Raw genomic sequence first — 288,358 nt, forward strand, 5'->3', positions numbered from 1 at the left:
GCACGCAGGAGTGACAGCAGAACAATTCAGGGACAGAAAGGAGCTTCAGCTCTGTTGTTCCGTTTGTCGTGTTTTACTTTGCAATAGTTGAGAAAGTAAATTTTAAGGTATGTTCAATCTGGGTGATGGGAGCAAAGGCATCTTTATTTTCTGTATTTTTCTCTTCATCCTTTCACTGATGAAAGGCCAAAGGGAAATATCTCATTGTTTTCACTGTTCCCTAGCCCAAGTTGTTCCCTGGCACAAATACTTGCTTAATAAATGCACAGACAAGTCATCAGAAAGACACCTGCACTTACATGTTCACTGCAGCGCAATTCACAGTTGCAACAACATGGAATCAACCTAAGTATCCATCAGCTGATGAACAGATAAAGAGAATGTGGTGTCCATACATTCTGTGGAACACTTACTCCACCCTAAAAAAGAACGAAACAGTATCCTTTGCGGCAACTTGGGTGGAACTGGAAGCCGTTATTCCAAGTGAAGTATCTGAGGAATGGAAAAACAAATTCTCCGAGTACTCTCTTGTAAGTGGGAGCTAAGTGACAGCTGTGCATGGTCACAGTTGTATAATAGACTTGAGAAGACTCAGAAGCGGGAAAAATGGGAATGGGGTGAGGGATCAAAACTTACCTGTCAAATAGAGTACACTATTTGGGCGAAAGGTATATTAAAATCCCTGACTTCAAAACTACACAACTTATCCAAGTAATAAAAAACCACTTGTACCCATTTAATCTATTGAAATAAAAATAAATAAATGAATGCGAGGACAAAAGGAAGAACCACCATATTTACTCAACAACCAGTTCCCGGCTATGCTCATCTCTTCCCTGCCCCAGTGCCTTTGCACAAGCTATCCCTCCTGCCCTTAGGAATGACCTGTGCCTCCTGGTTTACTCGGGAAGTTCCTCGTCCTAGTCTTCCAGCCCCAGTAGATCAGAAGCTTCCTAAAGGCAGGGCTGTTGTCTGCCTCTTTCAGCGCTGAGTACCGACCACCTGTGGCAAATATAGAATAAACATGTCTTTCTTTGTGAGCTCATATGAGCTTGGAGTAGACACCGCTCCTTCTGAAGCCTTTCTCTGCATAGCTGCCTTTATCTCTAACCTTTGACATTAGACACTGTTAACTGGGACTTTATTAAAATGAGACCAGTGCATGTCTGCACACAGCTGCAATCAGTACATTACATTATAATTGTCTCCTCATTAGACACTAATTTTTCAAGGACCAGGCTCATGTTTTTTTATCTTTCTGTTTCCACGTGATTTGTCCAGTGTGCAGAATGGAAATAAGTCTTCCACACACGTGTCCTTGATGGATGGAGGGTACCCATTTGCAAGCCATGCTTTGGGCACTCATTGAAACACTCAAAATTATCCCGCTGGAGCTTTCCTGCTCGGGGATGGCTAAGGGGTCTCAGTGCACACTCAAATCTTCTGCCCCTTCCAAGAGGGTCTAGAATTAGTTGTTTATGATGGATACCTAGGAGACATTAAGATGATACAAACAATGGGAAAGTGGGTCAGTAGTTAACTTCATCTTATTGTTCAGGTCAGTGGCGGAGGAGTCACGGGGGATGGGCTCAAGGCCTCCTGCAGAGAGGACCCTTCTGCCCTCTCGGCCCTCTTCTGCTGCCATCTGCTGATAATTACTGTCCAGTCTCTGCTGAGAGTGTGTGATGTTTAATGTTTCCTCGCCACTTGAGCAAACATGTGGCAATAACAGCAAGGTGCTTCGCCACAGGAGTAGAAAGATGTGTTTGCATGAAAGAGTCAGTGTACACTTTGGGCCAGGCCAACAGCGGCCTTCTCTTCATGAGGTCAGGACAAGGACCCAGAGAATAGGTGCATTGACTCAGGTGGTATTTTTGGAAGAAAATCCTTACAATCCAAAGTATCAAGAAGATTAGAAAAAACAAAACAACCTCATTTTACAACTGATGTGATTTTCTCTTTAATGAACAATCTGGAAGTTTTTCCAGGTAAATTTTCAGCATGTTTAGAGAAAGTTGATGCCCTTGACAAATAGCTAAGACAGACAGAAAGAAAAAGAAGCATTTTGTATACTTGAAAAAAAAGAGTTCTCCAAATCAAAAAGCCTCCCCCCACTGACCCCAGACCTTTGATGGCCAAGAAGAGGTTTCTAGTTTCATTTGCGGGTGGGGAAAATTTCGCTTCCCGTTTCAATATTAACAAGAGGATTCAACAGTGACAAGCTCTCTGTCTTGCTCTGCACAGACTATAATCTCTGGATTACTAATGTAATGGGAAATGGACTGATTTGGTGGCTTATTAAGCATTTAGATCTGAAGCCGAGCAAGGTGGGGCCCTACGACATGTTGACACTCAGGGCCGCTGGGCTGCTTAGCGAGGTGGCCGCTGGGTAGAGGGGTGAGGCAGGAGTGGGCCCAGGAGGGAATATGAGTCATTTCTTCATCTTGCTCCTCCCCATCCCTCATTTCCATTTGGGGCAGTTCATACTTGTCATGAATGCTTTGTTCTCCTCAACATTTACTATGAAAATTTGCAGACATTTAGAAAATTGGAGGAATTTTAGGGTGAAAACTGATACACCTGCCACCCAGTTCTGCTGGTCAGTTTTCTCTTCTTGCTCCGTCACATGACTGTCCATCTATCAATTGCCCCTTATTCTTTCAATTAACCCAGATTGTTCTTTTTTGGTACATTCAAAACTATGTTGCAGGAAATCACCAATGCCTCAACTGTCTACCATGGGCCAGGTCTAGGCCGGAATAGACCCTGTTAGTTTAGCTTTTTTCTCCTTTGTCGTAAAGGCCTGCCCTGAAGTTTGCAGCAGGAATTGTGCTAGACACTGGATATTCTGTGCTAGGTAGAGAAGTTACTGGCCATTTGGGAGACAGTAAGTCAAGAAGCATTAAAGACAAACATGTATATAGTTATAGATAATGATCGTGAAAGAAAAAAGTAGGTAGTATAAATGGCAGATCCAAGACAGCCACTTTCCCTTCAACCCGCCATCCTCCACGTTGCCACCAGAATGCGCCCTGGAACACAGCGTGGCTGGTGCCATTGGTCCATGGCTTGCAAGATACATCCCAAAGCCACTGGCAGGACATTACATGGCTAAACAAAGTTTATTTGTATTCAAAAAATATTTTCTCCCTGGTTGTCTCCCTATAATAGGCTGGGTGTGTTGGAATGGATGTTGTGTGTATTGGGACATGTACATCACAGACCCCAGCCTTGAAAAGTCTGGCTGAGGAAACAGACAATTCCAATATGATGTTTAAAATGCTGCGCAAGCATGAAGGAGGAGCAAGCCGTGCATCAGTCAGAGTTTACTAGAGCATCCATTGTGAAGTCCCGTGTGCAGAGATGAGTCTGAAGAATGGTTTACGGAGGGACAGAGCGGCAAGCAAAGAGGCTGGGCACTTGGTCGTGTTGGGAACAAGGAGCCACCAAAATAGTTGGGAATACCTGCACAAGGTCAAGGATGCGTTGGGCAACGTCATCAGCAGGAAAAGAAGTTAGGAGGGCTGCCAAGGCCAGGAAAGCCAAGCTGGTGGTAAAGATGGAGAAGGGACTAGTGTAGAGAAGGTTTAGGAGGAAAAGTTAGGAGACTCAAAAGATGGAATGTGTGAGCCCAGAGCTGAGGACCAGGGGAAGGCCAAGAATGAATCCTGATTTTCCAGCTTGGATGGGTGGTGAATGGTATATCCAGTGATTGAAACTGAAAATGTTAAGAAAGAAGAAGACATGAATTTAGTTTTGAAGGTGGCATTTGCAATGCTTGAAAGGCACCCAAGTGGAGGTGCCTCCAGCATGGTGGACATAGGAGTTTGAAGCTTGCGAAAGAATCTGGACATCTACGGAGATGCTGGTTAAAAACCTAAAGGGGGTGGAGCCCCTGAGGTCTATCCCACAGGAGGGGTGAGGATCTAGAGTATTTTTACATCAACTCTCCATGATCATTGATGAGGGTTTCTGGGCAGTGGGGTGTGTCCCATGTAACTGGACTGCCTTTGTAGTTAGGTCATGGCAAGAAAATAACAAATTCAAATTCCTTTATTTTATAGAGTTGACTTGGTTAGAACTACCGATTTCTTTATCAGTGATTTTCCCCTTGCCCCCATCTCCACTCCACTCTCCGTGAATCTCTATCCATGCATTTTTTCTCCCAGTCATTTCTTCATAATGGAAACGAGCATTTATTAAGCACCTGTCCTGTGCCAGATGAGGCTAGGGCTGTCTCTGGAGGTGGCTGGGAATGGAACCTGCCACATACATGTTCTTGAGAAACTTCAGTTTCACTCTTTCCTATTGTTTTCCCGACCTGCATGGGGAGTTGTGTTTTGACCCACAGGACAACTGGAGGAAAGGAAAACCAGAACGACACCTCCCAAGGGCCCTGGGGGCTTGAATGACATTGGCGTTGAGGTGAGGAGGAAAATGATCCCTCCCCCAGAGACGAGGCTGTATCAATCTATGGAGACTATAAAGGACTCCCTGTCTGTATTTGCAAAAGGCAAATTCCTGTTTCCTATGGCCTTTAACTCCTAATCTTTACTGGTTACAAGAGGGTACTCCAGGCAGTGCAGTGCTTAATAAATATTATAATATTTGCTAATGGCAATGCTGTTTGGGGGCAGTATTTCCTTCTGAATGTGCTAGCCTCGTTTAACAGATCTGCTGTGAGTCGTTTTACCTTTCACTATGCTGGCTGAGATGTCTCAGGGGCACCTTCAGCAGGGGCTGAGGAACAGCTCAGAAACGCAGAAGTAAATGAGTCTGTTAGGCACGGTAATAGATTTTGTCTGTGCGGACTTTCTCCTGGTTGTGGACTGTAACAGATGTGGAGCTGTCTGCTCTGTTCAGTACATGTGCACTCTCCCTGCGAGGCTGCGTGATGCTTGGGGCAGGCAGGAGGGTCTCCCTGTGCACTGACTCTGTTTTTATTCCCTTTTGTGTGCTCTGTGGTCAGTCCTGATCTAACTCATCCTTCATCCACTTTTGGCTTTTAAGAAATGGTTTAGTTGGAAAAATGACAAATAGTGCAGCTATCTTTTTCTAATTTCCTTCTGCTCTGGAAAGAACTGAAAATCAGTTTGGCATAATTGCGACCTGTGAAGTTCAAGGGCATGGAATTCAAGAGCATGGTCTCCCGTGGATCCAAACATACTGGATTTTGAATGCCATTTCTGCTACTCGCTCTCAACCCTAGTGTCTACGTCCAAAACACAAGATTTGTGTGAAGAGCAAATGGGATATCTCCCAGCAACTGATGTAAACGCCGAGAGCGCTATGAAATCTCTCCTCGCTTTCTTTCTCCTTTCCCTCCTTCTCTCATTTCCCTTCTCATGTATTTTCAATCTTTCTTTTTGTTTTTGATTGTCATTATGAACTTTCAAATGCATGCAAAAGGGAAGGTACATTAAAAAAAAAAAACAGAAAAGCAAATTTGACCCCCGTGTCTTCCTGCCTATTTTGCTGAAAGTGCGTTATAATCAAATTTCTTGGAGCATTAATTTCCACTTTCTCTCCTTCCTTCACCACGTCTTCTTTCACTTCCTACAGCCTGGCTTCCATCATCCTGACTATTTCACTGAAAATCAGGGCAGAAATAGCCTCTCAGTGAAAATACTTCCTAGAAATCAATTCATCATCATATTACATTTACCAAGGCACCTTTGAGTTGATAGTATTTTTAACTTTTGTATAGTTTGTATTTTCTCAGAAGGAAACTTAATTGTTGCTGGGCATTTCACATGGATTATAATGTGGGTAGACTGTCTTATTTTAGACACACCACTATTTGTTGTTTTGTAATGTGAGTCTGTGAGCGTATTGGATTCATGGTAGATGGGGGAGGAAATGAGCCTGCTGCCCTGTGCTCAAATGTGCTTTCGTAGACCCAACAGAATAGTGTACTACAGGAGCTATGAGCATAGATAGTGCCACAGTCCCACAAACAATACATTTAAGTAGGACTCCAAATTTAAAATAAAATATAAAGGAAAACACATTTTTGCAGAGTAACGAGCTGTTTTCCCTGACCCTTCAGCACACCCCCCATCATTGTTTAGTCTAGCTCAGGTTTTCATTTTGACTTAATTAATTATTAACTATAAATGTTTCCTTCAGCCATCACAGACTATTTATACTTCTTGGTGAAAAGTCCTGCTTAGATATATAAACATGGGCCCTTTATAGGCAAGACTTTTCAACAGCCCGGCAAAGAGTCACAAGGAGAAATCGGTGGCAAACTCATCTGGTTGACTCTGTTGCTGGTCTGGTGTCTGCTGGTGTCAGCCCTCCCGGACCTGTCGGGTGTAAGAGCTCACGCTGCTTTCTTACAGCATTTAGAGCAAGGCTCTACTTTTCCCTTAAACGTCTGTTCTTCATTGTTTTCTGCCTTTAAATTATTCGGTGTTTGCATGACAGCTGTACGGACAGCACAGTTTGAAGATGTGAGCCGCTCAGGGGGGGAAGATGAGTGCACTTCCTCTCCCTCTAGTCCCTGCCCATGTTAGCTGGATCCCACGCCCAGAGCAGTGTCTCTCATTATTAGTATTATTTTTTTAGACATGAGGTCTTGCTATGTTGCCCAGGATGGTCTCAAACTCCTGGCCTCGAGTGACCCTCCCTTCTCGCCCCCCCCCCCCGGGCTGAGGTTACAGTACGAGCCACCACACACCCTTCTCAGCCTTTCTTTTCTTCCTTTGCTCAGCTGCCCCCACACAGTGAGATAACATGTTTACCCTACTGTTTTTGGACCTGTCAGCTTCAGGCCCAACTGATTTCTTGCTACGGAAGATATGGACATAGCCATCTCTTATCTCATCCTTGGCCAACACGTATGTGGATCATTATGAAGGTCTGGGACACATAAAAATCCAGGAAGATAAAAACCTCATAGACAGAGATAAATGAAGCCCTCCCAGCAACACAGTAAGCCAAGCAAGTTAAAACTTGCACAGGTGAATCAGAAAAGATGCTGTCAACTATGTGTTTCATAGAAGTGAAATAATGGACCGTAACACGGTCTGTCTCAAAACTTTCATAGGGACCTATGATCCCCGCTCACTGACCTCCAACCCCAACTTTCCATTATGTTAGCCTGAACCCTATGAAGTGACCGGTATTCTTGGCCAAAAGTGTCTGAGTTGGCCTTTGATAACATATAGTTCTGCTATAATTTTCATTAAAACCGAATTCAGTATTTTTTTTTTTTTTTTATTGTTGGGGATTCATTGAGGGTACAATAAGTCAGTTACACTGATTGCAATTGTTAGGTAAAGTCCCTCTTGCAATCATGTCTTGCCCCCATAAAGTGTGACACACACTAAGGCCCCACCCTCCTCCCTCCATCCCTCTTTCTGCTTCCCCCCCCATAAACTTAATTGTCATTAATTGTCCTCATGTCAAGATTGAGTACATAGGATTCATGCTTCTCCATTCTTGTGATGCTTTACTAAGAATAATGTCTTCCACTTCCATCCAGGTTAATACGAAGGATGTAAAGTCTCCATTTTTTTTAATAGCTGAATAGTATTCCATGGTATACATATACCACAGCTTGTTAATCCATTCCTGGGTTGGTGGGCATTTAGGCTGTTTCCACATTTTGGCAATGGTAAATTGAGCTGCAATAAACAGTCTAGTACAAATGTCCTTATGATAAAAGGATTTTTTTCCTTCTGGGTAGATGCCCAGTAATGGGATTGCAGGATCGAATGGGAGGTCTAGGTTGAGTGCTTTGAGGTTTCTCCATACTTCCTTCCAGAAAGGTTGTACTAGTTTGCAGTCCCACCAGCAGTGTAAAAGTGTTCCCTTCTCTCCACATCCACGCCAGCATCTGCAGTTTTGAGATTTTGTGATGTGGGCCATTCTCACTGGGGTTAGATGATATCTCAGGGTTGTTTTGATTTGCATTTCTCTAATATATAGAGATGATGAACATTTTTTCATATGTTTGTTAGCCATTCGTCTGTCATCTTTAGAGAAAGTTCTATTCATGTCTCTTGCCCATTGATATAAGGGATTGTTGGCTTTTTTCATGTGGATTAATTTGAGTTCTCTATAGATCCTGGTTATCAAGCTTTTGTCTGATTGAAAATATGCAAATATCCTTTCCCATTGTGTAGGTTGTCTCTTTGCTTTGGTTATTGTGTCCTTAGCTGTACAGAAGCTTTTCAGTTTAATGAAGTCCCATTTGTTTATTTTTGATGTTGTTGCAATTGCCATGGCAGTCTTCTTCATGAAGTCTTCCCCCAGGCCAATATCTTCCAGTGTTTTTCCTATGCTTTCTTTGAGGATTTTTATTGTTTCATGCCTTAAATTTAAGTCCTTTATCCATCTTGAATCAATTTTTGTGAGTGGGGAAAGGTGTGGGTCCAGTTTCAGTCTTTTACATGTAGACATCCAGTTCTCCCAACACCATTTATTGAATAGGGAGTCTTTCCCCCAAGGTAAGTTCTTGTTTGGTTTATCAAAGATTAGGTGGTTGTAAGATGTTAGTTTCATTTCTTGGTGTTCAATTCGATTCCAAGTGTCTATGTCTCTGTTTTTGTGCCAGTACCATGCTGTCTTGAGCACTATGGCTTTGTAGTACAGACTAAAATCTGGTATGCTGACGCCCCCACCTTTATTTTTGTTACTAAGAACTGCCTTAGCTATACGGGGTTTTTTCCGGTTCCATACAAAACGCAGAATCATTTTTTCCAAATCTTGAAAGTACGATGTAGGTACTTTGATAGGAATGGCATTGAATAGGTAGATAGCTTTGGGAAGTATAGACATTTTAACAATGTTGATTCTTCCCATCCATGAGCATGGTATGTTCTTCCATTTGTTAATATCCTCTGCTATTTCCTTTCTGAGGATTTCATAGTTTTCTTTATAGAGGTCCTTCACCTCCTTCGTTAGGTATATTCCTAGGTATTTCATTTTCTTTGAAACTATGGTGAAGGGAGTTGTGTCCTTAATTAGCTTCTCATCTTGACTGTTATTGGTGTATACAAAGGCTACTGACTTGTGGACATTGATTTTATATCCTGAAACATTACTGTATTTTTTGATGACTTCTAGGAGTCTTGTGGTTGAGTCTTTGGGGTTCTCTAAGTATAAGATCATGTCGTCAGCAAAGAGGGAGAGTTTGACCTCCTCTGCTCCCATTTGGATTCCCTTTATTTCCTTGTCTTGCCTAATTGTATTGGCTAGAACTTCCAGCACTACGTTGAATAGTAAAGGTGACAGAGGACAACCTTGTCTGGTTCCAGTTCTAAGAGGAAAAGCTTTCAGTTTTACTCCATTCAGTAAAATATTGGCTGTGGGTTTGTCATAGATAGCTTCAATCAGTTTTAGAAATGTGCCACCTATGCCTATACTCTTCAGAGTTCTGATTAGAAAAGGATGCTGGATTTTATCAAATGCTTTTTCTGCATCTATTGAGAGGATCGTGTGATCTTTATTTTTGCCTCTGTTAATATGGTGGATAACGTTTATAGACTTGCGTATGTTAAACCAGCCTTGCATCCCTGGGATGAAGCCTACTTGATCATGATGAATGACTTTTTTGATGATAAGCTGTAATCTATTGGCTAGGATTTTGTTGAGAATTTTTGCGTCTATGTTCATGAGTGAGATTGGTCTGAAATTCTCCTTTTTGTTTGGGTCTTTTCCTGGTTTTGGTATCAGGGTGATGTTTGCTTCATAGAATGTGTTGGGGAAGATTCCTTCTTCCTCAGTTTTTTGGAATAATTTCTGCAGTACAGGAATAAGCTCTTCCTTGAAGGTTTGATAGAATTCTGGAGTGAAGCCATCTGGACCAGGGCATTTTTTGGTTGGAAGCTTTTTTATTGTTTCTTTGATCTCAGTGCTTGAAATTGGTCTGTTCAGGAGGTCTATTTCTTCCTGGCTAAGTCTAGGGAGAGGGTGTGATTCCAAATATTGATCCATTTCCTTCACATTGTCAAATTTCTGGGCATAGAGTTTCTGGTAGTATTCAGAGATGATCTCTTGTATCTCTGTGGGATCAGTTGTTATTTCCCCTTTATCATTTCTGATTGAGGTTATTAGAGATTTTACTTTTCTATTTCTAGTTAGTCTGGCTAATGGTTTATCTATTTTATTTATTTTTTCAAAAAACCAACTCCTTGTTTCATTAATTTTCTGAATGATTCTTTTGTTTTCAATTTCATTGATCTCTGATTTGATTTTGGATATTTCTTTTCTTCTACTGAGTTTAGGCTTAGATTGTTCTTCTTTTTCCAATTCCATAAGATCTCTTGTGAGATTGTTGATGTGCTCTCTTTCTGTTTTTCGAATGTAGGCATCTAAAGCGATGAATTTTCCTCTCAAAACTGCTTTTGCAGTATCCCACAGGTTTTGGTAGCTTGTGTCTTCATTGTTGTTATGCTCAAGGAAGTTAATGATTTCCTGTTTTATTTCTTCCTTCACCCATCTGTTATTCAACAGAAGATTGTTTAATTTCCATGCCTTTGGGTGGGCTTGAGCATTTTTGTTAGAGTTGAGTTCCACCTTTAGTGCCTTATGGTCTGAAAAGATACAAGGTAAAATTTCAATTCTTCTGATTCTGTTGATATTTGTTTTGTGTCCCAGGATATGATCAATTTTGGAGAATGTTCCATGGGGTGATGAGAAGAATGTATATTCTTTATCTTTGGGGTGGAGTGTTCTATATGCATCTATCAAGCATAGTTGTTCTAGGGTCTCATTTAAATCTCTTACATCTTTGTTTAATTTCTGTTTAGAGGATCTGTCCAGCTCTGTAAGAGGTGTGTTAAAGTCCCCTGTTATGATGGTATTATCAGATATCATATTGCTCAGACTGAGTAAGGTCTGCTTCAGGAATCTGGGAGCATTTAAATTGGGTGCATAAATATTTAGAATTGAAATGTCTTCTTGTTGTAGTTTTCCCTTGACCAATATAAAGTGACCATCTTTGTCTTTTTTGACTTTAGTTGCTTTAAATCCACATGTATCTGAAAATAAGATTGCAACTCCTCTTTTCTTCTGAATTCCGTTTGCCTGAAAAATTGTCTTCCAACCCTTGACTCGGAGCTTTAATTTGTCTTTTGAGGCCAGGTGTGTTTCTTGCAGACAGCAAATGGATGGCTTGTGTTTTTTAATCCAGTCAGCCAATCTATGTCTCTTCAGTGGGGAATTCAAGCCATTAACATTTATTGAGATAATTGATAAGTGTGGTAGTATTCTATGTGTCTTATTTGGTGAGAGTCCATTGCTTAATTTTATCTTTTGCATCAGTGTGGAGGTTAGGTTTTGTCCTTTGATTTCTGAGTTCTTACTTTGCTGCTGATCCATTGTGGTGGTCAGTGTGCAGAACAGGTTGAAGTATTTCCTGTAGAGCTGGTCTTGTTGTGGCGAATTTCCTCAATGTTTGTATATCCGTAAATGATTTGATTTCTCCGTCAATTCTGAAGGTTAGCTTAGCAGGGTACAGAATTCTGGGCTGAAAATTGTTCTGTTTAAGTAGATTAAAGGTAGATGACCATTGTCTTCTTGCTTGGAAAGTTTCATTAGAGAAGTCTGCGGTAACTCTGATGGATTTGCCCCTGTAGGTCAACTGGCGCTTACTCCTGGCAGCTTGCAGAATCTTTTCTTTTGTCTTGACTTTGGACAGGTTCATCACAATGTGTCTTGGAGAAGCTCGGTTAGAGTTGAGGCGACCTGGGGTCCGATATCCCTCTGAAAGCAGTGTGTCAGACTCTTTGGTGATGTTTGGGAAATTTTCTTTTATAATATTCTCTAGTATGGCTTCCATTCCTCTGGGGCATTCTTCTTCCCCTTCTGGAATTCCTATAACTCGTATGTTGGAACGCTTCATAAAGTCCCATAATTCTGACAGTGAACGTTCTGCTTTCTCTCTCTTCTTTTCTGCCTCTTTTACTGTCTGAGTTATCTCAAAAACTTTGTCTTCTACCTCTGAAATTCTTTCTTCTGCATGGTCTAACCTGTTGCTGATACTTTCCATTGTATCTTTAAGTTCCCTAATTGACTGTTTCAGTTCCTTCAGGTCTGCTATATCCTTTTTATATTCTTCATATCGTTCATCTCTTATTTGATTCTGTTTTTGGATTTCCTTTTGGTTATTTTCCACTTTATTAGCAATTTCCTTCATTGTTTCCATCATTTCTTTCATTGTTTTCAACATGTGTATTCTAAATTCCCTTTCTGTCATTCCTAACATTTCTATACTGGTGGAATCATCTGCAGTAGCTACCTCATGGTCCCTTGGTGGGGTTGTTCTAGACTGGTTCTTCATGTTGCCTGGAGTTTTCTGCTGATTCTTCCTCATGAGTGATTTCTTTTATCTGTTTCCTTGCCCTAATTTTCCTTTCACTTCCTCTTGCTCTTTAAGTTCTTATGCCTGTGGACTAAGGGTTATAGGACCAGAAGGGTGAGAAGGTTGAAGAGCAAAAAAAGGGGGATGAAAGAAAGGAGGACCGAGTGATAAGAAAAAAAGAAAGATAGAGAAAGGAGAGGGAGTGGGTATAAGGAATATTGACAAAAAGAAGAGAGGCACAGAAAGAGGGAGACAGGGCAATATAGGTGTACAGTAGGGTACTTTGACACAACCTTAAAAAACCCCACCTTCTGTGGGTGCCCAGTTGCGTGGTTCCCTTGAGGTCAGCAGCTCTTTGCTAACCTGATCAGACACAGTACCCCACCTCCACCAAGTAGAGAGGAAAGACAAAAATGCTATAAATCAAACCAAAAGAAGCAAACAGAAAACTTTACGGGGATAAAATTGGGTGAAAAACCAAATTATATCGGTAGAAACACTAGCAAAAATGAAGTTGAAGTTATTAAAAAAGGCAGCAATGGGAAATTATAATTAAACTAGGAAAATTGAGAAAGAAAAAGGGATCTGTGTGGAAAAGATTGAAATTAAAAAAACAAAAGAACATCAGCAACGTCAAAATAAACAAACAAAAAAAACAACCAAACCAAAAAAAAAAAAAGAAGAAAAAAATACACAACCAAAAACAAAGCAGTTTGTATATGTTATTGAATATTGTCTGGGCAACACGTGGTCTTCTGGGGTATGAGATGTTAGTCACAGTTCTGATACGACTGGAGGCTGCTGATTTCTCAAACCCCAGCAGGTAGACACCCTAAATCTCTCTTCAGCCTACTTAAAAGGCACTTTGAACTTGTAAACTTGCTGAGCAGAAGCTTTCCCAGCTTTCTCGCTGGAATCGCTGCTGAAGTGGCTATGCACTTACTCAGTGTGCCAAAACCGATCTCACTCTGCCCCTGAGGGTTAGGGCTGCAAGGCGGCTCAGACCCCACCCTTAGGCTACTTGGTTGCTGGGTTACCAGCTCCCACCCGTTTCTAGCTCTGCGACCCTGAGGGCAGAGCTTGCCGGGGCAGATCACTGACAATGGATCCGTGTGACCCACCGCCAAACACTATCAGCTCCGTCTGGCTCAGCGGCTCAGACTGGGGCCCTAGACAACGGCCAAAGTTCTCCGCACTCCCGCTCAGGCCTTCCCCAAGGCAGTTCAACTCAGTGCCAAGTCCAAGGACATCAAAACAGTTCACAGGTAAGGCCTTTCTTGTTTGCAGTCTCGCTGCTACTGAACTTACAGTTGTGGGCGGGTTTAGACGGATTGAACACACGCGACCACTTGCCGGTTTTCCACTGTTTTAGTCCTCCTCTTGGGGTCCAGAAGTCTCTCGCTGACTCCCTGTATTTTCATAGCAGTGATGATAGGCAGTTCCCACCAGCCAGAGATGCCTGGAGTCCTATCTCCCCAGACTCACGGTGCCCAGATGCAAGGAAGCTGTTACTCGGCTGCCATCTTGCTCCGCCTCCCGAATTCAGTATTTTTAATAACTGAGTCACAAAGCAGAATGACCTTAGAAAAAGGGCCCAGGGCATCCTCCACAGGCTCACTGCCCAGGGCTGTGTCAGGACTGTGCCTCCCACATTCTAGTGCAGCCCTCTTCCAATACCTCTGCTGTGGCTCCTGTGACCCCAGGAGCAGCTCAACCCACCCTTTGGTGGGTAAAAGTGGAAAATCTTGCCAGTGTGCACACAGGGCCAATTCTGTGGGCTTGCAGAATGCTAGAGCTATGGGTACATGTATTCCCCTACCCAGACTTTATAGCTCAGGCAGAAACCTGAGCAGATTTTCTGAGGACCTGAGTCCTCAGAGAGCAAAGCTTAGTGGAGCTGTGGAAGTGGGACTAACCCAAAAAGCATAGAATTATGGGTCCACCAGTGTGCACCTCCAACCCTGGAGAGCTTAAGCATGAACTGTGCTCAGGAAAGGCACAGGAGTGGAGCTGCCAGATGCTTTGGGGCCACCCCCTCAGTGTGCCTTCTCTTAACTCATCTTTGTTCAACACATATGTGGGTCATTATGAAGGTTTGGGACACATAAAAATCCAGAAAGGTAAAAACGAGACATGGTGTCAAAGGAGATTGTTCTCCAGTTTTAAGATTTAACATTGTATTTCTTGTTGAGTTTTGGACTTACATGGGAAGAGTAACCTCTTTCTTTGTATCTCTTTCTCCCTTTTGGAATGGGAATATTTGTTCTATGCTCATCCCATCATTATATGTGGAAGTAGATAACTTGTTTCGATTTCATGGACTCATGGCTGAAAAGAGTTGCTTCTAGACAAGTCATTCCTTCAGTCTCATGTAGACCTAGTTTATATGAGACATTGGTCTTTTGTACTGATGCCAGAATGAGTTCACACTTTGGGGTATTGGGTCGGAATGAATGAACTTTGCCTTGTGAGAAGGACATGAAGTGTGAGAGCCAGGGCAGAATGCTGTGGTTTGAATGAGTCCTTCACGTTTCATGAGTTGGAAAGTCATCATCATTGTAACAGAATTAAGATGTGGGTCTTTTAAGAAGTGATTAAGCCACGAGGGAATTGTCCTTGTGACTGGGCTAATGCCATTATTGTGGGAGTGCCATAATTGTCATGAGAGTCGAGTTTCTGACAAAAGGGTGAATTTGGCCTGATTTCCTCTCTGCCTCACGCTCCCACTTCTGTTCTCCGCCAGTGGATACTGCAGAAAAAAGGCCTCACTAAGAGTAATACTGTGCACTCAAACTTCCCAGCCTCCAGAGCTATGAGAAATAGATTTATTTTCTTTATAAATTATCTTGTATTCTATTAAAGCATCAGAAAGTAGACTGAGACTGTGTTTTATGCCTTAAAATATACCTTCACTAAATTTCAGCTTCATTTTCTTTCTCTTAATCAAAATGGATAATACTTTCTTTTTATCACCTGACAGAACAGCCCCATCCTTTGAACTAGACATTTCTAAAAACAAAGTCTGGATTTACTTATTAAATAATGAGCTCTACAATATAATCAGATCTTTTATAACTAATCCAAAGTACTTCCTAAACATCCATCATGTACAAAACCTTGATATCTGGCTATATCCTCAAACACTTTATGATCTGATGTGAAAAATTGGTCTGTAAAGTAAAATGAAGCAATGCACCAAGATAATAATAAAAGCAGTTTTATGAGTTTCTACATTACTGCATTCCACATACCCAGATATAAACAAATCACCCTTCATGCACCTGTGTGGTGACCTCCTCAGATTCTGATTCACTCACCAGTCTGTAAGAGAGGATAGTTTGTTATGATTAAATGCTTTGCCTAGTATGTATTTGTGATATCTGCTGCTTTGGAGGTGGTCTTTAAATTACAACTGTGTCATCTCTCAGAGGTGAGTTAAGTGTGCCCCAATCTAGAAGTGATGGGATTTTAGTGACTATTTTTATTATGACTAGGTTCATCCACTTGTGACAGACAACCTCAAATGTCCTAAATGTAGTGACGAGGGAGGGTCAGGAGGAATTGAGCAGAAGGGGGAGCTGGGCTGAGATGCAGTTGTGGTGAGGATCTCAGCTCACCCCGCAGGGGCTCCAGAGCTGGGAGGGCCATTTAGAGTTGTGCTCTTGAGGCCTCTGTACCTTGCTCAGGTCAGCAATTGGACATTGGAGGAGGGCTACTGTGGGGAGGGGGCATGTGTGGGGTTGGTTTTCTCCCTCTGAAGGCTCTGCAACCTCAGAGCCAGCACTCCCCCATCCCCTGCCCCCAGACCTGACAGCCCGTGGAACCCTTCACTTCTGGGTGGGGAACCTTCTCTGTTCATATACCTTCACCAACCACCAAACACACTCTTCCTATATTTTGCTGTGCTGTTGACTCATTCCAGATAGATGGCTTACTTCATTTTCATCAGGCACATATCAGTGTAATGCTATTTAAACTTCCTTGAAAGAAATAGGATGGATCTTAAATGAAAAATCAATACTTGTGATTGATTTTTTAAAAAAATCTTTTATTGTTTGGTAGAAAAACACTTTATTGTTTCTGGAATTCCTGAAGCATCTTTATAGAGACAAGGTTCCGAGACTCTGGCTACTGGAAAGAGCCTGCTACTGGAATCAGATACACCTGAGTTTGAACCTCAACTTCCCCAGTTACCAGCTCTGTGCCTCAATGTTCTAAACATAGAACAAATCATTTCTTCCAAGTTTCCTTGGAGACATCTTGATTTATGAGGAAAGTGCTGCTGGTGGAGTGAATCTAAGAACTGTAGTAGACCTAGCCAACCTCCTGGCCATCTGTCAGTAGAATTAATTTTTCATTGAAGGTTCCTTCATGAGGAAACTTTCACACTAGTAGTGCCTTTGGGAGGTTGGAGAACGTGACTTCATGTCCGAGCCTCGATATGGCCAAGCTTGTCTTAGGAAAGGCTTAAATCTTTGGCTCAGCCTGAAGTAGGGAGCAAGGGAAAGACCCCAGGGGGGACAGGCAGGTGCCAGCCACAAAGGTGCAACTTCAGAGCCTGGGTCCAGATCACATTTCAAGCCCAGGGATTGGCCTGGTCGCCAACACACACTGAGCCTGGTTGCCCTACAGAGCAGCCTCCCGCTCCATCCATTGGTGTGGAAGCGTATCAGAGACTTTAATTAAAATGAAGGGGGCTGCCTGCAGGGAAGGCGTTGGCCTCCATTCAGCTCCTGAGCTCAGTAAGCATGACTCATCCTCCCGCCAAGCCGGGGCCGGTACTCTGAGACTTGAGTCCCTGCCATCAGACTTCCTCACACGTATCCTTACCTTTTCTTTCCATTTCTAATTGAGGGAAGATATGTTTTATTTGAAGTGAGAATTCCCCTGTGTCCACGAATGTCCTCCGCTCCTGAAAATTACTGCAAAGGGAATAATAATTCAAAGAGTGCAGACAGAAGGCCGTCCGGTGATCTCATCGGGGAGACCAGCAGGCAAAGCCGGGCGGGGGATCAGAAGTTGGCACAGAACACCCACCGAGGAGCCACACCAAGGTCGCCTGCACTCTCAGACCAGGGAGGAGGGTGCCCTGCACCCTCCTGGGCCAAAGGCAGGCTCAGGTCAGATGTGAGAGGTGGCTCCGCCCATGGTAATTTCAAGATCTATCAATCTGTCAAGAAAATCAACAGCATACTTTCTGGACACCTGATATATGAGTGTGGGAAAACCAATATCTATTCCAATTCATTATTTTAAAATATCCTTTCAAACATTCAGAGAGAAAAAGAAGAATTGGGTGACTTTAAAAACTGTCAGAGCTGTGAAAATTCAATGAAACAGTATGATTCAAAAAATCATTTTCAATGTTGCATGTATATGTATTTTTTATTAAAATAGTTCATTAAAAAAATAAAAGGCTGGGCGGCGCCTGTGGCTCAGCGAGTAGGGCGCCGGCCCCACATGCCGAGGGTGGCGGGTTCAAGCCCAGCCCCGGTCAAACTGCAACAACAAAAAAAAAATAGCTGGGCGTTGTGGCGGGCGCCTGTAGTCCCAGCTACTAGGGAGGCTGAGGCAAGAGAATCGCGGAAGCCCAGGAGTTAGAGGTTGCTGTGAGCCGTGTGACGCCACGGCACTCTACCCGAGGGCGGTACAGTGAGACTCTGTCTCTACAAAAAAAAAAAAAATAAATAAAAGGCTGCCAGCGCTGAGGCTGGAACCCCGTTGGAAACCTCCTCCCTTGCAGGGACATCTTCACTTCGGTTTTCGTTTGTTTTTCTGAAGGTAACACTTTCATTTATTCACTTAGGTGTTTACAGAACACGAACTTTGAGTAATGACTACGTAGGCACAGTGGCCTCGTAGTCCTTACTCCGTCCCATTCTGGGCTCTCGTCTAGACAGCCCCGGCCTCAGTTCAGCATTTGTCCCGGCTTCGTACCGCACAGGCAAGAAGAAGGTGGCGGCTCTCATGGTGCAGGATCACACCCACCAGTCCTTCCGTCCTTCCCGTCACGAGCAAAGCTGCTCTTCCTCCTGGCCAAGCCTGTTGACACATCTCACAGGGCCCAGGGAAAGTGAAAGTGCCACCACAGGGCTGGCACTCAACCCTGGGCCTCTCTGTGCCCACGCTACACTGGGACAAGAGAGTGGTGACAGACGGGCTTTTCTCTACCAAGGCAACCTGCCTTGCATAGAGGGCAGGAGTGACTGTGGGAAAGGTAGGGAACAGAGGAGGGCCCTAGGAGATCCCAGTGGGTAGCTGAGAACCCACTCCGGATGCTGGGAGATGGAACCACTCCTTTGCCAAGGTTCCATGTCCCTGGCACCTGCTTCATTGGCCCACCAGACTTTACTTGCTAGGCAGAAAAATCAAAGATAGGATTATTTAGATTGTCAAGACCTCTGTCACAAAGCTTTAACCAAATGCCGGGCCCTTCTGAGTGAGGGTCCTTGTGAGATCGCATGGGTCCCTTGCCCACGAAGCTGGTCCTGACTCTGCCTGTGCCCTGGAAACCGTGTGCTCCCCTGTTCTCCAGGGTTCAGTGGGTCACAGTGCCTGCTTCTGCCTGCAGCCCACCCCATCTCCTTCCGCTGACTCTTCACCCGCAGCGCGTCTTAAAATTCCACCTGTTCTTTCATCCTCCCCAGCTTTTCTCTCCATTTCCCTTGTCGCCTCAACTGTCTTCACAGTAGACAGAGGAGTCAGCACGTCTGGTCCCTGGGGCCGCCCCTCTCCCTCACTGCACCGAAGCTTCCCTCCCACAGGCCATCACGAAACTGCTGATCATGGTCCTCTCTCCAGATCCTTCCCTTCAGTTTATAGTTCAGATTTATGTCTCCTGGGGATTCTCTGTCCGTCTGGACTCAGTTCTGTTGATTCTGCCCACACAGTTGGCTACAATAACAATTCCAAATTTGCCGCTCACTTGGGTTATTGACATCAGGCTCCAATTGCCAACTGCCTTGATTTTTCAAGAGTCACTCTAAATGCTAGATGACCAAACTTAATCAATTCCCCCCCATTTTTTTCATCTTTTTATGGTTTCCTGTTGGTAATCCCACTATAAATCTTGTTGCTCAATTTATTACTATTATTGTTAGTAGTAGCATTAACGAACATTTACTGAAGGTTGATCCTAGGCACTCAGACAGGATCTTTGCTGTACTTATCTAGCTCCTATCTGAGCATTTACTGTGGTGCAGCTATTGTCCTGAGCACTTAACGTATACTAACTCACAAAATTCCTACACTATTTCTAGGTGGGTATTTCAGTATGTCATCAAAACAATCCTATGGGATAAATACTAACATTACTGATAAATCTCTTTACAGATAAGAAAACCCAAGCACAAAAAGCATGAGAAGGCTAGAGTGCCCCGGCATCAGGCTAGCTCACAGCAGCCTCAGATTCTTGAGCTCAAGGGATCCCCTGTCTCAGCCTCCCAAGTAGCTGGGACCACAGGTGCTCGCCACAAAACCCAGCTAGTTTTTCTATTTATTGTATTTCATTTATTTATTTTTATTTTTATTTTTTTTTGTCATTTGGATAGAACTTTACCTTTCTGTCTTTGGACATAAGTCTGGATAGATTAATGCTAATATATTTTCTTTAGAGAAGAAAACATAATAATTCAAACTTTTTTTTGGTTTCAATCTTTTATGTAGAAAAATTTTTATTTTTCTGTAGGCAAATTCATCAGTTGCTTTTCTTCTGGTGAGAAGAAGCATTTAACCTTACTCTTTTTTGTTTCTTTTCCTTGCTTCAAAAATTAAACTCCATTGGCTGGTGTTATATCACTTCTTTAAAAAAGAAAATCTAGTGGCTGACATGTGAGTCAAACATTATTTCTTTTCTTTCTTTCTTTCTTTTTTTTTTTAGTAGAGACAGGGTCTCGTTCTTGCTCAGGCTGGTCTCAAATCCTGAGTTCAAGGGCTCCACCCCACCAGCTTTAGCCTCCTACAGTGCTAGGATTATAGGCAGGAGCCGCTGCCCCTGGCCAAATAGGCCTTTGTATAGTGTCTTTATTAATCCCAGAACAAAGGGAGAAACTGCCTCAAAAACAAAGTTGAGTTTGTACTTCTGAGAGGGCAGAAAATTGTGTGCGACTTTCAAATGACAGTTTCTCCAGTACAAGGATTACAACAAAATTTGAGAATTTCTCATCCAGAGCCCATGTGTGAAACACATAACATGTATGTGTGTGTATATAATATATAGCATACCTAATAGTATGTAATACGTAACATACACATATATAATATATACATGTAGAAATACTGATAACAAAAGACGCACACAAATCACGTTTGAGGTAATATTGCTAATTAGCGTCCTATGACTGGGAGCTTAGAGGAACCGAAGTGTGTTCTGTCTGTCACAGTGGTGCAGGCTGGAGCTCTGACTCAGGGAGCGGCAGCCCGGCCTCCTCCGAGCACTGGTGGCTTTGGTGGCCCTGCACATTCTTTGGTTTGTGGCAGCATCACGCCCGTTTCCACCTCCGTCTTTGCACAGCCACCCTTTCTGCCTGTCTCTGTCCCTGCACGTGACATTCTTTTTATAGGGGAACATCACCCTGGATTAGGCACCCACCCAGTTCCAGTGTGGCCTCATAGTACCTTAACTCATTAGTCTATAGTGACTCAATTTCTAAATAAAGCCACTTTCTCAGGTACTGGAGGGTTAGGGCTTCAGCTTATCTTTCTGGGGGCGAGCGGGGATGAAGTTCAAGCCATAATGTATTATAACGTAAAGTTAACATTGATTTTAAAAGAGCCATTTCATCTCTCCAGCTCTGCCTATATAATGGGTACAGTGCCCTGGCTCTGGCCACCACGCGTCTTAATGGGGCAGGAGGGCAGCAGGAATTCCAGCACGCTTTGCAATCAGGCGGTTGGTCATCTCCACGAAGGTGACGCCTGTCTGCTTCTCCACCACTGCTGGGTCATGCGTTCTCAGGGACACTGTGCTTTGCACTCCTGTCGTGAGAAGCACTAATTAGCCTCGGCGGGACACACTAGGGCTTTGTTTTCCTCGTAATGTCTTGGCAGCTCTGGGTTTCTCGAGTCCATGCTTTCCCGGCTAGTGGGCACCGCTGGCTGTGAAACGGGGTGAGATTTCATGCTGAGTGGAGGGATAGCAGGGAGGGGAGAAGAGGGACCTGGGGACATGAGGCCCAGGGTTCAGGACGAAGGGCAGCATTTGCTGGGCTCCCTGCCCCTACGAAGCCCCTGGTCTCCTGGCTGGAGTTCCTTGACCAGCCGCTCCTGGTTCTTGTCGTTAGGAGAGCCAGGCCCTTGGAATAAGAGGTGCCTTAGGGCAGCTGCTCAGGGGCTAATGTCAAGGCAACCTTCCTGATCTTGCCGGCAGTAAGTCCTGCCTGAGCGCTGTGCTAAGAAGAACACTTTCTAGGCTCTCAGTAAGCGGGACTCTTGCCTCCAGAGCCTTCCTTGCTGCCCTCCTTTCCAAAATCACCTCCACTTGCTATGGAGCCCAAGTGCTACCCCTGCTCAGGCTTGAGTTGCACCATCCAACTTCTGTGTAAACCCACCAGTCAGAGTAAGACACAACGGCAGCCAAGCCCATCGTCTGCTACAGCAGCGGCTGAATCAGCAGCACTGTGTGGGGCAGCAAGGCTCATCCGGACTTCTGCTGCTGAATTGCAGTGCCGTGTGGGGCAGCAAGGCTCATCCGGACTTCAGCTGCTGAATTGCAGTGCCGTGTGGGACAGCAAGCCTCATCTGGACTTCTGCTGCTGAATTGCAGTGCTGTGTGGGACAGCAAGGCTCATCCGGACTTCAGCTGCTGAATTGCAGTGCCGTGTGGGACAGCAAGGCTCATCTGGACTTCTGCTGCTGAATTGCAGTGCTGTGTGGGACAGCAAGGCTCATCTGGACTTCTGCTGCTGAATTGCAGTGCCGTGTGGGGCAGCAAGGCTCATCCGGACTTCAGCTGCTGAATTGCAGTGCCGTGTGGGACAGCAAGGCTCATCTGGACTTCTGCTGCTGAATTGCAGTGCTGTGTGGGACAGCAAGGCTCATCCGGACTTCAGCTGCTGAATCAGGCAGCACTGTGTGGGGCAGCAAGGCTCATCCGGACTTCAGCTGCTGAACTGCAGTGCCGTGTGGGACAGCAAGGCTCATCTGGACTTCTGCTGCTGAATCAGGCAGCACTGTGTGGGGCAGCAAGGCTCATCCGGACTTCTGCTGCTGAATTGCAGTGCCGTGTGGGGCAGCAAGGCTCATCCGGACTTCTGCTGCTGAATTGCAGTGCCGTGTGGGGCAGCAAAGCTCATCCAGACTTCCCTGTGGAGCAGACTCTGAGATGCTCTCTGGGGAGAGGAGGCTCTCTGACGTCACAGGAGTAGGAATTACAGGTGTTGCTTCAGATCCTGGCTGTGTCATGGTACTGAGTTATCTTGACCCTTACCTTATTCATAAAATGGAGATTTCCCAACTTTATCAGAGCTCAGCAAGTCCTGAAAAGCAATAAATGAGAAAATGCACAAGCACTCACAGAGCATCCGGCATGCATGTGCCACACACATTCACTAACCCTTGGAGCTATATTTCAAAAGTGATGTGTTAATTGTTTTTAATAAGAATAAAGCGAAAATGTGCCCTGTTGCTCTGAATTTTTTCCCATTTCTTTTTTTTTATTATTAAATCATAGCTGTGTACATTGATATAATCATGGGGCATCATTCACTAGCTTCCAGACCGTTTACCAAGTTTCACCTATACCCTTGTAAGATGCACCGCTGGTGTAATCCCCTCCCTCTACCCACCTCAACCCACCCTCCCCTCCCTTTCCCCCTTCCCCCTATTCTTAGGTTGTAACTGGGTTATAGCTTTCATGTGATTTTTTTCCCATTTCTAACCCCTTTTATGCCTCGCATTTTCAGACCATCCCTCTGTTCCTTTTACACAAATTAGCTCTTTGGCAAAACTGGGTTTTTGATCAGCTTAATAGAAGTAGACTTCTCCATGGCCAGCACTGCTTACAGACGGAGGGGCTGCCCCTCAAGACACCTGCTGTTACCACGCGTGAGATGTGTGCAAACAGGAGCCTGGACAACCACTTGTTAGAATGTTTTCCACTTTCCAAGGTTTATTTGACAAATATTTACTGTTCACTCACTATGTGCCAGGTATTGTGTTAAGAACTGCAGAGACAAAAATAAATGGGACCAGTGGGTCTAAAACTCTAGATAGAGTTTTAGGCTGGAACTTCAGCGAGTGCCCAGAACACAGAGCACTGTTTCTGAGAGCTGAGCCTCTTTTTATCCATTTTTCCCCCATTATACTCTGTATACAGTTTAGTGCAGGCACCCTTGTGTCTAGAAAATCTCATTTACTTTGCTTTGGGTTCAGTCCCCTCTCCTCGTGTCCCCTGGTCCCTGGCTTTATCACGGAGTGCTGCAATCCAGTGTGTGTGTGTTGTAGTCTGGGGAGAACACTTTACTCCCGTAGCAGGCCAGCTCCCAGCTCATAGGGTGGGTACATGGATACTGTGTGTTGATTGACTGTGAGGTGAAGTTGCACCTGCTCAGGCAGTGACCGGCTTAGGGAGGTCCCCTCCTGCTACCTTTATGATACGCCGCTTCTTTCTCCCATGAATGATTTTTGAGAATATAAAATCAATACATGTGTTTCAGAGAAGACTTTAAAAATCTAAAGTAAAGACGATATTAACAAAATAAAACTATATTGCAACCCTACCACCCAAACTGAAAACATGTCCTTCTCTCTATAATTTTATACATGCATCGTTCACCTGTTGCTATGTGCAGTAATAGGGGACCCCTAAACATTGATAGGTTAACACATTAACTTTTTATTTCTCCCTCATGGGAAGGTGGAGTGGGTGTTTCTGATTGGAGGAAGAACTCAACGGTTCAGAGCCCAGGCTCTTGCCATTCTGTGGCTCTGCCATCCTACACAGGGCTTCCAAGATGGCTGGGTTAGGAAAAGCTCTGGAAGATATACAAAGGATCTGGAAATAGCCGTAACACATCCTCATAGTCCATTGTCTAGAACTTAGCAATACGTTAGTAGAGCATGGAGTAATAAGTTAGAAGCTGGGTGCAGTGACTCACGCCTATAATCCTAGCACTCTGGGAGGCCAAGGCAGGTGGATTGCCTGAGCTCAGGAGTTCAAGACCAGCCTGAGCAAGAGCAAGACCTTGTCTCTAAAAATAGCTTGGTGTCGTAGCCAGCACCTGTAGTCCCTTTTATGAACTCAATGTATAACTACCCACACTTTCATGTGAATGATAAAACACAACTGGAATCCAGAAAGAAGGGAAGAGAAGGAGGGGGGAGGTTAGGAGGAGGGAGGGTATTTGGCGGGACCTCACCTCATGTGCACCATGCAAGGGTATGTGTCAAAACTATTAGGAGTAGAGTATAAATGTCTTAACACAACAAATCAGTAAGTGAAGTGAAGGTTATGTTAACCGGTTTGACGTAAGTATTGCAAATTACATATCAAATCAGCACATTGTGCTGCATTAAATGCATTAATATACATAATTCTGATTTAATAAAAACATAATGAAGTAATAAGTTAGTAATAAGAAAGGCTGAGCAGTGTGGCATGGTTGAGAGCTAAGAAGGACGAGGACAGGGGTTTGACGAACTTCTAGCAGCCCTTCCACAAATTAAAATAATTCTCTATGTACATTCTATATACATGTTTTAAATTCAATCTATGCTTTTGTCTATTCTTACATTCAGACATTACACGTTATGTCTATTAAATAACCCTGCTGTACACAGCAGATAAATATCAGGCTCCTAGTGTTACAGTGAGTTCTGGGAAAGGGGCAGGACTTCAACCCTTCCTCTGCCGCCTCCTCCTGTAGCACTTCGCGGCACCACACACCCATACCTGCCAAGGGAAGGGACACGAAGCATCGTCATGATGGAAACCAGGAGACAACCTAGGTAGTATCTTAACTCTTGATGAAGACAGACTGCTGCTCAGATATTTCAATAAGAAAAAAAATAGACCCAAAACTCTCAACAAAAAGTCAATCTGGGCGAGGCACGCAAGTGTTTGGAGAGCTCATCACTCAGTGTGAGTGGCTGGTTTGAGTGACGGCCGCTGTTTTCTTGAGTCAGCTTTGACCCTTGACAGCCTAGTGGACTGCCTGGCTAACATGCGAGGACATTCAGCCCCGGCCTGAGATTTACAAGAGAAGAGCACCGGCCTCTTCGTGAATACCAGCACTGACTCTTGGAACCAAGAAAACGTTTTGTTAGGTTGACTATTTCTTTTACTCACAATATCCCATTGAAGAAAACAAAACAAAACAATATCCCATTGAAGGTTATGGGTTACCAAGGTGTGAAAATAACTGGGAGAATGTAGAATTCAACCGATACCTCTTTGCTGGGTTCTCAGCACACATCAGGTTTGTAGAAGCCGAGAACATGTTTATCAACGCACAGAGCAAGGTTTTAAGGTCTCTGTAGAATGACCCCTCGATGTGATATATGTCTACGGAGTGCCCTGCTGTGACTAAGAGCTATCTAAAAAAGAAAAAATATAGCCACCTCCCGAAGCATGTATAAATTGCTTTTTTAGACCCTATAAAATTTTAGCTAGCACCAAACATAGAGCTTCATTCATCATCCTGCAAGTGAGGACTGCCAAGGGAAGCCGGCCCTTCCTAGACTGAGAGAGGCAACACTCCAGGATTGGCAGAAATCAAATGAATCATTTCCTGCTTTTAGTTTTAGATAAATAATCAGAAAAGATTGTCTAGATTATGATCCAAAAGACATTTTTCATAGCTCTGAGGACCCAGAATCCTTCAGAACTTCATGGGGAAGCACCCTCTTTCTGATTATTTTATTGTACAGTACTGAAGAGATGGTAGGTAAATCTACAAAGCCTATAATTTACAAAGTAAATTTTTAATACAGCAAAGACTTAGGAAACTCAGGGTGGTGAGTGTATTAAGCCTGTCTTCTAATTTCTCACATTTTGAAGCTTTGACATCTGAGCCTTGCTGGCACTGGGGAGACGACTCCTCCCAGGGTTAGCAAATTCCTAGAGACAGTAAATAAATTTCTTGAGAGCCTGCCTTTCAAATGCAGATCCACCACTCCAGAGTGTCCCTACCTACCTCCTTTATCCAGCTGTCACCATCAGGGCCAGGATCCACCTGCCCTAATCACCCCAGGGCCAGGTACTAGAGCCCACTAAAATGATCCCAGGTAGCCAGTCCTAAACCTGCCCATCCTGCTCACTCATTTCTTCCTGAAGAAACCACAGTAAAGGCTGTTGTCCATGTCACTCTCTCCAGGGGCTTCCCTGGGTGGCCCCTGGGCACTGGCATGACACTTCCTCCTGGGATCTGTGAGAATAACAAACTGTCTTTTCAACAGCAGTTGTTTGTTGGCTTTGCCATCCCTGAATAATAATAATAAAAGGTGCATTTTTTAACAGTGGGGAGAAAGTGGATGAAATTAAAAATCGAAGCTGTGGGTTCCAATTCTGGTGGTGTCACTATTCTCCGAGGAGAACTTCAGCTACTGCCCTAATGTATTTGGGCCTCGATTTTCTTGTCTCTAAAGTTGAGGTCATTGGATTTCTCTAGATGAATTCTAAAATTCCTTCCAAGGCTCAAATGCTAAGAGTTTATTCTTTTAGCACGTGCTAGGCTCTTTGTTATACAGATTTCCAAATCATGTGATTGCTTCACCGAGTGTTACTTGCTACTTGCTGATTGTGTGCACACCTTCTGGGGGCAAGACATGGTTGCAAGAGGGACTTTACCTAACAAATGCAATCAGTGTAACCTGGCTTAGTGTACCCTCGATGAATCCCCAACAATAAAAAAAAAAGAATAATTCTTTGCTTTCAAATGCATAATTCTAGTTTCACATCTATTGGATTACTTGCAGCGATCTAAATAACACCTCAGCGCCTAGCTACCCTGAAAGCGCTTGCTATGCTCCAAGCACTCACGTTAAAAAATTGAACACACATTGAGAAAATACAGAACTAGATGTGACAATGAGAGGCCTCCCCAATTAATTGCCTTTCCCATTGCGCGAGCTCAGAGGGAGGTCCGTGGCCCCAGTGGCTTTGTACTGCTCAGGCTGTTCCTGTCCTAGATTATTGGGGAAATCCTTTTCATACCCTAGTCCTTTCTATTTCATCACATCTATAAAGGTGCCAAATGCTCTCCTTTTTTTTTTTGTAGAGACAGAGTCTCACTTTATGGCCCTCGGTAGAGTGCCGTGGCCTCACCCACCTCACAGCAACCTCCAACTCCTGGGCTTACGCGATTCTCTTGCTTCAGCCTCCCGAGTAGCTGGGACTACAGGCGCCCGCCACAACACCCAGCTATTTTTTGGTTGCAGTTTGGCTGGGGCCGGGCTTGAACCTGCCACCCTCGGTATATGGGGCCGGCGCCCTACCGACTGAGCCACAGACGCCGCCCCAAATGCTCTCTTTTTTAAATTTAATTTTTATTAAATCATAACTGTATACATTTATGGGGTATAATGCGATGATTTGTTGTACAATGTGGAATGCTTAAATCAAACTGATTAACATAACCATCACCTCCTTATTTTTTGTGGTAAGACACTTATAATTTACTCTTAGTTATTTTGAAATGTACCCTTGCATAGTGCACATTAGGTGAGATACCACCAAATACCCTCCCTCCACTCACCCTTCACCTCCTCTCCTCTCCTTCTTTCTGGACTGCATTTGTGTTTTGTCATTATTATGAATGAGAAGTGATTATATGTTAGTTTCATAATATTATTGAGTACAATGGATACTTTTTCTTCCATTCTTGAGATACTTTACTAAGAAGAATATGTTCCAGCTCCATCCAGGTAAACGTAAAAGATGTAAAATCTCCTATCTTTTTCATGGCTGCATAGTATTCCATGGTATACATGTACCACAATTTGTTTATCCATTCATGGGTTGATGGGCATTTGGGCTGCTTCTATGACTTGGTGATTATGAATTGGGCAATTAATAAGTAAAGAACAAACAACCCCATTTCTTTGTGGGCAAGAGACTTGAATAGAAACTTCTCTAAACATGATAGGCAAATGGCCAACAAACACATGAAAATTGTTCATCATCTTAAATCATCAGAGAAATGCAAATCAAAACCACTTTGAGATATTAACTAACTCCAGTGAAATTAGCCCACATCACAAAATTCCCAATCTGCAGATGCTGGCGTGGATGTGGAGAGAAGGGAACACTTCTACACTGTTGGTGGGCCTTCAAACTAATACAGCCTTTTTGGAAAAACGTATGGAGAATTTTCAAGGAACTAAAAGTTGGCCTACCATTTGATACTGCAATTCCAATACTAGGTGTCTACCCAGATGAACAAAAATCATTTTAAAAACACTCTTTTTCTGCTTTTACTTTTTTTCAGTGAGAAGAGGGTAAATTCCATTCAGAATTCCATGTTTCAGAGTCTTCGCTCATCACCTTGCCTCCTCCACACTCCGTGTTTCCTTTACTTTCTGTGGCCCTTCTCCTGGCATCAGCCACAGTTAAAACTCTCTTCCGCTGGCTCCATGGACTTTGCTGCCCCTCGATGCAGCTATACTTTCCTATGTTTATAGCAGGGATAATATTTTCAAAAAATATTAAAACAAGGTATTTTTCCTTCCCCATAAAGTATGTTGCCTAGCGGTTTCCTCTGGTCAATGAATCAACACCATTCATTGCTTTCAGGAGATTGTGGCTACCAATCACAACAAAGAATTCATTGCTCAATTCTGAGTTTCACACTATTTTTTTTTTAAGTAAATATAGAGATAATAGTCTGGGGAGTCCACGTTTTGTGTACTTTATTTTTCTTTGAAATTTCTAAAAGTTCCATTTACATATTAAAAAATAAGGCTGGTATCTGAGCCCTATTTGCCCTTAGGTTTTATGTAGAAAAGATAAGAAAGAACACGTAGGTTTATTTCAAACAGGAATGAAAAAAAAGTGCCGATGAGGAGAAGAGAGCCAGGAATTGCAGATGCTGCCGAGGGCTTCCTGAGGCCACAAAAGCACATTCACTCCTTGCGTGTCCACTCAAGTTGAGGAACATTCCGGGCATGTCATTGACAGGCTGAAGGAGAAGTTGCAAAAGGACACAGCTTGCCTCAATTTCTTTTTGGAATTATAGAAAGGGAATTACTGTGTGTCCAAGATGCACAAAGACAGCAACCATATGAAAGTGAGGTCTGGCTGGGGCCAAGAGGCATTTTACTGGGGCACCTATAATTTGCCTCAAAGATGGGGTGACATGGAAAGAACCTGTAAGTTTTCGGGTGACCTGTGTGGGACAAGGAAGGTAGCAAGAACTGGGAGACGCAGCCCACGTTCCAGAAGCCCAGGCTGCAGGGCCTCTGTAGAAGAGGCCACAGCATAGAAAAGCCCAAAGAGCCAGCTGGATGAGTAATGTGGGGATGTCGGAGGGATGCCAGAGAGAGCTGAAACAGAGGGCCCACCTGTCTGGGGGAGACGCTGAGCTGCAGGAGCAATCGCTGGGAGGAGAAGCAGGTTCTTCCTCTGTACAAGCTTAAAGGGGAAGGCCGGGAATTAGAATTTGCAATGGCCTCAAACTAGAAGGTAGGAGCTACCCAGAACCACAGGTTAGTGGGAGCCATCAAAACCCTGTGAAAAGGTTCCTTCTGGGCACAGCTATTTGAAGAGGGAGAAGCAGGAGAACTCTTGGGAGAAACATTAAAAACTAAGTTTCTTTCCTATGAAACATGTTTTTGAAGAAAATATTAAATAATTAAGATCATTTACTTTGAAAAGACCAAATTAACATATTTTATACAGTAGAACCTCCACAGTTGACCACTTCCCTACATTGACCATCTCCTTTTTTTTTTTTTTTAAGCAAAAAAGAAATACTTGCCTTCATACTCAAAGGATATTTTTGCTGAACACAGAGGTCTAGGTATATAGTTGAAAATTTTATAGTTTTGCATTTTATTGTATCCTTAATTTTTTAAAATTTTAAAATATGTGGTATTTGCTTTTTTTTCCTTCTAAATATTTTCTGTTCTATTTTTTTTTAAGTTTCAGAATGTTGGGGGTCACAGATATTCCATTTACATGCTTTGTTTTTGTATGGACTGAGTCAAAATCAGAAGTGTGCCCTTCACCCAGACAGTGTGCACTGTGTTCAAAGTGTTACCAGTAGCTTTCATATACACCAACAACAGTCAAGCTGGCAATCGAATAAAAGATGTAATTCCTGGGAAGCTCCTGTGGCTCAGTGGGTAGGGTGCGGGCCCCATGTAACAAGGGTGGCAGGTTCAAACCCAGCCCCAGCCAAAACTGCAACAAAAAATAGCCAGGCGTTGTAGTGGGCACCTGTAATCCCAGCTACTTGGGAAGCTGAGGCAAGAGAATCGCCTAAGCCCAGGAAGTGGTGGTTGCTTTAAGCTGTGACATCACAGCATTCTACCCAGTGGGATAAAATGAGACTCTGTCTCTAAAAAAAATAAAAATAAAAATACAAGAAGTAATTCCTTTCTCAATAGCAACAAACAAAATAAAATTACCTTTGAATATACTTAGCAAAGGAGGTGAAAGACCTCTACGAGGAGAATTGTAAAACACTGAGGAAAGAAATTGCAGAGGATTTGAACAAATGGAAAAATATACCATGTGGGTGGATCAGCAGAATCAACATTTTTTTTTTTTTTTTTGTAGAGACAGAGTCTCACTTTATCACCCTTGGTAGAGTGCCGTGGCGTCACACAGCTCACAGCAACCTCCAACTCCTAGGCTTAGGCGATTCTCTTGCCTCAGCCTCCCAAGTAGCTGGGACTACAGGCGCCCGCCACAACGCCCGGCTATTTTTTTGTTGCAGTTTGGCCGGGGCCGGGTTTGAACCCACCACCCTCGGCATGTGGGGCCGGCGCCCTACCCGCTGAGCCACAGGCGCCGCCCAGAATCAACATTTTTTAAATGGCTGTACTACCCAATGTGATTTACAGATTCAATGCAATTCCCATTAAAATACTAGCAGCATGTTTTGCAATTCTAGAAAAAATAGTTCTATGCTTCATATGGAACCAGAAAAGATGTCAATAGCCAAGGCAACCATACACATAGTAACAAAGTGGGAGGCATCACTTTAGCAGACTTCAAGCTATACTACAAGACTATAGTAACTAAAACGGTATGGAACTAGCAGAAAAACAGAGACGTAGACCTGTGGATCAGAACAGAGAACTCACAGATGAAGTCATCTTCATATTCTCATCTGATTTTTGACAAAACAGGTACATACATACATGCACTGGGGGAAAAGAATCCTAATTCAATAAATGGTGCTGGGAAAAGTGAACAGCCCTAGGATCTGTACCTCTCACCATTCATAACTGACTGAAACAGGGTTTATACCTCTCACTGCTTGCAAAAGTTAACTCATGATTGACAAAATACTTAAACATAAGGCAGGAAACTATACACATCCTAGAAAAAAATGTCGGAGAAACTCTTACAGATATTGGTTGAGGCAATGAATTCATGAAGAAGATCCCCAAAACAATCACAGCATCATAAAAAAAAATGGGACATTTTCAGATTAAAAAGCTTCTGTAAGCCAAGGGCACAATCAAAACAGCAAATAGACAACCCACAGAATGGGAGAAAATATTCACATGCTGTACATCTGACAAAGGGCTGATAACCAGAATCTACAAAGAACTCAAGCCAGTCACCAAGAAACAATCTACAAAGAACTCAAGCAAGTCAGCAAGAAACAATCTACAAAGAACTCAAGCAAGTCAGCAAGAAACAAGCGAACCTGCCACCCTTGGTATATGGGGCCAGCACCCTACCCATTGAGCCACAGGCACTGCCCAGGATTTACATTGCCATTAAAAAATAGGCTGAAGACATGAGCATAAACTTTTCAAATGAAGATATGTTAATGGCCAACCAATACATGGAAAGAATACTCAATGTCTTTAATCATTTCAGAAATGCAAATCAAAACTACAATGAAATATCACCTAACTCTAGTGAGAATGGCTTATATTAAAAAGTCCCAAAACAACAGATTCTGGCATTGATGTGGAGAGAAAGATACTCTTATTCACTGTTGGTAGGAATGCAAATTAGTGCAACCTCCATGGAGAATTACATAGAGATACTCCAAAGAGCTTCAAGTGGACCTACCATTTGATACAGTAATCCACTGCTGGGTATATATCCAAATGAAAAAGTTAATTTTATATAAAGGACACCTGACCTAATTTTTTATAGCAGCACAATTCATAGTTGGAAAGATGTGTAGACCACGTGCTCAGGGTTGGGTACATGTGCTGGGGTTTGTGAATGCTTGTATGAGTTCTCTATTGACTGATTTTATTTTCTTAATGAAACAAGTAGCTAGAGATAAGTGAGGAAGGCAGAAGATATTAGGGCTTTGTGGAGAAAAGAAAAGATAGGGAACATTTGTCTTGGAGGGTGAAAAGCAGGTGGTAGAAAAATTTAGCATGATTCCCTGGGAATTGGAGCTATGATTTAATATAGGTTCAGAGAACTTGTGTCTATGATTTCATCCAGTCACAGATAAAGGGGTGAGCTGAATATAACCAGGAAAGCACAACCCATGAGAATGGCAGGAAGGTCAGGGTGGCTTCAGGGGGGGTGATTTTAATGACTGGCCTTCCTAATTCCAACTGTAAAAGTCCCTCCAGATGGACTGAATTGTACCCCCCAAAAGTCACACGTTGAAGCACTAATTCCCAGTGTGATAGTTTTTTTTTGAGATGAGACTTTCAGGGGCAACTAGGGTTAGAAGAAATTGTGGGGTGGGGTCCTCACAATGGGATTAGTGCCCTTATAGAAAAAGACAGAAGAGATCTTTCTACCTCACACTGAGCAGAGGCCAGGTGAGGACACAATGACAAGCCAGGAATATGGTTTGTGTCAGAAAGCAAATCTGACAGCGCCTTGATCTTGGATGTCCCAATCTCCAGAATTGAGAAAATAAATGTCTGCTGTGTGAGCCACCCACCCTGAGCTAAGACAGTCTCCTTCTACTTACCAAACAAGCCAAGTACACTTCCACTCGTGACATCTGTATTTTTTTCACTTTTTTGCTTGACCATGCTTCCGATTTAGTTATCTGCATCTTCTTCAAGTATATGCTCAAATGTCACATTTTTTAATTAGATCTTCTGTAATCACTTATTTAAAATCGCAGCTCCCTCTCTTCATACCTGTGTACTTGGCCTTCCTTACCTGATTTACTTTGCTCATATCACGTAAACCTTCTAACATTCTGTTTACCTTACTTATGGTATTTGTGTTGCCCATCTCTGCCCATCAGATTACAAACTTTATGAGGGCAGAGATTTTTGTCTTTAGCTCACTACTGTACCTAAAACATCTCCAACAGTCCTTGGAGTATAACGGGCACTTGGTAAATATTTATTGAGCTAATGAATGAAGTCAGGATATTTTTACTATTTGACATTATGTCTGAATTAGAAATCGACATTCAAATATTCCACACTGTTGTCAATGCCCCTGTTGAGTCTTGGTTTCTCTTCTTGGGTCCTGACATTTTCCTTGCCTTTGCGGCTAAGTCTTCTATAGGTATGATTTTAGGTCCAGCCCACCTAACTTCTTCAGGCTGTATATTAAGACAGGATAATATGTGGCTCCTGTACAGAACCCTCATTAGAGAGCATCCAGGCTGCAGTTGACTCCAATTCCATGTTAATCTGTGGTTCTTTCTTGCAATTCCAAACTTGAGGTTGACTTTGGAACATCGTCTTTCTTGAGTTCCCACAATATTTGCTCTAGACTAATGAAAAAATGAATGATCATAAATATAATTACACTGAAGGCCTGAGGATATTTTTGGTACACTTTGAAAAAAGATGGGTTTGAAAGAGAAGTGAGTGACTACAGAGGACTTTAGGTATTTTTCTCTGTTGGAGTTCAGGGGTACCAAAATTAAATAGCATTTCTTGTCCCCACTTAGGTTTCAAGCAAATGGAAAAATAAAAATAAAATTAGGAATATGATACATATATACCAAAAATGTTACTTTAATTACTGCTGAGAGATGAAGGGATAGATCCGTGTAAGGGCAAAAGAGGCCTGTGCCTGGCCAAGGTAGACTCTACCATACTAGCCCTGGGGTGGGCGGAGCTGGCTTTGACCTGGCCAGCAGGGGTCAAACATGACGTCACAGACCACTGATCCTCCATGGTCAGCCTGCTCTAAAGAGGGGAACTGGAGAAGGCCACGACTGTAAGGGAGTGCCCATGACGTTCCTTTCTTGTGAAAGGAACATTTCCCAAACTTACCCTTTTCTTCAAATCTTTATTGTGCAGCCTTTTCTGGGCCTGGTAAAGCCAGGAAGTCACTTCACAGGATGGCATGGGTAATGGAGGAAGGTCTGGTGATAGTCAGGTGACAGGAAGGAGAATGCTGCAAAAGGAAGAAGGTAAGGGCGGAGTGTGTGTGTAACATAAAGAACTTCATTGTGGAAGCACTGGGAGAGCTTGCACAGGTGGTCTAAAGTTAAAGGAAGTCATCTCAACTAAAAAAGCAAAGTTTAATGCCATCAAATATAGATTATAGCTATACGTTTGGCTGTACATTCCTTCTCTGCATTTATGAGATAATGTGTGCAGCATTCCCTTTGTGAAGTTCTATTGATTCCTGTCATGGGCAAACATTTGACAAAGTCCTATACATAGGCCTGTCACTGTGCAAAACACTGGGTGGGAAAAAAAAGGGAAGGGGAGGAGACCCAGACAAGTAGGTTCTTGCTTCAAAGACTCCGTCATCCAAGTGGATAGGATGGGCACAGACCTTCTGAAGACACCTGTGGACACGACTGAAGAGTGATTACAGCCCTCTAGGAAGGATGCCTTTCAACTTTAGGTCACTGTCTGGATGCGTTGACCAAGGCAGGAGAGCAACTTCCAGAGTTTGGTTCCTGACATGATCTTGATTATAAAAGGGAAAAGTAACAGAACAATTATAGTTATTTAGTTGTAACCAGGGAGTTGAATTTTGTTTACATTAAATTTTAAAAATTCTTAGGATTTATCCCAGATGAAAACACCAAGCCACACACTGGCTCAGTCCCTTGGGTACTGTGAGGAGTCACGTGGAGAAAACCAGGGGACTGGAGTTCAAACCCAGATCCCTGGCTGTGTGACCTTGGACAGACCCCATACCCTCTCCCTCAGCATTGCTTGTCCACCTGCGAGATAAGGGTGCTTACCTCTCAGCACCCTGAAGGCAGGTGGAAGGGATGTGAAATCCATTTTGTCAACTGTCTGGCACGATTAACTAACGTGATTACATTATTATGGGTTCACGCGTTTCTGAGACAGTTTGATGAGTGCCTTCCTTCCATAACCTTGGTTCTAAATTTCAATACAATCTGGAAATAGAAGACAAAACTCATCTCAATCACGTTTTATTTTCTCTTCTAAAGATTTTTGATTTTAAATCTCTTTAATACATGAATTATTTTTGTTTTAGGCCCAATTTCACAAAGTCATTTTTTCATTAAATGTATTAATACTGAAAAATAAATCAACCAATAACTTAAAAAGGCATCTGGAAGGAGAGATATTTTACCTGAAATATCAGCATGAAGAGATTTTTATGGCTGTTTTAAAAAACCTCTTAAATTAGGAGTTGTAATGGAAAGTCTGACCAGCACGAATAAGGCAGTTCAAAAATATATTCTTAACACTTAACACATACTGTGCATGAAGTGCGTTTTTAACATGCTACATGTTTATTACAGATTAAATACTTTGAAATGGAAAAACAGCCCAAATGTTTCTTAAATATTTGCTTACTAGAGACAGAACACATTGCGACTTGTAAGTGTGAAGAATACATGTTAAGTGTTTAACATCGAATGCAATAAAGTGTTACATTCGAAATGTTAAGCAAGTGATATGAGTGTCATGTGAGATGACAGATCAGTTTCACTCAAACTTCTCTCTAACTGTGGTACAACGGTGGAAAGACACTTGACTGGATAAAAGTGGTGGGTTTGAGAAGGGCCTTGTCTGATTTGTGTCTGGATCCATTTTCCCTCCAAGCTGCCTGTTTAACGGCATCCAATAGCTTTTCTTTTCTTTCCTTTTTTTCTTTTTAAATTAAATCATAGCTGTGTACATTAATACAGTCATGGGGTACAATGTGCTGGTTTTATATACAATTTGAAATATTTTCATCGAAATGGTTAACATAATCTTCATGGCATTTTCTTATTTATTGTGTTCAGACATTTATATTCTGCATTTAGTAAGTTTCACCTGTACCTTTCAAGACATCACCTCCTCTTTGAAGCCCTTCCTGGCTTCTTTCACAAGAGTTTCAGATTCCCTATTCTCCCAGAGGTCCTCAAACTTTTTAAACGGGGGGCCAGTTCACTGTCCCTCAGACCATTGGAGGGCTGGACTATAGTTAAAAAAAAAACAAAAAACGATGAAAAATTCCTATGCACACTGCACATATCTTATTTTGAAGTAAAAAAACAAAACGGGAACAAAGACAATCACACCGCCTCATGTGGCCCGCAGGCCATAGTTTGAGGACGCCTGCCTTGTGTCAATCTGCATTGCATTTTATACAGCAACATGTTTTATCATACTAAATTGGATAGAACAGTAACTCTGTCCTTAGTAGTTGTGAGATCTTAGAGAAATTACTTAACCTTTCTGTGCCCCTAGGTTCTCCTGTAAAATGGAGATGGCCACAGAATTTAGTTCATCAGGCCACTGTGAGGATTAAACAAGTTGATATCTGTGTGTGCTTAGGATAGGCTCAGCACAATGCTAGCTCAACACTTCACATGAACTTTCACTCTTAAAATTTGCAATGTATTCTGCGTACACGTGAAGACTATCAAGGCAAATATTTAGCAAACATTGGGTTTTCCTTCTCATTTTCAAGTACGGGCAGTCCTTGGATTATGAATGAGATAGATTCTGTATGCTTGTCCTTAAGTTGAATTTGCATGTAAGTTACAGGTACATTGACCTATTACCTGGAATAGCCCTTGTCTGTAAGTATAAGCCATATGTAAATTGGATGTTTGTAACTCAGGAACTGCTTGTGCTTATTATGCAATAAAGACATAATATGTTAAAATATGTTTTATGCATGACATGTGTGTATATATATCATTTGTTTTTTAAAACTAGGTTTAATTAGTTTGTTTTGGAATTGTTTAAAGGTTCCATTGATTTCCCCCACTAGATTATCATTTCCATGGTGACATTTTCTGCACATTACCATTGCTGGTGTGTTGTTCAGTCCTAATAATTGTTCAACAGGAAAATAAGTCAATGAGTGACTGAATCACCCAGATCCCCAGATGAATGTCTGTCACATCGATTGGATTAGGCTTCTCTCTCTCTCCCTTTTTTCTTTTGCAGTTGCTAGAGGTTCAGAAATTCCTATTAAATGCCACTAATGATAAATATCACTTTTAAATTGCAAAAGGCTTGTCTTTTAGTATCTCAAATGAGGCAAAAGGGAATGAATTTTGACAACTGCTGCAAACACCAGAAAAATACTTTATGATTCTGTGACTCTGGCCAGTTACGTAAACTTGTTGTGCCTCAATTTCCTTATCTGTACAATGGGAATCGTAAGATATTTTTTTTCCAGATGAAATGAATCAGGATTTGGAAAGAGCTTAGAACAGTGCCTGGGACATAGTAAGTTCTCAATAAATGTAGGTTATTTTTAAATTTAGAAAGAAATAGAGAAATTTAGAAAATTTTCAGGATTTATCCTCCTTTCTTGATAAGTTATCATAGTTCATAACTGAGATTTTTTTCTTTTCTTCAATTCTTGTGTTTTAAATTATATAGGCAACATCTATAACATAGAATTTCAGTACATTGTTATATAACGTTTTTACTATTCTTTAGCATAATGACAATAATTCCATTTTGGTTTTGCCATTGTGTGTGGTTGCGCTTGTTTTCCATTTTTACCTTTGTCGATATGCCTAGAAAGAGCGGGATGGTGTGGGTTCGTTACGTTGTCACCCCTGAACGTTTCTCCCCACAGTTCAGATTGGCACAGCTTCTGGAAATAGGGTCTACTTTCCCTGTCTATCTCTCCCAACCCCTTGCAAAAATAATGCTACAAAGTAAGGAAAAAACTCCACTGCAAGTAAAAACAGACGTTACCCGCCATCTAGAATGTAAATTGCTTAGGTGAAAAATGCTTCTTAAGATAACTGATCAAAAATCTTCCTCTTCCCTTTTAAAGAAAATATTGTTGTTTTTTAAAAAATGAAGTAAGTAATTGAGTCCAAGTGGCTCAGCTGCCAACAGAAGCATCTCTTAGAGTCAGTGTGGCTCCAAGCACTTGGAAATGAATGGTGTGGAATTAATTCGAAGTTTATAGCAATTTTGCACACAAGTGCTTTGGACACTACCCTCAGATTTGGAGATTGTTGTCATTGCCTCTGACCACATCCTTCTATCTGTACGTCACCAATCAGCCTGTTATTCTATTTAGAAAATTTCCAAGATTTATCCTCCTTTCTTCATAAGTTGTCATAGGTCATAACTGGATTTTTTCTATTCTCCAATTCTTGTGTTTTAAATCTAACCTTAAGAAGATATTCTACACCTTTTTTCTTTACCTGAAACAGTGAGTACTTTCTAGAATAGTGGGCAAGAAATCATACAGCTTCTCAAATCCAGCTAATAAGACCCACAAATGCACTGCTTTTCAGGCAACTGCAGAAAACAAAGGGGGTTTATTGAATTTTAGGCACCTTAGCTAACATACCCCGGACAAAACTTATGAAAGAGCTTTGGGAATTATGGAACGCTGCACGTATATAACAGAAATTGAGATATAATCACGTGCCATGAAACCCACCCTTTAAAGGTGTAAAATTCAGTGGTTTGTATTTAATATATTCATAAAGTTGTGCAGCTATCACCATTATCTGATTTCAGAGCATTTTTAATCACCCCCAAAAGAAACCATATACCCATTAAGAGTCATTCTTCATTCCCTCCTTGCAACCCCTGCTATCTGCTAACCTGTTTTCCATTTCTACAGAATTACCTTAAAATTTCTATGGATTCTGGATATTTCTTGTGAACATAATCACTTAATATATGGCCTTTGGTGTCTTGCATTTTTCATGTAGTATAATATTGTCCAAGTTCATCCAAGGTCTGGCATGGGTCAGTAGCTCAATCCTTTTTATGACTGAATAACATTCCGTTGAATGGTCACACCACCTTTTCTTTATCCATTAATTTGTGGATGATTGTTTCCATTGTTTTTTAGCTATTGTGAATAATGATGGGGCTATGAGATGCAGATTTTCAATATACATTTTATAACTATTTTGATCTTTTTTTAATCTACTGACAAATATCCCACATGATTATAACAGTGCTCAGCACATAGTAGGTGTTCAAAGCATTTTCTTTGGAAGAGGAAACAGCTCCCAGAGGTGCATTTGCTCCTTGTCATACTGCGAGGTGATGGAGTTGGAATGCAGTAGCAGGTCATGTAGATTCCAAAGGTGGTGTGTGGTTCACAAGCCCACACGGTCTCCCACCTTCCTGTCACTCAGATGAGGGGAAAATGCCAGACCAAATATTCTCCTGATATTCTCCCTGCATGACTTAATTCATCTGTGGGTTCATTCTTTGCTCACCTAAGTTGAGAAGTTCTGAGTGGTTGAAGTTTGAGCATTTTTTTTACTTTGGGGCTTCTCAGAGCCTTTCGCATGTTAAGGTTCATTGCAGATCATCAAGGAGGATACAGAGTGAGTTTGTCTGCTGGGTCCTCTGTGTGTGAGTGTGAGTGTTAGTGTGTGAGTGTGAGTGTGTGTGTGAGCGTGTGTGTACATGTGTGTGCATGCACGTGTGTGTGAGTGTGTGTGAGCGTGTGAGTGTGTGAGCGTGTGTGTGCATGCACGTGTGTGAGTGTGAGCGTGTGAGTGTGTGTGCACGTGCATGTGTGTGTGCATGTACGTGTGTGTGCACGCATATGTAGGATGTATTAACATCACCAAAAAACACAGTTCTAGAGTAAATGGTCTCAATTTCTTAAGTTCCTTGTGATTGGTTCCTCCTAAACCTGTAGTTTGTTGACTTGAATTGTGGTAAAAGAACAAATTAAGGTCATATCTTATTATAGCAAATATGGTTAGAAAGTTATTACTATAACAAAAATATTTTAAAGACCTGGCTGTAAGCCTAGAATCATAGAGCCTTGCCTTTTCTTTAGAGTAAAATCACTGCTCCAGGCAATTGAGCACAATGCACGGAAATGCTTTTCTTCTGCTCCGTTTTTACAGTGATGGGGGTGGGGGGATCCTTAGCGTGTAGCATTACTCTTCCAAACACTGTTCACTGGTTGCCTCCCAAGCACTGCAGTTCCCCGAGGGGGATTCCATGGCTTCCCCTCCAGGATTCCAGATCCTCATTCCTTGGAGTGATGGGAAGAATGTAGAATCATATAGCTAGAGCCAGGGCAGGTGACACAATCTCTTCCATATCAGACACACAATAACAAGAAATTATTGAAGATGGCCAAGTAAAAGGTGTGACCCGCTAGCTAGGATTTAAGACCGGACACACTAGGTCGCAGGCTTTCTGAGGGCAGCACTCAGGTTGCTGCTGTGTCCCCCTGTGTGTGGCCCGGAGTCTGGCAGAGAGAGGGGCTTGAGGGAGGTGACACCCCTCCCCCAGGCTTATGTCTGTCTTCCTTCTGCTCCTAATTGAGCATCTTTCATTGCTTGACATCCCCTGATCCCTGAGCCTGGAGGGACATGAAGGGTGTGGGCTCTGCAGTCCTGGTGACAGAACCCTCTGTCGCAGCCTCCCTGAACATCCCTTTCTTTTCTGGTGAAGTATGTGTAATATCCTGGAAAGTTTCATGGCAACGATTAAAGGAGACGACGTGTGGAAAGTCCCCAGTCCAGGGCCTGTCCCGCACGAGAGCTGCTTACTGTTGGGTTCTGTTGGAATCCACCATGGTTGCCGGCCTCTTTCTTCCCAGCCTCGTCTCCTGTCACCTGCAGCGGCAGGGCAGGACTGGGAGCCCTGAATCCTCCGAAGCATGGCCCTTCCTCCTGTTCTGGCAGGGCCTCTGTGTCACATCAGGTCTCTTCCTGTCTCTCCTTCCTTAGTTTCTTTGCAGTTACCCTGCTGGGACCTCAGCCCCTCCAGACTAGAGTCCTCTGCCATGTATTGGTCAGAGCATTTATATTTGCCAGGGTTCTTGGTTGCAAGTGACAGAAACCAATTTAATTAGCTTAAGAAAATTGTAATCATGGTAATAAAGCTTCTGCTGGTGCTAATGCAGAAAGTTATAGATGAAAAACTGGAAAACTATGGCTATATGGAGGGTTACAAATAAATCAGAAAGACTTTGTGTCTCTATACTTTTCAGCTGTGCTTGGCTTCTGGCTAAGACTCACTCGTTCCCCCAGGGCTGCAATGATCTTTTCTGATAGCTCCAATGTCATACATTTCACCCAACAGTAATACTAGAGAAGGGAGTGTAGTTTCCCCTTCCCCATGATCTGCGTCAACCTGCTAAATCTGACTAATTGCCCCAATGTGGATCCCCCTTTCACTAGATCCTTAGGCATATTCAGGTTCCAACAAGTATAAGAAACAGTGTGTGAGGAGGTGAATCCACAGGCACCCATAATCATGATGTGCCAAGCCTGTTTCAAGGTCCTGGGGTGCTGAGGACAGGCTACATGCATGCAGTCCCAGCCTAGGGAAGTTTCCCCTCCCAGCTGAGCCCCTGCTGATGTCTGGTCACAGGGAGACTTGCAGGCAAAGCTGGATTTAGGGAGGAAGAAGGGAATTTGCCTCCAGGCTAGGAAGTCCAGTGGGGCTTTATGGCCAAGAGAGACAGTGAAACAAACTAAGGGTGAGTCCAAGGAGGGAAGGAAGTGAGGTGAGAGAGGGGCAGGTGCATTTTTTGTCTTAACCATGAGAGACTTCAATGCCACACAAAGTGTTTGTGAGATCACTAAGCATCAGAGCTGTGAAGGTCCTTAGACATCTCACAGGAAAATACCAGGTGCAAGAAAGTGAAATGATTTACTCGACTGGGCCAGAAAGGCAGAAATGAACCAGGATTCTTGTCTTCTCCAGACCAGCTCGCTCACTGCTGCACGATGCCACATCAGCTTTCCTGGCACCGCTGGGTGCCTGGAGAAAGACCACTGTTCTTTGCTTTTCCTTGTGTTAACCCTCCCTCTGTGTGGCCAGCCCTGGGAGAGTGGGTGGACTCGGTACAAACATATGACCCAGGAATGCAGGGTGCAGATGTCACCAGGCAGCTGCCCAGGACACCAGGGCCCAGGGAGGCTGGACCACCATCTCCTGGCTCTGCCCACAGGCCCCCCATCTGACTGCTTCCCCCGTCCAGGGAGACCCTTTCTGGGCCCATTTCTTCCAGGGTCCTCTGAGGAAGTCAGAAAGAAACTGCATTTCTGCTGGTTCTGGTCTTGTTCCAAATGAGAATCTCGGCTGGCCAGAAATGCAGCTGTCTTTTCTGCCTATTTGTGCCAAAAAGGTACTCTCCACCTACAAAATTACAGAATTATTAGTTCTTGAAAATGCACTACTTCTGCCCCTTCCACTGAAATTTAATCCAACTCAATTAAAACATTGTGGCAGCCTGGACAAGGGTGCAGATGCCCTGGAAAATGATTTTGGGGTGTTTTCCCTGGCCATGAATGGTTCCTCAATGTGGAGGCGACCACCCATGAGCTTAAAAATGAAAACAGTCCTGATGGTAATAGAGCAATTCAATAATACTAGCTTACATTTACAGAACAGCTTTCTATTAAGGTTAAATTTTGATTGAGTTGATCATGAATAGAATAGAATAGAACCTGGGCTTTGTCTCAGCCGTGAGAGCTCGCTCTGCTTCCCTAGTGCCTGTCCTCCTCTGTTTAACTCTGCTTCTCCCTTGATAACTGGGTCTATGTGGTGGTGATTCACAAGTAAGCCACTCTGATGGCACAATGACTCAGGCCGCAGAAGTTCTCTCTCCCCACAGTGTTCCTAAGGCAGAATGTCCTTGCTGGTGCCCACACACTAGTGTCTACACTAAGGAACATTAGATGAAGGCTCTGTCTTCTTAACAGATGACCTTCTCATCACAGAGTAGGGTGCCATTTCTTCCCTGGGACTTTTGGGTCTACTGATCCATGCTCACTTGACCCCCCATGGTCCACTCCTCTACCAAGCCTGACCTTTCCTGCCTCCTCTCCGGAATCTCAGCCTGATTAGTGCTGTGGTCTCCTTCTATCTCCTAAAATCCTCCCACTGAAGGTGACCATATGCATTCACTTGTTTTCCTCCTGGAGCCCTTCCTGAAGTTTCCACAGTTCTTTACTGTAGATTACTGTTTTTTTTCCACTGTGTGACCTGCTTCCAGCTGGGTACGGATCCTTGAGTTAGGGAGAGTTAATTACTGACCTGATGACATCACCCTTATGCTTCACACACAGCAGGTGCTTAGCGGGCATTTGTTGACTCCTGGATTTGTATGAACTGAAATTCTCACCTCAGTAAGCAAAGATTTTTAGAAGTAGATTAGTTTCCGTGGGAGGTTGTGTCACTTTTTTTTTTTTTTTTGAGACAGTCTCACTACGTCATCCTTGGTAGAGTGCTGTGGCATCACAACTCACTTCAAACTCTTAGGCTTAAAAGTTCAACAACTTCAACAACTTCAACACTTCAACAACTTCAAACTCTTAGGCTTAAGCAATTCTCTTGTCTCAGCCTCTCAAGTAGCTGGGACTACAGGTGCCTTTCACAATGCCTGGCTATTTTTGGTTGCAGTTGTCATTGTTTAGCAGGAGCAGGCCTGGCTCAAACCCGCCACCCTCCCTGTATGTGGCTGGTGCCCTTACTCACTGAGCTATAGGCACTGAGCTGAGGTTGTGTCACTTAATTAAAAAACAAACAAACAAACAAACAAACCAAGGCCAAAAACTCACTGGCTGGGCCATGAAGGGCCTGGGCCCTGGAGTCTGCAGGTTGGGGTTTGCAGCTGTGCTCTGACAAGAAGTAGCCACACAGGATGCTGGTGAAGACAGTGCTCTATGAGCCCCTTTGCACATCTGTAAAATGAGATAACAACAACAACAGAATGCCTACCTCTGGTGGATGGTGGGTTTAGTGAAAACATGAAGCAGCGCTCTCAAAAGAGCAAGCAGTCTGCACCTCGCGGCCCGAGACCTTTGCCGCCATGCTCTGGCTGTGTGGCCCTGGATGAGCCACTTGACCTCTCCATGTCTTAGTTTCTTCATTTTTAAAATTCTTGCCCTTTTTGATTTTTATGAAGAAAGGAGTATTTAAAATAATCATCTTAAAGAAAAAACAATGAATGAGATGAAAGAAAATACAAACAACTATTAAGTTGAAAAAATGGATGAGCAAGATGAGGAGTTTAATAAATAAAAATTACACTCCCCCCCAAAAAACCACAAATATTAATCTTGGAACTGAAGAACACAATAATAACAAAACTCAGATGTGTCAATAGCAAATTTAATCATGCAGAAAAATTAGCAAACTTGAAGATATGCTATTTGGAATTACCCAATTAGAGGAATAAAAAGAAAAAAACAATTGAGAAGGAGTGAAAAAAGCATGAAGGAGAACCATGAAACACACGGAAGTTCCTAAAGGAGACGAGAAAACCAACAAGCAGAAAGATTCCTTCAAGAAGTAGTGTCTGAAAATTACCCCAATTTGGGAGGAATATAAACATACAGATTCAGAAAATTCAAAGGACCCCAAGGAATATAAATTCAGAAAAGCATACTCTGAGATACATTATAAACAGATAGTCAAAAGTCAAAGGAGACAGTGAGAAGAAACTGGTCACATGAAAAGGTTCTTCCATAAAACTATCAATGAACCTTTTAAAAGAAACCTTGCAATACAGAAATGAGTGGAAATATATGTACAAAGTACTAAAAGAAAATAATTGTCAACCAAGAATGCTATGCTCAGAAAATCTGTCCTACAGAATTGTAGGGGAGGTAAAGACATTCCAAGACAAACAAAAGCTAAAGGAGTTTATCACTGCAAGACCAGCCTTACAAGAAAGGCTAAGGAGAGTTCCTTGGGTTGAAATAAAAGGATGAAATGAAAACATAGAAAAGCATAACACTGATTGTTAAAGGAGAATATATAGTTAAATTTCAAATATTCTAATATTGTGAAGGTGGTATGTAATTGTTCTTAACTACGGCATAAGAGTTAAAAGACAAATGTATTAAAAACTATTGTATCAGTAAACAATTAGTTAACAAGAAAAATAAATATAAAGAATGACACCAATAGTATAAAAAATGGGGAGGCAGGTATAATTAAAAGTGTAGAGTCTTTCTATATAATTGAAGTTGAAGTACTATTAGCTTAATTTATAATATTATAACTATAAAATGTTGTAGGTAGGCCTCATGGTAATGAAAAGGAAAAAAAAAAAAACTTTAGTAGACACACAAAAGAAAAAGAGAAAAGAGCCAAAGCACCACTATAATAATACAACAAACCACAGGGAAAATCAAAGATTAAAAGAGAAACAAAGCACTATAAAACAGTAAATAAGAGACTGGCAGAATGGCAGGAGTGTGTTCCTACCTGTCGGGAGTTACTTTAAATGTAAATGGATTAAGTTCTCCAATCAAAAGGACACAGAATGGAATTAAACTAGAACAGCAAGATCCAACTCCGAGCCTAGAAGGGAGTACCTTTGGCCTTAAGGACATTCATAGACTGAGAATAAAGTGTTAAAACAAAGATTTTTCTACACAAATAATAACCAAAAGGGTTGTCAGCTGTGCTTGTATCAGACAAACTTTAAGGCAAATCGAAGCCGCTTTGAGATACTACCTAACTCCAGTGAGATTAGCCCACAACACAAAATCCCCAAACTGCAGATGTTGGTGTGGATGTGGAGAGAAGGGAACACTTCTATACTGCTGGAGGGATTGCAAACTAATACAAACTTTTTGGAAAGAAGTATGGAGAATTCTCAAGGAACTAAAAGTTGACCTACTGTTTGATCCTGCAATATCATTACTAGGTATCTACCCAGATGAACAAAAATCATTTTATAACAAAGACATTTGTACCGGAATGTTTATTGCAGCCCAGTTTGCAATAGTGAAGTCGTGGAAGCAGCCTCAATGCCCGTCAACTCATGAATGGATAAACAAACTGTGGTGTATATATACACGGAATATTACGCAGCCATAAGAGATGAAGACTTCGCTTCTTCTATGTTTACGTGGATGCAGTGGAACATATTCTTCTTAGTAAAGCATCTCAATAATGGGTAAAAAAGTGACCAATATACTCACTAATATTATGAAACCAATATGTAATCACTTACACATTCATATGAACGATAAAACACAAATATAGTCCAGAAAGAAGGAGGGGGGAGGAGGAGAGAGGAGGAGGAGTGGAGGAAGGGTATTTGGTGGGATCTCGCCTAATGTGCACAATGCAAGGGTACACTTCAAAACAACTACGTGTATATTATAAATGTCTTACCACAAAAAGTAAGTAAGTGTGGTGATGGTTATATCAATCAGTGTGATTTAAGCATTCCACATTGTATATCAAATCATCACATTGTACCCCATAAGTTATGATTTAATAAAAATTAAGTCAAAAAATTATTTAAAAAAATAGAAAAAGATCACCATATTATGATAAAGGGCTCAATTCATAAGGTGGATATAGAATCTTACATGTATGTATGTATACAGAATACATATATACATTTATAGCAGTGACTTTAAGCATATAAGTCAAATGTTTGTATATCTGAAGGGCGAGGTAGAATGTAATGCCATAATAGCAAGGGACCTGAACAACACATTTTCAACAACAGACAGATCATCCGGACAGAAAATCTGTAGGAAAATGGCGGAACAAGAACAAACTTTCAAGGGCATCTACGCTTTTGGCTTCACTGCACCACATTGGGAAAGCATAATTGGGGACACACTTTAAATATTTAAATAAATATGTAAATATTTACCGAATAATTTTCCAAGAGTAATTCTCATGATAGCAGGCAAAAAGTCCTTACATGTTACCTGTACCACCTGCAGGCCACAGGTGGACACCCCTGCAAGTTTATACCATGTGGATCTAACAAACAAACATAGAACATTCTATCCAGTGGTGACAGAATGCACATTCTTCTGAAGCACACCAGGAGCTTTCTCCAGCATAGACAATACGTTAGTTTACAGAACAAGTCTCAACAAATGTAAGAAGACTGAAACCATAGTAAGTATAGTCTCTGATCACAATGGAATGAAACGAGAAATTAATAACAGGAACAATTTAAGAAAAAGCACAGATATTTGGAAATTAAACAATATGTTGTTAAACAACCAATACATCAAAGAAGAAATTAAAAAGTATCTTAAGACAAATGAAAATGGAAATACCATATACCAAAACTTATAAGGTGTCGCAAAACAGTTTATACCTATGAATGCCTACATCAGAAAAGATCTCAGATAAAGAACTTAATGTTATGCTTCAAGGAAGTAAAAAAATGGAGAGCAAACTAAGCCCCAAATCCAGAAAAATGCTGCAGGACATGGGTCTGGGCAAAGATTTCTAGAATATGATCCCCAAAGCATAGGCAACAAAAGCAAAAATAAACGTATGGGATTGCATGAAACTAATGAAGCTTCTGCACAGCCAAGGGAACCATTAATAGAGTGCAGAGAGAAACAATTTGAAAATATTTTCTCATATTTAGGAGAAAATATTTTCAAATTGTACATCTGATGAGCTAATATCCAAAATACATAAAGAACTCAAACAGCACAATAGCAAGAAAATAAATAACTCATCTAAAAAGTGACCAAAGAACCTGGATAGACACTACTCAAAAGAAGACATACAGATGGCCTACAGATATATGAAAAAAAAAAATACCCACCATCACTAATCAGGGAAATGCAAAATAAAACCACAAGGCTCTGTCTCCTCACAGCTGTTAGAATGGCTATTATCAAAAAGACAAACAGTAATCAGCGTTGCAAAGGCATGGAGAAAAGGGAACACTTCTGCACCATTGGTGGGCTTGTATATCAATACAGCAGTATCATGAAAAACAGTGTAAAGGGCATTCAGAAAACTACAAATGGGATGACCATATGCTGTAGCGATGTCTCTACTAGGTATACATTCAAGGCAGTTGAAATCAGCATGTCAGTCTCTGCACCCGGGTTCGTTGCAGCACTGTTCACCGTAGCACCGGAGCTGAGACAGCCCGGGTGCCCATCCACTAAGGACAAAGAAAGGACACGCGTGCACAATGGAATACGATTATTTACAGCATAGAAACCTTGAACAAGTGGGGAATCTTTTTATTTGTGAATCTGGAGGACGTTATGCTACGTGAAATAAGCCAGGCACAGAAATACAAATACTGTATAATTTTACTTACATGTAAAATCTACAAAAGTTAAATTCAGAAATAGAGAGTATAACGATGGTTACCAGATGCTGGGGAAGAAGGTGGAAGGGGACAGGGAGCTGCTGATTAAAGGGGACAGAGTCTCAGTCAGGCAGGAGGCGTAAGCTTGGATGACCCATTGCATAGAATGGTGGTTAAAAGTAATAATGCATTGTGTATTCCAAAATTACCAAAATGAAATGTTTTCACTACAAAAAAATGGTAAGTACATTAGGTGATGGATTTGGTAATTAGCTTTAATTACCTCACATTGTCAACGTATGACAATACATCACATTATGCCCCATCACATGCTCTATTATTATTTATCAATATGAAACTTTTAAGATTTATGTATAACTTTTTCATAATGTCGGCATGGATTGACACATGCAACTTGCTCTCCCATTTCACTGGTCATAACCAGCCTCGCGGCTGCAGCTAACTCTAAGGAGGGTGGGAAATACCAGGAGAAAACCTGTAGTTGGTGAACATTACCATTCCTGCTACAACACTCAGTGCATGTTTACTGAATGCACGGAGGGGTGTTGTGGCCCAGGAGAAAGTGCACCCTTCGCAGGGCTGGTCTCGAAAGGGCAGGCTTGAGAAAGTCACTGGATCTCTGGAAGTCTCAGCATCCTCTTCTGAGGTGTGTGGGGAAAAAAAGAAAACACACAAAAACCTACCTCATTTTCGGTCTGTTTTGAATAAAAGAAATGGATTATGCAAAGTAATTAGAGCAACTACTGCTATACAGTGAAGTGGTTGCAGTTTGCCCCTTGCACTGACTATTCCCATTCCTGTCACCTCTGTCCACCCTCCGTGTCTTCCCTCCTCTCTGGCCCAGAAGGGCGACTTCCTGAGAGCTGCTCCACCAGGCTGGTCTAGCTGGGCTCAGCTAGTGGGAAGCGCAGAGGGTAAGACAGAGAGAGGAGGTGATGGTTGATGTGTTTCCTTCTCCCATTCTCCCTCCCTAATTTGGGATGCATCTGCTGGTTCATGCAGCCCCCTATCAGGGCCTTAATCTCAGCTGGGCTCTGGTGGTAACAATGTTTCCTCTCTGGCTCATTCAAACCTGGATACAGTTGCAGTCGTTAGTTACAGCTTGCTGCTGCAGCTGCCCTCTGGGAACATTAGCACCCCACCAGCTTGTCTTCAGCCCTGACCATGCTGCTGTCAATAGCTCTTCTTCCAAGTCTCCTGACAAGCCCTGTGACCAAGCTGGCTGTTCCCTGCTCTGCTGCTCCCCACTCTCCCTTCTGGACTTCGAGCTCCTTGGAGGTATAGAGAGTGACTCACGTTTCTTTATAATTCTCAACATATGAGAACATGGTAGAGTGTGTATTTAATTTGAAAAATAACAATTAATGTACAGTATGTATTTAATTTGAAAAATAACTATTAATTTTATTAATTTGGGGCCAGGGAGGTTGAGTTCACACTGCCTTATGTCAAAATCCAGGAGTAGAGTGGTGGGCCTGGGACTTTCAGATACCTGACCGTGGGTGCCCTGCTCGTAGCCGCCTGTCCCGAATAAGTTGTTTGCTCTCAAAGGGAAGTTAACGTGTGATGGCGACGTCTTTAGGTTTCTAAGCATTTTGGGGAGCTTGGAAAATGAGGCCTCCTTGGTTCCTTGCCAGGGTCTAGGTCTCTGGTTTGATTGACAAGCAAATGAAATCTCTGTGCAGACACTGGATGGTTTGCCCAAGGCTTTCCCTTTACTTCCCCACGGTGCTGCCTGGTTAATAAGGCTGTTGGAGGAAGGTGAGGCTCTGAGTTTGGGGGTGGGATTTGCGGGGTACAGGCTGTAGTTCATAATGCACATCTGTGTCAGCACTTACAGGGGTGGAATTGGGGGGGTCATTGCTGCCAAGTGACAGAGCTGGGGGGAGAAGTGGCCTGGGAATAGAGACAGGATCTGGAGCCTGAGGTAATGCACCCAGAGCTCCCTTTCTTTCCCAAACTCCAGTCTAACCTCTACCACGGCGCTCTGCTCCCCTCAGGCCCTGCAGATGGCCCCTCAGTCCTCATTCCCATTTGCAACCAGACCCAGGTGTTCCCCCTCTCCTTCCTACTCCTCAAACTCTGTCTAAGTACCCCCATCAGGACTGCGGTCGCCCTGTGCCACACAGACCCGATCTCCTACCCCTGGCTTCCTCTGTTCTAGACTGGGATCCCAGGACAGAAAGTACATGGTTTTATTTATCACCCAAACTAGCACAGCCTGTAACAATCACTATTAACACCACCTTGCAGAGGAGTCTCTGGACCACAATTCCGTAAATCAGTGGTTCTCAACCTTCCTCATGCTGTGACCCTTTAATATAGTTCCTGTGGGTCGCGACCCACAGGTTGAGAACCGCCGCTGTAAATGGTCTTTTCTTGAATGCCCACTGACCAACCGTGTAAGAGTGCTGTCTGCTTGTTGCCATGATTTGGGACGATACTTGACTATTCTGGACTCTGAGAGGTGAAGGGCTTGGTCCAGTCATTACAAAATGACTGTACAGTAAGATGGGAACCTGGATACGTCTACGGGCAAGTATCCACACTAACTTTCTGGAAACATAGGTACTTTACAAGAGAAATCATGTTGTGTTAATCTCACTTTCTTGTTTGAGGAATCACTGGACTGTTTTGAAGGAAACATGATGAAAAGGTTGTTGGTAGAACAGCCACATCTAGAAGTAATCTGTGCGTGTGTGCATGTGTGTGCGTGTGTGTGTGAGGCGTGTGCACCCATGTGCAGGAGGGAGGGAAAGGAAAGAGAGAGAGAAGCTTTATTGGCATCTTTATAGAGGAAGAAAAACCTCTTCCTCTTCCTCTCCTTAAATTATCAGAAACATACATATCAGGTCAGGAAAAATTATGTAAAATCAGCTGCATAAATTATGAAATATAAGCCATAACTGTTTTTTTTTGTGGTTATGCCAAAGGAGTGATTGTTTCATCAAAATAGAAAAAAAAGAAAGAAAAATTAAAATCAAAGAAACAGATCACATTGGAGTCATCTAATGCTGCAGTTAAAAATAAAATCTTTCTCTAATGCTCTTTATAGTTAGAAACACAGAACCCAAAAATGCTTCTGCCCTTGAAACAAAGGAACAATGAAACATATCAAGACAAATAAACTACTAGATCATCTCCCTAGAGGATCATTCATTCATCAGCTCTGTATTGAATGGCCACATTGTGTCAGATGCCACGTGTCACTAGACACACATCAGTGAACAATGCAATTCAGAACCACACGTTCCAGTCGAGATAGTGGATAACTGTGAAAGATGTGCATTTGGTCCATGTCAGAAGGAGTGAGAGAAATGAAGCAGGCCCTAATGGTAGGGAGAGTGAGGTCAGTGTGGTTTTCCCTGAGTTGGCCAAGTTCATGGTGAGCAGGTAACCCTGAAATGCTACCCAAGGAGGCAAACGAGTGAGTCCTGGGCTTCCTGTTGGAAGAAACTGAAGACAGTGCAAGTGCAAAGGCCCTGAGGCCAGAGCTTGCCTGGTGTGCTGGGAGGTCAGTAGAATTCCAGTGTGGCTGAGCAGAGTGGTGGGAGGTGAGGAGAGGTATGGCAGGGGTTGAACGGTATCCTTCCTTGGCCACTGAAGGGCTGTGGCTTTTATTAAGATGCAATGGAAGGCAATGACAGGTTGTTAAGGAAGTGTAGGTGCTGTGACCTGGTGTACCAGAACCTCCTTGGCTGCAATGCTGAGTACAGACCATGAGGGAAGAGAGGGTAGAGGCAGACAGAAAGGGCGAGCTTGGCTTCTGCCTTCATTCCATGGAGAGATGACAGTAACTGAAGGTGGTGCAGGTGCAGGTTACGTGGGCAGCAGAGGACTTGGAATTGCCTTGCAGTGCCCCAGAGCTCTGCCCGTGTCCCCATTATCACTGTCACGAGCAGCAGGAAATCTGCTAAACACGTAGGTCCATGAGACCCTTGGAGGATATGCTGTAAGTTGGAAGGTTGTATCACATAATGGGGGTCTGTGCCTGTTAAAAACTAGAGCAGTGGAATCAAGACAGATTATTATGCAGCAAATGTCTATCTTTCCCCAACCAATCATATATAAATAGATAAATTATGTCATCAAATTGGCACTCTGAAAAATTTAAGTAGGGGTAAGCTCAATGGTCATGATATGGCTCTCAAAAACACAAATGCATTACTAATAAAAATGCAATACTTAGTAAAAGGGGGAGGGGAGGCTCATTTCTTCTCTACTCTAATTAAACTCTATCTCATAGATTTTATTGTCCCAATTTCCGTATTCTCAAAAGGATAGGCAAACTGAACGGAATAAGAAAAAGTGAACAGAATGATTATAATTACAATGTGATTATAATTACATACAACCTTGCAGCATAAAACTTGACCCAAGGAATTAGAGGTATCATGTCTAAAAAATAGAAGGATTTTATATAATTAATGCCTGGTAGACATCAGCGAATACTTAGATTTTCTTTTGAGATTTTATTACAGACCTATTGGCAGAAGGCACAAATATATAGATCTCAATTTTCTGTATAAAATGTCTACCAACCAGAATTATTAAAAAATGAAATGGTTTTGTAAAAAAAAGTCATGAGTTATCTGGAAGTGCTAAAACCAGGACTGTTACACTAGAGAATGTTCCAGAAACCTTCCAGCCCAGAGTGCTTGTTCTTCTGTGACCCCAGTGCAATGGACCCACAAAATCTTATTTTCTGAGCTATATCTTAATTCCATAAAGGAGTACACTTTATTCATCTTTCTTCTCCCACAGCACCCAGAACAATGTTTTACTTATTTTTGATGCTAAAAGAATTCTTGGAGAAACAACAAGCACATGGTTTGTGAAACTGTTGTAGATTATATTTCAACTCTATTTTAGACTCACTCTAGATTTGTTTGGGAGTAGCATAAGAACACACTACTTCTATTTTTGACTTAAATGTACCAGGGAGGAGAAACAGGGTTCATTGTAAATTTTAACATCATAGTTGAATTTTTTAAGCCTCTATTTGCTTTCCTCCTGACCACAGCCCTGCTCTGGAGGGTGTGTCAAGCAGGGAGCCGGACAGCTGAGGAGCCAGTGTGGGGGCGTGGTGGTCTCACCCAGGCATCCACGGTGGGGGGTGTGGGCAGGACTGTTGCTCACAGGAGAGTTCTTAGGGCCCACAGAGGCTCAGGGCTGCGTGAAGCAAGTCAAGGGCCTGATTCACGAAGATGGTTCAGGGCCCCAGCTAGAAGATAGATGGAGAGTGGTGCACCAGGTGGACCCTGCTCAGAAAAGGGCCAAACTAAGGGGCCATCTGCATTTTCTGGGGACGCCGTCAGCAGTGGACAAGGGGCCAGACTGTCCTATAGGCAGAGTTGGCTTTGATATGAGCCACTTGGTCTTGTTGACCTAGGGCCACCCACGGGCCTGGAGTGGACTCAGGCAGCTCAGAATGGGACAGTCTTGTTCTTATTCTGCCCGTCTTGCTATTTATTTCAGGAGGCAACAAAAGGGGACCCGTTTTGAGATTAAACTTTCTCTAGTTTAGAGACAGGACCCATGAAATGCTGCATCCGAGCTCCAAAATGCTGCCCCTCCTGTTCCGTCCTTCTTTTGTTCATGAACTTAAGGAGAACTGGAGACAGCTGGAGGGCAGTCTTCCAGGCTGGGTCACATGCTCATTGCAGCTCCGGCATCTGCTTTCCCTTAGAATTAGGTAAAAGAGCATCTCCAAAATTTGGGGGCCCTGGAGTCATGACCTTCTCAGCCCTCATGGGGCACCTGGGAAAGAATCATTTCCGGATCCATCTCATGGCTGAGGCTGGGGCATGAGGGTTGCTGCCAGGCGTTCAGAACCCCATTGTCACTGCAGACCGTGCCTTCCAGCAGGGAAGTGCTGTTTACTTTTCATTGAGTATGTTCGAATGATTCCCTTCCGCTGTTGCACCGTGTCCCTTCAGGCGAACGCTGGACCTTGGGAAGGCATACTTTTCATCCAACATCTGTTTCTCTGATTGTCTGGGCTCCTTGCTGTTTTGAAGTGTTCAGAATCCGTGTTTTAAGTGCATCTGGGCATAATATTCAGTCCATTAATACACACTAGAGACAGTATTGCCTACCAGAAAACCAGGTACTACAGGGTTATAAAAGTCATTTGATACCTTGTAAAGCCCAAGAAACCTCGCCAATGCCCAGGCCCCATTTCTTGATGTAGTCGGGTGATAACACATGTACACTTGTACAGCCTTCTCTAGCAAGTGCCAAAAGTTCATGCTAAGTACTACATAAATTATCACCTAATTAAGTACTGTTTGGTTTGGATTGGGGGGGGGAGTGTAAACTCAATTCTCCTTGGAGAGCAATACACAGAAATATGATGTGGAATTAATTGTATGGATCCAGGTCAAAGATCGAAGTACGAGCAGACTTGCCTTTGCAAAGGAAGAATTTGTAAAGGATTTCTTTTTGCCATCTCAATGATTTCATTTTTTATTATCTGATTCCCGCCAGCTTGCAAACCTTTCACCCTTATCTTTAAATCTCTTCTTCTCTAATCTTTTCAAACTAGTTTCCATAGCATTTACGTATTAAATAGTGTTGCGAGTCTGACAGAGGATAAGCTATCTGTCGTACTTTCCATCATATGTCAAGAACTTTTCTTATTCTTTCTCAAATGTAATTTAATGTAACTCAAAGGCTCTGGGCTTTGTATTGTTCTTTTCTGAAACGGACACCACCTTCTTTCCTCCGCTCACTGGCTTTCTGGGACGTGCTTAATGTTCAATTTAAACGTCTTTTCATCTGCAAAGCATTTCCTTATTCATTTGAGGTCTGAGTATTTAGCCACCTCTGCATTCCCAAAACACGGTGTGTGATTTTTATAGGTTCAATGTAGTACATATTATGATTTATTCTATATTATTGTATACTCACTGGTTTAATTGTCAACTTTTCTATACTATCCACCTCTTGGAAGAAAAGATTTTGTGTTCCTGGCAATAAATACACTGTTTGGCAGACAGTGATGCTAGTACATATTTGGGGAATGAATGAATGATACCAGATCCAGGGACCATGGTGAGTACAGGTAAAATTTATTTTTCCAGCCGGAATCTTTCTATGAGTGGAATTCATCTTGTGGCATTGCGACACTTTTGTCATCTTCGAATTCAGCTTCATTAAAGAGATTACCCATCCATTGTCAATCTGACCCACTTTATTTGCAGTAACGCCCTCAGGGACAGTGGTGGAAATGTTTCACTCCATTGGCAGAGCAAGTAGAATGGGACTGGAGAACAATCAAACATCAGCTGCTCAACCGAGGGAGCTGGAGTCTTTATTTCCAGTCCAAGAGCTGGATACGTCCTCAGGGTGGGAAGTACAGAGAGTAATAATTCTGAGTGAGTCTCTCAGCCAGCAGCACTAGTAAGAAATGGCCTCGCTCCGTCTGAATGGCGTGAGCTGGGGAAGGGCCCTGCGAGGCTGAGTCTGTTTTAAATGTCTCGCTGCTTGAATCATCTTGGTACCAGCTCTTTCAAACTCACTGTGTCTTGGACAGGTTTCCCTCTCTGGAATTAAATGTGTATATTGGCCAGAGTAGGCTAGGCAATAGCAATCTTGGCCGAGCTCATTCCTGCAGGAATGTTATAGTTAATTGGGTAAGAAAGTCTGAAAGAAGTGACTCAGAAGAACAACAAGAAGTTGCCTTCAAACAAGTTACCTTCAAATAAAGTCACCTTCGTTTACCTAGAAGCTGTGTTTTGAGTCTTTTGAGCTGTCTAAAGAGGCTTAAGCTGAGGTGTATATTCCAGGGAAGTCTCACAGCCTGTTAGAGAGAACTGAGTCTGGGAGGGGCCTTGGGGTGCATAAGACGGCCCGGAGCCATGAACGGCACCACCCTACCCTGCTCTGCTTCCCCTATCTGGGCTGAGAAATAAGACAGAAGAGTAAGAAAACAGGGTCAAAATGCTACCTGTTGGTTGCTGGGGCAAGGTTGGAGAATGCAGCTTATGGAAGCAGCTCAAAATGGTGCCCTCGTCATGGTGATGCTGGATTAGAAGACTTGGGGTAAACAGCACCAGAGTCAGACAAATATGCCCTATGGGCAACTTGACTGGAGAGGGAGGGGAGCACAGGGCTGGGGTAGGCACGGCTCTCTATTTTCTCTGAAGCTGACCCACTGGACGTATCGCTCCTCTTCTGCTAGGGTGTAGTGCTTGAGGGACAGTGAGCCCAAGGACATTATGTCCGTGGATGTCCCTCCATGAGGAAGGAAAGACCAGCTGTGGGAATGAAGTATTTCTCCTGTGCCACCACGGTGACACTGGCCATGTGTCCCACTACGTTGCTTACAAGGTCCCATGTGGCCCCCACTACAACCCAGGGTGTGCCAGGCACCGTCTCCTCAGACTCGGACATGGTCTGGGTCTAGATCCTATCTGGGTTTGCAGGTCAGCTTCCTTGCTTGCTCTGTGAGCACAGGCCAAGGAGATAACTCCCTGTGACTGAGTGTCTTGAAGTATAGAATGAAGATACCAGCAGCACTGATCTCCCAGGTGTGCTCTGTGCTACACTGAATTTCACAAGCCGTCTAAGTGAGTGATATACTATTATTATTTTCACAAATTTCAGAGGGGTTGAATAATTTTTTTTTTTTGAGACAGAGCCTCAAGCTGTTGCCCTGGGTAGAGAGCCATAGCATCACAGCTCACAGCAACCTCCAACTCCTGGGCTTAAGTGAGTCTCCTGTCTCTACCTCCCAAATAGCTGGGACCACAGGTGCCCGCCACAACGCCTGGCTATTTTTTTTTTTTTTGCTTGCAGCTGTCATTGTTGTTTGGTGGGCCCGGGCTGGATTTGAACCGGCCAGCTCTGGTGTAGGTGGCTGGTGCCTTAGCCGCTTGAGCCACAGGTGCCGAGCCAGGGGTTGAATAATTTGCTCACAGTGCCATAGCTAGTAATCGGCATTACAGAGGTTACTGGAATTTGGGTCTGTCTGACCCTTATCTATCTTTTATTCTTTCTTCATTATGCATCTCTCAGAATGTTTCAACTGGTTGGGAGTATGAGGTCAGAAGTCCAAACAAGATAGATATGCCATGTTTAATGAACTGATCCCCTGTGGGGATCAATGCATTAGTTACAGAGCAGGTACTGGAGTAAATATATACATTAAATCATTTCCATCACTTATTTTCTATATGCTCTCTGAGCAGAAGACATTCTAGGAAGCAGAGTACCTAAGAGGACAGCCTGTGGGATTTTTCAATGGACAGTGGCCAGGCCTACCCTTCCCTCTCAATTTGTTGGGCTTATCCATACCTTAAAATTATGTTCCTTAATATTTTGGGGCCCCAGCCCCATTGAGAACGTGTTGGAAGCTATGACCCTCTCCTGCACACATGTAAAAATGTACATACTCATCTGGAAGGAGTTTAAGAATGCCGAGGGTGAGGAATCATCCTTACATGTGGTCTTTTCTTCTCTGCCTCTTTGCCTGTCCTCAGCCCAAGTGATCCCCAAATGCTACCTTCTCTGTCAACTCCTATCAGCTCTGATTCTTCTGGAAATCCTCCTGGCCACAGCGGCCTCACCAGCGCCTGTCTCCTGGACGCTCGTGGAGTCTGTACCACATGATCCTGTCCGTGATGTGCTGTTTTCTTGTCCTGCTGTTTGGGCCGCAGCACTTTGATCACCCATCCTCCTTGAAGGCAATTTTAGGACTTATTACCCTGTTAAAGCAAATGATTTAGTGCCTGAACATGTGAATATGGAATGAATAAAGAAAACGTTAGGAGATAACGTCATGAGAAGGGTGTGATGCTACGTGTGTGACATACAGGCCAGAGTGCTCTTCCCTATTTGGTGGGCTGTATCAATGTTTGCATCTCTCTCCTTTCTATCTACTAATCTGTTAACTATGCATCGACCTTCTTCTCTCCTTTGAACAGCTCCTGGGACTTACCAGCTGAAGTGGAGGAATGAGGTCAAGTAATCCTTGACAAGCACGTTTCATTGGTTTAAAGGGCCCTTCTATGTTGATAACAGGGAGTTATAAACATAACTCTTGATTGGGGAGCCTTCTAGCTACTTCTGCAGTCTCCATAGGTTGTGAAACATGCCTCATAGCACTTGTCTCCATGGTCCTTCTCAGGGTCCCATGAGGGGGACCCCACTCTCCACTGTCTGCGACACTGCAGGTGGGCCAGGTGCCTTGCCGCCTCCTACTGTATAGCGCTCCGTGCCCCTGGCAACTCTGCAGGGAGAGCATGACCTTGACCCACCTCCGTACCCCTGGCAACTCTCCAGAGAGAGCATGACCTTGACCCACCTCCCTGGCAACTCTGCAGAGAGAGCATGACCTTGACTGACCTCTGTGTCCTGCTTCAACAACTGGACGTGGAGCCTCGTCTTAACATCTCATCAAGTCCCTAGACTGCTTCTTGTTTTTTATTTTAATATGGAACCCTTTGTAAATGTGCATGTCGCCCCTATACAGGGACCACTGTAACCTCCGTATTGTTCACATTTCAGTAGATGGGCAGCTGAACCCAGCACTGCCTAAATCACTTAGCTTTCTGGCTTTGGCTGCCTTTTAACATTCAGTTCCCGGGGTCCGCTGAGGAACAGACAACATCCCATTCTCTCCACAATCCTCATCTTCTACCACCTTCCTCTTAGGAGGCATGGTCGAAATTCTCCCCTTCTCCCTCAGAAAACTGTAAGCAGTGATGACAGCGTGTGTCCAGCCGGATTTTATCCTGCGTTTCACATGGTTTCAAGCATATTGTCCTCCAAACTATTTGAAGTGAGTACTATCATTTTCCCTTATTTCACAATGAGGAAAAGCAGACATGGAGATGTTAGGGAATTTGCCTCAAATCTCATAGCTAGGAAGTGGTGGGGCTGAATTATAAACCTCGGCTGGCTGGCTTCAGTTTGCAAGCTCCTAGCTCCTGGCTACATGCCTCTCGCGATTACTAACCTGAGTCACGTTAGCAAATTCCTGGGCCCCAACACACAGTCCCCAATTTGGATTTAGTTCTCCACATCGTTTACAATCTCCTACTGATAATTTCAGACTCATATTTCATTTTTATCTCCAGACCCCTCTGACTACTTTGAGAAGGTTAGCAAAAAGGAGAGAGAAAGAGAATTCTAAGGGTTTCCTTTGTGGAGAGTCTCCTGAATGTGAATCTCAGTCCTGTTCTCCACTGTTGCTTGGAGAACGTCAGTGTAGCCCCTCATAAAACTTCAGTTCAGTTCACTGAAGCTGGTAGACATCACCCCAGGAAAGCTGTGGAACTCAGACACGTCAAAGAAGCTGGAGTCAGTGCTTGGGAAGTTACTGGTGCAGGGGGAGGAACTGGAGTGAGGTTTTTTTTTTTTTTTTTTTTTTAATTTGGCCGGGGCTGGGTTTGAACCCGCAACCTCTGGCATATGGGACCGGCGCCCTACCCGCTGAGCCACAGGCACCGCCCGCCGGAGTGAGTTTTATAGACACGACGGTGACAGGGCCGGGCTGGGGCCATCTCGAGTTCTGCCCAAGAAGGCTGCCTGGGACCACACTTGGACTCACATGATGCCCACATGTGGGGCTTCTCTCTGGGGAATCTTGGAGGGGGAGAGCAGAGGTGAGGCAGAACCACGGCCTGTCCAAGGAGCAGTGTGCGCAGGAGGGAAGCGTCCAGACAGCACTCAAAGCACCCGTGAAAAAGAGTTAGTTTTCCCCATTTTCTAGGTCCTGGGAGTATAGAGCCACACACAGAAGAAAACTGCCCTTTCTCTTCTTTTCCTTGGCAGCCCCCTCTCTTCAATTTTTATGGGGTGTAGAATAGCAGGGCAGTGAGCGAGAAACAGGACGGGAGCCCAGGACGCCCGTCACTGAGGACAGCTGCCCACCTGATCTAAGGTGGGGCTGGGACGCAGGAGAAGTTGAACTTGAGTAAGGACTGAAGCATCCACCAGGGTCTTGACCAGACATTCCCAGTAACCGAATGGAGATGGTGTTTTACAACTTGGTACGACCAGAGGGCTACCGGCATAAAATGGAAAGTTATGTTTCTCAACAATTTTTCATTTTATCCTTCTGAATAAGTTTGAAAAAGGCAAGAAGAGATAAAAGTTCAATGTGATTTTTAGATTACATTTGATGACTTACACTTGTCTAATTGAATGGCTGCATGTTGAAAATGTTCTTCAGTCATTAATAGTGATTTCATGAATTATTTGTTCTCTATTTCTTAGACCAGATGAATTCTGTCAATGTCTCTCATAGAGCAGGACAAATTGAAAGCCTGTTGAACTTGGAAAGTCAAGGATTTTCTAATCTCCTTGCCAATGTTATCACAAGCCTGGAGTCAGGGGGCTAAGGAATCTGTGTCAAGGAATCACTTTCTCTGCTCCAAGATGTTCAGCCTGAGACTTTGAGAGGGAGGATCATGTAAGGGTAGAGGGGCGTCACTTAAATGAATTGGAAGTCTCAATGCTGAGACTTTTTAATTCCCCACGGGTGAGGACGGGAAATAGGAGTGGTAACTGAATCGCACTGATGGTGATGGACAGGTAGGCATCAGAGCCACTCCAGCAGCTATTTTTGGTGACTCCTATTGCACAAACCACCTACTTTGGCTATTTCTTGGGTAAATCTCCCCAGTTGCACTTGGCAAGACAAACGGTATTAAAACTAAAGAAAGTTCCACAGCTGACTCCACGGCATTCAAATTATCACCCAACAAAATTGCCATCTGCAGCCAAAGGACACCTTGTCACAGTGTCAGAGCAAGTGTGGCATCCTGGGAAGGAAGACCAGCCTGTCTAGACACCTCGGAACATCTCCCGTGCCCAATTAAACAGTCCCCTTCAACGGCCAGCGCGGAGTGAACAGTTTGCTTGTTTATTAATTACTTGCGGGACACACCTTTAGAGGGCCATCATGTACTTTATCCCCTTCTGTGGATTCGTGGAAGCTGGGGGCCCAAGGGGGTGGTAGAGATCAAATAATCCACTTCTGTAAGTTTCCAGAAGAGAAAAACTGAAAGTCAAAGAGATAAAGTGTGGAGGCTGAGCAGTGAGTTGCTGACAATGACAGCAGTTGGACCCAGGCTTCTGACATCTGTCCGGAGCCCTTTCAGCCACTCCAGTTGGCCTGCTATGCAGACAGACAACACAGCTGCCCCGTCCATGCTTCTGGGCAGGCTTGTGGCTGCAATTTCTTTCTGCACACTTGACTATCTTATGTATTAACATTCCTCCATTACCGTTTTATACTTTTAGGCTGTCAGTCTGGCTGTCTGATTTAAACATTTAAATGATGGCCAGGTGAGGTAGCTCACACCTGAGCAGGTAAGACCACCTGAGCTCAGGAGTTTGAGACCAGCCTGAACAAGAGTGGTACCCCTGTCTCTACTAAAAATAGAAAAACTATCTGGGCATTGTGGTGGGCACCTGTAGTCCCAGTTATTTAACAGGCAAGTATTTCATGCAATTCAATTCAGTAAGATAAAACATTTATTGATTTTTGTTTTGTTTTGCAGGTTTTGGCCAGAGCTGGGTTTGAATCCTCCACCTCCAGCATATGGGGCCAGCGTCCTACTCCTTTGAGCCACAGGCACCGCCCCACTTATTGATTTTTTAATATGTTCAATACATAGGTCTTCTAAGACTTTTCTTTGAGCAAATCACCTTGAGGAAGCCTTGTCAAAAGATTGGAGGGGATTTTTTCCATCTACTGACCTCAATCTCCAAATATGCTCCTAGCCTGTGCATCAATTAGCATTCCTTTGGAGAAAGCAAATTGGACCTGTACAATCCCCGTAGCCCTGGGGCATGGCTCTGTAAGAAAGTCATTGGGTGATAACCCTGCCTTTGCACGCCTTTGTTTTTGAAAACTTGGGGAGTCATTCCTCATGTACGTGGCACTCTATATTCTGTGAGAGATAAGTAAAAAAAAATAGTAGATAGGAAAGCGCTTTGTAGCCTGTGAAGCTCTTACGCTTACTTTAAAAACATTTACTCAGCGTCTATACTGTGTCGGGTACAGATGGGTATAGTATATCACATATGGTATGTGTGAGAGTTGCAGGTTATGTGGTAATAAAGAATCCGACCTCCTTTCATGGAGCTCAAGGTCTAGAGATATGAATTGGTATTGCTGCTAATCACTGCACAGTGGCATGAAGTTATGTAACACCTGCTTCCATGGAATCTAGGGAAGTAGAAGGAAAATCAATGAAAGATATCAAGGTAGTAGTATATAGGGTTCTAGCATAGTGCTCAGATACATACAGAGAGAATTATTTGAAGGGTGGGTAGAATTTCAGTAAGCTGGGGGAACCTGGTATGGCAGACACTGTTGGAGCTCCACCCAAATCTCCGTTGTTGGCTGTCTGTCTGTCTCTCCAGCATCCATGCTCTTTTGCTTCTAGAGCCTGAACCTGTGTCCCTTCTTTGGCAGCCTGACCTTGGCTTTCCCCACGTTTGAAGACAGCTGGATGTACCTGGGAGTTTACGTTGCTGGGGCTGCTCTTAGTAGATGACTAATTAGTATAGAAATATGAATGCTCAGCTCCCTCACTAGGACTGGGACAAGCTTGGAGGCATAATTTTCACTTAGGAGCTTTCCCGGTGGGTTCAAGCTGAAGTTACCGTCTCTGAGACTTTGCCTGAAATCACGCCTTTGCCTGGATGATTCTTCTGTCTGTCCGTCATCCACTTTTCCTGGTTTCACCGGGGTATATTTTCCCAATAAATTGGTTGACACAAACTCTTGTCTCAGATCCTACTTACATGGCATTTTAGACAGAATTAACAGGCTGGGGCTGACTGAGTTCTGGAAAGCAGAAGGAGGGATTGGAGAACAGCAGGTTCCATGGCTTATGGGTTGCAGGTAGAATTCATGAATTTGAGTTTGAAACATGTTAAATTCATTCATTCAAGAAATGGTTGGGCAATTTCTATGTGCTTGATGCTGGTTTTACTCCTTAGGATATAGAAGTGGGGAAAAAACAAGATGACATTTCTACCCTGTGGAGCTTCTGGGAAGAACATAAAGAATAAACATAATAAGTAAGTAAATTTTATATGCAATGTGTTAGGAGGGAAGGTCTGTCTGAATAATATGGGGAATCACTGATTTTATACGGCTTTGCCAACAAGTCATGGTAAGATGATTTGTGATTTCATGCCTTCGGTTGCTCTTTATCAATGATCTTATTTTAACAGAGAACATTTTAGGGCATACCCTAACAATGACTATTGGAAAACCTATCTAAAAGTTGAGAAAATTATTATATTTCCTTTACACGGTGTTGGATAACAAATTATCACCAAACTTAGCAGCTTCAAAGAGTATTTATTGTCCCATGGTATCTGGGAGTGAGTGAATTGGGGTGAGGCTTACCCATATTCCCTGGGGCTCCAGTCAGCTCGAGGTTTGACTGGGGGCAGATCTGCTCCTGAGCTCGCTCCCCACCAACTGTTGGCCAGAGCTACTGGTTTCTCTTCTCACAGCTCTAGACTTGGGTCAACTCACAGCATGGCAGCTTATAGACCACAGAAGAGGGGCTGTAGGAGACAGACACAGAATGAAAAGAAAGAGAGGGAGAGGAGGGAGGAGGGCAAGATGGAAGTTACAGGGTTTTCTTTTTTAATCTAATCTGGATGTGATGTCCCAGCACATTTGCTATGTGCTATTCAACAGAAGCAAATAACTGGCTATAGCCACACACAGATGATTACAGAAAGTGGGGAACACCAAGAGACAGGTGTCCCTGGGAACCATGTCATGGGCTGCCTACACTATGATGCTTTGTTTATATTTTGAGCATTGGAACTTTTAATAGATTATTTTTTTTTGAAAAATTGGGATGTCAAGTCAGTTACCAAGGAACAATTTCTCACTATTGGGGGGATTGCAAACTAATATAACCTCTATGGAAAGAAGTATGGAGAATTCTCAAAGAACTGAAAGTTGATCCTGCTATCCCATTACAGGTATCTACCTAGGAGAAAGAAAAATCATTTTACCACAAAGATATTTGTGCTAAAATGTTTATTGCAGCTCAATTCACAATTGCCAGGACATGGGTTCAACCTATGTGCCCATAATTGTGAATGGATTAACAAACTGTGGCATATGTACCCCCTGGAATACTAGTCAGCCATAAAAAAGATGGAGCCTTCACACCTTTTGTGTTTACCTGGGTGGAGATGAAACATATTCTCTTGGGCTGCAGGTGCTCAGGAGTGGGGAATGCGAGGCTGCAGCGGCCTCAGGACAAAGGACTGAGGTGTGGAACCTCCTCCTCGTTCCTGATATTCCAGGCACACTCCTGCGTGCTGTGGCGGACTGTGTTGGGGACATCACACTTAGTGTTTCAGAAACTCGTGAGATCAAGGCTTCACCCACAGTAGCCATTACCTTAAAAACAGAGTATTTATATCACTTTATGTATTTTGCACAAAAAAGTGAAAGAATATGCTCATTTTGAAAGAAAATACATAATAATTGATAATTCATTTTAACAAGAAGTTGAAAAGGTATAATCCTTCTCCATATACTAGTTTTTCTGAGTAGGTTATGTAACAAATACTGATATTTCCTCAAAGAATCATAGCAATAACAACGTGATAGTAAGAGCAACAGATGTGACCCTTTAGCAGCTGCCTGCTCTGTCCCAGGCATTGGAGCAGGGGCTTTTTATTTGCTATCAAGAAACCAATAGTGAGAGGGGCGGAGACAAGATGGCTGACTGAAGCCAGCTTTCCACAGAGGCTCCCATCCAGAAGGAGTGTTAAAGGACAGAAATTTAGCAAGTACCCAGGTGGATTTGAGCTGCACCAAGAGAAAAGGTTGAAGAACGCACATCAACCCTGCTGAGGTGAGCTGCGACCCCAAGGATACAAACAAAAGGTACAAAATCCATCACCAAGAGGACGGGAGTCCCCTCCCCCATGAGAACGGCTCGGAGTGCCTCACAAACAAATGAACAGGGTTCAAAGGTCCTCCCAATACACTCCACAGGAGAGACCCTCTAAAAACTGGACCTACCTCCCCTACTAGGGTGCCATGGTGTTCTCCTGCCAGGCATAAAACTTATAAAACTGTATGTATTCTCTACCTGCAACTCTGAGCTCCCAGCACTCCCCTCCACTCTCTGAGTTCTGGAGGCCTGTCCCGCAGGAGTCCAGATTCTTGGGTGATTTCTTGAGGGGTGTGGACAGGGCTTAAACTGCAGCTGGTCAGTGCTGACAATGGGGCACGGGAGTGAGGAGAGGACGGTCAGCTGAGAGGGAACCAAACCAGAGCGGCAGTGCCCCAAGGCACAGAGCAGCAGCCATCCTTTAGCAACAAAAGGGCTCACTCCCGGATATTCTGAAGCCACACCCCCTGTCTCCCTGGGCAACCAGAGGAGGCTGGGCATCTACTCAGGTGGCAACCACCACAGAACAGATCAGGGACGGAAACGCAGGCCCCTGAGGCAGTACTGACCTGGGTGGAGTGCAGGGACTAGAAATGCGCTCCCAAACCCAGGAAGTTCCCAGGGTGGGGCTGACCAGAGGACCACTTTACTGAGCCTAAGACGCACCCGGCCTTCAGGGGATCATCAGCCTATAGACAAAGGAAGACAGGAGGCTAGAACTGACAGCTAACTGAATACAAACCTGCAGGAGCAAAGACAGGGCCTGAGGTGCAGGCTCTGGGAACTCAAAACAGCTTCTCTTCTGCAGAGGAATTTAGCAGGGACAGAAACAAATTCCCACAAAGTTGTTCTGTTCTGTTCTGTTCTGTCAGTAACATCAATCAGGGGCAAGGCTGGAACTGAGTGAACAAAACAACAATGAAGACATGAATTATCAGAACCTCTGGGATACCACAAAGGCAGTTCTAAGAGGGAAATTTATAGCACTGCAAGCCTTCCTCAAGAGAACGGAAAGAGAGGAAGTTAACAACTTAATGGGACCTCTCAAGCAACTGGAAAAGGAAGAACATTCCAACCCCAAACCCAGTACAAGAAAAGAAATACCCCTAATTAGAGCAGAATTAAATGAAATTGAAAACGAAAGAATTATATAACAGTTCAATAAATCAAAAAGTTGGTTTTTTGAAAAGATCAATAAAATAGATAAACCTCTGGCTAACCTAACCAGGAAAAAAAGAGTAAAATCTCTACTCTCATCAATCAGAAATGACAAAGACGAAATAATAACAGACTCCTCAGAAATTCAAAACATCCTTAATGAATATTACAAGAAACTTTATTCTCAGAAATATGAAAATCTGAAGGAAATTGACCAATACTTGGAAGCACATCACCTTCCAAGACTTAGGCAGAATCAAGTGGAAATGTTGAATAGATCCATATCAGCTTCTGAAATAGCATCAACCATACAAAACCTCCCTAAAAAGAAAAGCCTGGGACCAGATGGTTTCACGTCAGAATTCTACCAAACCTTTAAAGGGGAATTAGTACCTATATTACTCAACCTGTTCCAAAATGTAGAAAAAGAAGGAAGACACCCAACATGTCTGTGAAGCAAACATCACCCTGATCCCCAAACCAGGAAAAGACCTAACAAGAAGAGAAAATTATAGACCAAAATCACTAATGAATATAGATGCAAAAAAATTCAACAAGATCCTAACAAACAGAATCCAGCAACATATCAAACAAATTATACACCATGACCAAGTCGGTTTTATCCCAGGGTCTCAAGGCTGGTTCAATATATGTAAATCTATAAGTATAATTCAGCAATAAACAAATTAAAAAACAAAGATCATATGATTCTCTCGATGCAGAAAAAGCTTTTGATAATATACAGTATCACTTCATGATCAGAACACTTAAGAATTTTGGTATGGAAAGGACATTTAAACTGATAGTGGCCATCTACAGCAAACCCACAGCCAATATTGTATTGAATGGAGTTAAATTGAAATCATTTCCACTCAGATCAGGAACCAGACAAGGCTGCCCAATTGTCTCCACTGCTGTTTAACATTGTAATGGAAGTTTTAGCCATCGCAATTAGGGAAGAAAAGGCGATCAAGGGTATCCATATAGGGTCAGAAGAGATCAAACTTTTGCTCTTCGCAGATGATATGATTGTATGTCTGGAAAACACCAGGGATTCTACTATAAAACTCTTAGAAGTGATCAAGGAATATAGCAACATCTCAGGTTACAAAATCAACATTCATAAATTGGTAGCCTTTATATATACCAACAATAGTCAAGTTGAAAAAACAGTTAAGGACTCTATTCCATTCACAGTAGTGCCAAAGAAGATGAAATATTTGGGAGTTTATCTAACAAAGGATGTGAAAGATCTCTATAAAGAGAACTATGAAACTCTAAGTAAAGAAATAGCTGAAAATGTTAACAAATGGAAAAACATACCATGCTCATGGCTGGGAAGAATCAACATTGTTAAAATGTCCATACTACCCAAAGCAATATATAATTTTAATGCAATTCCTATTAAAGCTCCATTGTCATACTTTAAAGATCTTGAAAAAATAATACTTTGTTTTATATGGAATCAGAAAAAACCTTGAATAGCCAAGACATTACTCAGAAATAAAAACAAAGCAGGAGGAATCACACTACCAGACCTGAGACTATACTATAAATCGATAGTGATCAAAACAGCATGATACTGGCACTAAACCAGAGAAGTAGATGTCTGGAACAGAATAGAGAACCAAGAGATGAATCCAGCTACTTACTGTTATTTTATCTTTGACAAGCCAATTAAAAACATTCAGTGGGGAAAGATTCCCTATTTAACAAATGGTGCTGGGTGAACTGGCTGGCAACCTGTAGAAGATTGAAACTGGACCCACACCTTTCACCATTAACTAAGATAGACTCTCACTGGATTAAAGATTTAAACTTCAGACATGAACCTATAAAAATACTAGAAGAGAGTGCAGAGAAAACCCTTGAAGAAATCCGTCTGGGTGAGTATTTTATGAGGAGAACCCCCTGGGCAATTGAAGCAGCTTCAAAAATACACTACTGGGACCTGATCAAACTAAAAAGCTTCTGCACAGCCAAGAACACAGTATGTAAAGCAGGCAGACAGCCTTCAGAATGGGAGGTTATGTTTCTGACAAAGGTTTAATAACTAGAATTCACAAAGAACTCAAACGTATGAGCAAGAAAAGAACAAGTGATCCCATTGCAGGCTGGGCAAGGGACTTGAAGAGAAACTTCTCTGAAGAAGACGGGCACATGGCCTATAGACATATGAAAAAATGCTCATCATCTTTAATCATCAGAGAAATGCAAATCAAAACTACTTTGAGATATCATCTAACTCTAGTAAGATTAGCCCATATCACAGAATCCCAAGACCAAAGATGTGGGCGTGGATGTGGAGAAAAGGGAACAATTTTACACTGCTGGTGGGAATGCAAACTAATACATTCCTTTCGGAAAGATGTTTGGAGAACACTTAGAGACCTAAAAATAGATCTGCCATTCAATCCTATAATTCATCTACTAGGCATATACCCAGAAGACCAAAAATCACATTATAACAAAGATATTTGTACCAGAATGTTTATTACAGCCTAATTCATAATTGCTAAGTCATGGAAAAAGCCCAAGTGCTCATTGATCCACGAATGGATTAATAAATCGTGGTATATGTACACCATGGAATATTATGCAGCCTTAAATAAAGATGGAGACTTTACCTCTTTCATGTTTACATGGATGGAGCTGGAACATGTTCTTCTTAGTAAAGTATCTGAAGAATGGAAGAAAAAGTACCCAATGTACTCAGCCCTACTATGAAACTAATTTATGGCTCTCACATGAAAGCTATAACCCAGTTATAACCTAAGAATAAGGGGAAGGGGGAAAGGGATGGGAGGGGGGGAGGGGGGCATAGGGAGGGTGATTGGTGGGATTACACCTGTGGTGCATCTTACAAGGGTACATGTGAAACTTAGTAAATGTAGAATGTAAATGTCATAACATAATAACTAAGAAAATGCCAGGAAGGCTATGTTAACCAGTGTGATGAAAATGTGTCAAACGGTCTATAAAACCAGTGTATGGTGCCCCATGATCACATTAATGTACACAGCTATGATTTAATAAAAAAAAAAAGAAAGAAACATATTCTCCTTAGTATAGAACCACAAGAATGGGGGAAAAGTATCCAGTGTACTCAATACTAATATGAAATCAATATATAAACAACTACATGCCCAAGGGAAAGATAAAACACAAGTGTAATCTAGTGAGGAGAAGGGGAGAGAAGGGAGAGGGGAGGGTGCAGGAGGGAGGCGATTGGCGGGATCTCACCTAATGTGCTGAGTGAGGGTGTTCAGCACGCCCCCTTGGTGAAGGGCTCAACTACGACTTGAACTTCGTCTTACAAATGAAAACAATATAACCCAAACATTCGTACTCACCTATGAATCTGAAAGAAAAAGAGAAAAAGAAAAACAGTCACTAGGCAAGTTAGCGCAATCCAGACTCCTTATCTTATAATATAATAATACTAGATTTCAGAAAACCTATTTCATTCCTTATATTTATATGCATACCTTTGCATATGTTAAGCATGCAAAATTGATTGTTTAATATAACATTTTAAAATCATAACAAGCTATTTTGAAGAACTCTGCAAATTATCTTGGGGGCTACACTTGGTGCTGCTTCTTAAAATCAGAGAATAAGGAAGTTAGAATGAAGCAGATTTTTTTCTTTCTTCTTCCTCTTCTTTTTTCTTTTTTTTTTTTTTTTTTTTGCAGTTTTTGGCTGGTGCCAGATTTGAACCTACCACCTCTGGGATATGGGGCTGACATCCTACTCCTTGAGCCACAGGTGCCGCCCAGTTTTTTTTTACTTCTTAATGAATGTTGAGTTTCTTCTGTCCCAGAGTTTTAATGAAGTCAGTGTTTTAAAGAAGTTTTATAAGACTCTAGTCTCTGCCTCCTCTAGTTTGTTAGTTTTGATATGAACTTGGTGTAAGCTTCAGCAGATGGGTCGTTAATGGTTCCAGTGATTAGGTAGTTCTAAAAAAGTGAATTTGGGTTATTTCTAAGGAAGTCTTATTTATAGCAAAAATTATTCTGAAACCTACAAGTTGAAAGATAAGACATTATAAATCCATGCTTGCCAAGCCCAACAATCTTGCTTTCAGACATGGAAAGGCTTAACGGTAAACATCACATCTTCCGGAGTATCTTACGCTCTGGCTGGAGCTGTGGAACTTGGGCTCCCCACTCGTAGGGCCCTCACGGTGAAAACTGAGTATCACTGGGTTTATTGCTGTTATCACGGGGCCTTGGGAATACTGCTTAAAATATGGCCCTCCCTTTCCTCTTAGGCTTCCTGCAGATGAAATCGGACCTCATTAATTTCGATGCTCTTAGTTCTTACTAGAATGAATAAAAGGCGAACAGACATGGAGAAAGGAAACCCAGGAGGTCACCAGGTGGGCAAGGTTGGCAACCGCAGAGGACCCACCTAGTAGGAAAATGGGAATAGGGAGCTATTCAAGGGAGGGCTGTATCTCAGGATCCCTCTGCCTTCCTTTCCCACTGATCAAAGTTCATCCTGAGGAGAAGCTCGCTGCTCATACCCCCGCTTTGGTACTGTGCTGTCTGGCTGCCTGGGGACTGACCAGATCTCATCCCTGGTGTAGGGTTTGTCAGAGTCCAGAGCAGAGGATCCCAGTACATCTGGAGCCCTGCCTGGCAGAGGGGAAGAATGGGTGCTGGACGGAATCTCAGGAGCTGTATACCCAGTTTTCACACAACAGTTCTTCCCCCCAAATCTAATTTGGCCACATCATAAAGGGGATTTTCCCTCTGTCTCTCTTCAAGGACCTTCCCCACATGGCCGTGGTCTCCGCCCACCTTCTCAGCCCTTTCCTCTGGGAGCACAGTATCCTCCCTTCTTATCCCGTGAACAGCCATTTCCGGACTTCTCTAATGTCATGGAACACAATTCCCTCCTACCCAGGGTTGCCCCGGCTCAGGGGGAAGAGTAGGGTCTATTCTCCAAGCAGATCTGTTCTCTTTAAGAAAAATTAAAAAGTGGGATTTTAAACACATTCTCCTGGCTGCTCCCCCCTTCTCTCCCTTTCTCCACCATCGTGGGGCATCTGATTAATCCCGTCTGTCATCTTGTCTTCTCACAAGACTTTCAGAGTCAAGCTGTTTCTGGCCAAGAAACAAAAGCAAAATCGTCCCATTCCCCAGTGGATTTGAATGAAGACTGTTAATCAAATGGGGACAACCCGAAGAGGAGCCCCTGGAGAAGAAGCCCGCTGGGTCCATGAGGAATCGCAAGCAAGATGCACATAGTCACGCTGTGTCATTGTCACCATCATCTCTCCACATCAAGTATCACGGTCACTGTCATCTCTCCACATCAAGTATCATGGTCACTGTCATCTCTCCCCATCAAGTATCACGGTCACTGTCATCTCTCCCCATCAAGTATCACGGTCACTGTCATCTCTCCACATCAAGTATCATGGTCACTGTCATCTCTCCCCATCAAGTATCATGGTCACTGTCATCTCTCCACATCAAGTATCACGGTCACTGTCATCTCTCCACATCAAGTATCACGGTCACTGTCATCTCTCCCCATCAAGTATCACGGTCACTGTCATCTCTCCCCATCAAGTATCATGGTCACTGTCATCTCTCCCCATCAAGTATCACGGTCACTGTCATCTCTCCCCATCAAGTATCACGGTCACTGTCATCTCTCCACATCAAGTATCACGGTCACTGTCATCTCTCCACATCAAGTATCACGGTCACTGTCATCTCTCCCCATCAAGTATCACGGTCACTGTCATCTCTCCACATCAAGTATCACGGTCACTGTCATCTCTCCCCATCAAGTATCACGGTCACTGTCATCTCTCCACATCAAGTATCACGGTCACTGTCATCTCTCCACATCAAGTATCACGGTCACTGTCATCTCTCCACATCAAGTATCACAGTCACTGTCATCTCTCCACATCAAGTATCATGGTCACTGTCATCTCTCCCCATCAAGTATCATGGTCACTGTCATCTCTCCCTATCAAGTATCATGGTCCCTGTCATCTCTCCCCATCAAGTATCATGGTCCCTGTCATCTTACCACATCAAGCTGAAGATGTCATCAGTTGGACAGTGGCCACGTTTCATTGGGAAATGAGTTTTCTCCTTTATTTATATGCTCTTCACTAATAAGCTGGTCAGTAATAAATAAATGACACATTTTGTTTGAAAAAAAAAAAAAATTGGCCAGTAAGAAAATTACACGTGTCCCTTCTTCATCCTCCAAGTGATCTACCCCAGGCTAGTTACCTTTACTTTGGAAATTTCCCTTCTTTCCCACAATTACGCAGATAGAAATAACTTCAAATTATGGAGCAACTCTGAGCCGCAGATTTTGGGAGAAGGATTTGAGATTGGAGTTACGTTCCAACTTAACCTTCCTCTTCATGAATACATGTTTGGAACCAGTGGCCAGTTGAGGGGTTGTGTAAACGAAATTGAAATATCAGGGTAGGCAAGGAAAACACGGCAGCCCAGAGCAGAAAGCAGAGAGCGTTTCTGCAGGGAGGGCATAAATCAAGGGCTTCTTTTTTCCCTTTTATGAGAGGCCACCCGGATGGAGAGAGTATCGGCACCACCATGATGTTGTGAGAAATAACAATGGAGCCTGCAGGATGTCATAATCAAAACACCATCTCAAGTGGGAAGGAGGGCTGCCTCCAAACCCATCCTCACACCCTGCCCGGGCCCCTCGCTGTCTCCTCTTTCCTCCCCACAGTCCCCCTCTGCCGCTTTCTTCACATGATCTGGGCTGAGCCCGGATGGGCCCGAGCACCTGGTTGAACAATAAACATGCAACACTGTGGTGGTCCTGTCAGCCCCAGCTCTTTGTAAAATAACCGCTGATCTACAGCCCTGGCTGGAATTGATTTCCCAGACTGGCCCACATCTTCGCATTGACAGGCATTGAAGTCTGCCTAACACTATCCTTCCCCTATGGTTGTAAGGTCTTAAGTAGCCAGGAGTTGCGGGGAACACATCTCAGCCCTGCCCCTGGAGTCAGTTACAAATCAAACACTGTGCTTACAAACTCTTACATTTTGAAAAGAACACTTTGCAGTGATTAAATATTTATGCATGGCACGCACTTGTAATTTTGATGATTTATTTGGACTTTATAACTTATAGTAAAATATAAATTCCTTCCCAGAGTGACATTTATACACACACATATGTACATATATAAAGTATATTCATATGTAATTTCTTTTCCCTGTATATGGGGAAACCAAAATTCTGGATGAAAAAATGCATCTATTTTCCTTTTTTTAAAAAATTCTAATGGTCTCTATAAATCTAGGAAGCGCCTTCTTGGACCACTAGCCTCTTTCAATAGAAGCGTGTTTTCACTGGGATTTCCACATTTATAATTATTCCTCTCATTGCTCTGAGAAGACAAGCTGGTGTTTCATTGCTTTGGGGAAGTTAATAATATGGTAGGCAAAACATCAGGAAAAATTATAATGAATGAAGCCATACAAATCGAGGGGAAACACACGTCGCTGTTCTAAAATGTTCCTGTCATAAATCCTAGAAATTTCACTATAGTCACAAGCAAATAACTCCTTAATGCATAAACACTCAATTAATTAAATGTAATGTGCTATATAAGGTTGAATACGTTCTAAATAGAAAAATGGCCAAATAATGGTAGTTAAGATCCCTGAGTAATGGGTGTTCATCTCAGCTGGTCACAACTCCTTAAGTAGTCTCAGACTAAAATGAGAACCATCCACACCCCCTTTAAAAGAACCATGGACTGCATATAGTTTATAAAAGTAGCATTATTGACTCCTTATTTAGTACAAAGTAATCGAGCCTCACACTTGAACTTAAAAAAAATCATTTCTTGTCTTAAATTTCCATCTCTTGGGGTGTCTCCAGGGCAGTTGTTTGAAGAGTTCTGTTTTCTCCATTATTTCCAATTTATGGAAGCCTGGGTTTTATTATCCTCTGGCTCCTCTTAAGTTTCTTGAACCATTTTTACATGGTGCTTAAGGGGACACATCTCACCTGACTGATATTTTGAAATCCCTAAATAGCTACTTCTACATGACTCTGAAAGTACTTTTAAGAGTCGATGGGCAAATATTCTGAGCAGTGAAAAGTCTTTTCTGACACCAGGCTGGTCAGGTGGCTACTTTTGTGGGTTCCGATATGGCCTGTGCCTTTCTGTGTTGTTGTACTCATTGTATTTTATTTTATTACTATTTTTTTTTCAGACATGAGTCTCACTTTGTCACCCTTGGCAGAATGCCATGGTGTCACAGCTCACAGCATCCTCAAACTCTTGGGCTCAAGCGATTCTCTTGCCTCAGCCTCTCAGGTAGCCGGGACTACAGGCGCCCACTGCAACACCCGCCTATTTTTTTAGAGACAGGTTCTCGCTCTTGCTCAGGTTGGTTTTGAACCTGTGGGCTCAGACGATCCACCCACCTCTGCCTCCCAGAGCACTGGGATTACAGGCCTGAGCCACCTCACTCGGCCCTCGTTGCATTTTATTAAAGGTGGTTGCTAGCATGGTGATGCTTTCTACAAGGTGGAAATGGAATCTTTCCCATTGCTGTGATTTTTGTGGCTCCCACTAAGATGCTTCGCCTGGCTCAGAGTGATATTCACTATAGATTTCCTACATACGTGCATGGACTCACTCATGAGCAAACATCTGTGAATGCCTATTCCATATCTGGTACTGGTCTGTTCACTGGAGAGATACGGTGAATTGGATACAGAAAGATCCTCTGGAACTTAGAATCCATTATGGTTTTACATGTTTAGGCAAACTAAAAGAAAACAATTTTATAAAAGAACTTTGGAGATTTGCTCTTCAACTCCCTTATTTCATAACAGAGAGGCTTATCTTCAGTAAGAAGGGTCTAATTTTTAGTACCAGAACTGACATACCTAGAATTCACTTCTTTTTCAGTGTTTCCTCCAAGTCATGTAGTCTCCACTCACTATCTTTTGATTATGCATCAAACACTTATAAAAATGATGTGACCATCATGGAACAGATAAGAGAAATGGCAGGCCTCTTTTAGGAGGAGTTGTTGAGCCACTTGTATTTTTATAGAAATAAGAAAGATCAAATTCATTATTACAGAGCCATTGATTTAACCTTGAATTTTTAAAAAAATTTTTAAACTAATTATAGAAGTGACAGCGGTTGGTATTACACTTAATACATAATATGGTACAGAAATTTGAGAAGCACAGAATGATTTTCCCTGAGATAGAGGTAATAGAGAAAGGAAGATTTGTCTGGTTCAGTTTTCTGTCGTTGGCAGAGGCTCTGCAAACCTCAGGGGCTGTACCATGCGTTCTTCCTTAGGAGTTAGCATCCACGGTCAGCGGCCGTGGAGGAACGGAGAGGCGGGAGCAGTGATTACGGGAAACCTGCTGCTTTTGTAGCAGAGAAAAAAGAGGGAAACAGCCTATGGACCCCTGTGCAATGGATTTTAAATCTTCTGCTGAGACACAGTGGGTATCAAGTGAACTTTTGAGTGACATGGCAAAGCCCAGCATCCCCGGGTCTGTCCTGGTGGGGAGGCCGTGAATTGTAACCTCTGGTGAAGATGTGCAATTTCCCTCCAGCACCAGGGAGAACAGCCACCAACCCGCCTCAGGGAGACAGAAGGGCTGTGAGCTGGAGGGAGGCGACGCTTCCCCAGAAACGATTTCTGCAGTGAGTATAGCTGGAATGTTTCTGATTAGAAATGGCTTCAAAGTCACCGTGCTGTGGTTATAGGGAATAGAAACAATGTTTACATGTGATTTCGAACCAAAGACTCATATTTTCTAGCTCTCTGTGCTAAGAAACAGTTTTCTTTGTGACTGTCTTCACGAATTTCCTTTTTTAAATTATTATTATTAGAACATAGGTCTGGAGAAGAAGAATGGGTTTTTCTCTTCTGATCTATTTCTACAGTGTCAAGTTAATATCTAAATACCTTGAGGTGAGCATAGAAGAATCAGCCCCAAATTACTTATCACATGACCTTGTACATATTAGGTCTTTTAAATTAAATTGCAAATGATAACAAAGGAAAAGGGGAGAAGTAAGGATTCCAGTCATGAAGCTAGTGGGATGGACTGAACACTTCTTAGCTGGAGGAGGTAAAAGATCATGGGTATTTCTGAGTCTGGTTCCTCCTAAAGAAATATGAAAAAAAAAAAGAGGAGGAGGAGGAGGAAAGGGAAGAGAAAGATGGAAGGTATTACATAAGAAAAGGTCTGAAAGTTTAGTACTTAATTGATCACTGAGACATATTTTAGGTATGAAGGATCTTCTGAGTGTCTGAGTGACTCCGAGTTTGAAACCACAGGCTTCCAGGAAGCTGTCTTTCTGGTTCTCTGATGTCTAGAGAAGTCTTCTTAGAAGTCTCCAGGATGCACAAAACCTTTTTCAGATTTTCTGCTTTTTAAGTAAATTTCTGGATGTTTGAGGTCTGTCACACTCACTGCATGTCAATTTTCTGATGTATGATGATCTCTTTTAAAGGTGAAGAAACTGAGGCTCAGGTAGCGTGAGTGAATGGGAAGAGAGAGCTAGTGGGCAGGCTTCTGAGTCCACGGGCCTGATTAAATAAATGTGGCTGGCGTCTAAATAATTATACAGAGCTGAAGGGCAGGGAAGGAACCCTAAGATGTGCTGCTTTCTGCTTCCCAGCTGTCAGATTTGTGCACTCTCATCCTCTAATCTGCTTTGTACCACAAGGAGTGACCTCACAAACTGCATAGCAAGGAGTCCATATCAACTGTCCTTTCAGGAGATGGAACAGCAGGGAAAGAGACAATGCCAGAGTTTTCCTGCTTTCCTCTTTTTGCTTTGTGAAACATCTCTGCCATAGTCACAGTTCCCCGTAGCTCCAGCTCCTGCAGGCAGCCCCTCTCTGCAGAGTGGATGATGGTCTCAAGCTCTGGTGATGCTGCCTCCACAGTCTGACCCTCTGTCTCTGCTGGGATGGTGGCTTTCTGCTGTTGCTAACCTCTGGGTGGTCTCACCACCTTCTGCTTGCCCTCTTAGCCCCCCAGATACTGTTGTAACTAGTTGTCTATATCAAATCACTCCCAGTGTACTCTCTGGCATGGTGTCCACTTTCTGAGTGGACCCAGAAGGACACATGATCTGAACTGGGCGTCTCGGCAGGACAGTGCAGACAAGAGCAGGCAGGACAGAAATGTTGTCACCTAGAGATGACTGTGAACTGGTGTTTGAGAGACTGGTGGGCGTGGACCACTCAAAGAAACACAGAGGGGTGGAAAGCACGGGGAACTTAATGCAGTTTGCCTTTTCTGTAGGGTTCACGGCTAGAGCTGCTCACACAGGATGCTGGGAGCAGGTGGTGAAGGTTCACGCGCGCGTATGATATGTGTCCAATTGCTATTTGGATGGACTCTAGGTACAAAGAGAGAGCCAAAATATCAGGAAAGCAGGGAAAGATGAACTCAAGGGGCAATAAACAAATGTGTCTAATTGGAGCAAAAAGAACAGCCAGAAACAGCAAAAGACCTTTAAAGGCCAAGGCCAATATTATAGTATTTTGTTTGCATTGTTCTTTCATTGCATTCAGAAGGTTTATGCATCTATATTATACATAACATGTTTGCTCTTTTATTTATTTTTTTTATTTAGCCGACATCTGCTGAGCCCTTCCTCCGTGCAAGGTGTGGGGCACAGAGACGGGGAGACCCAGCCCGAGCCCGGTCAGAGATGAGGCCTCGTGGAGGAGGGAGGGAAGGGCAGGGGAGTGAGAGGCAGCTCATGGTTGGGCAGTGGTGTGAACGTGCTGGTAGTTTTGAGAGGCACCTGATGGAATTGGCGAGACTTGGTGACCAGTGCGGGTTAATGGACAGGAAAAGAATATAGAGATAAAGTTTCAGAGTTTCAGGATTGTCAGGTGCAGCAAAGATAGTGGTGTTAGCTCATTTACATTGGATCACTGAGTGCTGGAGGCAAGGTTAGAATTTCCCAAGGAGCAAAACATTGATCAGTAGCCTTTTTTTTTTTTTTTATTTTTAATTTTAGGTTTGTTGGTTTCTTTTTCTGTTTCTTTTTATAGATTATAGAAAGAGGGAAGCAGAGATCAAAGCTCGAGGCCATTCACTCTTGTAGAAATGCATCTTCTGTTTAGAAAGGCAAGAGCTTTAGTGTTTTACCTTGTTGGGGTTAACACCCAGCTCTACCCAGTTACCTATCTGGCACAGGGTGGGAGCTCCTTAAATGTTGATTTCCATTCCTTGTACACTTTGTTTTTTTAATCCTCGATGTAAACTTCAATATTTTAAAATATCAAAGGAATAAATCATCTTTACTTACTGGCTCCCCTGGGCCAGCGAGTGACCATAGTGATATTTCTGTATTTTCTAAATATCCTCCTCATAGATAAGCTAATTAGAGAGAATTTGAATGAAAAACTTCATATTTTGAATAGAAATACTAAAGTTCTTGGGGTGTGTCCCAGACATCTGGGCATAAATAGAAATTAAATACATTTTTTAAAATGCTCAACTGGTTCCGCAAACACTTGGAGGTACATTTCAGGTATTAGGGGCTTTTTCACGCATGAAATATATAGTGTTTTTGTAATGCTGGTAATTTGGTGACAGATGCTGCTGAAGTTCAGTGTAATGGAGTATGTAAAAATGAGGAAGCAATTAAGGCATTTTTAGTTCTCTCTAAGGCTTGTAAAATTGCTTAAATATAACTATCCAAAACAACGCACATTTTTTTTTTTTTTTTATCAAAGCCAAATTTGAATGTTATTTAATACTCAACCTTTTGGCCAGCAGTAGATGTCAGGCTTTTCTTTTTTATTGCCATTTTTAATTTAAACAAATGTTGCCTTGCATTGCGTTCCCTTTGGCAGAATGTTTGTGAGTCTCAGAGGAAACTCCAAGCATGTTTCTTTTTTCTTGCTGTAACATTTACAAAGGATACTGGCTCTTTGGTTAAAGGCAGTAATGCAAATATCAAATGCACGGCAGAGCCAATGGCTGGGTCATCCCCCACTTTATTCTCCTTCAAGTCTCTGCCATTTGGATTCCCACCCGCCTTTTAAGGCCCCGCTCAAAGACTTTGTAGTGAAAAGAACCCAGACTCCGCCGCCAGGGAGAAAACTGCAACGCTGATGTCCTGGCACTCTGAGCTCAGGGTAGTCATTCTTCTCCTGGACTGGTTGCTTCACTTGATGAGCCTCTCCCTTCCCCTCCATTAACGGGAAGTCATAGTACTTCATATGGTTGCCGAGGGGAGATCACACGTGCCAGGCCTGACAATTAAGTTTGCAAACTTGCCCTAGAAAAATTGCTACCCACCTCATTTCTGAATATCACCATGTTCACCTTTGAAGCGCCCCCCTTGGGAAGCTGCAGACCAAGGCCGGTGCCTAGTCCTGCCTTCAAAGCGAGTTTGGAACTCTTTTTCTGGAATGGCCATCAGCGCTGTCATTGTATGAAGGTCTGACAATTAAGTTCGTGAATTCATCCTAGAGAAAGTGCTATATACCTCATTGCTGAATATCACTATGGTCACCTTTGAAGTGTTCCCATGGCCAGTGAGTGACCATAATGATATTTCTGGGGCCTAGAAATCCTGTGATGAAGAAAAGTCAAATCAAAACAAAACATTTTAAAATCCATATTTTTTAAATTAGTGTGAGCATAGAAACCAGTCTCTAATATTTGTTCAAGTGGAGCTACAGTGTAGTAGGAGGAAGCCCAGGCAGTCTGAGGACACAGTTGCAGCCCTGGTACTCTGTGGTCACTCCCGACTCAGGATATTGATGCTGGTGTGTTTGAATCTCTCCAGTTCTCTTAGGGGAATCTAATTTAATTCATTACCATTCAGCCAAATATCTATCCAACAAACATTTATGGAGAATCACTTTATCAAACAAGTATTTTATACTAGGCCCTGCACTTGGGTCTTGGAATGTAAGAGAGAATAAAATGCAATTTTGACTCTCTAGGGCAGTGTTGTCAACTCTTTTTTTTATCTTATAACACACTTGAACCTATAGTTAAACTTCTGTGGCACACTTCAATTATGTTGATAAAAAAAAGAGTAAAAAAAGAATATACTTACTGTGCTTTGAACATTTTTCCAAAATAATTTAATTAATGATCTTTAAAAATTTTCATGATTCGTCAAAGACCCTCTCATGGCACATCTGTGTGCCGCAGCACACCTGGTGAAAATCACTGCTCCAGGGGCCGACACAAGGCCAGGCTGTGGCATGGCAGGTGTGAAGAGCTGGGCGAGCTCAGCAAAGGAGACTTGCAATTAGATAGGCCTGGTTAGCGGGTGGACTCTGGTGACTCTGCTCTTGCCCTGGCTGGTTCTTGAGAGATGAGTGGGAGTGGTTTGTTTTTAGTAATATTAACGATGTCAGAGTTCTGGTTACCTTGTCAAAGGGCTTACACTGAGGGAAGTACTTTATGTGTGTTTTCAAATCTGGTTCTCACAGTGACCTCACCATTAGGTCTTGTGGAAATTCAGGTGGAACTTGAGGCACTGGGAGACATTTAGTTTCAGGCCCTCAGGTCTAAGAAAGAGTCCAGCATCCCCTCTTTTACAACATCCCATGTTCCCTTAAACTGTTGATTGTACACGTTTTTAGGTATTTTTCCTCCTGTAGCAGAACGCTTTTAGTCTGTGGGGATGGCAGGAAGCGTTCTGTGTATTCCTGTTGGCAGCACCAGGTCCTTATCAGGCTTTCCATAAGTACTTGTTTAATTATTTTCAACATCGTAAACAACGGTCTTATAACAGGGCTTTGTGTGTCCGTGTCCAAGCCACTGCATCAGGCTAGGCTTTCTCTGTTTGTATTTCTCTATGCTTTCTCTATTTCTCTATTTGTATCCAAGACTTGGTCTTGGATAATATTTAACTAAGTTTCAGTCACCAAAACTGGCTCCAAAAACGTTTGTTGAAGGAGGCTGAAGGGAGATATGGCAGGCCTCACGAATCTCATAGGGGCTTCAAGTCAGAACAGGGGGAAGAAAAAGTGAGGCTCTGGGTCAGGGGCAGCACCAGGACCCAAGCGCCTGTGGTCATGGACAGTCCACCTGGAGGCCAGGAAGGTCTGGTGCATCCTCTATCAGCAACACAGCAGTGACACGTTTCTGTTTGAAGTTACTACCTAAAATGTTTTGCCTCTGTTAAATCTAAACACCTTTTAAAATATAATTAATATTGCTTAGTTAAGGACATTGAGATTTGGGGAAGTTTATGAACTTCCCTGATCAATTGTCAGGACAAGATGATTTGGAAAATCTCCTCTTTCCTGCTGTAGGCCCCTCTGTTGTGATGCCTCTTACCTGGCATGTGCTTCAGGCACCTGAGACGCCCCGCAGAGGCAGAGCCCCCAGGAGCATGGCGCAGAGGCTGAGTCCCCCCAACCCCACCGGGAACGTGGGGAGCACAGTCCACACCTTCCACGCCAGCTTCCTTCAATGTCAGAGCAGGTTGGCCAGTAAGAGATTCAACTCTTAAATGACACAACTTGAAACACACCCACGTGTTCTCTGTTCCCCTCCAATGTTTTAGGTTTCTAATAATCTTAATATCTACAGTCTTGTATTGTAATTACTAAGACAAACGATGACCATATTTTTTAAAAAATGCATCCCCTGGCAGAGGCTGCCTAATAGGCCATTCTGGTCTGTTTCCGTGTGTCCTTGATGAGGTGCTTTGGCAAAAATTTCCATGAAACTTTCATTTTTCTTGAGTCCACATCGTAATTTTCTGCAGAATGTCTCTTAATTTCCCATATGGGGTTTTCATATTTTCCGTATCTTCCTGGAGCTGAGTGGCCCAAGTGTGAGAGGTGGACTGGCATTTCCTCCTGAGAGCCTGGTATCACCATCATCCCAGGTTCCTGGCCTTCTCCTTGACCTGGATGTCTGCCTTACCGGTGAACATATTTTTGTGTACACATAGATGCAGAGACACATCTTTAAAAATGTAGTGAATATGGAGAGCTGCTGAGGAAGTCAAATTTCAAGGCTGGGTTCCTAGATTAGTAGCAATATGTTCCTGGACATCAGAGAGTGTTTATCTAAGTGACCTGGGAAGAGGCTTTACCCATAATTGTTGATGTGAAGAATATTGATGTTTAAAAAAAAAAAAATGCACCTGTCCTTCCCCTCCAGTCCCCATGCAGCCTTCCCCAGGCTGTAGGAAGAATAAGGAAAGAGCACAAAACTCCCTGACTCAGGCCTTAAATTGCTTCCTCAACTGCTCTGTGACCTTAGACGTGTTCTTTCACGTTCTGCTTCATCAGTTCCTTCAACTTTAAAGTAACCCTTGTTCTGCCTGTTTTGGGAGACGTAGCATTAAAAGGCAAATTCTCTTGAAAAATGTTACATGTTTTGTTTTACCAATTATTTATAACTCACTATGAGCAAGTAGTCAATTTAAGTTCCATTCATAATAGCCCAAAGGCAGAAGCAACTTAATGCCCAACTGCTGGATGAACAGAGAAATGTGTTATTGGCATGTGAGGGAACAACAAGAAACGATCTACTTGGCGCATATTGTGTTATGGACCAAGCTGAGAAACATAAAGCTAAGTGAAAGAAGCCAGGCACAAGACATTTGGTATTTTAGGATTCCATTTATATGAAACCTCTCAAAAAAGAAAATTTATAGAGACACAAAATAGATTCGTTGTTGCCTGGCGCTAGGGCTGGGATTGGGTTTGGGGATTACTGTAAACAGGAACGGTGGATCTTATTGGGAATGAAAGCAATCTAAAACAAACTCATAACAATGAGTGTACCACTTGGTAAGTTAACTATTCATGAAAGATTGCTGAATTGCACACATGAAATGGATATATTTTGTAAAATGTAAAATATACCTTAATAAAACTGTTAAAAAAGGAAGGATGAAAATAGTGCCTGAGTAGATCGGAGGGTAGGACAAAGGTGAAAATGAAAAAGGAGCTATAGATCTTCCCTCCCCCACAAAAATTTACTGACATCCTATAAAGATTCCCACACAACTGTAATATTTGAGTTTAAAAAGTTACAGGACAGTCTTAAGTTACATGTAACTGTCAGCATCTGAAATCAGCTTTACAGATATGCGTCCATAGCCCTGTTTCCATTTTGCCTGAAGGGGGTAATCTTTATAATTCCTTGAAGAATAATGACTTATCACACCACATCCAAGAAACCTATGGTCTTTGCACATAGTATGTTTTGTTTTCCTACCCAAATTAATAATCAATGAGTTCTGATAAACACTTTAAAAAACAAATATTAATTCTACCACTGAGAAGGCCTACCAGAAAGATGGTATTGGAGCTGGCATCCTTGTTCTGAATTTATTCCTTGAATATTTTCATAGAGAAGACTGTACAAGGTATGCCCTTCCTAGAAACAGCTCAGCAAGGCTTTTGCATAGTGGATGGTGAAGCAATTTTGTAAAGGAAAACAATTAGTCACACAGCATCACCCTTCAACCTGTATGACAGGACCATTTCCTTACAAACAAGACCATTCAAAACAGCATTAGTTGCACCATTTTATAGTAGAAAAAAAGACTGGATCTTTTCACAGTGGTGCATTTCAGCAACCCAAGGTAGCATTCTCTTGGATTCCAAGAATTTCCCCTAAAATCTACAAACTGTGTATCATTTTAGGTTTTAAGCTATTTAGAAAAAGAAATTCTTGCAGCCAACTAGAAAAAAAAATCTTGTTCATTACTATCAGGTAGAGGTGCTGATTATTCCTGGGAGTGTCTAGAGCAGTGTTTGCCCGGGTTTTCCAGCTGAGTTCTCTGTGATACTAAAGAAAAGCTTCAAGAGAGTTCCCAGATCTTTGGAACACTGTAACCCAGTCACATTCTCTTTCAATGTTGGGGACAGAGTCTTGTCATTCAAAGCATTTTCTTTTTTTTTTTTTGCCAAGGCATGATTTAGCCTCCCCCCCCCGCCCGCCCCACATTGCATGTATTTTTTATGGTATCATTAGATCAGCTGCTTCAAAAATAGTTTAGAAAATCTTTTGTATAATCTGAAGTTCAAAAGCAACGTATGTATTTCTACTTGTTAATTGGGCTGGAAATTATGGCCTGTTGATTATGAGATAACCAGAATGCAACCTGTATTAATTACATTTTAAGGTCGTGGAAGGTGAGGGGTGTTTTTTTACAGATACGTTTTTGAGATCTAACTGTCTCATTTTGAGAAGACAACTGATGGCTTTGGAGAATAAGTTGGTTGCGTTTCTGAGGTAATTCACATCACATCCGCAGCAGAGCAAGGACGAATGTAAAACTCTCGTGACGTTCAGTCCAGCATTTCTCCCGCCCCACGAAGCATTTTGCCTTCCTGCTTCCTTTTAACGGCTTTGCTCCAGCAGATACAACAAGATCTGCCAATACAATCTGTACCTAGTCACCCATTTATTTGTCTGTATGTTTACTCTATAAAGATGTCTTAAAAATGATAGGTCTGACTCCGATATGCTGTTAGTTTCTATTCATGGGCACTTTTAACTGATAATAAAGGGAAGTATTTGTCCCTTGACAATAGTTTGCCATAAGAAGTCATTGTCACTGGTTATTTTGTTTATGACTCTAAAGGACAGTTCTTTGGGTTTGGCATATATCTCAGTCATGATTAAAGAATACTTCATGTTCTTTAAGGAAAACTTAGAGAAATTACCTAAGTCATACATTTTTATTTTGTAAATGCTTCCCCACATGAAGCACTCCTGTCAAAAGTGTTTTTTTCTCTTGCCTCAGCTGAGTAGCTGGGAAGGGGGTAGAGAGGAGGAGAAGGAGGATTGGTGTGCCCCCACTTAATGGGCACAATGTAAGGGTACATGGCACACCTCTTGGGTGCAGGACATGGCTACAAGAGGGACACTACCTAAAAATGCAAACATTGTAAACTGGTTGTTTGTACCCTCACATTACGAAGGGAGGGGGATGGGGCCTTGGTGTGTGTCACACTTTGTGGGGGCAAGACATGATTGCAAGAGGGACTTTGCCTAACAATTGCAATCAATGTAACCTGGCTTATTGTACCCTCGACGAATCCCCAACAATAAAAAAAAAACAAAAGAAAAAAAAGTGCTTTTTAAATTTAAAAAGCGCTTTTTTTAATGGATTTTATTAACAAGTAGCATGGCTGGAGTGGGGGCAGGTGCCTGAGGGAGGGGCCTGCAAGGGTAGTCACTTGGAACTCTACTGATTGTAAGCATCTCAATGCCTACAACCAGGGCTTATGCACCCTCGAGGCCCCCAAACTTATCAGAGTGCCAATGCTCTAGAAAAGTTTGTTCAGTTGAGTAGAATTTGGAATCCAGAGAAGCAAAGATGAGATTTCTCCAAGGGAAACCTACACACACTATCTCCTTCTTAACCCAGGGACAGCCTGCTGCCTGTACACAGCACACCATGGCATACTGTTCAGCCTGAACAAGATTGCCGTGGTGCAATGTCGCTTGTTTGTTTCTGCTTTTGTTGCTGATACTTCAGGTTGTTTTCTTCTAGGATTTTATGATTTCAGGTCTTAATCCATTTTGGGTTGATATTTTTATCATGGAGTAAGATAAGGTCAAATTTTATGTTTTTACATGTGGATATCCCGTTTTCCCAACATCATTTACTAATCAGAAGACTTTTTTCCTGGCTTTGCATTTTTTCCAGACCCTTTGCTAAAAATTGGTGAATCATAAATGTGCAGTTTTATTTCTGGGCTCTCAACTCAAGACCATACTGTTTTGATAACTGTAACTTCATAACATAATTTAATATCAGAAGGTATGACATCCCCAGGTTTGTTCTTGTTGCTCAAGATTGCTTTAGCTATTTGAAATCTTTTGTTGTTCCTTGAAAATTTCAAGTTTTTCTATTTCTTTGAAAAATATCATTGGGATGTCGATAATGGTTACATTGAATCTGTAGATGACTTTAGATAGTATGGCAATTTTAGCTATATCAATTTTTCCAGTCAATAAATATAGAATATCTTTGGTGATTGTGTTGTCCTCAATTCTTGTAGTCTTCAGTATCTAATCATTTTTAGTGTATAGTTCTTTCAGCTCTTGATTAGATTTATTCCTAGTTTGTTCATTTTGAGCCTATTATAAATGAAATAGTTTCCTTAATTTCTTTTCCCTTTTTGGATAATTTGTTGTTAGTCTATAGTAACACAATTGATTTTGATATGTTGATTTTATACCTTGCAACTTTATTGAATTTCTTCATTAAAAAGTTTACTTTTTGGTGTAAATTTTAGGATTTTCTTTAATTTTTTAATGTGTTACATCGCATTTATTTATTTGCATTTGTTGAGTCATCCTTGGATTCCAGGGGAAAGTCCTATTGATTATCACATATAATCCTTTTAATGTGCCAGTGAATTTGATTTGCTAATATTTTCTTGAAGATTTTTATATCTGTGTTCATCAGGGATATTGGTATGTAATTTTCTTGTAGTATTTTTTGTCTTGTTTTGGTATGTGTATCAGGGTAATACTAGCCTTGCAAAATGTCTACATACTTTGGGCTAAATTCAATCTTATTTTCCTAGTTTCTAGTGGTATAATGTTAGCTAGCTTATTTGCAATAACAATTTTTTTTTTAATGTAGGTGTTTATCACTAAGCCTCTTTTTTAGAACAGCTTTTGCTGCATCTCATAAGTTTTGGTATGTTGTATTTCCATTTTTATTTGTCTCAAGATATTTTTTTATTTCCCTTTTGATTTTGTTCTTTGACCCACCGATTGCTCATTTCCATGTATTTGTGAATTTTCCAGTTTCCCTCTGGTTATTTATTTTTAGTCTCATACCATTGTGGTCAGAAAAGATGCATGATATGATTTCAATCTTCTTCAATTTGTTGAGACTTGTGTGGTGGCTTGATGTGCGACCCCTATGCACCTGCGAATGTGTGTTCTGCTTCTGGTGGATAGAAAGTTCTGTGGGCATTGCTCAGGCCTATGGGTTGTTTAATTCCACTATTGACTTGTTGACTTTCTGTGTGAAAGATTTATCCATTGTTGAGGATCTGTTAATATTTGTTTTATATTTATATTAGGTGTTCTGATGTTGAGTAAATGTGTGTGTGTACATACATGCAGTAGAACCTTGCACATGAGGAGGAAGAATGGGTAGAGAAGAATTTCTGGAAGTGAGGGGACCTGTGTTGAGTTCAGAAGGTCAATCTAAGTTAGATGAAGGAAGAAGGGAGTGCAGGACGTGCCAGGAAACACGGCATGCTCAAGTGAGGCAGAGAGGTGTGAATCACCCTCTTTAATCACGGTGTTAACATATCCTCATTTGTTGCCAATAGAATTATGGAATTGCTGGCTTTCATGGCCGGCTAACTAGACAATGGCATCCTAAGGAAGCACATGTGGGCCAAGTGAGAATCACAGGGTAAGTCACGTCACTCCTGGGGGAGCTTACTAAAACCTCCTTGGTGACGAGCCTAATACTTTGGTATCTTCTTTCAAAGCTGCACTGTTCTACAGTATTAGAAGATGGCTTTGATATGATCTGATGTATTATCCTTGGCATTCTCTGTGCCTTTTGTTATTGTGAGTATTCATAACTTAATATCTAGAATTCTGTGACCTTGGCTTTCTTTAATAATTCAAAATGAGATAAAACATATGGAAACGCATGATACTGGCAGAGTGCCAAAACTGGATTGCCAACATGAAGGAAAGCTGTACTAGGAGACATTACAGAAACAGGGTACCAAGACGGAAGCTGAGACAAAGACATAGACCGGTAGTTGCTGTCTCAGGCTGTGTGTCATTTCTTTATCACCTTATTGCAGGGACAATGGGACCAAAGACTCCATTCTTGGCAAGGGGAAAACACCCCCAGAAAAGGGAAAACAGGGAAGGAAGCTGAGGAATGTGGAATAAAAACAACTTAACTGGCTTACTTTTAAACTAATGGTTAAATAACTTGTCTGGGCAGTTTCTGCTTTTATTTATTTATTTATTTTTTATTAGATCATAGCTGAGTACATTCATGCAATCATGGGGCACCATACACTGGTTTTATATACAATTTGAAATATTTTCATCAAACTGGTTAACATAGCCTTCCTGGCATTTTCTTAGTTATTGTGTTAAGACATTTACTAAGTTTCACATGTACCCTTGTAAGATGCACCGTAGGTGTGGTCCCACCGATTACCCTCCCTCCACCCAGCCTTCCCCCTCCCTCTCTCCCTTCCCCATATTCTTAGGTTAGAACTGGGTTATAGCTTTCATGTGAAAGCCATAAATTAGTTTCACAGTAGGGCTGAGTACATTGGATACTTTTTCTTCCATTCTTGAGATACTTTACTAAGAAGAATATGTTCCAGCTCCATCCACGTAACCATGAAAGAGGTAAAGTCTCCATCTTTCTTTAAGGCTGCGTAATATTCCATGGTGTACATATACCACAATTTATTAATCCATTCGTGGGTCAATGGGCACTTGGGCTTTTTCCATGATTTATCAATTATGAATTGTGCTTCAATAAACATTCTGGTACAAATATCTTTTTATAATGTGATCGTTGGTCTTCTCCTGGCCTGTGAGGGATACAGCTTGCAAACATCCCTGCTGACTCTCTAAGCACTCTGAAGGACAAGGGCAGCAGCAGAAGCTGTGGGCAAGCCCTAGAAGGGAACATTAACCAGGCTGACCTCTGCTCAGTCAACAGTCAGCAACCTTCCAGAGACAAACACCCATTGTGGGAATGTGTATAACAGCCAGGGAAGAAATCAAGGGAACAGCGTGATCCCTGAGATGTGGGCAGGAGGGCTTGTACCCTAACCATGGAGGGAAATACCTCCAGTTAGAGATAAGGGGAAAATTCCTCTTTTCCATCGATTCTTCAGAGGATGACTGACACCATCTCCTCTGCTCCATAGGGAAGCTAGAGGGGGATCCAACCTCCCACAAGGCATTTGTGTGTGGGACCACAGATGGGAGGCTTTCCCCGCACAAGGCTCAGGTTCCGGATTTCTCAAGGCTGCCCAGACCCTTAAAGTTAATGATTATAGATAGAATGAGAACTAACATGCTTTCTCAGAGAAACTGTTGATATTTTTGTTCCCTTCCTTAGCTTACTCTCTTGGCTAAATAGAAAAATAGTCTTCAATAAAAACTGGGTGGAACCAGCACTCAGGCCCACTCACTGAAGCCCCACAAGTTAGTGGTAGACACCCTGTGATCACTTTTTAAAACTCTGTTCTGTCCCTTTATTTCTCACTGCTTTTACTTTCATTTTTCCCAATCACTGCCATTTCCACAGGTCTTAAAGGACCCTGCCCCCAAGGCAGGACCCTGGCACCTCACCCCCATGCAGTGGGTGCCTGGACCCTTTCAGAGATGAGAAACTGAGGCAAGGTGGGTTAAGTAATTCATTGTAGACAGCACAGACAGTAATATTGGAGTTGGGATTTATACCCAGCCAGGCAGGTTCTAGAGCCCACGCCCATACTCCCTATTTTTATATGTTCTCATTTTATCTGAGAGTAGTGCATGTAACAGTTTCTGAGATTATTAATTAACTGATTGTTGCCACAGCTTTCCCTTAACATATCGGTTATTGAGCTATATGTTGGGCCAGGGGTAAGGCATGTCCTCAGTTCTTAAGGAGCTCGTGCTAGTTGGGAATATAAGAAATGTTCACAAGATATTTTTAACCTGCACTCTATTGCTTGAGCCTTATAGCTGGTCAGACAATGGCATCTATTTCCATTGACAGAGGAGGAAGCTGCAGCTGAGAGAGGCCATGTGACCGCCCTGGGATGGTGTCCAGCAGCTAGTCACTAACTAGGTTTTATAACTTGGAGTCACTGTGCCTGGGCATTTCCTTTACATAAGCCACAGTTGTGACTCACAGTTGACTAGTGGGGGCACCTTGAATAAGTAAATTACAGTTTTGAGATCTCAGTTTTCCCATCTATTAAGTAAAAGGCTGAACCACAATTTGAGGTTCTTCTCTGTGCTGATCCATTGTCATTACAGTCGTAGACCCACTCAGTGTTCAGGATGGTAATGTTGATGGAGATTCAATATGTGGTTTGAAGAGTTAGAGTATTAGCCTGAAAGTTCACTGCACTTCAGTAAAAGTCAGAACCACTACCCTGTGAGAGAGGAAAAGAGGGATGAGTAACTGTCCAGTCCCAAGGACCTCAGAGTCCTGTGGAGCTGAAAGGCACTCAGTAACCGTACCTGGGGTCCAGGGGTCAGCCTGTATTGATCATAGTCCTGGAAACCAAAGTCCTAGTGCTCTTCTTGGTAGACTGGCTGGAAGTTTTCGTGAATGAAGGATGGAGGTTTCTTCAAGAGATGGGAATGCTCTTCCCACAGAAAATTTTGGCTGGAGGTTAAACCCTTGATGATCAGAGCCTGATGAAATTCTGCCCATCACTTTGTCTGTCCCATGTCTGAATCTTAGGGAAGTGGGAGCTACTAGTAAGAAACAAAAAGAACGTCTTATCCCCTCTCTCACTAAAAACTCTAAGATATTGAAGGACAAGGCCTCTCTGCTTTAGAACCTATGGCCAGAGGGTGATACACACCAGAGGAGGATTCTTGTTGTTCACATTAGTGTAGTTGGCCCAAAAATGGTTTCCAGAAAAGTACGCCCAAGTCATGTGAATGAAACCTTGTTTGGAAAAAGTGTTATTGCTAATGTGACCAAGTTAAGAATCTTGAGATGAAGAGGCCATCCTGAGTTATATGAATGGGCGTAAAGTCCAGTGATGAAAGTTCTTAAGAAAACACACACAGAGGGGGAGGAGTGGTGAAGACAGAGGCAGAGATACAAGGACGCAAACTTGCTGGACACAGAAGCTGAAGGGATTTTCCTGGAGAATCCCCAGAGGGAGCACAGCCCTGTGGATACCTGGATTTTGGACTTTTACCCTTCCGAACTATAAGAAAATACATGGGTTATTAGGAAAGTTTTGGGATATGCAAAAATCAAGAAACATAAAATCCACATAGATAGAAATAACTGAAACCCTCTCAACAACACCAATAAGCCAACCGAGTTGAAACTTGTGTAAGTGAATCAGAGAGGACACTGTCAGCTGTGTTTCTTGGAAGTGAAATAATGGATCATGACAGCCTGTCTCAAAACTTTTATAGTGAGCTATGTAAATCCTGGTTATTTTAGGCCGCCTAATTTATGATAATTTGTTACAGCTCCCACAGGAAATTAATATGGACACCAAGGCCTTGGATGAACATGGTGCCCAGTGGGCAAGGGAAGGCCCAGTAGAAGTTAAAGTGACTCCCAGGGGCTATGGTCACCAGAATTATGACTTGTCCAGTCGACTTCTCATGGTAACTGTAAATGGGAAACATCCATTTATAGTGTGTGTTGGAAGCCCAACCACAACTTAATGGGAAGGTAGGAAGGAATTCTTCTTAAGTGGGGACTGTGAATGCAATCCAGTTACACCCAGCAAAGGCTGGGAAACCCTAACTTTTTAAAAATATAAAAACAAAGTGAACTCTGAACTGTGGTCTCATAGAAAGTCCTTAAACACAAAAGAGTACAGCAAATGACCCTTCATGTCCTTAACATTGATACTCACATGCAGTGTTACAGTTTTTGTTTTTTTTTAAGTAGAGACAGAGTCTCACTTTATGGCCCTCGGTAGAGTGCCGTGGCCTCACACAGCTCACAGCAACCTCCAACTCCTGGGCCTAAGCAATTCTCTTGCCTCAGCCTCCCGAGTAGCTGGGACTACAGGCGCCTGCCACAAGGCCCGGCTATTTTTTTTTGTTGTTGTTGTTGCAGTTCGGCTGGGGCCAGGTTTGAACCCGCCACCTTTGGTATATGGGGCCTGCGCCTTACCGACTGAGCCACAGGGGCCGCCCTGCAGTGTTAGTTTTAAATCTAACCAGCACATGGGTGTGTGCAGATGAACGGGTCCTGCTCTAGCTGGTATAATGTCACCTGATAAATGCTTTTGTTCAGTGTTTCTGTAGCTCGAGGAGGGAGCAAGGGGAGGCACTGAAAAGACTCTTAACTTTCTTTTTTTTTCTTTCTTTCTTTCTTTTTTTTTTTTGTAGAAACAGAGTCTCACTTTATCCCCTCGGTAGAGTGCCGTGGCGTCACACAGGCGTCTCAACTTTCTTTAACTGAAAACAATACACATCACTTCCGGCCATTTGGGATCAAATGGCTCCAAAGTAATTGCAAGGTGGGGTGGGGGGCAATAAGGAAACGGTGACACCATGTACATTGGTGCATTAATGGTCTTTGCCATGTACAGGCATAGATTGTAGATCTTGATTGTTTCAATCTTCTACAGTAAGATTTGAGCTATTGCTGGGCACACAGTGACATTAATCAATAATCACTTCTTGATGGAATTGGTTCAAGTGTAAAGTTTGTTTTATACTAATGTCAAACCCACACTCCATTTGAATTCTGTCAGGTAAAACTCTGATATGAAGATTTTTAATTTTCTTAAGTCCAATTATAAGGAAGCAAGGGAAATAACAAATACATTCTTTTTGATAAAAAGAAATAAGATGAGAAAAAATTCCGTGATTTATTAATGGGTTTAGAAGTTACTGAGGTCTGTAGTTAAAGGTGTCCTTTCAGTCTACTTGATCACCTTTCACAGATGAAGCCGGTTCAGCATTATCAGGAGTTGTCAGAACAGTGACACTAGAAAAAATTCGGTAGCCGTTCAGTGTAGCACCTTTCACAGGACAGGCTCAGCACTGGCCCAGTGGAATCCAAGAAATGCAGATTTTCTGTCTATTACAAAGAAATAGGAGAGAGAAATTACCATTTTCTGTGTCCCCTAGTGTTAGGACTATTATTGTTACTTTGCATTTAATTATCCCATCTTGTGATGACACTGGTCCCAATTGGTAGGTCACATTCTCTCCAAGGTTCAGCTGAAGAAACTGAGGCACAGAAGCTGTAAACAACCGAGGTCACACAGCTGGAGCACAGGAGACAGTCATCAAACTGGATCCCTGCACATTTGATTTTCTCATTTTTCCCCCCTTATACTTCCTTTCCTTTGTTGTTAGAAAACCAATCTCGCACGTCATCAGTGGTGGATGCTGTTGGGAGGGGAGGGTTGCTATTGTTCAGATGCTTTGTGACTACAAAACTGGGTCTCAGATCACAAGCTAGAGAAAAATCCGTCCCTGTTCAGAGGATCTTTTACCAATAAGCGATTTGTTTTTGTCAAGGACGGGTTTTCTTTTCATGGGATACAACTTTGTTTTCAACGACTCATTAAAGAAAGATGACTTACTGCCCTGTTTTCTAAATCTAGTCACAGACCACAATCACTTGCAGGAAATGGAATGTTTACTTGAGTTTATTATACAAGGCTCTGGATATGAGCTGTGGGATTTTTACACCTCATAGCAACGGTATTACAATTTATTTACAACTTCATGTTGGCAGCTGCACAAACTCTTATGAAAAAGGACAATCACACCTTGGGGACCAGTAATTATAGGCAAAGGTATAAATTGGGCAAAGCAGTGTAAGCATTTGGCACTTAAGTTGAAGAGAATAGAAATGGCTCTGGAAGTTCGACAGAAAGCCAGTCTCTTGTTCGTTATGAGGCCATGAACTAATTAAACTGAACTTGTCAGAATAGACAGATGCGTAGATGGAGTTGGATTTTGGCACTGGCTGGTCCCACGCTTATGAAAACCAAGTTGTTTTAGTGATGTCATCATTTGGAACTTCTAACCATGATATCACTTTTGACAGAATTAATGTGGAATTAATACCATATGTACAAGCATTAATAGGTATTGACTTTGAACACCGAGTGGTTATTTGAGGTTGATTTCCAAAGGAAAACTTTGATATAGGTCTTCCTAACATCTCCAGTTGTCAGATATCAAACCAAGATCAGACATATGTTTTAACACACTTATTAGAATTCCTCAGAGACAAATTCCTATTTGTATTTCTAAAAAATATTTTATAGGAACATGGCTAAGACATGTTTTATTTGTAATAATATTAAACTAGGGGATGAGGAGACTTAAAATTAAATTTACAGTTAACGCAAAAGGAATTGCCCAGAGGGCATTTTTTTCAATTAAACGTTTGGGTTTTAGGTGAAATTAAATCCACGACATGAGATGCTCTATTGATCAAAGTAGGGGTTCTGGTTTCTATTTTTCCCAGAACAAGTATCCTGCCTGTTTTCTTTTTCTCAGTCTTACAGACACTGTGGGGTATAGTCTATCTTTTTCATATTTATTATTGCCAGTTCTTCTGAATCTCGGCAGTAGTAGGGAGTTTGGCCGTTTTCATTCATTAAATGAATGATGCCTTCTACATTCTAGATACTTTTTAGAACTCTTCTGATTCCTTACAGTTGATTCTTGCATTTGTCTAGAACTGGCCATCTTGCAAGTGTAATTGAATCTGTTTCCATTCAACAATCTTAGTTGGTATGAGTTAACAGATGAGCAAAAGGCAGCTCGGTGAGCCACAAACGGTGCCCCTAACAAAGGGTGAGGTTGGGACCGAGCCAGCTCTCCTTTGAAATAGCACAACTCATTTAACAGGGTGGTCTGGGGGACACTTTTTAGAAGTTATCTCACTAAGCCTCATGACTGTCCACTTTACAGTTAAAGAGACTGAGAGTCTGAGGAATTCTGTAATGGAGAACCGTACCCCAATGTCTAACTCCAGTGGCCACGGTGCTTTTTCTAAAGGGGACTCTGACTGCCCAGTGCCTTCTCCTTGTTGATTTCCAACATAAGAAGAAGATATATCAGATGATATATCAGATGTAGGTGAACCCAAGTTCATGGTAGGAGAACAGCATGGCCGGCTGGGGTGGTTCTAGTTCTGGGATGGCCACACGCTACCCCCTGACTTGGGAGAATCCTCAGCCTCTCGTGTGTTCGTCATCTAGGATGAAAATGTCTGTTCACAGGTGTCCTTGTGAAAACCTAAACCAGCATCAGCAAGTGCTGGGGAATGCTGGTTTGTTAATGTTATTGAAGTGCTGTGGGATTTCTCACGGGGGCAGGCCAATAGTATTTGTGGCTGTACCTGAGTATTCTAAAGAATTGCTTTCTGAGAAAGTTCAGCTATGCAGTACAGTATCATTATGAGGGGTATCCTTTCTTTTTGTAAAAATTAGAAAAGTAGAAAATGGAACCTACATAATCCACTCAGGAGCATAAACTTTGGCATAAGACTGTCCCATCAAATTAACCCATCACTAGCTCCTGTTCCTTAGGCAAGAAAATCAAATTTACTAAGAATCGGTTTCCCCAACGTGGAGAAAATAATACCTTACTCTGTGGGTTGATATGCTATGAGTTTGCAGGTGCTGTCTCAATACAGTACCATAAAGCAGGTGGCTTAAACAACAGCAATGTATCATCTCGCAGTCCTGGAAGCTGAAAGTCCAAGATGGAATTGTCATCACGTTGTGACCAGGTTGTATGGAACCTGTGCCTCTTTTCCAGCTTCTGGTGGGCGCTGGCTGTCTTTGACATTCTTTGCCTCCTAGAAGCCTCACCCTGATTTCTGCCCTCATCCTCACATGACATTCTGTGTGTGGGTCTGTCCAAATTTCCTTTCTTTAAAAGGAAAACAGTCATATTGGATCAGTTCTCACCCCACTCCAGCGTGGCCTGGTCTTAAACTAATTATGTCTGCCATAGGACCCCAACCCCCATGAGGTCACATGCAAAATTCTCCATAGGAATTTTGAAGGGAACAATTCAAGCTGTAATGGTTGTTGGTGGAGGAAGGATGGGATGATACACACAGGACGCCTACTACGCCTGACGCATGGTTGGTGCCTTGAGCCGTCAGGGCCTCGCTCTGTTGGTTTGGAGTTAGGTAGAGAATCTGAACCATGGATTTGAGCTATTTATAAAGGCTCTGTGCAGAAATTTTACCATGAAGACTGGAAGCACAGAGGTTGCAGGCATTAATTACTGTTTTTTCACGCTTGCCTTGGACTTTTTCTCTAGTTTGTGAGCTGTGGAGGGAAGTCCAGCCCTTCAAACAGGCTGATATGTCCTTCCCAGCCACCTGGTTTGGAGTCAAGTCTTTTTTTCAAACAACTCCCAGGGGGTTTGTAGCAGATGTGTAAAATGTTCCAGGCTACCTTTTCATTATTTATATTAAAATTAAAAGAAAACCTACATGAAAAGTTTTTTCTAATGCATTCTATGTGTTTCATTAAAAAAATTAGTTTAAGATTTACAAAGAAATTAATACATAGATACAAATGCTGACCACAGAAATAACCTTTTATTGGACACTTAATCTCATCAAGGTCATTTACACAGCCTTGGCGGGTGAGTATTATTCCTACTTTATAGATGAGGAAGCTGAGACTTTGACGGAATGTTCTATTGTTTGCAAAGTGGATCTTAATTGGATCCCACCATGCCTTGCGTTTTTTCAGTCTGTACTTATCCCACAATCCAACAGTGAGAATGGCAGCATGAATGCCCATGTGGGGGAGAAGTCCTTGTTTTCTGGGGCTGCACCTGCTACCACTATTATCCAGCATCTCTGAGTCTCAGTTTCCTCATCAGACAATAGGAATAATGAAGCCACCGCCTGGAGGGATTTTACAGGGATCGGATGTGATGTGTGAGATAGGATTTATCTACCTTATGCTGGAGAAACACCATACTTAGCTGGAGAAATAAGACTATCAACAAATGAATGCATAAATAAGGACACGAATAAAAGCTGTTGAGAATAAACATATAGTTTTTTAAATTAATTAATTAATTTATTTTTTTATTAAATCATAGCTGTGTACATTAGTATTACAAGCAAATGTCAGGGACAGTGATTCAGCATACCGACTAGACTTAATTTTCTGTTACCTTTGAGGGTATTAATGAGGCAGAACCTTCGTAATGTAAACCAAGTCCAATTTTGACACTCTTTTCTGTGTTTACAGTGTGCTAAGATGTTACACAGGATGTCTTTCTTTTCTTTTTCTTTCTTTCTTTTGTTAGTTCTGGGACCAACATATCTTTTATTACATCTTTAGTTGTGTAAATCAGACTGTTGCCAATAAACATGAATTTATCTTAATTCTTTTTTTATTGTTAAATCATAGCTGTGTACATTAGTGCAATCGCCTGTACCCATTCTAAGATGCACCATAGATGCGGCCCCACCCATTACCCTCCCTCCACCAAAACCTCCCCCCTCCCTTCCCCTTCCTTGGCCCTTTCCCCATAGTCTTGTGCTATAGTTGGGTTATAGTCTTCATGTGAAAGCTATAATTTAGCTTCATAGTAGGGCTGAGTACATTGGATACTTTTTCTTCCATTCCTGAGATACTTTGCTAAGAAGAATATGTTCCAGCTCCATCCATGTAAACATGAAAGAGGTAAAGTCCCCATCTTTCTTTAAGGCTGTATAGTACTCCATGGTATACATGTACCACAATTTGCTAGTCCATTCGTGGGTCGATGGGCACTTGGGCTTCTTCCATGACTTAGCAATTATTAATTGGGCTGCAATAAACATTCTGGTACAGATGTCTTTGTTATATTGTGACTTTTGGTCTTCTGGGTATAAACCTAGTAAAGGAATTATAGGATCGAATGGCAGGTCTATTTTTAGGTCTCTAAGTATTTTCCAAACATCCTTCCAGAAGGAACGTATTAGTGTGCATTCCCACCAGCAGTGTAGAAGTGTGCCCTTTCCTCCACATCCACGCCAACATTTCTGGTTTTTGGATTTTGTTATGTGGGCTACTCTTACTGGGGTTAGGTGACATCTCAGAGTAGTTTTGATTTGCATTTCTCTGATGATTAAGGATGATGAACTTATTTTCATGTGTTTGTAGATCGTGCATCTGTCTTCTTTAGAGAAGTTTCTCTTCAAGTCCCTTGCCCACCCTGAGATGGGGTCACGTGTTCTTTTCTTGTTAATACATTTGAGTTCTCTGTGGATTCTGGTTATTAGACCTTTATCGGAGGTATAACCTGCAAATATTTTCTCCCATTCTGAGGGCTGTCTGCTTGCTTTACTCACTATGTTCTTGGCTGTGCAGAAGCTTTTTAGTTTGATCAGGTCCCAATAGTGTATTTTTGATACTGCTTCAATTGCCTGGAGAGTCCTCATAAAATATTCACCCAGGCCGATTCCTTCAAGAGTTTTCCCTGCACTTTCTTCAAGTATTTTTATAGTTTCATGTCTTAAGTTTAAATCTTTTATCCAGCGAGAGTCTATCTTAGTTAATGGTGAAAGGTGTGGGTCCAGTTTCAGTCTTCTACAGATCGCCAGCCAGTTTACCCAGCACCATTTGTTAAATAGGGAATCTTTTCCCCACTGAATGTTTTTAATTGGCTTGTCAAAGATCAGATAACGGTAAGTAGCTGGATCCATCTCTTGGTTCTCTATATATCTTAATTCTTTTTGTTTAACATTTCAAATTAATATGAGGCTACATATGATGAAGTTACATTGTTTGTGTTTGTAAGGTAAAGTCTGTATTGCAGTTGTGATCTTCACCCAGAATGTGTGACATATGCCTTACGTTGTACACAGCCTCCTGCTCACCCCAGGGTGTCCACCATGGCTCCATGGGGCAGACATTATTAATTGGTTTCCACCTTCAACACCACCACAGACGAGGTGCAGAGAAGTAAAGTGATTTGCCTACAGTGACCTATCCTGTCCATGTAAAAACATGCACACAAATATTTATAGCAGCATCATTCCTAGTAACTCAAATGTGAAGCAACTTAAATGCACACTAACTGATGTTTTTAATACACAAAAAAGAATGAAAATTGTAATTCTTAATATATGAATACAAGTAATGCTAAGTACCTCTTATGATTGCAGAAGTCAAATGTGACTTGAGTGTTACAATTTTCATACAGTTCCTTCCTGTCTTAAAATGTATGTACATTTTTTGGCACCCTCTGTACATATAAAATGAGATTATTATAAGGAATTGGCTCACAGGATTGTGAAAGCTGAGAAGTCTCACAATTTGGCATCTGCTTGCTGTAAACTCAGGAAAGCCAGTTGTGTAGATAAGAAGGCCTGAGATCCAAGAGTTGACGGTGTAGATTCCAAGCTACAGCAGAAGTCCTGAGAACCAGGGGGCACCAAAGGCAGGATCGCTACTCCAGCCTACGCATCAGGGAGACAGCAAACCAGCCATGGCCCTTTTGTTCTCGTTGGGTCCCCAGCAGGTTGGGTGGTGCCCACTCACACTGGAGAGACTGGTTCTTCTTTACTCAGCCTGCTGTTCAAACACTAATCTTTTTCAGAAACACTCACACAGATATATCCAGATACAATGTTTAACTAGTTAAGCCAACACATAAAATTAAGGATCACAGTTGGCCTCAGGTGGTCTTGACCATCACAAGTGGCTCAGGTGGTCTTGACCATCACACTTCGCTCAAGTGGTCTTGATAATCACAATTGGCTCAGGTGGTCTTGATTATCACAATTGGCTTCAGGTGGTCTTGACTATTACAGTTGGCTCAGGTGGTCTTGACTATCACAGTTGGCTCAGGTGGTCTTGACTATCACAGTTGGCTCAGGTGGTCTTGACTATCACAGTTGGCTCAGGTGGTCTTGACTATCACAGTTGGCTCAGGTGGTCTTGACTATCACAGTTGGCTCAGGTGGTCTTGACTATCACAGTTGGCTCAGGTGGTCTTGACTATCACAGTTGGCTCAGGTGGTCTTGACTATCACAGTTGGCTCAGGTGGTCTTGACTATCACAGTTGGCTCAGGTGGTCTTGACTATCACAGTTGGCTCAGGTGGTCTTGACTATCACAGTTGGCTCAGGTGGTCTTGACTATCACAGTTGGCTCAGGTGGTCTTGACTATCACAGTTGGCTCAGGTGGTCTTGACTATTACAGTTGGCTCAGGTGGTCTTGACTATCACAGTTGGCTCAGGTGGTCTTGACTATCACAGTTGGCTCAGGTGGTCTTGACTATCACAGTTGGCTCAGGTGGTCTTGACTATCACAGTTGGCTCAGGTGATCTTCCATGCACTTGTTTTCACTTCCTTTGTCTTTGTAATATAGAAACCACCTGTTTGTGAACAGTGACTGGAATTCAGGAAAAGAACACCAGTACTTGGATCAGGCTTGTGCCAGTAGTTTATTGACCTGTGCCATTTCTTTCTTATAATCCTTAGAAGAACCCTCTGAGGATGGTGCCGTGATCCACATTGTACAGATGGGAGACTGAGGACCAGAGATATGCCCAAGGGAAATATGGTGCAAGTGATGAAGGCAGGATGTGCATCAGGACCACTCCCTGTCCTAAGCCCTCACTGTGAGAGGGACTGCTCATTTCCCATCTACTTCACTTGAATGCTCTCAAGAAACAATCTTAGAAAAGGCGGATATTAAAAGCATTATTTATTTACCATTGGGATTGCATCTTTCACCCTCTACCAAGACCACTCAAATGCCATTCTTCATAGCTCTGACAAGAACTGTACAATTAAATGTCAGTTTTCAGTCTGAAAAGATGATAACCTGTTCAAAGTAGGATTACCTCCAGGTCTAGCATATGTGAAGACCATGTAATACAAGAATTTACTCACCTGAGATGGGGGAAATATTTTTGCTGGCCTCAGTTCACCCCCTTCCACACATTCTACAAGGTATGGTATTTTCATCAAAGCCAACCCGCTGTACTTGCAGAATAGAGAGAGGCTTTAGAAATGCTTAATGCCATTTTCTTTCAGCTGCCCCAACAGCACTTAACTCTACCAGAAGATAAATGATCTCTTCTTTACTGCATGACACACAGTAACGAAACACAAATTAAAGAGGTTCTTGAAATTTAGAGCTACACTTAAACCATGCATCTCCAAAAAAATGAAGAAGGAAAGTCTGCCACTGAAAACACCAAGTCTTGTCCCTACTGAGCAGGGGTGGGGACTTGGTTGTGGGAATAGTGGGGAGAGTGATTTAGGTCAGAGGGCTTTGCCAGTAAGAACAAATGAGATGGGGAAGGAAGGTAGGGGAAGAGAAATAAATCATTGGTTTCCAATGTCTCTCCCTCCATGCTAAGCTCTGCTAAGGATCTTCTCTGTTTGCCCCCACCACCCCCACATCCTCTAGGAAACCTACCCCCCGCTTTCCCCTCTGGTGATTACCCAAGGGTAAGTATCTTTCTTTAAAAATCACTAAAATGAAATGAGGGGAAAGAGAATTAGGAGTCTCTTTTTTTAGACAATGAGGTCTCTTACATCTACCTCTCTGAGAGAAGCTGCACTTAAAGACATCAGGTGCAGTAACCATTCTGAGGGAGGGATGATGGATAGTCTGCCAGGAAGAAGGGAAGTCCTGGGATGGAGACGATGGGGCTAGTGTTGGCACAGAGGAGGGACACATCTTGATCTGAAACAGAAGGAAAGATGGAGGGTGTGAAGGCACAGAAAGGGGAGACAGATGAGCTAGGTCGGTCTGACTGACGTGTGCAGACTAAACAAACCACAGGGCACTGCACTGAGGTTCAGACTTGTATCAGCTGCTAAAATAATGCTGTGGAACAAATCACCCAAACTCAGTGGCATACAAAAGTAAGTATTTACTTCTAGCTCATCAGCAGGGATCATACCATCTGGGATGGGCTTGGCAGGTATGGGCTGGGTTCAGTCTTGGGTCTGGGGTTGGCTGTCTTGGCTCCCTGCACCTTCATCCTCTTCTGAGGCTGGTGGGCATGTCATTTCCATCATGGTGGTAGAGGGCAGGAGAAGTAATCCCAGTGGTGCAAGACTGTTCTGTGTCTCCATGTGTAACTTACTGATCAACATCATATTACCCCAAAGCATGGGCAGAGTCAGAGGGGGACTCGCTATAAAGCCACTGGGGGTGGTTCTGGGGATGGGGGATAATTGGGACCATAGCATTACTCCACCAAAATGTCATTTACTTCTTCATAGCCCCTACACCCACCTTCAAAAGGCCTTAGTAATTTTGATACTTGAAAAATATAGCAGTGCAATTACTGTGATATTAGTTCTTAGGATACAGAAATTCTTAGAACAATCCTTTAGACGCTAATTATACAGCAAAGCAAAGAATGCTGTGTTGGAAGGAGTCCTTGGTGATCATTTATTTCTATCTGTGTATGTTACAGATGGAGAAACTGAGGACAGGAGAGATGGTTAGTGAAAAACCTGGTATCAGAGGCGGAGTTACAGTCTATAAAACATTCTGGTATGCTGTGGATGCTGAGCAGCTCTGAGATGACAGGGAGGAGAATTAAGACCCCATTTTACAGATTGTTAGCCAAAGGTGGAAGCGACGTCCTCGAGAGCTGAGAGCAGCTGATGCGAGTTGACAGTCACACATCCCACTCCCCCTCGCTCACCACACAGTGCCCAACTCATTTTGAAAGAGGAAGAAGTGAATGCTCGCTGGGAAGCCACAGTGCTGTGAAACCCAGGTGTGAGACAGAACGTACAAATTAGAGACTGGCTTGTAACATGATCTGGCAGGAGGGAAGCCGGCCCTGCCGGGGCTGGCCTGTCAGAGTCAAGCGCAGGAAGGGGAATAATCCCCCTTTACACGGCCCTGGTGAAACCGCACCTGGAAAACAGGCCCCAGTTCCAAGCCCCGGGTGCCCAGGCCATGTGGACAGGGAGAAGGAAATCGCATGATTCACTTGGAGCTGGAGGAAATGGTCTAGGAGGGAGACATGACAGAACTCGTGAGTTTGCTGTCCTCCCCTTGAAAGGGACCCCTGACAGCGGGGGGGCTGGTCCACTGTGCTAAGGTCGTGGGATCCGTCACTTGGTTTGGTCTCAGGCCCTCTAGTGCCTCCTCTTCAGCTGCCCTCCCCCCTCAGGACCCCTCCCCCTCTCGCCTTTGTCCTCCTCTACCTACACCGCCTTTTACCTACAGGTGGCCTCCGTCTTCGCTGCTGGGTGCCACCCTCGACGTCACTTCTTTGCTGAGTCTTTCCTGATCCTCACAGCCCTGGGATGGCTGCTGCCCATGCTCCCAGTCTCCCTTCTTGTCTCGCGTTCAGTGGCTCACTTGGTATCTCTCTCTGGGGTCCCACCTGTCTTCGTTTCTGCCTCTGTTGTATTAGATCCCTGGTGCTCTGCAGGGGCGGGTACGTGTCTGCCTGGGGAGCAGCAGAGTCAGCCACCCTACCTGGCAGCTGTGTGGCAGGCCTCTGTGACTCTGCTGTGCCGTCGTACCTGCCTGGGATGCTTGGCTTCTTTTCTTGACTTGTCCAGAGGCCGCAAGAAGGGCTTTGGACTGAGATGTGGACACCATGGATTGCAGTCCTGCAACTGCTGCTTATCAACCACACAATGGGAGGGAAACACAGACTCCGCCTGAGCCTGCACCTCTGAGCCTGTAGAACAGGGATGTGAGACCTTCAGGGATGCTGCCAGGATTCAGCGCAGATCCCTCCGCAACCTTTGCACACTCACAGCCCAAGGCCAGTCCAGCCTTCAGTGTAACCTTTGCTCTTCATCAGGCACGCTGCTTACTTCCTGGCAATGTTTGTTCCCTCTCTTGAGATACAAAATAATCACATCTGCCCACAGGCAGAGCTGCAGGAGGTGACACTGGGCATGGTCAGGGATCTCATGTCCTCCCCACCCAGCCTGACCCCTTGTGCACTCTGGAAGGCTGTTGCAGACACCTGTGCACCAAGACAGCCTCAGACTTCGAAGTCCACAAGGATATCTAGCTGCCCATGGACACTGTCTATGTACTCCTTAGTCCAGGGCTCCCTTCTGTCATCCTGGAAAAGAGATATGCCTGGAAATTCCCTCCTACTGGGATTGAAAAGATAGCTGAGGTGCAGACGTCCCTGTGTTCTCGGCAGTCTAGGACTGATGTGCTCACTTAAACTAGATTCCCCCAAGTGAGTTTATGGGGAAGAGAGTCTCGGAGTCAGCAGCATTCATAATTCTTGGAGCTTTTGATTACTCTCATGTTTCCTGGTGACTTCTCACCACCGTCATCTGTGGTGGAAACCGGCACACGTCTCTGGGACCAGGTGCATGAAGCTGGGTTTCAGTTAACCTTGTGCTGATGTCTGCTGCTTTTCTGGTCTTGATACAGCCAGATCCATGCTCGTGGCCTGTGCTGCCTTCACAATCCCGAGTCAGCTTTGGTGCTGAGAGATGAGCTCACTGCGCTCACGCTCATTTTTATCACCTCTTAACTGGATAACAGAAGGAAGGCGATGACTTCATGTTTTTCCAAGTCCCTTTAGGAAAACCAGGGAATACATCCTTTCTTGGCTTTGGTCAGCCTCGCAACATGGGTTGTTTTCTGGACGGTGTGGAACCTCTGTCCAAGGAGCGTGCTGTCCGACACAGGCTCCATCGTGGCTCAGCACACTTTAAAGGGCAGTGCGGGCCCTAGAACCTGAGAGAGGACTTGAGGACATCTGCATGGGCCCCACTCATTGGAGCCATTTTGGTTATTGCCTGTGCTATTTCCTATAATGCATATGATTGTAATTTTGGGACTCAGCAACAGAAATATAAACGCTGGGCTCCTCAATCAATCGTAGTTCACAGTCCACTTTTATCTTCTCTTTTCTCTCTTCCTCGGTGTGTCCATCCTGGGCTGGGATCCATTTTTTTCCTCTTACCTCTGTTGAACAGTTACTACCTAGAAGAGGATCGAAGCTGCCAGGTGCTGCAGGGACAGCATCATGGAATGGGAACAATATTGTTCAGGGCACTTTTTTTTTTCTCTTGGAGCTATTAAATTTTCTTTGCTTGTTTTGTTCATTTGGCTGCCTTCTTCTTCTACCTCATTTAATAACCACCTTCCCAGTATCTGTAATAGGACTGGGGAGAGGAGGGTTAGAGTATTCAAAGTCGAGAATGACTGTGTGGCTGTCCAGTGAGTTTGCATCTGTGTCCCTCAGAGGACACTTCAGCCTTCGAGTCTTATTCTTCTTACCTCTGCATCTTGGTTGTGTGAGCATCACACTGATTTTTTGACATTATCTCTTATCTCTTTTCCTTTTCAGCTGCCTTGGGCAACTTAAATCCACATCTGTGGTTTGCGTGACCACATATGCCCCTTAACTCCTGACCTCTCTGTCTCTGCCAAGGTCTGGACCTGTATCCACGTCTCTGGGTGCATTCCCTTGGATGAGACCACCACATCATCAGCTTACAAAGAGAGGCTTTAGAAAGGGGCCTGGGAATTAGGTGACAAACTAATTTCATGACATACGACTTCCAGGAATCGTAGGCAATGTTCCAATCCCCAAACTCTGGTGTTTTTCACAAAATATTTCAGTAATGTAAGCCCTTGAGAAGACACTGGAATACATAAATTAAAATGAGATTTGGGGGCTAAGTAGTGAAAAAATTACTCTTGTTCTGATTTTTATTAAACATAATTACTCTAAGTCAAAGAAGTGGATACATTTGAGAAAAAACAATAAAAGTGATGAATACAACACACTTTTCAAAGGAAAAGCGCAGATTTCAAAGCAGGGACCTGAAAGTTCTCCATTGCAAGTTAAGAATATTTTTATATCCACATCAGAAAGCTTATAGTGAATGCTCCTGCTTGATCTAAAGATTTTAAATAAATGATTCAACACATTAAAACTAAAAATTTCACCCCCCCCATGCATACATCCATTTGCCTCCTTTCCTTATAGTATTGTTTGATGTCACTATAAAAATAATACTTGCACAGTCTTTAAAAAAATTGAATATAAGTCATTAGAAAAAATCAACATTTCCTCATTCCCCATTTCCCCCACCATCCTTCTTGTTTCCCTTGTTAGTGTGTACTTAAGTTTTGCTTTCTTCCAGTTGTTACTAAAATGATATTGAACAGCACATTATTACACATATCTTGATTTCTCTGTTCACTGTTTGCTGTAAAAAAAAAAAATAGAACTTTGGCCTATACATTACTTGCTAGTGTTTTTAAAATGTTATGTTTAAAACTGTGTTCGTGTCTCACCACATCTGGAGAGCGTTTCTTGACTGCCCACCATTTGCCATGAGGAAATTAGGGCCTCAGAACCACTGTTGTCTCTGTTTCTTCCTGTACGCCCCAAGTTGTTTCAGCTACACAATTGTTTATCAGTGGCTGACTTTTAAATCCTGTCTTATGATCATATTTAGGTTTTATTTTTAGCTTTCTATGTTTGTTATTTTTTTTTTTGAGACAGAGTCTCATTCTGTTTCCCTGGGTAGAGTGCAGTGGCATCATAGCTCACAGCAACGTCAAACTGTTGGGCTTAGGCAATCCGCTTACTTCAGCCTCCAGAGTAGCTGGGACTACAGGTGCCCACCCCTTCTCTGTCCAGCTAGTTTTTCTATTTTAATAGAGATGGGGTCTCACTCTGGCTCAGGGTGGTCTTGAACTCCTGAGCTCAAGCAATCCACCCAGCTTGGTCCCCCAGAGTGCTGGGATTATAGGTCTGAGCCACTGCACTCAGCTTAGCTTTCTCTTTTTTAAGAAAAATGACAGTAAAAATTTGAAAGTAAACAGATAATCTTGATAGTGTTCCAATGATGTCTCTTGTGTTGAGACGGCATCTCTCCCTTTATGGAATTGTGTATCCACTTACCTGCTAGACGCCCCCATTTGAGTGTTTCATAGTTCTCCCCGGTTTAACATTTCAAAATCAAACTCATGATTGTCCGTTGAATCTTGTGATTCTTGCCTCAGCCAAGGTTTCGGTTCATCTAGTGCTGCTATATATGAATGCCTATTGCTGAATCACTTATAAAGACAGAAGATTTATTTGGCTCAGAGTTTTAAAGCCTTGGCTCAAGCATCCAGTTCTCCAGAGAGCTCCAGGCTGCTTCCACTAGGAGGGAGAAGGGGAAGAGGGGAGCAGCATGTTCAGAGAACACATGGTGGGTGAGGAGGCAGGAGGTCTGATGGGGGGTGCCTAGCTCAGTCTTAACAGTGTAGAGCAAGGGCTTCCTCACTAACACCAGGTCATTCATGAGGCATCTACCCCCAGGACCAAGACACCTCCACTGAGCACCCACCTCCCAACTCCATCATTGTGAAGAGTGAATTTCAACATGAGATTTAGAGAGTTTGAATATCTAGACAGAGCAGTAACTATGGCCACGGTAAGGCTACACAGCAAGCCAGCCTCAGACTGAGAAACAGTGCAGTACACAGCAGCCAGCCTCAGACTGAGTAACAGTGCAGTACACAGCAGCCAGCCTCAGACTGAGTAACAGTGCAGGATGATTTCACAGGTGCAGGGCTGGAGTGCTGGGCGCGTTCCGATTCAGGCTGTGGACCAGCAGGTGGACACCCCTGCCCCCTGCAGGTTTCTCATCACGGGAAGCAATGTAATCTGCCATGTAAGTTGCAGGGCCTTGGTCTCTCTTTCTATCCTCACATCCATTCTATTTTAAGTCCTTTATTTTTTGCCTACCAATTGCATTTCAAATCGCCTACTTAATATTCTTTCTCTATTTTATCCCTGTGGCTGTTAAGTTTTTCTCTGGAGTACAGCAATTTTCACCTACTTTTTTATCCATTTAATAAATATTCACTGGTTGAGCCCCTCATCAGTACCACACACTAGATTTTTCTTATTGATCCTAAAGCAGGATCTGCCTTTATGCTCCATCAGGAAAGAATAACTTCTCAGCATATCTCTTATTATGAGAGCCAATGGAATCCTTGTGAATAAAACAGACATAACTATTTGCCTTCAAGGGGCTGACAGTGGAGGGAGGGGATCAAAACTTCTCACCTGTTTTTCCTGCTTTCTCTGTGTTTTCCACCCTTCTATCTGCCTCACTGAGGTCAGAGTAGTTTTGACAGAAAAAGAGACGATGTTTTCTTCTTGCTTGGACCCTTCACGGGCTTTGTATTGCAGGTAGACAACAGCCAGTTCCTTGTCATGGCCTCCCAGACCCTGTCTCATCTCTGCCCCTTCCATCTTATAGGCTGTGTTCCATCCGCAACAAACTCCTTTCGTTTTCAATTTCTGGAACCCGCCGGACTTCTTTCCAGGTGAGAACCTTCTAGTTCCCTGCTAGCACGCTGTTCCTAGATTACCATAGAATTCAGCTTGAAAGTGACCTTTTCAATGGCTTTTCTAATGACCTTGATTAAGGCTCAGACTTCTAACTGCGGAAGAGTACCCTGCAGGCTAATCTTACAGTGGACTCTCAGTTTGCACATACCTACCTATCTACCCACCAGTCTGTCTGTTTGCCTGTTTAATTTAGTCTGTTTCTTCCAGCTACACTCTGCATAGGGGCTGGGTTTGTTATACTCACTCCTGCATACTGAGTGTCTAGGACCATTATCTGGCATACAGTAGGCACCCAAAACACGCCTGTTGATTAATGCATTCATGAATGGGGGGATTCCAAGCATGGGTGAACAGTGCACTGAGGAGACGAGAAGTCCCAGTAGTGCCTTCTTGGCACCTCAAACCACAGAACACAGGCTTACTGGTAAGCTTGGCCTCACTAGGAGAAATTATGTTGTAATTAGGAAAAACAAGGGCAGGGCAGGGTGAGTGCCTTGTTTAGGGTAATATAAGAAAATCACCATGGAGCTGGGTGAGAGCCAGGTCCACAGCCCAAGCCCCTCCAGGCCCCCACGTTCGGTGTCCCATATAGGCCCCCTGGGGGCAGCTCAATGTCCCAACCCCCTGTGACCCACTGGCCCAAGAGGGGGCTGGGAAAGGGAAGGCTCCCGCCAAGTTTGAGAGATTCCAGGCTGCTTTGCTTATGGTTTGGCTGAGGGCTCCTGCTTCTCCTGGTTATTGCCCCTTGGGCCCCTGACCTTAAATCAAGCTCTCAATCTCCCCTTCTGCTCAGAATGAACTGGAGACTTTTAATTGTATTTTTCCATTCAAGGTCTTTGACATCTGCATTGCTTTGCGGGTTTAGCTCGACCTTTAATGTTCTCTTGGCAGATTTCTGTTATTTGAGGGGACGGGAGTTTTGATTTGTTGGAGAGAATGGAGTCTGAGCTTTGGACTTCAGAGCCTGTAGCTTTCTCTTAGAAACAGCGAGATGACTAATAACTATTTAGTGTGTAATGACGGCTTAGCAGTATTTACCCCTGATTTAGGCTCTCTGGCTCCATTACCGAGGATATTTTCCTGACTTAAACCTTTCTCAGTTCCTTAGCCAGCAGCTGTCCACATTTTTTTTAAGTCCCCAAACCTCCAGAAATTATGATTTCACATTTCTAATAGACTCCTTTCACTGTTCAATCAGAGAGGCCTCTCGTGCCTTGGAGCGTGTATCCCAAAGTGAATTTCATACAGGCAAGTGGAGAACGCAAGTGAACGATGGAGCCAAGTCTCCCCTGATGGGCGACACTCAGCCCCGCCGTCCCTGGCTCTCAGCTCTGTCTGAAGCAGGTGTGTGGAAGGGACAAGGGGTAAGTGCAGAGGGGAAAAAAATGCAAAAAAAGCAACAGCCTTTGACAGACTAGGAATGTGTGATTCAACCTCCCCAATCTCCATCAGCTGCTGAGTCTCCTTCCCAGAGGGAGAACAGGAGAACTCAAAGGAAATTATTCCCTTAGTGTAGCAATTACTTATCAGTTGAGGCATTTGGGAAATATGAATTGGTTTTGGCTTATAAAGACAATAGTAGCTGGCCTCAGTGTGTGTGTGTGTGTGGGTGTCTGTGTTTTAAATTTTAGTATAAAGAGGCACCCAGGGGTGGAGGGAACGCTAGTGATTAATAATCCTGGGTCTGTAATAATAGTCATGACTGTACCTTTGTAATCTCACACCATTCACGGAGGGGCAGGCACTATGCTAACTGCTCTAGAACACTTTGCCTATTTAATTCTCTTGATGAGCAGAAGGGGCAGGCACTTGTAGGACCTTGTAAAACAGACAGAGAAACTGAAGCTTAGCAGATTTGTCATTTGCTTGTGGTCACAAAGCCCAAAGCTGACAGATTCCTCCTCTGATCTTTCTGAACTTCCATCCTAAAATTTAACTACAAGGTTAACAGAAGCTTTTGGGGCTGGAGGTTGGGATTTCTGATAACTCATCTAACTCCACACAATATGACTGACTTAAGAATTCAGGGGTTATCGGTGGAGACCTGGAGATGCTGTAGGCTCGAGCATCTGGCCTGCAGGGCTGTGTGGTGGTGGAGTTCAAGCTCATAGCTTAGGGTCAAAACACTCTGCTTTGTCCTGACTGCTTCTTCCTGGCTGCAAGATCTTAGTTTGTTCTTCTTTAAAGTTGGGGATATCACACCAAACTTCACTACTTTTGAGCAACAGAGATGGGGTAATGAGCTAAAGTGTATGAAAATATTTGGTGAACTCTACTGAGCTTTAAAGTTGTAAAAAAAAAAAACTACCCTTCTCATGCTGATATCAGATAGTTTATTTTATTTTATTTTTGTATCAGATAGTTTTAGATTTGGCTTCTGGTTCCAGAGCTCATAAAGTAATACAGTGATGACAGGGGTCATCCATCAGCTGTGTGTTGTGTGCGGGCAGTTCACTTGGTGGTACTCAATGTTTCAATTCAAACCTGGAAAGAAATTCTTCAAAGTACGTATGATTATACTCGTTTTAGAGAATCACACGAGCTCATAGAGGCCCAGTAACAGGTTTTTAGAGTGACGTAATGACTGAGTTTGGATTCAAACCCAGGTCATCCTGATTATAGTTACTGTTCTTTCGACGATGTGGCTTTTCTTGGCCAGATTAGTTAAAAAAAATACCAATGAATGATAGAACTGGAAAGTGTCATAGAGACCATCAAATCTGTCAAAACTGTTCCTAAGCTGGATGTGGTGGCTCACGCCTGTAATCTCAGCACTCTGGGAGGCTGAGGCGGGAGGATTGCTTGAGCTCAGGAGTTTGAGGCCAGCCTGAGCCAGAGAAAGACCCCCATCTCGTGCCAAAAATAGAAAAACTAGCTGGGCATTGTGGTGGGCACCTGTAGTCTCAGCTACTTGGAGGCTGAGACAAGAGGATCACTTGAGCCTAATAGTTTGAAGTTGCTGTGAACTATGAGGCCATAGCACACTACCCAGGGTGACTGAGTGAGACTTTGTCTTCAACAAAACAAAACAGAACAAAGGAAAAACACTTCCTAAAAGTATTAAACAAGCATATGTAAGAGGCTACGATAGCATTTAATATGTCAGTCATGGCTTCTCTGGATTTTAGTGGTAGAAACTCCGTGGCGGCTGGCTTTAACAGGAATGAAGAACCAGTTTCAACCTTATGGAGAATCAAGGGACTCAGCCCTTGTCATCAGGATTCCCTCTCTTCTTCTCTGAGCTCTCCTTTCCTCTGTGTTGGCTTGCTGTTCCCTGGGATGGCTCCTGGCAGCTCCAGCCTTATATCCATCTTGCTGGGGGTGGTTCCGGGAGGAGTCTCACTCTAGCCTGGATCTGATCTCACCAGCTTCAGGCCCCCATCACTGAGCCAGTCACTGTCTTCAGAGATCACAGGGCCAGCTGAAGCTTGGCCCCCATGTTCACCCCACAGCTATGTGTAACTCGTGAAGGACAGACATTGTTCCCCAAAGAAAAACTGGGCTACTATTTCTGGAGGGAGTAGGGATGAATGGTGGGCAGGCAAAAACAACAGATGTCCCCAAGCCAAGGAAGGCTTGTGTTTACTGTCGAGATCATTCAGGTGCGTCCTTGCTTTCTGCCATCCTAAAGTTTTCCTTACATGTCGCAGAAGGTGATTCTGTGTCTCCTGTTTTGTCATAGGGTCACCTGATACCTCCTCGGTCATAAGCAGTTCACCTCTTGGGAATGTCAGTGTGCTGAACGTCAGAGAGGTGTCTAGTGGGCAGGTGAGCAGAGGGCCTGGCCAACACAGCAGAGATGTGCACTGACACCCTCCTCGCTGGTGCCAGGGGTGTCGCTCACACAGGGACACAGAAATCAAGGAAGGGTGAAGATGCTCTTTCTCTCACATGCTTCCATGTTCACTCAAGTGAGAAGCACTGAGCCCACCTTCTGTCTTAATAATTATCATTCCTATGGAACTCTGGAGGTGTTAAGAAGGAAGATCCTTGTAGAGCAACGGTTCTTAACCTGTGGGTCGTGACCCACAGGAACTGTCTTCTTTTTTTTTTTTTAATTTTTTTATTAAATCATAACTGTATACAATGATATGATTATGGGGCATCATACACTCACTTCATAAGCCATTTGACACATTTTTATCACAGTGGTTAACATAGCCTTTCCGGCGTTATCTCAGTTACTGTGCCAAAACATTTACATTCTACATTTACCAAGTTTCGCAAATACCCCTGTAAGATGCACCACAGGTGTGATCCCACTGATTCCCCTCCCTCTACCCACCCCCCTTTCCCACTTCCCCCTATTGTTAAGTTGTAGCTGGGTTATAACTTTCATAAAGGGCCGTGGCATTAGGAAGGTTGAGAGCCACTGTTGTAGAGGAATTTAGCCTAACTCCTTTTCTGGACTTTTGATCAGACTGAGACTGAGGGAACTCAAGCGGCTTCCTGAACATGGCAGCACTAGCAGAAAGCACAGCTAAGCCCAAACCACAGACTCTTCATGCGACGCTCCCTGAAGGGCGGCTGCTTCTTGCTGGTCCTCAATGCACACGGCACAGGAATAAGTGAGGAGCTGTCCTCTGGCAAGGATGGAGATGTCTGCCGAGGACTCACACATTATTTTTTTTCCTAACCTTGAACTTTGCCATAAACACTTCACTGCTGGAGGAATGGTTACAGGCCCAGGCCTCAGGACTGCGCTCCTCTTCTGCTTTAGCTTAAGTTAAATATTGTTTGTAGATGATCCAGATAAGTGGGCTCAGCTGTGAGCCTGTCTAGATGGTTAAAAGGATGCTGTTTATTTCTCTAAGGAGGTTGCCCAACTGAATAAGAGGGCTGTTAGACTATTGCCTTGTTTTAGGCACAGCTCTCCCATTTATTTCACGACTTGACTTTGGAGAATGCACTTAACTGCTTTGCCTGGCTGTCATCTGTCATGCTTCTACTGGAGTCAAGTGCCCCAGTGGCAACGAACTTGTAATCTCCCTCCCTCCTGACCCCCTCAGTATCAAGGGTGTTGCCAGCAATCTGTGGCTGCTCTATCCTTGGAAACCAAATTGAGTGTGTGAAAGAGTGACGGATTAATTAGAAAATTAGAAGAGGTTCTCCAGCTTCAAGTAGGTGCAAGTGCCATGGATGGCTGATAGGGACAGCTGGCTCCTGTGTCCTTTCAGGCAAAGACAACAATGACAAGACGTTCATGGAAGCCTGTTGGAATTTAGATCAGCCATTAGGAATAGAGTGGCGATAGTGGCTGCGAAACTAAGTGAAATACCTCTGGCTGTACAGAGAGCAGAGCCTGCTCTGCTGGTGGTGAGTGGTGCGGCCTTGGGAAAAATCACCGACCCCCCTCCCCGTCTCCTCTGTAGATGGGTTCAAGTGACAACCGGAGTGATGGGCTGTGATGGGAACCAAGGTCGGATGCTGTGTGAGGCTTACGCACAGTGGGTGCTTTACCTGCTAGTTCCCACCTTTCTCTTTCCCATTTTAACATCAGTATTTGACCATTTTGTTCCAATATGATGATCTTGGAAAATGATAAAATAAAAGACTCTGGAAGCTTTGAAAAGGCAGTATAAAGGGAGAGGGAGAAGATGACAAGGACTGAGAAAGTTAAGAAAATTGGCATGACAGGATTTGGTGGGGAAATCAAGGAGAAGGAACTTGACAGCACGCTTCCTAAAGACAGAGGCCTTGCAGGGAGGGAAGGCTTGTTACGCTGTCCAGGTAGACTGACAAAGTCATAACCACACAAGGGAAGGGTGTGTCTTTTGATGCATGAGATCAAATCATCTTACAATTACTTTTGCATGTTGAGGAATCTAAACCAAGAGGGAAAGAGGTTTTATTTTTTCCCTCCATCAGAATTGCTGTAAGTGCTTTCTTAACATGCAGCTTCCTGGACTCTTCCGTCAGAGATTCTGATTCCGTAGTCTAGGCTGAGATCTCAGCATCCGCATTTATAAACAGGCCCCAGAAGTGATAGGGGTGCCTAGCTAAGACTGAAGATTTCAAAAGAGGAAAGACAATTCATTATCAATGTTCTGTCCACCAAGTCACGTTTTCAAAGCCTGTCATCTAAGGAACACTCCAGGCCACTCTTAGAGAGCAAACGCCCCCGAGCGTGAACCTGGCCTTTCACCCTTCTTTGGACTACCGAGTAGTTGGTTCAAGCTGCTCTTCATTTTCTTCCAGTTCCTAATTTTAGGGTCTGGATTCTCTTAGTTCTTCTGGGTCAATCACTGGTGGGGAAGATGGGAGGGACCTGCCCAGTCCTCAGCTCCGTTAGGGCTGATGCGGAATGCATGGGAACTTTTTTTGACAGTCCTAGACCTGGGAGTTAAGTAAACACCCGTAGTTGTAGTTTTATTAAAGCACTAAAATTATACTACTACGCAACATATGTACTATTGTGCCTATCTCATTGATGAGGAAACTGAGGCGAAGGTAATTCAACAGTAAAAAGTGAGAGTCTGTGTTTCTATCTGAGCCCCTCCCCCTCCTCTTCCCATCCCCCCGTCTGTCTGCCTTAGGAACTGCGCCATGTGCCTCTGAGGAGAGGGCTGCATGTTGAGCCATGTTTTTCTTTTACTTTTATCACAGTGCTTTGCACAAAGTAGATGTTTATCAAAAGTATTTCAAATAAACGAATAGTACATTTTCTTTTATTTTGCCTTAATCAAATTTAATAGGAAATAAATTGTTGTCCTTATTCAGCAAGCCTATGCAGTTGTATTTCATGGCCAAAAAACTTGCATGAATGGGTTTCTGTGTTAATTGTTAAAATAATTCAACTTTGGATCTCCCACTAAATATTATATTCTAAAAAGATTCCGGCGCACACCCTCTGGTGCGCTCTGCAAACACGTAGCTAACACATGTCTACATGGTTAGTGGTATTTGTGTTCTTTTGAATTTCTAAATAGTAGGGAGGTATAAACATTTCCGTTTCTTTGACACATGATAGTATGCGTAAGTCAGGGCTCTCAGTGTGCCATCACCAGGATCATGTTCGCTGTACCCAATAGATAAGGGGATTTGGGGGGTCCACATGGTTTTACTGTCTTATCCACATTTTTTTTTATTAATATAAGGGTTTGATTAGGTTCCATTGTGTGATTATTGTTTGTGTTGTTTGTAGGATGCAGTCTCAGCTGTAGTTGTGACTTCACTGAGGAAGCGTGTGTTTGCCAGTACACTGTACTGCGACAGGAATATAAACTGAATGCCTACGCCCCATCAGAGCCTCACCTTCGTGCTGGTGGCTTAATGCAGCTGCTAAGTGGGTGCTGAGATCCGTGACTGCTGGAGTGGTGGCAACTGCCAAGACCTGCCAGCATCCTTTTCTTCTCAGAGATTAAAGATTGTAGCAATAGAAGACATTCTCTGTTCAAAGGTTTCGTCATCACAGTCGAGGAGTGCTCTGCTCCCAGTCTGCTGTGGTTGCACAGAGCGGTGATTTCTCCACTGGACATAGAGTGCAAGCCTGGTGCACACCACACACCATGACAGGAGTCTTTGGCTTGCTTTGTGTCTCCGGCATGGGGCTGAGAAGCTGGACAGCCTGGGTGACATCTTTCTGGATGCTGTTTGTGAGTTGATAACTTTCATGACTACATCAATCCCAGTTTGCTGTGCAAAGGCTGCTTGGGGAAAAATAAGTCAACAATTCAATACAGGTCTACCTCAGCTGTGGTTCTACTAATGTCAGCAAAGCACCTTCCTTTATGAAACAGGTCTGTTTTATCTCTGGTCTTCAGCATACTTTATGCAGTGAGACCTTGTTGGGATAGACCTGGCCCCTAAGATTCTCCTAGGCAGGCTCCATCCTTCTCCCAGCTCCCACAGTACATATATGCAGATCACTTAGCCATGGTTTATGCAGAATGACTCAGTCCTATATTTTTATGCTCTGGAAACTATGAGTTATCATGGGTCAAGTGAATATAACAACAGTTTGAAAAGTGATAGACCGTTACTGTCATTAGTATTTTAAGAAAACATATAATATTAAATACTTGTTTTGAGAGCAAATATTGAATGTACACTCTGAACTTTTATTCTCTGGTTTGGAATCTTCAGTCTGCCTCCTGTTAGCATAGGGTTTCTCAGTCTTAGCTGTTGACATTTTGAGACAGATAATTCCTTGTTATGGCAGCAAGGTTTCTGTCCTACCCACTGTGGGATCTTCAGGGGCATCCCTGGCCCCCAGACGTTACCGAATGTTTCCTGGTTTGGAGGTGGGGGTCAGAAGAGGGTGATTGTCCTGGTAAGAAGGCCACTGCACTAGCTGGTGATCATAGGAAATGTTTAAATTTCTCTGGGCTTTTACTCCTTTTAATTGTAAAATGTGCATCATGAAAGCCAACTTACATATTAGGCGCAAGCACATAAACACATTAGCATTCATGAGGAATAGCAAAATATTAATGACTCCTGTCAGACATTTATCTCTGTTCATTATCAAGGGCACACACTGTAGCTGGACTATGCAAGCCGTGCTAAACCTAGGAAGACTGAAATAAAGAGTTTAAGTCATTTTTCTGAATTTGTGTAGTCTGGATCATAGTTTTAGGGCAATTGAATGTAGATTTTCAGCAAGAAACAGTGAAGGAGATGTGCCTTTCACTGCAAAAAGTTTCTTTTGCCCCTGGAAGCGCCTCTCACAAAGTACCCGGTGGGAGCAAAAAGATGATGTTGACCATAACACTGCCGCTTTGATTTGGGGAAAACTCATAAAACATGAATTTCCTGGTTTTGGTAGTCCCTCAGTACCCAATAATGTAGAAACTATTCCTTTCCCCAAAGAGTTCATACGGAAAGAAAGAAAGAGAAAGAAAAAAGGAAAAAAGTTCAAATCTCAGAGGCAAATTAAGTTTAGTGGTGAAATTTTACAAGACATAATATCATTTTTTTCTCAAGAACATGTAGTAAGAAAATAGTTTCTGCTTAAAAATCAATTGCTACTAATTCATTAATACAGTGTCCTTATTCTAGAATGTAAAATAGAAGTACATTTATTTTTATTGTTACTTGTATCATGAAACTCAAGCTGAAGAACCAAAGAAACAATTTCCCAAGGCTTCTACTATAGATCAGTGGTGTTCAACTGGTGCACCGTGAGACGGTCTTCCGTGTTCCACAAAAATTTTTAAAGACCACTAAATAAATTGTTCTCAAAAGAAGTTCAATGCATCATAAGTATATTCTTTTTTTCACTTTTTTTTTTGATCAACATAATTTAAGTGTGCCGTAGAAGTTTAACTATAGGTTCAAGTGTGCTGTGAGATAAAAAAGATTGAAAAGCCCATTGCTATGGGCTTAGGGGTAGAGCGATTTATTGAGGTGATCTTGATTATCACTACTGTGTCATCTTAACCTGTATTCACAAGCAGAAGATCCCAGATTTAGACTGAGTCTTTGGTTTACAGTAAGACAAAGCCGAAATTGAATTTTTACCTCGGGCTTTTGGTAGGTAGGGAAACACAGAGACAGTCTAGATACCTGTAGGAGACAAATGTTGGTTGAATAATCAATGTTGACAAGTAAACTTGATGGAAGTTACAGCAAGGCTTGCCCCATTTCAGTTAAAGCAAGATTTTAAAAATTTCCATTGTTCAACAATGGTAGAATGGTCAACTACTGCCGTGTGCCTGTTCAGGACTTAGGGTATTCCCAGGATGCAGTACTTTTAAGTTTTAAAACCACAGTGCTCTTGGGAAGCCATGTTGAGTGGGCTGCCATAACAGCAGATTCCAGTAGCAAGCGCTCCATACCACGGGTGTTCAGATGGAGCTGACTGGCCAGCTCTCAGGATGTGTCAGTGAAGGCTTTGTTTCAGGGAAGGAGAAAAATAGCCATAACCTCAGCAGGAGCCATCCACATCTGAGGCACTAAAAGTCTCTACAAAGAAAAATGATGTGTTGTAGATTCAGACTCTTTGCTAAATCTTCTGGATTTATAAATCCCTCTATATTTGGATTCCACATTTAGAACTCAAGTGAATTGAATCTTCTAAGAAGCTCCCTAATCCCTTGGGGAGAGGATTTCTGCAATAAAATCGCCAATCAGAAAATATTTTAGACAGAAGCAAATAGTCAGCATATGGCAATGAGGAAAGCGAATGACTTAGGATCAAAAGACGATGCTTCAAGTCTAACTCTGCCTGCCCTGGCCATCTCCCGAGGTCATTGGGAAGGTCATAACAACTTGTATGTGTGGAAGTCATAAACCACAGAGCACGCCGGCCTTCAGTGCCTGTCTTTCTGACATCACTCTTGTGCCATCCTAAAACGTTGACTAGGCTGGTAGTTTTCATGTGCTTGTAAGTCAAACAGGCATATATAAGTTGTATTATTTAAAACAGGCTAAATTGCAGCAGCCCATAGGTACCATAATATACAGAACAATTCCCGTAGCAGGTGTGTCTGCTTGGTGTTGGTTGTTTATCAGAGTAATTCATAGACCCAGGTGCCCTCCAGCTTGTGTCTCTGGCTATCTTCTGCCAGCTGGTAGGACAATGAAAGGAGAATATGGAGATGGCACACTTACTTCTTAAACGCTATGGTCAGATGACACCTATCAAGTTCACTGACACCTATGGGTCAGAACTAGGTCACTTGGCCACACTGTACAAGAGCATCTGGGAATTTTAAGTGCTCAGGACTTAGGATCTAAGAAAGCAGAGCACGCCACATCCTTATGAGCTGTGATGTCCATGCACACAGAGTTTAGATTTAGTCATCATGATTTTTATTAATGTCATGGGAATTTGAACATGGATTTTAATTTTAGAGAAAAGTCAACAATCACTGCCTTGAAATTTCTGTGGCAATATCACATATGAAGCTATTGCTTGACCGATTCTAGTGTTTGGATGTAGTTGCTGGTTCCAACACTGCCCTGTACACAAGCTGTAAATAACTGGGACATGCATGCAAGAGTCTGAGAATAAATATTAATTTCTAGATTTCTGGTCTCTTTCAGTCAGTTAGTTCTGCATTTTTAGAGCATCTGCCATGTGTCGGTCATGTTGCTATGTCTGGGATGTCCAGCAAGGAACAAAACATCACACCTACTCTTGAGGCATTCACAGGAATTTTTTTTATATACTTTGGTTTTTCCAAGGAAAAAGAAAATTATTTTTCCTATTTGGTCTATGTTAGCCCACTAGGCATAAATATTAAACAGGTCACTTTAACTTGGGAAAGGAAAGTTGACCTTCACCTTGCAAAATCTGTCCATGTTTCTCTTCCGTTATATTTCTTAGTTTTCCTTATCCTTCTCTACTCATTGAATACCTTCTCCTTTAGCAGAAACAAGTAGAAAGTTTTAGTTCAGTGATAGGTACAAAGCAACAAGTATAAGAAATACCTAGGGGATAGGTCATAACGCTGCCCCTGACCCTCCAGTCTCAAATGGGCTAACTTGCTGCTAATGCAAATCTTTGTCTCAACCGACCCAAGAAGGAAGCAAAAGCACATTTCTGCCCTAGAGAGAGGCCCACAGAAGGGCAGCTGCAGGCTGGGGAATTCAGTGATGCGAGTGTGACATCAAGGACTGAAGGTGTTTATGTCAGCATCGTCAACAGAATGTTCCCTCAGTGTCAGTTTTCCAGACATCATATTCGGGAAAAGAAGGCCATTGTATGGGAGCAACGCCATTACAGGAAGAGGAGGATTCTCTGCAGAACCCCCTTCCAGATCTCTCTTTTGGCCATGATGGCGTCATATGTCCGCTCCCAGTCAACAGTGGCAAGGGGAAGTTGGAGAAGATCAAACCAAACTTTTCTGTTAGCCAGAAGGAAGGATGGTGTGTGCATCTGCTTTAGGAAAATAGCACTGCTGGTTGCATAATACCGTCGGCACCCAGTATCATCCCTGTCATCTGTGACTTACACTGGCTTTGTTGCCTACTCCCTTCCTGATTTGCAGCTCGTCTGTTCTCAGCTCTGTCTTTCCCTCTCTTTCTACCTTCCTTCTCCCAGCTATACTTCCTGCCTTCTGTCCTGTGGGCTGGGCTGGCAAATTTGGTGCACAGAAGTAAGTCATAGGGACGTTCACAGATAGCACATCACACCCTCCACTGCCGTGGGTGTGACTGGAATTTTGCAGGACTTCAAAGTCACCCGGCTGTGTGACTCTGCCCTTTTGACGTGCACCACCGCAGATCCTCAACCTAGTGGAAACTTCACCCTACAGTTCAGCACTCCAGGGGTTCTGCGGAATCGCAGCAGTGCCCTCCATAGAAATGGGTGGATTAGAGCAAGCAGGCTGCTGAGCTCTGCTCATTCAATCCCATCTTGTGTTTTACCCAGAACTTCTCTGCTTTATCTGTTTTTTTTTTATTATTGTATTTGTTCCCATTTTGTTTTTTTACTTCAAAATAAGATATGTGCAGTATGCATAGGAATTTGTTCATAGTTTTTATTTATTTATTTATTTTTTATTTTTATTGTTAAATTATAGCCATGTACATTAGTGCAATCAAGGGGTGCAATGTGCTGGTTTCATATACAATCTGAAATAATCTCATCAAACTGTTCAATGTAGCCTTCATGGCATTTTCTTAGTTGTTATATGTAGACATTTGTATTCTGCATTTAGTAAGTTTCGCCTGTACCCATTCTAAGATGCACCATAGGTGTGGCCCCATCAAGTATCCTCCCTCCACCCTAACCTCCCCCCTCCCTTCCCCTCCCTTGGCCCTTTCCCCATATTCTTGTGCTATAGTTAAGTTATAGCCTTCATGTGAAAGCTATAAATTAGCTTCATAGTAGGGCTGAGTACATTGGATACTTTTTCTTCCATTCCTGAGATACTTTGCTAAGAAGAATATGCTTTATCTGTTTCACAGATACGATTAGACTGCCTCACAACATGTTTTTAAATAATTACAAAAAAAAATGACTCTTGAAGGCAATTGTTTAGGAGTTCCTTATTCCTTTTGACTCAAACCTGTTTGTACAGGAGCTCATCTCCCACTTCCGAACTTTTAATTCCATGGACTATCTTTGATCCCACCTTTGGACCCTTGAGAACTTGACATACATCCTGATTCTGCCTCTCGGCTCCTCAGATAAAATTTCTGTCAACGGGCAGCTGTCCTCCTTTCCCCACTGTTTCCCAAAGTCCTAGTGTTCCTGGTTATTTACCCGGAGGACCCACAGGTCTGAGCTCCAGCTTGCTTCTATTTTTTTCTTACATCATAGCTAGTTCCTGGTAATGACCGGTCAGTGCCTTCTGTATGTGGAGGAAGGATATGAATGCTGACGTAGACCTTTCCTAAACCGATTCTAAAAGCTCCCTGGACACATCTCTGTGAGATGCTCCTGGCAATGCTTCTTTCCATCTCAACCGTCATTCTCCTGGTGCCTCAAGCTGTCTTTGAATCAGAGAATTCGTACTTGAAAAAAAAAAAAAGCCTATCCCTTCCGTTTCAAAGACTGAATGCAACTTTTTAGTGACCGAAATCTTCACTATGACTGCATTTGCCTCTTTAAATATGGGAAGTGTCTTGTGCATAGAATCTGTGGAATTTTTGTCTCTTGGAATACATGAAATGAAACTGGACTAGGTCCTCAGAACGGTGATTGTTGTGCTGGCAGGAGGATGGAAGGGATGACCTGGAGGGTCTCCTTCAGCTCTGATTTTGATGATGTGATTCTAACCAGATGGGCCAATGGCATATTAGCCGCCTATTGATGGTACCTCTGTGCTTTTCATCCGGGGTTTACTCTTCTGGCGACTGTATATTTTCTTTGGCCAGGCTCTCCGCTTGTGATGTACGGCGTGCACGTCACAAAAGCTCTTTGTGCTACACACAGAGCAGGCTGCACAGGGCCTGCAAAGGAGCAAATCACATGTCTGCATCTATGATTTGACTTTCTTGTGGAAACCCTGCAATCCTTCACAGATTGCAGCTTTTAGTGAATTTTATTTATTTGAATATGGCCAAAGACATGACTTCTTAATGTTACGGTGTCATGTCTGTGTCTGAAGAAAAATAATAAATCATATCACAATATCGCACCAAGTCTGGCTTTGCCTTAATAAGAGAGCAAGGTAGTTATTCAACAGTAATTTAAAGGTAGTTGACAGTCACTAGATAAATATGACTTCCTTAGAGACCAGATCTTTTATGAGTTTAGCAATTATATTGTACGCATTACATGTTACCGGGAAGTATGCACTATCTGGACTTCTGTATCTATATTTTTACATATGTTCATGCTACGCTAGGAAAAGAAGATGGAATTGCTTGGTAATAATGATTCAGGAATTTCTTTGTGGCATTTTTTGGGAGTGATCAGTACATGCCATCGTATCTCACTGTGGGCTCAACTGTGGGTTAACATGGAGGCTGTTATAACAGCGAGCACCCTTGAACTTGGAGAGAACTGCACCAGCTGAAATGGGACATCTTTTAGGATCAGTAAAATTCAGTCTGTTCTGTTTGTTTTCCATGTTAAGAAATAACTCATAGCACTTGCTGGTCTGGCCATGTTATTGTGTTAGGGCTTGCTTTAATCTTTATCATTTCGTATGGAATAACATTAAAATTCCTTAGCCTAATGGGCAGTATAGTGGCTCACACCTATGACCCCAGCACCCTGGGAAGCTGGGGTGAGTGGATTGCTTGAGCTCAGGATTTCGAGACTAGCCTGAGGAAGAGTGAGAGACATTTCTATTAAAAACAGAAAAAGGTAGCTGTACACTGTGGTAGGTCCCTGTAGTCCTAGCTACTCAGGAGGCTGTGGCAAGAGGATCGCTTGAACCTAAGAGTTTGAGGTTGCAGTGAGCCATGACACCACGGCAACTCTCATCCAAGCAACAGAGTGAGACTCTGTTTCAAAACAAAACTTCTTAGCCTAACATATCAAGATTTTCTTAATTTGACCACAAGTTATCTTTGCTAGTATCATCAGACCTCAATAATTCTCCCTCAATTAGCTAAAAGGCCTCAGACTGCTGTTTCCAGGCACTTTCTGGTACGTCTCAAAGCTTTGGTGGGCTTATCCCTCTGTGTGGTTTCCCACCAAGTCATCTGCTCTTAGGGAACTTCTATCCATTCCTCAAAACATAACTTAATGCCCTCTTTCATCCCAAACATTCCTTAGATGTGTTGTACGTGCTGAGTGCTAAGGTTGTTCCCCTCATGGAACCACTTTAATCCAGTTGGAAACTCACAAGCAAATACCTCACAGCATGCTCTTGGGACAGGAGTTGCCCACGGTGCTATGAGATGATGTAAGAATTTGATACAGTTTTATGAAATGCCGTCTTGATCTAGTCGATCAGTTCCCTTCCTTGAAAAGCTGATTAAGTCTTTATCCCCAATTCTTCCCTTATTTGGATAGCACCTGCTGGTATGCTGTCCCACCGTCCAAGGGACAGCCCTGCTGAAGTTATTCAAAGGAGCTAGTCCTGAGCCTGCTCACTCTGTCTCAGCCATTCCTTCCCGTGGAAACCACAGGGAGGTGCTTGCTGACAGTTCACCTCTCTCCCTCAGCCGTGTAACTGACCCCAGTGTGCCCCCCACCCTGGCAAGAGTGGACCCTTCAAGCAACTGTGAGTTACAACACTGTAAAACACTTTTTGGTTCTCTGCCTTGATCTGAGCCTGGCAGGTAATGTGGTTACCTAAGCAGGGCACTTAGTGCAAATCAAAGAAGTGACAGACTGAGGTCCACCCAGAAGATAAGATGTTCACCAGGAGAGGAGATGCTGGGAGAGAAAGAGGGACCCATGGACAGAGAAATCAAGGGGTGTGAAGGTCAGGAAGAAAGGCCTCCCAGAGCGTTCCCCAACCAACAGGATATTGATGCTGGGGCAGATTCGTGGTCGGGAGAAGCACAGACGGTGGCAGGTGGAGTCCAATCCTCTGGTCCTGGGGCCTTATGGGCAGCTCCGTGAACAAAAGCACCTGGTTTGAGGGTCTATCACAGCATGTTTCACATTCTCCATTTCTGTGAGCCCGTTCTGTCCCTTTTACTAGACTTAAACTCCTTAAAGGAAGAAATCACATCTAATTCATATCTCCAAAACCTGACAGATAACATTCTTGGAATGTGAATGGATGGCTTTATTGAATTGAATTTAATTAAACACACTTAACAGCTTCCCTGATGATGATATCAAATAAAGGATTTAAAAAATCAACTTGAAGTTAAGCTTTCAAAGCCTGGAAAAGAGATTGGCCTTAACTTTACAATGTGAACTTGTGTCAGAAATTTAGAAGGGTCAAGTTCTTACTCAGACACTTACTAACTAATGTGTGATTTCAGACATGTGGTATAATCCACTCAGCTTTAGTTTCCTTGGCCGTAAAATCGATGTAATAATAGTTAGCTCAGTGGGATTTTTTTTTTTTTTTTTTTTTTTTTTAGTGAAATTAGATGTTGAATGTAAAACACTCAGTATAGCCATGACTAATAATATCAGCACTTAAAAATATTACTTTCCTTACCTTTCTGCTCTCACACCCCCGCCCCCCCAGAGTGCTCCTAATAGGTGTTATTTAAAGCTATTTGTGTTGAGTTGAAATGAGGTTGAGAAACAACTCTCACACTCATGATAGGGTTGCCCACAGCTCTCTCTAGGAAATGCTGACTTAGAATTGTAAGAAACTCAGAGAACTCCATGCAGAAGGTGTTTCAGTAAATATCAAACAGCAGGGAAGTGGGAGGGCTAGTGAGGAAGTGTGGTACAGTACCACAACTTTTTTGTCTTTTCTGCAGTTGTTTCACATATATTTCTGCATCTTGTTCATTTTCTCAATTACATAAAATGCCATGTAATGAACTAATTTCTGTTTCAAGTTTGAACCATTTTCACACATCTAGTAATTACATTTTAGGAATAATGTCCAAACATTATTATTTTTCCTCCCTATCTTGAAAATGAGAATTATCAGTGGGTAAGTTTAGAATTTAACTGCATGTTTTTCTTTCAATAGAATGAAATTTCTAGCAGATGTTTGGACTTGTAACTATTCTTGCCATGACCATAGCCAACCTGACCGTAAGAGGCATCTGAGAGACCTCTCACCTTCTCCCTGGCTGGCAGCTTCAGTCTGCTCTCACAGCTATTCACTCACTCTGCTCTGCACCTTTCCAACCTAATTTTATATCCAATGATGAAATGAACTTTATTGGAATTAACGATGTCAATTATTGGAACTTTGAAGCAGCATTTGGTTCACTCTTATTAGGGTATCTTTCATTATCAAGAAGGTTAGATTAATACCCCCTTCATGTTTTTTTCTAGATATAAAACTTAAGCAAATCTTGATACTGAGGATGAACTCTTCCCCAAATTCTAATAGTCAAAAGCTGAATAAGACCCCATACTGGCATTCTGGAAAATATTTAAATGATTCCCTTCTAGTTATTTTAGCAATAATGGAATTCAGCTCAGGAAGTTTATGTTAAATTCAATCTCACTGGCGTTCTGAGTGAGCTTTTCACCTTGCCTGATGGATGATAAAGAGTCAAGGCCTCTTTGAGCTGAACTGTGTCCTTTCCCCCCCTCCCCTACCCCCGCACACATTCTGGCTACAGAGCCCATTTCATGTAAACGGAGAGCTTCATTTAAGACAGATCACAATCCAATTTGGATTCCTTGTTATCAGATTGGACTTCTCAGGAAAAAAACATGGCAGTTAATATTTACAAATATTGACTTTGGGCGAACGCTTTGGAACTTAAAAGAAAAGTCTCTTGATTTCTTAATGACAGCTCATAATTTCGGCCGGGCAGTGGATTGTTTTAATGTTTAAGCTCTGAAGGATGGTTTTCAGGGAGATGCAGAAGTATTATTAGTCTAATTATTATTGGATGGTAAAGGCTTCACATTGTTTTGCAAAAAAGCATGAGTTTTTATGCTGACACCAGATTCAGAAGAGTGGCGGAATTGAGCTGCAGATCTTAGCTTTGCACTCCCAATCTTGTTAAGTTGGAACAATAAATTCCTTTCAGCCCTACTTGACTGAATATGCCTTATATTTCTAAAAATGTCTAAGATATTTCTGGACATAGAAGAAATATGGACCAGTGGAGATGAGAATGATCTGTGTGACTCTGGGTGAGTTTTGTCAACTTGTTGTTCCTCAAAGTTTCCGATGTATGAGGATAACAATTTGTCTTGTTAGTTCCATGAAGTTGAAATGAAGATTACATATACCAGTGAAGGTGGAAATCATGTGGAAAATAATTTGGGTTTAATTACTCAATCTGAAGTCTAGAGAAAGACTTGGGAAGTCGGGTCTGACTCGAGGTGACATTTCTGCTGAAGTTGACTAGTGAACAGTTGAGCCTTTTTTATTTAACTGCATTTAATTGCATCAGGGAATGTGCAAACTCATTCTGTTGCTTGAGGATTTTCTTTCCCATTTCCTATTGAAGAAAGTTTTGTCTTGAGTCACGTTGTCTTGGGAAAGTTGACTGATACAGGAAACTTAGTTAAGCCGGGCGTTAATGCCTGGTGGTAGATGGATGCCGTGATCTTTCATCTCTACACAGGGATGGTAAGGCCTGCAGCAAAGCCCCCCCTCTCTATGTATGTCTGTGTACCTACACACATACTCACTCAAAGAGATGCACATATGAACATATCCATACCCATTTATATCCACCTTCATGTATTAAATTTTACTCAAAGATATTGACAACCTTCAAATTCTCATATTAAAACAAATATGGGTGTATATCAAACTAGACAACCAAATTCATGTACAATTGATAAAATACAAAACTTTAAATGCATTTCGGGCCTTCTGTAGGATGCTATAGTTGTGTGTCCACAGCGCCTAGGGACACATGTAAATTTGTGCTGCCATTAAGGTCACTTGAAAAAAAAATATTTCCCAAACACGGTGGACAGAATTAACCAATTCAAAGTAATCTGCTCATAGACGAGGTCTTAGAAGCCTCATTTTAATAAAATGTGAACTCGTGAGCACTTCAAATTTTAGTGGCAAGATGCAGGTATCCACAGACATCTGTGTACGTTACAGAGAAGCAGAGGCGCAGACACAGAAATATAACAAGACGGAGATGGGACGGGGAGTGAGACGGAGGAAGGGGAACGCGCAGTTCTCTTCAGACACGTTCATCTGTACGATCATGTGACTGGCCCTTCTCTGCCCATGCGTTCTGGAATGAGATTAGCCTCTCCCAAGCAGACTTTAGAATTTTTGTAGAGGGCAGTGTTGGTGCAACACACCTGTTGAAGGAGGTGCCTTAGGTGAAACGGCATGTCATGGATATATTTTTACTGCTCACAAAATGAGATGGGTAGAAAAGGGCGGAAGGGGAGGAGAGGCTGGAGATGATTAAGCTCTTTGTCTTGGGGCTATTTTGAGGCACCTGGGTATTTGACACTTTGGTGCTCTCTGGGAAGGTTCAGTGCTGTGGGCAGGGGATTCAAACCTTGCTGGGTCAGAGAAGCCACCTGGTATGAGCTAAAATCCCAGGCTTATCCAGAGGTCCAGAAATACATATTTTCATCAAGCCTTCGCGGATGTTCCTTGAATCAGAAGAAAATGGGCAATGCTAATTTAGGATCTGTATGTTGAACCAGACCAACCAGAATAAGAATCTCCGGTACAGCTGCAAGGGTGTCAGTTTTTGTGTCTACAGAATGGGAGTCACGAGAATCCCTTTCCCATAGGATTGAACCAAGCCGTGAAAAGCATCCTGACTGCTCTACCCGACCCAAAATAGATGCGCTGAATTGTGTTTAATGTGATTAACGTCTGTTTCCCTCGCCATGCCTCCCCATCCAGGGACCTGCTCCTATTTCCCTTCCCATCCCGGCCGCTTCATCTCACTATGTAACTGAGGGCAGACAGTGCGTTCGCAAGAGTAATGCAGGTGAAGTGGACATGGTCTGAGTTCATTAGGATTTTGTCTCAGACAAACATCTATCCTTCATTCTTTGTGTCCCTCCCTCAGAGGGGTTGTGGTGAGAAGTAGTAAACAGTTTCACAGTAGAATCTTCACAACGTCTCGCAAAAGAAAACAAGCTAAAAAACTCAAACCCAAAAGAAAAGCCTCCCCCTACCCCAAGCCCTGTACAGTATTTCCTCCTTCCATTACAAAAGACTCAAGCCGAACGAGGGGAAACCTTGCCTAGGAGAGAAATGCAGCTAGAAGGATGGACATTTACCTAGTAATGGAATAAGTGGGTATGGTTATTCCATTGGCAAAGTCATTGCTTGACCATAAAAAGATCTGTTCATTCAACATACACTCCATAAATACTGCTGGATACCAGGGTGTAGCTGGCAGTGCAGGACGCCAGAGAGACACAGGGTTCCTGACTTTAAGGATTTCACTAATTAGTACAGAACGCGGATGTGTAAAGGCAAATATGTGATAGGAATATATTACATTATGGGCATGAGTAGTTTTCACAATTCTTCCTTTCTGTGGGTTCATACTAGCTTATGTTAACTTCTAGGCAACTTTGGGACTAAAACTCCTCTGTTTAGATATATTACAATAACAATCAACATCCTTTGCATTTATCTCAATAATACCATTGAAACCAAGTAACAACTCCCATTACTAGTGTTGCACACGAAAATGGGTAATGGGTATTAACTGACTTCGCCAGTGTATTTCACACAGCAGCCTCTGTTATTAACTCTCTACAATCTGCCAGCCCTAGTAAATACTTGTTCATAAATAGATTGCAATGGTCTTCTATCCCTCAAGGGAAAGGAGGGATTAACATTTATTGAACATCAACAAGGGGCCAAGTTCATTACACGAGTTTTCCATACTCAGAGCTACAGCAAGTATCTTCTAAGGACTTAGGAATAAGGAAAATAAGATTACCTTCCGAAGGCTGAGCTACAAAGTCAGCACGTGGGGGAGGAAATGAGCTAGCCCTAAAGGAATCAGGCTAAAATAACAGAGCAGAAACATCTCACGTGGTTTTCCAATCTGGAGGTGCCTTTAGCTTTAGCAAAGTCTGGTCTGCACCTGCATAATAAGGCTGTCATAGACAACGGTACGCACAAACTTACCAACTGAGGCTTGTCAGAACGTGTGTAGTGAGTATATTCTAGAGAATGCAGATAGAGACGGGGTGAGTGTATTTTAGCTCCACCTGGAAGATAAGACATGTTGGTCAGCAGAGGTTAGGCATGTCATTCTCAACTTGCAAGGTCTTCCTTATTTTGCAGACATCCAGAAAGTATATTTCCTCCACATCAGGATGCATAAAATAGTGGTGCAAACGTCCCTCACACGGACACACCATGGACAGACCGTCTTTCACTGAGTCCTTTCTGCAACCCGGCTGAGATACTACCCAACACAGCAGAAGGAGCCTGGATCATTTGTGATCAGGTGGCCGCCTGGTGGCTGGGGACGGCGTACTTCTGGACTCCCTCATATTGGAGATAAATAGACTTCTACCTTATTGGGGCCACTATTATTTTAGGGTTTTTGTCTCTCAGAGTTGACTGAACTCTTAATTGATGTGTTATCACACATTAGAGTAAAGCTGGGCTTACTTTCAATTCTTTCGAGTTCAAATTGTTTTTATTTGACAGCAACTGGCACCCCATCTTCCTCACTCAAGATGAAGTTAGGGAACGGGTAAGAGAGCTCTTTGTAACCTGTACGGTCTCATTTACATATGAGCAGAAGTAACATTTCACATTTACGGAGAACCGTGGAAAAGTACTTAATGTCTCTGCTTGCTTGTTTGTTGAACAGGTTACGGAGAAAAAAAGAAAAAGAAAAAAAGCCATGTTGTGCTAAAGACCTGGATTCCAAATGAACCAGAAACTCTTGTGGCTGATTCCTGGGCTAAAAATGCCTTTCACGTGGGGAGGGATGAGTAACTCTGAGCGTCCCAGACACCTCTGACGAGCTGTGGTTTAAAGCTGCCCAAACTTTTGTGTAAATACACCTACAGCTTAAGCAAAATAGGAAGGGTTGGGGATCTGAATTGCCCTCTTTGGGATATTCTCTGAGTCCAACATCTGCTCACTAAGGAAATTATATTAGAAGAAGTCAAATTCCTAGCGTTGGAGTTCGAGTTGCTTCAGGAGCTGTGAGTGGCCAGGTTTTCAGAGCCTTGTTTGCTTTATGGAGAGCACTGGGGCGGTCCTTGCTGGCCAGAAGTCTCTCACCAAAGACACGTTTTCACACAGCGCTTTTCATACCTTCTGCCTTGAGCCAGGCTCAAATACCAAGTAGTCTCTTGGGGGTATTTTTGGAAGTTTGCGCTTTTTCCTTTTGCAACTGGCAAAGGGCAACCAAAGCCCATGCTTAGAAGGGTCGCTTAGGCCCTGAATACTTTGTTGGGCTGCTTGGAAAGGGGTTGGGTTGCATCTCAGGGCAAATCACTCTTCTGGAATATGCTGGAGCTGTTTTCAGCCCTCATTGCATAACTCAGGACTGGTGATACCCTTGTGTGAAAAGATAGGGGGGATGTATAGACATAGCACTGGAGAGAGGCTGAGGACTGCAGCGACGTAGACCAGAGCCCGGGAGACGCGATGATGGGGATGGTACCCCGCAGGTAGCACATGTGCGTGCTGAGCTCTGTGCAAGCACTTTGCGTGTATTGTTTGATTAATCTTCTTAAAGATGCTGTGGGCCAGGGAGACACTAAATTATTTAACAGCAAGTAGAATACGGCATCAGTGGGTGAGAAGAGATGTAGACTAAGCACTAGGTCTGGGTCCTGGGAGCTCCAGGCCGCCTCTTCCTCCCTCTTTCTTCCTTGTTTGCCTTCCCTCTCCTTCTAGTGAAGGACTCTGGAGAACAACAGGGCGGTTCTCCCACCCATGGCTGTACTAGCAGGGTATCTAACTGTGATTTTGAAATAAAGACTATGAAATTAAGTTAAAGTGAGCTGGTTTCAAAGGGGGCAGGCTATAAGCAAAAAGGAATTCTCGATGATTGTTTACACCGGTAGTTCTCAAATTCTTTGATCTCAAGATTCCTTTTAGTTTCAAAAAATATCAAGAGACCACCCCCTCAAAGAGATGAGAGATGTTATTTATGTTTATTTATATTTATTGATGATATAGTAAAACTGATCGTGTTTTAAAAGTTTATTAACACGTTTAAAAATATAAATAACAAATTATAAAATGCAAGCAAATTTTTATTAAAATCACTACATTTTGAAAAACAAAACCTGTTTAGTAAGAAGCATCTTAATGTTTTACGTTGTTGCGAAGCCTGTATTTTTATATTTTTCTTTGCAAATCTTTTAAATCCTGAGTTTAACAGAAGACAGCTCTGCCTTTATCTGCTGTGAATTCAGTCGGTGTAATACATTGTTTTGATTGATGTTTAAGTAGAAAATTCAGTCTACTTCAATTCAAATACAGATATGTGGTTGGCAAATAAAAGGGAATGTTTTTATTAGCTTTTCAAATACTTGTGAGTATTCTTTGATACTCCATCAAAACTTACCAAGGATCATTTCTAAAAGGTCGATTTCAACGTATAACCCAAAACTGCATTGTTAATTCTTTGATTTTCTAGTGTATTACAATCCATTTTTTAACCTTTTATCTATGTGTGATTTTATAACTTTGTGCAATGGTGGTTTGAGAAAGCCATTATTTAGTTCATTGAAATATTCAGATCTTCTAAATTAATATTAACATTTGTATCTGTGAATATTATTACTGGTTTCATTAGAAAAGTCTGTTAAGTACCGAGAGGCTGCCAATCTCACAGCAGAGGATACAAGGTTTCCAAAATTCTAATTTTCACTTGAAAGCTTGAATTTTATTATTGACAACTATCATCATTTGTTTTCTTTCACTTGACAGCTTCACTTAATTCACTTTCAAGAAAATGTTTACCAAATACCCCAGTGTGATTGAACACAGTTTGTCAGTTGTGCCTTCAAATAAAAACGGTATTCCATGAAAAACAAAAATCAAAGTCCTCAAGAAGGCAGCAGTCCACTTGCCACGGGAACAATCGCGCCAGTGTTGGTCCTTGGAGACAGCCTCAGACTCAGTCCTGTAGCTGAAGTGTTCTGTGCTTGCTTCACACTTCACATGAAATCCTGACACACAGTTTGTAATCTAGAATTGAGATTTTTAATAATTTTTAGTGCTATTTTAAGGTTATTCTTGAGTGAAACTGGCTTCTTTGGCTCTTTTAAAAGTTTTCTGCAAATGTATCATGTTGAAGAATAGCTATTCAAATCCACAGCTGAGATACCAACTCTCTCTACCTATTTGCAGCCACATCTTTAATTTTGCAAGTTACTGTGTCAGTGGAAAGTTGCAGGTGGCAGTACGTCTCATACAGCAGGGATTTGTCAATGTCAACTCTGCCTGGTTTTATTACACTGTTAGCTATTGAAGATTTTCTCCAGCCAATGCGATATGTATAATTTATACTGTAAGATGTTTCAATGACATTTTCATTTTAGTTAGAAAAGCTAAAACAGGCTGGCACCTGTGGCTCATGGGTATGGCGCCAGCCCCATATACGGAGGGTGGTGGGTTCGAACCCGGCCCTGGCCAAATTACAACAAAAAATAGCCAGGCATTGTGGCTGGTGCCTGTAGTCCCAGCTACTCAGGAGGCTGAGGCAAGAGAATTGCCTAAGCCCAGGAGTTGGAGGTTGCTGTGAGCTGTGACGCCACGGCACTCTACCGAGGGCGATAAAGTGAGACTCTGTCTCTAAAAATAAAGAAAAGCTAAAACAAACACTTGTTTGCTTAAAGAGCTCCTTGTGTCTTTATTGAAAATATTCATTTTTCTTTCCTTAAACAGAATTATTGATCTCAAAATGTTGCCTCAATTTAACCAGCACATTGGTACTACTAAAAAATAGCAAAAAAAAAAAAAAAAAAAAAATAGAGTGCTCAGGGGCAGCATCTGTGGCTCAAAGGAGTAGGGTGCCAGCCCCATATGCCAGAGGTGGTGAGTTCAAACCCAGCCCTGGCCAAAAACTGAAAAAAAAAAAAAAATAGGATGTTGCATATGATACAATAAAGTAAAGTACTTTTTGTCGTAGTATCACTTTTTATTTATAGACCTTTTTGCATAATTTCTTCATATTGCAGTTTTCTCCTATTTCTTTGGTCAGGATTTTGCATTTTTATTGGTCAGAGAATTTTTTGAAATGTTATTTTATCCTTTCAACATGTTTAGATGTAGACAGTGCAGCTATGGGTTAAGAGAGGAAATCTTTCAATCTCCCTCTTTTTTTTTTGAGACAGAGTCTCAAGCTGTCACCCTGGGTAGAGTGCTGTGGTGTCAGAGCTCACAGCAACCTCTAACCCTTGGGCTTAAGTGATTCTCTTGCCTTAGCCTCCCAAGTAGCTGGGACTACAGGCGCCTGCCACAATGCTTGGCTATTTTATTATTGTTGTTGCAGTTGTCATTGTTGTGTTAGCTGGCCTGGGCTGGGTTTGAACCCACCAGCCTCAGTGTATGTGGCCTGCACCCTAACCACTGAGCTTAATTTCTATTTTTTAAGCCAATAATTTATCCTAGAATACAAATGTAAGTAGGTACAACAACTTTAAGTTGAGTTGAGGTACCTCCATGCAATTTTCCATACAGGTTGCACTAGTTTGCTGTCCCCACCTGCAGTGTACTCTGAGTTCCTTTCCCTCCACATCCACACCAGCATCTGCTGTTTGGGGGCCTTTTAATATGAGCCATTCTCAGGGGAGTTGGTTATCTCATGTGGTTTTGGTTTGCATTTCCCTAATGATTAGAGACGTTGAGCATTTTGCCCGAGTTTGTTGGTTGTTAGTGTATCTTCATTTGAAAAGTTTCTGTTCGTGTCTTTTTCCCACTTTCTAATGGGGTTATTTGGTTGTTTCTTATTGACTTGCTTGAGTTCTTTGCAGACTATGCTTATCAGCCCTTTGTCAGACGTTCATCATGTCAATATTCTCTCCCATTCTGGGGGTTGTCTATTTGCTCTTTTGGTTGTATCCTTGGCTGCAGGAGCCTTTAATCTGATCAGGTCCCATTTATTTGTTTTTGATGATGTTGTGATTGCTTTTGGTCTCTTCTTCATGAATTCTTTGCCTATGCTGGTATCTGTGAGAGTTTCTCCAACATTGTTTTTTGAGGATTGGTGTAGTTTCCTGACTTTAAGATTTTTATCCATTGCGAGTTAATTTTTGTGAGTGGTGAAAGATACAGATCCTATTTCAGTCTTTTACATGTGGCTATCTGGTTTTCCCAGCACTGTTTATTGAACAGGGATTCTGCAGTTCAATGTTTTTAACTGTTTTGTCAAAAATCAGATGGAAATATCAGGACGATTTCATCTCTGTGTTCCCCTAGGGGTCCGTATCTCTGTTTTTGTGACAGTACCATGCTTCCTTCCTTGGTTACTCTATCCTTGTAGCATAGCTTGAAGCTGGTAAAAAGATGCCTTCTATTTTGCTGTTATTATGTAAAATTGTCTTGGCTATTTGGGGTCTATTCTATTTCCATAGAAAGTGTAGAACTATTTTTTCTAGATATGAAAAAAATGGTATTGGTGATTTAATGGGAATTGCAGTGAATCCATAAATCACTTTGATTAGTATAGCCATTTTAACAATGTTGATTCTGTCAATCCATAAATATGGTATGTTTTTCCATCTGTTTACATCCTCTGGAATTTATTTTCTAGTTTTAAACATGATCTTCTGACAACGAGGCTACAGAGATTATAGCAGGTATAACCCAGGACAGTTATTGAGAGCACAGAAGAAATATAAAGAATAAATTTGAAATTTTATCTGAAATTATATCTGAAAATGCACAAATGTATCTTCTAGCCCAACCATATCAGAAATTTCTAGAGAATATAATAGGCAAATGCACAGAATTAGACAGCAGGGTGATGATATTACACACATCTTGAAGAATCTGGAAAAGAACACTATGTAGTTATCAAAAATAAGGAACTCTTAATATTACTAAAAATAATAGTTTTGACCTTACAGATCATGTAAAAGAATCGTGTAGACTTTGGGGACTACACTTTGAGAACTTCTGGTTGAGAGTATCATTAATATTTAAGGTTGAAATATTTTTATAGATTGCAAGAAGGAGGATATATAAATGTGTCAGTATTGTGAGTTGTATTTTTATACCCCAAAAAGATAAGTTGAAGTCTTAACCTCAGCAGGTCAGACTGTGACTTTATTTGGAAATATGGTCATTGCAGATGTAATTAGTTAAGAGAAGGTCTTAACCACAACAGCATGGGACTACTCCAATATTTGGTGCCTTCATAATAAGAAGAAAGAGTCACTCTTGGAGAAGATAGCCATGTGATCATGGTGGCAGAGCTGGGAATGCTTCAGCTGCAAGCTGGAAATGCTGGTAATTGCTGGCCACCACCAGAAGCTGGGAGTAAGGGATGGAACATGATGGCCACTGCCAGAAGCTGGGAGTGGGGGATGGAAGATGCTGACCACCACCAGAAGCTGGGAGTGAAGGATGGAACATGATGGCCACCGCCAGAAGCTGGGAGTGAGGGATGGAACATGCCAGTCACCTTCAGAAGCTGAGAGTGAGGGAAGGAAGATGCTGACCACCACCAGAAGCTGGGAGTGAAGGATGGAACATGATGGCCACCGCCAGAAGCTGGGAGTGAGTGATGGGACATGCCAACCACCACCAGACACTGGGAGTGAGGGATGGGACATGCCGACCACCACTAGACACTGGGAGTGAGGGATGGGACATGCCGACCACCACCAGACACTGGGAGTAAGGGATGGGACATGCCAACCACCACCAGACACTAGGAGTGAGGGATGGAACATGCTGACCACCACTAGACACTGGGAGTGAGGGATGGGACATGCCGACCACCATTAGACACTAGGAGTGAGGGATGGAACATGCCAACCACCACCAGACACTGGGAGTGAGGGACGGAACATGCCAACCACCACTAGACACTGAGAGTGAGGGATGGGACATGCTGACCACCACTAGACACTGGGAGTGAGGGATGGAACATGCTGACCACCATTAGACACTGGGAGTGAGGGATGGAACATGCTGACCACCACCAGACACTGGGAGTGAGGGACGGAACATGCCAACCACCACTAGACACTGAGAGTGAGGGATGGGACATGCTGACCACCACTAGACACTGGGAGTGAGGGATGGAACATGCCGACAGCCAGAAGCTGAGAGTGAGAGGTGGAACATGCCAGTTGACCGCCAGAAGTTGGGAGTGAGGGGTGGGACACCCCTTGGATCCCTCAGGAGGAACCAACTGACTATCTTACCACCTAGATTTTAGCCTTCTATCCTCCAGAACTCCGGGAAAACAAATATCTGTAGTTATAAGTCACCCACTTTGTAACACTTTGTTGTAACAACTGTAGGAAACTAACACAGTCAGAACACAGTTAGCTTATTGTTGGTGAGACAGAAGTTAAGTGTCTGGAAATCCATCCTTATTAACCATCAGCTCTTCTTCATAATATTCCTCCAACAACGTTACCATTGCAGCACCCTGGGAAATTCTTTTACCCTTTGGGTCCTGGGGCCATTTTAAAGAAGTGCTCTTCATTCACAGAAACCTGAACTAGTATACTGATGTCCTGATGCCTGGCACAAGTTTTGCTGTAGCTTCGTTTCAAAGTGGATATTTCTGAATAATGCTTAGGGTGGGAAGAAAAAGAAATATTAATCATCACCCTCATACAGAGAGCTTCATCCTAAACTCAGATGTGTTTGCCTTTGGAGATCTCTTTTCACATTCTCCTTATTTTGTGATTTTCTCCTGTGTTCAACATTCATTGATGATATTAAAATTTCCGGGATACTAACTATTCCTACAGAGAAAAATGAAAGGAAATTGCCCTTAGAAAAACTGAGCTGCAGTCTGTCACCAGCTGGCTCTGTTTAGTAAATATGAAATATCAGATGACAGAGAAGACAATTCCACTGATTGATACTGGACCACAAAGAGAAAATAAATACTAAGCAGAAGAGCTTTGACTTCTAATTCCTATTGCTTTAACTTGCAGCCTCACCTCCCTGTTTTTCCCTTGAAAAACAACCTCATTTCTGTTGACGCTGTCTTCAGCATGAGACCTCCAATGCCTTTAGCTTCAGAGCTTAGGAGCTCCTTCCCTGCAACAAAACTCTGCCCCATGTCTTTCACGGACACGTTTAACTAATTCATGGTCACTACATGTGGGCTACCCTGGTGTTACTCTTTCGGTACAGACACAAACTATTTTGCCACAATTAATGTTTTGGTCAACAATATGCAGTCTTAAAGCCCTGAGTTATATGACTAGGCAAATAAAACCAGACCACAAAATTTGGTCTCCTCTGCTTGGCTCTGACTCACCCATCTGGGCAAGCCAGCCAGCCGTCTTGCTGTTATCCCAACAACCCAAGGAAAATCAGACTGTCATATTATACTTCTTTGTCTCTTTGTACAGTTGCAGAGTCAGTCTGTTGAAATGGTGGAGCTCAAATATTTAACTTGTGTAAAGCAGTGGAACAATTTCAACAGGTAGAGATTAGTCAAGTACCCACACTGAAAACCATTCACACGTCACTTAGGGAAGTGTGAGGCTCTAGCCGTTATCACAGGAAGGGAACAGTTTGGGAATCCATGATATTTAGGGATTCCAAAAAATTAAATATAATAGGTCTCTTTTTATTTTCAGAGGAGCTTAAACTGAAAACTAGAAATTATTGATTTTATGAATATATTTTCTTAAGTGATTTAGAAAGCTCTGTTTATTCATTTACTGACAGTGTTTAGAATATATAGAAGCCAGTGTGTCTGCAGATATATTTATGTTGGGCTATTTGGCTTGGCTTCACCTCTGTAATAATTTACAACAGTTTCAATGTAAACCCACCACTGCACAGGTCAAAAAGGTTCTGGATTTTAACCATCGTCATGTAGATAACCCCCCAGCACTGGTTCCCAGCACGGTTTCAGCTCATCCCTCACTATCAAGCCTGAGGAAATTTTTCACATAGGAAAGTTTAAATGTTAAAGAATTATAACACATTTTCTTGTTTCACAATCTGTGTTCTCTTTTAAAAGCAGGTTATATTTATTTTAAAGAAACATATCTTTAGCGATCCTTATTGAATTAAAAATTATTTTCTCATTTTTTAAACTGATGAAAAAGATCAATATTTATATGTTTATTTATTTGCTCCCAGGTAATTGATAGATGCTGGCATAAAAATTCGGGAAAATACTGTTAATAATTTTCTTAATACATATCTAATTCAATCAGCTAATGAGAGCCATCAGAACTTGGGTTATAGTTAAACTGCTTCCAGTTTTTGTTACTAGACTTTCTAGATATTTTCTAGATATCTTAGATTTATGTAAATTTTTAGCTAGAATGTTGACAGATTCTTAATGTCAAAACATCGTTATTATTAATGTACTACATTTCAGTTATGAAATCAGTAAAACACTTTTAATAAAATTTTAAAAGTTAGTTTTAACTACCAAAGATATCTATTATTATGGAAAGTAAAGGAAATAGCATTTTTCCCATGAGAAAAAATAACACCTTTTCAAATGGTTTACAATCTGCATTTGATAAAGAATGAACATTTTAAAGGAAGATTAAACTTAGCAAGAAAGAACCACTTGGTGGACAAAAGATACACAGGCCTACATCTTAGGGTAAACAATTCCTGTAAAGGATGGTTCATAATTGAGAAGCTTTTTACTCCGCTGGAGTACTGACTGGCACTCGTAACTGCGTTCAGCTCACATTTATCGTCCCTACATTTGCTGGTCTATTTATCCGAAATACACTTACTGAGCACCTGTTCCGGCCACGCCCTCTGGCAATATTGTCTTCCGCAAAGTGGGTGCTGTTAGCTCAGGCTTGCTGATGATGAAAGCGAAGATCTGAGAGCTTGCTTAGGCTGCTCAGTGTTCAGACTGCCAGGACGCGGTGGAGTCAAGATTCAGACCATTTCAGAGAACTACAATCTGTTTCCAGAATACTGTTGGGTGGCTGTAGAACTGGGTCTGGGGTAAAACAGATCAGGATATGAATCCCGAGGAAGCTACTCACCAACACTTTGAACTTGGTCAAGTTCTTTAACCTTTCCAGACTTTAGTTTCTTCCTGTTCACATTTGACTCTACCCAGGGCAATTGAGTGAGACTCTGTCTCAAAAAAAAAAAAACAAAAAAAAAAACAACATGCTGGTGTTAACCTTGATCACCTGGCAGAAGTAATGTCTGTCAGGCTTTGGCACCGTACAGTCACACTTTTATTTTCCCACACTGCACTCATTGGGAGAAAGTTCCTACGAGAAGCCTCATCATTGTAGGGGCTTCCCTTCTTCCTCCCTCCCCCTTCCTCTCTCTTTTCCTTGTTTTCTTCTTTTCTTTCTATCTTTCTTCCCCCCATGTGAACGGTTTCTTACATTTTGACTCTAAAATCTGTTTCAGGATCATTTTGTATATTTCCTGCCTGGAAAGAGTATATTTTAATATGTGACTCTGGCATTGGTGTTTGTTTATTGGTTTTGAAATTTTTTTCAATAATTGTTTATTTTTCTATTATCATATCAGTCTGTTTATTAATAGATTTGAAAGATATTTAAAACATTCCGGAGGCAAAATGAAAAATGCTCAATTTACTAACTGAACTTCCACACTGAGATAGGGGTGGTAGTAGTGGCTAGGAGAGAAACTTTCTCTCTTAAGCTTAATAATATCAATTATTAGGCGATTTCCTGCTTTTATCATCTAATACAATTTGTTGTTGGTTTCTTACATTTTATGAAGTGTGATTCCTTCTGGACCAACATGAAAAAAGATATTTTTATTTATTGTCCACTGGAATAGTGAGTAGAGTGCCCTGTAGTAATAATGGTAATTTATTGGAACACCTACCCTTTACTAAATACCATGCTAAGGTTTTTACATGTATTTTGTAAACTTTGCAAGAACCCTGAAAGTTATGTGTGTAATTAGCTTTGTCACACCCATAAGAAAATTAGGTCTTCAAGAGGATACATTGCCTAAAGTCAAATTTCTAAGAATTTGCAGATTTGATGTATAAACCAATGGCTCTCTGATTTCATGACCCAGGCTTTTGCTCTTTGCCATGCGCACCAGTTAGCAGAAGATTATATATTATATTATATTATATATATGTATGTACATTCGTTTTTCACTTTTAGTAGGAAATTGTAATCTGCTTCAACATCAAGAAGTCATTAATCATTGTCAGTTTCTTCACCTGTAACGTGAAGGAAGTTGGTTATTTAATCAGTGTCTGATCAGATCTGATCTTACTGGTTGTAGAGAGAAAGGAAACAAGACGGACATGGCATGAATATTTGGGGGAAATTCTGGGGGAATATTTGGACTTTGATGGGCTGCATGGCACTTTTCCACAGAGAAGGATCTGAAGAGGTAGAAATAAAGAGAAATTTCTCTAGTTCAGCTTGACGAAGGAAGAAAGTAGTAAAGATAATAGGAGAAATTATTAGAGAGGATTTTCATTTATTAGAATTGGGAAATCAGGTATTTTAAGTCTGCATAGATTACGTTTACTATGAGGTATTAATTACAGATGATAAGACTACAAGGGATGTTGTTTCTTGCAGCTCTTCAGGTATTCTGGGCTCTGTGTCTGTGCACTGGAGTGAACAGAGGACATGAGGAGCTCAGACAGCAGGCTCATGGAACTTGATTCCCATCCTGTGTTCAAGTGACCTGACGTCTCTTTGCTTACTTAATGGTTATTCTTTGCAAGAGGATTGGTTTACCCGCAGGCTTACTGTTGTAAGCTTTCATTGATGTGATGCTATCACTGGGATGAGATTGGCCCCAGGCCATCAGGCTAACTGGTCTGTCCACCTCTACCTCACTGATGGCAGTTCACTTACTGCTGCAATAACTTGTGGATAGGGTGGCGGAGCTGTTTTCTTCAACAAGGGACCTAAGTCTTAACACTCATGAAAGTGTTAGTTATGCCTATTATCTCTGAAAAAAATGGTGGTCTTGGTTGTGGTGATCTCCTGAGACCCCACAGCAGTCTCCTGTTGCTGGTCCAATGCAGGCATATTCATTCTAAGGCTGAAAGGGAAGAATGAGCAGAGAGGGAGAATATGATTTCAGAAGCAGGACGATGACTGAAGAAAAGGTAGCTTAGAGGGCTTGAGAAGTGATGGGGTCTGTCTCTTGACAGCTCACACCCAGATTCCAGGGCGGGTGGATGGTGGGAGGGCAGCCTCTGTGAGCTCCGTGTGGTCTCCATGTCCTCCACTGGAACATCTTTACTCTGCTTACCACTTGCTGGGGATTTCTCTCTACTAGCCATGTGTCCATCCTGCACATGCCTGCTTTGCTCTGATACATGTCTCTGGGCTCACCTGGTCATGTACACCTCGCTGAGGGCACCATCTTTCTTTTTGTTCTGTACCCTATCATCATGGGCTTATCACTATTTCCTGAAATCCCCTTCTGATAGCACCCCCTAAATCCTGTGAGGCCTCTGAGTTGTGGACTGTTTTCCTTCCCTGAGGTCCAAGAAGGCGAGGTGATTAATCTGGAGTCCCACAGCTAGCTGGTGGCAGGACCAGGCCACTGACAGGACCTTCTGCTCCATGTCTTATGCCATGCTTTTTTTTCTTCTTCTTTTTTATAGGTCTTCCTTATTCTGACTATGGAAGACCAGACTCCACAGGTACTCTGGGAACAGGCCACTGAAAGATGGGCAAATGGAGCTGCCTTTAGGACTTGTGCATCCTAATATCTTAAAATATTTTTCTAACATTTTGAGTTTGGCATACCAAATTGTGCCAACATTCCTTTCCTTTCATTTTCAAACCCACATGTATTTTCAGGGAAATTAAGCTCATATGTTTCTGATTCATTTACTGTATAACTCATCAAAATATTGTTTTATAACAGTTCTTGGCAGTCCATGAAGCCTTTTAAAATACAGATTTTTTCCCATCTTGCTACCATGGCAGCCATGTTTTAACAATGTCATAGCATGAATTAACTGCAAAGGACTTTCTGAGTAAGCTTTTCATGAACGCTAAACACTTACCTGGGTTCTTTGTGGTCATCAAAAATGCATCTCAACAAACGTCTGTTGAATATGCGCCATGCATGTGTCAGATGTGTTGAGATCTAGAATTGTACAGATCAATGAGAGGTGACTCTGGGCTTCCAACAGATGCAGTGGCCAAGGCAGAGAATGGTTAAGGCAACAACATTCATTGGGTATTTTAAATGTGCTTGCTACTTGGTTAAGTCCTTTATAAACTAATGCTATGGTATTCACTTAGAGAATGTATCTACAGATGGTCTGAAATTAAGTTTGTGAACTTGCCACTGTGCACAAATGCCAGTGAACTGCACTCCAGTTGGGTCAGGTTTCATAGCTTGGTGCATCGTGTGTCTCAGCTGTATTCATGTCCACGCATGGCAGTGTCCTCCAACACGGGGTTCATTATTGTGGTTGCAGGTTTCTGTGTGCCATTGTGAGAATGTCAGAGCTTCAGTTTGAGCAACGTACAAACCTTCATAAATTTCTTGTTAAACTTGGCAAGAGTGGAAGTGAAATCAGGGACATGTTAGTCCAAGTTTATGGGGGTAATACCGTAAAGAACATGGCAGTGTACAAATGCCATGCTAAACATGCTAAACATTTTTCTGAGGGGAGAGAAAGTGTCACTGATGAAGAGAGATCAGGACATCTAGTAATGAGCAGAATGGACTAAAAGATTGCAAATATTTGTTGTATTGTGCATCAAAATTGTGAGCTGACTGTGAGAAGCATAACAGATCAAGTAAACATTGGCAGATAAACAGGAAAATCTGAATTGAAAATTTTGGCCCACAGCTCATCACAATGCAGGAGCTCACACAGCAGTGTCTGTGAGGGGTTTTTAGCCAATAAACAAATACCTGTATTAAACACCTTCCCTTCTCACCTAATCTGGCCCCCAATGACTTTTTTTTTTTTTTACCCAAAATTAAAGGAAATATTGAAGGGAAGACATTTTGATGAGAGACATTTTGATCAAGTGTAATATTATGCCAACTTGATGGACATTTCAGTAAAAGAGTTCCAAAATCGCCTTGAAGGGTGGGCTTGGCACTGGTGTTGGACCATAGCTCCTTAAGGGCAGTAATTCAAAGGTGATGGTCGTGATATTCAGGAATGAGATGTGTAGCACTTTTTGTAAGATGAGTTCATGAACTTATGAGTCCATGACGCGTGTGTGTGTGTAAAATCTCATGTAATCTTCCTAACCACATTCCATGTTGCTATCCTTATTTCATCTGTAGGGTAACTGATGCTTAGAGAGTTTACTAAGTCAAGTCATAGAGCTGGTTAGCAATGGATGCAAGGCATGATCTCTGGCAGTTGAGTTGCAGTCTTTTAAGGTATTGTATACATTAGGGAAGCAGCACCCAGAAAGGCCCATCTTGTTGGAGGAGGAGATAGAAGTTCAGTGAGTTTCATTTTATAATAACTAATGACATGTAATTTATTTCTCTTTAAACATTAATTCTGACCACTAGGTTATTTCCTTCTGGATATTTGGCATGTATTTTGGGCATGTGTTTATTTTTTAGTTTTTAATTATTGTAGGGAAATAGTGGTTGTATAAATTTTTTATTATTAAATTATAGCTATATACATTAATGCAATCATAGGGTACCATGCGCTGGTTTTATATACAATTTGAAATATTTTCATCACACTGGTTAACATAGCCTTTCTGGCTTTTTTTTAGTTATTATGTTAAGACATTTATATTCTACATTTAGTAAGTTTCACATGTACCCTTGTAATATGCACCATAGGTGTGGCCCCACCAATTACCCTCCCTCTACCCATCCTTCCCCCTCCCCTCCCTTTCCCCTTTCTCCATATTCTTAGGCATAATTGGGTTATAGTTTTCATATGAAAGCTATAAATTAGTTTCATAGTGGGACTGAGTGCATTGGATACTTTTTCTTCCATTCTTGAGATACTTTGCTAAGAAGAATATGTTCCAGCTCCATCCATGTAAACATGAAAGAGGTAAAGTCTCCCATCTTTCTTTAAGGATGCATAATATTGCATGGCCTATATATACCACACTTTATTAATCCATTCATGGGTTGATGGGCACTTGGGCTTCTTCCATGATTTAGCAATTATGAATTGGGCTGCAATAAACATTCTGGTACAAATATCTTTGTTATAATGTGATTTTTGATCTTCTGGATATGTACCTAGTAGAGGAATTGTAGGATCGAATGGTAAGTCTATTTTTAGTTCTCTAAGTGTTCTCCAAACATCTTTCCAAAAGGAACGTATTAGTGTGCATTCCTACCAGCAGTGTAGAAGTGTTCCCTTTTCTGCACATCCACGCCACCATCTCTGGTTTTGGGATTTTGTGATATGGGCTAATCTTACTGGAGTTAGATGATATCTCAAAGTAGTTTTGATTTGCATTTCTCTGATGATGAAGGATGATGAGCATTTTTTTCATATGTCTTAGGCCATGCACCTGTCTTCTTCAGAGAAGTTTGTCTTCAAGTCCCTTGTCCAGCCTGAGATAGGATCACTTGTTATTTTCTTGCTTATACGTTTGAGTTCTCTGTGGATTCTGGTTATTAAACCTTTGTTAGATACATAACCTGCAAATATTTTCTCCCATTCTGAGGGCTGTCTGCTTGCTTTACTTACTGTGTTCTTGGCTGTGCAAAAGCTTTTTAGTTTGATCAGGTCCTGGTAGTGTATTTTTGATGCTGCTTCAATAGCCAGGGGGTCCTCCTCATAAAATATTTGTCCATTTCAAGTGGAAATGTTGAACAGGCCTATATCAAGTTCTGAAATAGCATCAACTATACAAAATCTCCCTAAAAAGAAAAGCCTGGGACCAGATGGGTTTATGTGAGAATTCTACCAAACCTTTAAAGAGGAACTAGTACCTATATTACTCAACCTTTCCCAAAATATAGATAAAGAAGGAATACTACCCAACACATTCTATGAAGCAAACATCACCTTGATCCCCAAACCAAGAAAAGACCCAACAAGAAAAGAAAATTATAGATCAATATCACTAAGGAATATTGATGCAAAAATATTCAACAAGATCCTAACAAACAGAATCCAGCAACACATCAAACAAATTATACATCATGACCAAGTGGGTTTTATCCCAGGGTCTCAAGGCTGGTTCAATATACATAAATCTATAAATATAATTCAGCACATAAACAAATTAAAAAACAAAGATCATATGATTCTCTCAATTGACACAGAAAAAGCTTTTGATAATATCCAGCATCCCTTCATGATCAGAAAACTTAAGTAAATTGGTAGAGAAGGGACATTTCTTAAATTGAGTGAGGCCATCTGCAGCAAACCCACAGCCAATATCATATTAAATGGAGTTAAATTGAAATAATTTCCACTCAGATCAGGAACCAGGCAAGGTAGCCCATTGTCTCCACTGCTGTTTAACATTGTAATGGAAGTTTTAGCCATTGCAATTAGGGAAGAAAAGGCGATCAAGGGTCAGAAGAGATCAAACTTTTGCTCTTCGCAGATGACATGATTATATACCTGGAAAACACCAGGGATTCTACTACAAAACTCTTAGAAGTGATCAAGGAATACTTCAGCATCTTAGGTTATAAAATCAACACTCGTAAATTAGTAGCCTTTATATATACCAACAATAGTCAAGCTGAAAAAACAGTCAAGGACTCTATTCCATTCACAGTAGTGCCAAAAAAGATGAAATATTTGGGAGTTTATCTAACAAAGGACGTGAAAGATCTCTATAAAGAGAACTATGAAACTCTAAGAAAAGAAATAGCTGAAAATGTTAACAAATGGAAAAACATACCATGCTCATGGCTGGGAAGAATCAACATTGTTAAAATGTCCATACTACACAAAGCAATATGCAATTTTAATGCAATTGCTATTAAAGCTCCACTCTCATACTTTAAAGATCTTGAAAAAAATAATACTTTGTTTTATATGGAATCAGAAAAAACCTTGAACAGCCAAGACATTACTCGGAAATAAAAACAAAGCAGGAGAAATCACCCTATCAGATCTCAGATTATGCTGTAAATTGATAGTGATCAAAACAGCATGGTACTGGCATAAAAACAGAGAGGTAGATATATGGAACAGACCAGAGAACCAAGAGAGGAACCCAGCTACTTACTGTTATTTGATCTTTGACAAGCCAATTAAAACCTTTCAGTGGGGAAAAGATTCCCTATTTAACAAATGGTGCTGGGTGAACTGGCTGGCCACCTGTAGAGACTGAAACTGGACCCACACCTTTCACCATTAACTAAGATAGACTCTCACTGGATTAAAGACTTAAACTTAAGACATGAAACTATAAAAATACTAGAAGAAAGTTTAGGGAAAACTCTTGAAGTTGTATATATTTGGAGGGTGGGTGTGATGTCTTGATAGAGGTATGCAGTATGCAATATTCAAATCATGGAAATTAGAGTATCCATCACCTTAAGTTTCTACCACAAAGAAATGGTAACTGCATTTTGGGTATTCTTAGGCAAAGATCACAATTATGCAATAGAAAGTCCTGCTCATGGCTTTTGGGTGGCTTACTTGAGATGACAGCTCTATAATTATGACATGTGACATCTCATAAGATGGGTTCCTCACAGAAAAATGCTGTCAAGCTCACACTTTAGAAGATAATCACACTGTGTTTTCTCTAAATTAAAATTTATATGAAAATACTTTTATTGGTATTGACAATATAGTATGAAGAACTACCATATTTTTATTATTTCTTTATGCCAGATAATGCTAAATGCTTTCCTTGAATCATCTGGATTTACCCTCACAAAAGCCCCGAATGGGTAAGCAATGTCAGTTCCTCACTTTTCAGAGGGACCTGCATATAGAGCAGTGAAGTGACAACCTCTGCGAAATAATAGTCTCTCACATTCAATGGAATCATGTATAAAAGTTAACTAAAGATAAGGGGTGATTAGGAGGAATCTAGCTAGTTATGGTACAGAATTGTGCCTGTTTAGAAAATTCAAGTTTTGTGGAATGATGGATTACTATGGACCTGATGTTTTCCAATGGCCAATCTGAGAACTAGGTAGTATAACAATAAAGAACATAATTAAATATGTCTTGTCAATGGAAAAGAATCCATACTCTGTAAAATAACTTGAAGAGGTTTATTCTGAGCCAAATTTGAAGACCATGACCTGGGTAGTCACACCCAAGAAGCCTTAAGCAAGTGGACTTATGGAAGTGGGGTTGCAATTTAATTTTATACATTTCTAGGAGACAGGAATTACAGGTGAGGTCAGAAATTAATATGTGGAAGGTATATATTGGTTTGGGCCAAAAAAGGGGGACATCTCAAAGTGGGGTGCCCACAGGGTACAGGTGGCTGTCCTTGGGGTGGTGTGGTGGATACAGGATGAACTTAGGGATTGGGTCTATTTAAACAAACTGTCCCACTCTGCTAACTCTTCTCTGTATGCCCTTGACAGAGCTAGCTTACTGCTCTGACGTTTTAAATACTCTTTCAAATAATAAATTTAAGGGCATCTTCATTGTCCTAAATATTTTCTGGACTATGGAAGAGTCTGTAAAAACTTAAAATAATTCTTGCCTCACAGAGGTCATCTAAAAATTGGAGTGCCAAGAGCTTCATAGAAGACATTTAATAACTGGTGCCTGTTAAGCCCTTTCTGCAGAGTGCATGTATTTGATTCTTCATGCCAAGGTAAGAAGCTCAACAGTTCAGTCTCAGAATATCTAACAGACGCAAGCAAAAGTTTACAAATTCTTGGCAGCCAGAAGAAGCAAATAAGTTAAATTTTATAAATCTCAATAATGAAATCATTTGAGACATGACCGAAGATTAAGAGGCTGGCTGGAGGAGGGCAGAAATGTTATTCTATCCGAACGCATTCACCTAATCATGCACCTTTAAGGATAATGCCAGGTTGTATTCTCCTGAATAGAGGATTTCATGCCCAATTTGCCCCACTCACTTGCAAACAATGGCATTGCCCCAAACAGCCCCACTGTGGGATCTGACCCTTGCTGAAAGCCTAAGGAAGGAGTATTCAGGCTTTGTTTTGAACGTCCTAGATCAAGCAACCTTGCCACGCTCAAAATGTAGGATACTTGAGAGTGGATTTTAACAAAGTACAAGTTTTTTTAAATAATTGACTAGCACTGAAATGTTCAATCTTCAATTTAGACTTTTGTCATTCTTGACACAGGAAACGGTTCTCTGCAAATATTTAGGAATGCTGTGGAAACTCTGAAGTTCACATCCATGGCAACCTTCTGGATTGCGAGGCTGTAAAAAGTATCATGCCTTCCTCACAATCATTTCTCTCCTAAATATTTGTCATAAGTGAAAATACGTAGGCTTACAGAAGGGAGACAAGCTCTTCTAGTCCGTTTTCAGAAGGCCTGGGTTGACATCTGACCCCCACAGTCCTATAAACAGCAGCAGAAATTCCCTTTCCACTTAAACTACATCTGCTGGGCAAAGTTTCAATAAAGCCGTAATTCACGGGAAGGTCCCCCCTTACTGCAAGAGTCAAAGTTCTCCTTGTTCAAGCTCACTGTTGGCAAAGTGTGATCGGCCTCTGATGTGAACTTTGCCACATTGCTTCATTCACAGAAGTAGACTTCTTGACTAATTGTAGTGTATACAAAAGTCTACGTTTGTAGAAAGGTGATAGGAAATGGAATAGGATAAAGAGTATTGTGCATTGCTTAGATCCTTGAAATGAATCTGATCATGCATAATCAATGTTCTCCAAAAGTAAGGACTAAAGTTTGCTCCCAGGGTTCATTATGTGTAGGTTCACTGTGGCCCCACTGAGCTGAGTGAGGGTGGAAACCCGGCTAGGCCTGGTGAGAAATGTGGTCACTTAGTCCAGAGAGAAGAAGGAATATGCCTTCAAATACGTGGTAAGTTCTTGTGGAAACTGGGAATATGGTCTCATTTATTTTGTCTCCATGGGACAATACAATGAGCAATGCAAGATCAGTTTGGAATACATCTATTTATTTATTTATTTATTTGAGATAGAGTTTCACTTTGTCACCATGGGTAGACTGCCCTGGTGTCACCATAGCTCACAGCAACCTGAAACTCTGGGGTTTGAGTGATCACCTTGCCTCAGCCTCCCAAGTAGCTGGGCCTACAGATGACTACCATAACACCTGGCTATTTTTTCTATTTTTACTAGAGATGGGGCTCTCACTTTTGCATAGGCTGGCCTGGAACTCCTGAGCTCAAGCAATCCACACACCTTGGGCCCCCAGAGGGCTGGGATCACAGGAGTGAGCCACCACACTCAGCCAATTTGGAATATACTTAAGTATGTATGTCTAGCAACTAAAATTAGCAAAGAATTGAAGGAAGTGGTAAGGTCCCATCAAAGGAGTCATTCAGCAGGAAACCACCAGGGAAAGAGAACACAAGGAGGGCTCATTCTATTCCATGTGTTAGATTCTCAGAGTCTATTCAGAGACCATCCAGTGCTGGGTGTGCAGGCTGCTCATTGTCTTTGCAACCTTGGGCAGCTCGCAGCTCTGCCCTTTTCCATCCTTTCCAAACCACAGGAGCCTACAAGACCGATTATTACCTTTTCCTATAATATTCAGAATCAGTGGGGCAGAGTTCACTAAGAAGACCTTATGGTGAGCTGTTGAATGTTGAGCTCAGAGTTGAGAAAGCCCAGGGCTGCCACAGACTTTTCCAGGACCCACCAGGGGATCCTCTCAGCATCTCAAACCTAATTCTGCTGCTGCTTTGCGAGAGGACTCTTGGCATTTATAAATGTCTGTGTTGCTTCACCAGTTGATTAAAGGAAAAATAAACACCTCTGAGGTGGAGGGCCGCCTCTAAGTTAGGACCAGACTACATCTTGTTTGGGGGTTCCTCAGTGGGCATCTCCGGGGTGGTAATGGTTGTACTTGTGCAGAGATTATTCAGGCTATGAGAACTGTTCTCAGTAGACATTTCAAGAGATCCAATTAGCACAAAGAATTCAAGCAGTCTGATTCAAAGGTGAAGGAGGCAGCAGCTCATACAGAAAGAGCATGGAGAGATTGCCAGAATAAGAATCTTAGCTTCAACCAGCACCAGAAATTATGGTGCCCCAGTCTCCTTCCCCTAGATCTGATTTATAATCATTTCAAAGCCATACAATAATTTTAGGAACATCAAATAATGTTCTTATTTTTATGATAATGAGTTACATATTTTTTAAAATATTAGAGTTTCTGCAGTGCTGTATTATAGAAGTACTGATGTGGCCATATTCACTTAGCACAAGGTCATGTGATTGGAGACCAAAAATGTGGGGACAGCTTTGATAACAAAAAAAATCACATATCTTTTGCAATTAATTAATTGATTGATAGTTTAATTATTCAATATGTATTGATTATGTATACCAAGTACCTGATAGAGGGTGCAGACATGACTAAGGAAGTCACTATTCCTACCTCAAAGGACCCCACATCATTTTATCTTCAAGAGACTTGATCCTTGTGTGTATACAACAGATAAGAGAAGGTCTCCTCTTTTTATCTCCTTGAATTACCGTGAGTCACAGATATTCCTTTACAAGAATTTAAAAAATATTAAATGGCTCCAATTATGTTCCTGGTGGCTATGTCAAATAAAGTCAACTCATGAATATACAAACAAATCTTGTAACTGAAGAGTTTCAGAAAATGGCTTATTAAATATACTAAACTCTTGATGGTCATGTGGGAAAAATACTCAATTTCCCCTGAAGTTCCAAGTTTGCTAATATCATCATAACTCTTAATGTCAATCAGGACTTTAGCAAAACTAAATGATGAATAAATGGTAGAACAAATGTATATAGAAATATGCATACACATATATCTGTATCTGCCTGTGTGTGCACAGGAGGAAATCTTGCTGGAGAACAATGACCCTCAGGTAAGTAAAGTGTGAACATCAATTATCCCTTTTATTTTTTTCTGCTATGGAATGAGTATTTGTCACCTCAAAATTCCTACAGGGAAGCCCTAATCTCCACTATATTTGAAGACAAGACCTTCGAGATTCATTAGGCCATAAGGATGATGCTGTCATGAGTGGAATCAGTGACCTTTACCAGAAGAGACCTGAGCAAGAGAATCCAAGCCATGTGGAAATACAAGAAGACACCCCTTGCAAACTAGGCAGAGAGTCTTCCTTGGACACCAGGGCCGCCCTCACCTGGGCCTTGGACTGCTGGGCCTCTAGAACCCTGAGAAGTAAGTGTCTGCTGCTCAAGCCCCCGGTTCATACTATTTGTCATCACAGTGTGAGCTGACTGAGATAGTTGCGGCACTGAGAGCTGGGTGCTGCCATAACAAACACCTAAAAATGTAGAATCAGCTGAGCAACTGGGTAAGGGGAAGATGCTAGAAGAATTTTGAGCTGCATGCTAAAAACCCTGGTATTTCCACAAAGAGATTTTTAAAGGCAGTTTGGGTGAGGGCTCAGAAAAGAAAGAGGAGAGCTGTAGAGAGTTTTGGACTTCTCAGAGAACACATAAATAATTGCGCACAGATTGCTGATGGAAATATGGATGGTGAGAGGCATTCTGATGAAGACTCAGATGGAAGTGGGAGCACGTTACTGGATGGTGGAGAAAGGGTGATCACAGTTACAAATTGGCAGAGACCTTGGCTGAACTGCTTTCAGGTTCCAGTGTTTTGTGGAAAGCAGAGCTTCAAGCAACCACTTTGGGTATTTCACTGAGAATATTTCTAAGTGAAGTGTCCAAGTCACTGTGTGATCGATTCCTCCCGATCGTCAAGGAAAATAAGAGAAGAGAGAAATAAATTAAAGACAGAAAGGTCAAATAGAAGGGACCAAAGCTTAAAGATTTAGCACATTCTCATTCTGTCTGTATTACAGAAAATGAGAAAGTGTGTTTGCAGGAGGACACGAGGATGTGGTGAACCAACCATTTCATAAAGAGATTAGTGTGGGTATGTCAACCCCCCATCAGCCACCAGGACAGGACATTGCCAAAGACCAAGATGGTCTCCCTCAGCCAGGTGAGGTCACCGCAAGAGGGTAACTGTCTGTGCAAAAGGAAGAGGGTCCGCGCCAGACAGCTTGATTTGGATTTCCCTGCCTCTAGAACTTTAACAGATCTATTAAATTAGGTTAGAACAGAAGATACTTAAGATAAGCTTGCTCAAGAAGCTGTAGGAGAATGCTGGATTCTGAGCTCTGAGGTACCATGGACCAAGTCTGCCCTGTTCATCTTTGTACCCTGCCTCTGAGCAGAGCTGGCTCACAGCTGTCACGTAGTGGATATTTGTTGAATAAGTATGTTAATTAATTAATTATCATGCTGGTCTGACAAGCAATGGATAGAATTATGGAGCAAAACCTCCATCATCACTGAGTGTCTGAAAGTAAGATGCTAAGAAATGGGGCAAGTCTGAATTACAGTTTTCCTGGGAACCACTGTTCAGAGGCTCAGAAATTAGGAAGGTTGAAGATGTATCACCTTACAGAAACAAGAAGAAAATGTATTTTTGTGTGTTTAATGATTGAGTAGTTTGGAAAACTGGATGTAATTCACACACTCTGGTAATCTGATTCCAAACCACCCTTTTAGTGTTGTATCCAAGTATCTTGTGATGTACTAGGAAAGCTTGCAGGCACTGAGGTCACTGTGGTGCTCACAACCGTGAAGAGGGGAAGAGGGCGTTAATGAACATGAGGGTCTTGGCGACAGCACCCCTGCACGTGCTGTGAGTGGCTTTTTTCCAGGCAGGTGAGGGCTTGGCATCGTCCACACTCGCGACTCCTGCTTCTACCCGGGAGGATACACATACAGATGTAGTAGCACCGTCTCTGGCTCCCAAGTCTCTTGGGACCTTACATAAGCAAAGGGAAGTATTTGTGAGGAGTGACATTGGTACCGAAAAGTCATAACAACATCAAGGCAGAGATATCACTGTCCGTCTGTCCTTCTCACCCCTCTGTCAAGAACACATCCCTTCCCTACTCTACTTGGTGAAGCTCCTTGGAAGATACCGCTTCCATGTGCTAGGTAGAATTTATCCCAGTTTCCCAGTTAGAGCTACTTTATTTCTCCTTTCTCCTCTGGAGAGAGATTTATACTCTATCTTAGCAAAAAGTCAGGGAAGACTTTTTGGATAAGGTGTGCAGTATACAATTTTCTTGTGTGTTCTGTGCCAAAGTCACATGGTGTGTAAAGAAGCCATCCGATCTATTTGCATATTTTCAATCAGACAAAAGCTTGATAACTAGGATCTATAGAGAACTCAAATTAATCCACATGAAAAAAGCCAACAATCCCATATATCAATGGGCAAGAGACATGAATAGAACTTTCTCTAAAGATGACAGACGAATGGCTAACAAACACATGAAAAAATGTTCATCATCTCTATATATTAGAGAAATGCAAATCAAAACATCCCTGAGATATCATCTAACTCCAGTGAGAATGGCCCACATCACAAAATCTCAAAACTGCAGATGCTGGCGTGGATGTGGAGAGAAGGGAACACTTTTACACTGCTGGTGGGACTGCAAACTAGTACAACCTTTCTGAAAGGAAGTATGGAGAAAGCTCAAAGCACTCAAGCTAGACCTCCCATTTGATCCTGCAATCCCATTACTGGGCATCTACCCAGAAGGAAAGAAATCCTTTTATCATAAGGACACTTGTACTAGACTGTTTATTGCAGCTCAATTTACAATCGCCAAAATGTGGAAACAGCCTAAATGCCCACCAACCCAGGAATGGATTAACAAGCTGTGGTATATGTATACCATGGAATACTATTCAGCCATTAAAAAAAATGGAGACTTTACATCCTTCGTATTAACCTGGATGGACGTGGAAGACATTATTCTTAGTAAAGCATCACAAGAATGGAGAAGCATGAATCCTATGTACTCAATCTTGATATGAGGACAATTAATGACAATTAAGGTTATGGGGGGGAAGCAGAAAGAGGGACGGAGGGAGGGGGGTGGGGCCTTGGTGTGTGTCACACTTTATGGGGGCAAGACATGATTGCAAGAGGGACTTTACCTAACAATTAAAATCAGTGTAACTGGCTTATTGTACCCTCAATGAATCCCCAACAAAAAAAAAAAAAAAGAAGCCATCCGATCAACACTGGCAGATTTACGAGTGAATGGACAGCAACGTCATCATCTCTGTCACCCCAACACTGAGAATCATCTTTACCATCGTCTTCCTCAACTACATGACTGACAAATATTTGATGAACTGAATGGAACTGGCACAAAGTTGTGTGTCTCCCCAGCGTGGGAATTGTGCAGTCCTTCCTGCCCTGTTGTTGTGAGATGTGTTGGGCTGCATCTGAGAGTTCACCATTCAACTGTTATTTAAACAGGCACTTAACTGTGCACCTGCACCTACTATGTGCCAGAGATCAATCATGAAGGGAAAACAGTATGATTTCTGGTCTTGATTGCTCTGAAAAATAGAAACAAATTCTTTTTATTGGAAAACAGAAATGCTAACAGCGGAGGAATTGGAGTGGTGCTTCTAATGGGTAAATTTCAAACCTGCGAATTGATAGACTGGTGAAAAAGAGGGATTTGAGTAGAGAAGAACAACATGAGCAAAGTCCTGTCTATGGTGAAAAGCAGGAAGTAAGCAGAGGATAGGAATAAATTCAGTTTACCTGTAACTTAAAACCAGAGTATGAGTGTCCTTGACTCTTCCTCCACCACCACTCCACTGAGTTTCAACTTTAATTTCATGGAGTCCATTAGAGCATTGACAGGAAATAATACATCATTTAAGAGAAGTTTCTGAAGCCACCTGAATAAATGTTAAAAATGTTAGTCACTCTGGCCATCATTTTGAAACTTATTCCTGACTTTCAGAAGACAGAGCAAAGAATAACACGGGGTAACTCAAGATGACAGAGAAGAAGGGATGTGGCCCGATTGCATGAACACGGGTCACATTCACCCAATATCCATATTTGAGGACATACTTAGGCTCTCTCGTTTGACTTCTCTTTTCTCTATTTCATAGAAACTCAACGGCTGCAGCCGTTAGCATAATGGCGGTGCTGACAGGTGCCCAGCTGCGGTGCCCTGAGAGTGAGTCAGGGTGCTGCTGCAATTAGCCCATCAGAATCTTCTGGGGACCAGCGTTTCTCCCAGTGTCACAAGGCAAAAGTGAGCTGGATTGTCAGTCCTTGTCTGGCTGGGGCCTGGCGTGGATGTGAGGGGGAGTCACAAAGCCAACAGGCACTGTGTCTTTAAGCGAGGATAGTAAACAGTCCCTCCCACAGGTCCCTGCCTGTGAACTTGAGTGCATATGAAGCTGAGTTGTCCAGCACTGGACTTGGAGCCAGCCCTCCCTCTCCTATGTGCGTTCGTTTTATTTTATGGTCGTGTAAAAGCAACTGTGTGGCGCTGGCTGGATGCAGTGGGAAAATCAAGAACAACATTATAGAACAAGCCACAGTCAACGGAGCCAAAGAAGAAAACAGCAAGTGAACAGTACGGAGGCAAACCTTCCAATCAGCTCGGCAGGCGTGGCCGCGTCAGCAGTGAGGATAATTGATTTTGACAGAAAGGAAAGTAGTAATTGGAATCAAACTTGTTTGAATAACAGCTTAAATGTTTCTTTCCTTGCTTTCCAGATCACATGTGCTGTGAAGCCGGATTTCATACTTCTGGCTGGTTCACAGAGGACATTCTGTATCCAGGGGGCTTGTGAAAGGGGAAAAAAACCCCAAACATGTACTTATATTTGCCTCTTTTGGATGACTGTTGAGTTTAGATTCCAGGCTCATGTGTACAATTTATTGATATTTAACCCCAAATACTTTCTGTGATGAACATCCCTTATAGATCTTTTTAAAGATATCGAGAGGCTGGATAATACCCTGGATAATAACATAGCTTTTGTTTCATCCACTCAACTAGTTTACAAAATTGAAGTTGGAGCTTTTCTACAATCTTGCTCCTTTCTACCAGGTTCTGATTACATGTAAGTCAGGAATTTTTAGAGAAACAGAACCAATAGGAGATTAACTAATCTATCTATCTATCTATCTATCTATCATCTATCTGGCTAGATTTATTAAAAGGTATTAATTTACACTAATGTGGAGGCTGAGAAGTCCTTCAATCTGCTGTTTGCAAACTGGAGACCCAGGAAAAACTGGTGTGCCCTTCAAAGGACTGAGACAGGCGTCTTCAGACTTTTTAAACAGGGGACCAATTCACTGTCCCTCAGACCGCTGGACGGCCGGACTATAGTTAAAAAAAAACAACAAAAACTATGACCAAATTCCTATGCATACTGCACATATCTTATTTTGAAGTAAAAAATAAAACAGGAACAAATACAATCACACGGCCTCATGTGGCCTGCGGGCTGCAGTTTGAGGAGGACTCCTGGCCTGAGAGGTAGAGAGGGCAATGGTAACTATCCCAGTCTGAGGCTGCAGGCTTAGGAGTGTTCAGGGCAGGAGAAGATCAGTGTCTGAGCTCAAGTGTTCAGGCAGAAGAGGACCAGTCTAATACAAACTTCCTCCATCTTTTATATTGTCTATATCCTCAATGAATCAAGTATGTCCACTCAGCTGTAGGGAGGGACATCTGCTTCTCTCAGTCCACCAGGTAAAGTGCTAATCTCTTCCAGAAAAGCCCTCCATGACACACCCAGAGGCCAGGTTTTACCAGATACCCAGGCAGTCTAGTCGACACATTAAATTAACTGTCACACAGATGAAAGTCCTGATTCCATAGTGGGCATATCCGGCCCTTTGTAATCTGCTTTGCTGACAACTACTTTAACTTTTTCAGTCTCTGCCACCACTATACCCAGAATTCCACCACTCCGCATCTCTCTGATCCTGCCCCTCCCTCCTCCCTGCCTGCTCACAAGCTCCAACCATGTGGGCTGTCAGCCTATGTCTTGAGTCTAAGTCTGTTCTAGTCTCCGAAAGTCCGTTCTTGCAGATCCCCTTTTTCTGGAATGTTCATCCCATTGTCTCCACCTGGCTGAATTCTTCTTAACATTTGAGTTCAGCTGTGATGAGCAAAAGACACTTTCCATGATGACCTTTTTCTCCTACTAAATAAAATAGGTCTCCTGGAACTATCCCATTAGCCCATTCTTTTTTCTAAATTGTATGAGTTGGTTTCTAAAAATACCTTGTGAATAATGTGTTGACTTGTTGACCCCCCTGCCCCAACCATAAGTGGGTGTTCATGACCGCCAAGCCTTTCCCCTGTCATCACTCTTGACCGTGCCCACAGTGGGAGTTCAGGAGATGCGAATGCAAATATTTCTCAGGACACAATGTGGTCTTTTGTCTTTCCTTTGCTTTGCCCAAGTCCATTGTCCACTTACTCAATCTTTTCAACAAGTAAACTTACGCATTCTTTTATAATGGAGCCATCCTTCCCTTCCTGGGGTACAGCAAGGCATTTCTCTCTGCATTTCCCTGGTTCCCGGCATGCCCATTCATTATTGCAATTAGTATATTATATGCTAGTTCTGTGTTTATGGATCTAGCTTGGTCTGGAAATGCATGACTTTTGTCAGGGTTGGGTCTGTGTCTACGAATCAGCAAGCGAGCATGGTGAATGCACCTATTAGATGCTTAGAAACACTTGTTGGGTAAATTAATAATCATTGCCTCAGTTGACAAAGCTTCAAAAATGTAACATCTCTGAGGCCCCTTTGTTGTTCTGCTCATGGTTTGTTTTTCTCAGACTCTTTGTCTTAGATACTTTCATTATTTAAAGTCCCAGCATCTTCTGGAGACCCTTAAACTGTCTAATTAGAATACCTTTCTAACGCCCTTCCTTGTTCCTTTCTCCTTCCCTCTTTACCCTGAGTTAAAGAAACCTCCCCCTTTTTTTCTATCACTGGTGATCTCCTTTAATTCTCAGATAAGGGAGCAGAAATTCTTACTCTGATTGCTCAAATAAGCAAAAATTATTTTAGACTTCCTCTAATACTTTCATTTTCCTTTGCTACCCTCTCCCTACACTGTCTCTTTCTCTCTCCCCCTCTCTGCTTCCCTGAAATGGAGTAAATAGATCCTGAAGCTTCCACAGACTCTTCTCCCTGATAAAGGCAAAGTGATAGAATCCCAAGGGTTAATTTCGACAGGTGCTGGGTGATCAGTGGTCTGGGGTTAGCCTTGAGCTTCAGGTTCCTAAATAACCTTCAATGGGGCTCTGTAGTGAGTTATTAGTTGCTGATGTCACTGATAATAAAGCAATAGTTAACAATTTTTTTATTGACTCACGTGTGCATAACACATGACTTTTGTATGTATCCTATGTATATTTTTTGCGGGAAAGAACTCCTATTGTGTTTACTTGTGTTTCTAGCAGATTGCACATCAGCCATCAACATTTATTGCATTTGTCCAAGGGAGGAAATCTCCCCCTCTAAGGAGCATAGTGATGGCATCTCACAGATATGTAATAAGTATTTGTTAAATGAACAGATGGATTAATCAATCACTTCTCACTCTTTCTGAATAGTCCACTTAACTCCACCTCCATCTCTCTGCTCCAGGGATCAACCTGTGATCTCTGCAGAAACACTCTTTAAACTCTACCAGTCCCAAAAGCTTCCTGCGAATCCATCTGGATCTTGCCATTTCACTGAGAATCTGAACACCTTGTACCTGGACCAGCTGATAATGAGACCTGCCACCACATTTAATAGCTGCAAATTTAAAGATCATTTCTGGAATTCACATCGTAATCAACCAAGGCAGCATTTAAAACTGCTAAAGGGTGGATCATTACTGGCCAGGAATTAGCAGAAACTCATGACTAACAAGTTGGATTAAGCAACATCACTTCTGACATGACCAAGGTGCCCCAGCCAGCAGGAGCAATATTAGAGGAGATGATGAGTGATTCCAACACCAAATGATATCATGTTCTGGCATGTTGTCGTGATGTCCAAGACATTTTTCTTGCCTTTTAAAATCCGCTGCTAAGAAATAAAAGTGCAAGATGACCAAAGGGATTTTTTTCTACATGTCTGCACTTGAGCAAGTGGGAAGAACAAAACACTCTTTGGACAATCTTGCCGACCGTTAGAAGTGAGTTCAATGTGCGGATTGAGATCCTCTCTGATTCAGCCAAAGCTCTCACAGATGCAGCACTTTGGAGCAGAAACGAAAATGAAGCCAACCTTTATTTCAATGCTTCAAGGTGCCAAGTATTTTTACATCCATTTTTCTCTGCATTCGCATAGCCACACTGCAATCAATATTACTACTCACATTTTTTACAAAGAAATAAAAACTCATAGAAGTGAGGACACCCGTCTGCCATCTCACAGCTAAACACTGACAGAGACTGTTCTGTTCCTAGTCTGGTGCTCTCTGTGCTATGGGACATTGCTTAGAGATCATCTCTTCACTTCAAGGTCTAGAGAGGACAAAGCCTTCCTGGTGCTTTCACAGGCAGCAGGCTTCTTGCCTCCTCTATAGAGATTTGGTCTGCAGTCCTCAAAGGTGGTTCAGTTCTGTTAGGAGAATACTTACTACGGGCTTTTCTAAGTAGTAAGCTTCAGCCTTCCAGTGAAAATGCAGAATTTGTAACAAAAAAAAAGAAAAAAAAGAAGTTCAAAATTGTGATTCACTTGAAATGCCAACAAAATATTTCCTGAGTTTATGGGACAAACAATATCATCGTGTGTTTTGGTTACCTAGCACATAAAAAGTGACTTGCATGACTCCATGTACTGTTATAAATATCCTACACTCACTGTATTGTTTTGATGGGGCTGTCATAACAAGGTATCACACAGTGGGTGGCTTAAACAACAGGAATTTACTTTCTCACAATTCTCCAGGCTCTAAGTCCAAGCTCAAGGACACGGGGTCAGGTCCTCTGAAGGCCCAGAGGAAAGGGTCTGTCCCAGGCCTCTCTCATTGGCTTGTAGAGGCCCATCCCCTCCCTGTGTCCGCACACAGTCTTTCCTCTTCATTTCTGTTTCCAAATTTCCTTTGTTTATGAGATACCTATCAGATTGGATTAGGCCTCACCCTAATAACCCCATCGTAATTTAATTACATCTTTAAAGACCCACAAGTACAGCCATATTTGGAGGAACTGGAAGTTACAACTTCAATATATAAATTTTGAGAGTGAGCACAATTCACCTGATAGCACACACACACACACACGCACACATACACACACATGCACACATACACACGCACACACACACGCACACATACACACACACGCACACATACACACACATGCACACACACACGCACACATACACACGCACACACACGCACACATACACATATGCACACACACACACACACATCCACACGCACACACACGCACACATACACATATGCACACACACACGCACACATACACACATACACACACACGCACACATACACACGCACACACATATACACACACGCACATATACACACACGCACACACACACGCACACATACACACACACGCGCACACACACGTAAGGCTTGGTAGGGAGATGTTTCTGGAGCTAGTTTTTTGGAAAGTATAACTTCAAAATTTCTTGAGTACAATATATAATCTTGGTGATCTTTAAACTCTTTTCTTGAAGATTCCTTTCATGGGTCAAACCTTCGAAAGAAAAAGAAATAGAAGCAGAATGAAGGGAAAACACACAAGAAAGTGTTAAGTTCCTTCTATGTGCCAAACTGCCAAAAAGAGACTTGGGCCTGGAATCACACAGCCTGGGTCTGTGTGGGGCCGTCACATACCAGCCAGACCCTGAGCACCAGGCAAGCTCGCCACATGTTCTTTCATCTGTAAAATAGTCTCCTGACATCACATTGCTAAACTAGGATTAAGTGAGGACACTTTGTATACTCTAGATAAAAGTTGTACATTTCTTTTTAATGGGCGTTTTTTAAATGACAACCGTAAATCAGAAATCTATTCAAGAAGCATAAAAGCAAACCTGCTCTGTTTGAAGAGGCAGCCAGAGGTACAGCTGTAAGATGGTGCTGAAATGGCTTACCAACCCAATCTCCTTTTAGCCTAAGTTCTGTCCTGTGCTATCACTTTTCCTCCCAACTTTTGACTTAATTCCTACACATCATTTAAAAAAAAACTTAAAAAAAGGTAATTGATACTCTTTGCTTCCTGAGGTTTCTATAAATCTCAAAAGAGTGAAAGCATTTCGAAAATGGAAAATTGCATTACTAATTATAAAGTGCTATAGATGTAATTGGCTATTGGTATTATCTCACTGCAATGATTGATAATACTTTTAAGAGCTGCAAGGTTATTCCAACTATAAAGATGCTTTTAACTAAATGATCTAGCAAAAAGGTACTTATTGTGTATGTGCTAGGTGGTAGTTGCTTTTCTTGGGACAGGGTACAAAAGCACCTTTTCTTCATGGAATTCACTTCCATTTTATTTTGGGAAAAATAACTTGAAACAATACAGACCATTGTGGGAGAGGCAGCTAAACACCGTGGTGTGCTCCTTTCTAAACTCAGTTTGGCTTTCCTTAAGCCTTCCTCTTACGTTAGCAATAATATATACGTTTTTCCTCCAATTAAATCTATCTGAAACCACTAGGTATTAAATTATATGGCCTCAGGAGATATAAACATAAATAGTTTAATACAAAAAAAAAAGCAGGGCAAAAACTAACAAAGAATTATTCCCAGTGGTGGTGTCAACTTTTCTACAAAGTTAATTAATCACTATAGATGCATGTAACTGGAACATGTGACAGGTTGATGCTGAATGAACAAGTTACAACTTTGAAAATCCCAAGCAGGGGTGGAGACAAGATGGCTGACTGAAGCCAGCTTTCCACAGAGGGTCCCATCCAGAAGGAGAGTTAAAGGGCAGAAATTTAGCAAGTAACCTGGTGGATTAGAGCTGCACCAAGAGAGAAGGTTGAAGAACGCACATAAACCCCGCTGAGGCGAGCTGTAACCCCAAGGATACAAACAAAAGGTACAAAATCCATCACCAAGTGGACGGGAGTTCCCTCCCCCATGAGAACGGCTCGGAGTGCCCCACAAACAAACAAGCAGAGTTCAAAGGTCCTCCCATTACACTCCACGGGAGAAACCCTCTAAAAAGTGGACCTACCTCCCCTACTAGGGTGCCACGGCATTCTCCCTGCCAGGCATAAAACTGTATAAAACTGTATATATTCTCTACCTGCAACTCCGAGCACTCCCCTCCACTCTCACTCTGAGGTCTGGAGGCCTGTCCCCCAGGAGTCCAGATTTTTGGGTGATTTCTCAAGGGGTGTGGACAGGGCCTATACTGCAGCTGGTCAGTGCTGATTCTGTGGCACGGGAGTGAAAAGAGGACAGTCGGCTAAGAGGGAACCACACTGGAGTGGTGGTGCCCCAAGGCGCAGAGTAGCAGAGGTTTTTGGCAACAATAGGGCTCATTCCCGGATATTCTGAAGCCACACTCCCTGTCTCCCTGGGCAACCACAGGAGACTGGGCATCTTCTCAGGTGGCAACCACTGCAGAACAGATCTGGGACGGAAATGCAGGTCCTGTGAGGGTTTGCCTGAGGTGGTACTGGCCTGGGTGGAGCACGGGAACTAGAAACGCATGCACAGAGCCGGGAAGTTTCCAGGGTGGGGCTGATCCAGAGGACCACTTTACTGAGCCTAAGATGCACCCAGGCCTCAGGGGATAGTCAGCCTACAGACAAAGGAAGGCAGGAGGCTAGAACTGACAGCTAACTGAAAACAAACCTCCAGGAGCAAAGACAGGGCCTGAGGCGCAGGTTCTGGGAACTCAAAACAGCTTTTCTTCTGCAGGGGAAGTAATCAGGGACAGAAACAAAATCCTGCAAAGTTGTTCTGTTCTGTTCTGTCAGTAACATCAATCAGGAGTGGGGCTGGAACTGAGTGAACACCCAGCCTCCATCAAGCACCTGAAGTGGTCATGCCTCAGCTTCCCCTGCTGGATTGAGGCAGAGAGCAGTGGCCTGGCTGAGCAGATATAGATTTCCTTATGATTCAGGCAGGTGCAAACCCCTGGAGTATATGCTCACTGGAGGCAACTGGGTCACAGCCTTGTGGGGCTATCAGTGACTGGGTGTGACAGAGGTGCAAGGTGGGGAACGAGGCATCAACCTTCCTAGACTAATCTATTTGCTGGGTGGGTCCTCCTGACATCATGGAGCACTGAGCAAGTCATATCTGAGTTGTCACCAGACTTCGGTGATCCAGTTGCCTAGAGACCTGCTAAACTCTCCCACCTGAGACAGGTGCTGACTGAGACAATTGATTTGGACTTTTTGAACAGAGCCAATCACCCAAGGACTATACAAGTGGTGCCCTGGGTGTGTGGTTGTAGGAAGGTTTGATTTTCCTTTTCCAATTGTTGCCTGTGGGGGGCGGGGTGACTTAATTGCTGGTATTTCTCTGCAGCTGAGACTTCAACCCAGAGTAACTATTTCACCAGGGTTGGACACAGACCAGCTGAAAACAGACAAAACTACTTAGCCCCACAACACCAAACAGGTCCCCAGTTTCTCAGGCCGTAGCACTGTACAGGTCCTCGACAAAGCTCCAGGGGGAAAATCAAATGGTATAAAACAATCATGGGGTGGAATCAGCAGAAAACTCTGGTAACATGAATAACAAGAGTAGATCAACACCCCACGGAAAGATATGGCAGATGTAACTGAAGATCCCATTCATAAACAGCTGGTTTTAGATGTCAGAAATCAAATTCAGAATTTAGATTGCAAACAAGATTAATAGAATGGAGGAAAATCTGGAATTAGAAATTCGAGGAGCGATTCAAAAGTCAGAATTAGAAATTCGAAGAGAAATTCAAAAGTTGTCTCAAGAATTTAACAAATTTAAAGACAAAACCACCAAAGATTTAGACACACTGAAGCAAGAATTTGCAGCCCTCAAAGATCTGAAAAGTACAGTAGAATCCCTCAGCAAGAGTGGAGCAAGCAGAAGAAAGGATTTCTGACATTGAAGACAAAGCCTTTGAACGCTCCCAAACTCTCAAAGAGGAATAGAAATGGAGAGCAAAAACAGATCATTCTCTCAGAGAGCTCTGGGATAATTTGAAGAAGGCTAATATCCACCTCATTGGAATCCCTGAAAGTGATGAAGTGGCCTCGCAAGGCACAGAGGCCCTTCTCCATGAAATTATGAAAGAGAATTTTCCAGACATGCCAAGAGATTCTGAAATTCAGATAGCAGACAGTTTCAGAACCCCAGCATGACTCAATCCAAATTAGACATCCCCCAGGCATATCATAATTAACTTCACTAAAGTTAATATGAAGGAGAAAATTCTGAAAGCAGCCAGACGTAAGAAATCCATTACCTACAAAGGGCAGAATATTAGAATGACTGCAGATCTTTCTGCTGAAACTTTTCAAGCCAGAAGAGGGTGGTCATTGACTTTTAATCTCCTAAGGCAAAATAACTTTCAACCCCAGATCCTGTATCCAGATAAACTGAGTTTCGTTTATGATGGAGAAATTAAATACTTTAATGACATTCATATGTTGAAGAAATTTGTCATAACCAAACCAGCTCTTCAAGATATTCTCAGACCTATCCTCCATAATGACCAGCCTAATCCTCTACCACAAAAGTAAACTCACTCAGAAACTTTTGATCAAACTCCAACTTCCACAATGGCAAAAGGATTAAAAATGTCCACTGGACTTTCGAAAAACTTGATACCCAAAATTGTACCAGACTTATCAATATTCTCCATTAATGTGAACGGCTTAAACTGTCTTCTAAAGAGGCACAGGTTAGCTGACTGGATACAAAAATTCAGGCCAGATATTTGCTGCATACAAGAGTTACATTTTACCTTAAAGATAAATATAGACTCAGGGTGAAAAGGTGGTCATCCATATTTCAGACAAATGGTAATCAGAAAAAAGCAGGTGTTGCAATTCTATTTGCAGACACAATAGGCTTTAAACCAACAAAAGTAGGGAAGGATAAGAATGGTCACTTCATATTTGTTAAGGGTAATAATATGATGAGATTTCAATTATTAATATTTATGCTCCCAACCAGAATGTGCCTCAATTTATAAGAGAAACTCTAACAGACATGAGCAACTTGATTTCCTCCAGTTCCATAATAGTCGGAGATTTCAACACTCCTTTGGCAGTGTTGGATAGATCCTCCAAAAAGAAGCTGAGCAAAGAAATTTTAGATTTAAACCTAACCATCCAACATTTGGATTTAGCAGACATCTACAGAACATTTCATCCCCCCCAAACTGAATACACATACTTAACATCAGCCCACGGAACATACTCCAAAATCAATCACATCTTAGGTCACGAGTCTAACCTCAGTAAATTTAAAGGAATAGAAATTATTCCTTGCATCTTCTCGGACCATCATGGAATAGAAGTTGAACTCAGTAACAAGAGGAATCTGCATACTCATACAAAAACATGGAAGTTAAATAACCTTATGCTGAATGATAGCTGGGTCAGAGATGAGCTTAAGAAGGAAATTGCCAAATTTTTGGAACAAAACGACAACGAAGGTATGAGTTATCAGAACCTCTAGGATACCACAAAGGCAGTCCTAAGAGGGAAATTTATAGCACTGCAAGCCTTCCTTAAGAGAGGAAGTTAACAACTTAATGGAACATCTCAAGCAACTGGAAAAGGAAGAACATTCCTACCCTAAACCCAGTAGAAGAAAAGAAATAACCAAAATTAGAGCAGAATTAAATGAAATTGAAAACAAAACAATGATACAACAGATCAATAAATCAAAAAGTTGGTTTTTTGAGGTCAATAAAATAGATAAACCTTTGTCTAACCAGGAAAAGAAGAGTAAAATCTCTTATCTCATCAATCAGAAATGACAAAGACAAAATAACAACAGACTCCTCAGAAATTCAAAAAATCTTTAATGAATATTACAAGAAACTTTATTCTCAGAAATATGAAAATCTGAAGGAAATTGACCAATACTCGAAAGCATGTCACCTTCCAAGACTTAGCCAGAATCAAGTGCAAATGTTGAACATGCCAATATCAAGTTCTGAAATAGCATCAACCATACAAAATCTCCCTAAAAAGAAAAGCCCGGAACCAGATGGCTTCACGTCATAATTCTACCAAACCTTTAAAGAGGAACTAGTACCTAGTTTACTCAACCTGTTCCAAAATGTAGAAAAAGAAGGAATACTACCCAACATGATCTATGAAACAAACATCACCCTGATCCCCAAACCAGGAAAAGACCCAACAACAAAGGAAAATTATAGACCAATATCACTAATGAATATAGATCCAAAAATATTCAAGAAGATCCTAACAAACAGAATCCAGCAACACATTTATACAAATTATACATCATGACCAAGTTGGTTTTATCCCAGGGTCTCAAGCCTGGTTCAACATACGTAAATCTATAGGTATAATTCAGTACATAAACAAATTAAAAAACAAAGACCATATGATTCTCTCAATTGATGCAGAAAAAACTTTTGATAATATCCAGAATCACTTCATGATCAGAACACTTAAGAAAATTGGTATATAAGGGACATTCCTTAAACTGATAGAGTCCATCTACAGCAAACCCACAGCCAATATCATATTGAATGGAGTTAAATTGAAATAATGTCCACTCAGATCTGAAACCAGACAAGGTAGCCCATTGTCTCCACTGCTCTTTAACATTGTAATGGAAGTTTTAGCCATCGCAATTAGGGAAGAAAAGGCGATCAAGGGTATCCATATAGGGTCAGAAGAGATCAAACTTTCGCTCTTCACAGATGATACGATTGTATATCTGGAAAACACCAGGGATTCTACTACAAAACTCTTAGAAGTGATTATGGAATACAATGGCGTCTCAGGTTACAAAATCAACACTCATAAATTGGTAGCCTTTATATATACCAACAATAGTCAAGCTGAAAAATCAGTTAAGGACTCTATTCCATTCACAGTAGTTCCAAAGAAGATGAAATATTTGGGAGTTTATCTAACAGACGTGAAAGATCTCTATGAAGAGAACTATGAAACTCTAAGAAAAGAAATAGCTGAAAATGTTACCAAATGGAAAAACATACCATGCTCATGGCTGGAAAGTATCAACATTGTTAAAATGTCCATACTACCCAAAGCTATATACAATTTTAATGCAATCCCTATTAAAGCTCCACTGTCATACTTTAAAGATCTTGAAAAAATAATACTTCGTTTTATATGGAATCAGAAAAAACCTCAAATAGCCAAGACATTACTAAGGAATAAAAACAAAGCAGGAGGAATCACACTACCAGACCTCAGACTATACTATAAATCGATAGTGATCAAAACAGCATGATACTGGCACAAAAACAGAAAAGTAGATGTCTGGAACAGAATAGAGAACCAAGAGATGAATCCAGCTACTTACCATTATTTGATCTTTGACAAGCCAATTAAAAACATTCAGTGGGAACAAGATAGTCTATTTAACAAATGGTGCTAGGTGAACTGGCTGGCAACCAGTAGAAGACTGAAACTGGACCCACAGCTTTCACTATTAACTAAGATAGACTCTCACTGGATTAAAGATTTAAACTTAGACATGAAACTATAAAAATACTAGAAGAGAGTGCATGGAAAACCCTTGAAGAAATTAGTCTGGGAGAGTATTTCATGAAGAAGAACCCCTGGGCAATTGAAGCAGCTTCAAAATTACACTACTGGGACCTGATCAAACTAAAAAGCTTCTGCACAGCCAAGAACACAGTATGTAAAGCAGGCAGACAGCCTTCAGAATGGGAGGAGATATTGGCAGATTATGTCTCCGACAAAGGTTTAATAACCAGAATCCACAGAGAATTCAAACGTATAAGCAAGAAAAGAACAAGTGATCCCATCACTGGCTGGGCAAGGGACTTGAAGATAAACTTGTCTGAAGAAGACAGGTACACGGCCTACAGACATATGAAAAAATGCTCATCATCTTTAATCATCAGAGAAATGCAAATCAAAACTACTTTGAGATATCATCTAACTCCAGTAAGATTAGCCTATATCACAAAATCCCAAGACCAGAGATGTTGGCGTGGATGCGGAGAAAAAGGCACACTTCTACACTGCTGGTGGGAATGCAAATTAGTACATTCATTTTGGAAAGATGTTTGGAGAACACTTAGAGATCTAAAAATAGATCTGCCATTCAATCCTATAATTCCTCTACTAGGTATATGCCCAGAAGAACAAAAATCACATTATAACAAAGATATTTGTACCAGAATGTTTATTGCAGCCCATTTCATAATTGCTAAGTCATGGAAAAAGCCCAAGTGCCCATCAATCCACGAATGGATTAATAAATTGTGGTGTATGTACACCATGGAATATTATGCAGCCTTAAAGAAAGATGGAGACTTTACCTCTTTCATGTTCACATGGATGGAGCTGGAACATATTCTTCCTAGTAAAGTATCTCAAGAATAGAAAAAAAAGTATTCAATGTACTCAGCCCTGCTATGAAACTAATTTATGGGTTTCACATGAAAGTTATAACCTAGGAATAGGGCGAAGGGTGTGAGGAGAGGGAGAGGGATGGGATGGAGGGGGGAGGATGGGTGGAGGGAGGGTGACTGGTGGGATTACACCTGCGGTGCATCTTACAAGGGTACATGTGAAACTTAGTAAATGTAGAATATAAATGTCTTAACACAATAACTAAGAAAATGTCAAGAAGGCTATGTTAACCAGTGTGATGAAAATGTGTCAAATGGTCTATAAAACCAGTGTATGTCGCCCCATGGTTGCATTAATGTACACAGCTATGATTTAATAAAAAAATAAAGCTGACAATAAAGAGTACAGATAAGAATGTGGGGGGGAAAAAGAAAATTCCAAGCAAAGAACACTACATGTTTATCATCATAATCACAACATGCTAATAATTAGGCAATCTTCGAAAGAACTTGAGAATTGGAAGAAAGGAAAGCTAAGTAAACATCTCATTTACATTTAGAAAATCTTTGCTATCTGAACGTATTGCTCCATGTTTCATAAACTTTTCTGAGCTACATAATATACTTCAAAATGTGTTCAATGTGGAGATTTTTATTTCCCACTTCAGAAAAGTTGTGGGAAAAAAAATCTTATCAAAGTTCTATGGCCCAAACTCCTGTTTCATTTTTAAAGTATGCTCAAAAACTTAATCCAAGGGAGTGGTTCTTTTATGCCACAACATTAAAGGAATAAAAATGATAGCTGAAAGGAAAATGCATGCTACCTACCGGCTGTCACCAGTGCCCTGCCGCTCTGCTAACGCGTGTTTCTTCAATTCTCTGTAAGCGGCTGGCTTTGACAAGAGAGCGGCATTCTTTTGTTCTATCTAACACTTCCAAAAAAAGCAATTAAATACATGAGACTTTTTTTCAGACTCTATGGAAACAGGCCAATTCAGCCAATTCTGTATTTTTTATGGATATAATTCTGCGTGATGTGCTGGCAAGAGTAACTGATTTAAAATTAGAAAATGGGCTTTGAGTATGTAATGTTCCACAGATAACAGCCAAGCAGCACAGATTATACCGATGATTATTATGTTTTTCCTACTGGACAGGAGTAGTTCTTTACTCATAAACAAAATCGTTGCCACTGGTAAACATGTGTGGCACTGGTACCACAGGCCAGGATTCGTGATGGGCATGCCAAGATAAGATGTTATCACTGAGCTCAGCAAGTTCATTAATAGACACGTGAGAAAGATCGCTAAGGCATCCCGGGAGGGTTCCAGAAGAGACCTGGAGGTGTGGTGTGAACTCAGGCAGAGTCCATCCCTGTTTGGGACTTGGAGGCAGCTCAGAGGGGGCAGCTGCGGACACTGACAGCACCTGCCACAGGCAGCCGGTCCCACCTTCTGGACATCACTGGACAGGCTCCTTTGCTTAGTTGTGGTCTCTGTCATTCCACACACCTGGGTGGTTCCGAAAAGCATTCCTTCCCACCTGCGGCCCTGTGAATTCCAAAATGACTTCCTTTATACCCTGGACCCCTCCACAGGAGTGATGCAGTCAGAGGTGGAATGTCACCAGTTCTGGACACGGGCCTCTACCCCCCACAGAGGTCGAGAACTGCCCCTCACTCTGTCTGCCTCACTTCCTGTCCCTGAGTTCTGCTTGTGTCACACACATCCCTCACCCAGCCATGCCAAGTGATTTCCAGACGTGGCCTTATTTTATCCTCCTATCAGGCGGTCATTGTGGTCCCCATTTTCTAGTCAAAAGAACCTAATCTTAGAGGGAAAATGTGCCAAGTTACTTGGAAGCAGAATTCAGGTTGGAACCCAGTTCATGAAAACTGCAAAAATCATGGTCTAACTCTGTCCATTTCCACCCTGCAACCCCAGTCTCACCCGCCCCACCTTCACATCCCCAGACTGTGTGCTCTGCAGTTAAAGTTGAGGGCTTGTTACACTTAGGTCATGAAGGTCCATTGCAGTCCAGGCCCCTATTTTCCCCCGGGAATCCCCATGACAGATGTGTATCTGCTCTCTGCCTCGAATGTCCCCAGTTAGAGTGACTTCATGGCTGGTCCAGGCAATCTGCTTCACTGCCTCGCTGCTCCCAGTAGACTAACATTTTCCTTGATATTTAGCTTCGATATTCCTCATTGCAGCTTACAGCTTGTTAATTCTCATTCTGCCCTTGTTGATTAATAAGAAGACTGATTCCTGCCCTTCTCACGGTATCTTTTTATGGACGTGTCGGCAGAATGATGGCTCCCCTCAGCAGCCCTTCCCCAGCTTGCATCGTTCCAGTTCTGTTAACCTCCCCAAAGAGGTCTCTGTCTCCAAGCCTGGGGCTAGTCGTGTCCCTCTGCTCTCAACTGCTTCAATTAGCCTATGTCCTCAGATAATTTATAGTGTCCAACGAGGACCCCAGAACCGGAGAGGCAGCCAACTCCAAGCAGAGACAGGCATGACGCTGTTGAAATTCACTTACCCTTTTGCAAAGTGATATCTTAATTATTTTTTCCCTGAGGCAGACTGCCAAGATTTCTCCTTCTCAATGTTCTTTTTATGAACTTGGACTACAGACTGCAGGAGTTGATTCAGACGCTACGGACATCTCCCCTATTTGCAAGTGAGTTAAACTGAGGTACAGAGGGAATGAGGGTGGTGCCCAAGGCTGGTTGGTGGCTCAGACTCCTTGCTTCCCTTCCAGTCCCTGAGAATGAAGGGCTCATCGGAGAATGAAGAGCAGAGCCACAGTTTTCCAAGTCAGATTTCTGTCACTGGGACCCTGAGACTGGGCTGCTGAAAATAGGACACACCGAGAACTGGGGCACAGAGTGCGGTGTCATTGTAGGCGCTGGAGCGCGCAGGCACGTGGGAAGAGTGGGTGCAGAGTCCGACGGCAAATGGGGTGCGGACTGATAAGTGACCTGTGGCTTTGGCAAATGGAGGATCACATGATGCTTTGGGGACACTCTAGGGGGGTGATGAGCAAATAGTGTTCGTTTGACATGCTGAAGAGTGGTAATAGAGAAGCATGTAGATTTCTGACCGGGCTTTTGAGGAAAAAAATAAGATAATGGTGTAGTGTTAGCCTCATAGTTGAGGAAATAGGCTTTGGCATAGACAGACCCTGGTATCATTATGATCTGTCGTCTGGTAGCTGTGTGTCCTTGGTCAGTTTACCTGACCTTTCTGAGCCTGTTTCCTCTTCTGTAAAATAGTAAGAACACAATAAAAATAAACATTGATTGATAATGTTAATTTTGTATACTGCATAATGTATTATACGTCTATATGTTATACGTTTACTATATTAGATATAATATGGGACACTGCAATATTATTATTTTGTTGCAAATCCTATATTTATAATATGAAATAATAAAAAATTAAAGGTAATGAGATCTGCTTCCTAAGGCTGATGTGATAGTTATACTGGTGATGACTTTGAAAATGCTCAAGATAGGCTCAGTGCCTGTAGCTCAGCAGCTAGGGCACCAGCCATATACACCGGAGCTGGGGGCCCGGGCCTGCCAAACCACAATGACAACTACCATCAAAAAATAGCCGGGCGTTGTGGCGGGCGCCTGTAGTCCCAGCTACTTGGGAGGCTGAGGCAAGAGAATCTCTTAAGCCCAGGAGTTTGATGTTGCTGTGAGTCGCGATGCCACAACACTGTACCAAGGGCGACATAGTGAGACTCGTCTCAAAAAAAAAGAAAGAAAGGGAGATGCTCAATATCGTGTCTCATGCGTAGTAAATGCATTGAAATGATTAGCTGCAGCTATTAGCATTTATTGCCACCATTGTCATCATCTTCACCATCATCACTGTCGTTCCGGCTCCTCCAAACCTTGTCCCTACTTCTACAGCCACCTGCCTGACCCTCTACCCACTCGCTCCCAGCAGATAAGTTCCCCTCCCCATTGCTCAGAGCAAACAGACTGTCAGATATGAAATATTTCACTCTGCAGTCCTGCCTCCGACATGCTGACCAGTTCCCACACATCCTTCTGACTTGGTTTCTCACACTTTGCTTGGCACAGTCCTCAGCTCGATAGCCGCGTTCATCAGCCCATTGCTTACAAGTTTTGCTTTGCACTTGGCTAAAGGATAGAATTCAGCTTAGTGTCCTACCTCTGTGGAATAAGGATGCTTCCCCCCCTAGTTTGTCAACTTTCTTGTCATTTCCTTCTGAGCCCTCATCCTCAGGGCCTGTTCGTATTTTTGCCAATAGGATGTTTAAGGAAATCTAGTTTTTCTTTTTTTTTTAATGTATTTTAGACTTCATGCATCCTTTACCCATTTCTGATCCTGAAGCCAATTATACAAGCCTGTGTGTTTGTCACGGTATCACCCCACTTTCCGATACCAAAATCTCTACTGATTTCCTCTGGAAACTGTAACAAATTACCATGAACTTGGCTGTTTCAAACAACAGAAATTTATTTTTTCACAATTCTGGAGGTCAGAAGTATGGAATAAGACAGGACAAAACCGAAGTGTCAGTGGGGCTACAAAATCCAATAGTAGGGAGACTGTGTTTCTGTCTGTCACCTTTTGGTGGCTGCTGTGCTCCTCAGCTTGTGACCACATCACTTCCATCTGTCTCCCCAATCAGGTCACCTTCTCTTCTCCTGTGCATGTGAAACACCTCTGCTTCTCTCTTGCAAAGACACTTGTGATTACATTACCCACTCAGATAATCTCGGATGATCTCCCCATTTCAAGATTCTTAAGCATGACCGCAAAACTAATGTTTCTGCCTAAGGTAGCTAAGAAAGGTTTCAAGAATTAGGGTCTGATCACTTTGATGCCATTTTCCAACTTAGTTTATAACTTAACCGATTTCTAAAAGGTAAAACTATTTTCCAAGTTCACAGTCTCTCACAGTATATCTTTCAAAAGAGGTCAAGATAAACATACATACAACGGTAAGACAATTATTAGCATATAAAATTACAAAACGCTGTGGTAGGCGTGGGACATTTGATTTTACGAAGACCCTTTTTAGTCGGTATTTTAATATCCATTTTATAGTTAAAAGGAAAGACTGGTAAATTGTGTAGCTAACACATGGTTGGCCACAAGTTAAATTGGAGTTTGTCAGATTCTAAAAACCAGGAGCTCCATAGGTCTGTCTACACTGTTCCTTGAGATTTGGTACTGAGGCCTTTTGGAAGTTTAAGGTGTGTCATCCACGAGGAAAATAAAGAAGGCTTAGAAGCGTCAGTCCTAAGAATGACATACATTTTTTATTCAGCTTCTTTCAACAGAACTGCTGCTGTCAGTCATCCCGGGCAGTCCATCAGCCCTGCGTGTGGCCAGGCGCGTAGTTTCAGCTGACCACACTGGTGCAGGCTGTGACCACACAATTCACTAATGCAGTTAGAAGCTCAAAGACGTTTTCATCTGGACAGGGCCCTCTCAGAAACAGTCTCAGTGACCACACCGCATCTATCTCTCCGGGTTTAATGGAATGGCTTAGGGAATATCTTGGCCTGGCTAACGCCTTCCATTTCTGTTTAGTCACTCATTTTTCTAATTCCAGTTGTCCTGAAAAATAGGACATGTCATGCTTTTTATCTGGGGAGAGGTAACATGTTCATATTTAAATAAAGTAGAGGTGGTGACTGCTGTGTACCAAGTTAGGTAGAGATGAAATGTGGGGTGTACAGAAAAAGCAGAGGAGATATTCAGCTCCATGGGCAGGTTTCAGCACATGTACCGTGAGTGGTCTCTAAATATAAGAAAGGTTTGGCTGTAAGAAGATTGCAAGATATGGAGGGAAAAAAGAGAATGCTTTGGTGAGGTGTCAGGGCAAGAGAACACGTGATTTTGTTTGGCTAAAGCAGGAGGACAGGCAGGGAAAAGGAGCTCTTCCAGGGAGCTGAATCGGCTCAGAACTGTAGGTTGTGTTCTGGATTTGGGAGCTCATTCCATTTGAATGTGAATTTGGGACAGAATAGCCACATCATGGAGGATGTTCACAGTGTGATGATAATCTGACAATCTATTGATTCAGGCTGGAGCTAATAATAACTTAAACGAGGGCAGCAGCGGGGAGAAGATAGGAGGAGAAATGAAGATCAAGCATAAGTGTCAGTAAAACTCAACAGAGAGATTTACGGAGTGTATGGACTGATGGAGCATGTGGTTGACGGACAGGAGCCTGAGGTCAGAGCTCTGGCTCAGCTGATGAGAAGTGCAGACAGACCAGGTAGGGTTCTCTGCAAGGGACAGAAACGTAAACTGGCTCCCTGGCAAAATGTCTTAAAAGACAATTTTTAAAAAATGTTTTTGAGGTAGCTCAAAGATTAAAAGGACACATTAAAATGAGGTCCTGGAAAGGACAGAACTGAGAAAACTCTAGGAATTAACATATAGCCTACTGAGGCCTCATCTTCAGGAAGAATCAGACTGGACCATGTGGCCCAGATGGCTATCCCATTAAAGATCCCGATTCCAAGAGTGAGACAGGAGAGCGAGGGAAGTGGAGGGAAGCTCCTTTGACCAGCGGGTGGGACAGCTTGACTGATGGGCCACCAAGATTGTATACACAGGTACAAGGTGGTTTCCCAAAAATCTTGCTAGAAATGGGGAAAGAGGGCTAACCTCCTGACAAACAAAGATATGAGAGGAAAAAATAATATGGAAATCTCGAGTTCTGGGGTCAGAGTCTCTCTGGAATATCAGCTCTTTCACTGGCCTGCTGGGTAACCACGTGAAAATCACAGAAGCTTCCTTGTATAGACCATTAAGAACAGGTGCACATGGTGACGGAGATGTCCATCTCCTGTCTGATTTTAAGGGAAATGTCTCTAGTGAGGTGACATTTAAGTATGTTAAAAAGGGTCTTTCTATTTCTGGGTTTCTGGAAGAGTCATAAAATGCTGGTTTTGTTTTTGTTTTTTGAGACAGAGTCTTACTATGTTGCCCAGGCTACAGTGCCTTGGGATCAGCCTTGCTCACAGTAACATCAGATTCCTGGGCTTAAGTGATCCTCCTGCCTCAGCCTGCTGAGTAGCTGGGACTCTAAATGCCTGCCCTTCTAATTTTTATGTTATGTTATATTATGTTATGTTACGTTATTTATAGAGATGAAGTCTTGCTCTTGCTCAGGCTGGTCTTGAACTCTTGAACTCAAGCAGTCTTCCTGTCTCCACCTCCCAGAATGCTAGGGTTACACTGTGCCAGGCCTGAAATACTGTTAAATACATGCCTGACAATGGTGTGTTATTCTTTTGCCATACTGTGGGCTAAATTTGCTAGAATTTTATAGAGGATGTTGCATTATATTCATAAGAGACAGTATCATAAATTTAATTTCTTTATTCTTTAATTATAGGGTCAACTTTGTTAAGTCTTTATATCATGGTATTCTCGTACAGCTTTCTAAAATTTCTTAGGGTAAGTTTTGATAATTCAGATTTTTCTCAGGGAAAGCATACATTTTATCAATGTATATAAACTGCATGGAATTATTTAGATACAAAGTATAAAGAAAATTGGAAAAGATATTGGAAATGTATACAATTAGGGAAAAGGGTCAAATTAGTACAGAGTTAATGAAATTGGGAAGATCGGGAGTAAAAAGGCAGGCAGAGGGGGGCGATTGGGTTCAGTCTGAAGGTTGCAGCACTTGGGGCTTTTGTTCTAGATTTGTTCAGAAAAACTGGAAATAGAGCCATGAAAAAACACTAAGAATAAAGTCAATAAATAGAGGCTGAATATCGACCTTAGTGTAGTCTAGGAGACCAGAGGCCAGAAAAGTAGGCACGGATGTGGGTGTGATGGATGGAGGAGCGGATGGCAGAGAATCAGGGTCTTGGGTGATCCGGGGACTGCGGAGGAATATTTCAGTGTCCCGTGTTTCTGTGGGGTAGAGAGAGGGGCGCAGAGAAATGATGTATTATTCAAGATCCTTTGGCTTTTAAAAATCATAAACCTGCCAAATTATTCACAGAAAATGAGATGGATGGCTCATGTGACTTAAAGCTGTCTGAGGGGTAAGGCTGTCTGTGGCAGAACCCTTGTTATCTGTTCTCTATGGACTCTGGTTTCTGTGGAGCTGGCTCCAGTCTTGGGGAGCTTCCCTCCTAGTTGGAGTAAAGGTGGCCCGGTGGTTCCAGGATTTCTTGGCCCTTCCTATCCATGTAACCTCAGTTACAACCATGTCTTTTCCAAACTGCTGCCCAAAGACTCCAGCTCTGCTTTGGGTGTTCTGCCATCCTTGAGCCAGCGCAGGGTCAGGAGATGGGCACGCTCCAACTGACCAGGCCTGTCCACATGCCCTGCCTGGAAGAGGGGCAATACTAACTCTAAAGATGCAGAGTGGAATTGCTGAGGCTCCCAAAAGATGAGCAGACCCTCCCCCATCACCCAGTAACTTATCCGTCCGGAGAGAAAGGATGCGAGGCTTAAGGCACTAAAGCACCAGGGAAATTCTGTGAATTACTTAGTTGAGGGTTTGACTTAAACAAAGGATCCATGAATACCACAGACGTAGATTAACATTTATGGCAGACACAAGAATGGTGGCTAGATGGTTGGGCCCTTATTTCTTGATCCCTCCAAAAAGAAAAAAAAGATTTAGCAAATTATCTCTTGCTCCAAATAAGCATGGCACAGTTCAGGAGGCATCTGTAAAGGATTTAGAAGGCTCACACCATAGGCTGCTCTCTCCTTAACCAAACACGTGACTTCAGAGAGGCCAGTCCACCTCTCTGGGCCTCATCACCATGATGATGCTGCGAGCATGAAACAAAATGCCGAGGCCGATATAACAGTGGAATGAAATAGGGACTTGAAGATAATATTTTATGATGTTTTTGTTTATAAATATCATTGTCATAAGTCTGAGTTTTAGTAATTACGTTGTCAGTATGGTTTCTTTCTTTTTTTTTTTCATATAAGATTTTTAGGTTATAATCAGCTTTTTCCTTTATGGAGAAATAAGGAGCTATGTTTAATTAATGCTTCTGACTACATTTCCATGGTTCCCTTAAGTAGCTGAGGAGAATCTTAGGCACATGAAATAATGACCCAGTTGAAGTTGCTGTATTTTTGCAAAGCACTGGAAAAGAGCAAAGCACTTCAAAGTAATTAACATGAGCGCGCTCAATTACGTTTCTGTGTAACCTGCCAACACCACGGCCTGGAAATTCTGAAATCAGGAATCTCAAAATCCCCAACTGCCAGCACAATGAGGTTTTATGGTAGCCCCCTCTCCCCTCTCAGGATGATCTTTTAGAAAATTATTAAGTATTAGAAGGTTAAACACTAAGAAAACAGTAGCAAAAAGGGGTTAAAAAAAGAAAGTCCTCCCCTTAGGCCGCTGGGTGGAAGGGCACGGTCAGTGAATGCAGCCTTATTCTGCTGGACTTGTTTCTTTCCTACCCGGGCTCCAAAGTAAGCGGAATGAAATACACAACCCCCTTGTGACTGTGAGTAGCAAAGCTTTCTCCGCTTGTGGTTTCCTTCAAATGAGGCTGCTTGGAATATGTGTTTGAAAACACTGAGACTCTTTATTAATCAAGCACTTGGCTCTCTCTGCCAGCATAACGTTTCATTGATGTCAAAACTCCCTTAAAAATGGTTTTGGAGCCACTTCTTGTACACAGACTTCAACAGAAGAAATATTTTTGGAATTGTAAATAGAATAATTGAGGCAAATATTTGCCCATTTGGAAAGCTTCTGTAATGGCTTGAACATTCAGCTGTATTTTAAATATGCGGATCTGGGTACGGGTGGTGGGGAGACAGGACAAGGAAGGGTCGCACAGAGGAGAGATGAGAAAAATCACTGTGAAGAGATGAATTAGTACCCGGTGGGAGTAAGTGGTGGTTAAAGGCATCAGCCCGTCCAGAGAAAGGATGTGCTGATTGTAGAGGAGCCCTCTGTGCAGGAAATAAGGAAAAGAGAGCCACCAAGAGAAACCCTAGTGATGCCCTTCCACGAACGGAGCTGAACAGGGCATGTCCAGGCCCCCAGACCGAGGAGCAGAGCCGTCCTGACTGCATAGACAGTCACGTCAGGGTATTAATGCCACCTATGCTGAAACACTGAATGGAATAGGAACTGCCTTTATTCTGATTCCATGCACTTGGGAGCCTCTTTTCCCAGGTGAGTCTTACTGTGAGAAGGGGATTTGCACCTAGGCCACTGCGAGATGTGGTATGGGAGGGAGGGCCCCTCCCTGCAGGTGAGCAGACAGGCACCTGTGTTTCACGTACCCCTCCGAGCTCGCGAGAACATGTCCACCGTGGAGATGGGTTCATTCTCCAAGTCTTGACAATCAGGTTTCTGGGTCTCCAGGATGAGGGCTAAAACATGGACAGGAGTCAGTTCATTCAGGTAACTCATTCTCTGCCAGGGGTCCTGGGAGAAGAGAGTTTGGGATTATTACCGACGGCTTGTGTTTTATTTAATTAATCCTTCTCACTACATTTGAGTAAGTTAATCTGGAGTAAGTTAACCCCTCCCAGTCATGCTTTTCTCATCCTGTGGGGGAAGAGAACCTTACTTTGCAAGCTTCACTGTGAGTTTTTGAGACACCATCGGGTGGCTTACACACTCCAGAAGACGCTTTCTGCTCTGAAGTTCTGTGATGCTCCATGTAGCCATTTTGGGGCATGCCACCGAGCTTGTGACCCTGCTCTGACCACTGTTCACCCCTCATTCTCAGGAGCGATTCCTGCGGAGAGGCTGGTACTCTTGCAGTCTCTTTCCCTACAGATGAGGGCCCTTGGTCCAAGGAAAATAACACTTGAGTCAATCTCAGCTTATTTCTCTCGTAAGTACTGGTTGGGTTACAAAGACGCTAGCCAATCCCTTCTGAATATCTCACCAGGTGAGAGATATGTAGTTCTCTGCCTTGATAGTCACATGAACTACAAAGCAAGGGGAATGCACCAAGAGGCAGAAATACAACCAAACCCCCAAACAATCACTACAAAATACTTTGAGGCTGAGAGGGAGGGAGCGAGCAGGGAGCTCAACCCTGAAAATTATCCTTTTACTGAGCTCAGTAGCTCACGAGGCCTAGCTCTATTCTCTGCTCTTTTCCATGAGATACTTGTTTCCTTTTTTCTTTTTCATTAATCCCACCCCCATGAACTGAAGCTAGCTTGAGCTGGTTTATATTCTGTGACAAGCAACATGTCTCTGTCCTGTGAGCTCTGATTTGAAACCACAAGGCAAAGGTCATACCCTAGGCATGGACACTCCTAGAAGGAGGACAGGGTATTCAGCTAGTGGAAAAGACCTGGCAAGTACTCTCCCCTTCCTGGGAAAGCCTGCCCTCGCAGAAGCATCTCTCTCTTCAAACACGTTTCTAAGGAGCTGCTGAAAAACAAGTGTTAGGCTGTTGATGCCTTTTAAAAAGGCCAGTGTTGGGCGGTGCCTGTGGTTCAAAGGGGTAGGCACCAGTCCCATATGCTGGAGGTGGTGGGTTCAAACCCGGCTCCGACCAAAAACTGCAAAAAAAAAGAAGGCCAGTGTTGTTCTAAGATGTCCAGCTGAAGTTTGCATCATCATGGAGGAGCGGGGAGAGGTGTTCTTCTCCCAGTGCGTATTCAGGTGTGTTTTTGCGGAGGCAGGCGCTCTGGGTCTAGCTGTGGGCTGATGATGTGATGACAGCAACACTCTCTCCATTGTCAGGGCCCTCTCAGGCCTGTGAGCCAGGAGCTGTGTGTGGAGAGAGATGAGCTTGTGGCAGGAAAATCCCTGGAGTCCTGTCTCCAGCACTAAAGAAGTTCTTCAGGGTGAGAGCAGCCAGCTCCATCCTTCCCAGCTTTTGCTAGCCTATTTGGTAAGGACCAGTAGCCTCTGTAAGAAGGCAACTAGGAGAGGTGGAATGAAGGCTGGGCAAAGGACCTGGGACAGGTTGAGGAGTCAGGCTACAGGCCAGCTGACTAACACCATCCTGCTTCAATATCTTCACTTGTAAAATGGGGCTGTTGTGTTCAGGATCAAGTAAGATAATGCAAAGAATAAATAGTGACAAATACTAACAGTATATGATACTCTCCAAATCTCCCTTCAATTACTGTTGTGTCCTCCATTAGTAAATAATCCACAACTGAATTTGTGCTGCAGAATTTGATTATCTTTTGCCGAGTCATTGCTATTTTATAAATATGGCCTCAAAGAATCTCTGATATTTCTGTTATGACGACCTACAGTCCGATGTTACGTTGTTTTGTATAGGTTTTGAAGATCCATCCACTTTCTTAATTCTAATGCAATGCAGATTCTGGGGTGAGATCATTATAATTGCTATCCTTTATCAAAGTTTTGCACAATACACACATTATTTCTAATTCTCTCAGCAGCACTTTGAAGTAGGCACTATTGCTGTCTGCATTTTTCAATTAAAAAATGAAACCAAACAGGGTGGCACCTGTGGCTCAGTGGGTAAGGCACTGGCCCCATATACTGAGAGTAGTGGGTTCAAACCCAGCCCCGGCCAAACTGCAACAAAAAAATAACTGGGCATTGTGGCGGGCGCCTGTAGTCCCAGCTACTGAGGAGGCTGAGGTGGGAGAATCACCTAAGCCCAGGAGTCGGAGGTTGCTGTGAGCTGTATGATGCCACGGCACTCTACCGAGGGCGATAAAGTGAGACTCTGTCTCTATTAAAAAAAAAAAAAGACAGAAAGAAAAAGAAACCACCAAATAAATGAAAGCAAGCCACAGAGTAGGCCAGGAACTTGGCTTGGATCACACAGACTCTGACTCAAAGAGAAAAGGTGTAAACCAGGATGATTCAACCCCAAACGTCTAATCTGCCTCACTGCTGCATCAAGCGTCATGGACGTTTTGTCGTTAAGTGGATTTTGAAACATTTAATAATAACTCAAAGATGCATGATGGTCAGGGAGAGCCTGGTGGTGTTGAGCAGGCTCAGAGATCAGGTTCTGCCGTGAAACAAAGCAGCACATGGTTTTAAGCACGGAGTCCAAAGTCTTTCCAAGCTCAGAGTAAGGCGGGGTGTGTAAGGGTCTCCCCCGGTTCGTGGATCATATAAATAGCATGGACTGGTTGGCGCTTTTTACTGTTGTGAGGCAGATCCACATTGGGCTACTAAGGGCCCATCCCAGCGGCCCATCAACCTGCAGCTGGGCATAGGGAGAATGTGCTCCACTCTCTGGGGAGGTTAATCAGCAACAGCAAAGGGAAGATGATCACGAAAACTTCATAGTAGGTATTTGGTGCATGTCTGAGAAATTTAACAGAGGTTGGGGCAACTGGACCTACCAGCCCCATGACAGCTCGACCCTCGGGCATTTTCTCACTGCCAATGCTTTCCACCACGAGATGGTGACATCACTGCCACCACCCTTGTGGACCCAGACAGTGCAGTTGCATTGTCTATGAGGATGGGACTTGCTGGGTTAGTTCAGTTCAGCTCAGCAAATATTTGGGGAGCACCCATTATGTGCCAGGCTCTGTGCTGGGCACAGGGATTCAGAGATGGATAAAACATAGAATATTACAGGGGGATACACATTTTGGTTACATGATTTGCTTTAGCACATTTTAAGTCAAGGTTGTAAGTGTGCCCCTTCACCCAGAACATGTGCATTGCACCAGCTGGGTGTAAATTACCCTGGCCCTCCTCCCCTCTCCCAGAGACTAAAATTTCCTTTGGGTTTCTCTTCCCTGTATGTACATGAGAGTTGATCAACTAGTTGCAATTTAGTATTAAATGTATTGGTGTTTTCTTCTCCATTCTTGTCATCCTTCACTTAGGAGAATGGTTTCCAATTCTAACCAGGTTGGTACAAAAGATACTAAGTCATCATGTTTTTGTTTTTTTTTTTTTTTTTTGGCCAGGGCTGGGTTTGAACCCACCACCTCCGGCATATGGGACCGGCGCCCTACCCGCTGAGCCACAGGCGCCGCCCAGTCATCATGTTTTTTAATAAAACATGCTTCTTAAGGCAGGCATCATTAATCAATCGCCACGTCCCTTCCTGCAGAGTCTTCCTGGCTTCTGAACAGGCAGCCACTAGCGATGAACAGAAAATTCTGGGTGAGTTTGCAACGTATCCACACTCCTGCTTCCAGAGATGGCTAGTCTGGATATGGGAGAGAAACTAAAATGTGTCCCGTGTATATAAGGACTCCACAATTCAGGTTCAAGGTAATAGAAAAGAAGCTTGGGAAGCCTGGAGTCTTAAAAAAATCAAGTTTTTCCATGTCTTATTATAATTATTTTGAAGGAGGGAATGTTCTATTAATAAAGCATGATATCTTTAGAGGAGCAATTCTCTCTAAATGCACAGCTATTCTCATCAGAAAGAACTTCTTTCAACCTATGGCTAGAGGCAAAATTAAAATCCAGAAACACAGTCAGATAGAGTAGCTCTTGCTAGTACTGCAATGTATCCACCCCTGGGGCCCTAAGAACGTGCTAACGCTCCACCCCCACCCCCACCAGGTCCTCTGCAGCCAAGAAAATCAAGCAGCTAAGAACTCCCAGGGGAAGGCAGGGTGGTGGATAGGGACCGATTATAAAATACACACCTCCAGGAGAACAAGAATTACAGGTAACTTCCCTCCTCTCTAAAGTGAGTGGTGGTAATAGAATTCCTCTCTGTGGACACTAAGAAGGCTTGCTTGTTCTGTGGCTTTAGCCATTTATATTTAATTTATGTTTTTAATTTTCCGGAAAGAGCCCAGAGGAGCCCACTGCCCGACGGAGGGCATGATATGGTTTCGGTAAACACAAATTAAAATAAAATAAAATAAAAGTGCTCTATTGCCTCTGGACATATCCAAAAACAGAATTAAGACACTCCAAATCCTGGGATAAGAATGATCCTTTAATTTATCTTAAATGGCAGTGTTCAGGGGAAGAAAGGTGGGTGAAGGCAGAAATGGGAGGGGCATCCAAGTGACAGGAGATGGCGTGAGGCACAGTTGAACCAGACTTCAACGTTGGCCCTGCTGGCCTGCAAAATGGAACATTATAGGCCTGCAAATTCTGGATTTCACAGTGAAAAGAAATCAAACACAACACTTCTTACTCTAAATCACTTTACCCAAAAGAGGGTTTTGAATCAAAACCTTCATTACTGCCAATAACTGAGTTTACCTAAATAATCTCTAGCACTTTGGAAAGAGGAAAAGGCCATGGCTGTTTGGCAGATAAAGTAGTCAGAAATGGAATCCCAGAGAAAGGTTTCCTTTCCTTAAACTTTTTCAAAAATCTCTCCTAGTTCTGGTCCTTGTCTGTAGAAGAATCCCTTATGCAAAGCACGGAATATGGAGCCACAGACACGCTGGCTTCCTGATATGTACTTTTGCTTGGCACTGCCGGTGACTCAATGCAGACTTCCATTCTGGAAAAGGGTAAGTCAAGGTATGCAGCGCTGTTCCATTTCAGGACAGAACCACAGCGAATCGCAGACCCTTCACAACCTTGTACTGGTGTTCAATGAGTTCAACTGAAACAGAGGATTTGGAAGAACTTTGTAATGGTGAAGTCAGGGCCTTTCAGCCAAATAGTATACATGAGGTCTGACAGGTGACTTCGGACCCCTCACCTCCCTTTCATGCTCCTTCTGAGTCTCCAAGTTTGTGTCACCACTCTGATGGACCACATACTGACCATTTAGCTGTCCTTATAAATGAGAACGTGTGGTGGTATCTTATCTTCCTAAGAGACTTCCCTCAGGATAATGGCCTCCAAGTTGATGCAAAATACATGATTTCATTCTTTTATGTGGCTGAGTAATATCCCACGGTGTGTGTGTACTTCCAAGTTGATGCAAAATACATGATTTCATTCTTTTATGTGGCTGAGTAATATCCCACGGTGTGTGTGTACTGATCTACACCCCCACATCTTCTTTACCCACTCATCAGTTGATGGACCCTGAGGATGACTCTGTATCTTTGCCATTGTGAACATATGAGTGCTGGCGTCTTTTTTATATTAATATAATGACTTATTTTCCTTTGGGTAGATACTCGGGAGTAAGATCACTGGATTGAATGGTAGATCTACTTTCAGTTATTTCAGGAATCTCCATACTATTTTCCATATAGGTTGTACTAATTTATATTCCCTTAAATCTATTGAAATAATTTTCTAAAATATATGTATAAATAAAGCTAAAAGAAAACCCAGAAGTCACTCAGTAGGTGACTGAAGGAATTTTATTTATTTATTTATTTTTTAAGGCTGATTTTATTTTATTTTATTTTTATTGTTGGGGATTCATTGAGGGTACAATAAGCCAGGTTAAGGAACTATGTTGTGTGAGTAACTCACAGTGCACGCAAATGACCCATCCAGCCGCGCTGCTGGATGTTCACTGATTCACTGATTCACACGGATGCCCCATCCAGCCGCGCTGCTGGAATCAGTGAACATCTTCTCTGTGAGTAACTCACAGTGTACACGGATGCCCCGATCCAGCTGCACTGCTGGAATCAGTGAACATCTTCTCTGTGAGTAATTCACAGTGTACACGGATGCCCCATCCAGCCGCGCTGCTGGAATCAGTGAACATCTTCTCTGTGAGTAACTCACAGTGTACACGGATGCCCCGATCCAGCTGCACTGCTGGAATCAGTGAACATCTTCTCTGTGAGTAATTCACAGTGTACATGGATGCCCCATCCAGCCGCGCTGCTGGAATCAGTGAACATCTTCTCTGTGAGTAATTCACAGTGCACACGGATGCCCGGATCCAGCCGCGCTGCTGGAATCAGTGACCGTCTGCTGTGTGTCACTTCATTTAGCCCTCACGATAAACTTTAGGGGTAGCTCTGATCAGGAAGCTGAGACTCAGAGAAGTTAGGAAGGTACCCAGTGCTTCATGGGAAGTGCGTGATGGAGTCGGGTGTCAGATCCCGGTTGCCTGTGAGCCCCGCTCTCTATCAGACTCTCCTGACTGCTTAGCAAAACACAGAGGCTTGAAACCAGGGTGCCTTTGGGAACAGGTGTGGGCTAGTGAAAGTTTCTCACCTCAGAATCAATCACACTTGGGTTCTTAATAAACAAGACTATTCATTAAAAAATAGACATTTATATATAAGTTTGTTGGCCATTTACCTGTCATCTGCAGAGAAGTTTCTGTTCGAGTCTCTTGCCCACAAAGAAATGATGTGGTTTGTTCTTTTCTTATTGGTTAATTTGAGTTCTCCGTAGGTTCTAGTTATCAGACCTTTGTTGGAATTATAACCGGCAAAAATCTTTTCCCATGCTGCAGGCTGCCTGTGTGCTTTACTTACAGTGCCCTTAGCTGTGCAGAAGCTTTTTAGCTTGATCAGATCCCAGTAATATATTTTTGTTGTTGCCTCAATTGCCAGGAGGGTCCGCCTCATAAAGTATTTTCCCAGGCCAGTATCTTCAAGCATTTTCCCTGCACTCTCTTATAGTATTTTCATAGTTTCTTTTCTGAAATTTAAATCTTTTATCTGGTGAGAATCCATTTTTGTACATAATCTTTAATCATCAGAAAAATGCAAATCAAAACCACTCTGAGATATCACCTAATGCCAGTGAGATTAGCCCACATCACAAAATCCCAAAACTGCAGATGTTGGCATGGATGTGGAGAGAAGGGAACACTTCTACACTGCTGGTGGGATTGCAAAGTAATAGAGCCTTTTTGGAAATAGGTATGGAGAACTCTCAAGGAACTAAAAGTTGACTTACCATTTGATCCTGCAATTCCATTACTAGGTATCTACTCAGATGAACAAAAATCATTTTTTACAACAAAGACATCTGGACCAGAATGTTCATTGCAGCCCAATTCATAATCAAGTCATGGAAGGAGCCTCAAATGCCCATCAACCTATGAATGGATTAACAAATTGTGGTATATGTATATTATGGAATATTATGCAGCCATGAAAAGATGGAAACTTTACATCTTTTATGTTTACCTGGATGGAGCTGGAACATATTCTTCTTAGTAAAGTATCTCAAGAATGGAAGAAAAAAGTATCCAATGTACTCAATACAATTATGAAACCAATATATAATCACACATTATTGTGATTATATTTCACATTCACATGAATGATAAAATACAAATATAGACCAGAAAGAAGGAGGGGAGGAGAGGGTGAGTGGAGGGAGCGTATTTGGTGGGATCTCGCCTAATGTGCACAATGCAAGGGTACATTTGAAAACAACTAAGAGTATATTTATAAATGTCTTACCACAAAAAATAAGTAAATGAGATGATGGTTACAGTTTGATTTAAGTATTCCACATTATATATATCAAATCATCACATTGTACCCCATAAATGTATACAGTTATGATTTAATAAAAATTAAATTTAAAAAATAGACATTTGAAAGTGTTTCCAGTTGTTTTTAGGAATTTTTCTTTCCTCGTTATTATCTAAGGCTGTGGGAAATGTTCAGGAGGGTCTGTGTCTGGTGCTGGGCACTGCACTTGCTACAGGAGACACGCTCAGGAGAGGCAGGGAAATCGCACGTTGTTAGTTTCACTCTTGTTCAGGCTCCTGAAGACTGAGACGTGTGACCCACCAGTGCTGAGCTGTGGGACACTTCAAAGTGACACTGCAGCCTCCAGAGTCATCTGGACCCCATGACACAGACCCCGAAGCAGTCATGTGCAGCAGGCAAACAAGAATTCAGAGACAGTGGTAAGGGAGGCTTCCATGGGAGAGTGAAAACAACACCTGAGAGATGGCGGAGGTCACAGGTGTCAGGGTGAATTGCTCTGTGTGACACTCTGGGTGAAATCCTACCCCACAGGGCCATCAGATGAGCGATTAGAGAAAGTGGCTGAAATTGCTTCCATGCTCTTTTTTCTTCTCCTTCTAAAAACACCTATCCCAGGAGTTGGGAGGTCACCCCATGTGCGGGTGTGTGTGTGCACCTGGACGCGCTGTGTGTGCCTGTGGGCTGACGTCTGTGTCTTCAATCACACCTCACTTCATGGTGGTTTTGCCGGATGCCTCCCCCTCTGCTGCCTACAATTCCAACTCCAACTGCTAAATGTCGTTCTTCCCTTTAGCATAATCTTGTGGATTCTCATTGTTTAGACACCTCAGTGTGGGACACAGTGGGCCCTCTACTTACGACATACTTGTCTACTTTCTTTTACAAAACACTATGTCTTCTTCAAAACTCAGTTCTCACATCACGTCCTCCATTCCTGGAGTCCTCCCTTTCTAAGCTCCCCAGGCGTCTGGCAGAGCCTCCTGCTGTGGACGCTGCTGTCTGATGGAGCAACAACACATCTAAGAATCTGTCTCTCCCACAGCACGCACTGTGGGATCCACTACCACAGGGGTGATGCCGTGAATTCCTGGTTTGGCAGGGTTGGAAATATCACCTGGAACATTAATAAAATAAAAAAATGAATTCATAAATGAAAGGATAAAACATTAAGTTTGACCTCTATGTAAAGAATTCTGCATCTGTCAAACAGGAAGGATAAAGGTTCCCAGTTGTGGTAGGTTGAATCCTGGACCTAGTTCTTCACCCTTCCTCTGGGCCCCGTGAGCAGAACCTTGGGTTACTCATTCCGCCAATGGCACCCGAGTAGAAGGGAGAGGCTGCCAGTTTTTTTGTTTGTTTGTTTTTTGTTTTTTTGGTGGGTTTTTTTTAGGGTTGATAGCAGAGCTTTATTAAGAGCACCTGCAAGCAGGCTGCCATTGAAAATTAAAAATGGATGCTGATGCTAAGCCTAGACCTTAAGAGGCATCCTGATTTCTCTGGAAGCATCATCCTCCCTGAATACCTGCTGCTGCTGCTTTCCCTACAAGCAGGGGCTGCAGAGGGAAGACGTGCCCAGAAGGAACCCCGGGTGACTCCAGACTGACAGTGGGGAGTAGAACAGCTCAGAGAAGCTTGGCCTAGAGCAGCAGAGGCGGCCCAGCCAGTCTGCAGACGTGGGACAAGGAATGGCTGTGTTTCAAGCCGCTGAGTTTTGGGGGTGATTTGTTACACAGAATTACAGTGGTGATAGCTGATACTTTAACCTCGTTAGGTTTTCTTGAGGATGAAATCAGGCAGTTCATGCCAAATATGTAGCCTGGGCCCAAGAACATGGTAAGCACAGACATTAGTTGTCACTATTATTAATGTCACATCTTTACTGTTTTAAGGAAGGAACAGTTGGCAGAGAAAGAAAGCAATAATCTATTTGTCAAATTCAATGAGGCTGTCTCAGCTGAACTTGGCAAAGTCTCTGATATTTACTAAAGGCCTTTGTAGAATGTAAGTCGAGATGATGCGCTGTGTCTGGGGAGGCTGAAGGGACTCACAGTTAAGCATGGAAGAAGCAGACTTGTCACAGTGGCTCCCCAGCTTGGGGGTCATATGTCCACCTCTGTCATCTGCAGTGATCCGCCAGCTTTCCTACGGCGTTTGCATTTCGTAGAGCCCTTTGCTTGACAATCCCTCATATAAACCATTCCTTGGAGCTGATGTGTACACAAAAACAGAAGCTGATTCCCAGAGACCACCAAAGAACAGGGCTCATCAGGCTCTAGAGAGCCTCCTCTCTGCATCCATGGGCCCCTATCCCTGTCTTCAGCCCAAACGGCCCCTCTGCTCTCCAGCCCAGCACATCTCACTGCTGTTGCCGTGTGGTCTCAGCCCCACGTCGCACTTGAGGCAGAACCCGGTCCCCTCTTCTTTCCATGTCCGCCTCATGCCCCGGGCTGTGGCCCCAGCTGTGCTCTCATCTCACTGTGGCCCCAGCTGTGTTCTCATCTCAGTCAGTGACCCAGACACGGGGCGTCTCCCAGTCGCCTCTGCCACTCGGCTTCTCTCTTCTTCCCCTCAGACAGCCAAGTTCTAGGTACTCCAACCCCTCTGCTTCACTCCACTTCCTTTCTGTCGTCTCCTGCCTGGCTTACGGGGGAAACCTCCCTGTGCGGCTCCCCGCTGCGGCCTCTCGGGCCTTTTCCCTGTATTGCAAGTTGAGCCCTTTCTGCTTTCTCTCCAGCCCCATCCCGTCTGTGCCCATCTTTCATTCTCGTGGGGCGCCTGTGTTTCTCTGTGTGTGTGTGTGGCCGTCTCTGCGTGTGTGTCTATGTGTCTACGCACGTTTGGTGGGTTGGATCAGAATTCCAATTAGATGACTTTTAACCAAATTCTTTACAAATATATATGTAAATGTCTCTACCTCTCCCCTCTCATGTGTTAAAGCAACCAGTTTGTAAAAATACGAGCCTACTGGGATCAATTCAAAAGAAAACTCTTTATGAAAAGTTATGCAGGAAAGACTCTTGACATGAGTGAGGGCTGAAGCGGGTATCAGAAAAGACGGCAGAGGAGGCGCTCCCTGTATAAACACAGCTGAGTTCCAGGCACTGCTCTGGCTGCTCTGCCGCCCCCCACCCACCCAGTTCTTCCCCAGGGGCTGGCACTGATGATGTACTAGCTGTAGTTTTCACCTTCTTTATCATTTACACCCCTGTGTGTAATATAGGGATGGTTATAGCAGTATTTGCCTTTACAGCTCTTGTGAGAAATATATGAATTAAAACCTCTTGCAAGTCTCATAAATTCCCCAGTGCCACTGTTTGGAGGACATTGACCCCCATTTGACAGACAAGATAAGCCATCTCAGAACGGTGGGTACTTTATCCAAGTGAGGGGTGGAGCTGCATTGAGAATCCAGCCCTCTGTGAGCTGCAGTCCGAGTCTTTCTCCCTTTCTGAACCTACTCCCTCTGGGTCCTCCCAGCCGCGCGTGGCTCCTCCCAACCTTCCCCTCCCTGAGCAGCTCTCTCCCTGCCTCACCCCGTTCCATCTGACCAGACATTTCTCTCCTTTGGGGACCGGGAGAGCCGCGGCCTCCACGGTCATGCCGTCTGTCCAGCCCAGCCCCGTGTTCCGGCCGTCCTCACTGCAGTCCGTGAATGACAGTAACCCTTACAGCAGGGGCTGCCCTTCCAGACATCTAAACACCCTTTGCTGCAATTGGTTAATGAATATTCTGGGGACAAAATGATCTCCTTCACAGTGCAGTGTTTTTCAAGGAGGATGTTAGGAATGAGAGTGATGGCACCTACCAAGGGAAGGACCTTGGTGGTGCTGGCAGAGTGGGGTCTGCTCAGAGCTCAGCTGAGAAGGGACAAGGACGCCCTGGGATATGGAGTGGGCCGACTACTCTGAGGCAGAGGATGGTTGAGCCTTCAGGATCTTTGTCCAATGCATTTTTTTTCTCCTCCAAGAAAGAGCGCGTTTTGTTCATGCTGTGGCTTTGGATGGATTATTTTGGGCAGGCAGTGTACCAAAATCCTCTTAAGCCTCATCTCCTCTGAGGCCCCTTGTTTTCCATTTTCTGACAGCATTGTCTGTGACCTCATGACCTTGCACTTGTCACCTGCCAGATCTTTCACCTCAGGGACAGAAACAAAAGTGATAGAGTTGAAAGCTCAGCAAGACAGCCTGGCTTTCCCCTCCAGGTGTGAGAAAGAAAGGGCCTGTGTAGGGAGGGCACCCCATGGAAGGACCTGACCTGGGCGTCCTGTCCTGTTCCTGAGCAGCCCCAGGGCCCCACCCCGCAGGGGGTTTATGGGTCAAAGTGGGCAATGGACTCACTCAGGAACGCAGCTGGTCCTCATTTCAGCTCTTAATAGAAGAAGAAAAGGTGCAAAGTAAGCTGTCCGGACGAGCCACCAGGTGGATGAGCAATACCTGAACTTGACAGAGAAGCCAGACTCAGGGTCAAAGGGTAAACTGATTGGTGGGACCTTTTTGATGCCTGAATTTTAGCAAAGCAATTAGTGCCAATTAGAACGACACCAGAGAAAATGCTGGCAGGCTGGGGGTCTCCAGAGCCCGTCAGGAGAAGGGGTTTGGTGGCTGAGGCACGAGGAAGGGTGGGTGATTAGGAAGCGTAATTTGGTCAATTACCTGTGATTTGGTAGAAGTTGGTTTTTAGGATTGTTTTTGTAACCTGAAAATAGGGGCCTTGGAAAGCTTTGAAATGAGGGGAAGACGTGTAGAGTGAAATAATTTCAATTCAGGGAAGACTTTAAGAACATAAGAACTGCCAGGCCAGAGTGCGGTCACCCCAGCCCATGTCACCATTTTGTCCCTGACGTGGGCTCCAGCCTGCGGGAGGCATCAGAGAGGACTGAGCTGTCACAGGAGGGATGAGGAAGCAGCTGAGCTGTGCTGCTGTCACATAGAAGGGGCTGACACTGTCCCCAAACCAGCAGGGCGTTCACCTTTCCTGCCACTTGGAGTAAAATGGTGGAGGGTAGATATTATTCCCTACTGGCTGTGTGAGCTCTCAGTGTCAAACCCACCCTTTAAACTTAAGCCAAATAATAAATAGTGACCCTCATAGAATCCTTTTGCTCAGTAAGTGGGGGAAAAATGAAATACTGTTAATACTAATATTGCTTTCAACATGCCACACACTGAACAATTTATACACATATTAGCTCGTTTCTCCTCGAATCATCTTGCAAACTTGGTTTTTACGATTTGCATTTTGTGGAACACAAAATTGTTCCTGTAAAGCTCAGGCTCATGTCAGGCACAGAGCCAGAGGCCTGGTGGCTGCGGTGCTGCTCTCAGACCTTGGTGTCTCAGGATTTACTGACCCGCAGGGTCAAGGGCATGAGTGAACAGGCTATGGGAGCTTCAGGTGTTCAGAAGTGGACCTTCATTCAGATGCCTGAGGGACTGGACACTTTGCTGAGGCTGAGCCTGAAATATTCGCTGCATATCCCAAATAAGAGCCTGTCGTAGAAATAGAGATGCATGGTGCTACTTACGATCACCTTCTTCCAGGTTTAGCACTCGGAATTGTAGAACCACCCGTGGGTTTTTGTTTGTTTGTTTGTTTGTGATTCATTGAATTAGGGTAGAATTAGGTTACACTGACTGCATTTGTTAAAGTCCCTCTTATAATTGTGTCCCACCTCCAAAAGGTGTGTCATACACTGTGACCTCCCATCCGCCTCCCTTACCCCTTCTCCCCCTTGCTTTTTTCCCTACCGGCCCCCTGTATTAGCTCATCTACTGCCTGCATATTAGAATTGAGTACATTGGATTCTTGCTTCTCCATTCTTGTGACGCTTTTCTAAGAAGAATGTAACCTCCATCCACGTTAATACAAAAGATGTAAAGTCTCCATCTTTCTTAGTAGCTGAATAGTATTCCATGGTGTACATATACCACAGCTTGTTAATCCATTCCTGGGTTGGTGGGCATTTAGGCTGTTTCCACAGTTTGGCAATTGTAATTTGAGTTGCAATGAACAGTCTAGTTCAAATGTCCTTATGATAAAAGGATTTTTTTTCTTCTGGGTAGATGCCCAGTAATGGGATTGTAGGATCAAATGGGAGTTCTAATTTGAGTTCTTTGAGGATTCTCCATACTTCCTTCCAAAAAGGTTGTATTAGTTTGCAGTCCCTGCCGCAGTGTAAACGTGTTCCCTTCTCTCCACATCCACGCCAGCATCTGCAGTTTTGAGACTTTGTGATGTGGGCCATTCTCACTGGTGTTAGGTGATATCTCAAGGTAGTTTTGGTTTGCATTTATCTGATAATTAGGGACAATGAGCTTTTTTTCATATGGTTGTTAGCCATTCATCTGCTTTGGAGAAGGTTCTATTCATATCTCTTGCCCAAGGACATATGGGATTTTGGGGTCATTTTTGTTGATTAATTTGAGTTCTCTATAGAACCTAGGTATTTGCAAACATCTTTTCCCATTCTGAAGGTTGTCTATTTGCTTTGGTTGTTGTTTCCTTAGCTGTGCAGAGAAACTTTTCAATTTAATCGAGTCCCATTTGTTTATCTTTGTTGTTGCAATTGCCACAGAAGTCTTCTTCATAAAATCTTTCCCCAAGCCAATATCTTCAAGTGTTTTCTCTACACTTTATTTGTGGATTTTTTATTGTTTCATGCCAGGATTAAAATCTTTTATCTGTCTTGAATCAATTTTTGTAAATGGTGAGAGGTGCAGGTCCAGTTTCAGTCTTTTATATGTGATTTATTGAATAGGAATTCTTTTCCCCAGTATATGTTCTTGTTTGGTTTATCAAAGATCAGATAGCAGTAAGATGTTAGTTTCATGTCTTGATTTTCTATTCAGTTCCAAATGCCAATGTCTCTATTTTTTGTGCTAATACTATGCTGTTTTGATCACTATGGCCTTATAGTACAGCCTAAAGTCTGGTAGAGTGATACCTCCAGACTTTGTTTTTATTACTAAGAATTGCCTTGGTTATAGGGGGTTTCTTCTGTTCCACACAAAACAAAGAATTATTTTTTCCAAATCTTGAAAGTATGATTATGGTATTTTAATGGGGATTGTATTGAATCTGTAGATTGCTTTTGTAGTATAGACATTTTTGATAATGTTGATTCTTTCCAGCCATGAGCATGGTATGTTCTTCCATTTGTTTCTATCTTCTGCTATTTCTTTTCTTAGGGTTTCATAATTTTCTTTGTGGAGGTTCTTCACCTCTTTTGTAATGCATATTCCTAGGTATTTCGTTCTTTTTTTGAAGCTACTTTGAAGGGAATTGTGTCCTTGATTAGCTTCTCCTCTTGGCTGTTACCAGCATATACAAAGGCTACTAATTTGTGGACATTGATTTTGTATCCTGAGACATTGGTATATTTTTTGATCACTTCCAGGAGTCTTGTGGTTGAGCTTTGGGGTTCTCTAAGTATAAGATTATATTGTTGGCAAAGAGTGAGAGTTTGACCTCCTCTGTCCCCATTTGGATGCCCTTTATTTCCTTCTCAGACAGTGCTCCCTGACTATAGTTCCCATGGGGTGTCAGAGTCCCTCAGCCTGTCCCAAGAGTGAATCTGATTCCAGCAGGCAAAATTAAGATGGCCATGCTTTAGGCCCCTGCTAAGATCTTCTCACAACCTTCCCCCAATGGTAGCCCCCTAGCTGCCAAGGCATTCTCAGTATGGCTACCTCACCAGTCACCAAACCTATGGTAAATCTACTCCAACCAGCATTCAAATCTTGTTGCTTATAACTGTTCAAGTCCTCCCATTCTTCCAAGTTTTCCACTTAATGCGCAGTTTCCACCAACAACAGAAAACTATGGAAAGACTTCCTTTGTGCTGGGCCAGCTGATCCCAGCTGGTTGCAATCATTTGCCTAATTCATCAGATTTCCCCTTCTCCAGATTGTATGCTGTATCAAGCTCACCACCTCCTTGCTGTGCTCCCTGAGCTACAACTCTGGGTAAGGTCCCCATGGCAGGTATGGCTGGGTTCTCTCTTTCTCGCCAGTCATTCTAGGAGAGCTCAGCCGAATAATCCTTCTGGTCCACCATCTTGCTCTGCCTCCTACCAGAACCACTTATCTTTCCAACCCAAATGAAGATCTGTGAGTCCATAAGACTCCCCCATGTCCCTGAGTCTCCAGTGTTCATCATTCCACACATTATTTAGCTTCCACTTAAGAATGGGTATGTGCGGGGTTTGTCTTTCTCTGTCCGAATGGTTTCCCAGGAGATAATGGCTCTAGTTCAACCCATGTTTCTGCAAAAGACATGTTGTCACTCTTTTCTGTGGGTGAATAGTATTCCATTGTGTAAATGCACCACATTTTCTTTATCCAGTCATCCTCTGATGGACACATAGGTTGATTTCATATCTTAACTATTGTGAATAGTGTTGTGATAAACATATGAATGCAGGTATCTTTTTGGTACAATGATTCTTTTTCCTTCAGTAATGCGTTTGCCAGAATGAAGAGTAGTTCTATATTTAGTTCTTAGAGAAATCTCCATTTGTGCTCCATTGAAGGTGGACTAAGCTACATTCTCACCAAGAGTGTACAGGAAAGAGTGCCCTTTTCTCCATATCCTTGCCAACATTTGTTATTTTTTGTCTTAAATAATAGCCATTATGACTAGTGTAAGATGATATCTCATTGTGGTTTTAATCTGGATTTCTCTGATGATTAGTGAGGTTGTGAATTTTTTTTCCTATGCTTCTGGGCTGCTTGTATGTCTTCTTTTGAAAAATGTCTATTCTTATCCTTTGCCCACTTTTAAATGGGGTTATTTATTTTTGTTGTTGTTGAGGTGTTTAAATTCCTTGTAAATTCTGGGTATTACTCCCCTTTCAGAAACACAAAGTCTGCAAATATTTCCTCTTCCTTTGTAGGAGTCCATTCACTCTGATGATTATTTCTTTTGCCATGCAGAAGGTTTTCACTTTGATTAAGTCCAATTTGTCTATTTTTGTTTGTGTAGTTTCTGTCACTGTACTATTGGGTTTTAGTTTTAAAAAAAGCAAAACCTAATTTTTAATGGCGATATCGTCATCTGTTTTACTGTGTGCCACAATTTACTCATTATTCCCTGTAATTGGATAGTTTTGCTTTCTCATACTTTTCCAACAATTTGAAAAATGGTGCAATGAATATCTATCTCAATCTATTTATTTACATCTCTCTGTCTAGCTAGCTGCTTGATAATTTCTATAGGACAGACTTTTAATAGTAGATTAGTTACTTTAAAGAATAAATATTTTCAAAGTCTCTTGATTGTTTTTACAAGTTGACTTCCAGAAATTTTCTGATGGCCTCCTATATTCCTGTCAGAAAACTAGACATTCTGAGTGAAACTGCCGGCGAGGCTGTGACCTACCAGCAGGCAGGGTGCTCAGCTTTTGCGTCCTCACCGTGCCCCACGTACCCTGCCTGATGTCAGCCACAGCCCTCGTTTGAAGAGACTGAACACAGAATCCTGAGACTAGGATATACGCCTCTGTAACAAGCTTGAAATTTATCTCCAAATCTCTGTAACTACCTTAATTTGCCATCCATGGAATGACCCTAGGAGCTTGGGACAAGCAATAAAGGCAACATTCTCAGCACACATGTTACATAAATTGACATGACACTGGCTGAGTGGGTGTAAAAAAATGACATAGGACCCACAGAGTGAGGTTATTGACATGACAGGAAGACCAGGAGGGTCCCATTTCCCTGTACAATTCTGGGGTTTGTGTCCTCTAAATGTGCGGAATATTACCATTCGGAAAATATCATTTATGTGGATCATTGAATTTCCTGTTTTTAATCCCTGCAAGCATTCTGGCAATCTTCAGAGCTGGCAGAAACCACAGTCATGCTGTACAGACTCCTCAGCTTTCACCGGCCACCCAACCCTATGGGGAAATTTCTTATAACTGTTTTTTTGTTCCCCTCACAATTCCTCCCCACCCAGGTGAGACAGTTGACCAGACTCAGGACCCAGGCTCTGTTGAAGAAATGGGGAAAACTGAAATCTATCACATCTTGGGTTTTATCCTCCAGGGATGAATCTAATATGAGATGGGACATCTGAGCCACACAAATTTTTCTAGAGACAAATTGGAGAGACCCAAAGCTTTGCCTCTGTGTGCTTGATTTCTGTGGCTCCTCAGGAGCATACCCTGAGCTCATTTCACTAGAACAGACTGATGATGTTAGACCTGTGGTCAAAAACCTCGTGGGCTCCCACATGCAGCAAGTTATGGGCAGATGTGTTTGAAAATCTCAAGATCATGAAGATGTGAATGATTGGCCCTGTATTTTCAGCATTATCACTCTAATAATGTGCTATTAAGTGTTTCAAGTATAGAGCCTTTGGTCAGGAAATGAGGAGAGCCTTCAAAGACCTTCATGTACCATTCACTCTCCATGAACAGTTTCTCAAAAGACTGTGGTTGCTTCCAGGTAAAAATGCATAAATGTGACCTAGCACTGTGAAAAGGACACACATCACCCATGCCAGGCTCTCTGCCAGGCATAGACACTGTTGGCAGCATGTTAAGGCACTTGCCACTTGTCATAACCTATCACTGAGAACGTGACATGTGATTAAAGATTTTACTTCCTTTGCATAATAATTGCATAAATGTCACCTTCCTAGGTGAGGCCCTTCTCCTGCTCCAGCTAAAATTGCAGCCCACAACCCACATCTGGCACTTTCTGTTCCCTTTCTTGGCTTTATTTTCCCCGTTAGTCCTGATCACTGTTTGACATCAATGTTGTCTGTCTTCTCCATTGAACTGTCGGCTCAACAAGGATGCATGTGTGTGTTTCTGTTTTTATATGTTGCCTGAAACCTTTGCCTAAAACAACTGGCATACCTTTGAATACACTGCACACAACAGTGCCTGCTGTATAAGCTTAGGAGCTTCTGAGGACAGTCATTGTGTTAGTAAACCCTTAATTTACTGTTGTGGTTTTCCTCAATTTGCTCTTGAAGTCCCTCTCTGGAAAGTAGCCACATGACAATATAGCCACTCTATAAAGGGAATCTGACTGGGAAGAAGTTAGGTTTAGGTGTGTTGGTCAGGTACCACAACAAAACACAGAAAATAGCAGAAGCCATTTGTTACTCACAGGCCCAGGAAAAGAGGATGCCTATGAGGGCCAGTGGGGAGTCCAGAAATAACAGGTGCACAACCCATAAGCAGGAGAAGGTGAGAGAGAGAGGAAGGACCTGTGGAACTGGCTTTTATTAAGGTCCATGGATATCATCCTTTGGGCCTTCCCATAGGGAAGGTGGCCTGGATAATTTAAAGAAAACACATGTGAAAATCATTTTACCTTAAGATCATTTGCACTAGAATGTTTATCACAGCTCAATTAATAATCATCAAGTTGTGGGAAACAACCCAAGTGCCCATCAAGTCATGGATGGATAAATAAACTATGGTGTGTGTATTTCATGGAATACTGTTCAACCATAAATAAAGATGGAGACTTTGCATCTTTTGTATTTACTTAGAAGGATTAGGTGAACATCTCCTAAATAAAGTACCACAAGCATGTAAAAGCAAGCATCCAATGTATTCAGTACTAATATGAAACTACACACCCACAGGAGAAAAAAACACAGTTCACTTCAAGTGGGGGGAGGGGACACAGGAAGGAGGTTTGATACGCTCTCACCCAACAGGTGCAATGCAGGGTCTAGGCACACCTTCTGGGTGAAGGGCTCAACTACAACTTGGACTTTACCTAACAGGCACAGACAATGTCACCTAATCGTTTGTATCTGCTATTAATCTGAAATTTAAAAAAAGAAAGAAAAGAAAGCCCGCATGAATGAGAGTACTTATTTAAGTGACTCTGGCATTGCCCGCTAGGTTTTACTGTTGTCAGCAGCTGTGAGATACCTTGAGATTTCAGCTGGGGAGATAAGAATAAGCAGGCTGTGATGAGGATTACCACATGAAAAAGAGGAACTTCAGCGAGGCCAGAGGCTCAGGGACACAACTAGACTTCACACAACTTATGTCAGGTGTAAAGATGGACACGCAGGAAGCCCCTGTGTTAGAGAACTTTATGACATACACATTTGTGAGCTTAATAAAATCATCCTCTTATATTTAGAGGAAATAATAATTATTAATATGTAATATCCATAGATTTGTAAAAGCAGAGAAGTTACACACTCTCCTCTGCCCATAAGTCCCACACTCAATACATGCCAACCACTTATTTCATCTTTATAATGGCCCTACAAGGTCAGTTTTATTACTGTTTAGATTTTACCACTTAAGAGAATGGAAACTGAGGCTGTAAGTTGTAAATGAACACCTCAAAGTCACTTTTGTTGACAAAATTAGAAAAAAATGTATGACTTTTCCACATTATATGACCCTGTTCTCAAGAATTCCTCAAAATCCTGGGATAAAGTGCAGAGTAGGGGTGGTTTATTGTTATTATGAAGTCCCACAGGCACAGAAGTGCCCTCCAAAGGCACTTCTTTCTTCCTGACAATTTTTATTGGGTCAGGACACAATAACAACATGACATTTTCATGGGATTTTCATTTCACAATCCAAAAGCACTTAAAACACATTAATTAGTCCTCACAATTCACAGGTTAGGTAACAAATTATTTTGATAGGAAATTAACGATCATAAGACAATAACAACTTATGAATGCTGGACAGTTACCTGTAGGCAACACACTGGACTCCCGTGTATTTCCTAGGTTAGAGGAAGTGCTAATTAGTAAGGAAAGTAGAGGAGGAACAAGATTCGAGAAGGATGTGCATCTCTTTCCATGGACAGAGGACTTTGAGGTGATGACAGTTCTGTGCGAGGATCAATGACATTGACTATTAACTCTCAACAAACACTTTTTCTGAATATATAACTAAAAAACTATGTGCGTCCCTCAGTCCAATATTTGTTTTATACAAGGTACATAGAACTTGTGGGATGAGAAGATTTGGCTGTTTGTTAAAACATAATTTTCTTTCTAATCCTGTTCAAGTCATCCGAGTAGAAAATGCTGACATGAGCTTTTCCTTTGCCAAGACTCCAGGACACCCTTTCCCCCCACTGTAATATTAACAATATTTAGTGAATGGCTCATTTGTCTTTTCACCTACCTTGGAAATGAAGGCTTGAGAATAATTCCCAAATCAAACTAAAAGATTCAGTACATCAGTGAAACACTTATAGTATGTCTACTATAAACTAGTAACTAGTTTATTCCATGAATAATCAAGAATTATTAACTTGGTCTAGGTGGCTGAGAATGATGGGTGAATTTACATGAGTGAAACTGAAAGGCCATTATTGAAGTTTCCACCGTAAACACTGGTGAGGGTGAGATTCAGGCTCTGACCTCTAACTCAAATCCATTGGTCTTTTTGATTCTTCCCACTGATAAATGAAATGGCCTTGATTTTGCTTCTTGCCAAAGGGCTTATCCAACTAACTCACTCTATGTAATCACTGCTTCTGTCTGTCTCGGTGTCCTCCTGAACCTGGTGACATTACTTGCTTGATCTTTCCAAGGGTCCTCCTGAGGTCTGGGATTTATGGCTGTATCTCAAACTGGATGCATTCATTTGCTAGCGCTGCCATGACAAAATTCTGCAGCATGGGTAGCTTAAGCAACAAGAATCTATTTTCCCAAACTTTTGGAAGCTAAAGGTCTAAGATCACAGTGACGGCACAATTGGTCTTTTCTCAAGCCCCTTTCCTGGTCTCACAGGCATCCACCTTCTTCCTGTGTGTCCCTGAGGCCTTCCCTCTGTGCTCTCTCCTTAGAGGGAGCCCAGTCACACTGGGTTACAGCCCACCCATTTGACTTCATTATCTCCTTAAAGAGCTCATCTTCAAACACAGTCTTATATAGGTGAGGGTCAGGGCTTCAACTCTTGAATTTGGGGAGTACACAATCAAACCCCCTGCACAGCTTGTGCATAAACACTGAGCTATGTGGCCTGGGGGCAAGATGACACCTACAATAATGATCAATATTTCAAATGCAGGTTCAACCACATGCCAAGACATTTCTATGCTGTATTTCATAGCACAGTGACAGCCTAGAAAATGACGTCTTCCTGGACCTGTTTTCTAGGTCAGGTAAGAAGTATGAGTCATTTCCCCAAGGTCACACAGCCAGTAAGCGGCATAAACCTGGGATTCCCATTGACCTCTAAAGCCCCGGTAGGTTGCTCACATTTGAGGGGTACTCTCACCGAAACATATACAAGGCTTGCCATTCAGAACCTGAGTGTTCTTAACCCACAAGGGGAGAAACTCCAGAGCAGAGACAGAGGCACAGCCACTCTCCATGAGGCATCAGAAGCCTGTCATGAAAGGTTACTCAGCCAGGCTGTGGAAGGCTAAAGACACTTGAGAATTGGCCATTGTGACACGGAAAAAGCACCAGTTGTCCTTCAGTCAGGCCTGGAATCAAAAGCCCGGTGCCACTGCCTCTCTGAGGAGCTGCCTGTCTCCCAGGAACGCGGTCATGATGAATGAGAAATACGTATAAAGTGTGAGTCCCTGCCCCAAAGGGTGCTGAATAAATGCCGGGTATTATACTATTGTTTATTTGGGCTACCCAAGTGCATTGGACTGAACAAGAGAATTTCTTTTGCTGACAACCATGGTCATTGTGGGAAAAAGATTTATGTTAGGACATATGAATGATGCCTCTGTGTACACGTGTGTGTGCGCGGGTGTGTGCGCATGTGTGTGTGTGTTGCTAATATTTGGTGTACTGTGTAGGATGATGGGTGATGCATTTACTCTGGAAAATGAGCTGGAAATTTCAGGAAAGTTTTGGTTATCCACAATTCCCATTTGACAGCCTTTCCAAAAGTTTCGGACTTAATCACGGAAATTCTAATTCGAAGGGGAGCTCAGGGATTGCTTAATCCTTGTGTCCTCCTCGTTTCAAAGCTTTGCTATAACATTCTGAAGATGTGGTTAAACAACTCGTCTGCTGATGGTGAGCTCACCACCCCAGGAGAGGCATTTGTTCTGGTTGGAGACAGCTGAGGGGAAGAAGGAAAGCAGCCTTTCCAGGGCAGTCCGGCTGTTCCAGGCTCTGCTCCGAAGCACTCCGGGTGTCATTTATTTACTTCTTATCATGACACTCCCAGGTAGTTCTACTGCTTATGTTATAGCTGGCCTCATTGCCAAACTGCATTATAAAGTGCACAGACTTCCATGCACTTTTAAGTCATGACAGTGTGCTGCCTATACCTGTTGAGACAAAATCAACCTCCCTTAAATCCTGTGCATAGCGTCAGGCTCTGCTGTAGAATCAATCCTCGGTTGCAGTTGAGATTTGTAAGTGGCTCAGATTTCCCTCAAGCCTAAATGTATGAGATTCTTTTAGTTATTCCTTGTTTTTTACAATCCTCACGTGCTGTCCTCTCATGTAGACACCGTCTCCTTCCTGCTAAAGAGGGAAATTTGAGGAAAAGTGCCCATCCCTAGGCCCCAATTTAAAGGCATATTCTAGATGAGCCTGAGGGAGCATAACTGTAACTTCCTGCTCATGTGTTCAGATAGCCAATTAGTTGAGAAGTAAAAATGCATTCGCTGATCTGGAAAATACCGATCTCAACACTCCACATGTATGCTTCTCTGGGCTGTGAAATATCGTCATTTAATCTCACATGTGCACCTGATATTTTACTATTGGTTCTATTTTAAAAATGTCTGAGTCCCCCTCCTTCTTTTTTTTCAAAAGTTCCCTGGTTATTCTCAGTCATATGTATTTCCCCTTTATTCCAGGATCAATTTTTTAGGTTTGATAAAATCTTCTGCTTATAGTTTCATTATTGTTATCCTTAAATTATAGTTTCATTTAAAGGGAACTGACACTTTCATAATATTTAATCTTTTAACCCATGATCATCGTATCTTTCTGAATTTAATTTGTTCTTTCCCTTTGGGTAAATTTTCAGGATTTCTTCAAGGTCTTATACCATATTTTGTTCGATTTATTCTAAGGAACTTTACACTTTGGTTGATGCTGTGAATGTTGTAATACTGTTTTTGATCATAACTTTGTTTTTTAACATTTTAATATGTTTTACATTTTAGCTGAATTTTGAAAACCAGGGGTTTGCACAGCATGTTTTGTGGAGTGCTGGCCTTCTGGGAAGGTGCAGCAACCTTAGGGTGCAGAGATAGGGGAGACTGAGGGGGAGAGAGCACTACCGGGGATCCCCCTCTTGTACACTGCTCAACCTCGCTCCATTTTAATCTAAATCATATTTTAGAATTTCAAGTCTGAAAGCTCCCACCATGACACTGACTGTAGGTGATGCTTCTGGGTTCTGATTTCACCTTTTGTTTTCCAAGAACTTAAAAATGTTGCCATACATAGTGATTACTAATTTTGGTCTACCTCATCTTTAACCACTTTTCCTCAAAATTTCTAATTCAATATAATTGCATTCCTAAATTAGACGCCCCCCAAATTAAGCTATGCTGTGCTGTGATGATCAGAGATTTACAGAATCAAAAGTGTGCCTCTCACTCACGTCAACTGTGTGTATCTGTCGGCTGACTCTGACTCCACGTGTCCCTTCATTCTAGAGTCAGGCTAAGGGACTCCCTCTACTCACCGAGGCCCCTCTCACGTCAGAAGAGAGAGGAAAGGCTGAAGCCGGCAATGGCTCTGAAGGCTCAGACATAGTGTATGCCAGTCTACTCCTGACCACTGACGAAGGCCTGATGGAAAAGAATCCCCTCGGTGGTAGGCAGTACAGGTCCCACAGCTGTGGGCAGTGAGGCATCATCCCCTTACACAAACAGCCATGAGGCTTTGGGAACAGCAAACAGCCCACTGTAACACACAGTGTAAAAATGTTTAAATTTAGTTTTGGTTTTAATTTTTAAAATATGCACAGATTTTTTTTTTTTTTTTTTGTAGAGACAGAGTCTCACTGTACCACCCTCGGGTAGAGTGCCGTGGCGTCACACAGCTCACAGCAACCTCTAATTATTGGGCTTACGCGATTCTCTTGCCTCAGCCTCCCGAGCAGTTGGGACTACAGGCACCCACCACACCGCCCGGCTATATTTTTGTTGCAGTTTGGCCAGGGCTGGGTTTGAACCCGCCACCCTCGGCATATGGGGCCGGCACCCTACTCACTGAGCCACAGGCACCGCCCAAAATATGCATAGATTTTAAAAAAAATAAGTCCAGCAGCAGCATAATTTATTCATTTTTTCAAATTCTTTCATAAAACTATAACAAAAACATAAAAATCAAAATATGTACAATAATGATTTTACGTTTAAATTAGATACCGAGGTATTCCTATAAATCCCCCAATTTAATTTAGTGGGGGAAGAAACAAAAACTGTCACTAGTCACAAAATGTGACCCAGGAGATCTGGCATCTTTGCCGAAGAAGAGGAAGCAACCAGATGAGAGTGAGCCAAGAGAACAGGACGCCCTGGACTGAGCCGCGGCATTCGCTGGGAAGATGGTAACCACACTGGTCGGCGCACGCAGGGGGAGGGCCAAGGGCTGGCAGGGTCCAGCCACTGAGAACATTCTGACACTGCCCTGCCAAGAATCCCTTCCAGACAGGACTCCACGTTGAAAAGAAACTTCTGGGTATAAAATCAAAATTGATCAAGAGAGAGACAACACAGACAAAAGAAAGAAAAAATTCATAGCAAAGAAACTGAGAGACGGTAACAGCGCTGTGAAACTCTGGGACGTAAAGCAGCACATTTCAGTGCAAACACAGAAACGAGAGGGAACGAGAAGGTCCGAAAGACTTTACTGACCACACACCTTCTCAATGCTAAAGGCTCACAAAAACTAATTTCTTATAAAAATGTACATCAGGAAAAGTACTGAGGCCAAAACCTATACCTGGTTATTATAATAAAATTAATGCAGAGCAGAATAACATCCCTACAGTGGTGAGTATGTCAGAAATACAGACCCCCCCAAAAGAATAAATCTGTAGCCTACCATTAGAACATGAGCTAAAAATGAGAAGTCAAAAATGAGGTGACAGATCTCAGGAAAGGATGGGGAAGAATGGAGGTAAGACACCTTTCCCCTCTATCCAGAGAGGGACCCACACGGTGTTGTTCTGGATTTCATTGTACCTCAAAGGAAAACTTCCACAATGTCCAGAACCCTTGATATCCTGCAGAGGAAGGAGGAGGAAGTTCTCAAATTCCATGCAGTGAGAACCCACCTCGGTGACACTTTTGACTTCCAAGTGGAATAGTCCACCTCTAAAAGGCAAAGTGATGGCAACTGTATCATGGATCTGCAGAGGATCCGGGAGAAGTTTGTGCCATGTTGACACTGGATAGTGCCAATGTCAGTGTCACATCCTCTGGAAACGCTGGCCAGCAAGCTGTGTGGGAGACCTCAGCTGCCACTGGAGCCTCTCCTAGTGCTGGTCACTTCACTCCCAGAACCTTCACTAACCACGTCCAGGCAGCATTGCAGGAGCTGCGTCTTCTGGAGGTTGCTGACCCCGGGGCTGACCACCAGCCTCTCACAGCAGCATTTTATGTCAACCCACCTACCACTTCTCCTGTCACACAGATTCTCCTCTGTGCTCTGTGGACATGTGTGGACTTTGCTATCCCATGCGGCAACCAGGGAGCTCACTCAGTGGTCTGGCGTGGGGGATGCTGGCCCGGGAAGTTCTCCGCATGCGTGATACAATCTCCTGTGAACACCTGTCGGACGTCTTTCCCAATCTCTACTTCTGCAGAGATCCTGAAGAGATTTAAAAGCAATAGTGGGCTTCCCCTGCGAAGGCTGTGACCCAGGGGGATTCCAGGGTGAATGGACTTCTCCAGCTCCTGCTTGTACTGCTATGTCACCTGGGACTTCAGACAGGTCTGGGGCTGCAGGTGCGCTCTGTATGTGTTCAGCAGGTCCCCGCTGCAAATGGGGCCCTTGGCCTGCCACAGCAGAGGGGTCTGCAGCCCCCACTGCTCAGGCCACCAAATGGGTAGGAACAACCACCGAGTTGTCTAGGCTGTTCTTCCGCAGGCTCTTCAGCAGGATGGAAATAAGGTTGATGGAAAATAGACATGAGTTTCTAAAAATAATTAATGATCATAATGAAGGTAAACTAGAGGAAGACAAAGTCAACACAAGATAATGCCTGAAGGGAACTAGAGAGTGAAAAAAGACTATGTTAAAAATAAAAAATAAAAAATGAATGGGAGAAAAGAGATTCAAGAGGAGGTGATAAATGTTGAGGACAAAGAAGACCCAACATGCAAATAATTGAATGCTTGACAAAGAAAATAAAAACATGGAACCTGTCCAATACTGAAAAGAATCAATTCTCAAAATGTTTCTGAAAAAATAATTAAAACACATAATTGAATGTTGTACCTGAAACTACCTGGAATAATCAAAATGAGAATATAATCTGGTAAAGTGACTGGACTTGAAAAGATCTTCAGGCATCTCGAATGAAAGAGCAAATTACTTTTCATGGAAGAAAATTGGATTATCATCAAGTGTCATTGAATACAGTGTTTTATGCCAGAATAAAAATGGGCAATTGTAAGATATTTTGGAAAAGAAAGCGACTTTGCAAATAGACTTGACTTTTACTACAAAGGACAAAAGCTGCCTGCAGTCTGTAGCAACTCAGGGACGTTGCTCCCATGAGCCCGTGTGAGGGATTCTCTTGAGAATGAGCATCAGAGAACCAAAATGATGGGAAAATAATCATGTCACAACCAGTGGTGAGTTTCAAATCTGTTGATACTTGTCTAAATATGTTTAAAGGAGGGTTAACAGGGAGAGACAAGGTAGTAACTACAGTTCTAGAACCGTGAGCGTAGCACAACTGTCCACCTCTAGGGGAGAGTGGAGGTCACATACGCCCGTCACTTTAAACACTTTGAGTGATCATATGTCATGTTGGTTTTTTCGACACGGTTTCATGTGTAATATGAGGTAAAATAAAATCATAATTGGACTTTTCTACTTCTATGATCCTCTGTGTCATGAGAACCAAAACTCTCTGTGTGAAAGGAAGGAATACATGTGTAATAGAGAAGCAATTGCATAAAAGTTCTGTAATCTTGAATTTGAGTTGATAGTGTCAGGTGTGTGTACCTAAGAGGTCTGTCCAGAAAGTGCCCAGGCATTGTTTTTCATAGTTTTCATATTAAAAGGATGGATACTTTCTGAACAGATCTCGTACATGTATACTACCTGTGTGTACATACATATAATTTTCTTGCTCTGTTGACTGAAAACTCCTAAAAGCTATGATCAGTCCAGAATCAATAAGCATTTCTGGTGCCCTGACTGTGGTCTTGACACATCATTGTCCCTAAGAATCCAGACTGATTCTAGCTCCATTGTACAAGATGAGAATGGAACTGTGAAAGATTATGAAGATTGTGTTGAAAAGATTTAAGACCTGACTTGGAGAGGTTCCCACTGGCCAAATTTGATACTATTTAAGCTTCAACAAATGAGGATAATTACAATGAATGGTAATCAAATAATCATGCTTATAAGTCACTGCTAAAAAGTCGGGAGTGCTTACTCCTGACAAGAGGAGGGCTGGGTTGTCGCTGGATTGGGGAACTGCGAGCTTTCAGGTTGTCTGGAAAAGTTCTACCTTGAAGTTCTACAGTTGGTGATTCTGCGAGTTTTTGCCTTAAAATAACTAGTTAAAGTAGATGCATTTGTTTTGTGTGGTTTTCTTCATGTCTCATCTCAGGACAAAATGATCTTTTTGGTAATATATGCACTTGGAAAGAAATTTGAGTATTATTTAGTAAAGTGAAATGTAGAAGCTTTTTCCTGTAGCCGATTTTCAGTCTCACTTTCCAAAGTCACCAGGCTTAGCCCCTTAGGCACCTTTCAGGGTAGTCCCCGTGTGTTTGGTTACACAAGTGGGCAAGTGGGTTCCATCATGCATGTTGTCAAAACTATTTACTGAATAGGGCGGCACCTGTGGTTCAAGGAGTAGAGCACTGGCCCCATATACCGGAGGTGGCAGGTTCAAACCTGGCCCTGGCCAAAAACTTCAAAAAAAAAAAATTACTGAATATATACCCTCTTCTTAGACTTGGGAATATCTACTTCAACAAATACTGAGTCCTTGTTTCCAACCTTCATACTAATTTAAAATATATATACTGAAGGACTTAATTATGGCATTCCATAGAAAGATTAATAGCTGCTTATTCTTTATCTGTTCTCTAGTTCCTGAATATTCTGAACCTGACACTGCAGACCTTTATATGGCCTTCACCTCCACCAACATTCTTGCCAAATGACAAGATATTTAAAATTAACTAACATGTAGCTACAGTTAGCAACAAAAAACCTCAGAAAACAGAAAATCACAATACCATAAATGTGACTATGAAGAGGTATTTACATCTTATACTGAATTTATTAATTGCTCTTAACTCAGTCTTATTCATTGAATTCCTTCTGTAAACAAAGCACTGAGTTTTTAAAGATAAAGTAAAACTTGATTTTAGTAAAGAAGACTGATGGTTAATCGCAATCTCTCATGCTCAGTTACTGAGTTTCATACATTCTTTCTTCTGTCTTCCCTTAATTGGGTATATTTATTTCTTGCTTGAAACATTGCAGTAGACGTTTAGCCAATTTTCTGGCTTTGAGTTTGAAGTCAACATTCTTCCAAGCTCCAGAATATCCTGGTTCTTCTGTGTGATATTTTTCAGTGACCCCCTTATCACTTGCTATGGGCCTGTTGGACCCTCCCTGCTTGTCTCTTTGATTAAACAAACAGCGTTATCTCTTCCTTCCACCACCTGAAATTTACTCTCCAGAAATACTGTACAATTTTAGATCCTGGAGCATGTTAATTCTGGTAAGAAAGGCTTTCCTTTCCATTCAACATACAGATCATTCTTAAAATCACCTTTTGACCACTGTCTCCCCTGAGAAAAATGTCTCCATCATCTCAGGACAGACTTGGGCACTAATTCTGCTTATGGACTTTGCAACTTATCCTATGAACAATGTAAAGCCTTTGGAATGTGTAAGTAGAGTATATTCTCTGATCCATGGAAACGGGTGACAGAAGGCTAAGAGTCGACACAGGAGCTCAGTTTGGAGGCTTTGTCAGTAACACTGCTTAGTGATAATCATGGTTTAAACATGTGGAATACTGATACTCTCGTGGAGGTGGGGAATGAAAGTAATATGAGATGTGTTTTGCAAACACAATTCATAGGATTTGCTGATAGATTAGATACTGTCAGTAATGGAAAAGAGAGGTCAAGGATTATGCCTGCATTTTTATTTTGAATAACTTGGTGGATGGTTAAGGTTGGCTAAGTGGAGGTATCTGGAAGAGAAGCAGGTGTGTGTGTGTGTGTAACAGTCAAGTATAGGAAAATGTCAGAGGTGCAGCGAAAGCTTTGGGTGGCCTGTGCATACACTCAGATAAATGTTTTGAAATCTCCTAAGTGCTAACACAGGGGACTGTCATAGACAGTAGAGAGGTCAGACCATTACAGACAAAGCAGACCCTGTCAATGGCTTACTGACCAGCAGGTAATGTTTCAAGCACTTCCTGCCTTAGCATAATCATTTATTACTTATACTTTTATATTGCTTTAGTGTATTTCAAAAAGTTAGTTGAGAGTTTAATACCCAACACATTATAATTTTTTCTATTTAATACAATTTTTTCTATTTAATATAACTGAGAGGCAATAGCCTCTCAGGTAGCGTTTTATGCTGACATTAAGCGGGGAGTATCTCTGGAGACCCCTGGACGGCATATAAATCATGACTCGCTGAAGTCCCCTTAGAAGAGGGAATGGGCATAGGAGAGAAAGCAAATCAGGACCTGAGTTCTGAGACTCTTCTACTTTGTTTTTAATATTTTTAGAGATGAGGTCGTGCTATGGTGCCCAGGCTGGCTTCAAATTTCTGGTCTCAAATGAATGTCACATCTGGATCTTACCAGCCTGTAGCTCTGGGACTACAGACCAGCCTGAGGCGCCCCTGCCCTGAAAGGATGAGCTGAAGCTGGCGACCTTACCTTAGTTTCCTAATTCCAGAATTCCTAAAAGCTTGTGATAATTGGCCTAGATCATATTTTTCTAGCTAACCATAGGATGTCTGTTAGTCTTTGCATAAGCTATACTGGAGCGAATGCCCACCGTGATCCAATTGGCTGTGACAGTTGAAGGTGTGGATGGGTATTTCATCTTTAGCAAGGACAGGAAATGTGAGGGACAGTCACTCACAAAACATGTCTAATATAATTACATTCTTTTAAGCTCGAGCAGAGTAAACAAGAACATTATTTATGAAGTGGGCACTCAATGCATTTTTATTCTTTTCTCCTTCCTCCGTTCAACAAGTGTTTATGAAGCATCCACTTCCTTCTAGACTTTGGAGATACACAGATAAAATGAAAAGAGTGCTGAAAAGAAGTTACAGCTGGTGGGATGACCATTCTTAAGTGGTCAGGCAAGACTCTAGAACATCATGAGAGTGTAAATGGAAGGTGAACACCTTAGCTCAGCCTCACCTTCACTAATGCAAAAAATGCAACCTAATTGTATGTACCCTCATGATAACCTGAAAAGAAAAAAGAGTAAAAAATGTAAAAAAAAACAATTCTAACAATGCATGCTGTGCTGAAGACATGGAGCAACTGGAACTCCGGAACATTCCTGGGGGAGGGGGGCAGATGGCATGACCATCTGGAACTATGTCCGCAGTTTGTCAAAACATTAAACACATAGTTGGATGAGTCAGGAATCCTACTTGAAGGTTTTTATGCCAAAAATTGTGACAACTTTTTGTTCACACAAAACGTTGCATACAAATGTTTGTTGCAGCCCTACTTAACATTGCCCCAAACTGAAAACAACTCGATGACTTTCAGCAGGAGAATGAATACGCAAACAGTGGTGTATCCATATGATGGTTATCCATCAGAAAAAAACAGCAAGCGGACTATTGCACACCAAACAACTTGGATGAACCCTATGCTGAGTGAAAGAAGACAGTCCCAAAGTACATACACCCCATGATTACGTTTGTTAGTATGTCATAGTCTCAAAGGCTGGAACAGCTCTTATGAGGAACCAATCTGTGCTCACAGGGGTAAGGGATAAGGACAAGGTGTGACCGCAAGGAAATATCACTTCGGGGGTGCATTAGAACTGTTCTGTATCTTGACTGTAGTTACAAGAATCTATGCACATGCTAAAATTCATGAAAGTGTATTCCAAAATAAAGTTGTGTTAAAAAATATGTAAAATATTGCTCGCAGGGGCAAGTGATGGGCATTTTAAGCCCTTAAACTTACAGATTTGTGTTCAATAACTTCAAACATTCCAGAAGGGAGGTTGAAAATCTTTAAGTATTCTTTGCGGAGCATAATTCCCCACTGTGCAAAGAGGAAATCCTATCTTGGGGAGGAAGTTTCCCCAGCAAACCCTCCCCTTCCAACACAGTTACCATCCTTAAACAGGACCCCTTTCCCTCGCTGAGCCCCAGTTTTCTGGGGAATGAACAGAGGGGATGAAGTCTTGGCTGGGCCCGAAGCAATAAATGATACAGACTCCAGGTGCTTTGCACAGCAGCGACACATCAGCTCACAAAATGATACAAGGCAGTGGGCTTTGGAGCCTGCCCAGGTACGCGGTGACACGATTGTGTTTTATGGACTGAAAACCACATTACAAAATAGGAGAGGAAATCAGGAAGAATTAGGCATTTGGCTGGAGTGACTCCAGAGCATTCAGAGAGACCAAGTGGACAATGATAGCTTGTGTGGCATTTTCCTAAATCGTTTGAAATATAAGACGGGACATAAGTATGTTGTCTCCGCAAATGATTTGTTTGTGCAGCAGTTAGAACTGTATTTATTCACCCATCTGACTTTCAGCCAGCCAGTCCTCTGGGCCAAGCACCGTGGTGGAGAGACCCCAGGGACAGAAAGGGATCAGTCCCCGCAGAAGCTCTGCCTAGAAGGCTGATAAACCATGAAGGATCTCTGTGGTCAGTGGGATTAATCACCTCCCCTGTGACCAAAGAATGAGGTGAGGGCATGTCCCCAGGAAAGAGAGGTGGCTTTCCCCACGTTTGCAGATCGGTTCCTGGCAGCGAGCACAATGGTTAGCAAGGGCCCCAGAGCTGCCCGGGTCTGGTTCTGAGTCCATGCTCTGCTGAGCACTTCCCAGGTGATTTGGGGCATGTGACTTACCCTTGCTCTGCCTTAGTTTCCTCATCTGTACAATGAGCGTAACTGCTCCTACCTCACAGGTCTCTGATGGGGGTAAGAGAATGGAGACGTCTGAAGCCCGGCACGTGGAGATCATTCAGTCAGTGCCAGCTCCTACTAGCACACCTGGCTCAAGAATCTGGACCTGAAAACCTGCTCTTCTGACTTCCCTTCATTTCCCTCCTGATTTGGCCAGCTCCCTCCTGATTTGGCCAGGTGATAAGGGAGCTTTGCCTTTAGCACTTGGCTTCTCTGCCTGCTGTGGACACTCTTCCTCCCTGGTTCCGGTTCTTTAAGTGGAGAAGGGGAGAAGTCAGAGGAAACTGAACCAGACAGACTCCAGGGCTCCTTCAGCTTTGGAGTTCCACACTCCAGGAAAGGAAAAAGGACGCAGCCATGGCGTTATAATCCCTACTGACCGCGTGGAGAAACCGTCCCTGGTAAACTGAGACTGCTTAGTAAAAAGACCAACATTTCCCTCTAGTGGCAAGTTGAGAGTGAAAACTTGCCTTTCACAGGTGATGCAGTTGAGAAAAATGCTTTCAAAGTGCAGAGCGGGTGCAGGTAGACAGCTGAGGGAAGATGACTTGGGGGGGGATGGGGGGGCGTTGAGCACTTCTTAATTTCACTATTGATTTTTTTAAAGTGTATTAGAAGAAAGTCAGAAATGTTGGAAACTTCGTGATTGCAATGGATAGTGTTGGTTCATGATTAAAGTGGAGGAAAAATGAGGCAATTCAAAAAAGGTATTTAATATAGCTGATAGATACAGCAAAAGTCTTAAAGAGGAAGCTTGGAGAATACTAGTTTTTCACTTTTTGGTCAACTTACAGCAAGAGTCATCAAGAAGAGCCTCAGATCTGTGCTGCCTACTTCCTAGAGGCAACTCTTACAATTGTTCTGAGCTAATGCTTTGCTGTTTGCCTCTGTTTTTTCAAATAACATGAGTATCCTTCTACATTTTTCTGCTTCCAACATTGTGTATTGACCTCTCAATATAGAAGATGAGATTTTATTCTTTTATCCACCACCCCCACTAGTCTTCTCTTTATCTCTCAGCCTCCCATGTTTCCTGTTGTTCCATCTTCCCCAATACTTATCTCCTAATTTTTTTTTATTGTTAAATCATAGCTGTGTTAGTGCACTCAAGGGGTACAATGTGCTGGTTTCATATACAATCTGAAATATTCTCATCAAACTGTTCAACGTAGCCTTCATGGCATTTTCTTAGTTATTATATGTAGACATTTGTATTCTACATTTAGTAAGTTTTGCCTGTACCCATTCTAAGATGAATGGTAGGTGCGGCCCCACCCATTACCCTCCCTCCACTCAAACTTCCCTCCCCCTTTCCCCTTTCTTGGCCCTTTCCCCATATTCTTGTGATGTAGTTGGGTTATAGCCTTCTTGCAAAAGCTATAAATTAGCTTCATAGTAGGGCTGAGTACATTGGATACTTTTTCTTCCATTCCTGAGATACTTTGCTAAGAAGATGCTCCAGCTCCATCCATGTAAACATGAAAGAGGTAAAGTCTCCATCTTTCTTTAAGGCTGCATAATATTCCATGGTATACATGTACTACAATTTGCTAGTCCATTCGTGGGTCCATGGGCACTTGGGCTTCTTCCATGACTTAGCAATTATGAATTGGGCTGCAATCAACATTCTGGTACAGATGTCTTTGTTATATTGTGATTTTTGCTCTTCTGGGTATATACCTACTAAAGGAATTATAGGATCGAATGGCAGGTCTGATTTTAGATCTCTAAGTGTTCTCCAAACATCCTTCCAGAAGGAACGTATTAGTGTGCATTCCCACCAGCAGTGTAGAATTGTGCCCTTGTCTCCACATCCACGCCAACATCTCTGGTTTTGGGATTTTGTTATGTGGGCTACTTTTACTGGGGTTAGGTGATATCTCAGAGTAGTTTTGATTTGCATTTCTCTGATGATTAAGGATTATGAGCTTTGTTTCATGTGTTTGTAGATCATGCGTCTGTCTTTACAGAAGTTTCTCTTCAAGTCTCTTGCCCACCCTGAGATGGGATCACTTGTTCTTTTCTTGCTAATATGCTTGAGTTCTTTGTGGATTCTGGTTATTAAGCCTTTATCGGAGGTATAACCTGCAACTATTTTCTCCCATCTGAGGGCTGTCTGCTTGCTTTACTTACTATGTTCTTGGCTGTGCAGAAGCTTTTTAGTTTGATCAGGTCCCAGTAGTGTATTTTTGAAGCTGCTTCAATTGCCCAGGGGGTTGTGCTCATAAAATACTTGCACAGGCCGATTCCTTCAAGAGTTTTCCCTGCACTTTCTTCAAGTATTTTTATAGTTTCATGTCTTAAGTTTAAATCTTTAATCCAGTGAGAATCTATCTTAATTAATGGTGAAAGGTGTGGGTCCAGTTTCAGCCTTTTACAGATCGCCAGCCAGTTCACCCAGCACCATTTGCTAAATAGGGAATCTTTTCCCCACTGAATATTTTTAATTGGCTTGTCAAAGATCAAATAACAGTAAGCAGCTGGATTCATCTCTTGGTTCTCTATCCTGTTCCAGACATCTAATTCTCTGTTTTTGTGCCAGTATCATGCTGTTTTGATCACTATCGATTTATAGTACAGTCTCAGGTCTGGTAGCGTGATTCCTCCTGCTTTGTTTTTATTGCTGAGTAATGTTTTGGGTATTCGAGTTTTTTTCTGATTCCATATAAAACAAAGTATTATTTTTTCAAGGTCTTTAAAATATGACAATGGAGCTGTAATAGGAATTGCTTTAAAATTATATATTGCTTTGGGTAGTATAGATATTTTAACAATGTTGATTCTTACCACCCATGAGCATGATATGTTTTTCCATTTGTTAACATCTTTAGCTGTTACTTTTCTTAAAGTTTCATAGTTCTCTTTATAGAGATCTTTCACATCCTTTGTTAAGTATACTCCCAAATATTTCATCTTCTATGGTGCTATAGTGAAAGGAATAGAGTCCTTGACTGTTTTTTCAGCTTGGTTATTGTTGGTATGTATAAAGACTACATATTTATGGGTGTTGATTTTGTTGCCTGAGACATTGCTGTATTCCTTGATCACTTCTAAAAGTTTTGTAGTAGAAGTTTTCCAGGTATACGATCATATCATTCGCAAAGAGTGAAAGTTTGATCTCTTCTGACCCTATGTGGATACCCTTGATTGCCTTTTCTTCCCTAATTGCAATGGCTGAAACTTCCATTACAATGTTAAAGAGCATTGGTTCCTGATCTAAGTGGAAATGATTTCAATTTAACTCCATTCAGTACGATATTTCTGTGAGTTTGGTGTAGATGGCCTCTATTAGTTTAAGAAATGTCCCTTCTATACCAATTTTCTTAAGTGTTCTGATCACGAAGGGATGCTGGATATTATCAAAAGCTTTTTCTGCATCAATTGAGAGAATCGTATGGTCTTTGTTTTTTAATTTGTTTATGTACTGAATTATACCTATAGATTTACGTATATTGAACCAGCCTTGAGATCCTGGGATAAATCCCACTTGGTCATAGTGTATAATTTTTTTGATGTGTTGTTGGATTCTGTTCATTAGGATCTTATTGAGAATTTTTGCATCAATATCCATTAATGATATTGGTCTATAATTTTCTTTTCTTGTTGGGTCTTTCCCTGGTTTAAGGATCAAGTGATGTTAGCTTCATAGAATGTGTTGGGTAGTATTCTTTCCTTTTCTATATTTTTTAAGAGGTTTAGTAATATAGGTACTAGTTCTTCTTTAAAGGTTTGGTAAAATTCTGACGTAAAGTCATCTGGTCCTGGACTTTTCTTTTTAGGGAAATTTTGTATAGTTGATGCTATTTCAGAACTTGATATAGGCCTGCTCAACATTTCCACTTTGTTCTGGCTAAGTCTTGGTAGGTAGCGTACTTCCAAGTATTGGTCGATTTCTTTCAGATTTTCATATTTCTGAGAGTAGAGTTTCTTGTAATATTCGTTAAGGATTTTTTGAATTTCTGAGTGATCTGTTGTTATTTCATCATTACCATTTCTGATTGATGAAATTAGAAATTTTACTCTTTTGTTCCTCGTTAGGTTGGACAAAGGTTTATCTATTTTATTGATCTTTTCAAAAAAACCAACTTTTGGATTTATTGATCTGTTGTATAATTCTTTTGTTTTCAATTTCATTTAATTCTGGTCTGATTTTGGTTATTTCTTTTTTTCTGTGGGTTTGGGGTTGGAATGTTCTTTCTTCTCCAGTTGCTTGAGATGTCCCATTAAGTTATTAACTTCCTCTCTTTCCATTTTCTTAAGGAAGGCTTGCAGTGCTATAAATTTCCCTCTTAGGACTGCCTTTGCAGTATCCCAGAGGTTCTGATAATTCGTGTCTTCATTGGCATTTTGTTCCAAAAATTTGGTGATTTCTTTCTTAATCTCGTCTATAACCCGTCTATTCTTCAGCATAAGGTAATTTAGCTTCCATGTTTTTGTATGGGTATGCAGATTCCTGTTGTTATTGAGTTCAACTTTTATTTCATGATGGTCTGAGAAGATGCAAGGAATAATTTCTATTTTTTAAAATTTGCTGAGGTTATATTTGTGGCCTAGGATGTGGTCGATTTTGGAGTATGTTCCATGGGCTGATGAGAAGAATGTATATTCAGTTTTGTTGGCATGAAATGTTCTGTAGATGTCTGTTAAGTCCAGATGTTGAATGGTTAAATTTAAATCTAAAATTTCTTTGCTTAGCTTCTTTTTGGAAGCTCTATCCAGCACTGCTAAAGGGGTGTTAAAATCTCCAACTACTATGGAACTGGAGGAAATCAAGTAGCTCATTTCTGCTAGACTTTCTCTTATAAATTGAGGTGCATTCTGGTTGGGTGCATAAATATTAATAATTGAAATCTCATCATATTGAGTATTACCTTTAACAAATATGAAGTGTCCATCCTTATCCTTCTTTATTTTGGTTGGTTTAAAGCCTATTGCATCTGCAAATAGGATTGCAATGCCTGCTTTTTTCTGCTTCCCATTTGCCTGGAGTATAGATGACCATCCCTTCATCTTGAGTCTATATTTGCCTTTTAATGTAAGATGAGATTCTTGTATGCAACAGATATCTGGCTTGAGTTTTTGTATCCAGTCAGCCAACCTGTGCCTCTTTAGAGGAAAATTTAAACCATTCACGTTAATTGAGAATATTGATAAGCCTTTCAAGAGTCTGGTGGACATTTTTAATTCTTTTGCAACTGTGGAAGTTGGAATTTGATCAAAAGTTTCTGGGTGGGTTTACTTTTGTGGTGGAGGATTATGCTGGTCTTTATGGAGGATGGGTCTGAGAATATCCTGGAGAGCTGGTTTAGTTATGGCAAATTTCTTCAACATGTGAATGTCATTGAAGTATTTAATTTCTCTGTCATAAATGAAACTCAGTTTAGCTGGGTACAGGATCCTGGGTTGAAAGTTATTTTGTTTTAGGAGATTAAAAGTCGATGACCATCCTCTTCTAGCTTGAAAGGTTTCAGCAGAGAGATCTGCAGTTATTATAATATTCTTCCCCTTGTAGGTAATGGTCTTCTTTCGTCTGGCTGCTTTCAGAATTTTCTCCTTCATATTAACTTTAGTGAAATTGATTATGATGTGTCTGGGAGATGTCTTATTTGGGTTGAGTTGTGCTGGAGTTCTGAATCTGTCTGCTATCTGAATTTCAGAATCTCTTGTCATGTCTGGAAAGTTCTCTTTCATATTCTCATGGAGAAGGGACTCTGTGCCTTGTGAGGCCACTTCATCACTTTTGAGGATCCCTATAAGACGAATATTGATTTTCTTTTAATTATCCCAGAGCTCTCTGAGAGACTGATCTGTTTTTGCACTCCATTCTCTTCCTCTTTGAGAGTTTGGGAGCATTTGAAAGCTTTGTCTTCAATATCAGAAATCCATTCTTCTGCTTGCTCCATTCTATTACTAAGGGATTCTACTGTGTTTCTCAGATCTTTGAGGGCTGCAACTTCTTGTCTCAATGTGTCAAAAATCTTTGGTCATTTGGTCTTTGAATTCTTTGAATTCTTGATATATCTTTTGGGTTACTGCTTGGAATTCTAATTCGATCTTATTTGCTATCCAAATTCTGAATTCGATTTTTGACATCTTGGCTATTTGTTTGTGCATGGGATCTTGTTTGTGTCTGCCCCATTGATCCTTGGGGGAGTTGATCTACTCTGATTATTCATATTGCCAGAGTTTTTCCATTGATTTTGCCTCATGATTGTTTTTCAACTTTGCCTCTGCCCATCCTCAGAGTTGGGGAGGTGTCTCTCCAAGATTAGACCCCAGCGGGATTACTCTATTGTTGCTGGATCTTTGTAGGGAGTGACCCTGTGCAGCTCCCTGGGAGTTCTGGTTGTGGGAGTAGCTTCAGAGTGTGACTCACCTGGATCCAGCAACAGGGTGGTGGGTGGTGCACACGGTTCTGGGAGTGCCTGGCATGCAGTGACTTTGGCACAGAGGGACCAAGGATCCAGCAGTCTCTGGGCAGGAGGAAGGCTCCACGCAGAGGCAGGGAGGGCTCTGGGGGGCACGCAGCTACCACAGTCCCTGGCCAGATGAGCGGGTCCGTGTGGAGGCAGGAGCGTACAGGAGGGAGGACCATGGGGTTGCGTGGTTCCTGGAGTTCCTGGTCAGGGCATGTGGAGGCCCGGCGGACGTGAGTCATGGATTGCGGCGCAGCTCTTACCCAAGTCCGGGCGCGTGGGGATCGCAGGTCGTGGCACAGCTCTTCCGGAGGTCTGGGTGGACGGTGATCGCAGGTCGCAGTGCAGCTCTTACCCAGGTCCAGGCATGCAGCTATTGCAGGTCGCAGCCAGCTCTTACCCAGGTCCGGGCTCATGGCCTTATCTCCCAATTCTGTTTAGGTCAATACTGAGTATTATACTTTTACTAATGTAGATGATCCACACATTGTGATTATATTTACTGTCCTATAAAATATTACCCAGAGAGTCAATGATTAGCCTTTTTCCTGTCACATTGTCACTGTGATGTCTGGTCCTTCCCTTTCACTGTGCCTGCCATACATCTATGCAGAAATCCCTTATTTCACCTGCTCTGAGAAATAAGCCCCCCTTCTCTAGCATGGGTAGGGGGTGTGCTCGGTGGGCAGGCGAGTGATTGGGGACCTGGGTGGGGTTGTGCTCTGTGGGCAGGGGAGCTATAGGGGACCCGCAGCTTGGGTGGGGGGATGCTCTGTGGGCAGGGAAATTATAGGGGACCTGCAGCCTGGATGGGGGGCAGGCTCTGTGCACAGGGGAGCTATAGGGGACCTGGGTGGGGGTGTTCTGTGGGCAGGGGAGATATAGGGGATCTGCAGCTTGAGTTGGGGGTGTGCTCTGTGGACAGGGGTGTCATTGGTGACCTGGTCACTTCTGAACATGTTGTAGCCGATTTTCCTGCTCTTTTCTGCCAATGTCTCCCACACCCAGAAGTATGTGATGGTGCCCATTTCTGAGTCTTTGAGGATTATGTGGTATAAACCCACTTGCTTCTCAGCTTTCTCTACTGCCAGCTTAAGGGTCTGTTTGTGGGCCTGCTAGGTAAGTTACTGCAAATCAAACATTTGCTTTTCAGCCTATAAAATTGCCATTTCATCCTCTCCTCCTTGTCCTTGTAGAAGTCCACTTCTAAAAATCATTTCCCTGCCCTGTGTAGGGGGTTCCTTTTGGAGGGATGTTGAGACAAGGGGATAGCAGTGAGTGTGTGCTTGTGATGTGTGTTTGTGTTTGTGTGTGCAGGTCCTGTCTACTCCTGGTAACTACAAGTCTCCCAGTAGTTATTTGTTGATTCCCTGATCATTCCTTGGAAAGACAGTTTTAGCAGAAATCCTCCACAATGTGACTAAAGTAATATATAAATGGTGGCATTTCCATGAAATATTTCTGGGTGTTCTTTGAAAAATGACTAGCTCATTAGGACTAAAGTCTGATAATCACTGCCTCAAAGAGGTCATTAGAAGAGGGAAAAAAGTTAGAATGTTCACTATGCCTTCAGAAAACTGTGCTACACTCTTCAGCATGTGCTATCACGTTACGTTTTAATGCAGTAAAACTTCCACGAAGTCCACATTATTATCTTTATTTTGCAAGAAGGAAACAGCGGGTAGCCCATAAAGAAACACACAGCTAATGAATAAAAAATGAGGATTCAAATACGGTCTGCTTGAAATGGACACCCATGATCTTGCCACTTTGGCAAACTAAATTCATGGTATGACTGCAGTGCCACAAAGTAATTGAATTGTGCACGGTTGCTTACAATCATCAGAATTCTTTCTTGTCACCAGCTCATGCTTGACTTACAAAAGGGAAAACGATGGCTAAGAATGTGGTCTCTGATCAGGAACGCCAACTCATTCTGTGACCTTGGGATCATGGCTTTCTTTCAGGGCCTCAATTTCTACATCAGTGAAACAAGGTCATCAGAATAAATGGTCTGTTACGTTCTGATGATCTATCCTGCAGATGGAGAGCTGGAGGTGCTGAGAGCTACACAGCGCACCCAAGCCGGAGGGGAAGTCAGGCGCTGGGCCACCCTCTAACTCTCTGTTTATACTCTGCGAGAAATTTCCCAACAGATAGTCTGACGGTCTCCCAAACGCCAGTGGACATGAAATATGGTTTTCTCCTAAGTCCCTCTTCAGAACTGAATCTTTCCACGTCCCCTTTGGGGACTGCGAGACCTCATCTAAACTTAAAATAAATAAATACTCCAAAAATGTGGGATAAAGATGGAAGTCAGAAGAGGGACTGGCAAAGGAGGTAGCGAACCTTGGACCTTTCAACATATGGCCTCAGCACTTTTGATTATTTTATGAATGCAGGAAGTGACACGTTGGTTTCTTTAAAGCCATTCCTGAATATGCAAGCCTTCCAGGGTTATAATTCATGTGAATTTAGATAATGAGGTAATTGGGCTTAATGACTGAAGCAATGATTCAGGAAGGAGAAGATCTCAGGTTATTTATAATAATAATTGTGACTATTACTTGTGTGGTATTACCAAGGCAACACTAAAGTGGTAATGGTAATAACTTCCATTTGAGAGATGAGAATGACCATAGACATAATTTATCCTAAGCTCTTGTTTCAAACAGCAAAGAAATGTAAGTCTCAGAGAGGCAATGTGACTTAGTGAAGCTATGACTGAACCTATGGTTATTCTTGATTCAACGCTTTTCCCATCATGGAGCCATCACTCCACTGCTTGTGATATTAGCCCATCCTCCCTACAAATATTGTAGGGCTAATTGACAACACTATAGCTAATGTATACACAATTGGGTAATTCTTGATTTACGGATTACTTTATAACGATGTTGCAAGCAAAATAAATCTTAGATCATTAATAGGAAGAATACATTCTAAAAAGCCATGGTGATATGATCCTAATTTCAACATCAGGAGTTATCTACCCACAATTGCAATGAAATAAGACCATTTTGTATCATGTTACAAAATATATAATTTTATTTATTTATTATTATTTTTTTTTTAATATATACTTTTTAAAGTTTGTTTCCATTTGGTAATTTCATTCACTTTATGTATTCATATATACATCAGACAATTTCCATGGGCTTCGAGTGAATTAGCTCGTCAAATCTTCATAACAGTAAATAAAGTGGGCATGATTATCCTCTCCACTGTCTGCAGCCCGGGGACAAGAGCGAGTTTTCTGAGGTCTATAGCTAGTATGAGGGAGAGTTATATAAAGTCAGGGACACAACCTTTGGAGCTCAGAGTCTTAACCTCTGGGCTATCTTTCTCTCTACCTTGAGAACTTCTATGTGAAGCCTGTTGAAGAAAGATTTCACATTTATTTAAGAGGTGACATTTTATTGAAATCTTGCCAACTTTATCACCATTCTGTAACCTGAGCCAAATGTTTCACTCATGTTAGCAGCTACTTGCTTAGCAGGGTCTTCCTCAATCCCTTCATCTCTACTTTCTGCCTATTAGTCAATGAACTGACCAATGACATCAGTGTGGTCTGTGATTTCGTGGAGAGTCATTTACAAATACTTCAAAAAAATGTTTTCACTAAATGATGACTCATGGTATTTTCTTATTGATATCCAAATGTTATAATATTATCTTAAATCTTAAAAATACCCCATGCTCATCCTTCAATTGTCTCTCAAGAGAGAAAAGATGATCCCATCATTTATAAGACTCATAAACACTGGTAAATTCTTTAACATCTTTGTATCTTGGTTTCATTTGTTTAAAAATAGGTAAAATTAGATGACTCATTCATGTTTTAGTCAATAGTTATTGGTCTTTGCATTTCTGATTACAAATAAATATGTTTACTGAATTATTAAATTCATTAACCAGAGAAACAGGTTTGAATGCTGACTTTCTCCCTCGTGACATGGTTCTGAACATGTTTTCTCATCTAGACTTTGTGAAAAGTAGCACTGTTATCACTTCTGGGCAGGCTGGCTGTTTACATAAAATGAGATCACATGTAGGGAAGAATAAACCACAATGCCTGTCACATAATTGGTGTTAAATAACTGTCCCTTATTCACTTACCTAAACATGTTCACACCTAAGACTGCTTCTTTCTAGATAAGACCTAGTTACCGAGTAAGCAGATTGCTCAGAGCGTGTAGGAGGCAGGCAGTTCCGACTGCACTGGGATAGTTCACATGAGATGTTTTCTTTCCCATTCAACATTGCTTGTTTACATGGTGTCGGATCAAATGGAAGAGAGAAGAACAACGTGATTCATGATCTTCCTCTAAGGAGGCAGCTGCAACATAAAGGATGTTTCAGGAAACAGGATAATCTGTTTATGTGGCCACGGTGCTGTGACCCCTGACCTGCGTTAGTCCTCAGCAGTGGATATGCGTGGCACTTCGTCCCCAGGTAGAACCGAGTATTGGGGGAAAAAAACAATACCCATTTGTATATTTTTTCTTATATTGTTGCTGATAGCTTTAAAACCTTTGGTAGATGTTTTAAGTCTTCTTTCTTCTTTGTCAGGCTCAAGAGTTCACATCTCCTGCTTTGCAAAACTAACTAGAGTTTTCTTGCAATCTCATCTCCCTTGAGGATTTGGGATGCTCTTGGGTATCTGTCCCAGTGAAAAAACAAGTGAATGGAATGTGGAAATGTGAAGCCATCTGGCTGCTGGCCCACTCTCACACCGGCTCTAGGGGTCACCGAGGGCCCTCCAAGGGCTGCGGAGACCGGCTTCAGCAGGAAACATTTGCTGTCATCCCAACAGTGCCCGGACATGTGTGCTCCCACAATGGATTGTCTCCAAACTGGGTGGTGAGAGAAGGTTTAAATTGGGGAGTTCAAAGGACATGTTTGGAAACTGATTCCTATTTCCTAAGAGCCACCAACATCCCAAGTGCTTTGATTAATATCTTGTTTCATTACCTGTCCATTTTTCCCCCTGAGTATGTGCCGTTGGAAATTGCAAGGGTTTAGTGTGGGGAAAATTTTGGTCAGTGTTAGAGGCATGGCCATGAATGGACGACAGACATCCCTACCCTCCAAGTCCCTGGTGGGAGGGAGGCAAGTGAGCAGACAATGGTCATGGGGGTGATGTGTTAGGACAGGTTCCAGGAAAGACAGGTAAGACAGATTCATGTATAGAAGAGAAGTCAGTTACACTAACTGTTACACTCAGTAAGATCCAAAACAATCAGATTCGTTATTCATTCAACAAGCAATGACCACCTCCTCATTCCTGCACTGCAGCTTTAAGGGATATACTACTCTGGTTTAGTCACTGTACCAGAATAGGATAGGTGGGGTGGCTTAAACAACAGAAATTTATTTCTCACAGTTCTGGAGGCTGGAAGTCCAAGATGGCGGTGCCAGTAAGGAGAGCATCCTAGGGCCTCTTTCCTCGGCTCAGAGGCAGCTGCTGGCTCACTGGACACGTGTGTGATTTTGTGCACACTCTCATGGTAGGGGCTGAAGGACACAGAGCGGGAGAATGTGCCCTCTGGTATCAACTTTTACAGAGATGCTAAACTTGCTGTATTGGGACTCTGTCATTTACCTTCACAAACTTACAGACCCCCATCTCTATATACTGCCATTGTGATAATTAAGGCTTGAACTTGTGAATTCAGAGCGACATTAACATTCAGGGGGTAACAAGAAGTGATGGGTGTGTCTCCATATAAAGCACATGCAGCTGACAAGTAAGAATTCTACATATAGCACCTGTAGGTACATTAATAAGAGATTGGGGTAGGATTGGCAGATAAAACACATGGCACTCAGTTACATTTAGATTTTAGATTAACAACAAATAAATTTATACACAATTTATACACATATAACTGGATGTCCTGTATTTTGATTTGCTAAATCTGTCACTCCTTGAATAGAACGTTGTCATATTCAGGGGACTGTTTGTGGCATAGTAAAATCTGCAGGCTGGGGGTAAGAGCTGAGAGGCGCAGTCAGGAGGGCCTTGTCACAGTGTTAGAATGTTGGATTGAGAGTCATCACAGCAACAAAACCCTTTACCTCTCCTAGCAGACAATTTAGTGGACCTGTATCTTCCAGCTCTGTAGTTTATACAGTCCCCCAAATTATGTGTATTCTAAAAAAAAAAAAAGTGAGAAACTCAGTTTTATTTAGTCCTGCTGGTATGTGTCAAATTGTGTCTCCTCAAAAGTTTCTGTTGGAGTCTTAACCCACAGTACCTGACAATAAAACTGTATTTGAAGATAAGCATTCAAAATAAATGATTAAATTAAGATTAGGTCTTAAGTGTGGGCCTAAACCCAACAAGACTAATTTCTTTTTTTGGCCGTGGCTGGGTTTGAACCCACCATCTCTGGTATATGGGGCCGGTGCCCTACTCCTTTGAGCCACAGGTGCCACCCAAGACTGATTTCTTTATAAGAAGAGAAAATTGGGCCACAGAGACACACACAGAGGGAAGCCATGTACAGGCTCAGGTGAAGGACGGCCTTCTGAAAACCAAGGAGAGAGGCATAGACCTGACTCTCCTCTTGTGATCTCAGAAGGAACCAACCCTCTGCCACCTTGATCTTAGACTTCTAGACTCCAAAACCATGAGAAAATAAATTCCTGTTGTTTATGCCACCCTGCCCATGGTGCTTTCTGGTGCTAGCCCCAGCAAACACATACACCTACCTTTATTAAAAAAAAAAAAAAAGAAAGAAAGAAAGAAATATTGAAGATCATTTGGTGTTAGTTAAAATAGCTCTATCAACACTCAAGACCTGTCTTAACTTGAGCTTCCCTGTGTTGTGATGAGGAAGTTGAGGACCACAGGGTTAGAGATTTACCTGACACTGTGTCCTAAGTGCAGAAAAGAATACGAGCAATAAGTGACATTAACAGATTAGGAATATTGGAGTGAATGTGCAAATGAAGGTGAAACCCTTTTTGCAAGTGGGTGAAGGAAGTTTATAGAGTCTCTGCTATGGCCTGGGCATGTGTGTGTGCCCTCACAATACACATGCTGAGATCTGCATCCCAGGTAATGATAGTAGGAGATGTTTGGGAGGTGGTTAGGTTGTGAGGATGACATCCTCACAAATGGGATTAGTGCCCTCAAAATAGAAACGAGGGAGTTTGTTCACCCCCACGTGAAGACATGGCTATGCATGACCCAGGAAATGAACCTTAACTAGACACTAAACATGATGGTGTCTTGGTCTTGAACTTCCCAGCTTCCAAAACTGAGAAAATAAAGTTATGCTGTATTTTTTCGGCAGCCTCTAAAGATGAGGTGGAATTTGGATGTCTGCAGACAAGAATTAGTTGTCATTGCTATTAGTTACCTACAAATGACAGTTGTAAAAGTACTTAAACACTAGGAAAGGCTAGTGTGTTCAAGAAGGGTGAGTGGGACACAGCTCAAAATTGTTAGCATTATTGTTATTATAATGGTTAATTCCTAAACAATAACCACCCCAGTGTAACCACACACTTTGCTGTGATAAACCTGACGCAGCGTAGATAGATGGAGGACCCAATCTACTCTTGTCAACAGGACCCGAGATGATAAATTAAGGTGAAGCCAATGGGTCTGGTGTGATGGCTTCTTGGGGCTCATCTTGAAGTGCTTCAGTGAGGTCTGTTTTGTTTTGCTCTGTTTGGGATCACTTCTTTTGCCACTCCAGCTACGTAAAGATAATAATCACCACCCATGGAACTGGTGACCTTTCACCCTCCCTCCCTTTGATAAAGTCTCATTTTCTAGCAAAACTATGACAAATGTCTCTTCCTTCACCTTTAGTAAACCAGCAGATAATCTGTCTATTATACTTAATATCCTTACCCCCAGAAGCCACTGTTATTGGGCTTGGACTCCTCCAAATGAGGTGAACATTACATCTCTACCCTATGTGAAAGCTTTGCTGTTTTTCAGTGTTGGTGGAGTTAAATTTGTTTTCACAGCTGGTTGTACTTGGAGAAGGGTTAGCCGCCGTCTTGAAGGTTCTACCACACCAGTTCATCACTGAGCCTGCTGTGCGGTGGGGGCTTTGAGCTGTTAACGGGAGGCATGGAATGAAGTCTAAATTAATCATTTATGCTTTATTTATTCATTTTTTTTCCATCATGGAGTAAAATGAGCAGATGCCCACATGTCCGGAGCCAAAGCTGTCCAGATGATGTGATGTTAGATAACCAAGTACTGGTATTTATGTGCCAACAAGACCAATCTGTGGGACCAATAATCAAACCATGTACTTACAGCCCACTTCATCATTTATAGCTTGGTTTTCCTATTCTTAGCCTGAAATGAATCCTATAAAAATCCAGTGAGTTAGAGGCTATGTTCTTCTGTCACCATTTTTCAGGTGAGGAAACAGAAAGTGAGGGTAGCTATGTGATTTTCCAGAGGTCACACATCTGGTAAGTAACAGATGGATATCTTGCATCCCTATTTCCTGACCATAAGACGTAGACTACAGCTAAACCTCTGTAAGCTGAGGGGACTATCAGGGGACTATCACAAACTGGTCAACATCAGAGGGGTCAACATTAGGAACGAGGCCTGCTGTACTGATACAGACATGTGTGTATGTCTGGTCTATGAGAATTAGGTCAACACAAGGAGGTGGTCAGTGTAGGGAGGGGGTCAGCTATGGGGGTTCTACTGTATTTCCATAAAAGCCTTGAAGGGAAAGCTCCACACAGTGGCTGTCTCTGCCATAGAGCTCTGCGCTGTCTGAATGCTTTGGTCTCCACAAAAGTCCTATGTTGAACTCTGAGCCCCAAGGGGATGGTATTAAGAGGTGAGGCCTTTGGGAGGTGATTCACTCAGGACTCTGCCCTGATGAATGAAATTACAAAAGTGGACAAAAGGGGGTGTGTGTCCCTTCTGGAGGTGAGGTCATAGCAAAGAGGGGCCTGTCCTCACCAGACACTGCATCTGCTGGAGCCTTGATCTTGCACTTTCACCCTTCAGAACCATGAGAAGTAAATCTCCATTATTTAAAAATTACCACGTCTTTATTTAACTACAGACTAAGACACAGAAAGCTCCTGTGGATTACCTGCTCCTTCTACATCAGGGTCAAGAATTCTCAGTGTCCTGACATTCAGCTCAGGGCCACTCTTGACTCAGGACTTCCAACAAGCCTGAATGAGCATCATGTGAGCCACAGACACTTCATAAGAACTAAAAGAAGGTGGAGCTGAGCTAAGACATAGAAACTGCCTTTGAGAGATCTTTCATGCCAGGGTTCTGTATCCAGCGTGGTAGCCACTAGCCACCTGTGGTTATTTAAACTTAAATTGCAGTTGTACCTTGAACAAAGTGGAAAGATTTATGGCTGCTGACTTCCCATGCAGTTTAAAGTCTATGCATAACTTTTGAGTCCCCCAAACCTGACCTACTAATAATGCACTGTTGACTGGAGGCCTTACCAGTAACATAAGCAGTTGATCCATGCATATTTTGCATGTTATATATATTATAGACCATATTCTTACATTAATGTAAGCCAGAGAAAAGGAATTGTTATTAAGAAAATCATAAGGAAGAGAAAACACAGCCTCTTTACTATTTATTAAGCCCAAATGGGTTGCTGTAAGCGTCCTCATGCTCACTGTGTTCACGATGACGCTGAAGAGGAGTGGGAAGGTAGGTCTGGCCATCTCAGGGTGGCAGACACAGAAGAAAACCTGCCTGTAGGTGGAGCTGTGCAGCTCTAGACAGCATTGCTTAAGGGTCACTTGCATCTAAAATAGGATGGAGGGAGGGGGATTAATGGGATTACACCTACGGTGCATCTTACAAGGGTATATGTGAATCTTAGTAAATGTGGAATGTAAAGGTCTTGGCAAAATAACTAAGAACATGCCAGGAAAGCTATGTTGACTAGTGTGATGAAAATGTGTCAAACGGTCTATGAACCAAGTGTATGGTGCCCCATGATCATACTAATGTACACAGCTATGATTTAATAAAAAAAAAATTAAATTAAATTAAATTAAATATTTAGTTCCACAGTTGCACAGGCCACATTTCAAATGTCCATTAGCCACATGTAGCCTCCCAAAAAGTTCTCTGAGATGGCTTTGGTCTGGAGTGGAAACAGGTAGTCTGGACCAAGGAGGTGGCTACTGAAAAAAACAGTCTTAATAATGTAACATTATGTGTATAATAAATCCTGATATTTTTCCCCAACAGTATTGATTTTGGAGGGCTTTTTTTTTTTTTTACCCTATACTAGTCAATAAGAAGATGTGATTAAGAACTCATTCAATTAACACATAGCTGAATGCCTTGTTTGTGCATTGTTTTAGGCACTGGGAATATAATGGTGAATAAGGCAGACAAGGTTCTACCTTACTCCAAAGAAGAGAAAACAATTAATGGAAGAATGAACAGGAAAATATTATGTGGGAATGATTAAGGCTAAGTAGGGAATTTAAATATAGTGCAGTTTTAAAAAGCACCTGAGTATGACTTTAAATGTGGGAGGGGGGTGGGCTTAAATATTACCCGAGAACTAAATGATGTGAAGAACCAGCTATGATCAGTGTATTAAACAGTGGGGACGGACAGGAAGGACATTCTTGGTGGGCTCAAGGGATTATAGAAAGAACAGCTTGTCTGGAGCACAGTTTAATAGTTGGCAAATAGTTCTTAATGCTGGAGGAGTAGGTGGGGACCCACAGGAGTAAGAAGTTTAGATTTATCCTCATGAAATGAGAAACTTGCAAGCTACAAACTCTAAAGCAGGGATGCAGCATGATCAGATTTACAGTGGGAGGGATGACTCTGCTCATGCCATGGAAACTGGATTATAGAGGACGATGAATGAAAGCAGGAGAGTCTGTTAATGAGCTAGTACAAGAGTTCAGGAGAGAGAAGATGGTGTTTTGGACCAGGGGCAGCCAAGATTCATGGGGAGAAGTAGTCAGCTTTGAGATGTGCTTTGGGGAAGAGTCAGATACACTGATGAATCGAAGGAAGAGTTCGATCCTAAATGTTGGACCTCAGATGTGGGGCAGCTTGGGGCATCATGTAATAAGACAGAAAGCTGCTGGGTGCTGGGGAAGGGAGGTGTCACAGGGTCTGAGTTAAGCGTCAGGTGTCTATTGGGGAATCAGGTTAAGATCCATGAAGATCAAATGTGTTAGTTGTATGTATGAGCGCTGGAAATACTTCAGGACTTGAGAAAACATTTTGGATTCTTTATAAGTTGACTATGTTTGAGGCTAAGACACTGGTAAAGGACCGTGTGAATGTTGAGAAAAGACAAAATCCCAGAACTGAGCTGAGCATCCCAAGGACAGAAAGGAATCAGCAAAGAAGGACTTCAGGGGGGGACAAGGGGAAAGCCCACACATGTGGCATCACTCAGGCTAGGAAAGAGGATGTGAGAAAGACAGAGTCATCTACTGTGTCAAATGATGTTACGAGCAAAAATCCAGCAAAGACTTTGGCAGTTTGCAGTGGAGAGGTCATCTGAGTGCAGCATCACCAGACCCTGATGATGCTGGTCAGAGGTCACAGAGGAGAGGGGCACAGGAATTACGGAGAGACAGCAGCAATAGACAATCCTTTCTAGGACATTTTTTTCTGTAAAAGAGAACAGAGAAATGAAGTGACATTAGATAATATATTTTATTAAAATGCATTTACGATAGCATTACTTTGGCACGTGATGAATTTAGGAAATTAATAATGAGAAATTTGCTTTCTTTTTGAAACAAATCCTAAAAATCTAACATGCGTTTCACGCTCATAGACAGCTCAATTCGGAGTAGCCACATCTCAAATACTCAATAGCCACAGTGCCTGAGTCACCTCATTGGACGACAGAGGTTTGGAGACTTGGAATGTCTGTCCAGATACAATGGGGGCTCAGGAGAAGGCAGAGGCCACCTTCATTTGCTGGGAAGGTCTTCATTTTATAGATGATGGTGCTCTATCTTCTGTTATTTCTTCAGAATTATTTTATTATTTTCAATATTTGTTTTGTATAATATTTTCCTTCTAGGGCATTCAAAATCCTCTGACAATTAAATTGCAAGAAATTTATCATCTGTATGTTCTTAATGCTAAGCTTGGCTCACACAGTTAAGAATAGTGTCTGAGACCTTGGAATATAAGAAAAAAAATCAAGATAAATGACACGAGCTACTCCTTTTTATGTGCTTAGTTAAAGAAAGGTGGATTAGGGCGGCACCTGTGGCTCAAAGAGTAGGGCGCTGGTCCCATATGCCGGAGGTGGTGGGTTCAAACCCAGCCTGGGCCAAAAACCAAAAAAAAAAAAAAAAAAAAAAGAAAGGTGGATTATTGGGAGATGTGGGTAAATAGAATTTGGAGAATACTGGAAAATATGTTAATATTGTGATTTGTAAACTCTTTTTAAAAATTGGTCTTTCTGAGTCCAACTCAAACCAGAACACGGAAGGCAGATGAACTCTTTCTTTCTGAGAATTGAATGTCCTGCCTGTGGGAATTTGAAGAGTCACTAATATAAAGATGGCTTCAGGGTTGCTCTTATGAACACAGGGTCAGGCACAGAAAAGAGGGCCAGCAGTGGTGTGTGCAGGTGTGCCGATGATTCACAGGGAAAAGGAAAACAATGAAAATAGTCCCCCAAATAGGCAAATAAATGTCAGACTCTCCATAGAGTGATCGTGTTCATTAATGTCGCCAATGGCGACATTATTCAGTTACTAATACATGTGGTGATTTGGCAAGTTTTTCTCTGACACCAGGGTATTAGGTCCTGGGCTAAATTTCAGACCTACTATAGAAAGAGATAACAGCCCTTGTTTTCAAAGAACCCCAAAGCAAGCAGGAGGGACTGGAAAACAGACATTTGAGTAGAAGGTGACAGACATGCTCCCAGACAAAAGAAGATGCACCTGTCATAGAAGCAGAGAAACTGACATGGGGTTAAATATGGACGTTCTGGTGAGATGTTTGTGGTACAGTGTTTAACAGTGTTTTGTTGGTGAAAGGAAAAGTAAAATTTGAGCAAATATTTTGGTGATCTGTGAGCGCTGTTTTATTCTCCTAACCCATTAATCTGTGTTCCCTTCACTGTTCGTGTGGGCTCGGGACCTTGTTCCCACTGAATGGGCCAATCAATTAATTTCTCTGGGTTTGTGCCAAACTCATTCTTAGAAAGCTGACTGTAGTATACTATGCCAGAGTGTTTATATGTCAAGTGATGAGAAAACATTTAATCAATGGCTGAGTAAAACTGCAGCTGGTGTGATCAGAGACCAAGAAAGAAGGTGGGCAAGGCAATGGGGAAGGGAAGTTAACCTGGAGGGCAATGGGCAGTCGGGGCCAAGCCAGGCGCCGAGCAGTGTCATGGAAACAGTGCTCAGGGGGAGTGTCAACAGCTAGCCTTGCTGAGATAGCAGTTGCATAAAGGAAATTTTAGCAAAAAATATTTAAGATAGCAAAAACGATGAGTGGTGGGCTTCTCAGAGCTAAAGAAGGAGGCTGAGGCAGAAGTTAGACTGTTCTTAAATCTCAGGCTACCATTGGCGGTATTGGAGTAAACTCATGGTTTCAGTGTCTAGATACAGAAGTAAAACTAAAAGCAAATGTTCCTATACAACCTATGTGTGTACACAGACATATCCCCCAGCTCTCTCTATGAAGAGGGCCGAATCGCAGTAAGACCTAGTAGCAATGCGTATTTACCTGCAATCCTGCTCTTGGGCCACGAATATCATTGTCTACTAAATGAAAGAGGATTTCTTGTGGAAACGGGCGATTCAGAGTTTGGGACAACAAAAATAAACACTGAATATCTTAAGAAATGACCAAACCTGGGTGGCTTAAATAATAAACATCCACTTCCCTGTTCTGCAGGGTAGGGAGTCCAAGATCGAGGAGCTGGCAGAGCTGTGTCTGGAGAGGGCCGGCTTCCCGCTTCACAGATGGCCAGATTCTTCTTGTCTCCTTACAGGACAGGGAAGGAAGGGAGACCAACCTCTTCACCTCCTTACAAGGGAACTAATCTCATCCATGATGAGGTCCGTCCTCAGGACCTCATCCCCTGCTAAAGACCCCACTGCCCAGTACTATCACATTGGAGTTACAGCATTAACACACGGATTTGGGGGGAAATACAAACATTTAGTCTTAAAGCCCTAGCACAACTTTTTTGACAGAAAGATGTGTTCAGAGCATAATGATGTACGCAACAATATACAGAGGTCAGCTTGAAGGGGCTTTCAGTGGCCAAATGTGGGACAAGTTGGACATCAAAATGACATCATTAGTTTTTAATTCACTGAATAAAGTAGGAATCCATAGTCTGTACAGATATAAGTGATTTAAGAAAAAGAAAACTTTTCCTGATAGTAGAATGCCAAGGAACAGACGCATGTGGAGTGACAGAATTATAAAGTCTTCATGTAATAACCTTAGTAGTAATAGATGTTTAAAGTAAGAATCATTAACGGATGCTAAATCTAATGGTTAAAAGTTTAACGAGAAATAGGATATTGTCATAATTTCAAAGTATGTCCCACGTAGCAATGAGTCTATACCTATAGTCCAGGTCTTGGGTCCTGCATATCATTTTCTACTAAAGGAATGAGAATTTCTTGTGGAAATGGATGATTTAGAGTTTGGAACAACAAAAATAAACATTGAATTTCTTAAGAAATGATCATGGCCTGGGTGGCTTAACTAATAAACATCTACTCTTCTGCAGGCTGCAAAGTCCAGGATCAAGAGCTGCATAGTACGAATTACAAAGGAAGACAGTTATTTCTGAGTGGAGAGGCCCGGGGGACACTGCTTTAACCAGCAGTTAGAGTTTGCCTTTGGATACTGGAACAAATTAGGGTTCCATACTGCCTGTCAGGACACTGAGAACATCGCATTGTTTCCGTGACACTGCTCGTCCAAATGTATGGCTTAAATATAATCCTGAGGAAATATTGAGTGAATGTTAATTTTCTGACTTTGAGGGCTATGATGCAGTGATGCAGGAGATCTTTAATTAGGATCAATTGTTTTATTAAAAAAAGTATGTGAACATAGGACATGGAATAAAGAGAGAGAGAAAAAAACTAATATAACCAATGTCATAAAATAGTACCTGGGGAATCTTTTGTATTATAATTGCAACTTTTCTGTCAGTTTGAACTGTTTATTGAATAAATTTAGAAAACAAAACAAAATAAAAAACCTACAAGATTTTGATGTTTGTCCAACTGCAAACTAAGTTCAATTTTGGTTTTGTTCAGGCAGCAGAAAAGGTGAGACTATAGAACCTAGGAGGAGGAGATATGTAACCCAGTTCTGGCAAATGATATTTCAGAGCAACGAGGCTGGAGGAAGCCTCGGAGGAAAGAGTCTCCTCCATAAGGACGAGACGCCCTGGAAACTACCTGTCTCATGGTCAGCTTGGCCCTTGCTGTCCACACCCAATCCTGCACCTGAATGTACTTACGTAAGTTTGTGACACTTGGAGCAGTGGCAGTCATAGGTCAGCATGAGATCAGGTGACTTTCAGAGGTGCTGACCCAAAGACACTAACCCTAATATCATTTTGATGCTTAACCAACACCAACAGCGATTATCTATTACTAGACCTCTTTAGCTGCTAGGGAGCAACTAAAACCTGATTCTGTACCATCTCTGGTCACATTTTGTTACATGCAGCTAATGGCTTTCCTGGGAGGTGCAGACAACTTCACAACACCATCAATGGCTTCAGCAGAGGACTAGCTAGGAACACGTGAGCTGTCGTTCTGGAAAGGTGCAACCTCAGGTAATAACCAAACAAACTCCATGCTGGATTTCCTGTGGAGAATGATCAGCTTACTTAAAGTGTGGCTTCATAGCCACAAAGATTGGTTAGAATTTTTAAGGAAAAACAACATTTGGTCTACTTGTATCTTGTTGCTTAAAAATGCTGTGGGCCTTCTGAGTAACTCATTAAGACTGAACCTGAAAAACGCACTAAGAGTGCGTTCGTAGCTCGAGGACCCTGCCCAGGGCCAAGGAATGTTCCTCCAGCATTTCTGTAAGAAGATGCTAGGAATGCACTTGGATACCAGGATGTGCTCATCTGTTAAGACAAAAATATTTTCACTGAATTTTTGTGAATTAATTTTCCCTACCTTCATTTTTGGGTAAATTTCATGTAAACTTAGATTACTCCGTGTTCTCAAATTCCCAGTTAAAAACGTTAGACCTAACATTGTTTATTTTAAGGATTCACGGAACCCAGGAGTCGAAGACAGGCAGCTACCATGCAGCATTTTGGAATTAGCATAAAAAAACAGAGGAAGAGTTTCTAATAATAGAGCAAATCTATAACAAGGTCTTTAGTGGAGAGGAAAACGTAGTGTGATTCCACATAGTAAATCCTCATGGGAAAGTGGAGGTTCAATTATTTTTGGCCAAAGCTACTTCCTACCAATAAATCTACACTTTGTCTAGCACTTTGCCCAGATGATGCAGCTGCCATGTGTCATGGTTAAGGCTAGAACCCAAGGGTTTATGATTCTGACTCTAGTACACTTGCGGCCATAGAGTTAGTGGGATTTTGTAATTTATTCACAATGTTTTCCTTGTTTATAAATCAAAATTATTACTGATTACCATATCTCATACAATAATACTCCTTAATCTTGTATGTATTTGTATCAATTAACTTATTTAATTTTCACAAAACAATTTTATAGAAGCCATCATCCTTATCTCCATTTTATGGAAAAATACATTGCTAAATGAAAAATTTTCACACAAATTAAGTCTGGAAGCATTTAATTGAGGCAGCATGGAGTGACACTAGGGCTGCCACGTGGTTGAATGTTTACAGTCGGAAAAGGAAAATGACACAGGGAAAATGACGGTGACGCAGGGAAGCAGCTAGCTGGCTACTCCACTGGCTGCTGGGCTGGCTGGGATTCAGCTATTTCTTATAGTCGCAAATTCCTAAGTTAGGTTTTCAGTCTGTTTATAGACTCAGTTAGGTGGTAGATTGCTACCTAGGATCTGTGAGGATCTTAGAAGCCCACATTTAGTCTGAGCTAACAATCCCTACCCTTTTGGTCAACCTTTCAATTTTGAGAGATTGACTATAACTGTGCATGATGGTGTCTCAGTTTGTCGTCACTGTAAAGGGATACATTTGGTCCCAGCTCCCACTGGGATGGAGCGGAAGGATGAGTTCTGGAAGGTAAGAGCAAGGAGACAGACAATAAAGGAAGAAAAAGCCCCATTGGTCAACGTCAGTCCACCTCGGTCCACCTCCCAGCACAAGTGAAAGCAGCGGAGACTGAGACAAAACAAAAAAAACCAGACTTGTTTGTTCTGGGTCTCTCTGCCTGTTTGATTACATGGCATTTAGCATGAGCGGCCCCATTTTCATTTGGTCTGATCTGTTGGGGCCGAGTGAAGGGGCTCAGTCCAACACAGTGGCTTCTCAGAACTGTGTTTACAGCGTCTGTCTGTGGTCATGGTCTTGACTAGAGAAGAATGTCATCAAAACTTAGGGCGTTAGCACCACTCGGACTTAACATCCTTGTGGTTATTCCTTCTCAACATGTCCTTTGTAGGTAATGGCGTCCTCATGAACACACATTTCTTGTTGAGCACCTGAACTCTCAGTGCTGCGTTACAGTTTGGTTTTGTATATTTTAGGGAGACAGGGCTAGTGTGAACTAAAATAAAATAAAATCTTAAAGTTCCCTCCTCAGTGACTGGCTGACTGGACCCCCTCTTAGCCAAGGGAATCCCCAAAACAGAGTTGTTAGCCATGAGAAAGGAGATCAGTCCTGCCTCATCACTCCCCTCCCCTTCTTAGAGACCCTCTGTAACTCACTAACAGGCCTGAGGCTGCAGGTCCTCAATACAGGTGACAAACCACTTGAGTCTCTCTGGTACTTTGTCTCTAATTAACAGACCCTTTATCTTAAACATTCCTTTAACTGACTCCTGGTCTTTTAGACAGAGCCTCTTTCAGCCAACTGTCAGCTAAAGAATCTTAATACAAACCTCCCCCAATTTATTAATCTGTTCATGGGTCAATGGGCACTTGGGCTTCTTCCACAACTTGGCTATTATGAATTGAGCTGCAATGAATAATCTGGTGCAGATATGTTTTTTGCAAAGTGATTTTTGGTCTTTTGGATATCTCCTAGTAGAGGAATTGCAGGATCCAATGGCAGGTCAATTTTTAGATCCCTGAGTGTTCTCCAAACTTCTTTCCAAAAGGAACATATTAGCTTGCATTCCCACCAGCAGTGCAGAAGTGTTCCGTTTTCTCCACATCCACACCAACATCTGTAGTTTTGGGATTTTGTTATGTGGGCTACTCTTACTGGAGTTAGATGGTGTCTTAAAGTGGTTTCGATTTGCATTTCTCTGGTGATTAAAGAAGATGAGCATTTTTTCATGTATCTGTAGACCATGTGCCTGTCTTCTTCGGAGTGTGGAGCATATGACCAGGGTATGAGTCAAATCTGTCAAGTATAGAGCATAGATTTTTGGCACAACAATCACGTAAATGAGGTGAAAGCTATGTTGATTGGTTTAATCTAACCATGTCAGATTGTATAAAAAAAAGATCAGCACACTGTACCCCACATATGCATGAACGTGTTCATGATCTATGTGTATTTGACTTAATAATAATAAAAAAATGAATCTTAATACACCTATAACCTATGAGGTCCCGCTTCTAGGTTTCCTAACTTTTGGAGCCAAACCAACATCTGTTTTCCAGGTATTGATTTATGAGCTCACTTTTAATTCTTGTCTCCCTAAAATGCATAAAACCAAACTGTCACCCCAACAGTAGGATTCCAAGTGCTCAAGGCTTCTTGGGTGTGACACTGAGTCAAGGTCCTCTAATTTGGCTCAGAATAAACCTCTTTAAATTATTTTATGGAGTAGGGCTCCTTTCCATTGACAGCATTTTTCTAGAATACGACATATTGTTAACTGTACGTTGTGTGGCCAATCTCTTGAATTTATTCTATCTAATTGAATTTTGTAACCTTTATTCAGCATATCCCCAGCCTTCTTCTCCCTCCAACCCTCCCAGACCCTGTTACCTACCACATTACTCTCTACCGTGTTCAAATGTTTGAATTCCTATTGATTCGAGGCATTGAGTTTTAAGGCAGTTTGTTCTACACAGTAATGGGCCAGACAACGTGCTAGATGCTTTGTGTATATTATGTTGTTTAACAATTTTGAGTGTTTTGACACCCTGATGAAGTAGGTACTGTATTTGTTTTTAAAAATTTCAACAGTACATTTTCAGATGAGAAAAATGGACCTCAAATGCTATTTCATTTTCCAAAGTCACATGGCCCTAAAGAAGTGAAGCCAGGATTCAAATTTATCCAGCCCATGTTAGAAATTCTATGTACATTAAGAATTTGTGTCAAAGCGGTCCTACTAGGTGTTTTTATATCTCCAAATTATCAAGATTACATGCTGAGAAAAAGAACCAAAAATAAACCATGCTGTAGAAATATAGAACTTGTCAAAGTATGTTAAAACAAAAAATTTCTTTTTAATCTTTCTCTCTTCCTACATACCCCTGACATATACAGAACACACTAATACAAACGCTTCAAGTAATAAAATACCAACTTCTGTGTTTGCTTATGTTCAGAGTCCAAGTATGCCAGGAAAAACATGTGCCTGCTGCCGGGGGTGGGTATTAGTTCCTGGGCCTTCAGGATGCCTCCCTACTAATTTATTTTCATCCCAGGCAGTTTGAATTATATATCCCCCTCTTTGCTTTTCATCACTTAGCACCACTTACAAAAAGTGGGAAAAGAAAGCCAAAGCTCTCACTTCTGAAATCTCAGACACTAGTGTGATTCTGTGGGGTTAGGAGGTGGGGACCTGGGCTCTCTGACTTGTTCCTACCATGGAGTGAATACTGGTGGTCAGGGAGGCTACTCACATCCCCGAGTCTTGATTTTCCAACTGGTAACATAGAGTCACCACTAGCTCTGGGAGTTTATAAAACCCACTCACTTCTTTACTGCACACTAGCTGTGTGTCGGGTACCTTGCCACACGTCTCCCACAGTGGGAGACGGAGAATAACAGATCCTGAAAAGAGATCAGTGGTCGTTGTTGTTTTCGTTACAGAAATCATATCTCTACCATAATTTTTACAAAAGTGGAGATTAAAAAAAAGTTAGTGGAAGTCCAATGAAAACCTTTATTTTTTTAATACAGTCTTTGTACACTGAGAGATTAGAATTTAAATTTTTCACTAAAGAAACAGCCCCTTGGTTTTCATCACAATCTACGATTTTTATTCTTTTCTCTCTTTTTTTAGCTGTTAATATCCTGGGCAGACCAACACCTTAACAATACCTACAAGCTGATCATATATGTGGATGTGAGTGTGTCCGTGCGTGTCTGTGTGAACACACCTGTGTGTCTGTGTGAACACACGTGTGTGTCTGTGTGATGTCCGTGTGTGTGTGAACACACGTGTGTGTCTGTGTGATGTCCGTGCGTGTGTGTGAACACACCTGTGTGTCTGTGTGAACACACGTGTGTGTCTGTGTGTGTCTGTGTGATGCCCGTGAGTGTGTGTGAACACACCTGTGTGTCTGTGTGAACACACGTGTGTGTCTGTGTGATGCCCGTGTGTCTGTGTGAACACACGTGTGTGTCTGTGTGATGCCCGTGCGTGTGTGTGAACACACCTGTGTGTCTGTGTGAACACACATGTGTGTCTGTGTGATGTCCGTGTGTGTGTGAACACACGTGTGTGTCTGTGTGATGCCCATGCGTGTGTGTGAACACACCTGTGTGTGTGTGTGAACACACGTGTGTGTCTGTGTGATATAAAGAAGAATGAGTTAGGCAAAGGCCGGGAGCGGCTTCGGCGCATCATATAAATGGGCAATAAATTGCAGCCTGACCAAGTTATTATTAATCTGTAAACAATGCAAGTATGTAAATATAAAACACACAGATTCTTTCTTTCCTTTCCCGACAGTTTCCTGTCGTAACCTTGAACAAAATGGGGAAATTTATGCCCTGAATTTTGACACATTAATTAAAATCTGCAAATTATTATACCTACAATTGATGTCCCTGTATTGTTTTAGTTAAAAGCAAGTCTGGCTGTGATTAATAATTAAAAAAAAACCCGAAATAATAATGTCTTTAACACGATAGAAGTTTATTCTCTCTAATGGGCAGGAATAAGCAGGTCTGGTAACACTCAGCCCCACTGTGTGCCAGCTCCTACTCTGAGCATTTCTCATCTGTTGATTTTAATTGTTTACAGAACTGACTGAAATAACATTATTCCCATTTGACAACTGAGGAAATTGAGACACGGAGATGTTAACTCTGCCCAGGTTTTCCAGACAGTGAGTGGGGAAGATGGCAGGATGCCTGCAGGTGGACCTGAAGAGGACGAACACACGGGTGTCATCTGGGGTGACCCTTACTGTCATGATGCCATGTTGACAGCACTCTCCAGGCAGCAGCACAAAGCAAGAGGCAAAAAAGAAAAAAAAAAAGGATGCCTGTGAGTAAGGAAGGCATTTTATTTTTTAAAATATACATTACAAATACTTAGGTTTCCATTGTGACACTTAGGGAAATGTGAAATTCTTCCCAATTAAAATGGAGTCACTTGACTCCAAAATTTTTTTAGGTGGACTGTTTAGAAGGCATTTGCTTTCTTTTGTCCTAAAAAAAAAAAAAAAAAGCCTAAAAAATGGGGCCAGAGGCCATGAGGGAGGAGTCTCAAGCCTGAGAACCTGACAACAAAAAGTACCATGAAAGTCTCTGTAGAAACCACAACGTTACACAAAGCCCACTGCACCTTATAGACACGCAGACACACATACAAATTCTTCTTGAGAACATCTGCCCAGCAAACGCCAGTCCAACCTTGAACTGACACCATCCTTATTATTAATCCTTGTAGCCAAGGATAATTATCTCCAAACAAGTATATAATCCTCCTCATTTTTTCTTTAAAAATCTTTGCCTTCCATTCTTTCCCTGAATACACATGTAGTTTATTATGGCAAACACATTCTTGTTACAGGCTATTCCCAAACAGATTTTCTCTTGGAGAGTTTCCCTCCCTGTTCCATATCCAGCCTGCCGCTTGTCTCTTTCACTAGGGGCAGGGCGGGCTGGAACGTGACTTCTATTCTGGGTTCTGTGCTCAGGCTACAACTGGCTCCATGACCAGCATCTCAGTTGGTATAACAAATACCTAAAACTGGATAATTTCTTCTTTTTAGAAAAAGAAATTTTTTTTTCTTATACTTCTATAGGCTGGAAAGTCTAGAATCAGAGAGCTGTCATCTGGCTGGCTTCTAGAGCATGCCACGTTCTGTGTCATGAAATGACAGAAGGCATCGGGGCCACAGGAGGCGAGACCCACAGTGGGCACCACAACAGACTCCCATGACGACCCTTCAATACAGTCATCCATTAATATATTTAGATCTAATTACCTCTTAGGGGATCCCCCTTCTAATACTGTCACATTAAAAATTAAGTATCATCATGAATCTCAGAGGAGACAAACATTCAAACCAAAGCACGATGGAAGGAATAGAAAGGCTAATAGGAAAAAACCCACAGCTTCTACCCATAAATCTCTCTTTATCATCACCGCAGAGCCATTCTCTGTAAAGGTTACACATAGTTATTTATGACTCTAACTTGTTTTGAGATGGTTTTTTTGGAAAATCATTTTCATTCTTCTGGTTTAAAGGGAACGGTCATTGTTTGCTGAACCTGAAAACTTTGATTATTCAAATGTTACAGGGTCATCTAATTTATTGGTGCCATTATCTTTATTGTTAATAGAAGAAACTGACTTCTGATGCTCCAAATTCACAGATAAACCTTGGTGGAAACCAAGGATTGAGCAACTAGGAGACAATCAGCTAGCCAGCCCAGGTTTCTATAAAAATGTTAAAACTGATAAAAATTGTGATGAGACATCCATGATATGAAATCTCACCTCTCAAGGATGTAATAGAAGAACAAACCAAACCCAAAGTCAGAGCAGAACTAAATGAAGTGGAAACCAAAACACAATATGAAGGTTCAATGAGAAAAGAGGTTGGCTCTTTGAAAACTCAAACGAATCTGATAGCCCATTAACCAGAAACAGAAGAGAAAGGACTTAAATAAACCAAATGAGAAATGAAAAAAGAAGACATCAAGAGTGATACTGTGGAAATATGGATTAATCTGGAGGAAATATTGATAAATCTGGAAGAAATAGATAATTTCCTGGAAACACAAACCTGCTAAGTTTTAATCAGGAGGAAATAGAAATCCTGAACCAATAATAAGTAGCAAGATTGAAGCAGTGATAAAAAAAAATCTCCCACCACCAACAAAAAGCCCCAGAGAAAATGAATTCACAGCCAAATTCTACCAGATCTACCAAGAAGAGCTGTTACCTATCCCACAGAAATTATTCCATAAGATTGAGAAGGAAGGACTCCTCCCTAGCACATTCTACAGATACTGATCAGGAAAGGACAGGAGAGGACGCAACAAAAAAGAAAACTACAGACTAACATCCCTCATGAACACAGATGAAAAATTCCTCAGCAAAATGCTAGCAAACTGAATTCAATCACACATGAGCAAGATAATTTGACCAAGTGGGTTTTATCCCAAGTGGAAATCAATAAACATGATTCACCACAAAAACAGAAGGAAAACCAAGACCACGTATCTCAATAGATGGAGAAAAAGTATTCAATGAAATCCAGTCCCCTTTTATGATAAAAGCCCTCCAAAAACTAGGCATACAGGGAAAATGCCTCAAAATTATAAAAGCCATGTATGACAAACTCATAGCAAAAATCATACCGATTAGGGAATGTAGAGGACGCCAAGAGCCAGAAGAACTCTGAGCAAGATGATTTGCAGCTGGGGGGTGGACCATTGGGCAATTTGTCCGCAGGTGCTGGTTGCTGAGAAAGAGCCCAAGCCCGTGGCGATCCTTAGGCCCATAGTCAATGTCTAACACTCCCCTCACCTGTCTTGTGCTGTCTCAATAAAAGGCTACTGTGGAGGTTGCTCGGGGCTACCCTGCAATCAAGGTTAGCCCACCTCCTGCAAGCTTGTACTTCTAATCCTCTGTCATGCCTGGTTCCTTCCTGTGGCATTGGAGACCAGGGCCATAGGGGCTGCGACAAGGGAAAAGTTGACAGCATTCCCCCTAAGAACTTGAACAAGATAAGGGTGCCTACTGAGAGCCATCAGGCAAGATCAAGAAATGAAGGGCATTCAAATCCTGTAAGGGGAGGTCAAACTAGCCCTGCTTGCTGGTGATACGATCTTATATAGAGAAAATTCTAAGGACTCCAGCAATAGACTGCCATATTGATAAATAAATTTAGCAAAGTCTCAGGTTAAAATATCATTGTACACACACCAGTAGAATTTCTGTATACCGATAATAGTCAAGCAAAAAGTCAAATCAAGGACCAAATAGCATTCACAATAGCTGTAAAGTATTTAGAATACCTGACACTTAACCAAGGAGGTGAAAGACCTCCATAAGGAGAACTGTAACACTGATGGAAGATCACAGATGGCCCCAACAAACAGAAAACATCCCTGCTCAGGGCAGAATCAACATCATAAAAATGTCCACAGTGTCCAAAGTTATTACATATTCAACACAATTCCCATCAAAATCTCAAGATCTTATTTCACAGACCAAAAAAAAATAATAATAATAATAATCCTAAACTTCTTTAGGAACCTGAAAATACCCTGAATTGCCAAAGCAGTCTTAAGCTAAAAGAACAAATCTATAAACATCACATTTCTTGACTTCAAGTTATACTATAAGGTGAGAGTATCCAAAACAGCATGGTTCTGGCATAAAACTAGAGAGGTAGTCCAATGGAACAGAACAGAGTAACCAGAAATAAAAAGCTACAACCAACTGATTTTTGACAAAGCAGATGACGTACACTGGGGAAAGGAAACCTTATTCAATGAATGGTGCTGGGAATATTGCACAGCCACATGTAAAAGAATGAAACAAGACCCCTACCTCTCACCACATACAAAAGCTAATTCAAGATGGATTAAAGATTTAAATGTAAGGCATGAAATCATACAAATTCTAAAAGAAAATACAGGAAGAACTCTTCTAGACATTGGCCTAGGTGAAGAATTTATGACTAAGATCCCAAAGACAGATACAGGAACACCAAAAATAAATAAATGAGGCTTAATTAAATTGCAGTGCTTCTGCACATCACAGGAAACAATCAATATAGTGAACAGACAACCTACAGAGTGGGAGAAAATATTCCCAGACTATACATCTGATAAAGGACTGCTATCAAGAACCTACAAAAACCTCAAACAAATCAGCAAGAAACAAACAAACAATGCCATCACAAAGGGCAAGAGGCATAAACCAAAGAAGATGGAGAAACAGCCTGCAAACATCTGAAGAAATGCCCACAATCATCATCAGGGACATGCAGATCAAACCACAGGGAGAGTCCACCTCACCCCCATCAGAATGGCTATTATCAAAATGTCTAAAAATGACTGATGTTGCTGATACAGAGAGACAGGAATGCTTACACACTGTTGGCACCCCAGCAGTACACACTCTAGGGAAACAGGACAGAGATTCTTCAAAGAAAGACATGCAGATCTACGTTCCTATCCATTAATGCACTTCTGAGTATCTACTCAAAGGAAAAGAAGTCATTCATCAAAACCACACTTGTACCCAAATGTTCATCACAGTACAATTCACTATTGTAAAGACGTGGATCCAACCCAAGTGCCCATCAATTCACAAGTAGATAAAGACTCTGTGAGATGTATATATACATACCACAAACATGCCATGAAGTACTACTCAGCCATAAAAAGACAGAAGTCATGTCATTTGTAGCAAATTGTATGGAACTAGAAACCATTATCCTAGGAAAGGACATAGCAAAGTATCTCAGGAATAGAAAACCTAACACCACATGTTCTCTCTAATAAGTAGGGACTAACAGATGGGTACACAGTGATATAAAGGACATGAGAAGCCAAGCTGAGGGAGGGCAGGAACGTGGTGTGGGGGAAAAACTTACCAGCTGGGTATCTGATAATAAGCACCTCAAAAGCCAGGCTCAAGCACTGCACAGTCATCTATGTCACAAAAGCATTTGAAATCCCTTAATATTTTGAAATAAAAATAAAACAAGTCATAGTTACTTTTTTACTCACCATGGGAGGGGGTATGTAAAAATGTGTAAATACCAGAAAGCAGGAATAGTGGGGTCACCCTGGGCTTGTCTACCACACTGCCCCCCATCTTTGTGTTCAGCCCTGCAATTCATTTTGGCCAATGGGATGTGAGTGGAAGTATCAGAATGCTAGAGTACATCTAGCGGGTCTGAGGCATCTCGTGTGCCCACTGTGCTCCTCAATCATCATGGGGACATTTCATGAGTAGTGACTTGTTCACGGAAGACAAGAGCTGTGTGGATTGGACTTGGACACGACGACATCTTGGAACCTGTGTATCCCAGATTGTGTGACTCCAATCTGACCCACAGGTCTAGGAGCAGGAATGAGTGGTTATTGCTTTAAGCTGCTGACCGTGGGGTAGTTTGCTCTGCAGCATGGTTTTGCATCTGAGTGCACACCTGAATGGCTCGCAATCTGCCTGGGGTTTCATGCCAGAGGGTGGGAGGCGTTGCTACAGAGGAGTCAGAAGAGGTGATAAGGTAGTGATGAGAGTATAAAGCATCGATTACTAATTGACCTAAGTGTGTATATTTAACTCCATTGTTAATAATAAGTAATGAATCTAGGACTTAAAATCCATTTCTTGTGATAACCAATTCTTTGCTATTTCTGCTAAAGTGTGAAATATTTCATATCTGAATAGCAAATAACAGTTGTGTTCGATCAAAAGTATAGCTATTTCATGGTGATATTCGCATCTCTTTCTGGAGAGAAAGAAAGAGAGGAAGGAGGGAGAGAGAGAAAGAGAGAGAGAGAGAGAAGAGAAGAGCTGGGCATGAAACAGTATGGTAGAGAAAGGCAAAAGCATGAAGTGGGATGACATGGTAAGTGTGCATCAGGTAACGGACACCAAGGGGAGCTCAGCATTGTCTGGCTTCTCCTGTGTCTCTTTTCCTTTGAATCTACCTTTATTCCTACGAGGAAGAACTCAATCAGTCATTCCAGAGAATTCCTAAAAGTTTCTACTTTGGGAAGATGTTTCAAGTTGATGTTCATAGGCTTTATAAAAAAGAAAGAAAGAAAAAGCAAAGCAAAGCAAACCCAGGGAGAGACAATCTCTTTGTTCATTTGTTCTCACTGCTTTTGGGGCACCAGGTTCTACTTGCTTCGGACAATGCAGTGTCCATCTCATTTCCTTTAAACAAAGCTGCTGAGGGGTCCTAAAACATCAGCTAGTGAAATGTTTATCTGAGAGCTTAGGTGGAGGCTGGGAAAATAAACACTGTGAACGTCTTTGGTGTTAGGGTGGGAGGCACCAGGGCCCTTGCTTTCTACTTGTGGAGTCCCTGCCAACACCTTGCAGCCCCTGGTATCTTAACAGGCCTGAGTTGAGACTCTGAGTGGAAGGGGAAATTGTGGGGTGTTTGTACAGCTGAAAACAAGATGAAAAACCCCAGGCCCCATCTCACACCCCATTAGACCCTGAAGTCCACGGAGTGTTGCACTCAACACATAAACACTCTGCTTGGGGAAGCCGTGGTCAGGGTGTGAGAGGCAGGGACACAGGCTCAGAGAGGAACAATGGGATCTCTGTGAGGAGTCAGGCATCCCCTCTCCTGCAGCCCCTCGGCCTCGCATACATTAATCATTACTTCACTTTGTGCATTTCGGTGAACCCCGGGCCTTTTGGGATTGATGATGGGACAACAGGTAAGGAGATACCCAATCAAAAAATAAACACTCTGGGCCAAGGATTCAACATCATTATACATTCCCTTCTCCCGGGTGGTACATGGGGAGAGAAATGGAATTGACACCATGGGCCCCACCATGGCTGGTCCCGGATCTGGACACTTGATGTGGTTCTCAGCCTTGCTGTAAGCCTACACTTTAGCTCACATTCCTCTCTCTGCCTGAAATGTTTCCAACCACACACCCTCTCAATCATCTTCCTCGACACGGTCTCATTGTCTCTGCTCAGAAAACCTTTTGGGTCCTGGTCTACACTGATTTATCCACACTTATCCACATTTATCCTAACAGCATGCCATGATCCCACTTCTACTGAAGTACTGTCCAGGATGTATTGGAATGTATATGTCTTCATCTGCCCTCAGTCTCCCAGTACTGTAAACCCTCCATAGCTGACCACCTCCCTGCACTGGCCGCCTCTTTACATTGACCTAATTTTCAAAGACCAGACCTGTACCATATGTACATATCAGTACACAGGCCTAGCTCCCTATGTGACCACCTCCGTGTCCTGAGCAGTTTGTGACAGTCCCTTGGGTGGTCACGTACAGAGGTCCTACTATATTTTAACCTGCTGAGGTGCTCTAGGCAGTGAGGCAGTGACGCCCTCCCCTCCTGCTGTAATCCCTGCGAAAGGGAATCTCCATATGCTCTCTCTGTGTTGGCTTGGCTGGAGGTTTCCTTTACAAAGATGTGTTGACATCCTGATTCTCTGCGACTTGACTCAGAAAGAGTTTCTTTGCAGAGACAGGGAAGCATGTGTGGGAAGCATCCATGTGACTCACTGTACATTTCCTTGTGAGGACGGGGGCACATGTTGCGGTGACAGGGCTAAAAGCCAACCAAAGATTGCCAGCAACTACCAGAATCCAGAAAGAGGCAAGGATGGGTTTTCAAGAGCAATATTTTTCATTTCACAGCACACTTTACCTATAGTTAAACTTCTGAGACGTTTAAATTATGTCGATTAAAAAAGAGAGTAAAAAAATGAATATACTTACTGTGCTTTTAATGAGCTTTGTAAATTTTCACCACACACCTAAGATCCTCTCAGGGCACACCAGTGTAGTGTGGCACACCAGTTGAAAATCAGCGCTCTGGAGCCTTCAGAAAGAGCGTGGCTCTGCTACACGTTGATTTCGGACATCTAGCCTCCAGAACAGGGAGAGAACAATCTCCTATTGTTTTATGCAACGCAGCTTATGGCAACCCTGAGAAACTAATACAAATGGAAGTCTCTCTCCTCGCCTTCTGACTCAACTGGCCTTTTTGTCCTTCCTACCATCCCTGGGTTGTGGAAATACAAGTGGATTTAACATTTGCTTTTCACTGGCTCCTTCCTTGTAGCCAACAAAAAGGCAGAGTCCCCAGCAGACCAGTAGGGGCAATGCCCTTCTGGGACATGAAGCCCCTGTCCAGGATGAGGAATGACCCTCTCCTTTCCTTCACGGATTAAATTACTTGGTGTAAGAGTCTGTTCTAGCTGGCTCCAGACTTCAGATCCTGTTCATTCTATAGCCTGCTGAAAGAAGACTTTTCTGTACTTCTACCCTAAACTCATTCTGCAGAGTCATGGGTGGCCAATGCCCTCTCACCCCATCAGCCTTCTACCCTGCTTCACTGAGCACCATCTCTTGCCCCTTGGCTTCTATGATACCTTTTCTGATTCACTTACTCCTATTCTCATTTCTTCTTATTTCTTCATGGGATCTATTTCTTGCACTCAACCTTTATTTGTTCTGACCTCAGTTCTCTATACTTTATATTCCTTTCTTCATCAATTTCATCTTATGTGATGCTTCTGTGACCATCCAGTTTTGGATGAACCACCCGCCTGGGCCTCTAACCTAACCCCTTAACTGTCACCAACTGTGAAGCAACTAGACACATAGTGAAGACATAGTTCCCTGAACAATCTAACTTCAAGATGCACACGCCTTTAGCTGCCATCTTTGGTTCACACTGTATTGTTTCTCTTTTTCCCACAACATCCTAGAGCAGGGGTAACAAACATCACCCAGTAATCTATGCCATAAATGTAGGAGTTATCCCAGATCCTTTTCATCATACACCTCATGTAATCAGTGATGACACAGCCGACCTCTTTAATAGATCTCACCTCCATATCCTCCCTGTCTTCTTGTACTCCTGAATATGCCTTCAGCGTCTCTTTGGAATAACTGCAATGGCTTCCCTACAGGCCTAGCAGCCACCAGCGTCTATATTGAAGTCTGTTACTCCTGTTGCTTCCAGAGTAGACTTTGTAAAATGAAAATTAGACTGTGGCATTTTCCTATTTAATACACATTAGAACATTTGATCATTATTTGTGTATTCTATATTTGGAAATTCACATACTAACTCAAATATATGTATGGGTAATCTCAAAAATAGATACTCGTGGTGGGGGGTCACATGACTCAGATTCTTGCCCCTCTCTGTGTTAATGTTTGTTTACTTTGTGCCCTGTTAGGGATTTTCCTAAAGGACATCCTAAAGTAAAAATTCTGGGGTAACAATGGCAACATGAAGGATTTTCTTCTTTCTTTCAAGACTAGGGATAAAATCACATATTCCCTAGCAGTTTCTAATTCTTTAGAGCTTACAAGGCATTGTGATATTTGTCATCTCATTTTATTGACATGTGAAGAAAAGAGTCTCCCTTAAGCAGTTACAGATTAGCCACTATAAGCTTTTCCACCACCTCCCTCATCTTCTCCTTGCCCTTCACAGTATGAATAAGACATATCCTAGTACTTTGGATTCCCAAATAATAGGTTTGCAATCTCGCTGTGTCTTTGTTCCTGCTGTTCTCCTAATCAAGAATATCCTTCATTGTCTTGTCATAGTGGACACGTTGTTGCTATCGATTTATTTATGTGAACCTCTTCTCCACAGAGATGTCAGCTACTTAAGGACAAAAAGATCTCCTTATTTATTTTTATATTCCTAGCGTTCATAGAGAATTACTTAATGGATCAGAGATCAGAAGTCCTAGGTTGCCACGAAGTTTCCATTATTTTCCCTGTAAAATAAGGAAGTTTGGCTAGACAGTCTCTGTAGACCCATTCAAGTCTGAAGTCTATATGAGACACTCAATAAATATTTGCTGTATTGATTTACAGGGAATTCTCTCCCGGTTGAAGCAGATAAAAAATAATAGTGGCAAAACTCTCCAATGCCCTAAATAAAAATGGCATGTTCACGTAGCAATAGAATCAAATATCTCGTTCGAAAGAGTAGATTTGTGACCTTCATGACCCGAAGCTTCATAACTCTGAGTAAATAGTCATAGACGCTATGTAAGCAGAGCTGGCGGTTCTCACAGTGAACATGAAAGTCTAGGAGCCATATTCCAGCACATTATGGGTAGTTTATGGAGCACATCAGTTCATAACGTGAGACAAATTGGCACTGGGGACTCTGATGGCTGCAGTCCAAGGGGACCACCAAGGGAAGAAAAATGAAGGGAATGTCAGAGGAGAAAGCCTTAGTCTCCCCTTCTGTGATCTTGAGTTCTTAATTCCTCAAAATATTCTTTTAGTAAGAGAATCCACCCTCATCACTTCACAGTTTATGAATCTTGAAATAAGATGATGTTCTGTCCTTTCTTTATTCCCTGAATTGAGTCCCTACTACATCAAGTGATGTGGTAGGTACTGAGGTCTCAGAGGTGAAGAAAATGTGAAGGTCTTTGCGCAAATGCAGTCTAACATCTAGTGGGGGGAGGCATGGTGCTTCGGGAGCACAACCCAAGGGAGCTCAGCCTTTCCTGTTGTGAGACCTCATGACCTAAGGTTGGAGGCAGAACCCACATGAATAGGGGGTACAGGGATGAGGAGGGCTGGATGGAGAAAAGCACATCAAGCATAGAATACATCTTTATACATCTTTCTGGACAGATACTTTGGCTCTGTAGGGGTAGAAAAAGCCAAGATTGAAAGTCAGAGAGATAAGTAGGGTCTGTGATGACCCTGGGGAAGGAGGTGTGGCTGGATCCTCAAAGGCTTGGTGAACAAGAGCAGCAGAGAATGTGCTTCTTTTGTTCCCCATACAAGAATAAGCCAACGGGGGAAAGGGTTAGTCACAGAAGGGGTGTGATCAGATTGACATTTTCAGGTCTATTTAATGAGTGCAAATAGGTTGTGGCCAGGTCAGAATGTTATATCGTAAGACCAGATGAGGTTGTCATAAGCTGGGCAAGGAATGTCTGGGGCCCACATGGTGGTGGAGAAGCTGGAGAGATGTGCATGGATTCCTCAAGAGAGGTAAACTTGCTAAGACTACATAATCAATTAGTTACAGTAGGAAGAGAAAAAATACTAGGGCACATGGATATTGCCTTTTTGCTCTGGACACTAGCAAGCTCATACAATTTCATTCAATGTTTTATTTTTATGAAGGAATTAAAACTTTCGGGCATGAACTTCTCATAACTATTACTTCATTTTAATATTCAACTCTAAAGTTTTTTTCTCTTTCAAGATCATTTATACTTTTGTAACTCATCTAACACAATTTATATAGTGTATATATTTATTACATTAAATAGTCTAATTTAATAGCAGTGTTTTTGACTGTCATTGGAATAGATAATATAGTCAATTGACATTTTTAAAAACAAATTTTAAAAATGGTAAAACTTGATTTCACTAAAAACATTGTTTTGAAAATATTCAGTTTCCCACAGAACTCTGTATCATTCTGGTACCACTGGAAATTAGAATCAAATGCTTAATAAATAAATCATCCTAGAAGCTCGTAATAAAATTTTGCTACAGTTGTATATTTACGTCAGTAAGTTGTATATTCATGTCAGTATTTATTTTGCTCATAAAATATTGTTTGGGACATACACAAGACTCTAATTCAATTTCTATGTGCCTCTAAGGAATACATATGATTGAAAATTCCAAAGGAAAATTTTGCCTCAGAGGTTTGCATTGAAGGACATTATTCTCTACCTAGTAAACTCATGAGAAGGTGAGATAAGGAGATTGAAGTGATGCCACACAGACTCCCAGCATAGAGCCCTACAGCCAAAGCTCACCATATTTATATGGGAACCCCTGTTTCTTTCTTTTTTATTATTAAATCATAGCTGTGTACATTAATGTAATTATGGGTACAATGTACTGGTTTTATATACAATTTGAAATACTTTCATCAAACTGGTTAATATAGCCTTCACTGCATTTTCTTAGTTATCGTTCTAAGACATTTATATTCTACACTTAGTAGATTTAACATGTACCCTTGTAAAATGCATTGTCTCACTGCAAAATGGAAGGAGAGGTAGAGTCATGAGGAGAGAGGACAGCAGCTGTGGCTTAAAAATATTCCTTACTGCAGCTGTTTTTCTTATAAAGTCTCCCGATCCCTTCCAAAGTCCCTCTGTACGTTGGGCAGCATTGCTCAATGTTGGCAATGGTTAATAGTCTGAGAGCTTTGGGAGGCTGAAGCAAGAGAATTGCTTAAGCCCAAGAGTTTGAGGTTGCTGTGAGCTATGATGCCATGGCACTCTACCAAATAGTCTGAGAGGTTTCATGAGTGGATAATAGATCTGAACGACTTCTTTTAATCATGCCACCAACCTATAAGAAATTATTATGTGTAGGAAACTGAGTGATACTTATCAATGCAAAACAGTGAGTCGCGGGATAACTCCAGATCACAGCATGCAGCAGTAAGCTGTGCATAGACAAATCAGCCTGACCTTAAAAGAAAGAGCCATTTTGGATTCTCATAGAAGTCAATGCCTGGCTTTATAGCTTCAAATGACTGGCTAATTCTTCTCAGGCTGTTGACTTTAAATTGATGCCAGAGCTCATTTTGAAAATCCTTGGTCCTTAAGAATGATGCTAAATCAACTCTGCATGTGCCCTTTAAGTGGAACAATGAAATATAGATGATAGCACATCTGTTTAAAGCATAGCTTACTGAATACTTTGCACCCACTGTTGAGACCTACTCCTGAGTAAAAAGATTCCTGTCAAATTATTACTGCTCATTGGCAATGTAACTTGTGGCCAAAGATCTCTGAGATAGTCAAAGACCTCAATGCTGTTTGTATGCCTGCTAACACAGCATCCATTATGCAGTCCATAGAGCAAAGACTACATTTGATGCTAAAGCCTTATTATTTAATACATACATTTTCCAAGGCTATAGCTGCCCTAGATAGCAACTTTTCTGTTGGATCTTGGCAAAGCAAATTAAAAACCTGTGGGGAAGATTCACCATGCTAGACGTCATCTGAGATTCATGGGAGGAAGTAAAATGATCAACATTAGTAGGAGTTTGGAAGAAGTTGATTCCAGCCCTTTTGGATAACTTTAAGGTAAAGACTTCACTGAATAAAATAACTACAGATTTGGTGAAAATGGCAAGAGAACAAGAATTGGAAGTGGCGCCTGATGATGTGAACTGAATTTCTGTAATCTGATGATAAGAAACTTGAAAGGGTGAGAAGTTGCTTCTTATGGATAAGCAAGGAAAGAAGCTAGTTTCTTAAGATGGAAACAATTCCTTAAAGGTGGCATTCTTCCTTCTGGCTTTACATAGCAACTCGTATTTTTTATTTATTCTTTAAATCTTTTTATGGAGGTGTCATTGACACCCCAAAAAAGCTGCGTATATGTAACATACACAACTTGGTGCATTTGGAGATAATTGTACACTCATGAAAGACTCACCACCATTTATGCCATAAATGTATCCACCAGCTCGAAGAGGTTCCTCCTACCCTCCTCATTATAACAACTATTATATTTGTGGTAAGAACACTTAACATAAGAACTCTAATTTTTAGGGGTGTAACATGATGCTGTTAACCATAGGCAGTGCACTGTGCAAATCTTGGGGCACATTCCCACATGGAACAGAAATGTCACACCCTTTGAATAAAACTAGCCCATTTCCTCCTACCCCCAACACCCACCATTCCACTCTCCACCTCCATTAATTTGACTGTATTAGATTCATCATGTAAGTTGCTGTCACTCAGTATTTCCTTTCTGTGTTTGGCTTGCTTTACTTAGGATAACGTCCTACAAATTTATCCATGTTGTTGGAAATGACAGGATTTTTTTCTTTTTCTTCTTTTCTAAGGTTGAATAATGTTGGCTTTCATGGACATGCCCCATTTTCCCTGCCCTTTCTTGGTGGACATTGTTGTGCTGCTATGAATTACACTGTGATGAACATGATAGGGCAGACCCCTCTTTGAGATCCTGACCTCTGTTCTTCTGGATACACGGACAGAAAAGGGACTGCTGGATTGATCACATGGTAGCTAAATTAACGATTAGATAGTCACTACCTCTTTTTAGAAGTGAAAAGAAGACAGGAGGGTTGTGCTCAGGATGCCCTTTCCACACAAAGGGAGCATGGTCAGAGGAGCATGGATCCAGCCCCATCCCTACCCCCAGCACAGGGAAAGTACAGAGCATAATAACCAGTGAGAGTGGCCTGATGGTGCTCTAAACATCACTGCTGACACCCTGGATGATCAAGGCTTCGATGTCTATCTTGTGGCTTATTGTAGAATTAAATTGGTTACTTTCATTGAAATGTAAGAAAGAGTCCTAATAGTTAGAATTGTCATGACCCTTTTCCCTTGTTCACCTGGCAGATTACTGTTTATACTTACAGCTCCTGAATAAATATTTCCTCTCAATGCCCCCATCTCTCCCTGCTCTGTGTTACCTCAGAACCTGCTGTGTGCTCTGTCCCCTACAGGTGCACAGACAAATATGCCGCTTCGGTTACTGGTTTGGTGGTTTGGCAAGAGCTTATCTGCATCGACATCCAGGCATCCAGCAGCCTTCCCTGGGTCTATTTGGCTCTTTCCACTGGACTCCTGATTGAGTGAATGAATTATGGAGATTGAGTTGAAGGCCCTGAGCTTTTCAGTTGGGCACCAGAACAAGGGCTTAATTGTCTGATTCTTTCAAACTAAAGATGAGTGAATGGTGATAAATTAGATAAATCAATAAAACAATTAGCAACACCCTTTGAAAGAATTTTATTTCCTACTTCAAAAGAAAAACAAACATAGAGATGAAGCGGAATGTTTGATTTAATACTCTCGCATTTGAGAATTCAGTGTCATAGGACAGGAAATGCAGAAGATCCACTCTCTGTGCCTCTTCTTTAAGATCAATTAAGCGATTGATCCATCGGTTGCAGTGTCTAATGGGTTTAGTTATGTGCAAAATGTCAAGAAAAAAGGGCCATCTGCTGACTTAAAATACTTAAACATTCTGTCACTCTTCCCAATTCATTTTTCCTCACTTGTTCACATTAGGGGAAAAAAAAAAAAAAACTTCTCTCTTTTACCAGATGGTAGCATAAATTTTCAGGTCAAGTGATATTAAAAATAGATAATAGCCAAGACCCCATGAGTCTCTACAGAAAGACTAAACAGTCACAATGGGGAATATCATTGTTTTGGTTTTCTTTATGAGCTTTTATGTACTCAGCTGCTTCTCGGGCAGACTTTTACTGCAGTGGGACCTGGACCTTTCTGAATTCCCGTTCCACATCACTTCCCGTGCTTTCCACGCTCTCAGCGCCCTGCCACACAAGTCAAGGGAAACAGCCTTGCAGCTGCACTCAGGCTCCGAGCATGCGCTCCCCCGAGGAGCTGGCCTGTTTCACCTCTTGGAATCAAAATTCTGTTAAGTTTTTTCTTTAGGTGCTTCAATTTACAAGCACTCTGCTATCCTAAGGAGCTTAGACTTACAGAGGAAAACAAATTAAGTGCAAACCAAGATATTCCAAATCAATTTAAAGGGTTCAGTTTATTTTTCCTAACGCATATGGTGATTATTATGATTCTTATTGATTCTGATGAGTAATTCCTCTTGGCTAACATGTTCCTTACACATCTCAAATGCTATTCCTCTCTGGGAGCTTTTTCAAGCACTCCAAACTGTGTGCTCTTACTGTTTGCACCTTCTAACATCCCATCCCTTCATGTCCTGTGTGTCTGTGAAGCACTTGCTATACACGACACTCTGTATCTGATTCTTTCCAGAGATCCCTTCAATGGCTGGCCACAAAGGAAGGAAGTACTCAGTTGATACTAGCTAATTTTTTTTTTTTTTTTTTTTTTTTTGCAGTTTTTGGCTGGGGCTGGATTTGAACCCACCACCTTTGCGGTATATGGGGCCGGCACCCTACTCCATTGTACCACCTGATACTGGCTAATTTTTATTGATGTGGTCTCTGATACATGTGTGTTCATAGCTTTGATGCTGTATATGTAACATTTTTGAATTACTAATCATGAACTTAGAACTGCCATATTGCTATTTTAGCAAAAACTGACTTACCTTTTTATTGGCAATATTTATTTGTAGTGTGATTCCTTAGGATGACTCCTCCATTCAAGGAATGGTGAACCATTGACAATAAGTTAAAACCAAATAATACGTGAACTTTATCAGAATGTCATAAAAGTGAAAACGTAGAGGTGCCATAAAAATAGCTTGTAGAATACTCGTACTGCATAGCAGAGGAATATGAAAGTTGGAGTGGAGGTGACTTACTCTAAGGGCAGTAAATCAGGGCTCGACTGCAGGCTAAACTGGAGTTTTAAGAAAACCATGACTGAATGCAGTCAGATGGGCCAGAGTTCTATTGAAATGTCATTTGGGCAAGTTATTCAAAATCCCGAAGATTAGATTTTTTCATTGGTAAGGCAAGGCGATTTGCAGCATTTGTACAAAGATGAGATGACGTACACACAGCAGAATTCCTGCCGCTCAGTAGCAGATGTTAAATAACTACCCATATAAACCACTGTGAGAATACCAATATCTCCCATAATTAAGAGGGCCACCGTATGTGTGGGTTCTGGTGCTCAGTAAGTATTTCCCTACATAATCCTCCCTCTTAATGTAACCCTGGGGTTTTGCCAGGCAAACTTGGCTCTTTTCCCATAGGAGATACGCTTTGCAGGTGCGCCAGTCACCGACTCTAGTGGAGAGACAACTTCATCCACATTCCTCGAGAGGCCTGACCTACGTGCACACTCAGCTGCGCCACCACCACCGTGGATTGATGGACAACACTGATCCCACCTGGCAGTGGGATCCTCTCCAAACAGTTGAGAACAATGGTGTTGAGAGAACGAGGTTTTGGGAATTGTCAAACCAAGGAGTCACGTGCAGTTGGATTGAGTGTTGGCAGTACAAGAAGGGAGGGGCCGAGATCTCAGGGAAGGCGTCAAGAGGAGATGAGAGCTGGGTGTCAACTGCAGACAAAAGTGAGAGAAAGGACAGGCTAGAAGGAGAGCCACAGGATAACGATACGGCTCTTAAAAACTGAGATGGCTTTGACTGTGCAATGACTTAGTGGTGTCTTTGTGCTAAAGAATTCTTTATTTATGCCCACCTGAGCAGATCCTCGTTAGGGCAACCCAAATATCATGGCTACAGCTATGTATTAGTGGTACAAATAATGTTTCAATCTTTCCATGGCAAAGGAAGGAAGAAAAGATTTCATCCAAATCCCTGGCACAACTCACTGTAGCTCAGAAATGTTCATTTAGTCACTTTCAAATGTGACATTGCCTGGCTTCTTCATAAGCCTGCAAGGTTTGGGCACAGGAAACAGCTCTTCCACCCTCCCCAAATCTGGCCCCTTCTTGTTCCTTGTCTGAATTCTTAAATGGTCAGCATGTGAGCTGCCACCTGAATGTGTGGTCCCCGCTGGCCTTTGAAGATTGCCTTGATGATCTCTGCTGACTTCTGCCCTGTGCTTTTATTTGGAACCCTCGGTTGTCTGTTTGCTTCTTAAATGCTAACAGACTGGGAGCTGATGAGTTTTAAGTGCCTGCAGCAGTCAACAGCAGGTCACTCGGTTTCACATGTACTTTATATATTGATCAATGAAACAGAGTATGTCAGGATGGAGAGACCTACATGTCTCCTGCCCTGCTGCCTCCTTCCCCCTCCCTTCCCTTCATTTCTCCTTCCCTTTCACTCTCATCCTCCCCGTTCTGCCCTATCTCAGGGTTGAACATAACTCTGTTATAATAATAAAAACATTCGTGTCTTCTGCATTATTTTAATGTTTATTCATTCCAGAAATTTAAAAACCAGTGGAAATACAAAGAAAAATGTCACAATTTTATCATGCAGAGTAATTACAGTTATATTTTTGGTTTATCTGTTTTTTTTTTTCCATTTTTCTGTCAGGTAGATAAATATAAAGATAGATTGGCAGACAGACACAGAAAACAAACTGGTATCATATTGCGTAGCTTTTTTTTTTTGGTGTTTATCAATTCTCATGTCATAAGCTTGCTTTCTCTCTCTCTCTCTCTCTCTCTCTCTTTCTTACTGTCTTCCTTTCTTTCTTTATCTTTTGTTGTTCTAGCAGGCCCAGGCTGGGTTCAAACCTACCAGCCACGGGATATATGTCCGGTACCCTAACCACTGAGCTATGGGTGCCGAGCCCATGAGCATATTTCTTAACATTAAATTTTCTTAGAAATCATTATCTTTAATAGCTGAATAGCTTATCATACACATGTACCATAATGTATTTAATAAATTTCCTATCTTAACTCATAGTGCTTATTTTTTCAGACATATCTAAATGTTGTAATGAACAGTTTTGTATCTTTGAAAATAAAAATTCAATGCGTATTTGATGTTAATTAGGATAAATTAATAGAGTACAGGCAAATTTACAGGATTATCTTATAATCCTTTTAACTGATCTTGATATATATTTCCAGATTATTTTCCAGGAAGTGTATTCCACATTAAACTTAAGGATACAGGGTGGCGCCTGTGGCTCAAGGAGTAGGGCACTGGTCCCATATGCCAGAGGTGGTGGGTTCAAACCTAGCCCCGGCCAAAAACCAGAAAAAAAAAAAAAAAAACTTAAGGATACAATTTAAAAAGTACACTTTATGGGGCAAGACATGATTGCAAGAAGGACTTTGCCTAACAATTGCAATCAGTGTAACCTGGCTTATTGTACCCTCAATGAATCCCCAACAATAAAAAAAAAAAAGTAGATACCTCAAATGCAATAATTAACTGTGATCATGAATCCTGAATTTTTGCTAATAAATTATTAATAAGAACAAATTATCATTGAGAAAAATCGTACTCCTGTTTCACATTGAAATACATCTGCAAGGTCTTTATGGAAGAACATACAGAAAGCTTAGCTAGAGCAGCGGTTCCCAACCCATGGGTCACGACCCACAGGAACTGTATTAAAGGGCCACAGCGTTAGGAAGGTTGAGAACCACCGGGCTACAGAGAATTTGGTTTTTATTTTATTTTTTTGACCTATGTCAAATCAAGAAAAGGTAAATATCAAAACAATTTTATGAATAAAAGATAAGCAACAATCATAGTCATGCATTCGGGTGGTAATAATGAATAAGGCCAGAACTTGGCGTTAGATAGAGAGGGAAGGGAATCCTTGTTTGAAGATAAGAATATTGCCTTTCAGTTAACATGGATAGCACAAACATATAAATCTCTTTGATTTTTTTCTGTTCCAAAACCAGATTAATTATTTTTAAAATAGGTATTAAACATACAGCACCATGCATACAAAGCTAAGCAAAATCGTTTGGACATTCAGGAAAATCCATCATGTTGAACAATAAATAAATACAAAATTGTGTGAAATAAAACATAGAACATAAAAATGCAATGATTGAAATTAGCATTTCCGTGGATACATTGAACCTCAGATCACATAGTAATGTGGAGGCAAACATTAAAGCAGAACACAGAGCTGAGGTAATGAGGCGTGGGGGCCTGGAGGACAATGCAGGCTGTGGGGACACCGTCCTGTCGGGGGCACCGAGGGCACAGCAGAGACGGCCGGGAGGAGGCGAGAGCCAAAACGGTGAAGGCTGAGAACTTCACGGAATTATTGAAAAATACCGACTCTCAGGTCTCAAAATCCCAATGAGCACAAAACAGGAAAAACTGAAGGAAGTTGTCACCTGGAGACATTTAAACTCTGCAAAAAAAGAGATTCTCAAAGCTGCCAAAGGAGGAGACCCATCACCTCCACAGAAGCATCTAGAAGACGGATAATGAACTTGTTCATAGCAAAAGCTGCAGCCAGAAGGAAAGGAAATGATTTTTGAATATGCTGAGGAAAATAATCTTTACCAAACTAGAATTGTGTGCATATGTAAAACATCTTTTAGGGATAAGGGTACAATGACAGACTGATAAATGAGAATTTACCTGTCACTACAGAAAATTGTGAAGATTGCCGCATTGCAAGTGGGAGAAAAAGGTCCTCGATGGAAAAATCTCAAATGCAAGAAGGAAGGGCAAGTAAATACACCAATTATTATGTAGTGATTTTAAACAAAAAGGGACTACGTAAAATCATGAGAATGTCTAACTTGTGAAAAAATGCAAAAAGAACGAAAATGCTAAGCAAAAATACCATGCTTTCAGAAATGGTGAATGGATTAAAAGAAATCAAAGCTTTATTATTGTAATTAATTATCATCATTGTTATTTTGAAAAAGATCAAAGAACCTGATTAATTTTAAACCTGTCAAGTCAAAGATACCCCGTTGTATAGTTCCACAAATCACTAAAATAACGTGTACAGGGAGAATCATTTCCAAGCAAGTAAAGGGGGGACAGAGAGAAAGAAAACGAGAAAAACCATCAGCCAACCCAAAAGGATGGTTAGAAAGAAAGGGAGTTAGAAAAACATGTAGCAGAAAGGAAATACAACAAAATAATCAAAATAATTCCAGATCAAACAGTTACCATTAAAATGTACAGGGACTCACCTATTTAGTTAAGGGCAACATTGTCAGTGTGACTTTAAAACAAAATACAATATTACATTATTTAGAAAAGACGTATGCAAAATACACAGAAATAAAAAGTTTAAATTCAAATGATGAAAGAACATTTACCATGCAAGTAATAAACAAAAACATTGATATAACCACATTGCTATCAGACAAAATATAATTAAGACAAAGATGATCAGCGATTGAGGACTTCATAAAGTGTGTAACACTAGACAACATATTATTATTGATCTGAGGTGGTATTTTATGCTTTGCATCTTGCCATAAGCAAAATGGTGAAATTGTGGGACTGACATTTAGGTCAGGTATGAACTCAGGTAGCAGGAGGGAGAAAATCCAACTGGAAGGGACATAATCTACTTTAATCAGCACAGTGTGTGGAAATGAGAATTTATTATTTTCACTAGAAATGTAAGTTTACGTTTAATTCATATTTTATGTGTTTTTAAACATAAAAAAGTTAGCATGCGAAAGGATGGAATGTTTTCTTTAGGATGATTTAGGAAGCTATCAAACTAAAATTGGCACACTTGAGAAAAAGGCAATTGACAGCCTTAGAAATGGGAAATCCATCCTGGAATATTTTTCTTTTAAAAATAGGTGGGTTAGATACTGACAGAAGCACAGCTGATGTTAGATTTGATATATTTGGCACTAAAGCTGAGGCTCTAAATGCAAAGTGGATTCATAAGACGATGAAAAGAACTAAAGAACGTGTAAGATGCCCTGTACTTGGAGAAAGTCTGTCACCGTCTACCACACATCTGCTGGACGGTTTCGGAAGAGCAAGAAGTTTTACATCTGCACATTGTAAAGTTTTTTCCAAGTGTGGAAAGAAATAAAGTAATAAAACCTTATGCATATAGTTAGATGCTTCATATAACATTGCAGAACTACAGGGCGGGACATTGTGGCTCACACTTATAATTCTAGCAGTCTGGGAGGCTCAGATGGGATGATCGCGTGAGCTCAGGAGATCGAGACCAGCCTGAGCAAGAGCAAGACCCAGTCTCTCCTGAAAAATAGAAAAAGTATCCAAGCATAGTTGGGGTACCTGTAGTGTAGCTACTTAGGAGGCTGAAGCAGGAGGATCACTTAAGCCCAGAAGTTTGAGGTTGTCATGAGCTAGGCTGAGGCCATGACACTCTACCCTGAGTGACAGAGTCAGACTCTGTCTCCTCACTTCATCCAAAAATTATAGAACCCCAAAAATCTAAAGTGAATCATAAACAGAATCTAGGAAAACAGACTCAACTTGTCTTTAGAGGAGTAAATTCAGATTAACACCAGACTTCTTATGAGCAGTGACAGATTAGCATAAATGATCAGGATGAACAACTCCCACCAACCCCACCTTTCTAAATTCCTTTAACAGTGAAGACAAAAGTAAAATGATGTTTAGATGCATTAATAATAATAGAGAATAGTTGCCCACAGATCTTTGATTTAAAAAACTGCTAAAGGTGGCCCTCAGCAAGAATAAAAATGCGCCACTTTAGGAAGGCAGCCCCTAAAAGGATACATTTCTAAATCTGTGTATTCCTAATAAGAAAGCTTCAGAACATGTAAGAAATGAGTATCATGAAAGGGAGAAAACGGCAATCACGTTTGCTCAACGGTGTTGCATAGAATTCAATATCCTAATGAAATCTTCACCGTGTCACCTGTCATGTGCCAACAGGGGTGGATTAAAACGTCTTGCTACAATGGGAATCTGGGTTTCGTTTACATCTACCTTTTAAATCCGATCCTGGGCATGCTGTGTGACACCCGGAGAAACTCCTTTTTGGCCAGACTTTTTGATATTTTCTGATGGGCTTTGCCCTAGGTCAGAGAATGGCAGTATTTTTTTCTGTGAAGTGTCAGATAACAGCGAGTTGAGCCTTTGTGGGCCATACAGGAACTGCTACAACTACTCAACATTGTGATATTGTGAAAGCAGCCTACAGACAACACGCAGTCCTGGGAATGTGAATGTTGAGTAAAAAAATTGTATTTGTCAAGAATAGGTGGTAAGCCAGATTGGGTCCATTGTGATACTCTGCGGACATCGGGTGCAGCTTCCAGCTCATCGGCTGTGGTGAGTATTCAGTGGATCTTTACAATGGAGAAATTCATATCCTTTAGTTCTGAGAAAATTTCCTTAAAACTATTATATTCTTAATGTCCTGCTCTTAATATTTCTGTTTTCTCTCTCTTCTTACTTACATGTTTCTTCTAGACCAAAATTTCCAATTTTTTTCTATATTTTTTATCTTTGGGTTTTCTCTTTTTTATAAGCAAACTTACATTTATTTTCCAAAATTTCCATTGAGCCATTTTTTTAAAATAGTTCTAATTTGGTAACAAATATTGGTGATTCAGTATACTTTTTCAATGGTTGCGTTCTTAAAAATATAAATGATAACCAGTATATAATCCTGTTTCCTGCAATTTTCTTGTGTTATTTATTTTGTTTTTAAAATCTTCCATATATAAGGTTTAAACCTACTCTTACAAAACATGTATTAACGATAGCATGGCTCATTAAAACACTCAATGATATTATAAGTTATTCATCATTCAGGACATAATGACACACACTCCCATGTTTATTTGGAGAGGGGGGTGTTACTCCACACACACACACACACACACACACTCTGCATCAGACCAACTGTACCAACTATGACCTTGAGGCTAAGACACATGGTTAATGCATTTTCCCAAACATTTCCTTACTAAACTCTGTATGCTCCTGAGAGGATGCTAGGGGTGTCAGAGAAACAAAGAGGGAGCCCTGCTCTTATAAAGCAGCCAGCAGCACCAGGGGAGCCAGAGCACAGTGTCTTCCTGAGTGATGGAGCAGGAGAGGGCAGACCTAGGGCCCCTGACAGTCAGGGGCCGGCTGCCAAACTCTTCCTGGAGGGCGGGGGAGTTCTGACTGGTCCTGGAAGATGAACATCTGAGCCAGGGAAATGGCAGATGAAGCTGAAGCAGAGACAGCACAGCCATGAGGCGCTTTAATATCTGTTTGGGAGCAGAATAGGGGAAGGCAAGGGGCTTGCAGGGAGGGCTGGAGCCGTGGCCCAGTTACTCACAGCCTGGTAGCTGGGCCCTCTGTGCAGTGGCTGCTCTCCAATGCCCTGACCTCTCCGCATGGGTTTGGTTCTCTTTCCACATGATGCGAAATTGGAAACAAGGCGAGTCCCCACTTGTGGGCAGTGGTGGGGAATTACTCTTGCCCTGGGGGATGGATACCCTGAGAACCTAGCTTGAAGGGTGTAGAATACCAGGCAGGAACTTGGAGGGAAGAAGACTGCCCCGGGCCACCTGTCTACTGTGTGCCAGGAACCAGGACAAACTCTTTGCAGACACTTTCTGCATTTCTTCTTTGCAATAAACGTGCAGGTACCCTTGACTATCACCATTTACAGATGGGGGACGCTGAAGCTACCAAAAGTTGATCCAGGTCATGCACACAGCTAGCTGCAGGGGCTGGCCGGGATGTTTTGCTGGTTCCAGGCTGAGAAGGCTTTGGCTTACTTGGTTCTGGGATTGAAAATCAGTTGCTGTTGGGAGCGCAGCAAGACTTAGTGCTCAGCCGACATCTGAGATGGCGTCTGTGCACTGGGGGATGACCAAACATTTAAGTCGTCGCCCGCTATTAATTCTCTGGGCGAGGAAACACGCGTTTCCATTTATACTGAAAGTCTCGGCGGTGGTGCGAGGCAGCACTGGAGCATGTTTCTCTGTGTCCGTGGCAGGAGGCCACACGCCATGCCTAGGTGCATATTAACATGACATAAATGTTAATGTCTTGTTCTAAAACCAAAGCCTGCGGGAGAGAGGAAATACCACCCCCACCGTACCAGGGCCCAGTGTTTGGATACTGCAGTCTATATTTTGACTCCAGAGTGTGATGACTATGTAACTTTTCACAAGGATTTCATTTTTCCCTGTCAAGCTACATTATTTTAAGGGTGACAATAACTTGGCTGCAAATGAGCTGAAACCATCAAGGTGATAAATGAGTTTCTGGGGGAGGGAGGCATCGGCCCAGCCTGTACTTTGCAGGACCACACACCTCTGTCTCTCTTCCACCTTCTCAGAAGAACAGTGCGTCACAGATCTCCCCTCTCCGCCTGCCCCCAAAGCCCCTCGCTTACTGGCCTCCTGCTTCTTAAGGCAATAGAGAAGGGTGAGCTCTTGACTTTGGAAAATATACCATATATTGCAGAGTTTGAGAAGTGGAGAGAAAGTTTCTATTTTCCTCCAACCATTAGCAAGGATCTGATTTATAAAACCATCTTGGAGACAACTCCTCATCCAGTCTATTTTCTCTATCAGCCAAGCCTGTCTCTGACGTTGGGCTGCCCGTGGTCAACCTAGGGGTCAGCCTGCTTTTTTGAGTGGAAACCTAAGAGTTCTGTCCGGAAGGGTTCAGTGAGATGGTGAGCTGAATTTCTTGCAAAGGCAGATGAGTTTGATACTATTTTACTGAATGGACTTAGGGGCAGGGGGCAATTTATACCCTGAGTTTTGTAGACATCATCTCGTTTAAGTGATTCTCGCTTAATTCATTTAACTTGTGTAGGTTAAGCAATTTGCTAAGGGGTTTTTCTGTGAGACTTAGGAGCCAGGATTTGAACCAAGAGCTGCTGTACTCTGAAGCTTCTTTCCGGCCTTGCCCTCCGTTTTTGCTCAGTCTCTCATTCAGAGTAAAAAGATACCTGTGAGAAGAGCGCTCCAGGCAGAAGCAGCAAGCCAAAGAGGACATTTTTCAGAAGTAACAGAGGGAGATTATTTAAAGAAGAAGGGTCAAGATGGAGAGACAGCAGAAGACGAGGCTGGGGCAGCAGAAAGGTTCATGTTCTATGGAACATTGTACAAGAGTAGGCGAATGTCAGCTTTTATTGAGAGAAATACAAAATCAGGGGGGGCAGGCTTTGAACAGAAGACTGGCCTTATCTCTCTTCTATTTTAAAGGGATCATCTGCCACAAATCATTGTAGAGAGGGGCAGGTCCAGGGCCAGGGAAGCGTCAGGAGGCAGGTGCGACAATTCGGCTCAGAAGATGGTGGCTTGCATAGCACGGGGTCTGGAGACAGCACGGACTGTGAGAGGGGATCTCATTCTGTACGTCTTGTAGTAGAAATAGGATTGACTAATAGACTGTGAAGGGTTTTAGAGAGAAAGGTGACTCAAGATGACTTCAGGCTGACTGGGGAATGAGCAGGAAGCAGCTGTTCTTCGCGGAGCAGAGGAAGGTGATGGGAAAGACAGCTTAGGGTTTTGGATCTTAGGTTAAGGACATCTGAGCTATAACCAAGGGAGCTATTGAGAGAGAAGTCAGAGAAACATGCTACTAATTTAGAAGAAAAAGATTAGGATGAAAATATAAACCTGGAGGTTTGGCATATACAGAGCCACGAGACCAGATAAGATGTTCAAGGGAGGACATGTGGGTGAATAATAGAAATCCAGGAACTGGTCCCTGGGACAGGCAACACCTGAAATACAAGTGATAAAAAGGTAATTTAGTTTTACAGAGCCATGGCATCCTGAGTAATTCCCCACAGCTCTTTGGTGATATATATTGAGGACATTATTCTAATCAGGTCATTACTATGATTTTGTAGGATACACACACACAGAGTGTGCCAGCAAATGTGTACACATTTTAAGAAAGAAAGAAACTGTATTAAAATTGTAATACTCGGTCACATCTGACTTCCGCAATCACACCAGGTGCTCTACCATGACTTGTATTCTTCTTTTGTTATCAGTATATATTGTTTATTATAATTTTAATACAGTTTTTTCCTTTCTTAAGCTTTCTTAAACTTGATAGGTTGATCTTTAAAGTGTTCCCATTTTTTTCATTGAAGTAAACTTAGTTTTAAGGGGATGCTGTATAATCAATTGTTTAACTCATAAAGATAGTTATAAAATAAAAACGACTGTTCATTAAAAGTGTTTATCTGCGTACTCACCCTGAATCCTAGCAACAGTGTCTCATCGCACTTTTTTTTTAAAGCTGATGAATGAACAACTGAAGGGGGACTCACATGAGCACTCACACATCCCTCTCTGCTGCTCTGTCCCCCAGACAGAAGGGTTGACATCTCCACTTCAATTCCTTCCCCTCTGCCACTAACCAGCCACACTCACGCCCAGAAAACTTCCTGGGGTCAGTCTGAATGACAATGGTAATACCAGCCTCTTCACCAGAGATTTCTGTCTGATATCAGGCAGATGACACAATGCTGGGTGTCATATGAATCTGAGGACAGGGTTGCTAGAGCTTCCCCGGGACTATTCACCTCATTCTTGAAATGCACATTCTCAGTAAACCTGTGGAAAGTCACCTGCCTCTTCCGTTGCTATTAGCAGCAGTCCCTAACAACATCAAGATCCACTGGGTCACATCCCCCAGACCAGGAAGGGGACAAGTACAAGCTTGGATGGGAAGGAAGAATGGATCACTGCTGCCCGTGACAATATCTCAGACCTTCAGTTAAGCACCAGTGGCAGACACAGGAGTATGTGCCTTGATTCCATCAACACAAGATGTCAGAACTGGCAAAGCCAGTTTGTTCCTGCAGAAGTCAGGATAGTGACTTTCAGAATGGAGACGCACCAGGGTCTCGGTGGGGCGGGGAGTCATCTCAATCTGCTTTTTGGGGTACTTGGAGAAAAGATGTTGACATCTATAATTGTGATTTGTGCACCTGGCCCTGTGGATGTTCACCAAAAAGTGAATATTCAACTCTGTTTTGCAATAATTTTTTAAAAAAACAGTATGTATAGTAAATATAAGATATAACTCAGATAATGTGGAGAGAAATCTGACATGTATTTCTTTGATTACTTATAACAAACATAAATTTTAATAGGGCTAATATTAGTGCCAATATTAGCTGTGATTTATACACAACTTATTTTACCTTAATAGAAAGTCGGTATTTTTGACATTTACTTTGATTTTTTAATCACACTGTAATAAACATTATTAATTAATTTTGGAATGGGCAATGTATGTGCATGGTCTACAATCCAAATGATGCAAATTGCAAATACATGTAAATTATAATTAATGTTCTCGGGGTTCTCTGTAAATTATTACTAATGCTCTTGGATTATGTGATTGGTTTAGCAGCGTTCATTATATTTAAAATAGACCAATAAAAATGAATAATACAGAAAACAAAACAGAAAAGATGACAATGTGTGAACCGATAATAATGTCATGACTTGAACTTCTAGTTACGATTAATTCAATTCTGTGTTATCAAGGCACAATATAAAATGATAAAACAACAGATTATATTAAAAAGCAATTGCAACCTCCTGCGCTTTTTCTTCCCCTCATGTGTTCTTTTAGAAAAATGGTGACATGTTTGACCCCCAGTTTCGTCATTTGTTTCTTCCACTATCTGGATACCATATCTTTTTTAATGGCTCCTTAGTCATTTATTGTATATGTCATAATTTATTTAACTGAGCTCCTATTAACACACATTAGCAATTGGTTCAGTGGTGTAATTATGCAAACAACACTGTCCTTAAGACTCATGTGCACGTACGTCTTGTCCACAAGTATAAGGCATGTAGGGGGTACATTTCCTCAAGACAAATCATCGGGTCAAAGGGTAGGTGCATTTCAAATTTTGATAACTACTGCAAAATTCCATTGAGTTTGAACCAATTTAGACTCCTACGAACCATGTGGAAGTGCACTTTTCCCCTTGCCAATGGGGCATAGCCTCAAACTTTTTGATCTCTGCCAGGCTAAGTGATAATATGGTATCGCCCTGTTTTAATCTGCTCTTTGCCTTGTAGTACGGACCCTTGAGAATCTTTGCAGATGTGTCAGAGCCACATCCATCTTGTTCTCCATGAACCCTCCACCGTGTCACTGGCTCACTTTTTCTCTTGTACTGCTGGTCTTTTCCTTTCTAAATAAGGAGGAGGAGAATGCCTGACATTTGTTATGATCTTTTTCTAGTGTGCTGTTTGCTTTTTTGGCTTGTTTTCTCCTATGCAAACACTTCTTTTTTCTTTTTCGTTTTTCAACTTCACATTGATTAAATTTGCTGATCTTTCATACACTCAGGGCTTCCAGTAACACTAAGTAAGAACTTCCCCACTCTGGTTTTTAAAATACTTATGTTACCACTAGTGTTATTAGGATTTACTTCCCCCCCCTACTATCCTGATGGACGGAGCGCAACGTACAATGTTACCTTTATTCCAGGCGGCAACAGTTTGCTCCACCTCCAGGTAAGGAGAAGGATCTCTTTATCCCACTGATGTCACGTTTGTCATAGAACTCGCACGTGTGTTTGGGTCTCTCTCTGGACACTCTCTTCCCGTCTGCAGATTTGCTCCTGTGTCATCGCTCCCCTTAATGAGCTCTGCCCTCTGATGTGGGACTTCCCCCCCATCACTCGCCCTTCCACCCAGAATATTGCTGGCTCTTTTAAAGTGAGGCATGCTCGTTAAACTTCCAGATTCTAAAGTCAGATTGTGTTCCAATACGTCCTGTGGCCATTCAAGACTTTTTTGATCTCATATGAAATTTAGGATTGTTTTTTGTAATTCCGGGAAAAAACGATATTGGTATTGTGATGGGAATTGCATCGAACCTGTAAATCACTTTGAAGAGTGATGAGATTTTAACTGTATTAATTCTTCTAAGTGATGAACACGGGATGTTTTTCCATTTGTCTGTGTCATCCGTGATTTTCTTTTTTTTCTTTTTAGAGACAGAGTCTCACTTTGTCACCCTCGGTAGAGTGCTGTGGCATCAAGCAACCTCCAGCTGGTGGGCTTAGGCGATTCTCTTGCCTCAGCCTCCCGAGTAGCTGGGACTACAGGTGCCTACCACAACGCCTGGCTTTTGTTGTTGTTGTTGCAGTTTGGCCAGGGCCAGGTTTGAACCCGCCACCCTCGGTATATGGGGCCGGCACCCTACTCACTGAGCCACAGGCTCCGCCCATCCGTGATCTTTTTCATCTGTGCTCTGCAATGCTCCCTGTGGAGATCCTTCGCATCTGGGGCTAAGTCTATTCCTGGGTGTTACACTTTCTTTTCAGCTTTTGTCAATGGTATTGAGTCCTTGATTTGATTCTCAACTTAGCTATGATTAGTATATAGAAATTCTACTAATTTGTGTTCATCAATTTTGTAAAGACTGAGTTTGATTATCAATTCTAGAAGTCTTTTGATTATCAATTCTAGAAGTCTTTTGGAGGAGATTTTAGGGTTTTCTAGACATACCATTATATCATCAGCAGTTCGACTTCCTCTTTCCCAATTTAGATGCCCTTTATTTCTTTCTCTTGTCTGATTGCTCTGGCTAGGATGCCCAGAACTATACTGAACAGAAGCAAAGGAAGTGAGCATGGAATCTTGTTTCAGGTCTCAGGAGGCATTCTGTTTCTTTTAACTTTAAGAACTTTTTTTTTTTTTTTAAACAGAGTCTCATTATGTTGCCCTCGGTAGAGTGCCATGGCACTACAGCTCACAGCAACCCCCAAACTCCTGGGGCTCAAGCGATTCTCTTGCCTCAGTCTCCTGAGTAGCTGGAGAGTGCCTGCCGCAACACCCAGCTATTTTCTTTGTTGTTGTGGTTGTCATTGTTCTGTAGCTGGCCCAGGCAGGGCTGGAACCCGCCAACCTCCGTGTATGTGGCTGGCGCCCCACTCACTGAGCTACGGGTGCCGAGCCAACTTTAAGAACTTTTACTATTCAAACAAAAAAAAAAACAAAAAAACTTTTAATATGTTATACCCCTTCTTTCTGGTCTCCAATATAGTCCATCGTACTTCACCATACGCCATTCGGTATGATGTTGGCTGTGTGTTTGACATATATGGCTTTTATTATTGTGAGGTTTTGATGGTTTGTATCATAAGATGGGTGCTAGATTTTACTGAATTTTTTTTCTGTATCTATTGAAATGATCAGATGGGTTTTGTTTTCAATTCATTTTTATAATTTTTATTTCAAAAATATTAAGAGAGGAAAGTGTTTTCATTACATAGATAAATTATATAATGCTGAAATCAGGGCTTTTAGAGTGCCGGCCACCCGTCTAGTGTAGCATTGTACCTGACAGGCAGTTTTCATTCCTCAGCCTCTGCTTACCATCTCTTCACCCTCCTTCTCCTCCGTTTCCAATGTTCTTTGTACCCCTTTATGACCACGTGCACCCGTTGTTTAGCTCTCCCTTGTTAGTGAGCGCTCGTGATGCATGCTTTTAGATGCCTGAGATACTGCACTTAGGAGAACAGTCTCCAATTCCATGCAAAGTGCTGCAATTAACATTATTTCATTCCTGGTACATAGATACCACATTTTCTTTATCCACTCATCAGTTCATGGACACTTAGGTTGATTCCATATCATTGCAGTGGTGAAAGCATGTCCACAGATGTCCTTTGGATGTAATGATTCCTTTTCCTTTGGGTAGATACACAGTAGTGGGGTTGCTGGATTGACCAGTACGTCTACTTTTAGTTTTTCAAAAAAGCTTGATACTGTTTTCCTTAGAGGTTGTCCACTAATAGTGTAAGAGTGTTTCTTTTTTACTGTATCCATGTCAACATCTCTTATTATTTTTTAACTTTTGAATAATGACCATTCTGACAGGGGTAAGGCTTTATCTCAGTGGGGTCTTAAATTGCATTTCCCTGATGATTATTGATGTCGAGCATTTTTTCTTCTCTTTTGGTGCATTTTATACCTTCTTTTGAAAGAACTGTGTTCATTTCTTTTTACACCTTTTTAATGGGATTATCCGTTTTTTTCCTTGCTGATTTGTTTGAGTTCTTTGTAGATTCTAGATATCAGTTCTTCGTTGGATGTGAATAGTTTGTGCATATTTTCTCCCATTCTCTGTGTTATTTATTCAATTTGTAGATTATTTCTCTTGTTATGCAGAAACTTTTAATTAAGTACCATTGATTTATTTTTGTTGTGATTGTATTTGCCTTTGGGGTTTTATTCATAAATTCTTTGTCTAGGAGAGCTTTCCCTATGTTTTCCTCTAGAATGTTTATAGTTTCGGGTCTTACATTTTCCTCTGAGACCTGGAACGAGACAAAGATGCCCCCTGTTACCATTTCTATTCGGCACATTACTAGGGTGCTAGACAGAGCAATCAGAAAAGAGAAAAAAATAAAGAGCATCCAAATTAAAAATAAAATAAATAAAAGAGGAAGTCAAACTATCCCTATTTGCCAACAGTATGATTTTGTATCTGGAATATGATAAAGACTCCTCCAAAAGATTCCTAGAATTGAAAAAAAAATTCACCAAATTTCAGGTCATAAAATCAATATGCACAAATCAGGAGCATTTCTAATAAATATGATAATAACAGTCAAATAGCTGTGAAAACAATAAACTATCTAGGAATATACTTAACCAAGGAAGTGAAAAATGTCTTTAAGGAGAATTTGAAAATGTTAATGAAAGAAATCACACCTGACACAAACAAATAAAAAAATATTCCATAGTCATGGATTGGAAAAATCAACATTGTTAAAGTGTCCACACTGCCTGAAGTGATTTATAAATTCAGTACAATTCCCACCAAAATACTAATGTCATTTTTCACATATTTAAAGTTCATTTAGAACCAAATAACCAAAGCAATCTAAACCAAAAAAGAAACAATCTGGAGATATCACATTACTTGACCTCAAATTATACTACAATGCTATGGTAACCCAAAACATTGTACATGTGTAAGGGTAGAGACTTAGGCCTAAAGGAGCAGAATAGAGAACCCAGAAATGAAACCATATGACTATGACCAACCGATTTTAGACAAATCAGTCAAAAGCATACACTGGGAACAGGACGCCCTATTTAATTAATACCCTGTTGCCCTGAAAATAAGACAGTGTCTTATTTTAAGATGTGCTCCCAAAGATGCGCTAGGTCTTATTTTTAGGGGATGTCTTATCTTTCCTGTAAGTAGGTCTTATTTTTGGAGGATGCCTTATTTTTGGGGAAACAGGGTAGTGCTGGGAAAATCAGATAGTCCCATGCAGAATAAACAGGATCCCCATCTCTTACCATATACAAAAAAATTAATGATTTTATGTGGTGAATTGTATTTATTGATTTACATGTGTTGAACTATCCTTGCATTCTGGGAATGACACTCACTTGACTGTGGTGAGTCATGTCTGTGATGTACTTTTGAATTTAGTTTACTGGAATTTTGTTAAGGACTTCTGCATCTATGTTTATCAAGGATATTGGTCTGTAGTTTACTTGTTTGCTGTGTCCTTTGTAGTTTTGGTATTAGCGTGACACTAGTTTCACAGAATGAATTAGAAAGGAATCTCTCTTTTTGAACAGTTGAAGCTGATTTTGGTACAATTTCAATGTGATAGGTACCAGTTGTCATTGGTATATCTGGTAGAATTCAGCTGTGACTCTCTCTGGTCTTGGGCTCTGTTTGTCAGGACAATTTTGCTGTAGATTTGGTCTTACTGCTAATTATTGATCTTTTTAATATTTTTATTTCTTCCTGATTCAAGGGTGGGAGGCTGTATGTTTCTAATAATTTATCCAATTTCTCTAGATTTTCCAGTGTATGAAACGAGGTTTCCATAGACTTTCAGATGATATTTTGTATTTCTGTTGAATCAGTTGTAATGTCTTCTTTTCAAATTTTGAGTGAGTGTATTTGTATCTCTCTCTTTCATCCTTGGTTAATCTAGTGGTATATTGATTTATTATATCTTTTAATTTTATTGATCCTTGGTAATTTTTTTAATGGTTTCAATTTCATTTTGTTCTGCTCTTACCTTTATTATTTCCCATCTTCTGCTAGCTTTGGCTTTGTTTGTTCTTATATTTCCAGTTCCCTGAAGTGTGATATTAGTTTAACAATTTGTGATTTTTTTTTTAATGTAAGCATTTAGTGGTGTTTTAAATATTTTCCCCTATGGATCTTGCCAGCTTTCTATAAGTATTAATCTATAGGTAGATTTATTGTTATCTTGCATTACATTTTTAAGTAGCTGTTTGTATAGGAAAGCTATTATTGTAGATACTAATTTTGTATGTAGTCACCTTTACTATTGAATATCAAAAGTGAATTTGGCATGATAATATTTACTTTAATAAAGCACTTTAAATATTCTTTTTTAATTATTTTGTTTTATTTTATTTTAAGACAGAGTCTCAAGTTGTTGCCTTGGGTTGAGAGCTGTGGTGTCATAACTCACAGCAACCTCCAACTCTTGGCTCAAGTGATCCTCTTGCCTCAGTTTTTCTATTTTTAGTAGGGACAGGGTCTCACTTTTCCTTAGCTGGTCTCGAACTTGTGAGCTCAAGCAATGGGTGTTAATTATCACTGAAAAAGAGCTAAACAAACATGGGCTATGAAGCCATGAAAAGAATAGAGGAATCTTAAAAGCATAGTAGTAGGTGAAATAACCCAATCTGAAAAGGTGCACACAGATACCAGGTCACGCTATTAATGTGTGATTCAACTCCTGGGCATTCTGAAAGAGACAAAACAGGGAGACAGTAAAAAATCAGTGGCTGTCAGAGGTTAGGGAGGAAGATTAGACAAGTGGGTGGAGCACAGAGGATTTTTAGAGCAGTGCAGCTACTTGGCAGGCTGGTATGACACAGGCTATCTGTCAGAAACCATGGAATGCACAACTCCAAGCGCCAGCCCTGGTGCGAACTACGGACTTTATATGATAAGTTATCAATGCAGGTTAGTCAAATGTAACAAATGACCCGCCCTGGTGGGCGTTGTTCACGGGGGAGGCTGTGCATATGTGGGGCAGGGGGCACAGGGAAACTCTCAATACTCTCTGCCCAATTTTGCTGTGAAATTAAAACTTCTCTAAAAATAAAGCATAATAAAGATTTATATAGTGTTCAAAAGGAAAATATAACATTATTACCAGAGACAATGGCCCCGTGCAGACACATGGGTGAATATTACTATTAGTCCAACACGCATTTGCTGGTCCCCTCTGGGTCTCACCCACACTGCAGATACTTGGGCTGTTCAGTCTGAGGCGGTTGACATTTCAGTGAGAGTAGAAGACCAGTAAATTAATAGCTGTAACACAGCCTGGTAAGAAGCACGAGAAAAAGTAAGCAATCTTGTCTGCTAATCTTTCTCTTTCTGGCTTCCTGTACATTCACATAGTTAAGGCCAAAAGACAAAGAAGCTGACTTGCTAGTTATTTGTTATGATTTTTCTTCAATGCCGCACCTGTGACCTCAAAGGTCTAGATGACTGACTTAGACCACTGGGGAAGCTGAACGGACTTGCCCTGACCTTTCCTGACCTACCTTGGGACTAAACCCAAACCTGGAGAAACAGACCTTGGTGCAGGTAGAGCCTGAGCTCAGCTGTGTTTGCCGAGGGAGGGTCCCCGGGGTGTCTTTCTGCAGGGCACGCTTCTCTCTGTGCGCATTGTTTTATATTTCATTTGGAGTCATTAACGCATTTATTGCTTTTACTCTCATCTCTGTTTAAAATGTATGTCTTAATGTCTGATGGTAGGAAGTGATTATGTTCTAACGATTTCCTTAGGGTAAGTGAGAGTGGCAAACAAAACATAATCACTCACTGATATTTATCAAACTTACTGGATGGGGACAGCAGTCTGGGCCCAAGTGGACCAGCGGCCGGCCCTGGTCACAGGCCTCTGGACGGAGAAGGAACAAAAGGGTCACAGCTACTTTCTGATCCACACTCACTGTGACCTGGCCTGGTGTTCAGTGTGACCTCGGATAAGTGCCTTCATCTCCCTGGTTCTCGTGCCTCCAGTGCGAATGTTCGCCTACGTCAGTGTGATCGGATTTTGGTTGCACACTGGAATCCTCTAAAGAGCTTTCAAAAAGTGATGATCCCCCGACCACAGGTCAGGTTAATGTAATACATACATCTCAGGGCTGAACTTGGGTATGGGAATTGGCTTGTGTTTTTGTTTTATTTTGTTTTGTGGCATTATTATTATTATTATTATTATTGACTTGCCCCAGGTGACTTGAATGAATAGCCTTATATAGCTTTAGTGAAGAACCAGTTGGAAAGACAATCTTAACCATCCTTCTAGCTCCTAGAATCTCTAAATCCATGTGGATTTTCAAGGGCTAAATCCACTCGCAAGATTGAAATGGTTTCCCTCAAGCATATTGAGACAAATCAATTTATTTTAAACTTTTTCATTCATTTAAACAGATAAAGATCGAAGTTGCGCTGTGTGTTAGACCTTGTGGAAGTTATTGTAGGAACAGTGCTGACTTGCAGGCCAGACCACACAGCTTCTGAGTCAGAATACTGAGTGCGAACGAAACACAGGGACAGGGCTGACCACACGATTTGTAGCACTTGGGGTAAAATGAATACAGGGACCAGTTGTTACAAATTATTAAGTATTCCAAGATGGTGGCAGCTGTGGAGTAAGCCAGATTCAGTCCCTTCTGCACTGGGGCCCTGCATGATTGCTCAAGTGACACATTGGAGAGGCTGGTCCTGGCCCTGAAGTTTCTTACAAAAATTCTTCAATTCATTTTGACAGATCACCCAGTTTGTCAACCACTGTTGTTAGAAATTAAGAGATGAGTAATTCAGTGTGTTTATCTTAATGCAGAGGATAGAAGGGGTCAGAATGGGCTGGTAGGGCATCTTTGCATATGAAGAACAGAGGTTTACTCAGGATTTGTGAAATATCACAGGATTTACTAAAGATATCCAAGAGGAAATGGAGAGAGAAGACTAGTAGAAGAATACAGAGAAGCTAGAGCAGAGTCACTGGGGTAGGGACCTATGGAGGTGTGCAAACCAGCCACACCCGCTAAAAGGCCGCTGCTTGCAGAAGACAGGAACCAAAGCCACTTTCATATAAGAAAAATGCTTCGGCTCACGTGACACAAAAGTGTATGCACAGGGCCGACTTTGGACTCGCCTGACCCAGGACTGGGTTCTCCATTCTTGCTGTGAACCTGTTCTGTTTTATTGGCTCCTTCTTGAGTCAGGTTCTGCCCGTGGTGTTGAAATGCTGTTGTGGCCACTCTGGACTTTCAGCTGTGGATGAGGAGGCAGCTTATCTTCCGGAGAACCCTATTGTCTTCTCCAAGTGGGCAGTGCTCCAATTAGTCCCCTGTCAATTGCGGTGGACGTGAAGAGGAAACGTCGATCAGAATCAGCATCAGCATAATCTGAGTTCTCGGAGAGAAAGCTATTCTTTTTTTCCTTCTGTTCATAGGTGAGGAAATTGGAGCAGAGAAGGTTACTGCTTGGCAAGGTCACAAATCTAGTGAGAGTGAGGTCTGGAATTTGAACCCAGGCACCTGACTTCAGGATCCACATTATTAACCAGTTAATCATTTAAAAATTTCTGACTAAACAGACTTTCTGTTTTTACGGTTTCTTCTTACCGTGAATCCAGCTTTCTCATAACTTCAGAACACCTGTGGCCCTCGGGACTGTCTACCAGATGCTATTTTTCTTGCCAACTTGCTGCCAACTCCATATTTCTCTCTCTCTCCCTCTTTTTTTTTCTGTTTCTATTTCCCGATTGACAGAACATGATTGGCCTCATCTGACCTTGTTTGAACAGTGCTTTGCATACGAGGCCTTTTCACTGGCCACAGACAGCCTATTACGGTAGGTCGCAGGTGGTCTCCTGAGCCAATGCCCTCTATCAAGGGAATCCTGGTTGTGAAGACTCTTTCCTCCCTATCCCCTCTACCTACTATTCCCCCACTCCCAGCTGGAGCTTGGAGCAGGCTGTTTGCTTTGGAAATGGATCCTAGGAGTCATCTGTGAGATGTAGACAAGTGTCCTGAACAGTACATTGTGCAGAGTAAAACGTGGGACTTAGGCTGGACCTACACAGCCCTGTGGCGATGATGGAGGGGGAGGTTCCCTTGGCACGCTGTTTGGGTATGGACCTTAGGGTGGGCTTTGAGGATGAGTAGACACAGTAAATCAGGTAAAGGGGATTTCACGACAGGGCAAGGGGGCTGAAAAGCTTGCAAGTTTGTTTCAGATACTGTGAATCAACACTTCTTCACTCAGGAGATGTATTCAACAGCTATATTCCTGAGGATGACTGTGTGTGTGTGTGTGTGTGTGTGTGCGTGTACACACTTATATAGATGTCAGACTTTTAGAAGCTGATGGTTTAGTTAGGAGAGGCGGGAGAGCTCCCTGTACAGACTTCTCACTGCTATGGGCCGATGTGGGCTTCATGTTCTCTGAAGCCCTGTGTGCTAAGCTCAAGCACCCTCTGTGACCGTTCCACATTGCCTTTACCTAGGAGATCTCAACACACCTTGGAGATTGCTCAGGTCCTCTGAGAAGCAGAGACCATGATAAGATTCCATGTGCAAGAGATTTATTGGAGACCATATAAAGGGTAGACACCCGTGAGGGGAGGCAGGGAGGATGGATGGGGCAAGAAAAGGGTCAACCCACAGAGCACCTTGGAGAAAGCGTCAGGTCAGAAGGGGAGGCTGCAGTGGAGACGGCCCTTCAGAGGAGCCCTGCCTTTGACAAGAACAGTGTGAACTGGCCCAGCAGCAGAAGAGTGTGGCCTTGCTGGCACACCCCGGTGGGGAAATAAAAGAATACACTTAATGTGCTTTGAACTTTTTTAAAAAATAATTTAATTGTCAGAGAAGTCTGCCGTCGCTCTGATGGATTTGCCCCTGTAGGTCAACTGGCACTTACTCCTGGCAGCTTGCAGAATCTTTTCTTTTGTCTTGACTTTGGACAGGTTCATCACAATGTGTCTTGGAGAAGCTCGGTTAGAGTTGAGGCGACCTGGGGTCCGATATCACTCTGAAAGCAGTGTGTCAGAATCTTTGGTGATATTTGGGAAATTTTCTTGTATAATATTCTCTAGTATGGCTTCCATTCCTCTGGGGCATTCTTCTTCCCCTTCTGGAATTCCTATAACTCGTATGTTGGAACGCTTCATAAAGTCCCATAATTCTGACAGTGAACGTTCTGCTTTCTCTCTCTTCTTTTCTGCCTCTTTTACTATCTGAGTTATCTCAAAAACTTTGTCTTCTACCTCTGAAATTCTTTCTTCTGCATGGGGGGGGAACAGAAAGAGGGAAGGAGGGAGGGGGTGGGGCCTTGGTGTGTGTCACACTTTATGGGGGCAAGACATGATTGCAAGAGGGACTTTACCTAACAATTGCAATCAGTGTAACCTGGCTTATTGTACCCTCAATGAATCCCCAACAATAAAAAAAAAAAATTGAAGGATGGCTGAGTTGGTGTTCATTGAAGTATGGTTTGGAGAGAGCTGAGAAAAGAACCCCTCAGCTTCCAGGCAGAAAAAAACTACCTAAAGGAAGTTGAGTAACCCAGGCAAACCCATTTGTTTTTTGTGGGTCCCCTGTCTATGTGAATACTTTGATTAAAATATGTTTTACAAAAAAATAATAATAATTTAATTAATGATCTTTAAAAATGTTCGCAGCACACCTAAGACCCTCTCACTGAGCACTGCAAGGTCACAGCACCCCGGTTGGAAATCACTGACGTGATGCTATGCTTTCTGGGGGTATTTAGTTCTCATAATACTTACTTTATAACTAATGCAACAAAGTTTGCGTTAGTGCTGTTCTCACTTTACCGAGGGGGAACCGAGGTGCGAGGTGTTAAGTAACTCACACTAGGCCACATGTCAGTACATGGAAATGCCAGGGCTCAAACCCAGACGTGTGTTGAACTCCTGATCATCCTGCAGGCTCAGGGGTGTAGCGCAAGCCGAGAGGAGACCCTCACAAACGGAACTGGACCTCAAGTTCTCTGAGGATGCTTCTAAGACCCCAAGAAATAGCAGGAACGGGCAAAACCACGCAAACAGGGGGTCTTCAGCAGAAGAGCAAGTGTGTGTCCCTGTTTTCTTAGGCTCTTCTGCCCTCTGGTGGCCGTTTTTATGCTTTGACACACTCTGGTCTTTTAAAATGCCAAGTATACACCTCTGTATTTAGGTTGTCTCCTGGTGACCAAATTATTGTAAGAATACTTTATAATACGTGTAATCAGTTTACAAACGTAAGGTTATTTCAGAGGATAAACGTGTGTATGTGTGTACGCAGGCTCACCCACCAAGCCGTAAAGCCTCATACCTCGCATGTACACAACGTAAGCTATGAACAAACATTGCCTGGCTGAATGACTGCAAACTCACACCCAGGAAAACACAGAAAATAAGAATGTGGATTGAATTTAAATTGGATGATAGAAAAAGTGAGTAGCACAGATACTAGGAACTGTCATAGCTTGATAAAGGAAAAGATAACTACCATGATTACAACTATGTTACCATCAAAGGAACAAAGAAGGTCTCATGCAGGTAAGTGGCCAGCGGGCCTCCAACTGGGCTATTCTGGTTACAGGAGGTCTGTTTTAAACTTTTTATCTTTAATTATTATAGATACATAGTAGTTGCACAGACACCTATTTATGGGGTACATGTGATATTTTGACACAGGCCCACAACGTGTAACTGGGGTGCCCATCACCTCAAGCGCTTACCAATTCTTTGTGTAAGAGACATTCCAAATCTGCTCTGTTAGTTATTTGAAAGCACACCTTCACTTATTTGGACGTCTTCTTGGGCTACCAAATATTCGATCTTGCTCATTATATCTTATTAACTGTATTTTTGCACCTATTAACCATGCTCGCTTTATCCCTCCTCCCCACTACCCTTCCAGCCTCTGGGAACTTTCACTCTGTTCTCTATGAGAGCAATTGTTTCAGTTTTAGCTCCCGCTGTGTGAATGAGAACTTGTGAGATTTGTCTTTCTGTGCTTGGCCTATTTCATATTGTTGCAAATGGCAGAATTTCATTCCTTTTTATAAGTGAATAATTTCCCATACTGTGTGTGTGCCACATTTTTTAATCCATTCATCTATTGATGGACACTTAGGTTGATTCCAAATCTTGGCTATTGAACGTAGGGGTGCACATATATTTTCAATACACTAATTTCCTTTCTTTTGAATATATGCTTAGCAGTGGGGTTGCTGGGTCACATTGTAGTTCTATTTTTAATTTTTACAGGAACCTTCATGCTGTTCTTCTTATTGGCTGCGGTAATTTATATTCCCTCCAATGTTCCTATACAAGGATTTCTCGTTCTCTGAATCCTCACCAGCATCTCTATCACTTGTCTTTTAGATGAAGGCCATTTTAACTGGGCTGAGATGATAATGCATTTGATTATGTAATCCTGTCTTCTGAAACAACTGTTATTTGTGAATGAACAAGTCAAAACAGCTCTGACCTCAAACTCTAAGCTAGTAAAGACGTTGACACCAAAATATAAAATGATGGGACTGTCATAGATGATCCAGAAAGTATTCAAAGACAGTGGAGCTCGTGTTTGCTCAGGAACAGCATGTGCAGATATCCACCAGAGGGAGAAGTTGGGGCAAAGAGAGCCCTGGGAGGTCAGCACGAGCGAAGGCTTTAATGTAAGCTTGTCTCTCTGATAAAATGGTTCATGAATATTGTTTCATGTGAGTGTCAGAAAAACCTGTGGGGCTAGAGTTTCCCCCAGCAATTTCAGTTAAAGAAACTCGGGCATAAAAAGGGCTTGTAGGAGGAGCTGTAAGAGGTCGTCCCATGAGCTCTGCTGGGGGCCAAACGTGGAAGCATTAAAAAAGGCAGGTATCAAAGCATTTAGATGTTGAGCTCACCTGAATCTAGAAATTCATCTAAGTGTATTTCACAGAGTTTAATGTGAATGTAAAACCTCGGCATTTTCTTAAAATGAGGATTTTCCTTCAGTAGGTTTGAGTGGGTCCTGAAATTTTTTAAACAACTCACAGGTGAGATCAATTCTGCTGGTTCATGGACCACGTTTTAGTAGGAAGAGTCTAAATTGCCTTTAAACAGTTTGCCCCTTGGCCAAGAACGTCTACTCAATGTTTCTTGAAAAAATATGTGAATCAATTAATCTATGAACCAGTTCACCAGTGTTGATACTTGAGATAACAAATGAATCTGAATTGACAACCTGTGTCCTCTTTTGCTCCTACAATTGGCTTAGTTAAAAAACAATTGCTTTTCCTTTTTTCTACCTCTATATGGTCAAGCTGAGATCTCTGCCTCTTCTGCGTTAAAGTCACCAGCATGATGAGACTCAGCAAAATATCACCAGGTCGGATCATATCAATGTATACAGTTATGATTTAATAAAAAAAAAATAAACTTCAGAAAAAAAAATATCACCAGGTCGGGATATTTTAGAAAACACTCTTAAGTAAAAGCATCTTGAAACATTGCTGAAGCTTTTTAGATACTTGGAGATTTACAAATTCTCTCACTCATTTCCTTCCTTTTTTCTTTCTTCCTTTCTCCTCACTTCTTCTTTTCTGCTTAATAAAAATTAAATGTGAACCCCCTGGGGTTTGTGATTTATACTTTCTCTTTTTTTTCTATCTCATTTACTGGAACTCTCAAGAACATGATTGCTTTTCTGGAGACAGCAGCAAATGGGAGAGGTGCTAGGCCCCCTCCCTCCCACCTCCTCCTGGACAAACCCCCCAAACAGAGGAGTTAACTTTGGAAGCCATTCCGGCAACTTTCCCATATCAGTGTCAACTAACTTGGCATCTTAGGACTGGCTATGCACAGTCAACACACAGATTAGCAGAACTGGGATGAGCACACAGACCTAGTTAGGGTTTTATTGTCTTCAAAACAGCACTCTCCACCCCACCCACTTAGCATTTTGTGGAGCAGCACTTGGAAGTAATGAGGTCATTCCAAACCTCAGTTACCAGACCCTTCCCTCTGCAGGTGCTCTGGGAAAGGCAGAAGTTATGATTTAATAAAAATAATAAACAAATAAATAAAAGCTGGACAAGTGTCAGTTGGGCTCCTGTTGTAAATAACTGAGCATATATTTGTAATGGCAAAGGAAAATAAAAAACTTGTCCAAAAAAAAAAAAAAAAAGCACAGGGGAAGGGCAACCAGGGCACTGTCAGGAGTGAAGGCGCCTGCTTTCTACACGCCCCAAATTGTTGGGTATCTTACTAGATTCTAAACAGCCAAAAGCTAGAAAAGTATCTCAATGGCCTATTAAAGAGAATTTTTACCTAAATCTGGATCTTAAAGTAGAGGTGTGTGTATGTGTAGTATATAAGTAATAGATATGTTGGTAATGACTTTAGTAAAATCTCTATCCCGATTGACTCACAGTTGACACTGATAACAACCAAACTGGTAACGCCCCAAATTCCAGGGCAATATGGCTAATTCTTCTCACTGGCCATAGCCACGGGGCCTTGAGTATTTTCCCTCAATAATGATAATAATAGAATATGTCTAATATAGTAATATAAAATATGATAGTATTATATGCTAATACATTATTGTTCTAAAAGTTATAAAGCCATCATATTAAAGAAATTTGGAGACAGACAGGAAAAAGAAAAATTGCTTTCTCTTCCCCTCATCTCTACATCTCCTGATAGGATGCAAAATAAAAACATCTTGTTACCTTAACGTTACCACCAACCAGTAGGCACAATTAAATGTGACATAGCTGTGAATCCAGTTATAACAAGAGCCACAAACTACGAGGACCTAGTTGAGAACCCACTGGCAAAGGCGATATGCAATAATACTGTCTGACCTGGGAGGTAACAGCCGGGCAGCTTCTCTGAGCTCAACCACCAATATGGCAAGATGAAGCCATACATGGTGCATTTTTTCTTTTGCTAAAGGACACGATCCAATACACAGTGTCAAAGTGAGAACTGTGTTTCTCACCAAGATGGAAATCTGCCATCCACACGTAGATTTTTCTCAGTAGGACTTTGTTCCATTTCTTTTCATTTGTTGACTTTCCAAATTATTTTGTCAAGTTTTTCAGAGAATGTCTCGCAAATGTCTTCCGATCAGCAGAATTTCTTTTTATACCTTTTTTTCCCATTCACAAATTCATAGGCAACTGTCACTTGCGTAGCCTCTGCCGTGGTGCCCAGATCATCAGGTGGCCTCAGATAAAAGGCCTCAGAGGTCCGAGATAAAAGACAGCAGTTGAACCCACATCCAACTGTGATATAAGTAAAAAAATCAACTTCTGTTGTTTGAAGGCGCTGAGATTTCAGGGCTCCTCTGTTTACCATTAACGGGTCTCAGGAACAGCTGCACAGCACAGCAGAGCAAGTTGAAACACCCGGACGGCTGGGCCAGGGATACGTTTGCAAATCCAGCATTTCACACGTCAAGTTAGAGAGCAGAGGCTGCTGCCAAGATGATTTAAATTCACTCCTCAATTATGTTTAAGAGATCATTCTTATAACGTGCGATTTCCACAGAGGCCGTAATTGTCTCTTCTTCTTAGAGTGCTTTAGTTCTGACTGTGGTCCTCTTCACCAAACGCTTAGGTCTCTAATGACTGGCATCATGCCTTAATTTCTGATCCTAATGAAGTGTTTCTACAACATGCAGTTGGTGCCAGTTTTGTGCTTTATGAATGAATGAGGATTCAACATCTATCTGGAATTTAGAAATGGCCATTTACTGACTTGTTTCCCCATGAAGTATATGCCCAACTGTTACTGGGGTTACAAAATATGGTGGGAAGAGAAGAGGCTTTGAAATCACAAGCTCTGAGTATAAATTTCACCTGCATGATACAAGTACCAAGATGTTCTGCAAGATTTCTATCTTCTTTCAGCCTGTTCCCCACTCCCCTCAAGACTGCTTTATTAGGTCTTTGTGAAAATTAACTGTAAGTACTGAAAACATCTGATGTCTCACAGCACAAGGAAAAGGACTTTCTGGGTCTCCGTTAGTTACCACTTCCCCTCACCTGTGAGATGAGGAGGAAAAAATTCCTCAAGTTCAGATGATTTTCAAGTATGACCACCAGGTGGCCACATCGAGCCACTATCATCCATTTTTTGGCAGTAAAGGAGGGGAAAAGTGTCAATTCTGAAAGTCTAAAAATGTGCGTGTACCCAGTGCGATTATAAAACAGCTGCTTCAGACTATGGAGTGTGGAATTATAATCTCAAGCTATTGCTGCCTCTCCTTATTTTTAGTGCTTCAAAATAATTCTGAAATAACGCATTGCCACACTGAATTGTTGTCATTACTATCAATAGAAATAGTTTGTTCTCTTAGCCCAGAGAAGTTTATTAAAAATTTATCAAAAATTAATAGAGAGGAGAGAAAAGTTTTATTTTTTTTTCCTGGAGGTTATTTCAATTTTTCCAGCACAGAAGAAAGATTCTTCCCATGAAGACTGAGCTTGGGACAGCAGAGAGTAACGTTACCCCTTCTGCACCCAGGACGCTAAGCAGAGGTAGCTCCCCAAACATGGCCCTCCTTTATTCTCAACTTCGGGGTCTTCTCAAGAGGAGACCTTCCCTCGTCCTAAATGCTGTTCTCTTCCAGCTGGCAGCCTGCCTCTTTTAACCTTGATTTTTTGGACTGAGTCGATAGCCATTCAGTTCCTACCTTCTTGGACTGCGTGAATTCATGAGGGATTCGGCTCTTGTGCACAGAGGAGAGAATAATCTGCTTACTGATTAGCATATAAAGCTACTGATCATAATTTATTTAAAACATTATGAAGTCCTTAATTTTTTTAAATTGTTAAATTTTTAGAAAATTTGGAAGATGTAGAAAAGTATAAAAGAAAAAAAATTAAAATCCCTCACGTCACCACCTAAAGATCAGTAAGGTTCATGTTTTTTTTTTTATTTTTAATTAAAACCAGAACCCCACATTTATGGGGTACAATGTGAAGATTTGATATACAATGTGGAATGCTTAAATCAAACTCATTAAGAGCCATCACCTCACTTATTAATTTTTTTGTGGTAAGACATCTAAAATTTACTCTTCGTTATTTTTAAATACTCCCTTGCTTTATGCATATTAGGTGGGATCCCAAGTGAGTCATCACAGCAAACCCCAAGGTCAGTATAACTGTCCCTATTTTACAGAAGAGAAAACTGGAGGTTAGCGAGGTAACGAAGAGACCTGGGTAAGAGGCTAGAGCAGCACCCATAGCTCAGTGAGTAGGGTGCCAGTCACATACACAGAGGCTGGCGGGCTTGAGCCCAGCCCAGGCCTGCTAAACAACAATGACAACTGCAACAAAAAATAGCCAGGCGTTGTGGTGGGCACCTGTAATCCCAGCTACTCGGGAGGCTGAGGCAAGAGAACTGCTCAAGCTCAAGAGTCTGAGGTTGGTGTGATCTATGACACCACATCACTCTACTGAGGGCGACAGCTTGAGACTGTCTCAAAAAAAGAAAAAAAAAAAAGAGGTTAGCTCTGGGTGACACCTTGACCCAGGGCTCTGCTGCCCTACCCAAAGTCTGCTGTTAGCCGTGTCCCTGTGATCCTGATCGCGGCCCTTCCTGATTCACAGTCTTCAACGTCACCCCACTGCTGGCAGGAAAGGCCGTATCCCTTAGCACAGGACCTCAGTCCCCTGTTCTGTCCTATCATCAATGCTCCCTGACTTGTGCTTAGGCCTCCAGGACCTGCATCCTCTGGGTAATTTCTGGCCTCTTGGTGATCGCTATCTCCCCTGCTCTGTCTCTTCCTGTCTGTTCTCTCCTCTTCTCCTCCCTTCACACCATCCACACCCACAGGTGGGCTGCTTGACTCCCCTCGGAGACCCTGCCCTCCTCCCCATCCCATCACCCCACTCCCTGGGAAAGGCCAACCCCCTGCAGAAAAGACCTGTGTTGTTCCCATCTCTGCATCCGACACACCCAGGGCAGGGCTGGGTTCAGTGAGTCACAGTTCAGTTCACAAACACATTTCTCTATTTAATAAAAACTTATGAGGATAAAAATGCAGATCCATCTTTTGTTAGTTTTCCCACAGAAGACATAAACATTTGTTGAAATAAACTACTTAGAAATGTATTACATCTGGGCCATCATCCCGCTATTCTGATCTAATTTAAATCTAGATGATTTTTAAAGGAATTTAAATAGATTTCAGAGACACTGTTAGATTTGTGTGTGTGTAACTTTCTATGTAGAAAGCAGAATTCCCTGGGCTTGTGCAGCCTTCCGAGAAGCACACTGCCTGTCTCTGTTGATGAAGACATTCCCCAAAGCACTTTCCCACTTTCTGACATTCAACCCTTGGATTCTTGCCCTGTCTCCAATAACTGCTTTTAATTAGCCCCTGGATAATTTGCCCCTCTCTCCAAAAATACTATTGTGCTGTAGGGAGGTAGAGACAATCCCTTTCTTCCAAGAGAGAATCCTAGATCTCCACTGCAGAATCAGACAAAAGTGGTGACATCCTCGCTGATCCCTGTGTGGGGGACACACAGCTCATTCCAGATCTGCACGGGTGACATGTTCCTACCTCGTGGTTTTCTTCACTTTGAATCATGGTCTTTTTGTAATAATTTTGGTCATTATTCAATTCCCTCCCTTTTTCTTTTCAGTAGATTTGCCTTTTTCTCTACTGGGTGAAATGTTTCCCAGACATGAGGATTTGGCAGGTCAAGTTTCCGTCTGCCCCGACTTTCACTTACTTCACTCAAACTGCCTCTGTTTCTGTTTCTATGAAAGTCTACTAGAACTGAGATTGCCTATGAAGTTCTCCAAAGCTGAGAGGCGAGATCTGTGGCTGGGTGTGGTGGCTTCCGTGCACTCGGGGAGGCTGAGGTGGGAGAATTCTTTGAGTTCGGGAATTTGAGACCAGCCTGAGTAAGAGTGAGCCCCCCATCTCTACTAAAAACAGAAAACCTAGCCAGACATGGTGGTACACACCTGTAGTCCCAGCTACTTGGGAGACCAAGGCAGGAGGATTGCTGGAGTCCAGGAGTTTGAGGTTGCTGTGAGCTATGGTGCCTACCTAGGGTGACAGAGTGAGACTTGGTCTAAAAAGAGAGAGAGAAATCTTAAGGGAAGCAAGCTCCCAGAGGACACAGCGAACGGCTTGCTTATCACCGTGCTTTCCAAGCCTGCCCACCCACAGCCGGCGCTGTTGAGTATTTGCTGAGATGAGTGACCAAGGCTGCTCTCTGGGTCTTCAAGCTATCTCATCAGTCTGGCCTGACGAGGGGCAGGGGGGATTTCTGGGCTCTGGTACGCGTGCCCTCAGCCTCACCTCCTCTCACTCCTCT

Source organism: Nycticebus coucang, chromosome 23 (assembly GCF_027406575.1).
Source record: "Nycticebus coucang isolate mNycCou1 chromosome 23, mNycCou1.pri, whole genome shotgun sequence".
Taxonomy (NCBI): Eukaryota; Metazoa; Chordata; class Mammalia; order Primates; family Lorisidae; genus Nycticebus; species Nycticebus coucang.